Below are 288,358 nucleotides of genomic sequence, written 5' to 3'. Positions count from 1 at the left end.
ACTTGGAGAGATGATGCCATGAACATCAAGAAAAATCCCTGTGGAATGGATTTCATGGCCTCCTTCCTTATAGTCTTCCTCTACTTGGACCCTTGCTTTTCCTCCTTCTCCTACTTACCCTTGGGCCATGCATTCTTAACAAGCTTGTGCAGTTTATCCATCAGAGGTTAAGGGCAATTAAGCTGCATCAAGTAGAAATATATTATCATCCGTTAGTTACTCAGGAATCCAATTGCACCTAGGCCCAGGCATCTTCCTAGAAAAGACCCCTCTGCTCTACATCTGACCAATAATGGGTAAGACCCAGATGTGCTAGGAAGACCTAAGACAGGTCCTGGAGGAGCTCCTGACAAGTTCCTGACATGGTACTCAATGAAAGGTAAGATCTCCATGTGGGGTACAACTTAAGATAGGGTCCATGTCTGCTGTCAAATAAAAAAGGGGGAAATGTTGGGCCTCATAAGGCCTGCTGAATCTACCTGAGCCTGGCTCGAGTTTGGAGAACTGTCTTTAGCTTCTGATTTAAGAGTTGCCACTTCTGGGCAAAAGTGATTCAGCATATCTGCCTTAAAATTAACCCTGCCTGGTAACTGTTATGTGGAGTTTTGTCACTGGCCCATTTCTCCTTGCACTACCTAACCTTTCCCTCTATGTCATCTTATCTCACTTCCTTAATGCTGACCCTTGACCCAAACCTATAAAAAGCACTACTTTATTCAATAAACTGAGTTCCTGTTTCGACAGATCTCCCAGCTCGGTAGTGTTTTATTCCCTGGGGCATCTGGGGAGGTTCAGGCTTTTGACAATCATCATCTTGCTTAGCCACAGAGGGCGTCCAGCTGGACTGGCCATCCTCCTCTCAGCTCCACCTGCCAGATACTGACCTGGCACATGCCTAAAAATATATTCAAGTTCTAATGAAAATATTTAAGGAAACTATGGGAAGAAAAATGTGAATTTGACCTGTAACTTTTCATTTTATGTGCAAAAAATTAAATGAAGCAGACTTCACTGTTCCTACAGAAACAACTGAAAGTGATACCTTAACTGTTGTATTTCTAACCCTTCAGCTACTACTGATCTCTCTTCCAAACAGGGAGGCCCCATAGAAGACGTCTCTCTGGAACATGAAGGTTATCAAAAGATGGGCTATGGCTCTGCAACCTTTCATCCCCAATTGTACATTCAGGCAAATCCAGTCCTATTGAAGCCCATATACATAACAAGGATGAAACATTTGAAACATTATTTAACAACTTCTTCCTCCCACATGTACTGTGTCACAGAATGTGGAATCTGCAATATCCAACCTACTTAACACCATCTACACCTGAGAAACCTCTGCATCTCAGAAATTGCTTTAGTATCCTGAAATTGAATTTCCCTCAATTGTGCCATTGAAGCTGGTGGTACTAGAAAGGCAATAAAAAAGTCTAATCAAGTATTACTGAAGCGTGATCCCCATAACCTTATGTCTACTACTTTCAAAACTATGTATAGAATTTCTCACACAAATTGGGATGTAGAAAGCAAGGTTCAAAACTTCTAGGAACCAGATATTCTGTTTTCTAATCTGTCTTCCTATTGTACAGCAGAAGCAATAACTGTGTGTGCATACTGACAGTACTAGTATAACAACCGCAACTTTCCACTGCCATGGCTGTAGAGCCTCCATGTCCCCAGGGAAACCACACACTAGAAGAGTCAGACAACAAGGGCTTCTGTCCATCTCACCACGTAGACCAACAAAACCACAGTATGACCCAGGTCCATCTCATTCCCAGTAGACTCTTATATGTAGTTCAGTAGACTTGTTCATACTGGCCTGTGGAGAGCACACTTTACACACATAAAATAGTGTGGTTTGTAGCCTCCCTCCTTCCAATACCTGCATTAGAGGAGAATTTGGGAAAGAATTTGCACACTACCTCCTACTGGTGTTCCTGATTATTAGGGCTTGCCAGAGTCTCTTATTAACTTGGACAATCCAGCTGGACATCAGGACACTAGCAGTGAGGAGCTCCTCTTCTTGGGAATCAGAGATCAAGTAACTCAGACAGCTGAGGCCTTCCCAGCTAAGGGCAGACAGGGTCCTAGTCTGAGAAATATTTTTTTCTGTATGATTTTCCATTCTCCAGGAGCTCTCCCTGTTCCTCTTAAAAGGCACATTCATTTCCACATTCAAGTACAGTGTAGATATCCCTACCTCATTGCTGAGAACTCTTGCTGCCAATTTTTAATCAAAGTCAAACAGTAACAACAATTAACAAAACAGTCGTAATCGACTTAAAATTAATGAGCAATAAATGAAACTTGCCTTCTGGCTTGACAGGTAAGTCTCCCTGGAGACACTGATTGGACAGAGTGTCTTGAGTGACATGAGCCCTTCCCTTAGGGTTAGTGCCTGATGAAGATATACAGCATAATAGTCCCAGTCCCAGTTAGCCATTCATGCCCATGCCTTTTCCAGACCTGCAGAGATGTGCATTTCAGTAGCAAATGTGTCTGTCTTCTATCTATCTTCCCACCTGTCCCACCAGGCAGGGACCATCATTTCAATCAGCCCTGCTCAGTGGCCTACTCCTACCATTTATGGGAAGTGACACTCCACTCACCATGCTGGGACTTTGGAACTTGCTTGAACTTCCCTCACAACACGTAGCAGCAGTGCTCAGAGCACTTCACATGGAATCATTTAAGCCTGGTCAGCTACAGAACAAAACCTCCAGCATAACTCCCTGAAGAACCTGCCTCTTATCCTGACAGTGAAGTCTACCTGAAGGCCCTGATTGGCCATTTTGTCTTGAGTGATATGAACACTTTTGTTAGGGTTAGAATATTCTGAAGGTACATAGCCTATTGGTTCCTGATTCAGGTTATCCTTTACAGGGACAAAACATTTCTAGGTATGCAGATATTTGTAATTCAATAACATTTGGTGCCTTATCTAATAGCCTTCCTGTTTGTCTTTCCATCCAGTCCAGGGAGTACCCACTACTCTACCTAGTGATGCACACCATCCTGTGCCTCCCATCTGTGAACAATGACCCTCCCATCACCATTTGGGGCCTTCGGATGTCCTCGAGCTTGCCTCAAAATCTGTGGTGTCCACTCTCAAATCTCAGAACACTGGGGCTTTCAAGCTTGCTCAGAAACAGAGAAGAACCTAGAGTGCTGCCTCTAGAAGGACCTGCCTTCTCTTCTGCATGGAGGCCCTGATTGGCCCTTTAATCTTGAGTGATATTAACATCTCTGTTAGGGTTAGAATGTGCTTAAGGTACATAGCATATTGGTTCTTGGTTCAGGCTTCCTATCCAAGGACAAAACTTTTCCAGGTCACCCACGAATACTTCCTTCCCCTTCTTCTTACTGGAATCAAGGTGGATAACTAGTATAATGAAATTGAAGTGGAGTTATCAGTCTGTCCCACAATTACAGAAAGAGAGTTTAGGAAACAAGGGTTTGAGTTTTTTCTTATGTTGGGTTCAGGTAAACTGCAGCTACTTTTTAAATGGTAGGCATGAGACAAACCTAACAGAATAGCAAGAAAGTAATGATAAACACTGAAGTTCATTATTGTTAGCCTGAACATCTTCTTCAGTGAGGAATGGAAAACGAAACAGATATACACATATATATCCTTCAACGTTCCATAGATGAACAGAACTCATAGAATAAATCTCTCTGTATATAGAAAGTTTATTCATTCAAATATCTCACAAGCTGTAGTCCAACTAGTCCAAACAATGGCTGACTATCAATGGAAAGTTGAAGAAGCAAATAGTTATTCAGTGCAGGTAGCTGAATATCTCAGATGGTCTTCAGTATATAACAGAATTCCAAGGAGTAGCAAAAAAATGAACTTGGTAGCCAGAGGTAGGGCAAGCAGAAAAAGAGAAAAAGCTAATACTTTCAATGTCCTTTACATAGACAGGATATAATCAGACTAGACACAGCTGTGGATGAGATTAAAGGTGAATTTTATCACCTTAAAACACTCAGATTAAAGAAGGGTTTTTCCACTTCAAAAGCTGTGAGTATGAAAAATTCCCCACAGTACCCAACTCTTTGTGTTTGCCGTAGGTCCAGATATAGTAAAAATGACTGCCTAGACTAGCCAACACACTAGGCAATGCAGAAGAACTGAGAAAGAGTTTTTTTGCTGGGGCAGGCAATAAGAGCATGTGAGCCATTTCCAAAGCAATGGTTTTCTTCAACAAAGCAAGCACTGGGATTTCACTTTGGGATTATGGATAGGACCAAATGTGGGTTCAACTACTCTGAGCCATGCTAAATAATATCTATGCTAAATTAAATCCTATTCTGAATGTAATCACAATGTAAAAACAGAGCTTTAAGGGCACACTTTGCACAAAATCATGCTGAAATATATGCAATTTCAAAGAATGATGGACAGAAATGCCTTTGGAACTTTTATTTTGGACCACAATTTCTTACCTGAAAATTAAGTAAATGACTCCACTAAAGTAGATGCTCAGGAGGTAATGCCTTTTAGTAATCATGATTTCTGATCTATCAGATTGATGTTTTAATGCAACATTTCCCACTTATAAAAAGGACAGAGAGCACCAATTCAGAAAACTTCAATTCAAAAATACATCTGTCAGCACTGTGGACAGTATCCTTGAGGGGAAACAAACCTATAAATTGCAATACACTGTTTATTTTTTAAATCATTTTGATACATGATACTTCCACATAGCAATGAATATTTTAGAATTTGATCTGTGGATATTGGCATGGCGGCACACACCAACAATAACAGCACTCAGGAAGAATGAGGCCCAAATTTGCTGCCAACCCAGTCTACAAATTGAGAACAGGACAGCCAAGGCTACACAAGAAAATTCTGTCTGAAAAACAAACAAATAAGCAAACAAAAGAATTCACTCTGTGGACCAAGCTGACCACAATCTCAGAGAGATTAGCCTACCATGGACTCCCAGGTCTAGAATGACAGGGATGCACTTCTGAGCCAAGTGGAGATATGTTTATAAAATGACCTATCCTTGAATCAAGGAACAAAATTATAAAATAAGATATACAAAGGAACCATTTTTCTTTTAATGAACAGTACTAAATCTTCAAATGCTACAATTATTTACACCTGAAAAACATTTCTGCCATCAATAAGTGTTATTTTGCTTTAATATTATCTATTTAAAAATGTTTTTGTGTATACAACTATGCTACGGTATATATGTGCCAGTGAGAGGACAACTTGTTATTTATTATCTACATCCCATATGTGAGTTCTCAAAATGGAACCCAAAGAGTCTTAGCCGGTGACCAAAATGGCCCTCATTTAGGTTGAAAAAAATTATGTATGTGCTAGTGTGTGAGTTTGCATATACAGCAGCAAACTGTAAAATTTATAATTAAAAAGTATAAATTTTTTAATATTTATACAATTAAAAAAATTGTAGGAGTGATAATTGCTACCCGGAGGTTGCGCTCAAATCATCAAGGTTAGCAACAACCAACTTTACCCACTAAGACAATTCTCTGACATTCACTTGTAGTTCTGAGAAAGTGTTAAGAACAAGTATTTACTCCTAAGAATGAAGTAACACATTTCAAACCAGGAAATCAGTAAATTATTTTCATTTGTTAAGAGCATTTATTATTCAAATCACATCATTTTCTTCCATCCTCAGATGACAATTTGTTTATAATCTGAATAGAAGATAATATTGTATGAATATACTCTTTCAACTAAGTTTGAGTACCAATGAGTTCAGGGGGAAAGTTTGTGGTATGTAAAACTGGCAAGTAACCTTGAAGATCGTGTAACAATGGCAAAAATAATCCCCAGTGTCACACACCCTTCATATATCTGCCATGACCTAAGATCCCTTACTTACATTACAGACACATAACATGCTTTTTTTGAAATAAATCTCGTTTCTGTTACATTATCTAATATCTCTAGATAATTCTCTTAGAAGGCAGTTCTTCAAGATGTGACATATAGTAAATATGGGAACATAAAGAAACATGGGACATCAAACAATATGTACATACATAAACACATACTATTGAACATTTTAACATTAATTAATTACTGACATTTAAGCAAGGCTGAAAGCAAAGGAATTTATGAAAACATTAAAAAAGTACCACGCTTTCTCAGAGACCCTTCCTTGAAAACTATGATCACACACTACCCAACAGAAATAAGCAATGGACCACATAGATGATGATGGAGATCCCATTCTATACATTCCAGCATAAAAATACCTATCATGAAGTAAATGCATTAGAACATGAACAGCTGCCACAGAAAGAATACCAGAACAGCCTAATAAACTTCTGTGAATGGATTTGCTACACATACAAAAAACTTCAATACCTACTCCAATGTCTCAAATTACTGACTATAACCACTGTTGGTGATCTCCTCCATTACATTTAAGCGAACATGGTAAATCATTTAATTCCTCCAAGGCTATAGTAAAAACAAATTTAAAAGTTTATTTTCTCAAAATTGAATACATTTACTAAATCCAAAGTCATCAAATCTTATATACAAATAGGGTCGCTCTCTTCTATGAGTTCTTTTCTACTTCTCGATCTCAAGATATATAAAGATTTAAGATATTTACAGTACTAGAGACATGGATTGGCAGTGAAGTTCATTCACAGAACCTAGGTCAGGTTTTTACAATGTTCTATAATTCCTGTTACAAGAAGTTCATAAGGTCTGTTCTTCATGGAAACCAGAATGGACAGGAACATAAACTCAAAAAGACATACTGAGATCACATAACAGAAATTAAAGCAAATTCTTAAACTAATATGTTTACTCATGAGTGTGTTGTGTAGGCATTCATTCCTGGAAATCAGGTGTTGAGGCATCTACCAGTTTCTACAGAGTTTTTCTTCATAAAGTCCTTCATGTAATAGAAATCAAACATGTAGTTTTGAAGTCAGAGAAATGAATCCTCATTGTTGGAATCATTTGTGAACAGGAAAAGCAGCCCTCTTGAAGAAGTATGTTACTTGGCGTGGGATTGATAGTTTCAACTGCATAGCATCTGTAATTCCCACTCTCTGCTTCATGCTGCAGGTTGAGGATGTGAGCTCTGAGCTTCCTGCTTTAGCGACCATGTATGACACTTGTGATTCCCATTTCATAGAGATCCCATATCCCACTGGAACCGTAAGGCAAAACCAACACATTTGGAAGTTGACATTGTGTTTTGTTACAGAAATAGCACCAATACACACACATAAATTTTATAACTGGATGATTTATTTCAAGTAATTGAAGAGAATTGAGAAATCTAAGAAAGTTACCTTACGGTTTAAATTCCTAGGCCTTTTTTCCATATTGACTTTTAATTGGAAACAAAAGAAGGATGGAATATCATAATGCATGAATACATTGTTGACACTTGTTAGAATTTTCCTCCCAAATAATCTCCTGTAATTGAATGCAAGTTAGTTGATCAAAGACCTTCAAAAATTTTTTATCCTAACAGATTTTCTTGAGAATGAGTTCTTTCGGGTTCTCAAAGACTACTGTGATATGCAAAGGCTTTAAGAGGTTGCTCACACACCAAAACTTTTACTCTTCTATAATGGTACAATGAAGTGCAAAAGTGTACCATACTGACTACGTTCATAAGGTTTCTCTGGAGCATGACTTTTTCTTCTGATTTCAAAGACAACTCCATGAAAAGGATTTACCACATTGCTTATCCAGAGGGTCTTAGTGCAGTATGTGTTCTTCTATGTATGTGGAGATAACTGCATTAAGAAAAGGTTTTATCACATTACTTACATGTGTAAGGTTTCTCTCTACTATCCCTTTATAGAGTTTGACTTTCAAGTTGACTTTGACATGCAAAACATGCAAAATTAATTTGCATGTTGGAACATGGTAAAAAAAATTAATACCTATTTATTGCTTTTTAGGTACCAGCCTCCACTAAATTTTAGAGTGACATTTTATATCAGATGACACCTTCAATGACATAAACAAATCCCATATCCCTAAATCATGACTGATTGAAAAATTAGTTGTAAAACAGCACATATATTATGATTTTCAAGCTCAGAACCTCTATAACTTTCTGGTTCACTGGGTGGATATGTATCACAGATCAGTTCCCAAGAGTGCTGTTACTAATCATTAAGTAGTTACTGGTGACAATAATTTTTTGTTATTTGCATTGAGCTAGTGTTTGAGTTATTTTGGATTCAGCAGACCAAAGTATACAAAGGCCTTACCATATTTCTTATATTTTGAGAATTTCTCTCCAGTATAAACTTATGATAATGAAGAATGTAGATATGTACAAAACCCTTATATTTAACACATTTATAATGTTTCTCTCGAGTAGGAATTCTTTCATGATGATGAAGAGTATACAAATGTGGAATAGCTTCACCATGTTAAATGCACTCATAGTCTTTCTGTCCAATATGAATTCTTTCATGAATTTCAAGATGATTTTGAAGAGCAAGTTTTACCACATTGGTTACATTTGTAAGGCTTCTTCCCAGTATGTGTTCTTTATCTTAGAGGACATTAATATTACATCGAAAGGCTTTATCACATTGGTTTCTCTCCAGTGTGTACTCTCCAATGTACATGAATATTATTATGGCATTTAAAGGCTTGACACATTAGTTACATTAATAGGGTTTCACTGCATGAGGTGTTCTTGTTCAAGATGACTCTTACATGAAAAGCCTTTATGATATTGGTTAAATTCATAGAGATTTCCTGAAACATGCATTTTTTATACTTAAGAGATGACTCTGTTGTACAAAGGAGATGCCACACTAATTACATTAATAAAGTGTTTTTTTTTTCTCCAGGGTAAGTTATGTTTTCAGAAATTACTCTGAAATGCATACACATTATCACGTTAGGTAATTCAAAAGATTTCTCTCCAGTATGTGTTCTTTTATGGACTACCAGATGACTGTTCAGTGCAAAGGCTTTACCTCGTTGGTTACTTTCAAAAGGTTTCTTTCCATTGTGGGTTCCTTTAGGTCTTAGGAGATCACTGTTACATGCAAAAGCTTTACCACATCATTTATGTTCATAAGTTTTCTCTCCAGTATGGGTTCTTTTATGTACTAAGAGATGACTCTTACTTGCAAAGCCTTTACCACATTGGTTACATTCATAAGGTTTCTCTCTAGTGTGAGTTCTTTTATGTACTAGGAGATTACTGGTAGCTGCAAAGGCTTTACCACATTGGTTACATTCATAGGGTTTTTCTCCAGTGTGAATTCTGCTATGTAATAGTAGAGCACTCCTTCGTGCAAAGGCTTTCCCACACTGGTTACATTTATAAGGTTTCTCTCCAGTGTGAGTTCTTTTATGTATTAAGAGATCACTACTATGTGCAAAGGCTTTACCACACTGTTTACATTCATGGGGTTTTTCTCCAGTGTGAGTTCTGTTATGTAATAGGAGAGCACTCCTCTGTGCAAAGGCTTTATCACACTGGTTACATTCATAAGGTTTCTCTCCACTGTGAGTTCTTTTATGTCTTAGGAGATGACTGTTGTGTGCAAAGGCTTTACCACACTGGTTACATTCATAAGGTTTCTCTCCAGTGTGAGTTCTTTTATGTATTAGAAGAACACTGTTATCTGCAAAGGCTTTACCACACTGGTTACATTCATAAGGTTTCTCTCCAGTGTGAGTTCTTTTATGTCTTAAGAGATGACTGTTATCTGCAAAGGCTTTACAACACTGGTTACATTCATAAGGTTTCTCGCCAGTGTGAGTTCTTTTATGAATTATGAAAACATTCTTGTATGCAAAGGCTTTACCACACTGGTTACATTCATAGGGTTTTTCTCCAGTGTGAGTTCTGTTATGTGATAGGAGAGTACTCCTCTGTGCAAAGGCTTTACCACATTGGTCACATTCATGCGGTTTCTCTCCCGTGTGAGTTCTTTTATGTAGATGGAGATTACTGTTAGTTGAAAACGCTTTACCACATTCATTGCATTCATAAGATTTCTCTCCTGTGTGAGTTCTTTTGTGTATTTGAAGATTACTATTACATGCAAAGGCTTTTCCACATTGTTTACATTCATAAGGTTTCTCTCCAGTGTGAGTTCTTTTATGTATTAAGAGATCACTACTATGTGCAAAGGCTTTACCACACTGTTTACATTCATGGGGTTTTTCTCCAGTGTGAGTTCTGTTATGTAATAGGAGAGCACTCCTCTGTGCAAAGGCTTTATCACACTGGTTACATTCATAAGGTTTCTCTCCACTGTGAGTTCTTTTATGTCTTAGGAGATGACTGTTGTGTGCAAAGGCTTTACCACACTGGTTACATTCATAAGGTTTCTCTCCAGTGTGAGTTCTTTTATGTATTAGAAGAACACTGTTATCTGCAAAGGCTTTACCACACTGGTTACATTCATAAGGTTTCTCTCCAGTGTGAGTTCTTTTATGTCTTAAGAGATGACTGTTATCTGCAAAGGCTTTACAACACTGGTTACATTCATAAGGTTTCTCGCCAGTGTGAGTTCTTTTATGAATTATGAAAACATTCTTGTATGCAAAGGCTTTACCACACTGGTTACATTCATAGGGTTTTTCTCCAGTGTGAGTTCTGTTATGTGATAGGAGAGTACTCCTCTGTGCAAAGGCTTTACCACATTGGTCACATTCATGCGGTTTCTCTCCCGTGTGAGTTCTTTTATGTAGATGGAGATTACTGTTAGTTGAAAACGCTTTACCACATTCATTGCATTCATAAGATTTCTCTCCTGTGTGAGTTCTTTTGTGTATTTGAAGATTACTATTACATGCAAAGGCTTTTCCACATTGTTTACATTCATAAGGTTTCTCTCCAGTGTGAGTTCTTTTATGTATTAAGAGATCACTACTATGTGCAAAGGCTTTACCACACTGTTTACATTCATGGGGTTTTTCTCCAGTGTGAGTTCTGTTATGTAATAGGAGAGCACTCCTCTGTGCAAAGGCTTTATCACACTGGTTACATTCATAAGGTTTCTCTCCACTGTGAGTTCTTTTATGTCTTAGGAGATGACTGTTGTGTGCAAAGGCTTTACCACACTGGTTACATTCATAAGGTTTCTCTCCAGTGTGAGTTCTTTTATGTATTAGAAGAACACTGTTATCTGCAAAGGCTTTACCACACTGGTTACATTCATAAGGTTTCTCTCCAGTGTGAGTTCTTTTATGTCTTAAGAGATGACTGTTATCTGCAAAGGCTTTACAACACTGGTTACATTCATAAGGTTTCTCGCCAGTGTGAGTTCTTTTATGAATTATGAAAACATTCTTGTATGCAAAGGCTTTACCACACTGGTTACATTCATAGGGTTTTTCTCCAGTGTGAGTTCTGTTATGTGATAGGAGAGTACTCCTCTGTGCAAAGGCTTTACCACATTGGTCACATTCATGCGGTTTCTCTCCCGTGTGAGTTCTTTTATGTAGATGGAGATTACTGTTAGTTGAAAACGCTTTACCACATTCATTGCATTCATAAGATTTCTCTCCCGTGTGAGTTCTTTTGTGTATTTGAAGATTACTACTACATGCAAAGGCTTTTCCATATTGTTTACATTCATAAGGTTTCTCTCCAGTGTGAGTTCTTTTATGTATTAAGAAATCATTAGTATGTGCAAAGGCTTTACCACACTGGTTATATTCACGGGGTTTTTCTCCAGTGTGAGTTCTGTTATGTAATAGGAGAGCAATCCTCTGTGTAAAGGCTTTATCACACTGGTTACATTCATAAGGTTTCTCTCCAGTGTGAGTTCTTTTATGTCTTAGGAGATGACTGTTGTGTGCAAAGGCTTTACCACACTGGTTACATTTATGGGGTTTCTCCTCTCTATGTGTCCTTTTATGTCTTAGGAGATAACTGTTATTTTCAAAAGCGTTACCATATTGTTTTGATTCATAGCGATCCGCACCAGTGTGCATACTTTCATATGTGTGGGCATTCCTGTGATGTGCAAAGACTTCATCATATTGAGTATCTTCAGGGGGTTTGTGTCCACTATGACTGTTTTCATACCTGCAAAGATAATTGGCACATATGAAAGCTTTACCACATTCATTACACTGATGAATCTAATTGTCCATGTCACATAATTTTACATTTTGGTTTGAAGGTAAATAGGAATTACATCTTGAGGTTTCATCATTATTTTTACTTTCATGATGTTCTCCTTCTCTAGCGGTTGTTTTGCATATTTGAAAATACTTGTGATGGTAAAAATATTCACCTGGCTCACATTTATATCATACTTTTTTCTATAAGATATTTTTCCACAGATTTGTAGAAAACTGCAAGACCTCAAAACTTTAACACAGTGGCTAGATTAATAAATTTCCCTATACTGTGCACCATGGTAAATTGGCAAAGATAAATGTGACAAGCAGAAGAATTTTATATTCTTAAAACTACATTTTCTGAAGTGTGATTTTGTGAGAATTCCTAATGAAGTTGAATGACTAGTTAATTGATGTTGGTGTATATTGTGTGAAAATGTGTCAGTGTGTGTGAGAGAATGCTGATTGCTGAGTCAGCAGAGAGCTAAGTGCTTACCAGATTGCAGAATTGCTCTTTTTATGGCTCATCACCTGCCCTATATTTTGTAGATATTTGTCCATCCTTACTTATCTTTTGTAAATAATAAAGAGCTGACAACTGATAGCAGGGCACAGAATGGAGGCCAGAGCTTCTGAGAGAGGATTGCTGGGAAGAAGAAATCAAATGACAGGCGATTCACCAGCAGGGCACTGAGGGTAACAGATGGACATGGAATTGAACAAAGAGGTACAGCTGGACATGTATTGGGACACTGTGCTAGGTTCATTTGAGTTAGGGAAAAAGAGGGTTCAGAATCTGCCTAAATTGCCTAAGCTGTAAAGTATTAAAAAAGCCTCTGTGTCATTATTTGTACTGCTTGCATCTCTGAATACCCCATGTAAAGCATAATAGGTATCACCTTATAAACATCTACTCAAAATGGGGAATACTACATATTTTATTTGTTCTGGGTGGTACATTGTTTCTTTCAATAAACCTATACTAATATGACTTGTATTCAGTGTGATATATAATAGACCTATTAAAAGAAAATTAATAAATGACATGGTTTTATGTTGTATTTACACATTTGATTTTTGTTCATCATAGACATGTGCTATAGGGATTATGGTTTTTCCACAATATTCTTGACTCTAAAATAAATTGCACTTCTCACAAAACTTAGCAACATTACTATAAGTACATGAATAATCCCAGCTTTACTATGGACTAGTTTATGAGGATAATGTTTTGGACATACTTGCATCACCTATTTAATGTGAATACCTGTGGCAATATCTAAGTTATAGGAGATTAAACAAATTGCAGATTGTACCTTACAGTGCTAACAGGTCTATGATTTAAACATTGATCTTGCATAAGGTATGATTTCCTTGTATTCTTTGTTAGAGGAGTGCCTTGCAAACACACATCAAATACCTAACATGAAGGTACATGGTTCAGTAACAAGTTAGTAATCCTCAATAAATACACTTAAAGCAGTTCATTGACACTGTTCCTTCTTTGTCAAATATGTCTTCCAGGACATATTAAAATTTTCACAGAACCATATTCACATCAGCTTACAGATGAAAATTACCTTGAATGTCTTCTAGAACTTTGACAATGCTCTTCAACATTATGACCTTCCCAATTATAACCTAAAATAGAGTAAAAGAAAATGTATGATTTATTATTGGAAATAAGGCTAAATTTAGGTCATGATATTGGTTCAATCAAAGAACCATTGACCTCCTTCTTCATCCCTCCTTTCTTCATTCAGAAGAAATTACAGAAGCGTACCAATAATGAATAAAGAGTTTCTCCATATATTAAAAAGTAAAGAAAATTCATTGTTCTACCTATAGCAGTGAGGTTCCTGTACGTCTCCAGCATCACATCTTTGTAGAGACTCCTTTGGGAAGGATCCAGCAAAGCCCACTCTTCTCGAGTGAAGTTCACATGCACATCATTGTAGGTCAATGTACTCTGAAATATCCATACATGTGTACAACAGAAAGCATGATACTTAGAATACTGAAAACGTATACTTCATTTACAACATTTTCACAGAATCCTGTTGTTTCTTCTGCTTATTTTCTGACACACAGTTTCTAATGAAATACCTAGCTCCATTCAGTAGGAAACTGTATAATGAGGTTCACCTCTCTAATTTCTGCATCCTTTAATAAGGATATATACTTTCAAGAAAAATGCCAATTAAGAAAGAGAGAGAGCATAAAGATCAACAGTAGTAGGCCCACATAAGAGAAAGAGTATAAATGATTCCTGACTCTAAAAACAATGAACAAGCTGGGTGTATTTTCTGATGTCTTTAATCACAAAATCACTTAGGAGATAGAGGCAGGGTTATCTCATAAAGCTAGATGCTAGCCTGCTTTATGCAATAAGTTCCAGGACACTCAGAGGTACATAATAAGACCCTGAATATTATGCAAAAATTGATCAAACAAAAAAGAAAGAACTTAAAAATCTTTCTCAAGTTTCTACAAAGAGTTATACATTCTTTCCAGTTCAGTATATATGTCTAGAAACCTGAAGTGCCTCATTTTAAACTGTAACATTAGTATAATCTTGCTAAAATGAAATATATCTTTGAACACTTACAAAGGACAGATGAAAATTTTAGCAATGTAAATGTTGGTAATAATAAGCAACATGGGGGATGGAGGTATGGCTCGGTGATTAAGAACACTGCTCTTCCAGAGGACCCAGAGTAAATTCCCAACACCCACATGACAGCTCATAGCTGTTTGTAACACAAATATACTCAATAAAATACTAAAAAAACAAATCCAAGAACGCATTAAAGATATACATGATGACCCAATAGGCTTCATCTCAGGGATATAGGGATGATTCAACATTCATGGTTCCATCACTGTAATCCACCATATAAACAAACTGAAAGTATCAAAATAATATCATCTCATTAGATGAGAAAAAGCCTTTGCAAAAATCCAACATTCCTTCCTGTTAAAAGACTTGGAGAAATCAGACATACAAGGAATCAGGCACATACATAACATAACAAAGGCAGTAAAATGCAAGCTGATATTCAACATCAAATTATTTGAAGAGAAACTTTAAGAAATTCCACTCAGGACAAGGATGCATACCCTCTCTATATCTCTTTCATATATTCCTTAATTCCTAGTTAGAGCAATAAGACAACTGAAGGTTATCAATGAGATGCAAAGCAGAAAGAAAGAAGTATCACTATTGAAAGATGATTTACTTTAAATACATAGGTGACCCAAGAAATTCTACTGGAGAATTCTTACTGTTGATATACACTTTCCACAAAGTGGCTGAGAACACAATAAACTAAAATTTCACTAGCCCTTCTGTATACAAATGAAAAAAATTGGACTGAGAATGAAATTTGGGAAACAACACCCTGAACAGTAGCCACAAACAGTATAAAATATTTTGTTGTAACTCTAACTAAGCAAGTGAAAGTCTTCTATGACTAGAATTTCAAGTATTTAAAGAAAGAAACTGAAGATACTAGAAAATGGTAAGATCTCCCAAAATCATGGATATATAGGATTAACATAGTAAAAGAACATTCTTTAAAAAAAAATGCAGTCCACAGGTTCAATCCATTTCCCAAAAACATTCCAACATAATTCTTTACAGACCTTGAAAAATCAAACATTAACTTCATATGGAAAAATAAAATACCCTTGATAGCAGACCAATCCTGTAAAATTGGAATAAGGACACAGAAATAAACCCACATTCCTACTGGAACTTTACTTTCAACAAAGATAAAATCATACAATGGGAAAAAAAGACAGCATCTTCAACAAATGGTGGTGGTACAACTATATGTCTACATGTAGAAAAATGAAAATAGAACCTTTGTATCACTCTGCAGAAACTCAAGTCCAAGGGGATCAAAGACCTTGACATAAAACCAGAAACTCTAAATCATTTAGAAGACAAGGTGGAGAAAAATTTGGAACTCATTAACACAGGAGATAATAGAACAAGAACAGCACAGGATCTAAGATCAACAATTAATAAATGGGATCTCAAGAAACTGAAAAGCTTCTATAAGTCAAAGGACACTATCACTCAAACAAACAGCAGTCAACAGTTCGGGAAAATATCTACACCAACCCTACATCAGACAGAAAGGTAATATAAAAAATATACAAAGAACTTAGGATATTAAACACCAACAAATCAAATAATCCAATTTAAAAATGGGGTTCAGAGCTAAACTGAGAAGCCACAAGAGAGGAATCTCAAAAGGCATAGAAGCACTTAAAAATGATTGAAATCCTTGGACATCACACAAATGGAAATCAAAATGACTCTAAGATTCCATCTTACACCACTCAAATGACTAAGATAAAAAATTCAAGTAACAACATATTCTGGTGAGGATGTGGAGAAAAAGGGAACTTTCCTCCACTGCTGATGGGAGTGTAAACTTGTACAATTTCTCTGAAATCAATCTAGTGTATTCTCAGAAAGCTGGGAAGAGTTCTACCTCAATACCCCGCTATACCACTCCAGGGAATATATTCAAAAGATGGCCCATTATAGAACAAGGACATTTGTTCTACTATGGTCAGACCTGTTTTATTCATAACAGTCAGAAACTAAGGAATGGATAAAGAAGTTCTAGTACATTTACACATGGAATACTACTCAGGTATTAAAAATAAGAAATCATGGAAATTGCAGGCAAATGGATTGAACTAGAAAAGATCATCCTGAGATAGTTAACCTAGACATAGAAACACATAGTTTATAAACTGATATTAGACCTATAGTACAGGATAACAATACTACAATCCATCCACCCGAAGAAGCTAAGAAACAAGAAGGGTCCATGGTAGGTTGCCAGAATGTCACTCAGAATAGAAAACAGAAGAGACAGCAGAAGGGGATAAAAAGAGAAACTCGGCAGAAGTTGAAATGGGGAGGGAAACAAATGTGGGCATCAGATGTAGGGAGAATTGTAGTAGGAGGTGAGAGGGTTAAGAACAAGAAGGGAAACTGAGAGGGGCATCTCTTTGACAAGCTGGAGTCATTTGACAGGGAAGGTTCCTGAGAGGATATTGGTGTGACTCTCATTGAGACTCCTAATGGAGGGGCGGAGGAAAGAGACATGGAAAATGAAGTAACCACCTGCTAGCAGACAGGACTAGTGGAGAGAGGAAACAAAAACTGAATCACAAAAATCATGATCCAAAAATTACCCTGCCTACAAGAAGTTTAGGGTGGGGAGAAAGAAGGATGAGGGTGGGCTGAGAGGAGAGGAAGGAGGGATTACCCTATGGATGTGAAGTCAAAAAACAAAGTAATTTCTTAAAAAAATTAATGCACTCAGAGAGGGACAGTGGGCTTGAGAGGGGATAAGGGAGGGGGCAAGAGGTGGGATATAAAATGAAAGTAATACATAAAAGAGAAAAAAAATAATATTTATACATTCTCTGAAAAATGCAGTGAAAACTGGCAACATGAACTTGACCATCAAATTAGAATGTTCAAAATGAACCCCCAAAAGTGTCATCACGTCTTCATATATGTCACAGCCTAAGAAAATTATTGCACACATACAACATGTTTTTTTAATAAATTTCATTGTTGTTGCATTATCTAGAACCTGTAGAAAATTCTCTCACAAGGCAGAACTTCAGCATGATGTGCCATATAGTAACAAATGAGGACATAAAGATGCATGTAACTTCAAACCATACATGCATACATAAATTGTATTGAGCATTTTAATATTAACATTGGTAAAATATGCTGACAAAACAGAACACATTGGCGGTACATCTTCCATCCATGCACTTGTACTCAGAAAGCTGACACATGAGAATCAAGAATTCAAATGTAGCCTTGACTAATTATTAACATCCAAACCAGGTTTGAAAACAAACATCACCATCTAAGAAATCAGTCCCGAATTTTTAATTCTACCTTACTTAATTTTTTAGATCATGAGCAGGATAAGAAATATCTGAGGCCAAATTACAACACAAATGACCTCTAGCTTAATTTTTCATGGAGCCTATTTTCCACTGAAATCCTATCACCTCCACTTCCTATATATGTACATAGGCATATTTTTTTTTCTCCTAACCTGCTACTGTGTTGCTGTGATTGAATACCCTAACCACCAACATCTCCAGTCATGAATGAGTTTACTTGTTTGGTCCTGTCAGACCACAGTCCATCATTTTGGAAACGTAGGATAGAAACTGAAGTTTCAAGAAAACTTAAGCAAAAACCATGGCAAATATTGTTTCCTGCATTGCTCTCTTGTTTCTTCATCGTCTCATGCTCAGCTAGCTTTCTTGTCGAGCTAAGGGCTGCCTGCTTAAGGATACTGCCACCCTCAATTGACTATCCTTCTATAAAAATCATGAGTCAACACAGTCTCTCACTTTCATAGAAACCAGCCATTTTCTCATTACTTTATTTATTTTTTCACTTTATATCCTTTTTACAGCTCGTAGTCCTCTTTTCCAGGTATCATCCTCCCACCCACTTCGCCTACTCCTCCTCCCCTTCTTCTCAGGCAAGGGAAGCCTCCCCACACCAACTCTACTCATCATGTCAAGTTGCATGCAAAATAAGTGCATCTTCTTCCACTGAGGCCAGACAACACAGCCCAACTAGGGCAAAGTGATTCATAAACAGACAACTGTGTCCATGTCACACATAGTGCCCATTTCAAATGCTAGGTGACAGACATGAACACAAAGCTGCCCATCAGCTAAATATGTGTAGGGTGCCTAGGTCCAGTCCATGCATGCTCTTTGGATGCCATTTTATGATGGCATGCTGCCAACTGAATTTACCATGTGAAAAAAATTCAGAATTCTCAGCAGAATTATGAAGATGTATTTAACACAGAGACAAAATATGACTTTTGTACTTACTTTACAATGACAATAATGCAAATTGTGTACAATTTTGTGAAAGAATTAAGCAAAAATGACAAGAACATAAGCCCAAAAATACAGTCAAGATTTCATCAAGATACCTAAGGAAACTCAACCAAGAAAAAAATGTGAAGTAGGCCAATGTTACCTATGATTGTAAACACACAGAAATTAAATAAACAGAAACATCACCACTCCTACAAAATAACTCAAAGTGACCCCTACACTGTTCAAATTACCTTCTAGATACAACTGATTCTTTTTCAAAGAAAGTCCCCATGCTCTAGACCTCTCTCTGTAAATGGAGGTCACCATAAAGGTGGGCTATGGGGCTGTAGTTCATGGCCCCCTAGTGATTGAAGGTAAACCCAGTCCTACTGATTCCCATAAACAAAACAATGTGAAATAATAATTTTATGTCTCGTTCTTGCCACATGTATTCCAGCTCAAGACATGAAATCTGTACTGTGTAACTGCATAACAGCATGTACATTTGAGACATCTAACACCATGTATACTTGAGACATCTCTGCAACTCAGAAACTCCTTTTAACCCTGGAATTGAGTTCCTTAATTCACATCACTGTGGTTCCTCTTAGTAGAAAGAAAAAAGGATGATAATCAAATATTGCTGAAGTCTGATCCACATTTCTTCCTTGACACCATTTTGTACCCTATTTTTAAACTTGTAACATTTATCACAAAACAACTGAATAAGGAAACAAGGTTTAAAACTTCCAGAAACCTGACCTTCATTTTTTTCAAGCTGTCTTCCTACTGCACACACAATAGACAAATCATGATATGTCTCAAATGAGTAATTTTTAAAACTCTGCTGTGTATAGCCTTTAACTTGAGAATTTAGGAATTTTAAGCAAGAGGAAAGCAAAGCCATGCATCTGGAGAACAATAGATTGTGATCAATGTGACTTGAGCCAACCACATTTGTCTCAAATATTTTTCTAAAAGAATGAAGATGCAGCTATTCTAGAATTAATATTCACCACCAGGAAGAACATATGTCACACACAATTAAATGGTTAATTAAAAAAGTTTTCTTTAATAGTACCATGTATCTAGTTCTAGTTAATGCTATAAGAGAAGATAGCCTAAAACTGATTTTGTACTCCATACATGCAGTCCTCCTTAAGTCTCTACTATGCTCCAGGTTATATATGAAACAATTTCAATATAGATTGCAGAGTTCAAGTAGCCACTGAGCCACTTGGGAGATTTACACAACAAACATATTCCTAGAATGATTTATGTACTCCACTCCCCTAATACAGTAGGTCATTACTCGGTGACATGGTATAAGTGAGAGGTCTCAGAGGTTTCAAATGTTCAGAAAAGTAGAAGGAAGAAAATGTAAAAGCTAGGATGGGAAAGTTTTGCATAAGCTATGTCTTATCCTAAGTAAGCTTCTTAATAAGAATAGCATATTGCACACTTCTTCTCGGGGAAAAATGGAAGGAAATGAGAAATATCTATGAGTTGATCAGAAACGCTCATAACAATGGTATAAAACCATGAGGAATCTAATAAAACAAACTGCACAAGGGGAACACAGGATCTCAAGAACATTATTTACCAAGACCACAGTGACTTTGGAACTGATGAGGGTATCTCCATGTGTTGCATAGAGTTGGGTTCTTAGAATCAGAGGCAAGCCCTCCTCAAATGCCCTGACCCTGCTGGTTTTAGAAAAAAAAAAAACAAAAAAAAAAACACTGCTTTATTTTAAGTACCTCAGAATCTGGGGGCAATCTCCCAAAGCCTAGGCCACAGGTTGTACTGGCACTGCCAAGCGTATTTGAGGAGTTTGAGAAGAAGTTAGGTGATTCTACATACATGAGGGTCTTGGGGAAAGCTTTATTTAATAAGGGCATCCTTCAACACAATAGGGCTTTCCCTGTTCAATTGGTTTTCACTAAATGTCTTCCACATATGACAGAGCTATGCATTTTTTTTTCAAGAAAAAAACTGCAACTTCATGGTACACCAGTCTTTAATTTCCCCAGGCCGACCCAGTCGGGAGTCACTCACCCGCAGGAGAAGCAGGCGTTCGGGTATCAGGTTAGACATAGGTAGGCAAAATGACAGAGACCACACCAGGTAGTGTTGGTTTGGATCTACTTCGCTTTACGAAAGTCAAGCCAACACTTATATAGTGATTACATAAAGAAGCACCTGAAATTGACATATTTCCCGGAGCATTCAGACTTTTTACCAACAATACAAAGTTTACATTTTAACTGAAAGAATAACCTGGTAGAAGCAGTGTCTACAAAAAATCTTGGCCTAAAAGCTTTTAATCAAAGCAAATACAAAACCTTAAACTAGTGGTGTTTACGCAGTTTACTGCTACTAATTAGTGAGTGGAAGGCCAGGGGCTGTCATTGTTCTCCAAACCAAGTTGGCTAAAGATTTACAACACCCCTAGAGTTAAGCATTGAGGGGAATTCCTCCTGTTTGTCTGCTAAGGATTTACAATCTTTCCTTAGAGATAAGATGCTGGAGCTAGCCTATCCGCAAAACTCATAGTATAATATAAAACTCTCTGACCTCCCATGTTTGCCTATCTTCTTTTTGCCTCATCATAAACACCTGTGTTTGGTAATGGTGTTGTAGTAGTTTTACTGCAGTGGGAATATCCAGAGCATTTATCCTAACACATCCTGATTAAACATTTTCTTTAGAAAGCCCTAAAACTCTTGTCCTTTTACTACCTACATTTGGTTTTTCCAAGAGCAATTCCTGATGCTGAATCTGATTTATTACCTCTCCTAAAATTTTATTTTCCTTCTACTCTTATTTGCTAAAGCTTTCAGTAATCTAGTAGAAATATTTTCTTGAATACATAATTGTCCTGTTCCAAGAATCATAGAGAAACAGCAAAAAGGCTCATCGATCCAATCTTGCAACCGCATAAGCGTGGGACTTTCAGAATACGTCTTTTTGGCTTAGATGGCCATGTTAGGGTTCTTGCTAGGGACCTCCAGGGGGCATATTTCCGATTGTGCCTAGTAGCACAATCTATTGATATGCTACACAGATGACACTGGAGAGGGTGTAGCATTTAATGTTGGCTGTGAGTATGTAGTGGCAATTAAACAAGTTGTTAGATGCTTTGACATGGAGATGGGCCAATGGTTGGTATGAATCAGGGCTGAATTCTCGGTTATGGCTAGAGACAAATTTGTTGAGTATTCACTTGAGCAAATATGTGTTTTCTAGCATCCTAATCTCTAACAGGCCTGCTTGGCATAGTACTTATCTACTTAGCCCTTTGCTAAACTCTATGTGGTATGATTTCCTGTTACCTAAATATTGGCAAATCACTTACATCAACAATTCTACTCATTTACATCACAGCTTTATAATGAAGTGCTACTCAACACATGTTATTTACAACCTCCATAAAATTAACTCCAAAGGAATCTTATACCTGAATGTTAAATGTCAAGGTCAGAACTTGTAATAGATACTAGAATCTAGGCCTCTCTGAGTTTTCACACTACCAAGGACATTTCTATGATCAAGCCCCTGCTGCAAATACTTTGTGAACATGCAACCCCATAGTGTGTAAGGAGGCAGCCTCCAGAGCCCCAGCCCTCTCCAAGCAGCTCTTCCATTTTACTAGCAAGATTAAACTAACTACACATTCCCAACCTTGCAACGCCATCTCCCACTCAACCCCTTGAAACATTTTCCTAATTATCAGTTAAGTGGTAAAACTTGCTGTTCCCTTAATCAATGTGCCTAAATTGCAAAAATATATCACTTACAAAGCCCTGCCTTATTACGGACAGAGCACTCATGTCTTTGTTTCTTTACCACCTTGAGCTCCAGAACACATGTCAAGGGATATAAATGAAGGGCCTTGGAATCCAGACCAAATGTCTTGGAAAACAGTTAAAGACCTTGAGCCCAGTGACCTGGATCAACACAGCCTCCAACAGAAACTCCCTTGCCTAACCCACAATGTTAAAATTTGATTGGATGACCCCAGGACTCACCAAGGGGCCCTCCCCTTGTGGATTTAACTCTTTAAATATACAATAAAGCTTAATCTGGGTCACCGTTCAGATCCTGAACTGGCTGCCTCCCTGAGCTCAGAAAATAAAGATTTCATTTTAACCTTCTGTTCCGGAAATGAGTTTTCTCTGCTCCCAACCAAAAGCCAATATAGTCAAGATATTCAGATGCTCTGCTCTGTTCAGGGCTAGGAAAAGGAACATCTCCCATGGCTGATTCTGGCTGCTGGTTCCCACCCAGCCTAATGAAAGACCCTACACAGCAGCTCCTGTTGTTCAGCCTCCTGCTCCACCAGGATGGGGGCACTGACCACAAACTCAACAGGTTGCATCTTTGGAAATTGTGTGAAATCCCCTCACAGCACACAGCAGCTGCGCTCATACCAGAGCACACCAGCCATTCAATCCAGCTCAGCTATAGAGAAAACATGCACCATGGCGCCAGGAAGAACCAGCCTTTTCCTCAAATGGAGCGATGGAAGATCCTGATTGGCCAGTGAGTCTTGAGTGACATGAGCACCTCCCTTAGGTTTAGACTGTACTGAAGGGACAAGGCTTAGTGATCTATGGCTCAGGCTTTCCTTTCAGTACCAAATCTTCAGATCTACAGAGATTTACATTTCATCATCATTTGTGCCTGTCCTCCCCTAGCTTACCCTATGTCTTCCAGCACTCAGGATGCAATATCCCTCTTTCTGCTGGAATCAAGGTGGATATTGCACAACTGTTATTCAACCTGTAGCAGAATGAACAGTCTGTCCCACAGGTGGAAGGGTGCCAAGAGTATTAAGAATTAGAGAGAGATTTTAGAAAATGCAAGGAGATTTTTGTTCTGTGAATTCATGCTGGGGTTAGGTAAACTGCAGCCACTTTTTTCCTGGAAGATAAGAGAAAACACAGGAGAAAAAACAGCAGGAAAAACATGACACATTGGAGTACTAGTATCAGGTAAAAATTCTTCTTCAATGGGAAGATGAAGAAAACAGAAAGCTGTACTAGTGAAGGCTCTACACATAAAAAGAACTGACAGAATAAATTTCTCTGTGTATGTATACAGATATATATTACACATACACACACACACATACACACACAGATATATATATATATTATGATTTCATATTTTGAGACAGGGATTCTATTTTAGCCTTCGCTGTCTTGGACTAGATCTGTAGACTAGGCTGACCTTGAACTCCCAGAGACTGGCCAGCTTCTTCCTGCCAGAGGACTGGGATTCAAGGCCTGTGCCACCAAATCCATCTCAGATTTTCTGTTTTATTTTTTTAAGACCGAGTTTCATTGTGTAGGCCTGTCTGTGTTGGACTCTCTTTGTCAACCAGGCCAACATTGAACCCACAGAGAAAAGCCTGTGTCTGCCTTTCATGTGCCTAGATTAAAGGCTTGTCCAAGCATGGCTGGCAAGACCTTAGGCTTTTAAGTATTTGTTTAAGGGAGGGTTTCTTATATAATTAACTTTTTATGAGATTTCTGAGGGGGTGGATGAGGGGACCTCTGATTATTATTATCTGTGTGTATCTGCATGCACAGTCATTAAATCAGACATTGTTGCCATCCTCACAGACCTTAGATCAGAGCTTTTATTCTTATGCTTAAGAAATTGTATTTTATTTTTTTAGAAAAACATCTTCCAAGGCAGTGAGTTCTGTGCTGAGCATCACTTGTACTGTGGGTCTGGTCCTCTGAGGACAAGGAATCATATGAAAAAAGAGAGAGTATGAGTATCACCTGGAGATTTGATCACAAGAAACAAATACATCTGGGCACAGGGTCTTTTATGAGACTGTATCTCCAATCAAGGACCATGTATGGATATAACCTAGAACCCCTGCTCAGATGGAGCCCATGGTAGCTTAGCATCCAAGTGTGTTCTCTAGTAAAGAGTACAGGGACTATTTCTGACATGAACTCAATGGCTGGCTCTTTGAACACCCGCCCCGTAAGGGAGGAGCAGCCTTGCTGGACCTCAAAGGTGGACATTGCAACCAGTCCTTAAGATACCTGATAAGCTAAGGTCAGATGGAAGGTGGACTTGGAAAGGTGCATGGAGGAGATGAGGGAGGGTGGGATTGGAAGGGAATGAGGGAGCAGGCTACAGTTGAGATAAAAAGTTGATAAACTGTAAATTATATTAAAAAAATAAAATAAATTAAATTAAAAAAAACAGATTGCAGATCTCAACAGGAGAATCTCAGATGGCTGAGAAACACTGTTCAGGTTCAGCATCCTTAGCATTTAAGGAAATGCAAATGAAACTACTTTGAGCTTTAATTTTATACATCAGAATGGTGAAGTTTAACAGGACAAGAGACAGCTCACTCATACTGACAAGGGTGTTGGAGAAGGGGATCACTCCTCCCCTACTGGTTGGAGGGCAAACAAATATACCCAACATTGTATTTTCTCAGGCAACTGGGTTGTTGTCCCAGAAGGTCCGTATGGAGATGCCTAAAAGCCCAGGCTCATGTTAGGCAGAGCCTTGCTCTCTGAAAAATAACAGGGCCAACTGGGGAGGAGAGCTTACAAAAACACAGTGCTTTGAAGGTTGAGAGGTGGACCAAATGCAGGCTGAAAGACTTCTGCCTTATGTTTTATTCTCTTTGGGGTGACACAGTATCGTACAGGCTACAGAAAGAGAAACCTAGACATGAACCCAGGATAAAAACCCTTCCACCTAAAATCTGTACTGCTTGCAAGATGTAAAGGGGGCGCGGTGGCACAAAACTTGCTTGAGTGGTGGCAAGCATTTGTATGCATGTGTCAGCACCAGGTCCTCTGCTGAGATGTCATGGCTTTTAGCTCAGTACTTCTGTGGGACTCCTAACATTAGGAACAAGTGTAGCTTTGACTCTCTCACCTGCGCTTGAGATTCTTTTTCCCCTATTAGGTTCCATTTCCACCCTCAGTGTGAGGTCTGTTTGTCTTGTCTTTTTTGTATCTTGTTTGGTCTTGTTTGGCAGTCCTATCTTGGAAGCCTGTTCTTTTCTGAAAAGGATGCAGAGGTGAGGGAGTGGATCTGGGAAAGAAGGGAGGTATGCCGGAAGTGGGAGAAGTAGAGGGAGGGAAAACAGTGCTCAGAATATATTATATGAAGGAATAATCCTTTTCAATTAAAAAGCATTAAATCACTTTTCCTACCTAAAAATGCAAAGAAGAGAAGCAATCAAAGAGAAGTGAAATAGTGAAGACGAGGAAAACACAACCATAACATACAGTTATTGTTCTATTGTGCATAGAGGGAAAGCATCACTCAGGAATTTAACAAGCTTATTCTTTAGTCCAATCTAGATCTGTGAAATCAGAAATTTTGCTCTCACCAATGTGAAATATATATCATGAAGGTAAAAAAAAAAAAGGTAATTTTCTGTTGTTATGTGGAATTACAAGGGTCTCTGCTCACTTAATTCCAAAAGAGTACTCTTTCATCTCTATAATAAAAACCAAAGATTGAAGATGGAGAGATAACTCAGCAGATAAGAACACTCTGTTCCTTCAGAGGTCCTGAGTTCAATTCTCAGCAACCACATTTATCACAACTATCTATACTGAGATCTGTTGCCCTCTTCTGGCATGCAGGCACACATGCAGACAGAACATTAATTAAATCAATAAAATCTTTAAAAAAACAAAAAAACAAAGTTTGTATAATATTCACAATAATAGAAATAAATACATAATGTTATACACTATACATTAACTATATAATACATTAAGTATATACAAACTGATATTTTAAAATACTAACTGAACATGTTTTCCCAATAAAAATAAAAGTGTTACCATCTAAGGCAGGGTAGCTGATCAGAACAAAACTATGAAAAGTGTCACTTGTCTAAGACTATTACATTTTTACTCAACTGTAATTTATTGTCATTATTTGAATCCAAACAAAACAAGTCTGTCTTTTTCTTAAAACTCATTTTCACTTCATGCAGCATGACTCATTGGCAGAAAGCTCTCATACCATCAAAATAAACCACCTGCTGCATTTTTATAGTATGCAATAAAAGCACATTTGCTTTTTATTCCTATAACAACTTTTTCTCTAAAAAGCCTGATACTTGATTTTCCTTCTCCACATACCAACTAAAAATATGTTTAAAAAATTCAGATAGGTTGTGTTGTTTCTGCCTTTCATTTTCTATTGTGAACTTTAAGGCAGACAAGATAACTGAAAGTCTCCTACCCAATGGACAAAAAGGAATGCAGCAAGAGTGAAATCAGAGAGAGAGAGAGAGAGAGAGAGAGAGGTTTGTTGATTTGACACTGCTTACGCTGTAATTATACACTGTTTCATGACCAATAATAGAGCACTGACTGTGAAAGTCTTTTATAAGTGTGTAATCCTTTAACCATTGATATGGTTTTCATTCATTTATCATACTGTCCTTCTGAGGCATCAAGCGTGACTTCAAAAATTAAGGAATTAGTTTATTTTAAAAGTTGTGCCACCACAAATATAAATGCAGTAAGCATGAGAATTCAGATAATTCCTTAAAACTAATAAAAGTACATGAAAAATTACTGAGAAGACTGTTGGGATCCATAGCAATTCTGTCGTTTTATGAGAGCGCCATGCAATGTAGGCACACATAAACATGGATACAATGAGAATGTGTGAAAACATGGTTTATTTTGTTGTTTTTGGTAATGAGAGGATGTGGGTGTAGGTATTATCTGCAAATGCATCAAATTACAAACACTAAATATTTGCAGTTTTACATGAACTATAACAACACAACTTAATGTTACCTAATTTTAGTTTGTATTTGTGGGAAATCCCAAATTCTTCTATCAAGAGATTATTTTGTATGCTAATACACGATCCCATATCACATTCAAATTTATTGTTCAATTCTGGACCATTTTTTATTTTCACTTTTTGTCTTCTCAAATTATACTTGGTGGGATAGCTTTCACGACCATAATAATGTATTTTGTGTCCGTAAACTCTATTCTGAAGTCTTCTTTCTATGGCTGTGTAAATTATTTCATATCACTTTCAATTTTATATACTAACCGCAGTTTGCTAAAGAAATGGTCATGTAGGATATCATTTACCTTTGTATACTAAACAACACCAATGGAATGATGTATTTAAAAAAAACTAAGATGATGGCTATTTTCTATTTCAACATGAATTCAACAGAATCCAAAGAAAATTTCTATGAATTTCTAAGAGGAAAGCTGATTCCAAAGCTATGTGCAATGAAAAACAACACAGAATTCCAAATAGGATTATGAAATAAGAGTACACACATGGGCAGCTGTGACCTCAGAATGTATCTCAGAGCTACAACTATCAAGAATGTGTAAAACAGTTGTGACAAATTGGGAGATGAAGAGAAAAAGCCAAAATCGTAAGCCTAAAAAGATATTCAAATTTTCCTCAAAAGACCCAAGTAAACTCTGCCAGGAAAAATGTGTACTTGACCAAGGTTACCTATAGTTATATGTATATAGAAATTAAATAAACAGACTTCAAAATTCGTACAAAAGCAACTCAAACTGACCTCTAAAGTATAATTCTGACCCACCAGCTACTGTATATCAAGTTCCAAAAGGAGAGACCACATGCTCTATGCTCTGGAGCGCTCTGTGGAAATAAATTGATCAAAAAGTGAGCTATGATTCTACAGCCCCTAATGCTTTCTTGTGGTTTCAGGCAAATCCAGCCCTACTACTGAAAGCCACACACTAACCAATGTGTTGCGTGTTTTCCTGTTTGCTTACTTCCACATGGATTGTGCCACAAGATGTGGAAACTGCCTTATCTACTTACCCAACCCCATGCACACCTTAAAAACCTCTGCATCTCAGAAACCCCTTTTGTGTCCTGAAATTAAATTTTCCTGAATCACATCACTGTGGTTGAAAGTTGCGCAATTAAAGTTTCTAAACAAAAATGGCTGAAGAATGTACATCGCCCTCTTTCTACCAGCTTCAAAACTATTTATAAAAATTGCCACACAAACCTGAATGTGGAATGCAAGGTTCAGAACTTCTAGAGAGCAGACCATCAGTTTTCCAATCTGTCTTCCCACCACACACCAAAAGCAATGTGCATGTGGACACTGGACAGTGATATTTTAAGCATCACAGCTTTAAACTGCCAGGGCTACAGAGGAATTCTACCAGCCCACCACCAACCACCCCTAAGGAATCCACACTCAAGGGAGAATCAGCAACCAAGGACTGCTCCCCAAGCCACCACATAGATCAACAGAACGACAGTTGACCCTCGGTCTCAGCACCAACATATCAGACTCTGAGATCTTAGCAGACCTGTTCCTCCTGGTTTGGGGACAGTGATTCACATACTCAGCATTGCATGCTTTGTGGTACCCCTCACAGTTCTCTTCAGATGCATCAGAGAAAAATCCTGGAAAGAAACTATGAGCTACCTCACACTGGTGCTGCTGATAGGCAGGTCTGCCCAGGGTCCCTCATTCCCTCATTTCCTTTGACCACCCAGCTGTGCTTAAGGACACTAGCAGCTACTCTACTGGGGGATCAGATCAAATGACTCAGGCAGCTGAGACCTTCCCAGCTGGGCCCACACCTTAGGCACACACAGAGCCCTACTCTAAGAAATCTGTATTTTAGTACAACGTTCTAGTCTCCAAGACACAAGGAGACAGTTCCTCATCCAAGTCACAGGGTCCTTTGTGTGCACATTCCAACACACAATCATGTTCAGTGCAGTAATCTCTACCTCATAGCTGAGAAGTCCTGAAGCCAAACCAAAGTAAAAGAGTAACAACAATTAAAGCAAAAAGTGACCATGAATTTGAAAGTGAGGAGTGGTAACTGGGAAATGTATGAAAAAAAAAAAAAAAAGGAAAGGACATAGATGATTCTCGGTATGAGAGGGTAGAAAGTTTATTATACATAAAAGGGACAGAATAGCCAGAGGCAGGGACATCAGGGAGAGTCTAGAGGGTACATGACTGTGAGCCTTATGAGGAAAGGGAGGAGGGGACAGGGTAAAGACAGACCAAGCGTCCAGGGTAGTAAATGATAGATGAAAAAGACCAGGTAACCAAAATGGCCTGTTAGGCTTGGCCACACCAGTTTGTCCAGAACTGTGTTTGTTGAACCAATGTAACTACGGAAATTTGGTTTCTAGAAATGAGTTTAGTTCTTCTTCCAGAATCTTGATTGACTTGGTCTGTGAACTCCAACTATTGCTAGTTTGAACTTTTCCTAACCATCTAAAATTGAATAATTGACACTTCCTGTCCAAGCAGGAAAGTTCTTCTCCATCCCTTTCTATGCTTTGATGACATCAACTTCAAAGTTGGTCAGTGAGCCCGATTCATACACAGATCCCTCTTTGTTTGTAATTGCCCACCCTAGGAAAGCCAGGGATGTTTGAGGAACCTCATTCACTGGTCTCTTTTCACTGACCAGGTTAAGGTACAGCCTGAAATGAGTGGCAAGACATTGGGACACAGAGGCAAGATTAGGTGTTCAAAGAAAGTCTTAAATAAATACACTTCATGAAGAAAGGCTGAATTTTGGGAGACATTGCTCTAAACAGAAACTAATAAGAAATCCCTTTTGAAATAGGAAATAAACTATTTTTTTTTTAAAAATATTTAATTTTATTTTCTGTACATTAGTGTGAATGTGTCAGATCCATTGGAATTGGCATTACAGACAGTTGTGATCTGCTACATGGGTGCTGGGAATTGAATCCGGATCCTTCTGAAGAGGAAACAGTGCTCTTAACCAGTGCTTCATCTCTCCAGTCCCAGAAATGAAATTCTTAACGACTGGGAAATGTTGGAGAAGAGAAAGAAATAAGAGATTAGAGCAGTGATGCATAAAGAAAATAAAACTTAGTAAATAATACCAACAATTGGCATTTTTAGAAAGATAAATATAATTGAAAAAATATATAGGTATACTGACTTTGAACAAAAGCAGGCCCTGCTCTGGTAGAGCTAATGGCATTAATCAGACACTGTTTGACCTTGATTCTACCTGCAGTGTTAGCTGCTGAGATTGGTAACCTGACATATAAAGCTACTGCAAATAGCTGAGTCTCAAATTTCTGAGCAGCCATAGCCCTGTCTAGGAAGACTATAAATAAATGTATAGGATAGACCTACTTGGAAATTCAATATTCACTAGCTCCATCTAATTGAACACTCACCAATCTGGTTTCACTCATATGCAATAGTTAATACATGCTAGAAATTTAAAAATCACCAACCCTGTGGGAATCATGTCCTTCTTCATAGGGTGACTCCTACAGTTGACTGCCTTAAACTTTATTCTTTGGTTTTGCTATTGCCTACCCTGTTTCACCCAGCAATTGTACATAATTAACTGTTCTTCCTGTTCTGAACAGAAGGCAGAAACCATGCTCCACACGCAAATCCTTTCACTGTAACTACAATGGACAGTATTACACTCCCAAATATGTTCCTGGCTTTTGAGAAGGAACTCTATTTTATTTTCAATACATGGATAACTTAGTGAAAGCTCTCAAGGCGTAGGCCTCAGTCTGTTAGTGGCTATGCCAAGAATGTTAATGGATTTGAGAAAGAACTATGTCATTCCCCTTATTCATAGGCTTCATGGAATGCCTTCATTATTCAGGTCAGACATGAACACAAGTTTTGTTTTGTTTTTCCTTTTCAAAGCATTGTAAACCAGTATAGACTTGACCCTGTGGGAAAAAAACAAAACAAAACAAAACTATTCTTTAATCAAAAAGAAAAAATGGAACTTTAGGTAAATGAATTTTAATTCAGAACATGGCTGTTCTGGCAAGAGATCATATCCAAAGACTTTCTAGGTCTATATGATCTGGTTGGAATACAGACACACCTTTAATCCCAGGAGAAAAAGATAAACAGATCTTTGTGGTCAAAATCAGCCAGGTATAGAGCAAGCTTCAGGAAAAGAAAAGCTTAGGTCAGGGTGTGGTGGTACAAACCTTTAACCTAGCCCTCAGGAAACAGAGAGATGCAGATGTTTGAGTTCTAGCCATTTCTAATCAGGCTGTTAAGCTGAGTCAGTGAGTTGAGAGGCAATGCAGTCAAGTTGAGTTTTCAGAATTCAGAAAAAGTTTTACTGGGAGCCTTTTACAGACACAAGTTGAAGAGAGAAACTAGACACAGGTGAAGACAGACAGAGCCAGAGAATGAGAAGCATCCACAAGATTATGACATATTGCCAAAGTCAGTATGAGGCCAAGTGGAGCAATTCAGTCACAAACTATGAAAAGCCAGATTGATTCAGTCACCTTGGAGGGGAGTCTGAGCCAGAACAGCTGAGTTGAACAGGCCAGCAAGAGTTCAGAAAGAACTAGAAAGGGTGAGCTAATTCAGCACTAAGTCTCAGAGGATGAAATCATTCTAGGCCTAGATTGGATTGTTTGGAGGCTAGAAGTATGCAGCACCAGGCCTAGGTTAGCAGATGAAGGCAGTAGGCTCCTGGAGGACAATTACATCAGGGGAATAAAAGTTACTTTAACACCTTTATGTCACCACAGGCTGTAATGTTGGTAGTGACCCTATAAGACCGCCTTGAGCACCTTGGTAGTGCCCTGTTCTTTGATATGAGGATCTGCCTGGTAGCTGGTTGTAAATCACAGTTGTCTCTCTCCTTTGCTAGGGTTGGGGCCAAATTTCTGGACAAGCCCGGTCAACATGTATATGCTAGTATGCTAATCTCTAACAGGCCTGGTTAGCATACTATTTACCTGTGGGGTGATTTAGAGTCAGCCCTCCCTTGGCTAAATTCTGTTTAGTGTCACCTACTATTTCCCACACACTGGAAATCCTTTACATCATCAATTCTACTCTTCCTCATCACAGCTTAATATTTGAGTGCTATTCAACACACGAGATGCCATTTACGACCCCCACAAAACTACCTCCGAATGGATCTCACACCTAAAGGTTAAATGCTAAGAGCAAAACTTGTAGAAGACATGAGAGAAACTGGAATAGCGAAGACAAACTGATGTACTCCGACTTTGGCATCCAGCCACAAGGGTGATTCTGCCCACAAACCCCTGCTGCAAATGCTCTGCGCAGATGCGGCTCCCACACTGGAGTGACTCAGTTGCAACCACTGGGTCCAGCGAGTATCGAGGACCACAAGGTCCCTCCCCAGGGGCCGCCATTGACCAACCAGTCTTGGAAGAGACCCCAAACACCAGCTCCCACCGATCAGCCACCTTCTCCTCCCCGAACTCACCATGCCGCGATTTCGGAGCTGAACCAGCAGAAAAGCTTTCTGGAAAGACACGCCCCATCTCATTACTGGGGGGTCCGGCCGGAGGCCCTGATTGGACAGAGAGACTTGAGTGACAGGAGCCCCTTCCTTATGGTTAGGATGTCTCCCTTAGGGTTAGAATGTGCAGAAGGTACACAGCCCAGTAGTCCCTGACCCCGGCTTCCAGTCCAGGACTGAGTCTTCGCCAGATCTGCAGATTCACATTTCAGCAGCGCTAATGCATGTCCTCCTATAGTCTATACATCTGCCTGCACACCCAGCCTCAGAACAGCCTTGGGACCGCCTAGCCTTCCCACCCTGGCCACTCAGCCACTACTTGCTCCCCTCTGTGGGAGGAAACCCTAGGCTCCCCAACTCAAGCTCTCAGGGCCTGCCTGAGCTCCCCCACAGCACTCAGTAGGGTGCTTCTGCTTCTTCCTCCTGGAGAATCAGGCTTCTATAGCCCATTACTCAACTGCAGTGGAGATACCCATCTGTCCGACAAATGGAAGGGGTCCTAGAATAATTAACAGGTAAGGAGAACGTTTTTAATTATTCATACATTTTATAATTAAGGAACAAAATACAAATCAAGGTGACTTCTCTATTAAATTGCCATGGTGTTTAAAAGCTTTGGCGGTAATATACATATATATAATATATATATATACATATATACATGTGTACATATATAATATACATATATACACATATATACCTATGTATATATTTATATATGTGTATATATATGTATATATGTATATTACTACCAAAGCTTTTAAACCTAAAATATAAAAGGTAGGAATCACATACTCCAAGAACCCCATTCTTGTGAGATGATTAACATATCTAGAGAACATATTCAGTACAATTAAAAAATTCTGACAAAATGATTGCAGTATTCTTAAGTTGTGCTAAATCATATTCATCTTTGGTGGAATGTCTAGTTTATAGTGATTTACAAGTACTACAAAGGAATTTATTAGATCTTATAAATGACTCTCACAGGAGTTATATAGTCTTCTCAGAGAACAATATGAATTGTGTTTTGTAATAAATGCAAAATGCACGCTTGGCAAAAAGTATAAAAGCTGATAGCAGAATTTTGGTTGGGACTGTGTGTTCCTTATATATTTCATTTCTTAATGTAAAGAATATATTTATTTTTTATATTAATTAAAGTTTATTCACTTAGTATCCCAGCTGTAGCCCCCTCACTCAATCCCTCCCAGTCTCATCATCCTTCCCTCATTTCCATCCATGCCCCACTCCATCTGTCTTTTCTGAGACTGATTCTCCAACCAAGGACCGTGCATGGAGATAACCCAGAACTTCATCACAGATGTAGCCCATGGTAGCTCAGTATCCATGTGGGATCCATAGTAATGGGAACAGGGACTGTCTCTGACATGACTCAGTGGCTAGCTCTTTGATCACCTCCTCCTAAATGGGGAGCAGGCCATAGAGGAAGACAATACAGCCAGATCTGATGATAGGCTAGGGTCAGATGAAAGGGGAGGAGGACCTTCCCTATCAGAGAAATTTCAAGAAACAAGATTTGTGTTTTGTGGCTTCATACTGGGCTCAGATAACTGCACCTACATTTCACCTGGTACCTGTGAACACCCTGAGAGAAAAACAGTTAACAGATGACAAACTTTGTGGAGCAGGGTTTTTAGCAGCCATAGGCAAATGGGAAGGGAAACAAAACAAAACATCTGTATTAGTAAAGATTCTCTAGCTGAACAGAACAAATGGAATGAATGTACATATGTAGAAAGTGGGTTTTTTACAATGGCTCACAGGCTGTGTTCCAACTGGTCCAACAATGCCTGTATACCAATGGGAAGTTGAAGAACCCATGTTACAGGATTATTTAGTTATACTGTGAACCCTGAGATGGTATCCTGGAAAAATCTGTCTCTAGTTGTAGTGGTTTAGTGTAAGCATATACCTTTAATCCACAAGCTCTCTGTTGAAACAGGCTTAGATAAACTCAACCATAGGTCAACAGGCCAAGCAAGCATCCAGTTGGGAAAGATTCACATGAAATAGAATGTAGGGACATTCAGTTTGAGAGGATTTTTAAAAAGCATGGAAGGAGAAGTAGTTTTTGTTTTGTTTTGTTTTCTGAGCCTTTGGCTGAGTAGGAAGGTAGGCTGGGTACTTTCTCTGCCTCCCTGGGATAGTAAGTTTTCACCCAGGTATCTGACTCCAGCATCTTTATTGGTGACATCATGTTTTGGATTTTGCTTAAAAACAAAACAAAACAAAAATACAGTAATGGTTCAGCCAATGTAGCTGGATGTCTCAGATGGTCTTCAGTATATACCATAATTCTTAAGAAATAAGCTTTGAAGCCAGGTTTAAAAAAATGAGCTTGCTAGACAGAGGTAGGGCCAGGAGACAAAGAAAAAGAGCTGCCATCTCCAATATTATATGTATGTATTGTGAGTGTGTGTGTATATGTATGTATGTTACCATCAGAGACTGTGGATGAGATTAAAGGTGGGTTTTATCACATCAAAAATCTAGATCTAGATTGAAGAGTTTTTCCACTTCACAACAGTTTGGGTTTTAGTTAATTCCAGACATATAGTCAATTTGGCTGCCTAGAATAGCCATCATAACAGTGAAAACAGAAGAGCTGAGAAAGATTTTTTTTTTCCTGTGGCAGGAAAGGAGAGCATGGGAGTCTTTTCCAAAGCATGATTTTCTTTAATAAAGGAAGCTTTGATGTTTTACTTAGGGAATCTGGAAAAGTTCAATTATAGGTTTGCCTGTGTTAAAGCATGCTAAGTTAAATCATTTTCTTAACATGGTGGTAGTGTATAAGGAGATATATTTAAATGCATCTTAGCTCAAAGTCATGCAGAAACATATGTAAATTATAAAAGTGGACAGAAATGCCTCTGGAATATTCATCTTGTACCACAAGGTCTTAGATGAAAATAAGGGACAGTAGAAATCATTTGCATGAGGCCAGCGCTACCTGTCAATCATGTTGTATGATTTCACAGATAGAAGTATCAAGGCCATTTTCTCACACATACAAAGACAGAGAATACAGATTCAGAAAATATTAAGGAAGTCACCTATCAGCACCATGGACACTATTCTTAGAGGAGCAGCTTTGCTGAGCTAGTCTAACTTCACAATGAGCCTGTTTTTGCCTATGAGATGGCTGGTTCAGAGGAATGCTGCAGCTACTTTCATACAGAAGTAGAAAGAGTTCGTTTTAACTAGCCCTGGCTGCTGTCTGTCTCACTGCTGTGATATCTCTGTAGAGATTACTACAATTTTAAGCTTTATTTTTATTTTATATACATGGGTGTTTTTCTGAGTGTGTCTATGTTCAGTAACAACAGAAGCCAGAAGATGGCAGGAGATGACATTGTCTGGAATTAGAGCAAATGGCTAGCTACCATGTGGTTTCTGGAGATGGAACCTCTATCTTCTGTACCAATATCCATTGTTTTTTAACTGCTAAACTATCTCTTTAGCCATGTTCTAATTTAAAATGTATTTTTATATATTTTAATTAAAATATATTACATTGCTTTACTCATTTCTTGTCCTCTCTCTATCCCTTCTTATTCTTCCCAGGCGAGTTCTTCCATGCTAAGTATGGGTAAATAAGTATGCTCAAATATTTGAATAAAACTTGCTGAGTCCCTTTCTGTTGATTGTGTATATATGGTTTCAGGACTGACCATATTGTATTGGAAAAGCAATTAGGGAGCTCATCCTTGTTTGATGCTAATTATCCTACTTTCAGGAAAACTCCACTTTGAACAACAGGATGTTGAACCACAAAGGTCCTTGTACCCACAGATCACTAGGGAAACCAGGAATGTTAAACATGCAAAGGCCTCTTCTCAGTGCAGAAGATAAACTATCTGCATTCAATCCAAAAGGCTGGGAGTGGAATTTGTTAATGACCTCTTTACTAGCTGTGGGGGCAGACCTCACCTACCTCTTGCTACAGAGGCAGACTTTACCAAAATTTTCCAGAATGATTATCTCGGACTATTTCTTTCCTAGACAGTTACCTATCTGAGTGACCAAAGATGTGCCCCTATATGTAAAGGGTGACAGAATACCCAGTTTTCTATGATCTTTGGATCTTGGAGGGGACAGATGCACCCCTATCTGTAAAGGGTGGGAGGGTACCCAGTTTTCTATGAGGACAAGGTAGGTATGTTGTGCCCGATCTGAGAGATACCAAAAGACCACTAGGAGTCCAGTCCATTGAAAATCACAGAAGGATCTTTATTCAAGCTAAATCTCAGGCCGCCAATCTTCCCCAACATAGCAGGTTAGAAAGTGAGGCTCTGAATCTCAGGGAGGCAGACTTTTTAAAGGAAAAAATGGCAAGCGGGGGATTCCAAGCCTTAGAGTTACAGAGAAGAATAAGTTTTGGGTAGGAGGTTCAGCAACCTTTTGGTTAATTGTTCCAAGCCACCTGGCTAAACCTACAGATAGCAATCTCTATGATAGCCAGCTGGGTGGAGTGGAGGATCCACAAACACACTCTGTGGCATTTATGATAACATGTGGGGTGGAGGCCTGGTTATAATTATCTATTTACATATTTTGTGGTATCCACAAAACCTGCAGGATGGAGGGCCATGTGGCCCTTTTCGGAACCCAAAGGTGGTGACCAAATCATTCCAAGGTCAGTCAACTTAAGATAGAGTCTGAGAAACAAAATGGCGCCACCCCTGCCATCCTCAGTTCCATCAATACAAACAAACTGAAAAGGCCAGAATGAGCCTAAATTCTGTGTTATTTGTATACCACTAGCTTAAGACAGTCACACTGTGAATCCCAAATCTGTCTATAGATTAAGAAATTCTGTTGCCCTGGAAATCAGTATGAGTGGTGAAATTGCCATCCTGACTCACAGGCACCCATAGCCCTGCTAATAAATTCTCTAGTCCATGTCTCCCTGCAAGTGTCAGTAGATGTTCCCCTGAAATGTAAATGGCAAGACTGAAGAGCTAGCAAAGAGGGAAGCTCAGGCAGCATGTATGAGTTTGAGGCCAGAAGGGTCTATGCAAATGAGTGCAGGTGTCCTCAGACTCCCGAAGAATGCATTTTGCACAACAGGAGCACTGCAGACACAATGGATTGTCACAGGACACCGCATAGATACACGCGAATTTTTAAATGCTCATGGTGTGTACTGTTCGGCTTTAAATTGAATGAGTGCAGATGAGAAATTGGGTAGGTAATGCAATTTCCATTGTCAAGGGTTTTTAAACTATGAGAATATTCACTCCGAGGCATTCCTGAGACATAAACAAAAAGCTGGGAAGATGACTCAGCAGTTAGGACATTGGCTCGGTGGCCTCCCCACTATCTCCCGGGCCACCATGTTTCTGAACTGTAAACAGAAACCTGCAAAGCACAGGAGCCATTTACTCCTTTCGTTGATCAATAAAGAGCTCACCAAAGTCAGAGAACTACAAACAATCCCAGAATGCATTGTGCCCACAGCAAGCTTCTGTGAGAACTACAAGCATGTCTCAATGAGAACTACAAACATGGCGGGGTGCAGAGCAAACACTTCTGGGATTGTTTGTAGTCATCTCCGCTTACGGCCAAGCCATAACGTGGTGCAGGCGCAGAAACACAATTCCCAGAATGCTGCGGGCATTGTTTATGCCTTCACAAGGCAGCCTGGGTTGTTTTCCCTCCCTGGTAGGGTAGCCTGGACCGGAAGTCGCCCTGAAGCTGTTTTCCACTGCTGCAGAGGCCCTGGTCTGGGAAGTCACCGACCAACCAGTGCACACATCCTTTCCCCCGGTCCCACGGTTCTGTAAATGTCCCCTCCCTTTGCCCCTTGCCATCTTAGGAATCAAGACCTTTCTAGGAGCATCTCCGTGATGTCATCGCCCCGCCCCCTGGTAATGGAAGTAAACACCAGCTGCTGGAAGTAGCTTGTGTAGAGGAAGAATGTGCAGTTTGCATTCTTCTGCTCAGAGGCCGCCCACCTCGTCTATGGGAAAGGAATCCTGGGGTCTCGGCCCCCCTTTTTTTTGTAATTGCGGCCCTCCCAGTCAAAGCAGCGCTGCTCTCTCGGGAAGGCAGAAATGCACTCACCCTGATAAATATTTTTAAAGATTAAACAACATCAACAACAAAAGGCGGCGCAGTGGCATACACCTAGGATCCCAGCACTGGGGAGGCAGGGGCAGGCGGTTCTCAGTATGTTCCTGAAGAGAAAGCGAGTCCAGGAAAGACAGGGACACAGAATCGCTATTTCTTTCCCAGGATCCCCAGGGACAACAGGTTGGATCCCCAGGGACAACAGGGTGGTGCATGAACATCTGGTTCCCTCTGGTGATGTGCACGTGTCCATAAAGACAGAGCGCTCCTGCACCTAATAGCTAGATTTATATATGTGATAATTTTAATACTATATATTTTAATTTAGTAAAGACAGAACTGTCTTGAGTACCCACATCCTCTAGTCCTGTGGCATCGTTGGATGAACCACTGAAAGATAATGGCCTTATTCTGCCCTAAGCATGGAGGGACCCTGTGCCAGAATTAAGCTCAAGGGAGTGGAGGGGAGGGGGATGCTAAGGCATTTACCTGGGCCCCTGCACCTGTATTCAACCTCTAAAAGTTGTTGCTGCAGGCTATGGAGGACACAGGTTTTCCCTTAATTTAGAAAAAAAAAAAAAAAACTTGAGAGAATTTATTCCAAATTTTAATACAAACAAGTAATTGACCTGTATTGAACATGCACAATTTCAGTTGCTCTCCTCTGCTCACACACACAAAAAGCATAAAGTGTACATGACACTACTTCACTCTTGGAGGAAAACATGGCTGTGCTTTGGGCTGGTTTTGTGTTTCTGAGTTTTCTGCAGTGCTGTGGCAGTTATGATCCCACAGGTGATAACACATAGGGTGATCAGGTGTACCCACCCAGGTACATAAAGGGGCAAGGTGCAGCAACTTTGATACAAAGGATAAAGACCAAACAAACCATTCCCGGATGTGTAAATGGACAAACACACACACACACACACACACACACACACACACACACACACTTGAGGACCACTTCATTCCTTCTCAAATAACAAGGGTTCCAGGTCCTGAAGTAGTTTTGAACAATTTTTGTTTTGTTTTCATTTTAATGGCCCACATACAGAAAAAATTTGGAGAGGGATTTGGTTCTGGCTCCTGATTGGTATCAAATGAGAGCAAATTCCCACTGATCTCCATTTATTGAGGAATATCTGAGGATGCATATGTCTTCAGTCATGGCCTCTTAAAAGACTATCACAATATTTAGTGAAGTTTAAATAGCAAATGATGATGTTATTCCTGTTACTCAATTTCATCTCTGGTGAAAATTCATATTCTGAGGAACATGTGGAAGGTTTTCTAAAACGACTCTCCCCTACATGCACCACTTTCACACACTCAAAAAAAATACAGCATTACTCTTTTCCCATGTCTGACAAAATTATAATTTCTGAAGAGCCTACGCTGCCAAAAACTCACTAGCTAGCACCCAGAACACATGCACCTATCACGAAGTATAAGAACCTTTGATACAATGACCATCATCATGTACCAAGATGGCCAGTATGAACCAGACAATCACAGTGAGGCTGCCCACTGACCAGTGTTATAGTGGAATTCAAATAAAATTATAGTCTTTAACCCAATAATCACTCTGCATGGTAGACTGTCCAGGTGAATCAGGGAGGGAGAATTGTGCTTGTGAGAGTAGCATCACTCCCAGCAGCCACAGAAGTAGACATGCAGCTCAGCTCTTCCTGCCAGTCTTCACATTCACCCAAACTGTGCTCAGCCTAAACCCAGAAAACCATCAGTACCCCTACCTTCCAGCTAGCTCCAAATGACAGTGAAGCATCTCCAACACTTCTAAGAACATGAACACTTCCTGATGTGTGCTTGACATCACTGAACCAGCCAGGAAAATGTCTGTTATTATCCTGGAAGTAGTAACTGCGTGGCTTTCACCACGATCATACAAAATGTTTAAATAATGTGACATCTTCCAAAACACACAACAGGAAGCATCAATGTAACTTGGTATTGTTGCCTTTTTTTCCCCTCTCATTCATCACAGCAAATTCTCAGTGTAGCTATGATTTTCTAGGTCCCAAAGTTCCTTTCTTACAATCCTAATATCTTCTCAAACCAAAATGAATGTTATAACCCAGCAGCTATTTCTTTCTTCCTGAGCAAATGTAGTTATCAAAATGGAATTGGTGAATTCCTTTTTGATGGGGTCACCCAAGCTGGTGCACCTCTCCAGAGAAGATGGAAAAGAGTAAATTCCCTAGGATGGTGTCCTAAAGTGAATCAAGTATGGCAAAGCATGATAACAGGAGCCATGCTGGCCCTGCCTTGATTTCCAGAGTCTTCAATATTTCACAAGGACAAACAGTGAGGTCAACCAAATCTCAGCATATGGTTCCTATATTATCATTTAAGATATGCTCAGGAAAACAATAGGATTTTTTATTAGGATTTCCCCCAAATACCTTCACATTGGCTGTTTGTGCATGGGGTGCCCACAAATACCCAAAGTCTCATGGGTCTGAGAAAGGTAAGAAATAATAGTCAGAGAACCAAAAAAACACCCTTGAGAAGACAAATCCTGTACAATTGGAATAAGGACACAGAAATAAACCCACACTCCTACTAAAACTTTACTTTCAACAAAGACAAAACCATACAATGGAAAAATGACAGCATCTTCAACAAATAGTGGTGGTCTAACTAGATGTCTGCCTGTAGAAAAATGCAAATTGACCCCTTTGTATATCACCATGCAGAAACTCAAGTCCAAGTGGATCAAAGAACTCAACATAAAACCAGAGACTCTAAATCATTTAGAAGACAAGGTAGAAAAAAGTTTGGAACTCAGTAACATGGGAGACAATAGAAGAAATCAGCGCAGGCTCTGAGATCAACGATTAATAAATGGGATCTCAAGAAACTGAAAAGCTTCTGTAAGTCAAAGGACATTATCAAAAGAACAAAACAGCAGCCAACAGATTGGGAAAATAGCAACACCAACCCTACATCAGACAGAGCATTAAAAATCCAAAATACACAAAGAACTTAAGAAATTAAACACCAACAAATCAACTAATCCAATTTAAAAATGGGGTTCAGAGCTAAACTGAGAATTCATCACAGAGGAATCTCAAATGGTTGAGAAGCACTAAAGGAAATCATCAAAGTCCTTAGTCATCAAACAGAAATCAAAATGACTCCAGGATTCCATCTTACACCACTTGAATGACTAAGATAAAAAACTCAAGTGACAACATATTCTGGTGAGGATGTGGTAAAAAGGGAACATTCCTCCACTGCTGATGGGAGTGCAAACTTGTACAACTTCTCTGGAAATCAATCTGGTGCATTTGCAGAAAATTGGGAATAGTTCTACCTCCAGACCCAGCCATAGCACTCCAGGAATAATATCCAAAAGTTGTTCCCTTATATTATATAACAAGGACATTTGTTCTACTGTGTTCATAGCTGTTTATTCATAACAGCTAGAAACTGGAAACAACCTAGGTGTCCCTCAAATCTAGAAGAATGGATAAAGTACTTCTGGTACACTTACATAATGGAATACTCATCAGTTATTAAAAATAAGAAATCATGGAAACTGCAGGCAATGGATTGAACTAGAAAAAAATCATCCTGAGTGAGGTAGCACAGACACAGAGAGAAACACATAGTATATACTCACTTATGAGCGGATATTAGATCTATAATACAGGATAACCGTACTACAATCCACAGACCCAAAGAAGCTAAATAACAAGAAGGGTCCACAGGAGGGTGCCAGAATGTCACCCAGAATAGAAAACAGAATAGACAGCAGAAGTGGATGAAGAGAGGGAACTGAGCAGAATTTTCTTTTGTGACTCTAAGACAGTCTATTTATTGTCCACAAAAGAATCTTTTTATGGTTTTTTTGCCATAAATATATTCTATTTTATGTGAAATGGTTGCTTTGGATACAGTCCTCTCGTATATATATCTTATAGCACTGGACATATTCCATGAAATCATGAAAATTTTGGTTATTGAACTTGCCGTATTTTTACATATTTACACATATATCTTAAGAATTTCATCTCACACTAGGAAAGCATTTGTTGAAAGACATTCAAATTAAATGTCTTCAAGTGAGTGCTTGCAGTCTCCAAATCATTTAAGATACAGATATATACACATACATGTTGACAGAACCTTTTTCCATTTTATTTTGTACTTTCAACTATAAGGTGAAAATGTTTTATTGGCTTGATGACAGTGAATTACTTACCAATAATATAAGATCCTGATGCTACCCTTGCTTACCAGTGAGGCTTACCTGGCATGGAAGAAGCCGGTCCATGTTTCTGTATGCTTTAGATCCCATTTCAATTTTGTTCAACAGCGTTTTATGGAGGGCATGGGACACTGCATTCCATATGGAATAGCTGGGCTTAGAAATGGTCACCACATCATTTTCTTCTGGTTTAATCTCTATAGAAATTGGGTATGGGTCATGATTTTCACATAGCAAAGCAGGAGGTGAGCAATTAAATCCTGTCAATCCAGAATTTATGGAAGTAAAAATCTCCTGGGTACTGGGAGGCTACAGAAGACAGAAAGTTCATTAAGCCAGGGATAGCTCTTGTCTTCGAATATGAGAAGCTTCCTCTGAAAAAGTTCATCAAGTCATTCCTATTTGATAGGGACTCAAAATAAAATGTGTTGGTTTGCCATGTTCTACACTTTCCTTCTGGTTGAAAATAATTTATTTACCATGTGAAAAAACTTAAGTTACTTATATGACTACAGAATACCTGCACATTTACCTGTGTATGTTGGTTCAAATTCAGCAAATCAACAGCAAATAGTACCCAAGTTTCAATTAGCTGGCTGTTTTTCTGCAAAGCCAAACAGATTTCTTTCTTTCTTTCCTTCTTCCCTTCCTTTTCTTTCTTCTCTCTCTCCTTCCTTCCCTCTTCTTCCTCCTCCATCTCTTTTTTTCTCTTTGCCCATATGTATATGCCCTCAGCCCAGCAGAGGCGGTTAGATGCTTATGTACTGAGTCCCCAGCACCCTAACAACTAAGCCCTGTGCACCTTACCTACTCAACCCCCAGCCCCCTAAAAATTATTTATAGGATCTTCCCTGCTCGTGCACCCGCGGGCCAGCAGAGGGCGCCAAAACAACCAATACAAGGTCTTGCACAGCCTCACCCAGGACGGGGTGCACCCATCTCCCCCAGGAAGCTTGCAGGCCTGGAGGGAGCAGAGGACTGTGCGTCTTCTCATCCCGCCAACCCTCTGCCTGAAGTTCTGCCCTCCACACCACCAGCTGGGGGACTCCAGGCGGACGGATGGAAGGCGAGGAGCGGACAGAAGAGGGAAGCGGGGAACCCCGAAATCCCTCCTTCTCCCCTTCCTCCCCGCACCCACCCCACGTGTGAGCAGGACTATGAATTCATAACTGCTTGGGATAAGAAGATTGCTGACCTGGAAAAACCGTTCCGGGTAGCAGCACGTCTCTGGCGGAAGTCCCGCCCCTTAGGGCTTCGCTTCCAGATCCGCCCCGCAGAGTCGAGACTTCCGGGCTCGGAGGCACCAAGGCCGTCCCGCCATCTCCCTGGCCTCCGCCACGGGGATGTAAACACAAACCTTCTAGTCACAGACATACCTTTATCCCTTCGTTTCTCACTTCAGAGCTCTTGCTGGTCACGGAAGTCCCAAGAGTCCCAAGAGGAATCGCGGCTGAGACTCACCGGCGCGAAAACTACAAACATGGCTTCGGAGCAGGGACTTCTGGGATTGTATACTAGAACTACAAAAATGGCGTCCAGGCGGCGCCATGCATACTGGGATTGTTTGTAGTCACGAGCCTGCGTCTCTCCCTCTCTGTTGCCTAGACCGTGGCCCAGGAGTCGCCTACAAATCCCAGAATCCGCTGAGTGCTGTTGCCAGCATCATATGCATGTGTTCCTTGATTACCAGCAGTTGGCTTGGTGAGGAGCGTGGAAGTAGGCACGAGAAATCTTTGTCCTCAGACCCCACACAGCCTTTCCCCTGCTCTCCCTGTCAATCTCTCTGCCACTCCTTACTGCCTTTGGGATCAGGAGCTTTGTGACGTCATCGCCCCGCCCCTTATCCATGAAGTCAACACACAGTAGCTGCTCCTGCTACTACAGTAAAAAGTCCTGTCCCTGGTAGCTTTTCCTATGTCACTGGGAGTCAGACACAGACAGTATTTTTTTTTTTTTTACATGAATACCACTCTGCCTTCTTTTGGAGGGGGACTTTTTTTAAAATTTTTTATTAATTACACTATTCATTTTGTCTCCCCCATGTAGCTCCCTCCACCCTCCCCTCCCAACTCCTCCCCTCCTCCCCCTTCTCCACGCATGCCCCTCCCCAAGTTCACTGATAAGAGAGGTCTTCTTTTCCTTCCTTCTGATCCTAGTCTATTAGGTTTCATCAGGAGTGGCTGCATTGTCTCTCTCTGTGGCTTCTCCTTTCAAAATGTAGTCACCCAAGCTAACTTAAACTCTTCAATCACATAAGTAGGAAAGTAACTAAGATGCACACATGATATGTACCCAAAGTTAAAATGTAAAATTCTGCTGGAGACATAAATGTATTCTACTGCCAATCAGTGACTAGTGTTTCCTTTCTGTATCGCTTGTTTTGACTGGACTATGTTTTCACAAACTCCACAGGAAAATGAGTGTCACAAATTACAGGCTAAAAATCGGGACTGGGGGGATGACTCAGCAGTTAAGAGGACTTGCTGCCCTGCCAGGGGAACTGAATTTAGTTTCCAGCATTCACATTGGCCTACTCCCAATGGTCTGTAACACCAGATCCAAGTGATCTGACACCCTCTTCTGGCCTCCGTGAGGACCCACATTCCTCTGTAAACACACACACAGAGAGAGAGAGAGAGAGAGAGAGAGAGAGAGAGAGAGAGAGACAGAGAGAGAGAGAGAGAGAGAGAGAGAGAGGAAAGTGAGAGGGGGAAAGGGTAGTGTGAGTGTGTGTGTGTGTGTGTGTGTGTGTGTGTATGACAGGATCTCCCATTTGTATTGTCTTTTAAAATCACATATAAACTAAAATGACCTTGATCCAATCATCTTGCCTCTAACTCCTGGGTGCTTGGATTCCAGGTGTGCAGCACCACACCTCAGTTCAAGCAGTGGTGAAGAGGGGACTCAGATTTTCTTGTGGTTGCTAAGCATTTGGTCAGCTGAACCATGTCTCCATCCCCTGACTTTATTTAACCTTTCATTTCTCCATGCACTGTGCCTACTGTGAGAATTTTAGGAGGACGTGCTGATCTAATTGGATATCAGTGGGGGTATTTGAGGGTTCGGTGGGACTGTGCTGACTGCCGGTTTCTTCACCTCCTGCCTCTATCTTTCTGCCGCTTAAAATGTTTCCTTCATGAACTCCATGACAGGTAGAGTTGCCCAGTTGGGAGAGCCTTATTTAGCTACAGAGAAATGAAGTCGAAAAGAACAGAAAGTAGCTTTAAGGAATCTCCATCATTGGCTGGGGGATAGTCTGCCCTTCCTCATCAGTTCTTTGTGTGTGTATGTGTAATTATATTTTATTTCATACAGTTTTTCATAATGGATAAATACACCAACTATTGTAATTTCTTTTATAATTTATTACAATTTATTCATTTGTATCCCAGCTGTAGCCCCACCCTCATCCCCTCCCAATCCCATACTCCCTCCCTCATCTCCTTCCAGGCCCCTTCCCCAGTCCACTGATAGTGGAGGACCTCCTCCCCTTCCATCTGACCCTAACCTATCAGGTCTCATCAGGACTGTCATTCGTAGTCTTCCTCTGTGGCATGGTAAGGTTGCTCCCCCCTCAGGGGGAGGTGATCAAAGAGCCAGCCACTGAGTTCATGTCGGAAACAAAATGTGGAAACAACCCAGATGTCCCTAAACTGAGGAATGGATACAGAAATTATGGTACATTTATACTACTCGGCAGTTAAAAAAAAATGAAATTTGTAGGCAAATAGTGGGAACTAGAGATCATCCTGATTGAGCTATCCCAGAAGCACAAAGACACATGGTGTATATACTCACTTATAAGTGGATATTAGACTTATAAGATAATCATACTAAAATATGTATACCTAAAGAAGCTAAGCAAGGAGGACCCTGGGTAAGATGCTCAATTTCATTCAGAAAGGCAAAGGGGATGGACATTGGAAGAAAGTGAAAATAAGGAACAAGACAGGACCCTACTACAAAGGACATCTGAAAGACTCTATCCAGCAGGGTATCAAAGTGGATGCTGAGACTCATAGCCAATCTTGGGGCAGAGTGCAGGGAATCTTATGAAAGAAGGGACTACAAAGAGACTGAGAGAGCAAAAAGATTAAAAATTAGCAGCTATTATTAAGGTCTAAACTATGTGGGTGAAGAAGTCTGTTGATGCCCTGAGGGGAAGGACTGCCTTACTGCATTATTTCCCCACCTACTAGAGATAACAGTTGCTAGGACACTGGCCCATCCCCCTAGGGAGGGACACCAGGTCATTATGGTCTGGGGACCTTCCTATAGCCAATTCAAAATGTAGCATTTTGACCAATGGATGCTTGCCAGGCAGGAATTGCCCCTGCCTTGGGCATGCTGGGAGGAACCAGAATCTATATATCACCCAACTAACCTGGGCGCTTCGGCAGTGGGGCTGTGTAGCCCAAGCTGCAGCTTGTAATTTTTCAATAAAAAAGACCCTCATGTGTTTTGCAACGGAGTCGATTCCTGGAGATCTTTTGGGGGCTCGAGAACTGGTTATAACAAGACCAACTGAACTAATAAATCTGGGCCTAGGGATCTTTTATGAGACTGATACTCCTCATTAGAGGTTTACAGAGGTGGGTGCCATTCTGTTTCCATTTTGTTGTTGTGATGATAAAACTTTCTACCCAGAAGCAACTGGCAGAGAAAAGGATTAGACTTAACACTTCCAGGTCACAATCCATCAATGAGGGAGGTCATGATGGGACCACAGAGGAACAACCCTGCTTGCTGGTTTGCTCTCTAGCTTGCTTGCTCACAGGCTCACACTTAGCTAGCCTTCTTACACTGCCCAAAACTTCTGGAGTTGAAATTGTGCCACCTGAAATGGGCTGGGTTCTCCTTAATCAGTGAATAACCAAGACAATTCCCCACAGATAAGGTCAAACTAATCTAGACAATTCCTCATTCGAAGCTTTCCTCTCAGATGAGCCTCCTAGGGCTCAAGGTGACAATTAAAATGGGTTTTAGAAGGTGAAAGCACATGGTGAAGGCACTGGCCACCATTAGTTTCATCCAAAACAGATCTGTACAGCAAGACTATACGTTCCTTCAGTGAACCGTCTGAAGAACCACAGTGGGTCTTTGAGAATAAGTTTCTGAAGGAAAATTTGAGAAGGATATGGAGCCTGGCAGTGGGGGCACACACTTTTGATCCCAGCACTTGGAAAACAGGGGCAGGTGGATGTTTGGGTTTGAGGCCAGCCTGGTCTATAGAGGTGTTCCAGGACAGCCAGGGCTACACAGAGAAATCACATCTTAAAAAAAAAATTAAAAATAGAGAGATAGAGAGGGAGGGAGACAGAGACACATTATCATGTATATACTAGAGATCAAAGTGCACACATATGGTGGAACCAACAATTACAGTCTAGCCACAAAGGAGGAGGCAGATGAACCCTCCTTCTTGTGTCACTGGCCAGGGCTGCAGCTCCAGCCACGGGATCATAAAGGAAAGCCAATCATACAACATGGAATTTGGCCATACTGAGCTATCAAAGCTAGTCCATTAGGTGTGAAGATGGTCAGTTAGTAATTATCAGGTTACTGAAATTCAGAAATGGTGATTGTTAATTGATAAAGGAAGTTCTAGGCCCTAGTGGGCAGTGGTATTCCCCAAGCAGGGGATTTTGAGCAGTATAAGAGAAAAGCACTTGGGAGCTGCAGAGATGGCTCAGTGGTTAAGAGCACCAGCTGCTCTTCCAGAGGTCCTGAGTTCATTTCCCAGCACCCACAAAGGAGGCTTACAACTATCTACACTGGTATCTGAGGCTCTCTTCTGGGATGTGATAGAGCACTCAAGTGAATATTTTTGTTTGTTTGCAAGAGTAAGTTCCAAACCACCTTACATACATACATATAGGTGGATGGAACAAACTCCAAAGAGCAAGCACCAAACCACCTTACCTACATATACATACATCATGATGGATGGAACAAACACAAAAGAGCAAGCTCCATCCCAACCTTACATACATACATCTTTTCAGATGAAACTAACTCCAAAGAGTGAGGTGCAAACCACCCAACATACATACACCTTGGTGGATGGAACAAGACCCAGAAGGCCAGTTCGGACCACACTTTTACTCTTTTTCCACAGCTTATCTATCCCAGCAAGATCTTTCAAGCTAAACACACAATATGGTTACACTCAATTTTTCTTTAAGTGAGTGAGTACAATGAATATATGAAAAAAACCCACATATTCCCCTATACCTTCACATGATCAAATGTTTTATGTATTATGGGTGGAAAACAAATATAAAAAACAAGACCCCATATGCACTTGTATTTAACCAACTTGTGATAAATTAACAAGATGAGCCAGCATTTCTTTACTGGCAAGGTGAATTTTGGGGTAATCAAGAATCAATTACAATAAAAATAATCTTATGAAAGTCTTTAAAGTATCACAAATCTAAACTTTTATATAAAAAATAAGCCACCTCTACTTTAAATCTTGATGGGTGGGGTGTGCATCTGCTCATTAATAACTTTATTAAAACATATCAAGAAGCTGAGGGCAAAAACAAGTATAAGGAAATCAACTGTTGTCTCAGCTACAGGCCCAGCTGGAGAGTGTCAGTCAGCAAGTGCTACCTTAGGCTTTTATTTCTGCTCATCAACCTTAAAGAGTCCCTGGCTTTACTACTAAGAGGGTATTTTCTTAACTTTACACGGTTCTCTAAGATTTTTTTTACATTAGTCATTAGTAAAAACATCTCACCTGACCTTGCAAAAACAATCTACAAGTTGATAAGGGGAAGAGATCTTAGCCCAGACTCTGGGCAGGAAAATTCAGAGTAGGGAGTGGGGTATGCCAGCCAAAAGAACCATATTATGCTTTGGAATGACTGAGGGATTTCTGGGAGTAAATTGGCAGCTAGGTTTAATGTGATACTTAGGCACCTCTGCCATTTGTCTCAGATTTGAAACCTACATCTATGGAAATATCAACTTTAGAGTGCAGCATGGTCTCCAATGGGTAATGATTATCGAATGAGCCTACAAGGAAGAAAGGTGGCAAAGAAGATTCTATAAATTTTGTAGTTTCTTTAAATCTCCTTTCTCTTTTGTAAGGGAGGGCAGTTACACAGGCTGGCCTCAAATTTCTGCTCTTATTTCTTCTCCATAGGCCACTGTGTTCAACTGAGAAGATTCTGTAACCTGAGGCTTGCCTGCAACATCACTGTGAAATAAACATTAGGTGTGACTCATTTTACAGAGTCCCACCCCCAAAGCACTGGGTGTGTAGGCATCTCACATCCAGAAACATCTGAAATAAGAAATGCTGTGACGTTTCAAACTTTTTATCCCAAGCATTTCAGAGATAAGGTGTTTCTCCTCCAGCCTCAGGGCATGTTTCCCACCAACCCAGGAAAGCAGGAGGGAAAGATTAGGTGAAAAGCTTGGAAGGCCAGCAAACATGACTGAGATCAGACATTTTAGGAACCACTGCAGAGAGCAAGTTCTACTTTAATTCAAGAAAACAAAGGCTATATGTTGCTGGAGCCTGCCAGCAGAGTCAAACGGTTCTTGAGTTGGAAGTGAGGATTAAAATACATAAACTAACACACAACACATGGGACCTTTCCAAGAGGCTCTGGTGGAGAGTAGACTCAATCAGCAGCCTGGCTTTATTGCAGAATGCTTTTAAGCCAGAGTAAAAACAGCTCAGAACAATGGGTTAAATTTACAAGAAGGTGAAACAAGAGGTGTGATCTTGACAAGCTATCCCACCTGCTGTCAAAACAAAAGGAGATGGACTTGGAAATTCTTCCCTGACTTCAGTGAAGGCCTGGTAAAATCAGTGTTTCTGCTGAGATTTAAACATCAAAGCAGCTGCTAGAACAGTGGCTCCCAACAATATATCCCTTGGGAATGGGGTGCTCTGAGGATTGGTGTATATAATTGTTTAAAATTAGGCACGTCTAGGATGCTTGATTTGCATTAAACAGCACACTCCTATCATATGAACAAGAACACAGTACCAAATAATTATCCGAAGGTGAAGGGTGTGGAGAGTTAGCTAGGCTGTGTCCAAGGCCATCCATCAAATGTGGTTGGTGGCATCTGAGAGATCAAGAGGCTCTGGTGGGGAGAGGGAGTCTTGCACCTTAATGCATAGCTCCAAATGGCTATCCAGAAGTGGAGGGCTGCAACCTTAAACAGCAGGGTACTTCTATCCAGAGAAGAGACATTCTGTCTGCAGTTTACATGTAATTAACAACTAAAAATGGAGATCTTTTGCTGGCAGATCTTTTCACATTTACAAACTCAGGTCCTCAAGAGCAAAAGGTGCTCTTATCCAATTAATTAGCCAATTAATCAGCCACTGTTCTAGAGTACCAAAGTTCAGTTCCTACTGCGCACATCAATCAGGTTACAATCTCCTTTAACCTTATCTTCAAGAAGTCTGAAAGTCTCTTCTGGCCTCCAGGGATTCCTGCACTTACTGTGCATATACTTCTATACAAACCCTTACAAATATACTTAATTAAAAATAAAATAAACCTATAAATATATCTTTAAAAATCAACTTATACTTTGTTTTTACTAAAGACAGATGAGCATGTAACTTGGTAAAAAGCTGAAGATCTTCTGTGTTCCTTATTCTTCTCCTCTCTCAAATGTTGATATTACAAGCCATGTGCATCAAAGTCTTTATACACATTTTCAAAAATACTGCTTCATTAATGAAATTTATCAATTATACAGAACTGTAATCTGTGTGTGAATAGGCACACAGTATATATATTTGTGTGTGTATACATAATTCAAAATAAAATAATTAAAACACTAATAACAGTTGAATACAATTAACACTGTCATATTGTTACCTAAAAATTAATCAGAATCATCTGGATGGTGGGTGGCTTAGGCCTTTAATTCCAGCACTCTGGAGGCAGAGGCAGAGAATTCCCTGTGAGTTTGGGGCTAGTCTGATCTACAGAGGGAGGTCCAGGATAAATATAGTTAAAAACAAAAACAAAAAAAAAAATCATAGTTTAGCTGACTAAAAGATTTGAGGGATATGCAGCACAAAAAAACAAACAAACAAACAAACAAACAAAAAAAACCCAAACAAAAAAAAAAGCCATGTAGACTAATATTTTGAGTGTTTATTACTTAATTTCTTTTTAAATATTTTCATGTTCTCATAAAGCATTGAGTGTCATTTTTTCATCTGGTGATATGTTTGGAACCAGTTCTCAGTTTCTGGACAAAGAAAAGAGGGATCCTGAGACCATAGGTACCATTTCTCTGTAAAACAACTTAGTCTGTTCAAGGGAGAAAACTAGTTCAAGCTATAGGCCAGGCACATGGTCTCACTGTGGGAGATGGAAATGAGGTTTACAACAGGTGTTAGTTAGCTTTTTAAAATGAGGTTTTCGGTATTACACATCAGTGCCTGTGATTATGTGGAAGTGTTCCATCTCTTTGGAAAGTAAGAATGTCCAGGTTAAAGAATATAGAAAATCAGAGAAAACTCACTCTTGCCATCATTACACAACTAGGGTCTTACACAGCAGGGTCTGGCAAAACTTATGCACCTAAAATAAATCTATTTTAATTTCTAAAGAAAAAATAACATATACAGGAAGAAAACCTTAGGAAATTACATGTGCATGTGTATTGTCACCATTTTCATTGTCTTATCCTCTAGGATGCCAGAAGACTACATTTGATATCCTGGACTTGGAAACAGACAGTTCTGAGACCTTGATGTAAGTGCTAGGAATTAAAATTGGCTTCAAAAGGTAGTAGTACCACTAACTCTCTAGATCCCAGTGATGTCATTATAATGGAGAGGATGAAGATGCTGTATTGCGCTTCTGTCTCCTAGCACTTAAAGGTGATGAAGACTCTGATAAATGGCTGCTGGATTTCTCCCCCTATGTGAATGGACTTCCCATATTACTTCTTTTTTTAATTTTATTATTATTATTATTAATTACACTTTGTTAATTTTGTATCCCCCCATAATTCCCTCCCTCTTCCCTTCCCGATCCCACACTTCCTCCCCTTTCTGCGTGCATGCTCCTCCCCAAGTCCACTGATAGGGGAGGTCCTCCTCTCCTTCCTTCTGATCTTAATCTATCAGATCACATCAGGAATGGCTGCATTGTCTTCTCCTGTGGCCTGGTAAGGCTGCTCCCCCCTCAGGGTGAGGTGATCAAAGAGCAGGCCAATCAGTTTCTGTCAGAGGCAGTCCCTCTTCCCATCACTATGTAACCCACTTGGACACTAAACTGCCATCGGCTACATCTGTGCAGGGGTTCTAGGTTATCTCCATGACTAGTCCTTGGTTGGAGTATGAGTCTCTGGGAAGTTCCCTGTGTTCATATTTTCTTGTTCTGTTGTTCTCCTTGTAAAGTTCCTGTCCTCTGCAGCTCTTGCTATTTCCCACTTCTTACATAAAATTCCATTCACTCTGCTGTCAGTTGGCCATCAGGCTCAGCATCTGCTTTGATAGTCTGCAGGGCAGAGGCTTTCAGAGGCCCTCTGTGGAAGGTTCCTAGGTTGTTTCCTGTTCTCTTCTTCTGATGTCCATCCTCTTTGCCTTTCAGGATGGGGATTTACCGTTTTAGTTAGGGTCCTCTCTTTTGTTTAGTTTGTTTAGATGTACTGATTTTAGTGGGTTTATCCTATGTTGTATGTGTATATGAGTGAGTATATACCATGTGTGTCTTTTTGCTTCTGGGACAACTCACTCAGGATGATCCTTTCCAGATCCCACCATTTACCTGCAAATTTCATGATTTCCTTATTTTTCATTGCTGAGTAATACTCCATTGTATAGATGTACCACAGTTTCTGCATCCATTCTTCAGTTGAGGGGCATTTGGGCTGTTTCCAGCATCTGTCTATTACAAATAAAGCTGCTACAAACATGGTTGAGCAAATTTCCTTTTTGTGTACTTGAGCCTCTTTTGGATATATGCCTAGGAGCAGTATGGCTGGATCTTGAGGAAGCGCTATTCCTAGTTGTCTGAGAAAGTGCCAGATTGATTTCCAGAGTGGTTGTACAAGTTTATATTCCCACCAGGGTTCCCCTTTCTCCACAACCTCTCCAGCATGTGTTGTCACTTGAGTTTTTGATCTTGGCCATTCTGATGGGTGTAAGGTGAAATCTCAGGGTTGTTTTGATTTGCATTTCCCTAATGGCTAATGAAGTTGAGCATTTCTTTAAATGCTTCTCTTCCATTCGATATTCCTCTACAGAGAATTCTCTGTTTAGCTCCGTTCCCCATTTTTTAAGTGGATTGCTTGGTTTGTTGCTTTTCAGCTTCTTTAGTTCTTTATATATACTGGATATTAGTCCTCTGTCAGATAAAGGGTTGGTGAAGGTTCTTTCCCAATCTGTAGGCAGTTACTTTGTTTTGATGACAGTATCCTTTGCTTTACAGAAGCTTTTCAGTTTCATGAGGTCCCATTTATTGATTGTTGCTCTTAGAGCCAGTGCTGTTGGTGTTCTGTTCAGGAAGTTTTCTCCTGTACCAATGAGTTTTAGGGTATTCCCCACATTTTTTTCTAGCTGATTTAATGTGTCTGGTTTTATGTTAAGGTCTTTGATCCATTTGGACTTCAGTTTTGTGCAGGGTGATAAGTATGGATCTATTTTAATTTTTCTACATGTAGACATCCTTTTAGACCAGCACCATTTCTTGAAGATGCTATCTTTTTTCCATTGTATAGCTTTGGCATCTTTGTCAAAAATCAGGTATCCATAAGTGTGTGGGTTTATTTCTGGGTCTTCTGTTCGGTTCCATTGATCCACCATTCTGTTTCTATGCCAGTACCATGCAGTTTTTTATAACTGTTGCTCTATAGTACAGCTTGAGATCAGGGATGGAGATACCTCCAGAAGATCTTTTATTGTAGAGGATTGTTTTAGCAATTCTGGGTTCCTTGTTATTCCATAGGAAGTCGAGAATTTTTCTTTCCAGGTCTGTTAAGAATTGTGTTGGCAATTTGATGGGAAATGCATTAAATCTGAGATTGCTTTTGGTAAGATGGCCATTTTTACTAAGCTAATCCTGACAAGCCATGAACATGGGAGATCTTTCCATCTTCTCATATCTTCTTCTAATTCTTTCTTCAGAGACTTGAAATTTTTTTCATACAAGTCTTTGACTTGCTTGGTCAGGGTTACACCAAGGTACTTTATGTCATTTGTGGCTATTGTGAAGGGTGTTGTTTCCCTAATTCCTTTCTCAGCCCTTTTGTCTTTTGTATACAGTAGTGCTACTGATTTTTTTGAGTTAATTTTGTATCCAGCCACTTTGCTGAAGGTGTTTATCAGCTTTAGGAGCTCCCTGGTAGAGTTTTTGGGGTCACTAATGTATACTATCATATCATCTGCAAATAGTGATAATTTGACCTCTTCCTTTCCCATCTGTATCTCCTTGATATCCTTCAACTGTCTTATTGCTCTAGCAAGGACTTCCAGCACTATGTTGAAGAGATATGGAGAGAGTGGGCAGCCTTGTCTTGTCCCTGACTTTAGTGGGATTGCTTTAAGTTTCTCTCCGTTGAGTTTGATGTTGGCTATAGGCTTGCTGTATATCGCCTTTACTATGTTTAGATATGTGCCTTGTATCCCTGATCTCTCCAATACTTTAAACATGAATGGATGTTGGATTTTGTCAAATGCTTTTTCAGTGTCTAGGGAGATTATCATGTGTTTTTTTTTTCTTTCAGTTTGTTAATATGGTGGATCACATTGATGGATTTCCGTATATTGAACCACCCCTGCTTACCTGGGATGAAGCCTACTTAGTCATAGTGGATAATATCTTTGATGTGTTCTTGGATTCGGTTTGCAAGTATTTTGTTAAGTATTTTTGCATCAATGTTCATAAGGAAGATTGGCCTGAAATTCTCTTTGTTGAATCTTTGTGAGGTTTAGGTACCAAGGTGAATGTGGCTTCATAAAATGAGTTTGGTAATGTTCCTTCTGTTTCTATTTTATGGAATAGTTTGAAGAAAATTGGTGTTAGCTCTTCTTTGAAGGTCTGGTAGAATTCTGCTCTGAAGCCATCTGTTCCTGGGCTTTTTTTTTGGATGGGAGACTTTTGATGACCGCTTCTATTTCTTTGGGGGATATAGGACTATTTAGTTGATTTACCTGGTCCTGATTCAGCTTTGGTAAGTCAAATCAATCAAGAAAATTGTCCATTTCATTTAGATTTTCAAATTTAGTGGCATATAGACTTTTTATGTAAGTCTTAATGATTGTTTGGATTTCCTCAGTGTCTGTAGTTACGTCCCCCTTTTCATTTCTGATTTTGTTGATTTGGATGTTCTCTCTCTGCCTTTTAGTTAGCCTGGCTAAGGGTTTGTCTATCTTGTTGATTTTCTCAAAGAACCAGCTCTTAGTTTCATTGATTCTTTGAATTGTTTTATTTGTTTCTAACTGATTGATTTCAGCCCTGAGTTTGATTATTTCCAGCAGTCTACTCCTTCTTGGTGTGTCTGCTTTTTCTTTTTCTAGGGTTTTTAAGTGAGCCATTAAGTTGCTTGAATGCGCTGTCTCAAATTTCTTCTTGAAGGCACTTAGTGCTATGAACTTTCCTCTTAACACTGCTTTCATTGTGTCCGGCAAGTTTGGGTATGTTGTGTCTTCATTCTCATTGAGTTCTAGGAAGATTTTAATTTCTTTTTTTATTTCTTCCCTGACCCAGCTGTCTTTCAGTAGCAAGTTGTTCAGTTTTCATGTATGTGTAGGCTTTTTGCTATTTCTGTTGTTACTGAGGTCCAGCATTATTCCATGGTGATCAGACAAGATACATGGGATTATTTCAATCTTCTTGTATCTGTTGAGGCTTGCTTTGTGACCAACTATGTGGTCTGTTTTGGAGAAGGTTCCATGAGGTGCTGAGAAGAAGGTAAATTCTTTTGTGTTTGGGTGTAAGGTGCTGTAAATGTCTGTTAGGTCCTTTTGATTCATGACCTCTGTTAGAGATATTGTTTCTTTGTTTAATTTCTGTTTTGTTGACCTGTCCTTTGTTGAGAGTGGGGTGTTGAAGTCTCCCACTATTAGTGTGTGGGGATCTATGTGTGGTTTAAGTTTTATCAATGTTTCTTTCACAAATGTGGGTGCCCTTGTATTTGGGGCATAGATGTTCAGGATTGTGATGTCTTCTTGGTGGAATTTTCCCTTGATGAGTATGAAATGTCCTTCCCCATCTCTTTTGATTAATTTTGGCTCCAGCTTCCTCTATTTCTTTTTGTATTTTATTTGTTTCCTCTGTTATCTTCTTCATGAGCATAGATGTTAGGTCATCTCCTCGAATTTCTGTTATGCTGCGGTGTCTAGGGCTATTTGCTCCTGGATAACTGGGTTCTGGAGATGCCATATTGCTCTGGCTTTTGGGCTATCTTAGGTGTTTGAAGTTAGTTTCTGGTTGTTCCTGGACTCCTGTAGTGGAGAGAATCCGTTTGGCAGGAAGATGGTTTTTCCTGAAGGAAGCCTTCTCAGCTTTTTGTGTATAGTCACTGGATGGCCGGTGTTTTTCAGGAGTTGCTACAGTTCACCTCAGGCATAGAGACCTGGGTGGTAGCTGTGGTCCTGATTAGTCAATAGGGCTCTCCTCTTACTGGGAGAAATCCTGGAGACAGCTGCCCTCCTTCTGGGTTTCTTGCTGTAAATTTAGTGATCAGCTGCTGTAACTTGTGTGTCTCGTGGTTTGGTCGGTTTTGTTAGGGATAACTGGTTGCTCCTTGGAGCAGTATCTGGGGGTTGATCTCAGGGTTCCTGGTCTTTTGTAGGTCTGAGGTTGGGGCTCTGTGCCCCAGAGCCCAAGAGGTAATCTGTGGCGGGTGAGTACTGCTCTCTTGGTAACAGCAGGCTATCTGGAGCACAGCAGTTCCCTGGGTTGGACCAGTCTGTGGGACATTTTCCAGGGATATACTGGGTTGCCTAAGTCCGTTCTCTTTGCTTCGTTCCTTGTTCCTTGTGAGGGTTTCTCCAGACAGTGTCTCTAAGACTCTGGTGTCTTGGGGCCCACAGTTCTGTCTGTAAGGAGTAGTTGGTACAAAGCAGGCCTCTGGGCTGGTGGAGCATGTGCTCGCCTGCTACCCTGAAGGAGCTGGGTCCCCAATACCTCTGTGCTCCCTGCTTGGGCCCAGATCTGTGATGGCTGGGCGTACTCCCCTGTTTGCTATCTGTGGTCTGCTAGACTTTCCCCAGGCAATGCCTAGGTGACCCCAGCAGCACGGTTTCTTCCTTCCCTGTGGGGCCCTCTCTGGACAGGGATTCCCAATCTCTTTTGCACTGGAGCAAGCAGCTTGTCTGTACTGGTGAGCTGGGCACGTGCAGCTGCTCTCTGCGTGGCGGGAGCTCAGTTCATATAAGTTGTTTAGCCTAAATAATTTTAAACAAATGTGCAATATTATGACGTTTTTCTGTGTTGCCTTCAGACTCCTCAATCTGTTTGTGCACAAAGCTGTGGTCCAGAATTCTGGAAAGTTCTACAAGAAGAAAGACCCGTCTGCTGTTTTTCTTGTGTATTTTGTCCAGAACAGCACATTACCAACCAGACAGGTAAAAAACTAATACCTTTCCTCACACTGCTTGGGAATGTACATGGGGAAAGTTAAAAAGTGAGCTTGGTGTCATAATCAGTGCTGTTCCCTATGGGTCTTTCACTTATCCATGAATTCATTAGTAACCACTGCTGATTTCACACAATATTTGAATGGGAGTTCTCATGCTATTGTGTCATATGCACTCAAAATTTAAAAACCTACCTTTGTGCTTAGAATGGCCATCTCAGCTCTTGCAATGATCCATGCTAAAGGTTGGCCATTGTACATGAGTTTGCCAGTTTTCCAGGATTGATTTGTATTTCTGTAATTAGAAAAACTTAATGATTCTTGCCTGAAAATAACTCCAGGAAAAGTGCATTTGTGGATGTTTCTTGAATGCACAAGAAATGGAACTGCATTTACAACACTTACAGTTGCCATTTTCAGTATTTACATTAGTAGGAAAAGCATGTCTTTGTAAATTAAAATATAGCTGCCTGTTTAGGGTTGTGTTCAACCATGTGATAACATATACAAGTAACATCATATGGAATGAGCAGGTTGCATTTTGAATACAAACACACACATACACAAAGATACAAACACAATATTTATTGAAAAAAGGGCATGAATTTGAGAGAGAATAAATATAAGGTGGGTCCAGGAGCCACCAAACAAGAAAAGGCATAGTGAAGTAATTATGTTATTTTTAAAATGAAAATTTTTACAAAAAAATGAAGTCAGAAATACATTATAACAATGAGAATCTATATTTATTTTATTCAAAATGGCCAACCCTTCGACAACTGCATAACAAACGGAAATTTTTATATTTTATTGCAAACAAGCAAATGTGGAAAAATTAAATATTCTTTATATTCTTAGATCTATAGGTTAAATTCCTTGCAGTTTTCTTTATAACTTCAAGTCCTATGTTGAAGAGATATGGAGAGATCAGGCAGCCTTGCTTTGTCCCATCTTGATTTCAGTGGAATTGATTTGAGTTTCTGTTTAATTTTATGTTGGCTATAGGCTTGTTGTATATTGTCTTTACTATGTTTAGGTTTGTGCCTTATATCCCTGATCTCTCCAAAACGTTAAACATGAATAGGTGTTGAATTTTTAGAAATGATCATGTGATTATTTTCCTTCTTTTTATTTATGTGGTGAATTACATTGATGGATTTCCATAGAATGAGCCACCTCTACATTCCTCGGGTAAAGTCTATGTGCTTATGGTGGATAATATATTTTATGTGTTCTTTGATTTGGTTTGAACGTATTTTACTGAGTATTTTTGCATCAATGTTCATAAGATAATTCGTCTGAAGTTAATTCCTTTTCTTGGGTCTTTGAGCAGTTTAGGTCTCAAAGTGACTGTGGCTTCATAGAATGAGTTTGGTAATGTTCCTTCTGTTTCTATTTTATGTAATAGTTTGAAGAGTATTGGTATTAGCGCTTCTTTGAAGGTTTGGTAGAATTCTGAGCTGAAACCATCTGGCCCTAGACTTTTTTAAATGAGACTTTTGATGACTACTTCTGTTTCCTTGGGGAAGTTACAAATTTTTGAATTTATTTACCTGTTCTTGATTTAACTTTGGTAAGTGTAATTTATCAAGAAAATTGTCCATTTCATATACATTTTGAAATTTTGTGATGTATAGGCCTTTGAAGACCTATTCCTTGGCTTCTGTCCTTATATCTCCCTTTATTGTTGTTGTTAATTTGGATAGTGTCTTTCTGCCTTTTAGTTACCTTGGCTAAACATTTGTTTATCTGGTTGATTTTCCAAAAGAACTGCCTCTTGGGTTCTTGGGTTTTTTTGTCGTTTTTTTTTGTTTGTTTGTTTGTTTGTTTGTTTTGGGTTTTTTTTTTTTTTTGGTTCTTTGAATCATTTACTTTTTATTATAATGATTTTAGCACTGAATTTCATTATTTCCAGCTGTCTACTCCTCTTGGTCCTGTCAACATCTTGTGTTTGTTTTTTTTTTTTGTTGTTGTTGTTTTGTTTTTGTTTTTTTTTCTGGGTCTTTCAGGTGTGTCATTAAATTGCTTGTATGAGACATCTCAAATTTCTATATGAAGGCACTGAGTTCTCTGTACTTTCCTCTTAGAAATGCTTTCATTGTATACCACAAGTGTGGGTATGTTCTGCCTTCATTTTCATTGAATGCTATGAAGTCTTTAATTAGTTTTTTTTATTTCTTCCCTCACATACCTGTCATTGAATAGAGTTGTTTGGGTTCCATCTGTGCATGTAGGCATTGTGCTTTCTGTCATTGTTGAGGTCCAGCTTTAGAACATGGTGGTATAATTGGATACAAGGGATTATTTCAATCATCTTATGTCTGTTTATACTTGCTTTGTGTCTGACTAAATGTTCAGTTTTGGAGAGGGTTCCGTGATGTGCAGAGAAGAAGGTATATTTGTGCCTGGGAGAAAAGTTCTATAGACGTCAATTAGGTATTTTACTCATGACCTCGGTAAGCTTCATTATTTCACTATTTAGCTTCTTTCCCAATGATCTGTCACTTGGTGAAAGTGAGGTGTTGAAGTCTCTCACTATTACTGTGCTGAGACTGATGTATGATTTAAGCTTTAATAATGTTTCTTTTACAAATGCAGGTGCCCTTGTGTTTGTGGCATAGGTGTGATATTGTTGTCCTCCTGATGGAATTTTCTTTGATGCAGATTAAATATCTTTCACCATCTCTTTGGTGGAAGATTATTTAATTAGATATTAGAATGGTACTTCCACTTTCTCTGTGGGTCCATTTGATTGGAAAACATTCTTCCAACACTTTACTCCGAGGTGGTGTCTGTCTTTATGGCTGAAGTGTGTTTATTGTATGCAGCAGAATGTTGGATCTTGTTTCTGTAACCATTCTGCTAGCCTTTGTCTTTTTGAGTTTATTGATGTTGATAGTCATTAGTCACCAATGAATTTTAGTTCCTTTTATTTAGAAGTTGGTGTGGATAATGTGTTTGTGTGCTTTTTTCCTTTTGATTATTTTGTTCTTGAGTTATCTATATCCTGTGTTTCATGGGTGTAGTTCTCATTGGGTTGTGGTTTTCCTTCTATAAGTTTCCATAGGTCTGGAATGGTGCATTAACATTGTTCAAATTTAGCTTTGTTATGGAATATCTTGTTTCCTCCATCTCTGTTGATTGTAAATTTTGTTGGGTACAGAAATCTGGGTTGGCATACGTGGTCTCTTATTGTCTGAATGACATCCTCTGAGGCTATCCTTGCTTTCATAGTCTTTGTTGGAAAGTCTTGTGTGATTCTGATAGGTCTGCCTTCATATGTTACTTGATCATTTTTCCTTACTGTTTTTAATATTTTTTCTTTGTTGTGTAGATTTATTGTTTTGATTATTATGTGGCAAGAGGATTTTTCTTTTCTGGTTTAGTCTATTTGGTGTACTGTAATCCTTTTGTATGTTTAAAATTATCTCTTTCTTAAGGTTGGGAAAATTTTGTTTTATGGTTTTATTAAAGATATATTCTGCATCTTGGAGCCTGGAATCATGTAATCTATTCCTTATTATGCTTACATTTCATCATTTCATGGAGTCATTGAACTTTTCCTTTTAATGTTTTCTTTGAGATTTGAATCAGTTTCTTCAATTGTATCTTCAATGCCTGAGATTCTCTCCTCCATCTCTTATATTCTGTTGGTCATGCTTATCTCTGTGGTCCTTGATCTCTTTTCTTAAGTATGACATCTCTTGGTTTTTCTCTGTGTTTTCTTTGTTGATTTTCTAATTCTGTATTCTAGACTTGAACAATTTTAATCATTTCCTTCACCCTTTGATTGTGGTTTCTAGTCTAAGATGGTCTCTGTTTGTTTGCTTTGTATTTCCCTGTATTTTTTGAGAGGTTTGTTCTTTTCCTCTTAATATGCTTCTAATAACTGCACACACATTGATTTAAAGTCTTTTTTTCTGTTTTTCAGCTGCATTAGAATTTCCATTGTTTGAGGTGTGTGTTTCTGGTGGAGCCATGATGTCCTGGTTTTTGTTGACTCTGTTTTTAGGCTGGCCTTTAGCCATCTGGTTTTCTGTAGCCTTAGCTGTTTGTTCTTGAAACCCACACCAAAGACTGGATCCACCTGTCTTTGGAATGTAGTGTTCAGGAAGAAGTCAAATGTGCAGTAGCTCAAGAATGGATGCTGGCAATTAAGATGCCAGTGTCTTGAAAGGCAGGGCAGAGGGCAGTATGTGGGCAAACAAATATGCTGAGGCTGGTGAACCGAAAGTCAGAGGTCATGGATATACTAGAACCCTGAATTTTAGGGTGCTGGTGTTGGTCATAAGCCTTTTGGGTGTAGGTGACTCAAAAGGCTCCATGCCCAAGTGGCATCTGTGGGATTCCTCAGAAGAAAGTTGGACTGCAACTTACAGGCCTGCCCAAAACTTTACTCCCAGTACTCAGATTTCTCTGAGCTCTGCCATCTTTGATCAAGGAACCATAAGATTCTGTTATTCACCTGGTGTCCACAGGGTGACCAACAGAACTGTGGCTTGGTAGCTGGGATGCTGTCCTAGGAATCATGATGCTGCCCTCGGGGTAATGGGAGGGATCTGGAGTCTGGCTGTGACAGCTGAGAGGCCGTGAATCTGGGGATCCAAACTCACTGGAATATGTGGAAGGGCGGGTGGCCCACAGTTTGCTACTCCTGGACCAGTGAGACGTTCAGTGGGCACCTGGATCACATAGATCCCAATTCTGAATATCTTTTTCAGAACAGGAAGCATCAAAATTGATGCACTAGACATAGCCACCTATTCACTCACTAGTCTCAGAGTCTTTGATTCTCTGCTCCTCAGATATGGTGAACACTGTTCTCCACAATCTTGGATTCTCCTTTTTTTGATCTTTCATCCTTCCTTTCTCTTTTGTGACTTTTTGAATTTCCTCATAAGGCAGTTTAGGTCTATCTAGATTGTTGTATTATTGTTGAATTCATGTTTGAATCATGGTTGCTAAGGCAAATCTAAAACTTATCCATCTCTTGTACATTGTTGTACTTTTTATATTAATTAAAGTTTATTCATTTTGTATCCTAGTTGTAGCCCCCTCCATAATTCTCTCCCAATCCCACACACCCTTCCTCATATCTTCCCATACCCCTCTCCAAGTCCACTGATAGGAGAGGACCTTCCCCTTCATCTAAACATAACGTATCCAGTCTCATCAGGACTGGAGGCACTGTTTTCCTTGGTGACCTGATAAGGCTACTCCCACATCAGGGGGGAGGTGATCAAAGAGACAGTCCCTATTTCCCTTAAAATGTAGCCAGTCCTGATGACACCTGATAGGCTAGAATCAGATAATAGGGGAAGAGGAGCTCCCTATCAGAGGAGTTAGAGAGTGGCATGGGTGGACATAAGGGTGGGAGGGTGAGATTGACAAGCAATGAGCAAGGAGGCTACTGTTGAGATACAAAGTAAATGAGCTGTAATTTAAAAAAATATGCCTAATTAAAAAAAAGACTCAGAAATAATTTTTCTGTAGAGAGAAATTGAATCATAGTGCAGAAAATACCCAGTAATGCAATACAGAGAAAAAAAGAATCCAAAAGTTAGAGATAAAAGAACAATGATTTTTAACAATCTTCTCAGTTTTGCTTGAATTGCATCAAGCAGCTGTGCTGGCTTCATGACTCTCACCAATTTCACTAAAAATGGCTGTGACAATCCCCTTTCTGATTTAATATTTTAAAGATTTATGGTACTATTGTATGACATGTAGGTCATTTTTTAGTCTTCAGAAAATGACTGGAAGAACAAGAATGAAAATTAGAACAATTCCCAGTATTATCTTGGAATTAATAATGAAAGACAAAGAGTCCTATACTGGGTCAACGGATGTCAAAGACTGTAAAAATTTATTTGCAACTTCCACAGCTGAGATAGGTAATGGTTGGTCTGAGCTTAAAGCTGGAGTTTGTTGATGCAAGTATTGGATATTTAACTGCCAAATCAGAATTATTCCATAATGCATGGAGATGGGATCTATCTAACTTATAGACATAGTACTACAGAAAAATTACATAGAAGAGGTGTAACAAATATCCACTGAAACTGTGAGTAACAAGAAAAATGAGAAAAACTCATGATGATAGAAAGGAAGTGTATTTTTATACACTGATGTCATTAAAATACAATGTATACATACCTAGAAACTCAAAGTAATTTTACAAAGCATTTGAAGGATTACTTGACAGTTTTACTTTATTTCAAAGTGAGTAAGATATATTTCACTGCCCTTAAGAAACAGTGATAAACTGTTGAACAGAAAGCTTATTGGTAATTAAACAAGATGAACAGTGGAATTGGGAATAATAAAGAGTTCATGTTCTTGGCAGTGTCAGGATGCAGATTATGCTGGGATACACACATCATTGGAAAGCATTATCATGAATTAAATGTGTAATGACCAAACGACTGTAAAAGCAGAAATGTTGAATCACTTTGTCCACACAGATGAGCACAAGTGCATCCCTTGCCTAAGTCAAGAGTACCCAAACCCTGAGAGAAACCAGTGCCTGCCCAAGGCAGTGACCTTCCTGTCCTTTGAAGATCCTCTGGGTATGGCTCTGGGTTGCACAGCTCTGTACTTATGTGTCAGCACAACCGCAGTTTTGGGGATCTTTCTCAAACACCAAGGATCAGCCATTGTTAAGGCCAATAACCAGACTCTCAGCTACATCCTGTTCATCTCCATCCTCCTCTGCTTCCTCTGTTCCTTTCTCTTCATTGGCCACCCAAACACAATCTCCTGCATACTACAACAAATATCTTTGCAGTTGTGTTCACCTTGGCTATTTCCACTGTTTTGGCAAAAACTATAACTGTAATTCTGGCCTTTAGAGTCATGAAACCAGGGAGAACAATGAGAAGGTTGTTTGTCTCAGGCATCTATAATGCTGTCATCCCCATCTGTGTCCTGATTCAACTTATTCTCTGTGGAGTCTGGCTGGGAACCTCACCTCCCTATATTGACACAGATGAACACTCTGAACATGCTCATATCATCATTTTATGCAACAAGGTCTCAGTTTCTGCTTTCTACTGTGTGCTGTCATACTTAGGGACCCTGGCCTTAGGGAGCTTCACTGTGGCTTTCCTGGTGAGGAATCTGCCTGACACATTCAATGAGGCCAAGTTCCTGACATTCAGCATGCTGGTCTTCCTCAGTGTCTGGGTCACCTTCATCCCTGTCTACCAGAGCACCAAGGGCAAAGCCATGGTGGCTGTGGAAGTCTTCTCCATTCTGGCCTCCAGTGCAGGGCTGCTGGGGTGCATCTTTTTTCCAAAGTGCTACATTATTCTCTTAAGACCTGATAAAAACTCTTTGAGATGTTTGAAAAACAAAAAAATACCATACAAAAACTGATCATTTTGATGTATTGGTTTATCTAATAAAACCTATTAGTATACTAAAAATAAATTACTTACCTACTTTTCAGAAAATTTTCTGAAATGTATATTTAAACAAAAATAAGAGCCCCTCACTTTGTCTCACAATCACAGACATTTTATTTCAGAAGAGAAGCTGCTGCTAAAATTTTAGTATATTATTCATGTTACTTATGAATTCAATTCATAGACAATATAAATATTCCAAATGTAATTACATGACAGTAACTGAGATAAGTAGTACAAGAACTAAATACTTCTTCTCTTTGTTATTTTGGGGGGTATAACAAGGCATTGGGTGGTATTTGAGAGTCTCTTTATAACAGGCAAAAAAAGTCAATCTCTGCAAAGGGGACGGACTTTTAAACAGGTTGAATCATTCCAGATATCAGTATAGAGAATTGTGTAAAAGATATAAATAAATCTACTGAATGAAACTGTTCTCTTTTCCTTTACATATGTAAAAATGACTAGATATCTCACTTAGAAATACTTGCTCAGTCATGTTCATTATTATTCTATCCACAATAGGTAAGAAATGGAAACCCATAAATATCTTTAACACGATAAATCGATAAGAAAAATATCACACATAAATATATGTAAGAGAAAAATTATAATTAAGGTAACCCGTATTCAGAAGACAAATATCTCCCATTCTATACTCTGGGGCATCTAGCTCCAAATATTCAGATGTGAGTATTCACCACGGAGTAACTGTAGAAACAAGAAAACATACAATGGCAGGGTATAATTGATCTGACTGGGATAATGTGGGGGAGGGACTCTAAATATGAAGATGGATAAATATATAAAAGAAGGAAGTCAGTGCGATAATAGTAAATATTTGTGAAAGAGTTTTAAGCAACCATTCTCTGAATTATCTACATAAATCCCTACAATACATGTAAGTCCATTCATGAATATAAACATCATAACCTAAATATTTTTAATAATGCACACAAATAAGTAAAGTTCACAGATAAAGTTTCATCAGTTCATGACTGATGAAAGAAGCTTTTCTTTACACCAACAATCATAACTGAAAAGCACAACCAATCATAAGGCAGAATCCTGGAGAACACTCACACATATCTACAAAACAATTTCCAGATCTAAGCCTCAGAGATCATGCAGCACAGCTGATGAAAAAAGTTTATAAAAAGAAAATCAGAGTAGGTTCTGGTAGTGTGTCTCCTAATAATACCAGAAGCCACAGCCATAAGACTTACCAATATAACAAATAAAGAAAAAAAAAAAAACCACTTACCAATATACCTGCATAAACATGGACTGAAAGTTGAAAAATATAAGACATGTGAATGTGCTCCAGAAAGAAACCACTGGCCTCAATCATATGCAAAAATCTACAGGGAACTGATAAAGGCTGTGAGTGGGATAAATATTCTTCCCAGGAAAGAGCGTACAATCAGTTATCCAACACCAAACAATCAGCCCTGAAAACATCCATGGAAGTCACATTCTGAAACTGAGCAACTAATGTTAAGAGTATAATACCAATTAACGAAAAAACAAACAAACATGAACTTAAGAGAGAAACGGGAGAGGTATCTGGGAAAGTTTGGAGAGAAGAAAAGAGAAGGCACAAAATGATATAATTATATTATAGCCTGAAAAACGAACTAAATATTACCTCTTTAGCTCATGATTTTAAAATGAATTGCTATTGAGTAGTATAAAAATTTTGCAGGTAAAGAGATGGAACTAGAAAAAAAATCATGTTATATGAGGTAATCCGAACACAAACAGACAAACTTCACATATTCTCTCCTCTAAGGTTCCTAGCTCTAATCTGAGTATGTATGTACTCAGATGTGAGTTCATATCTGGCAGTAATTGCAATAACAAGGAATGAGAAAGAGAGCATTTCCCAGATGAGAATGGAGTTGTGGGAGCAGCAAAAAGTAGAAGATTTTAAGTGATTTGAAAGAGGAAAGGGGGAAAACATGAGGGGGTTATAATAATCAGGAGGTGAGAGTGAGAGAAATACAAAAGGGAGGAAGGTAAAAATAACAGTAAGGATGCCTGAAAAAGTAACATGGAATCATACTAGTAACTATCTACCTAAGATATGTATAATCCATATAAGTTGTATAAAACGAAAATTTAGTTTAAATGAAACGTTGTCCCTGTGATGACAATGGTCCTTCCATCTAACAAGAACTCCAACACCAGGCATGAGAAGTCAACTTTTGAGTTTTAGGTAAGGGATTTCTAAGAGAATCCCCAAAAATTATATGCTATTACCTATCTGACGTGAAAACTACAGTCCATTTCTAGCCCAAAAAGATGCTTTCTGTTCAGTCTGAAATACCTGAAAATAACAGGATACAGAATGATTCCAGAACTAGGAAAACGAAGAGGTGCCCTGCTACCTCTTGAACTTTGAATTCCCACCGACTGTCAGGTTCTTGGAATATTATAACCTTAAAGTTTTCCTCATGTGCCTGCTTTTTCAACATTACATACGACATTGAAAACATGGCATGTATGCTTGTGGGTCCTCGCGTTCCACTTAACATTCTCCACAGTCCTGGTCCAATCGCCCCTGTCTTAGTAGCCTTCCAGGTCCTGAATCTGTCTTCTGCATTTCAGCCCCACATCTAGCCACTCACGTTGTATTATAGGTGTCACTTAGAGAAAAATTATCTGTTTTATCTTGTACGACAGTGAACATCCTTATGACAGAGCACTGAACTACTGATGAAATGTCCCAGACATGGAGGTGAACGGTGGACCTGCAGAATTCCTATAGCAGAACACTCCTTAGCCAGAGAACAACAATCTCAGAGTGCATTGTGCAGGCTGCAAGCCTCTGTGAGAACTACAAACATGGCGGGCCTCGGGGCAAGGCCTTCTGGGATTGTTTGTAGTCACATATGCAGGTCTCATCCTGTCTTCTGGTTTACCGAGTCGCAGACGCGGAAATACAATTTGCAGAATGCTGTGCGCACTGCTCCCACGCCACCCTCTGTATCCTTGCTTTGCCAGGACCCAGAAGTATTCCCCAAAGCCCTTTCCCGTCGCCACAGCGCACACAGCATTTTCTCTGGTTCCCGGGGATCTGTAAATGTCCCTGCCCTGCGCTCCTCGCCATCTTCAGTATCACAAGTCTTTGGTGCCGATTCGTGACGTCATCACCACGCCCCCAGTATCAGAAGTAAACGTGCTGGGCTGCTAGAAGCTGCTTGTGTGCAGTGAAAATGTGCAGTTAGAATTCTCCTGATTAGACACAGTCTAGCCGGTCCCTGGTCCTTGGAGAAGGAATCCTGGGGTACCTACCCACTTTTCTTAGTCATTTCGATTCTCCCAGTCAAAGCAGGGCTGTTCTAGGAAAGAAGAAACGCGCTCACACAGAAAATAAATGATTTTTAAAAGATTTTTTTAAAAAGCTGGAGGCTGGAGAGATGTCTCAGAGGTTAATAGCACTGGCTGCTCTTCTAAAGGTCCTGAGTTCAATTCCCAGCAACCCGTTGTGGCTCAAGACTATCTATATTAAGATCTGCTGCCCTCTTCTTGGTGAACAGGCAGAATGCTGTAGAAGAGATGGATGGATGGATGGATGGATGGATGGATGGATGGATGGATGGATGGATGGATCGATCAAAAGAAAAAGGAAAAGCTGGACTCAGTGGCTCAAGCCTGTCATCCAAACTGCCAGGGCTCTGTGACACAGAATGCATATCCCAGGGTGCCGGGTTCAATCCCCAGTGACCACACGATGGCGCTCGACCCATCTCTCAAGGGATCCTGTGCCCTCTGGTGGCATGCATGTGTCACTTACTAACTAGATTTATAGAAATGATGTGCTTGATTTAATACTATGTATATATTTCAATTTAATAAGAACACACAAAGGAGTGTCTTGAGAGCTGGCCTCCTCCCAGAGTCCTGTGGGGTCAAGACGCGGGAGGACTCTGTGCTAGATCAAAGCAGGGCCTGAGGCCACCCAACCTGTGTCCATCCTCTCATGCTCTCCTCAACCTGATAGTAATAGTATGTTGCTGAGGACAACACCTCTGCAAGTCATTAGACACAGAGAATCCCAGCAGGCGCCTACCTAGAACCTTACCCCCTATGGACTACTGTTCATGATACTGGAACATTGCTGCGTGCCACCGGAAGAGAAAAGTACACACCAACCCAGCCATACACCCTTCACTCTCCAATGGTAACCTGCCTAAATTTTTGCTGGTGGGCTTGTGGCACAAATGTCATGGAAGTGACCAACTAATATCTGCTTGGGTTTCAGGACGCCCACACCATAAGAAGGAACCTTGATCCAACACTGCTTGAGTGGCCAGGAGCCTGAGTCTTCACAGGCCAGGGATTTAAAGAGAAATCTAAATGCTACAGTTGTGCTAAAGGAGCACAGCCATACTCACAGATCAGTGCCTTGCTCATCCATAATCAGAAACTTCCTCCTACAGCAGATGGTAACAAATCCAGAGAGCCATGTCCAGTCGATACGCAGACAGTGAGAGGCCTTGGACCATTCCACTCTAAGTGAGATATCTCAAGCAAATCCCTCCCCACAGGGCTCAAGGAATTCTTTGTGCTGAGTGTAAGCGCCAGAGGGGATAAAGGACAGGAGGTAAACAAGGCCTTGTAAACACAGCAGGACCAACAAACATATGAACACACCCTGACCCACAAGCTAGCTTTTCTATCATTTTACCCTGTTGGGCTACCTCGACAGGCCACAGGGGAAGAGGATGTGCTCAGTCCAGATGTGACCATGATATGCTGGTGTGGGTGGGTGGGTATGGGGGAGAGGGATCTCATTCTCTGAGGAGCCAGGTGAGAGGTTATAGGGGAAACAGGGAGGGTAGGACCTAGAGGAGAGGAGGTGAGGGTCTATGACAGAGATGTAAAATAAATAAATAACAATAAAAAATAATAAATACGGGGCCTGGAGAGATGGGTCAGAGCTTAGGAGCACCGGCTGCTCCTCCAAAGGTCCTGAATTCAATTCCCAGTACCCAAACAGCAGCTCACAACCACCTATAGTAAAATCTGGTGTTCTCTTCTTTTATGCAGGCAGAAAACTGTACAAATAATAAAGAAATCTTCAAAATAATAAAAGAACTATACCATGGATCATAAATAAAGGTCTCCTTCCTCCAAAAAGAACACTCACTACGTCTTTTAATAATAATAATAATAATAATAAATGAAAAACTTAGTTTTCTTCAAGGGAGTGTCGTTGAGGCAACAAACCAGACTAACTTGTGGGTCCCATGAGCAGCAACAGATGACAACAGAAAAACTCAAGGACATATTGTGGGTTGTCAAGGCTTTTATGTGTATACACATACACACACACACACATATGCATAATGGCTTCTGGGTTCATGCTTCTATGGTATTTCTCTATGAATGAACATGTGTATCTCTCTCTGTGCACCCACAGGTATGTCTGGTTTATTATTCACTCTTTTATTGATAACAATAGACAAGTCGATCATTTTAGTGATGACACTACCCATTTCTGGAAAACTGGAGCTGAACAATTTCTTTATGAAATATGAAAGTGTATGTATTGAGATGAACCCACTTCCCCCAACAAATGATCTGCCCCTCATTTTTGGTTCCTCTGGTCATGGCTTTGGCACACCTCTGTGCATCTCCATTATCACTACTGTGGTTTCAGGTCATTTTCTGAAATACTAAGCCTTGCCCCATTGTCAAGGGCAATCCCAGAATTTTAAGCCATCTCTTTATTGTCTCCTGCTGCTGCTTCCTCTGCTATTTAGTCTTCATTGGCCACCACAGCACAGTTGTCTGCATCGCCCAGTAAGTTACTCTGAGGCTTTGTTCATGATTCATTTAGGGTGTGTGTCTGTTTGAGAGAGAAAGAGGCATAGAAAGGGAGATAGAAAGAAAGAATATTGCTCTCTCTCTCTCTCTCTCTCTCTCTCTCTCTCTCTGTGTGTGTGTGTATTACTTTAATGCAGGAACACTGAGGTGGTTGCTGGTATCAGTCGCCTGTCTGTACTCTTCATCTTCTCTTGGATTGGACTTGTGTGTGGAGTTTGGTGGGAATGTCTCTCCCACCATTGACAGAGTTGCACACCCTGAATGTGACTGCCCACCTCATCATGGGAATGAGAATTCCCAGAGGGGAACTGTGTGTACAGCGTCTGACTGACCCATCAGAGGTAGAGTGATGTGGAGATGTTGGTATGTCCAGAGCCTAATAACAATTTATCTTGGGCCATCTTTAGTCACTATTAGCCATTCCTTGCAAGCCTCCTTGTTGGACCTAGTGTCCTAAGACTGATGAATAACTGTAGAATCTAACTGTAACACAGGCTTCTACCAGGCCTGAGTTAAGAATTTTACCTGATGGCATTGGAAGCCTATAGCTGAGGTCTAACTGAAAAGCATTTCTGGTTGTTCTGATAGTATAAATCCTTCATGCAACTGCCTCCACACTGGAACATTGAATTTGGAGTGACCTGAATCTATGTTTACAGGCCTCAGCAATCATCATATTCAACAAGGACACTACTACTATTTTCCACAGTTTCCTGGGACACCCAGTGGTCCTGTCCCTGAAGAGTGTCCACTATGACTTTCTTGGATAGAGCTTTTGTGACTGATTTGGAGAAGCCAGGCTCCTCACACCAAGCATGCTGGTGTTCTGCAGTGTCTTGGCCAATTTCCAGACTGACCCCTATAGCATCAAGGGCAAGGTCACGCTAGCTGTAGAGCATCACAGGAACCCAGAAATTTCAGTGACCGCCTTCTAGACAATATCGTGAGAGGATTTCTACCAATATGCCACAACACTGAGGACAATAGCATTGACACCTTTCATAGTTCAGGGCCTGCAGAAATGGCTTGGGTGTTAAAGGTGCTTGTTCTTGCAAAGGACCAGATCTGTTTCACACCTGATAGTTCACCCTATCTGTAACTCCAGTTCCAGGGGATTCAGCTCCCTCTTCTGGCCTCTTCAGGCACCAGGCATTCATCTGATACACAGGCACATCTACACACTCAGGCAAAACACTGATACAAATAAAAACAAACAAATAGATGGGATTTACTTTTCTTAGGAGAGGAAAAAATACACAATTAGTAAGTAAATACTCCATTAGTAAGTAAAGCTAGTTTATTGCACACAAAGCCCCAGCTTAAATTTATGTAATACCACTTTAAATGTGTCCCATTTAAATTCTCCTGCTTAGCCCAACCAGTTCCTGCTCACTGGAGAAGGAATCCTGGGGTTCCTGGTCCCCTTTCTTTTAGTGAGTTCCGACTTTCCCAGTCAAAACAGGCCTGGTATCATGAAGGTAGACAGAGATTATAATCATTTTTAAGAACTATAAAAAAAGCCAGGTGTGGTGTCACGCCTGTGACCCTCAGTGGCACAAGCAGAGGCAGGTGTGAGTTCTGGGTCATCTGGGTTTACAAACTGAGTCCAGAACATGCAAGGCCACACAGAAAAACCCTGTCTCCATAAACAAGAGCTTACACCCCCTCCCAGCAATTCACACTCACAAGTCTAGACATGTTGTAAGTCACATAGTATGACCTCAACTGGGCTATAAGAAAGTCCTTCCAAGCATGGTGGTACAAACATTTAATCCCAGCACTGGAGAGTTAGAGGCTGGAAGATCTAATGTGAGTTTGAGGACTGCCTGGCATACAAAGCAAGTCCAAGACAGCCAGGGCTACACAGAGAAATCCTGTCTCAAATAATACAAAATGATGATGATGATGATGATGATGATGATGATGATGATGATAATTATAATCCAAACATCACAGCCATGCCTGCTGGCACTTACCCAGGTTCCTTTCACAAGGAAGGCACACAGTAGAGTTTACAGAAAAAATGGCGGCTGGAAGAAAGATTTAAATCTTCATTTATTTCAATTTTTAAATCTCCATTACAGGAAATTCTTAATGTGTTGAAAACAAAAGAAGTCAAAGAAGGCAGGAGAAACTACAGAAGTCCCATGGAATTGTAGGGAGACACAGCATTCTATTTTTGTTTTGTATAGGGAACATATGAACACCTTCTACTGAAGAAGAATGGCGTGAATCACTTGAGGAAATATTCTTCCAGTCAAGGCAACATTATCACGGTGCTTCTCAGCTGCATTTCTTCAAAATATGCTTTCTGGTTGTGATGCCGATTGCACACTTACTTTTTAAAACACATATATTCATGTGTGTGAGAGTGTGTGTGTGTGTTTCCATGGAGGATAGAAGAGGACAGTGGATCCCCTGAAGTTGGAATTACAGTTGGTTAGGGGTTGCATGATATGGCAGAGGGATACATTTTAATAATTATTAAATGTGTGAGATACATTAACCATATCAAGTTTGGAAACCTTAAAAGGTGATAATCCTTGCAAACAGATAAATGTACCATCTGTTTCAGTATTCTCACCTTAGCGGCCCAAGCTTTGAACCCCAGCATTCAGAAGGCTGACACAGGAGGATCACAAGTTCAAGGCTGGCCTCCCCACCTCCCCATGAAAAGGTGCAATTTACTCATCCATCCAGTTAGCTCAGCTAAGGCAGCATACAGCCTCCCAGTGGTCATGAGTAAGAAACATCATCCTGAAAACACAATGATAAATTTAATTCACCATATGGTGACATTTGAGATGAACTTGACAGTATTCATTCAAACTTATGTGTGACCATAGGAAAGAATCATTAAGACATTTGTTAATCATCTTTTCATTTTCTTCCTTGGAAAACAATGCCTCTTTCTACAGATGTTCATAACACATTCATTTATGTTTTAGAAAATTTAAGCAACATGAAGAAGAGTGGGACCAGGCCTAGAGAGGTTGCTCAGATGTTAATAGCATTGGCTGCTCTTGGTCCTGAGTTCAATTCCCAGCAACCACATGGTGGCTCACAACCATCTATAGTGAGATCTCATGCCCTCGTATGGCTTGCAGTGGTACATGCAGCAGAACAATGTAAAATAAATAAATAAATAAATAAACCAACAAATCGGAAGAAAGAAAGGACCACAAACAAATTAATACCTTAAGTTCCTCCTTAATGTTCTTGGATGAGGCTGAAGAGGTGGCTCAGAGTTTAAGGGCACTACTTGCTATCCTTCCAAAGGTCATGAGTTCAATTTCCAGCAACCACATGGTAGCTCACAACCATCTATACTGAGATCTAATGTGCAGGCAGAATGTTGTATAAATAATAAATAATTCCTTAAAAAGTTTTGGAAACATGATCCTCCTGCTTCTGCCTCCTGAGTGCTTATCCTACAGGTGTATTCCCCACACCTAGCTTTATCAGGCCACAGAGGAAGACAATGTAGCCAATCCTGATGAATCCTTATAGACTAGGATCAAAGGGAAGGGGAGAGGGACCTCCTTTATCAGTGGATTGGGGGAGGGGTACTGGTAGGGGAAGAGGGAGGGTGGAATTGGGAGGGGAAGTGAGAGGGAGCTACAAGGGGGATACAAAGTGAATAAACTGTAATTAATAAAAGTAAATTTAAAAAAACATGTAGCCTTGTAAGATGAATGCTAATTAACAGATATAAAGAGGGGGAGACAAGTAAACAGAGCAACTGTGCTTAGCCCACCTCATAGAAATTGTATGAACAGTTTCTAAGTATAAAATCAATGGGCAAGCTGGGTGTATTTTATCATGTCTTTAATTCCAACAACCCTCAGGAGGCAGAGGCAGGTATATCTCATAGAGCTGGATGGTAGCCTGGTCTATGCAATGAGTTCCAGAATACTCAGGGGCACAGAATACTCTGCCAAAATTAATCAAACAAACAATAGATAGAAAGAACTGACAGCCCTTTGCTCAAGTTTCTACACGAGCTATTCATTCCCTCTAGTTATGTACATATCTTCTAGAAACTTGAAGTGCCTCACTTTAAATTGTAAGATTGATATGATCTTCCTAAAATGAAGTCTATGTTTAAACAGTTACAAAAAAACAAAACAAAACAAAACAGATGAGAGCATCAGCAAAGTAAATGTTTATCAAAAATAGGCAACATAGGGTGTGAGAGTTGGCTCAATAGTAAAGAGGTTTTGCTGGTCTTGCAAATAACTAGTCCTGCTTGCCAGTATTTACATAAATATGGGAATCAGGAACAATGAGGAACTGGAGTGAATGGCAACAGAGCCCATGCAGAATCCTGGGAATAAAACAACAGAGACAAGACTAAAAGGGGCAGATATAACTTCATTTTCCATTGTAACAGCCTGTAAATGACTGAAAGCCCAATCAGAACATCCCATACTATCCTCAAGTACCAGCAACAATCAATGCAGTTGGTTCAGCTATAAGGAAAAGTGAGAGTTGAGTGGGGAGGCAAGGTCATGTTAGGAGACAATTTGGGAAAGAATCTTCACCAACCCTTTTTCTAACAGAGGGCTAATATCCAGTATATATAAAGAAATAAAGAAGCTGAAAAACAGCAAACCAAGTAATCCAATTAAAAAATGGGGAACAGAGTTAAACAGAGAATTCTCTGTAGAGGAATATCGAATGGCAGAGAAACACTTAAAGAAATGTTCAACGTCATTAGCCATTAGGGAAATGCAAATCAAAACCACGCTGAGATTTCACCTTACACCCATCAGAATGGCAAAGATGAAAAACTCAAGTGACAACACATGCTGGAGAGATTGTGGAGAAAGAGGAACCCTCCTCCACTGCTGGTGGGAATGTAAACTTGTACAACCACTCTGCAAATCCAGCTGGCGCTTTCTCAGACAACTAGGAATAGCGCTTCCTCAAGATCCAGCCATACTACCCCTAGAGATATATCCAAAAGAGGCTCAAGTACACAATAAGGACATTTACTCAACCATGTTTGTAGCAGCTTTATTTGTAATAGCCAGAAGCTGGAAACAGCCCAGATGCCCCTCAACTGAAGAATGGATGCAGAAATTGTGGTACATCTATACAATGGAGTATTACTCTACAATGAAAAATAAGGAAATCATGAAATTTGCAGGTAAATGGTAGGAATTGGAAAGGATCATCCTGAGTGAGCTGTCCCAGAGGCAGAAAGACATACACGGTATATACTCACTCATATATACATACAACATAGGGTAAACCCACTAAAATCGGTACATCTAAAGATACTAATTAAGAGATGACCCTGACTAAAATGCTCAATCCCCATCACAAAAGACAAAGAGGCTGTACATAAGAAGAAGAAGAAAACAGGAAACAACCTAGAAACCTGCCACAGAGGGCCTCTGAAAGGCTCTGCCCTGCAGACTACCAAAGCAGACGCTGAGACTTATGGCCAACTGTTGGGCAGAGTGCATGGAATCTTATGTAAGAAGTGGGAAATACTAAGATCTGGAGGACAGGATCCCCACAAAAAGAGCAACAGAACCAGAAAATTTAAACACAGTGGTCTCTCCAGAGACTCATACTCCAACCAAGGACTATTCATGGAGATAACCTAGAACCCCTGCAAAGATGTGGCCCTTGGCAGTTCAGTGTCCAAGTGGGTTACATAGTAATGGGAAGAGGGACTGCCTCTGACACGAACTGATTTGCCTGCTCTTTAATCACCTCCTGCTGAGGGAAGATCAGCCTTACCAGATCACAGAAAATGGCAATGCAGCCCCTCCTAATGTGATCTGACAGACTAAGATCAAAAGGAAGGAGAAGAGGACCTCCCTTTTCAGTAGACTTGGGGAAGGGCATGTGTGAAGAAAGAGGAGGGAGAGTGGGATCGGGAGGGGAGGAAGGAGGGGCTTATCGGGGGATAGAAAGTGAATAAAGTGTAAAAAAAATAAAATAAAAATAAAAATAAATACGCAAAAAATGGGAGGCCACAGGAAGGAGGAAGACTTTAAAGTCTCCTCCTTATCTATACATTGCATATAAGTAGATCATCTGTACATTCAACCACAAAGTTCTTCAATAACTGCTTCTCTCAATGATGCCCTCAATTGGTTACACATGACACTGAAAAACATTCCTTCACTATCTGTGTCCCTGGATTCTGATAACCCATCCTGTCACCTTGTACCTGTTTTGACAGCATGAAACTGAAAACTCAGATTTACAGTGCTTTAAACATATAATGTTATTATATGTTAAAATAAAGAAAATGAAGAATAAAAATAAAGAAAAACAAAACACAGAGCAGCTATCTAGATCTGCTATGGCAACCCTACTGTCAGTCATTAGTCATCTAGGATCCTTCCAGCTCTTTTCTCTGTTACTCCTACCCAAGATGGCTGCTACATCTCCAGTCCTTTGCTTGCTTGCTTGCTTGCTTGTTTGGATTGGGTTTCTCTGGGTATGTTTCATGGCTTTTCTGGAACTAGATCTATAGACCAGGCTGGCCTTTAATGCAGAGATCCAAATGCCTCTGCCTTACCTCCCAAATTCTGGGATTAAAGGTGAGACACCACCTCCCAGCCAATCTCCAGTCTCAGCTAAAGAAAGGCTGGGAATACACACCATTACCTCCTTACAACCCTTTTGAAACATTCATCATTCTATTTATATTCAACTAATATAGACATAGTCACATGATTAATTAATTAATTTAGTCACATTAAATTTTTAATCTGTTAAAAATTTAAAGAGTGCTGGAGATGACTCAGTGATTAAGAGTACTGACTGCTAACAAAGTGGTGCAAGACTTTAATCACAGGGCTTGGGAGGCAAAGGCAGGTGGATCTCTGTGAGTCTGAGGAAGAGTTCCAGAACAGCCTGGACTACACACCCAGAGATACCATGTCTTGATGACTCCTTCCCTCCCCCACAAAAAAAGAAGGAAAAAAGAAATCTAACAACTTTGTTTTAATTTGAAAACAATCTCTTCTGTACAACCATGTAACTAGACAAAAATTATGGCTCATATCACCTACAAGAAAAATAATATGTATTAGGGAGAGCTGAATATCTCTTCCAAGTTCACAAAATTCATTTGCTGCTCCTCTTCTTTCATCCCCTAAGTAATGGTGTACCCCAAAGCCTGGGCCTTCGTCATTTATTCATATCTTTGCTATGCTTGTAGAGAGGAGACCAGCATAACTGTCATCTGAGAAGCTTCATCCAGGAAATAATGGAAACAGTTGCACAGACCCACAGTCAAACAAACATTAGGCAGAACTCTGGGAATCTTGTGGAAGAGTTAGAGGAAGGATTGAGGGAGCTGGAGAGGTAGGACACCACAAGAAGACCTACATAGCCAGCTCACCTGGGACCATGGGGTCTCATAGAAACTGGACCACCAACAAAAGAACATGCCTGGACTAGCCCTAGGCCTCTTTCACATATAAAACTGATGGGCTGCTTGTCCTTAAGTCAGTTCCCTAGCAACTAGAGCAGGAGCTGTCTCTGACTTGGACTCTGTTGCCTCCCTTTGGATCCCATTTTCCTAGTAGGGCTGCCTTGTCTTGCCGAAGTGAAAGAGGAGGCAATTAATCCTGATGTAACTTGATGTGCCTGGGTGGGCTGGTTGAGGGAGGGACAGGGAAAGTGTTTGGGAGGTTGGGACTGGCAAGAGATGAGGGAGTAGGGTTGTAAGTGGGCTGTAAAATGAACAAATAAATAAATTAATGAAGAAAAAATATAACTGACCCATAGTCATCAAAGTGACAAGATCATGAAAAGATGAGGGAACTGTTCCATATTGAAAGAGACTAAAGAGATAAAGAACAATGCAACACTTAAATGTACCAGCTTCTTTTGACATTTATGTGAGTAATAACATAGTCAATAAAACCCACATTAAATGGAATACTATGCCAGCGTGAATTTCCTATTTTGATAACTGTACTGTCATTATGTAGGACCACATTCTTGTTTGCATAAAATTGACACTAAACCACTCAGAGTGACAGGGCATAAAGTCAGCAGCTTCCTCTCAAAATGTCCAAAGTAAAACAGCAATTAACTGTGTGCCATACTTGGAACTTTTTTCAAGTTTGTTATTGTTTCAAAATTGTTGTGGGGAAGTTGTGCGTGGTCTTTAACTCCAGCACTAGGGAGGCAGAGGAAGGCAGATCTCTGTAGGTTCAAGGCCAGGCTGTTCTACATAGGCAAACCCAGGACAGCCAGGGTTCTGTAGAGAGAGTTTGTCTCAAAAAAAACCTAAATAAAATTGTTGTAGGGGGAAGAACAATGTAACTGAATACTGAACAAAATTAAAAACAAAACTGATTCTCCACACTAGCAGTCTGGGTAAGACTAAGTCTTTAAGAGACTGACAAAGACATTTTGAAGCAGCAAAAATATTCTCTAAATACAGCACAATGTCTTCTTTTTTTAGTGTGTGTGTATGTGTGTGTGTGTGTGTATGTGTGTTCATGATGCCGGTGAAGCATGCATACTAGGGAACACATAGGAAGGTTAGAAGACAATTCTGTGCAATCACTTCTTGCCTTCCACCTTTTCATAAATTCAGGGATCGAACTCAGGTCTCCAGGCTTGCCCAGCAAGAGCCTTTATCTGCTGAGCCATCTCACCGACTTGCAAGCGATTCTCTTAAGTGACCTCAATTAGGCAGTAGTGAGAAAAAATGTGAACGATTCCTTCTCTTAAACAAATTCGTAGGAATAAATAAACAATAAAGAGATGAGTAGAACAGCAGTACTCTAATGCTACAAATGAATAACAATCATCCAAACACAACCTAAGCACCTCCTGAGACAAAGGGCTGCAGGGCTGGTAGCTAAAATTCCTTGCAAGTGTGAAACTAGAATTACCCTGGCATAAAAGCTTTCCAGGCTCTACAGTAAACTTGTAATTACATCCTGTTTATCTATACATAACAACACAAAGAGATTAAAAATAGCAAAATAAGCCTGCCTGAACCCTGTATACTCCTGATTGTGCAAATCCATCAAAGTATAAACAGCAATTTAACTGCCAAACTGTTCCTTCTGAACAATTCTTTGACAAATAAAGATAACAATCAAATCACGTGAAAGCTAAGTGAGAAAGAGCACCTGCAGTGGTTGGCTGGCTGTCTTAGGAAGAGTCATTTCATTCTGGAATGCCTGCACATAGGCCCTGAAAAAATGTTCCTAGGAATCTGCACGTATCCTGTGGCCTTTCCAATTACCCCGCCTTAGTTCGACCGGAATGTCCAAGCTCCCCCACACAGCCTCCCCCAAGGCAAGCAGGAGGTAGCACAGGACTCTGCACTTCCTTTCCAGGAGGCCTGGCCACAGCATCACTCTTCTTCAGGATGCAGGGCACAAGTGTATCCCTAGGAAATCCTCAAAGTGTGCTCCTGCCTTCCCAACCCCTGCGGCCCAAGGGCGTGGTCCCGGGTACCAACAGCCTCCACAGAAGCTCTTGGCAGAACCTGGGCAGGCTCTCCTGACCCGCCCAGCCCGCCAGCCCCCAAGTGCACAGTCCCGGCCTTGCCTCGCGACCGCGGGTCCCTAGACCGCGGGTCTAGCGGGTCCCTCACACACGCCCACAGCCAGCCAGGCTCGGCTGCTCCGCGATGGCCAACAACCGTGGACCCACCGCTCCTCCACCTTGGGGCCCAACCCTCTTTCCTCCACGACTCCCAGCCGCGATGCCAGGCCCAGCACTGCCTAGGACACTGGATGGCTGCTGGGGGCGAAGGCGGAGCCCAAAGGCGGAGGCGGGGGAGGAGCCCGCGGGTGGGGGCGGAGCCGGGGGGAGGGAGCCCGGGACAGAGAGAGGCGGAGCCCTGGTAGCAGAGGCGGAGCCTACTGGGGGCAGAGCCCGCAGGCGGAGAGAGGAGCCCGGGGGCTGGGGTGGAGCCAGGGTTGGGTCGGAGGCGGAGCCCGGGTTGGCGGAGGCAGAGCCCAGGCTGCGCCCGCCCCACACCCTTACCTGGCTTCTCCCGGTCTCTGCCTTCCATGATGAAGTAGTCCGCTAACCAAGCCAAGACCGCTGCCACTGCGCCCGGGAAGCGGATTCCCGTCGCCGCCCTCGAGGCCGCCGCTGCCCACCTCAGCGGTTTCCCTTTGGCGGCTGTAGCCATAGCAATGGCGCTGCTGTCACGATAGACAATGGAGGCGCGCACTGTGCCTGCGCTGCGCCTCGCGAAAGCTCCTCCCCCTCCCCACCCGAGAGGGCTCAGCCTTTGGGTTCCTCCGAGGACGCTTGGACACGCTGTTTGGGAAGTGGGCGGCCCGACGCATTCTTGCCACGGAGGCCGAGCTCTTAGAGGCTGGGCCTCTGCTTCAACCCCCACCCCCCATTCTTTATTCTCCTGGAGCGGGGTCTTTCCTTCCTCCTCTCTCCCTTTTGCAGTGTGGGGAGAAAGGCGTGGAGGGGCGCGGGATCAGTTGGAAAGTTTGCTCTTCTCTGCTGCCTGCTTGCCACTGGCAGCACGGAGGAGATTCCCCCGCCCTCGGCTGGAAGCTTGGAATTTGCACCGCTGAGGCGTTTAGCTGCCCGTTCCCTGTTTATGTTATGCTGATGGGAATTTTAGAAACATGCCACCGAGCTGGCGGGGGGAGGAAATGACATGTGCAATCTTTAGAGGCGCCTATGGTTTCTGGGATTCCTGGGTTGGGGGCGCTCACCTTGGGCTTTCCTCTGAGTGCCCAAGAGAGTTGAGTTCCTCCTAGGAGCAGGGCATCAGGGCATCCCAGGGATCCTCCTGAAATGGTCCTGTCTTTCCTCCGGGAGCCCTGCCCACCTGAATATCACTGCTTTTTTTGTCTCAAAGTTCTGGTAGCTGAAGCAGGTATTAACTTCCAAGTTGCCTTATTGCAAACGTGCAATCAGATAAATTCATGGGGCTCTTTGTCCAGTCTAGAGATCATCCTAGTCGATTGAGTTTATTTTTTATTTCTTTTTTTTTTAATTTTCATTAGTTAAAATTTATCCACTTTGTATCCCTCCTGTAGCTCCCTCCTTCCTCCTCTCCCAATCCCATCCACCCTCCCCCTTCTCCGCCCATGCCCCTCCGACAGTCCACTGATAGGGCTGGTTTTCCTCCCCTTCCTTCTGATCCTAGCCTATCAGGTCTCATAAGGACTGGCTGCATTGTCTTCCTCTGTGGCCTGGTAAGGCTGCTCCTCCCTCAAGGGGAGCTGATCAAAGAGCAGGCCAATCAGTTCATGTCAGAGATAGTCCCTGTTCCCAAAATATCCACTAGTGATGTTTTCAAATTTGGCTGGCACACACTTGGATGAGTTTACTTTGTCACTTTTTCTTAATGATCATGAAGATTTAGTGGTAGAATATGTACCCAAATTAAGACTGAAGCTTTCAGAACCTGTGGTTTAGAAATAATCTTTGTGAGGACTTCATTCACTGAGGGGTTTGATCCTTAATATATCGTATATAGTAGATGCCAATGAGCTTAGTGCAACACATACACCTTCTGCCAATGACTAGCAGGAAGCTAGTGACTAGAGCTGTGAACTAAAAGAGTCCAAAGTGTCATCACCTCAGTTGCTGTGATTGACTAGGTCTCTTTTATGGGCCAGCATTTCCCTTCGAGATTCCGTGCTGGGAATTGAACTTGGGGTCTCATACATGCTAGGAAAGCCTTCTATCATTAAGCTATATTCCAAGTGACAGGGCAGACTTTTTCAGCAGGGGTCTGAATGGGTTGGGCTGGGCCATGCTGTAAGAATTGAAACCGAGGGGTACTTTAACTCAGGGCATCCTTTGTAAATGGCTGCTATTCAGCAGAGGAGTCAGCATAACTGAAGTGATGAAGAGTAGGTTGTTAAAAAAAAGAGTAGGTTGTTTTTCCAAATAATTAAAGCAAACAAAACAGCCGACACCAATCATGTCCTTGGGAGCTCGTCCTCCACCTTTTCAGTAAAGAGAATCTCACTTCCTCCCGAGACAGCCTGTTCCAAGGCTTAACAGCCAAGTTAGAAAGAGCTTCCTTATGAAGTCAGGATTGGCCCTCTGTAACTGCACTTGTGTTCTCTGAAGCTACCAGAAGGGGAGGGACACCACATGACTGTGTCTGATTTTTTAAAATTATTATTGTCGGGTTTTTTTTCCTTCAGTTTTACCTATTTTTTTTTTGAAATTTGGGGTAAGGGACTGAAGTGATGACTATGCAGTTCAGAGCACTATTTTGCTCATCCAGAAGACCACATCCAGAAGACTAGATTCTACTCCAAGCATTTGCTTGACAATTCAAAACCATAACACCAGGTACATGGTATCCTCCCCTGATCTCCTCCAGAAACAGGCATGCATGTGGCACATGAACATGCAAAATCCATACACATAAAATAAACAATCTTTTTATACTTGGAATAAATTTATATATCATAAAAGTAAATATACACTCCAGTGGCATTTAATATATCTCACCATTGGACAATGAATACAGCTGTCTTGTTTCAAACCATTTTCACCACACACCCTAAATCCATTAAATATACACTACCATTTCTCTCTCTAGGCCCTGGCAATAACCACTCATTTTCTGATTCTATGGGTGTGCCTGTGTCCTATAACTTGAATTAATCTTGTCTGAAATATCGTTTCCTAGGATTTCGGTTTTTGCTTTTCAAGTTGGTTAGTTGATATTTTGAGAGAGGGTTTCTCTGTGTAGCCTTGGATGTCCTGGAACTGTCTTTGTAGACAAGACCAGCCTTGAACTCACAGAGATCTGCCTGCCTCTGCCTCCTGATTGCTTGGATTAAAGGCATGAGCCATCACAGCAGCACCTGGCTTGTTTCCTAGTTTTATCCCTGCTGTATCATTAGGACTGCCTTGTACTACATCAGAGCATCAGTACTGCATTTTCCCTTACTACTGAATAACCCTCTACTGTATGTACACAACAACGCTTTGCTTATCCACTGGTAGTTTGGGGTATTCTTTCTGTCTATCACCATGACCATGTATAGAAAATATGTGAGCTAAAGAGATGTCTCAGTGGTTAAGAGCACTGGTTGCTCTTCCAGAGGTCCTGAGTTCAATTCTCAGCACCCACATGGTAGATCATAACCATCTATACTAGAATCTGATGCCCTCTTCTGGCATGCAGGTGTACATGCAGATAGAGCACTCACATACGGAAAATAAATCTTAAAAGAAAAATAATGTCTCTGAGTACCAATTTGGAATTCTCTTGGTATATCCTTTCGAGTAGCACTGCTGGACAGTGGTGAATTACATATGGTAATGATTTTACCTACCAGCACTGAACAAAGATTCTAACTTTATTTCAAACTTTATATCTTTGTCAACACTTGCTTTCTTGTTTTTTTTTTTTAATATTATAAGTATTTTAAGAGGTATGGATTACTTTTTGTTTGTTTGTTTGGGTTTTTGTTTTTTTGGTTTAGTTTTTGTTTGCTTGCTTTTTAAGACAGGGTTTCTCTGTGTAGCCCTGGCACCCACTCTGTAGACCAGGCTGGCCTCAAACCCAGAGATCTGTCTGCCTCATACTCCTGAGTGAGTGCTGGGATTAATGGAGTGCCCTGTCACTCACTCTGTAGACCAGGCTGGCCTCAAAACCCAGAGATTTGTCTACCTCATACTCCTGAGTGAGTGCTGGAATTAATGGAGTGCCCCACAACTGCCTGGCCAAATAAGTATGAATTATTAACCTTTGCTGATGCTTTTAAGACAGAGTCTCACTAGAGACCTAACTAATCTGTAACCTAGTTTACTCTTTTTTTCCTAGTTTGCTCTTAAACTCTGGATCCTCCTGCCTAACTTTCACCCCCAATACTGAGGTTAACAACATGGAATTGACCACCAGGTCTAGCTGAGGAGATGTCTTACTGTCCTTCTGATTTATATTTCTTTAATGACTCACAGTGTTCACCATTTTTTTCTGGTGTATGTCTGCCATTTCTAAATCTTCCTTGGAGAAATGTCTAGTCAAGTCCTTTGCCTAACCACACCCTTACCCTACTCTGCTGAGGCTCTAAACCTTGGCTTCTCCCATGCTAGGTAGGCTCTGTTGTATTGAGCCATACCCCTAACCCAGCCATGTTTGTGTTTTGTGTGTGTTTGTTTACTCTAAAAACAAGATTTCTATCAAATATAAACTCTGCAGTTGTTCTTCCTGTTGACTGTCATGTTATCTTCTTGATATTGCCCTTTGGTTGACAAAAATATTTTACTTTGATGAAGTCCAAACTTTTATTGGTTTTATATTATTTTTATATCTAAGAATTAATATTGAATTTAACATCATGAAGATCCACTTCTATGTAGGCTACGCATAATTATAGCTCTTATATTTGGACCTTTGATCCATTTTGGATTGACTTTGTAATGGTAGGATTTTCATTTTACCTTTTCTTTAAGATCTATGTTTATTTTCTGTGTGTGTGTGTGTGTGTGTGTGTGTGTGTGTGTGTAACTGTGTGTGTGTACATATGTATGGGTCTGCTTGTGATGACCAAAAGAGGGTGTCAGAGTCCCCAGAGCTGGAGTTAGAGGCAATTGTGATCTACCCAGCATGGACGCTAGGAACTGAACTTAGTTCTTTGGATGAGAATCAAGTTCTCTTAAACACTAAGCCATCTTCCCAGCCCCCATTTACTCTTTAAATGCATATTATTTAAATTATATTTGCAAATTTTGACATTAACCCAAGGTAATCATTGTTCTTCCTACTAATACTAAACTACACCCCAACCTGCAAGTTTATTTTGATTACTTTCTTTTTCTTTATCAAAGTTGTTTTTCAAACCAAGAATTGAGCATTACCTTCCTGAGTATACTTATTCTATTAAGGTCTTAAATAGACTAGTGGATATGTAAATTGCTGTTTTGTAAATAAAGTTTTCCCATGACCTAAGGTAAAGGCCTAAAAGTACTGTGTGTTCCTATCTACACATGAACACATTAGCATCCACTAAAACTCTACTTTGATTTCTCACCCCAAAACTGCCAGGCTGCTGAAACTGATAAGCCTGGACAGGGGAGCCTGATTGCTGAGGTTGGCTGAAGGCCATCCCACCTCCTAAGATAGATACCATCACCTTTCACTAACAAGGGCAAGAACAAAGCAAGTTCAGATTTGTTTTTCTGAAGGCTGGGAGCCACAAGGGAGGAAGGCTATACAGCATAGCGATGAAGCTACACAGGAGAGACTAGAGCCTTTTTTGTCTTAGAAGACAAAATGGAGCTGATTGCTAGTGGGAGGATTTCTCACCCTGGTCCTCTCCCAGTGGGCTACAGAGGGGCAAGTGGTTTCATTGTACAGTCATTGCAAGTGATTCTTGTGGTTAGCCACTACAGTTCAGGCAGGCAGTCTGAGATTTGGATTTGACTATATATCCAGCAGACACAACCAGGGCCCCTTCAGATTGCTTCTCCAACCCATAACAAAGGAGACTGAGAGATGTGTTGGAAATTTCCCTTATACATCACCACATCTCAGACCATTCAGTTGCCTAAGAAAGAATCTTAATGACTGCTACCCTTGATACTGGCCTTTCTCTCAGCCCCATATTCGTCATTCAGTCCTGTTGGTCCTACTTCCACCATGTCCACATCACCCTCATATCATTGTCATCTCTAATCTTGATACTTTATAATAGCTTCCTCACCTGTTTCCTTGTTCGTGTCTTCCATGTATGTAAAAGATGGTTTTATATATGTAAAACTTATTTTTTAAGATCAGGTTTTACGTATATCAGGCTAGTCTCAAACTTGCCAAGTACACAAAGATGACGTTGAACTTCTGATCCTCCTGATTGCACCTTCTTATTGGGATTACAGCTGTGTAACAAATGCAAGGTTTCATGGATGCAACGCAAGACTTTACCAACTGAGCTACATTCCAAGCCCTTACATAGAAAACCTAAAGACAAAAAGCAGTCTATTGAGCCTCTCTTAAAATTAAATCTGCAAGCCAGGTGCAGTGGCGCATACCTGCGAGTCCAGCACTCAGAGTGGCAGAAGCAGGTAGGTCTACAAAGGCCAGCCTGGTCTACAAAGCCAAGACAGACAAGGCTACACAGAAAAGTCCTGTCTTGAGAAAAAAAATGTTTGTGTACAAAGCACACCATTTTCAGGTTAAACTATGTTTTGGATGCAGGAAAGAGAAATTCAGAGATGGTTGATGGACTGTGTCCTAGGCCTTTTAGTCTTGACATATTTTTCTGAAGTACCCATGACTCTAGTGGCTACAGTATGAATAGGTACTGTGTAGCTTAGCAGGTTGCTCTTACTTATTTGCATGTTTGGTAAAGAGGCCTTGGCAACAGTGCAAAACGAAAGTGAAAGACCCCTTGTTCAAAAGTTAAGGATTTCAAAATTTGGGTCTTTCTTAGATTTATTTGTTTATTCTACATACACCGCAGAAGAGAGCACTAGGTCTCATTATAGATGGTTGGGAGCCATCATATGGTTGCTGTGAATTGAACACAGGACCTCTAAAAGACTGGCTTGTATTCTTAACCTCGGACACATCTCTCCAGCCTGGGTTATTTTGTTGTTGTTGTTGTTGTTGTTATTGTTTTTCTTTTATGAGTGCTCTACCTGCATATACACCTGCATGCCAGAAGAGGGCATCATAACCCAGTATATATGGTTGTGAACCACCATGTGGTTGCTAGGAATTGAACTCAGGACCACTAGAAGACCAGCCAGACGTTTTAACCTCTGAGCCCTGATACTCTGCTTTTGTTGTTGGTATTTTGGAGCTGACAATGGGGCCTAGAACTACCTTGTGCATGCTTAGTACATGATTTACCACTGAGCTACACACCCCAGCCTCAAAACGATCTCTGGTTGCTGTTGTGTTGTCATCATTGTTGAGATAATCTCACTATATACCCCAAGCTAAAATCCTTATGCCCCAACCTCCTCAAAGTGCATCATTACACCCAATATTCAAAATTATTGTTTGTAAAATGTGTGTGTGTGTGTTTAGCTTTTAGGAACTTGATTTTCCTTCCACCTATTTTCCCTTTGCTCAGGTGTCTGCAGAGTTGCTCAGGACCATTCAGTGGTGGCTCCAACCCACTCAGTACCCTGTGCTGTGGGAGAACTGACCAGTCATCAGTGGCTGGCTGGGTACTCCAGTCTTCAGTAGGTAACTGCTGGGTGGGTACAGAGGGCACCTGCTTACCCTCAGACCAGTCTGCCACCTTGGGATGAGCGACAGTGAACTCAGGAACTGGCACAGTCCATTCACCCTGGAATTCCTCCTTGCTCATGGCCTTCTCAGCAACAGCCTGCTACTCTTTCTCAGTCTCCTCTGAGTCTATGTAGAAGTAAAGATCAAGCATAACCTCCCATGACTGCTCATGGGAGATAGTGCCATGTATGAGCAGTACTTCCTGGGCCAACATCCACCACATCTGGCCCACTGAGTGAACTCCCTTGTTGTTGCATGGATGGCAATGTCCACATAGAGCAGAAGAGAATCTGTGTTGCACTGAGCGATGGTGGGCAGGTTGACCTAAGCAGCCTCTGTGAGGGGCTGGTTTCAGCCCTGGGATCAGTTACCACTAGAAGCCATGGCTCCCTGAAAGCTGCTTGCATCTAGTTAGTGAATGTTCCAGGTGTGAAAGGGGCAGCAATTGGAGTAGTGGCAAACTTCAGCATAGCTTGCTCACCAGGGTCCCTGGAGGAGATGACACTGACATCAGCAAGGTTCTCAATGGCAACAATAGCCTGAGCTGCAAGCAACAGGTCCTCTTCAGATTTATGATGTAGATACCATCACTCTTTCTTTTGTAGATGCATTGCTCCATCTGAAAGTCAAGGTTGGTGCCACATAACTGGGTTCCTGTGGCAAGGCATTTGAGGACATCCTCCTACTTCATCTGCAGGACATCAAGGGCTCAGAACATTGTGTAAGTTTCCCCTTTAAATTATTCTGGGAATCAAGAACAAGACCATATGGACCCATCCCCAGGTAGTGCATAAAAGTGTGTGTATGCTTAAATTTTTGAAATCTTACTATTAATTTTACAGGACAAAAAGATCTTTGAGATAAGTGTACACCAAATCAATTCTATCCTATTTTCAAACCACTTGTCTTAATTACTTTTCTATCACTATGCTAAGATATCATGACCAAAGCAGCTAATAGAAGAAACAGTTGTTTGGGTACTTAGAGTTTCAGATGTTAAGTCCATGAATATCATGGCAGGGACCATGGTAGCAGACAGGAATGGCAGGCAGAGCACCAGAGAGAACAGTGGCTGTGAGCCTACATCCTGATCTACAAGTATGAGGCAAAGAGCTAACTGAGAATCGTGTGGGATTTTAAAACCTCAAAGCCCAACCACAGTGACACACCTCTTCAACAAAATCACACTTCCTAATTTTTACAAAACAGTTCCTCCAAATGGGGACCAGATTTTCAAACATATCATTCAAACAACTACACTCCTCAATAGCTTCCTATGTAGCCAGGAATTAAGATAAAATATTTGAATGTCCCAAAGCATCCCAGGCACTCAGATTCTTGTGCTGTTTTGTTGTTGCTGCTGTTTGTTATTAGACAGAGTTTCATATAGTCCAGGTTGACCTTCATTCCTGAACTTCCTAATGCTCCATTTACAGGCATGTGTCAACACACTTGCTTTATGATCTTGTTTATTTTTGTATTGTTTTGCTTTATTTTGTTGTTGTTTTGCTTTTCAAGACAGGGTTTCCTGTTTAGCTTTGGCTGGTCTGGACTCACTCTGTAGACAAGGATGGCCTCAAACACACAGATCTGGTGGGTGCCACTATGCCTGCTGATCTTCTTTTTTGAAGGGGGGGTATTTTTAAATTTTACATAGATCAGTGTTAAGAGTATTTTCCTTGTATGAATATAAGTGTACCACATGTGTGTCTTATATCTCAAAAACAGGAATTATAGAAGATTGACAGCCACCATGGACATGCTAGGAACTTGGCAAAAAAAAAAAAAAAAAAAAAAAAAAAGCAGAGAATGTTTTGTTTGGTTTAGTTTTAAGATTTTTATTTATTATGTATACAATGTTGTGTTTGCATGTACACCTGCATGCCGAAAGAGGGCACTATATTTTATTATAGATGGTTGCGAGCCACCATGTGGTTGCTGGGAGTTGAACTCATGACCTCTGGAGGAGCATCCAGAGCTCTTAACCTCTGAACCATCTCTACAGCCCCACAGAAAGTATTTTTCATCACTAGGCCATCTCTTCAGTCCCTCTGGCTTCCTCTTTAATTATCATCATTATTATTGTTCCTTTCTTCTTCCCTAGTATATTTCAAACAAATTCACCTTCTTTGATTTCCCCTACTGAACTAAAACTTTCTCACCTCGAGGCCTTTGAATATGTATATTCTTTATCCCTTTTGGGGTGTTAGGTACCTATTGCTTTTCTTTAGGTTTCACAGTGCAATTTATAGTGATGTACGCATTTCTATGCATGGTCTATAGGTTTGTTTATGGTGGATTCCCCCACAAGACTGTAAGCTTATAGAGAAAAAATGGTGTTTGTATGATTCATTTTCGTGTGTTCAGGACTTAGCACAGTACTGAATACCTAATTCACAAACAGTAACTATCTGCAGAAGGACAAATAACATGTTAAACAGTAAATGTTATTAACAAAGTTTTCATAATCTGATAGTAGTACAGAATTCCCACCTAGAGGATGGGAGCACAGAGCACTTTATTTCTTAATGCCAGCCATTATGCCATCTGTAATAAACTTCTCCTAAAATATTTTTTATCTTTCCTCTGTTTCTGCTGTTAGTAGGACAGCCTCTATGTCTGTTGCCTTCTCTGTGTTCTCTTTCATTTATCCCATAACAAGTTACTTTCTTTAAGCTTTAGTGAGTTTTAGCATCTGGCTTTATCATATGCAAAGACTATGTCTATCTGTCTGTTTTGTACAGAAGCTAGAAATACAGCTTGGGGGTAGAACATTTCCTTCACATATATGAGGTAAAGAAAGAAGAGGAAGAGGAAGAGGAAAAAAAGAAACAGAAGAAGCAAAGCATTGCTTTTCTTTATGCAGATGCTCTGCCTTAAATACAGGGATTAACAGTCTTCCTGTCTCTGCCTTCCAGATAAGTAGAAATTACAGGTACAACAACAGTGCTACTTATTTTCTGTTAGTTTTATCCTGGTCCTTCTCCTGACATTCGCTGTATACATGTTTTATACATAATTGGTTTTATGTACATGTTCATTTTCTGAAAAGAGTCTATGTTTTCATTAGGTTTTATGAGAGGTCAGGTCCTCAGAAAATGTCCTGGGCTTTGCATCCTGCCATACTTATCCCTAGGAGACCATATCCACAAAGCTGATCGTGTCCTCTCTGTACATCATTAGATGTTATGACTTCAGGATGCATCTTGAACTTTGTTTTTAAGAGCATGCTGTAAACAAATCCTAAGCTTAACAGGCATTTTGTTCCTCATGAGAAGATTTCATCATAAAATGACCTGTGTGAAAAGATCATCTGAGATCATTGTACAATGCATTCAGTTACTTTCATTTTAGTCACTAACATTACAAGTACTGTTTATTGTTTTTCATTACTTTTCTAGAGACCCAAGTATGATGACTCTGGTGTAATGGACTGTGGACACACTATTAACTAGGAAAATAAAACAACACATTCAAAACAAGCAAAACCTCCAAATATTGATAAGAATTGGGTCTAGATTTAGGTCCCAAAAATAATTCAGTTGAAATGTAAGGAAGACATTGAAACATCATTATTCAGCAAGCTTTTTCATCATATATGTAAATATGATGAAAGGATGTACACATAAACACAACTTAAGAATTCCTGGACACACAAAAGGTGGAAATTCATTAAGCAGGATGTTTTTTCCTTTTCGTTTTCTTGCCAGGAAGATTTTGAACATGTTCCTTCCCGCTCCCTCCATTCCCCTACTCTCTCCTCCCCTTCACTTTTCTCCCATTCCTTTCCTTCATTGCTCAGTGTGAATTTACAAACATTGCAAGTGAATGAATGCAATTCTGCAAAAGCATTGCCAAAAGGACCCCTCCAGCCTCACTTTTAGACCTTGAACTAATACATTCTAGCTATTTTTTTCTTGCACTAGTGATTAAGTAAATTAACTTATTTTCTGGGGGGAGGGGTAGATACCCAGACATGGTGAATTCCTCATCTATCCATCTCCCCACCCTCTACTGCACCCTCCACTTAAGTCCTTTTGCTCTTTGAAGAGCACATTGACAGAAGTTCCCTGAGGAGTTTAAGTTAGCATGTGTGACTCCATTTTGAAATAAGGCACCATCTTGACCAGGAGCTGAACTCAGGTACCAGGAAATATCACAGAATGTGCACCTGACAGAATACAAAGTTAGCTCTCCAAGCAACGGCCTCCAGGAAATATGACAGAATAAATGTTTAGTGAAAAATTGAGACAATCTCCCGGGGAATTGTGATCATGTAAACGGTCACCTCTCCCTTATGGCTTCTACCCAATTCTGTAACATCAAGGCACGAACCTTCCTGCTTTCTCTCATGGAAATATGTATCCTCCTGCTTGCTGTTATGGAAACCCACCTGCTTAGAGTCTTTCCCTTTAAAAACCCTGCTCACTCAGGGCTCAAGGTCCTAGTTCTCTACTGCTGTGTCAGTGAGACTTGGGCCCCAAGTTCAGTCACTCTTGTAATAAAGCTCTCTTGCTCTTGCATCAATTCATCTCCTGGTGGTCTCTGAGGGTTTTGTGTTCCTGGTATTACATCCCCACCTAAGGAAACCACAATCATACATGTGCTTTCTAAGATTTTCTAACAAAATTCTTGTAGTTGCCAGTCTGAGACCTCACCTAAAAAAGAATTGGCTGGGTTGGAGAGATAGCTCAGAGGTTAAAAAGCAATGACTGCTTTTCCAAAGGTCTTGAGTTCAATTCCCAGCAACCACATGGTGGCTCATGACCATCTATAATGAAATCTGGTGCCCTCTTCTGGCCTGCTATTACACATGCAGGCAGCACACTGTATAAAAAATAAATCTAAAAATAAAAAGGAAAAGAATTGGCTTAGTTCTGAGGTGACAATTTCATAAGTGCAGTCAGGCTAATAAACCTTGTGCCAAGGTGTGCAGGTGGGCATTCTTGGCACAGTTCCAGTACACTGGCACAGACCCAGGAGCTCAATGAAACCAAGCCTTCTCCTTTTGGGTTTGGTCCATTTCCTTGTGGAAGCCACCTGTGGTTCAATACAAGAAGCTTGAGGAATTGGGGGGTAGCTCAGTTGTTAAGAGGTGGAGAAGAAGGATCATAAATTTAAGGTCATCTTATAGCTGTTTAATTTCAGGCCAGGCTGGGCTACAGGGAACCCTAACCAAATAATAATAGTAATAACCACAATACATTTTGGCTGTGAGCATATTTGGCAAATCATTATTCCAAGTCAGAGCTAACCTCAGGTCACCAACTTTCCTCAGAGAGGAAGCAAGGAGGCAAAGAGGTCCAGCCCAGCAAGATTTTCTGCACACAGACCCCTCTGCAACTGAGCCTTCCTAGCCAACCATGTAGAAATGTGTGCTCCTACTAGTGACCAGAGGTGCCCCTACTTGTAGTGCTGGAAACATGGGGCAGGCAAAGTCACAAAGAAACACAGCTGTTTGGTCACTGGCCTACTGAGACCATCAAAAACAAACAAAACCACAAAAGAACAACACAAGAAAAGAATGTACCAGGTACAATGTGCACAAAGAGAATGGAAGAAGAAAATACCAAAACTCAGAACAGTGGCCTGTCACTCTACCGGCCATCTATCCTGTTCCATTAGTGGTGGTCTACCACCAAATCAGGCTCCACCCAAGTACACCAGAGTTTGGAATGGAGACCGCATTCAGACAGACCATAGAATAGAGCAGCAACATATCTTTTGATCTCTACCAGATCAGAGGCCAAAGCAGCAGCCAATCTCTACCAAACCAGAGACCATAGCAGCAGCCAACCTTTTCCAGACCAGAGGCCAGAGCAGAGGCTAAGTTCTGACAGACCAGAGACCAGAGGACATTTGCAGAGGTGCCAACACTGGGGCTCCGTATACCTTATCCATCCCTTGGTGCCTCCTTGCCACTGTCACTGAAGCCTGTGGAGCATGGCTCAAGCCTCCTGAAATGGGAAAGAATCAAGTCAAGGGGGGGTAGAAGGATTCTGTTACATATACTCAGTCAGTCCCAATTAATAAAAAAAGGCAGCTGGCAGCAACAGACAATACAGTCAAACAAAAAGACACAAACAGCCACAACCCACTGCTTGCACAGCAGAAAACAGAGGGCCAGACAACAAATACCACTACTCATGCAGCAGAAAAACTGGAAGTAGGACATCAGTGAATCAGTGCTGCAGGAGCTACCTGTCTTGTCCTTATCCAAAGATTCAGAGATCACAGAAAACTGGGTTCTCTCCCACCCTTTCCAGATAGGGGCACATTCATCATCTCTCCTGGTGACCTTGCAGTAGAGTCAGTAGTCTGGTGACCTTTGGGTGTTGATTTTTAGGCCTAGTTCCTGGTGACCTTGAGGGGTGTCAGGTCTGGTTCTTTAAGTTCAAAAAATCCATTTGGATTTTGTGGGGGTTGTCAATTGTATGTCATGTGTCAGAGAGCACTCCAATATTAAACTGTGATATAGAAGAGTAGAACTGATGATATAAAAGATTTCCTATTGCTGAGAAACTAGTGGCACCAATTAGAATTTAGCTGAGGGAAGCCTGCCTGTAAAACACTCCACAGATAAGTAGTATGCTAACCAGGCCTGTTAGAGATTAGGATCTGGGGATACATGTTTGCTCACCAGGATTATCTAGGAATGTGGCAGGATGAGGTTTTTTAATTTGTAGTTTTCCAATGTGTATTTATTAATTCATGAATGAGAATGAAAACAGACCAGATTGGTGGGTGTACAGTTTGGGTCAGGTAGCTTGATCCAGTGAATATTGAATTTTGATTTAAGGGACTGTCCTATGCCCATATGTACAATCCTCATTAACACAGTTCTGTCAGTTCAACTTTGAGACACAGGCTATTGGTTAAAGCTGTGTCTGTCAGATTACAGGTCTCATCAGCTAATATGGTACACAGGGACAACCTTAAACAGTATCTTATTAATGGCTTTCCCTCTACAAGAGAATGGCCTTGTTTTTCAAAGTCAGTATACCTATGTGTATTTTTCAACTAAGAGATTAAGAGCACTGGCTGGACTTTCAGAGGTCACAAGTTCAAATCCCAACAACCACATGGTGGCTCACAACCATCTATAATGAGATCTGGTGCTCTCTTCTGGTGTGCAAGTGTACATGCATGCAGAACACTGTATACATACTAAATAAAGAAATCTTTAAAAAGTCAGTTGTTGGTATGATTAAATTTTATTTTGTTGATGCATCACTGCTCTAGTCTCTTATTAGTTAATATTCTCTGATAATCCCTAGTCATTAAGAATTTCATTCCTTTTTCTTTAGTGCTTTGATATTTATGTTTAAAGTAATGTCTCCTGTAGATCTACCTTTCACATGTTATGTAACTGAGACTGTCTTTGAACATGGAATGCTGCCCCTACTGCCCACTGCCTAGAACATAGTCCTGCAGTTTTTTTGGTGGGCCCTGACTTGTGAGTGTGAAGTAAAAGAGACCAGTGAATGGGTGTCCACTGAACACCCTGAATTTTTGGAGGTGAGCAATTACAAATAAAGAGGGAACTGTGTAAGAATTGAGTTCACTGACCTACTTTGAAGAGTGTGTAGTCACAACACAGAAAGGATGGGGGAGGAGGGAAGATGGCAATGAGTCAGGTAATCAATTTTAGATGGTCAATAAAAGTGAAAACTGTACATTTGGGGGAGTAATACACAAAGGGAATCAAGAATATAGATTAGTTGCTGAATTTGTTTCTGGAAAGCAAATTTCTATAGTTGCACAAGTTCAAACAACACAGAAGTTCTGGATAAACTTCTGTGGTAGTGACTAACAGGCATGTTTCCTCCCCCCCCATCTGAAAATGCACAACCTGAGAGAAAAGTTGTGAGTAATACTTGGTGTGCTCTAATACATATTAGAATTCCCTGAAGAATATTGGACTATAAAGTCATTTTCAACCTTTAAAAATAATTTTTGAGATTTCAATGAAATCATTTCAACCTCCTCATTCCTCTTTACTCTTACGTCTCAAATGCTGGGATGAATTCTTAAGGTGGCTACTTAACAATCAAAGCAGACGTGGTTGTCAAGTTCTCTCAGCATCCCTCAGTCCTTACCTGTTACAAGGTATGAGTGTCAAACACAGATCTCTAGCCCAGGAGTTGAGCCGCCCTTCTCCCAGCTGTCCTTCCTCCTGTATTCCAACCATTTTGGTTACCTGGTCTTTTTCATTTATCATTTACCCTCCTGGCCTTTTGTTCTGGCTCTCCACTTTCCTCTCTCCTCTCATCTCACATGATCATGTCAACTCTAGACTGTCCCAGATGTTCCTGTGTCTGAGTATGTTCTCTCATCTATCTATAATAAACTTTCTGCTCCAACATACTTAGGAACTGCCACATCCTTTTTGTTTTATTTATCATTTTCATTTAGCTCCCATTAACTACTCCTTGTTTTCAAATTCATGGCCATTTGTTTCTTTAATGGTTGTTACTGTTTGGCTTTGACTGAAGTTTGGCTGAAGGACTTCCCAACTATGAGGTAGAGATGACTGCACTGGACACTGATTTTGTAATGGGATGTGCAACATAAATGACCTGTATCTTGGAAGATGAACAGGTGCCCTGGGAGAATGGAAGATTGTATTTTAAAACATTTCCAAGATGAGAGTGTTGCAGGATATTTGATCCCAGTGTGATCCCTTAGACTGTGAACTGTAAAAGCCTGTGCTTTGTTTGGTGTGGTTGAGCCCTAACACAAACCTTAATTCCAAGAACTTTCTGTTTATCATAAACAGGTGATTATGGTGTAGTTCTGTCAGCCCTAGAATATACCTTTAATTCAAAAGCTCTCTGTGCACAGGATTTAATAATGTTAACCCTAGGTCAAGAAGCAAAGCAAGAAACCAGCTGACATGGATTAAAGAGTAAGAGGAACTTTCAGCTGAAATGTATTTATGACAGAGTGTAAAAGTAGAAGGAGTTTTAGCTTGGTAGCTTTTGGGCTTTTTGAGATTTGAGCTAGAATGCCTTTGGCCTTGGGTGTTTTTGTTTGTTTTTTGTTTGTTTTGGCCTATCCCCCCTGAACTGTCATCTGAACTGGTGAGCTTTTGGGGCTTTTCCCTCTTAGCGGTGAGGTGAGTAGGATGGTCAGCTGGGTGCTTTCTCTGCCTTTCTGAACTAGCAAGTTTTCACCCAAGTATATGGCTCCTGGGTTTGTTTTGGTAAAATTGAACAATTGGCATTTTTCATTCTTAATTTATAACAACACTAGAGTTCTGTGTGCCCATAGGGGTTGGGGCAAAGCTAGAATGCCTCTGATATCTGCATTATTTAATCTTTGATCCACTGGTAGAAGAGTTATTACTCTCCTGAGACTCAGCTGTATTGTCCAAGCTAATGAGGGAGTCTGCATGGGCCTAGCAGTCAGGAACAAGGGAGGTAGCTTATGAGTTTGTTCTGGGATTGTCCTCTGATGTAGCTGTAGGGAGCTGTGAATGAGACCAGAGCCCATGCCATGGTGAGTGAGGGGTCATTGTTCCCAGGCCAGGCAGAGCAGGTCTTTTGAGCTATGACAGCCTGATCTGCTTTGACCAAGATGGGCTGTGGTTCAAATTCTGTTTCTGTTGTTCTCCATGTGGTGACTTCAGCAGAGATCCTTGTCCTCTGACCCTTCTTGAGTGTTGACTGTCCAAGGAGGAGGGGACCCTGTGGATAGGCAGTAGAATGTTGTGGTGCTTATAGTATCACTATCTAGTGTGCACACCCAGGCATTGCTTTTGCTGTGCATTAGATAGATAGATTGGAAAACTGAAAATCTCAATGCCTCATGTTATATTCCACACATGGTTTTGTGTAACAAATTTTACAAATAGTTTTGAAACTAGTAAAAAAAAAGTGGTGGTGGTCATCATTAAGCAATAATTGCTTACTTTTTAAAAAAAATATTTTTTACCTTTCAACTACCACCGGGCACAATGGTGTGATTCAAGGAAATTCAATTCCTGGGTTCAAATGGATTTTCTGAGATGCAAAATTTTGTCAGTGTCAGGTGTGCCTGGATTTAGGTAAGTGGGAAGGGAAGATTCCACATCTTGTGACATAATCCAAGCAGCAAGAAACAGATATTAAATTATTCTCCAACATTGTTTTGTGTGTGAGTGTTGGTGAGGGCAGGGCTATGCTTGAACCCACAAGGGAACATGAGGGACTGCAAGCCATAACCCATCTTTATTATCGTCTGCATTTTCCAAGAGACTTCCAGAGAAAAAAGGACTCTCTGGAAAGGAGATTAGTAGTAGAAGGAGGGTCATAAATATAGCAGTTTAGGTGTCACTTTGAGTTTGTCTTGTAGGAGTTGTGAAATCTGTGTTTATTTAATTTGTATTAAATTAAAAAAATCAAAGGTATCTCTGATCCAGTGCACATTTTTTCATGTTAGAGTTTCTTTAGGCCTTTTCATGTAAACTTGGCTATATTTTAGGCTTATGCTTTTGGCTTTTTCTCTTATCCCCTCATTCTTTCACAAATACTGTGCATTCTTGACTGTTGAAGTTTGTGCTAAGTATAGAAGTCACATCATGCCAGAAGATTATGAGATTAGTGGCAATAGAATTGTCACTTATTTTTCTGTTTTCCTCTGTTTCTTACCAGGTGGCTTTTCTGATATGAGATAGAGATTTCGTGTTGTCCTTTAACAAGCATATAACAACAATTTCACTTATGTCTGTAGAAGGCAGAGGAGACAACATGAAGGTGGGTGATACCACTTGGCCAGTTTACTCCTTTTCTTTGGGCATAATCTTTCAGTGATTTGTCCTTTTTCTTTAGAAGTTCCATGTTTCCAGTGGACTCTATATTCTTTATTTGGATGTTTTTATTCTCCTGAAAAAATTACATCAAAACCCTGCCCCATACCTAATTCTGGGGTGAGGATAGTTCCTTTTCAGGCAGTTATATCTTTTATAGGACAAAATGGTTTTTGGAAATAGAAAAAGTATAATCTCTCCATATAAGTTTAAAAAAATCTTTGAAAGTTTACAAATATACCTTCAACTGTATTTATTTCTAGATAACAAAGGACATTTACTTTGATTTTCAGCCTGTCTTTTACAAGTAGCTTTTAAGTGGAATCAACGTAAATCCTATGTGCCTGCCTCTGCCTCCCAGGTGGTATGTAAAAGGCATGTACCTCCCAAATGCTGGGATTAAGGCTATGAACCACCAACACCCTGTCATTGTAACACCTGAATTTAGAAAACAACTAATTAATAGATAACTGCTTGTCTCTGCTGGGATTAAAGGCACTGTCTATCACCACACTGCTCAAAAATTTTATATTCACTCCAAATTATTCCAACTCAAACAAGTTTATACCTTTGAATTTACTTAAAACTTTTAAACGTCTTAACTGTTTTTAATATGAAACAAAAAAAGTATCCTTTTTATTTAAAAAGAAAACACTAGTCTTTATAAGTTTGTGTGGACTCAATGACCAAGCTGCCTGAGAAACAGTTACCACTGCTTATTCAGGAGGTCTCTACTATTCAAATTTAATCATTATCAATTTTGATAGGATCCACCATTCTTTTCCTGTGGAAACATTCAGTTTAACCAGTGAAGACACAGTTCAACAGTTTCTCACTATCTACTCCTTTTAGTTATGTTTACTTCTTTTTGTTCTACAGTATTTATGTGTGCTGTTAAGTTGCTACTAAGAGATCTTTCTGATTTTTTTCTGAATGTAAGTGCTATGAATTGTCTTCTGGTCAACACTTCGATTGTGGACTATGAGTTTTGATATGTTATGTATTCATTTCAAAAACTTATTGCAAGTTTCTTATATATTTTGAGACTTCCACTGTTCAAGTATATCAATTTTGGAGAATAGTATATGAGTTGATGAGAAGAGGGAATAATCTTTTCTGCTTGTGTGGATGTTCTGTAAACATCATTTGGGTATATTTAGTTTTTTGATGTTAGTTAACTGGAGCATTTCTCTGCTCATTTTGGTGAGAGTCATATATTGAAGCCTTCCCCTATCAGTTTATGAGGGGCAGGATGTGATGCAAGCAACAGAAGGGTTTCTTTTATAAGTTGGGTACTCTTGTGTTTGGGGCATAGATGTTAAGTATTGATATGTTATATTGCTGGATGTTTTATTTTAATATATCATGTCTTTTGCCATATTTTTGTTTAGTTGTTTTTGAAGTCTGTTTGTTAGATATTAAAATTGCTATATGAGCTTGATACTCTAGTCTATTTATTTGGAATATCTTTTCCAACACTTTACCATGAGATAATATCTATCTTGATGTGAAGCTGTGTTTGATGTGTTTAGAAGAAGGTTGGGTTCTGTTTTTTCATCCATTTTGTGAGCCCGTGTCTTTTTATTGGTGAATTTGGGTCAATGGTGTTAAGAGATATCAACAAACAGTGATGGTAAATCCTGGTATTTTGGTGGTGGTGGTGGTGGTTGTTTTAGCACCCTGTGTTGGGCTACATTCATAGATACATATTGTTTAAATTTGACTTTATCATGAAACATCTTATTTTCTCCATTTGCTGATTGAAAGTTTCTGGGCATGGTTAGTAATTTGTCTTCACTTCTGTACTATTTTAAGAGTCAGAAGCACACTGTCTAAGCCCTTCAACTTCCAGCATCTTTACTGAGAACACAAAATTAATTTCAAAGATCTGCCTTTATTTAATTCTTGGTTGTATTTTGGTTTTGTTTGTTTGTTTTTTGTTTTTTGTTTTGTTCTGTTTTGTAGTTTGATTGTTTGGTTAGTGTGGTCTGTTTTATTTTTTATTTTTTCTGTTGCATCTTTTCATATTCTTTCCTTGTGCTGTATGTTTAAAGTTTTGATTATTCTGGTAAGAGGACTTTCTTTTCTTGTCTCTTTGGTGTTTTGTATGCTCTTTGTGCCTTGATAGGCATTTTCTTTTTTTTTTTTCTTTTTAGTTACATTTTGTTAACTCTGTGTCCCCATTGTATCCCGCTCCCTCATTCCCTCCCCAACCCCACACTCCCTCCCTGGTCTCCTTCCTGCCCCTTTCCAAGTCCACTGATAGGGAAGGACCTCCTCCCCTTTCATTTGACCCTGTTTTATCAATTTTTTTTTGTATGATTTTGCTGAAAATATCTTCTGGACCTTTGATCTTATCCTTCTTCTGCTAATCAGATCATTAGCATGTTTTGTCTTTTCATAATATCCCAGAGTTCCTGGATGTTTTGTGATAGAGAACTTTTAGATTTAACATTTTCTTTGACACATGTATCTATTTCGTCTTTTTTCTGTTCTTTTTACTGTTTTTTTATTTTATTTTCAGACAGCTTTGCTTTTTATAGCCTTTGCTGTCACTTTGTAGACCAGGCTGGCCTTGAACTCCCAACAGTCCATTGGTTTCTGCCTCCCTGAGTTCTGGTATTAAAGGAGTGTATACACACACCTGTCTTCCATTTCTTCTATTTGTTTTCACTGCATATATATTTCTCTTGATCTCTGTTTTGAGTGTGAACCTTGCCTCTTTAGTTCCTTGTTATAGTCTTTAAATTTTTCATTTCCAGGATTCCCTAACTTTCTTTTTTTGTTGTTGTTTGTTTGGTTATTTTTTTAAATAATTTTCTTTTGGTTTTTTGAGGCTGGAATTCTCTGTGTAGCATTGGCTCTCTTGGACTTTGTTTTTAGACCAGGCCCGCCTCAATGTCACAGAGATCTATCTGCCTCTGCCTACACAAGTTCTGGGATCAATGGTGTGCACCACCATGGCCAGCTTGTTTGTGCTTTCTTTATTACTTCTATTTCCATATTTCCAGAACGTGTTTCATTCTGCCATTCTCCATTCGGGAGAGGCCTGGAGATCAGATTCTAGATGGAGAATGGTGGTTCCATTTCTCTCAAGGGCAGCTAGACCACTTTAGGGCAACACCCATGTTCACTAGGCTGGAGTGAGGAAAGAATTTTCTATTGACTGTTACAATGAAATCACCAGTGGTAGTGGAAATTCTGGTGTTCCAGAGCCTATGATAATAGCAAAGTCTTACTATTCTCAGTTAGGCTGCTGTGCCTTGCTCTGAAGACTTTCACCTCAGATGTGCAGGTGAAAGTCCATGCTTGGTTGACTTGGTTGACTGGTGAGATCCAGATCCAGTGAGGCCTAGGCCCAGTGGGTCACTGAGCAGGCCCAGAGAGGGATGAATGATGAATCTCAGGGACAATGATGGAAGTCTGCTTGTATCAGGTAGCATACAACCAGCCAGCATGCATGCACCCACAACTTGTTTATTTGAAGTCAGGGACTTATAAACCTTGTGCAGAGGAAAGGATTTTGAGGATAAATGTCTGATTTGCTGGGGTCTAGGGTTCAAGGATACTTGACTTACATATAGTACTACCATGCCTCATTTTCCATGCAGTAGAATAGTTCTATCACAAGAAGGAGAACACAGTACTCAATTATCCTATATGTGGGGAAAAAAATCTCTGAGTATAGTTGAAAGTCACTGCTGAAGACAAAGATCCTTAGCAGGGTAATCCATTTCTAGGAATTCCCAGATGCTTGTTCAAGCAGTTGTCTTCACAGGAAAGGGTTTGCCTAATAATCTACCCTGAGGGCTATGTGAGGCTCTTTATATGACCCAGGGTCATATAGATCAGGAGGCAGATTTTTAGGCCCTTCACTGAGAAAACAGAGTTCACCATCACAGACTGAATGTAAATAAGTGGCTATCCAGAGATGTCAGACTTCACCCTAATCCTGCAAAGCCTCATATCCCTCAAATGTTTGTTGTTTCATGGCTTTATTTAAGGAAATTATTGGTTTCCTCCAATTTTTTGATTATGTTTTGCCTGGATTTCTATATGGAATTTATTCATACCACATACCACAGCACATATTGAATATACATACATAGCTGAGAGAACAAGAAAAAGATATTAAAACAAACTACATGAACATGATATTGATTGTTAAAGCAATTAGTGCAAAAAAGATGTTTAAGCATATAAAACAAAAACAGTTTCTTTAAAATTCTGCTTCCTTCCACTTGGCTTGAGAAGTGTCCATTTTCTTACACTGATGCAGACATATATCCAGTCATAGAAAATAATATGGATTCCAAGTGATTCTAACAGATATCTTTTGCTTTATCATAAGAATATGAGATAATTTTAGTAGGCAAAATCATTTATCTAATATTGAAATATTTGTATGCTTTAATGGAAGCTCTTCAATTGGAATAGCCCTCCACCTCCAATACATATTTTATTGTTGCCAAAGGAAATAACCAGATTGCACAAGTTGAGTAATGTCCAGCGATTTCTTTTATTTTGATTTTGAATATAATCCTATTGTATTTGCTTATAGGACTATGTTATATTTATAGGCCTATCTTTGTGTTTGCTTTTGGCAAGGATGCTAGGTATATTGTGTGATTTAATCAGTTATAATCTAACTATATTGTTTCTCTTGAAAGTCATATACCTTTACATATTTTTGCCTTCTGAAAATTTATTATATTAGCTATAATTCCTTAGTTTTTGTTGATTTGGAGACTTGATTTAGAGAAACAGTTTTACTTTTCTCTTCTTGATCTTAAAGGCTTGCCTCTTCTCATTTCTTGGTATATCTGTGTTTTCAAGTTGTTGCAATCATCAATGTCTTGGTTTTTGCTTCTTAAGTGACTGATAAAATTAACACACTGTTTTGGGGTTTTTAAAACTTTCTCCTATATTGTTGTCTCTTTGTCCTTATTAACTTCAGTTGTCAACATTTCAAAGCCTGCAGTTATCTGAGGGAGCCTCAATAAATGGCATGCCCTCATCATTGAAGTTGTTTGCTATATCTGTGAGAGATTGTGATGATAGATGATTGATGTGGGAAGGCTCTTCCACTGAGAGATGCAATATCCCTAAGCAAGTGAGCCTGAGCTGCATAAGACAACTACCTGAGCATGAGACAGTGATGAAGCAAGAAACCAACCTAGGAAACATTTACCCATGGCTTTTGTCTTAATTTTCTTCAAGCTTAATTTTCTATGCTGAGCTCCCAAAACAGTGGACTATGATCTGACAGTACCAAACTAAACAAGAAATCCCATTATTGACCTGAGTGGCTTTTGGTTAGGGGATTTAGTCACAGCAACAAAGTAGCAAATTAGAACAAAAAATTATATGCACAGTATGATTTTGTTGCTGGACAGAACCTTGGAATGTTTTCTTTTTAAGGAAAGTGCAAAACATCAAGATTTAAGATGGTAAAAGCATTAGAAAGTTTTATACAAAGCTTCATTAGATTTTCTGGTAGGACCTAGAAGATAGAATGATGAGATTATTGCAGACAGCAGAAGTCCATGTCAAAGGATTTCAGTGAAAAATAGACCTCATGAAAAATTAAACTAGAGGTCATTTGTGTGATATTTTAGTTGCAAATCATACTTATTCTGCCCATGCCTTGAAATTGAGTAAGGCAGAAGTTAAAAATAGTGGGCTGGATGTCTTAGATGGAATATTGAATCTGTTGAATGGTTATTAGTGAGATGTTCAGGACCACAGTCAAAGAAAGAGACAAGTAGAGCAGAAATAAATGTAAATTCTTTGGTTTGTAGAGAAAAGCAGAAGTAGGTAGTTTCAGGTGGCAGTCACGTGCTGAAAGAGAGGCAGGAATTTTCAGGGAGATTATCCAAGAGATGGTTCTAGCTCTTGATTTGAAGCCTATGATGGTGTCCATAGAGTAATACTCCCTCTGGCTAATTCTTCTATTAATGGAAGGAGTAAGCAAAGTGATTCCTAGTGCCAGGAAGGAATTTCATATAAAAGCTGTTCCAAATGTGGTCCAACTGCGGCACAGTCCATCCCAATTTGTCCATCCAGATTTAGAATCCAACTTGACTGGCTCACCCATGTTCTGCTGGTTCTGGAAACAATAAAGATGCAAAATTTACAGTAATAGAGTCTTTCTTTGTGGTTTCAGTTCAGCATTGTGCCAGTCAAGTGTGTTTTGGAGAGTCAGATCCCCAATGAAGATACTGTAAAGGTTCATTTGCATGAAGCAGGGAGGGTGAAGTCTGAGTTGCATCTTGACACTACAATATGTCGAGATACCTAAGTTATGAGACACTTACTATAGAGTCCTGCCTGTAGGGAGTCGGAGTAACCAAACTTGGAGATGTATGAGACATTGCCGGGATAGGACCGTCTAAACCTTTTGAAACAGCAACAGGATTTGTTATTTTCCTTGCTAATCTTCTTTCCTTGGTCCAGTCTTCCCCAACTATGTACACATTGCTCTATATTGGAATGGGAAGGGGTATTCTGTGCATATGTTGGAATGATGTAAGTTGTTTCTGATGTTTCAAGATGTAGCAGCCAAGAGATTTTCTTGTGTGTTAAAGGAGACTTTAGACATTTGAACAGTGTATGAGCTATTTCAGAATTTTAGGATCATTGAAATTAGACTATATTTTCATCATCAGATGACAGTAATCCTTTAGTAAATTTGGTCAGAATTATTTGATTGAATCAGAAGGCTCCCAGAGACAATGATGTTTCTGTTTTTGACATTGAAGAAAACGTTTCTGTGTAGCCCTGCCTGTCCTGAAAGCTTGTATGTACACCAGGCTGGTTTTAAACTTACAACTCTAACTCCAGTCGAGTGTTGGGCTTAAATTTAGGCCAACATGCCTGGCATCAACATCACCATCATTGGCTGATGAGCCTGGAATATAGGGTTTTAGGTATTTTGTTTTGAATATGTAAGCATAGGTTTTTGTGCTGATCTTCATCCACATATTGCATTTGAAATTTGGCAGCGAGTATAATCAATTTCTTAGGATGGCATTTTTTCATGACACTAACACTATCTGAGCTTTCTGAGTCATTGAATTGTAGGTGTGTGACACTCTTCTTATCTTTTGTATTTGTTTTTAAAGTTTATATGTTTGCTTTATTCACATTTAATTTATTTTTAATTTAAAATTTTTTATAATTTATTCTCTGACATGAACTTGAGTCTTTGATAACCTCCTTCTGGGTGGTACAACCTTTCAAGGCCACAGAGGAAGATGATGCAGCCATCCTTGATGAGACCTGATAAGCTAGAAAGGAAGGAGTTCCTCCCCAATTAGGAGACTAGATAAAGGACATAGCATGAGAAGAAGTGTGGGTGGGACTGGGAGGAGATGAGGGAGGGGGCTATGGTAAGGATACAAAGTGAACACGTTGTAATAAATAAATAAAATAAATTAAAAATAATTTATCCACTTAACATCTCAATTGTAATCCTCTCCCTTGTCTCTTCCTAGTCTCACCCTACATTCTTCTTTCCCCCTTATCCCATTTCCTATATCTCAGATACAGGGAGCCCTCCTCGCCTACCATCTGAACCCAACCTACCAAGTCTCACTAGGACTGCTTGCATCCTCTTCCTCTGTGGCATAGCAATGCACCCACCACCAAGGGGAAGTGATCCAATAGCAGACAACAAAGTCCATGTCAGAGCCAGCACCTTCTCCCCTTATTATGGAACCTACATGGAGACCGAGCTCCCTATCAGCATCATTTGAGCAGCAGTCTGGGTCCTCTTCATGAATGGTCTTTGGTGGGTACATCAGTCTCTCCAACTCCCATGGGCCCAGATTTGTTGTCCTTGTTGGTTCTTCTTATGGAGGTCCTGCCAGCTCTGGGTCTTTCTACATTCTATCTCCCCACTCTTTCCTATGATTTCCTGTGCTCTACCCAAAGTTTGGCTGTGAGTCTTAGCATCTGCTTTGAACCCCTGCTGAGTAGAGTCTTTCAGAGAATATATATATGTTAGGCTCTCATCTCATGCTATTCCCTCTCCTCTGTCACTTCTGGTGTCGATTCTATTTGCCCTTTTTAATAAGAATTGACCATCCTCCATAGGGTCCTCCTTTTTATTTACCTCCTTTAGGTCTGCAGATTGTAGTATGTTTATCCTATATTATGGCCATTATCCACTTACAAATGAGTATGTACCGTACATGTCTTTCTGATTTTGGAATAACTCACTTAGGATAATCATTTCTGAAATGATGGTTTCCTTTTTTCTTTTTTAAATACCCGAGTAGCATTCCACTGTGTAAATGTACCACAATTTCTGTAAAACAATGGTTCATTGGAGAGACATGTAGCCAGTTCACTATTCTGGCTATTATGAACATAGACGCTATGAACATAGTTGAGCAAATATCTTTGTTGAATGGTGGAGCATCTTTTTGATATATGCCCAGGAATGGTAGAGCTGGGTCTTGAAGTAACACTATTTCCAATTGTCTGAGAAAGCATCAGATTGATTTCTAAAGTGGTTGTATAAATTTGTACTCCCACCAGCAATGGAGGAGTATTCCTCGTTCTCCACATTCTCACTAGCTTGCTGTCACTTCAGGTTTTGACCTTAGTCATGATGGGTTTAAGATGGAATGTCATTTGCATTTCCATTATGACTACAAATATTGAGCATTTAATGTCCACCATTTGATATTCCTCTGTGGAGAACTCTCTGTTTAGTTCTGTACCCCAGTTTTAAAGTGGATTATTTGAATTTTTAGAGTTTATTTCTTGAACTCTTTATATATCTTGTTTATTAGCCCTCTCTGTTGTATGAAGGGTTGGTGAAGATCTTTTGTCAGGCTGTAGGCTGTCATTTTGTTCTATTGAAAGACTTCTTTGCTTCATAGAAGCTTTTTGTTTCATGAGATCCTATTCATTAATTCTTGATCTTAGAGCAAGTGTTCTTGGTGTTCTGTTGAGGAAGTTACCTTCTATGCCAATGAGGTTGAGGATCTTTCCCACTTTTTTTCATAACAGATTTAGTGTATCTGGTTTTATGTTGAGGTCTTTGAACAACTTGGACTGCAGTTTAGTGCAGGGTGATAAATATGGATCTATTTTCATTTTTCCACATGTAAACTTCAGGTTTGACCAGCACCATTTGTTGAAGATGCTGTCCTTTTTCCATTGCATGGTTTTGGGTTCTTTTTCAAAAATCAAGTGGCCATAGGTGTGTGGGTTTATTTATGGGTCTTCACTTCAATTCAATTGATCCACTGATTGTTTTTATTAGAGTACTATGCAATTTTTATTACTATTGATTTATAATAGTGCTTGAGATGAAGAATGGTGATACCTACTGAAGATCTCCTATTGTACAGGATTGTTTTAGCTATTCTGGCTTTTTTATTTTTTCATATGAAGCTGAGAATTGTTCTTTCAAGTTCCTTATTGAATTGTTTTGATATTTTGATGGGAATATCATTGAATCTGTAGATTGTTTTTGGTACGATGGCAATTTTTACTATGTTGATCTTACTGATCCATGAGCATGAGAGATATTTCTATTTTCTGGTATCATTTTCAATTTCTTTCTTCAGAGGCTTAAAGTTTTTTTTTTTTCATGCAGGTTTTTCACTTGCTTGTTGAGGAGAAGTCCAAGATACATTATGGGTTTTTTTTTTTCCTGCCTATTGTGAAGGTTGTTGTTCTCCTAATTCTTTCTCAGTCCATTTGTCTTTTGCATACAGGAGTACAACTGAATTTTTTTTAGTTAACTTTATATCCAACCACTTTGATAAAGTGTTATTCAACTGTAGGAGTTCCCTACAGTAAAATATTTGGGGTCACTTTTATATACTGTCATATATGTGAATAGCAATACTTTGACTTCTTCCTTATCAATTTGTATCCCCTTGATCTCCTTTAGTTGTCTTATTGCCCTAGATAGGACTTTGAGTACTGTACTGAAGAGATTTGGAGAGAGTGTGTGGCCTTGTCTTGTCCCTGAGTTCAGTGGAATTGATTTAACTTTCTTTCCATTTAGTTTGATGTTAGCTATAGGATTGCTGTATATTGTCTTTACTATTTTTAGATCTGTGCCTTTGTCCCCAGTCTCTCCAAGACTTTAAACAAGAATAACTGTTGGATATTGTCAAATGCTTTTTTGGCTTCTAAGGAAATCATCTGGTGCTTTTTTTTTCCAATTTGTTTATATGATGGATTAAGATTCCATATATTGAACCATCCCTGCATGCCTGGGATGAAGCCTACTTGGTCATGTTGGATGATATTTTTGGTATGTTCTTGGATTTGGTTTACAGTTAATTTATTGAGTATTTTTGCATCATTGTTCATAAAAGAGATTGGTCTGAAGATCTCTTTCTTTTTGGGGGTCTTTGAGGATTTATCAAGGTGACTGTGGTCTTTCTTCAAATTATTCCACAAAATAGAAATGGACACAACATTTTGTGGAATAATTTGAAGAATATCAGTTTTCACTCTTCATTGAAGCTCTTGTAGAATTCTGCTCTGAAATCATCTCACACTTGGCTTTTTTTTTGGTTGAAAGGATATTGATGGCTGCTTCTATTTTTTTAGGCAGTATAAGACTATTTAATATCTTTACCTGATTTTGATTCAACTTTGGTAAGTGGAATCTAACAAAAGAATTTTATATTTCATTTAGATTTTTCAAATTTTGTGGCATATAGGCTTTTGACATAAGAGCTTATAGTTCTTTGGATTTTCTCAGTATCTGTTATCTCTCTCTCTTCCTTTCAGACTTTGTTGATTTGGATAGTGTCTTTCTGCCATTTACTTAGTTTGGCTAAGAGTTTGTCTATGTATTTGATTTTCTCTTGGTTTTGCTGATTCTTTGAGTTATTCTCTTTGTTTCTAATTTATTGATTTCAGCCCTGAGTTTGGTTATTCATAGTGGTCTACTCCTGTTCGGTGTGTTTGCTTCTTCTTCTTTTTTTTTTTTTAGGGCTTTCAGGTGTGCCATTAAGTTGCTTGTATGGGATGCCTCCAATAGCTTATGAAGGCCTTTAGTGCTATTAAAAGTCCTCTTAGGACTGCTCTCATTGCATCCCATGAGTTTGGGTATGATGTGCATTCATTTTCATTGAAATGTAAGAAGTTCCTTCTTTATTTCTCCCCTGACCTAGATTTCATTGAGTAGGGAGTTGTTCAGTTCCCACGTGTGTGTAGTCTTTTTATTATTTCTGTTATTGTTGAGGTCCATCTTTAGTCCTTCATGGTCTGATAGAATACAAGACATTATTTCAATCTTGTTGTATCTTTTGAGGCCTGGTTTGTGACCTATTGTATGGTCAGTATTGGAGAAGGGTCTGTGAGGTGCTGAAAGAAGATATATTCTTTTCTGTTTGGGTTAAAAAATTCTCTAGATATCTGTTAGGTCCATTTGATTCATGAAATCCATTAGTGTCATTATCTCTCAGTTTAAGTTCTGTTCCATTGCTCTGTCCCTTGATGATAGTGACATGTTGACATCTCCCACTATTAATGAATGGTGATTGATATATTCTTTAAGCTTTATTAACATTTCTTTTACAAATGTGGGTGTCCTTGTATTGAAGACATTGTTGCTCAGAAAACAGATGCCATCTTGGTGGAATTTTCCATTGATGAGTATGAAGTACCCTTCCTCATTTCTATTTATTTATTTATTTATTTATTTATTTATTTATTTATTTTTATTTAGGAGCAATAACTGATATCAGGCAATATTTTCAAAGTTTGAAAGTATGCGTAACAGCATAGTTTTTAAAAAAATCTTTCAACATTTTATTGTGTTCTTTTTAATTTTTTTATTAATAATGGTTTATTCACTTCATATCCCCCCTGTACCTCTTCCTTCCTCCCCTCCCAATCCCACCCTCCATCTTTCCCACCCCTATCCCTTTTCCAGTCCACTGATAAAGGAGGTCCTCCTCCCCTTCACTCTGATCCTAGTCTATCAGGTCTCATTAGGAGTGGCTGCATTGTCTTCTTCTGTGGCCTGGCAAGGCTGATTCCCCCTCAATGGGAGGTGATCAAAATCAAAAAGCAGGCCAATGAGTTCCTGTCAGAGACAGTGCCTGTCCCCATTACTATGAAGCCCACTTGAATACTGAACTGCCATAGGCTACCTTTTGTGCAGGGGTTTCAGGCCATCTCCATGAGTGGTCCTTGGCTGGCGTATTAGTTTCACAAAAGACCCCTGTGCCCAGAATTTTTGGAACAGTTACTGTCCTTGTGGAGCTCCTGTCCTCTCCAGGTTTACTATCTCCCAGTTCTTCCATAAGATTCCCTGCACTCTGCCCAAAGTTTGGCTATGAGTCTCAGCATCTGTCTTGACACCCTGCAGGGTAGGGCCTTTCAAAGGCCCTCTTTGGTAGGCTCCTGTCCTGTCCCTGTATTCTCCCTCATCTGATGTCCATCCTCTTTGCCTTTCTGCATGGGGTTTGAGCATCTTAGCCAGCATACTCCTTCCTGATTAACTTCCTTAGGTGTACAGATTTTAGTATCTTTATCCTATATTTTATAAACTATATCCACTTATGAGTGAGTATATACCCTGTGAGTCTTTCTGCTTCTGGGATACCTCACTCAGGATGATCTTTTCCACTTCCCACCATTTACCTGCAAATTTCATGTTTTCCTTGTTTTTCATTGCTGAGTAATATTCCATTTTATAGATATACCACAATTTCTGTATCTATTCCTCAACTGAGGGGCATCTGTGCTGTTTCCATCTTCTGGCTATTACAAATAAAGCTATTACAAACATAGTTGAGCAGATGTCCTTGTTGTATACTTGAGCGTCTTTTGGATATATGCTTAGGAGTGGTATAGCTGGATCTTGAGGTGGCGCTATTCCTAATTGTCTGAGAAAGTGTCAGGTTGATTCGCAAAGTGGTTGTATAAGTTTACATTCCCACCAGCAATGAAGGAGGGTTCCCCTTTCTCCAAATCCTATCCAGCATGGGTTGTCACTTGAGTTATTTGTCTTAGTCATTTTGATGGGTGTAAAGTGAAATCTCAGGGTGGTTTTGATTTGCATTTCCCTGATGACTAAGAATGTTGAACATTTCTTTAAATGTTTCTCTGCCATTCTATATTCCTCTATTGAGAATTCGCTGTTTAGATCTGTACCCCATTTTTTAATTTGGGTTACTTGATTTGTTGGTGTTTAACTTCTTGAAATCTTTATAAATACTGGATATTAACCTTCTGTCAGATATAGGGTTGGTGAAGATTCTTTCCCAATCTGCAGGCAGTTATTTTGTTTAGATAACAGTTTCCTTTGACTCATAGAAGTTTTTGAGTTTCCTGAGGTCCCATTTATTGATTGTTGCTCTTAGAGCCTGTACTGTTGAAGATCTGTTCAGGACGTTGTCTCCTGTTCCAATGAGTTCAAGGCCCTTCCTCACTTTTTCTTCTAACAGGGTTAGTATGTCTGGTTTTATACTGAGGTCTTTGATCCATCTGAACTTTAGTTTTGTGCAGAGTTATAAATATGGATCTATTTGCATTTTCCTACATGTAGACATCCATTTAGACCAGCACATTTTGGTGAAAATGCTATCTTTTTTCCATTGTATAGTTTTGGCATCTTTATAAAAAATCAGGTGTCCATAAGGTTATGGGTTTACTTCCGGGTCTTCTGTTCGATTCCATTGATCCACCATTCTGTTTCTATGCCAGTACAATGCAGTTTTTATAACTGTTGTTCTATAGTACAGCTTGAGATCAGGGATGGAGATACCTCCAGAAGATCTTTTATTATGGAAGATTGTTTTAGCAATTCTGGGTTTCTTGTTATTTCATACGAAGTTGGTAATTTTTCTTTCAAGGTCTGTAAAGATTTGTGTTGGTAATTTGATGGGAATTACATTAAATCTGTAGATTGCATTTGGTAAGAGGACCATTTTTACTATGTTAATCCTGCCAAGCCATGAGCATGAGAGATCTTTCCACCTTCTGATATCTTCTTTTATTTCTTTCTTTAGAGACTTGAAATTTTTTCATACAAGTCTTTGACTTGCTTGGTTAGGGTCACACCAAGGTACTTTATGTCCTTTTTGACTATTGTAAAGGTTTTTGTTACCTAATTTCTTTCTCAGCACTTTTGTCTTTTGTATACAGGAGGGCTACTTATTTTTTGAGTTGATTTTGTATCCAGCCACATTGCTGAAAGTGTTTGTTAGCTTTAGGGGTTCCCTGGTAGAATTTTGGGGGTCACTCAGGTATATTATCATATCATCTGCAAATAGTGATACTTTGACTTCTTCCTTTCCCATTTGTATCTCCTTAATCTTCTTTAATTGTCCTATTAATCTAGCAAGGACTTCGAGAAATATGTTGAAGAGATATGGAGGGCACAGCCGTGCCTTGTCCCTGAATTCAGTGGGATTGCGTTAAGTTTCTCACCATTTAGCTTTATGTTGGCTATAGAATTGCTGTATATCACCTTTACTATGTTTAGGTATATGCCCAGTATCCCTGATCTCTCCAATTCTTTAAACCTGAATGGATGCTGGATTTTTTCAAATGCTTTTTCAGCAACTAAGGAGATTATCATGTGTTTATTTTTTTTTCAATTTGTTAATATGGTGGATCATAACGATGGATTTTTGTATATTGAACCACCCCTGAATACCTGGCCTGAAGCCTGCTTGGTTGTAGTGGATGATATCTTTGATGTATTTTTGTATTGGGTTTGCAAAGTATTTTGTTGAGTATTTTTGCATCAATGCTTATAAGAGAGATTGGCCTGAAATTGTCTTTATGCTGGGGTATCCAGGGCTGCTTGCTCCTGAATAAACTGGGTTCTGGAGATGCCATATTGTTTGTCTTTTTTTGGTTGAGCTTTTACACTGGCCTCTACCCATTGGTATATCTTAGGTGTTGGATGTTAGTTTCTGGTACTTCCTGGAATCCTGTGGTCTGTCGAATCCCCTTGGCAGAAAGATTTTTCCCAAAGGAGCTCTCCTCCGTTTTTTAGGTATGGTCAATGAATGGCAGGTGTTTTTCAAGAATTGCCACAGCTCATCTCAGGCATACAGACCTGAGTAGTAATTGTTGCCTTTGTTAGTAAAGGGGGCTATCCTCTCACCCAGAGAAGTTCTGGAGACAGCTGCCCTGCTGCTGGGTTTCTTGCTGTAAATTTAGTGAGCTGCTGCTGTAACCTGGGTGCCTTCTGGTTTGGTCAGTTTAGTTAGGGAAAACTGGTTGTGCTTTGGAGCAGTATCTGGGGGTTGATATCAGGGAACCCAGGCTTCTGTAGGTTTGAGTTTGGAGCTCTATACCACAGTAGCCAAGTGGTAATCAGTGGCAGGTGAGCACCACTTTCATGTATACAGCAGGAGGCTAGAATATGGATCCTGTGGATAACCAGAAACTTTTCTGGAGCTAGGTGTCCTGAGGTAGGGCCAGATATTTTCCCCACATTTGGGTTTTATCCCAATAGGAAGACTCAGTCTGTGGTGTTTGACATGGTGTGTAGAATGCGTAGGCACTTGCCAAAGATGGCTCCAAGCTGGCGACTGGGAAAGAAGCTGAGAACTTTTCCAAAAATGTTCCTGTGTATGGTGGATGTAGTGTGTGTGTGGAGAGTTGGCTGAGTTCTCTAAGCTGGGACCTGCTGTTTCCCTGCCTGTGGGGTTTTCTCCAGACAGGGAAACCCAGCCTCTAGTGTCCAGGGGCACACAATTCTGTGATGGAGAGTAGGGCATATAAGCCTAGCAGCTGGAGGCACACTCAGGCCTGGCAGCTGTGCACCCACCGGTCTGCAGAACCTTTCCAGGGATAAAATGGGTGACCTGAGGTCAGTCCTGCTTTCTTCCCTGTTTTTTTTTTCCTAGACTAGGACTCCCAGTCTATGGTGCCCTGGAGAACATAATTTAGTTTGGAAAGTTTATCAGGACAGAAAGGTGTATCCTGGGACCCGGGATATCTTCCGGGTTCTTGCTGAGTGACCTAAGAGTGGACCTGACTGACTCCCACACCGTGGAGTTTCCTCTCACCTGGGAAACAGGATCTCTGTTGTTTTAGGGCCCAGAGTTCAGTCTTTTAGTTGCTGTACCAACATTGCTGTCCTACTCCTCAGACCCAATGTCCTTCTGGCACCACCATCTTGGATTCCTCCCTTCCTCATCCCTTTCAATTAATTTGGTTGAAAGTCTATTTTATTAGATATTTGAATAGCTACTCCTGCTTGCTTCTTGGGTCCATTTGCTTGAAAACCTTATTCCTGCTGCAACATCCCAGGAAATTTCCCAGAGATTAGCTGGGTGCTCTGAGGTTGGACCCAATTGTTTACCTCATCATTGGTTTTCTTCTTACATTTGAAACACAGTCAGTTGGGACCCACAGATCCAATTATTGGATGCCATGCAGTCTCTGCTACCCAGCTTATCAGACACAGTATGCAATCAGCCCAACCATCTGGGATCTATTTTTAATTTTTACTGAATATGAGTATTTTCATTGTATGCATGAATATGCACCTCTTGTGTGCCTAATCCTCACAGTAGTCTGAAGATGTCTTCAGAACTCATGAACTTATAGCAATTGATAGTAGTGGGTCCCAGGTAATCACTGACAATTGAGCCCAATTATTTGAAAGAGCAGCAAGAACTCCTCACTGCTGAGCCATCTGTCCTGTTTTATGTTGCTTATTTATGATCAGCATTTACATTTACATGTTAATATTTTCATCTTTCTATTTTTAGGTGTTTAAACATGCATTCCCTTTTAGTAAGATATCATTGAAGTTACAGTTTAAGCTGGGGCAGTGCAGATTTCTGGAGAATAAATATACAACAGGAGTGAATGTATAATTCCTTGTAGAAGCTTCAGTAAAGTCCTCTGAGTTCTTTCAATATTTTGTGTTTGTTTGATTGACTTTTAGAGGAGGCTCTGTCTTACTATATAGGTCTGGCTGTCCTAGAACTCTTTGAATAGATAATGCTGACATCCAGTTCAATAAGATACAGCTGTGTCTGCCTCCTGAGTGATGGAATTGAAGGCATGACAGAATACAGCCAGCTTGTCCACCATTTTTTGTAGTTAGTAACTCTTAATAAATTTCTCTGATCTGTACTTAGTATTGATCATCTGTTAATTTCTCTCTCTCTGTGTCTCTGACTCTATGTCTCTGTCTCTCTATTTCAAACCCTTCTCTCTGTTTGTCTTTGTACACATTAATTGCCATGTCTATTCCAAAGCTATATCCTCTTCAAAAAGTTCATATATGATACAGTTAAAACTTGTTATTCCGTTTTCTTCTAAAATGACTTAGTGATAACATTAATACTTCTTTTTTAATAGAAAAGTTTTAATCTTTATTTTTAATTTATAGACTACATTATTTAGTAAGGAGGATATACAAAACAATGATCAAAGAATAATCATGTGTTCTATTCCCTTTCTTTTGTCTGGTCACTCAGAAATATGGTGTTATTGGCTATGATTGTTGTTGCTTGCCACTCACATTATTTTTTATCCATGTATTCACTGTAGTCCACTTTCCCTTCCACAAATATATGAGCCCCCCTCTTCACATACTGATATGCCACATCCCTGAGCCCTGGTCAAAACATAATATTCAGTACCATGTTGTCTTTTGACTGATGTTACCCATCTGTTCAGTGTCCCCTGATCAACACATCTCATTTGTTGCTATATAAAATATCATGACTGTGTTTTGTCCTTCCACTTGTATCATGACAGGGTCCTGACCTACTCACCCAAGTAACTGAAGATGATTCATAGATTGCTCAAGAACCCAACTAATGGCTACTTTATATTCATATCTTACAAACTGATGAAACACAGGTTTTTGAAGCACGCCTTTGTTTTTTTTTCAATCTAACCTTTAGGCTTTTTCACCTCCCCTACTTCACATCAAACACAGCACCCAACTGTATAACATTCACACTTCTGTGTCAGAAAATAAATTGAAGAAGCAGTAGAATTATATGATTATATTGACAATGACATATAAATTATATTGTTGCCACTGTTTCTGTTGTACAAATGTATGGCATATTTTAGAATTCGGTGACCTTCAATGATGTGCATGTGAAATTCAGCCAAGAAGAGTGGGCCTTGCTGGAACCTTCCCAGAAACAACTCTACAAAGATGTGATGCTAGAGACCTGTGAAAACCTCACTGCTATAGGTAAGACTGCAATTTTTCTTTCACTTTTAAAATAGACAACTTTTTCTTTGTTATTGATCCTCTTCTAGAATTCCAATTGAGAATGAGGAGGAATGAGGTAAATAAATCAGGCATGGTTCTCAGGGTCACAGAAGATAGTGATTTAAGTTTTGCCTTAATAATAACATGATATTTCCAATAATATATATTTTCTGGTACTATATTTTAGGCTACAATTGGGATGACCATAATATTGAAGAACATTTTCAAAGTTCTACAAGTAATAAAAGGTAACTTTATGTGCATGTTGATACAGATATAAATCTTAAATTTGAATGTGTCCTGCAAGTCTGGTGTTTTTTGTTTGTTTGTTTGTTTGTTTGTTTATTGGCTGCTTTTTATTTTATGTTTTTGAAATAGATTTTTTTTCTGGGTATCTGTGACTTTCATAGACTTGCTTATTAGACCAGCCTGACCTCAAAATCACACATATCTGCCTGCTTCTGCCTCCACAAGTGCTGGAATTGAAGGCATGTACCAGCACACATGGCTGTGTCCTGGAAGTTTTAAAGAAAAGCAACAGTGTAAAACCAGCACTTCTTTAAGTGTACTGATGATCATTAAAATCTCATAATTCCATGTACTTCAATGTTAGATATCTGATTTGTGTTTACAAGGCACTCCCCTAAGATAGAAGAAAATAAAATAATATTGTAACAAAAATACCATTTGAATCATATGGACATTACGGCTACTGACTTGAACTGCCAATCTGTTTAGTCTCATTCTCTCTACTCAGATATTGTAAGAGGTGTACACAAATGAATTGGTGATCAGTATGTGTCCAAAACCTTCTAATAAGCAAAACTTACATACTAGAACCAGTGTTACTAATTTTCGTGCAGTAACATTGTAAAGTTTAGTGAAAGGAGCAGCTTATGAGAATCAAGAATATTGTTGTGGAGACACCTTAATCCCTATATGACATCTCTATGATGAACAAAAACAAACTATGTTAATTCAATGTGGGAATCTTTATTACTTTTGTAAATTAAACTGGTATATCATATGTCAAAATGATTCTAAGACACATGAGCATAGGGTTATTGAAAGAAGCAGTGTCCCTCTCTTTCTCCAAGAACATTTGATTTGGTAGTAGTCCCCACTTTGAGTAAATTTTCTGAATGTGATAAATTGTTACTGTTAATTGGTTTTGCAACTTCACTGATAATTCATCAGCAAACTCATATTGCTGAAAATACCCATGAATACTAGGAATTTGGAACTTCTGCTTATCTTGGCTCACTTTGTAAATGAACTATCATTCATACAGTACAAAAATTTGTGAATGGGATTGCTTGGTAAAACTCTGAATTCTTACAATACTCTTCATATATAGGAGAAAACTTCTTATAGAAAAATGATGCTATAAAATTGATCCACATAACAAATGCTTTTACCATCACAGGGATCTTTAAAAATACCCATAATGAAGGGGAATACCGTGAATGTGAATAAAGTGATAAAACTTTAAAATTTGATTCTTCTTTACAATTGTACCAAATTATGAAATTAATTCATATAGATAAATATATTTATTAGTGTAATGAAATCACTGTGGTAAATCTTTCACATGTGCCAATTTTCTTTGCAGGCATGAAAGCAGTCATACTGGAGAGAAACCCTTTAAATGCACTCTATGTGGTAAAGCCTTCCCCTATATCACTGTTCTTCTATGGCATAAAAGAAAAAACACTGGAGAGAAGCCTTACAAATGTAATCAATGTGGTAAAGCCATTGCAAAAAGCAGTCAGCAAATACAGCATAAAAGAAAAGACACTGGAGAGAAACCTTATGAATGTAATGAGTGTGGTAAAGCCTTTGCAGAAAACAGTACTCTCTTAAGCCATAAAAGAACACACACTGGAGAGAAACCTTATGAATGTAACCAGTGTGGTAAAGCCTTTGCACAAAACAGTCATCTCATAAGCCATAAAAGAACACACACTGGAGAGAAACCTTATGAATGTAATGACTGTGGCAAAGCCTTTGCAGAAAACAGTACTCTCTTAAGCCATAAAAGAACACACACTGGAGAGAAACCTTATGAATGTAACCAGTGTGGTAAAGCCTTTGCACAAAACAGTGCTCTCTTAAGCCATAAAAGAACACACACTGGAGAGAAACCTTATGAATGTAATGAGTGTGGTAAAGCCTTTGCAGAAAAGAGTACTCTCTTAAGACATAAAAGAACACACACTGGAGAGAAACCTTATGAATGTAACCAGTGTGGTAAAGCCTTTGCACAAAACAGTGCTCTCTTAAGCCATAAAAGAACACACACTGGAGAGAAACCTTATGAATGTAATGAGTGTGGTAAAGCCTTTGCAGAAAAGAGTACTCTCTTAAGACATAAAAGAACACACACTGGAGAGAAACCTTATGAATGTAACCAGTGTGGTAAAGCCTTTGCACAAAACAGTGCTCTCTTAAGCCATAAAAGAACACACACTGGAGAGAAACCTTATGAATGTAACCAGTGTGGTAAAGCCTTTGCACGAAACAGTCATCTCATAAGCCATAAAAGAACACATACCGGAAAGAAACCTTATGAATATAGCCAACGGGATAAAGCCTTTGCACAGCAGAGTAGTCTCTGTAAACAGGAAAATACACACAGTGGAGAGAAGCCTTGTGAGGGTAATTAGTGTGATAAATCCTTTGCATGTACCAATCATCTCCTAAGACAACAATACATTCTGGAGGGAAACCATAGGAATATAACTATGTGGCAAAGCCTTTGCACATAACATCTCCTAATACATAAAATAACACATACTGGAAAGATGTCTGACTGTAACCAATGTGAAAAATCTTTTGGACTTCAGAATAATCTCCACACTCATGAAAGAAATCCTAATGGACAGAAAGCCTGTGAGTGATTTTAACATGGTGAAACCATTCCACATTTGTATAATCTTCATCATCATGAAAGGATTCATAATAGAGGAAAAACTTATGAATGTGTTAAAATGGTGAGGCCTTGCACGAATCCGGAGTCATCATCAACATAAAAGTATCCTTACTGGAGAGGAATTCTGTGAGTATAAGCAAGGTGGAAATGCCGTTGTGTACTTTGGTCCACTGAGATGCAACAGAACTGTAGAACTAGCTCAAAGGAAATGACCTCCCTTTTCTGAAAGGGAAAGGGGATGGGGCAATAGAAACGGAGGGTAGTCATGGGCAGAGAAGGGAGGGGGATTACTATTGGAATTTAAAGTAAATAAACTTATTTTTAAAAAGAATACAATGAATGGTGAATGTCAATTACATGCAACAGTATTATATAATGTGTTTACGGAAGACTTATTGATAATCCTGATTCTCAACATTTACTATTTTCAGTTGCCTCACTTTACACAAGAAACTTTTAGTCCAGTGGATGAATATGTAGGGAATGGTGAACTAACACCAGCCAGGAAGTTCTCTGAGAGTAACACAACAGTGGTAGCCTGTAGAATTTTCTTTGTGTACACATACCTATTGTTCCAGGGGTACTATTGAAGAACATCACAACCCACACTGAATTTTGAGATATGAGGGAGAAGGCTTTCTTTTCCATGTATGAACCTGCTTCTGGAGTAGATGTGTAACCATGTCAAGGGTGAGTTTTCTCTGCCTGACTTCATCTAGAGAGTGTCTTTAGACATAGACACCACCAATCAAATTTGATAGATGGCCTTTGACACAGATCACTGATAACTGTCCCCTCCCTTCAAATATAGGATAATTTGGATCTGTGTTCTTGTTCTTATTCATATAATAGGAATGTGCTGTTTAATGCAAATCAAGCATCCTTGAATTGCCTAGCATTAAACAATTATCTACACCTATGCTTGGAGCATCCCAGGCACTCCCCAAGGGATATAAGCCTCTGTTTTCTGTTTTCTGGAATTAAAGTTGAAGGTACTTTCTAAGGTGGTTCCCAGAGTGGCTGACCACAGTTATGCTTGCGGGCTTTCCAAGCTTTATGCTAATCATCTTCTGCCCCTTATGCCTTCCTGGGCTGGTGGGAAACAGCCCTCCAGGCAGCAAGAGAACCACATTCTCTGAAATGCCTGTGATAAAATGTTTCAGACATCATAACATTTCAAATTTCACATGTTTCTGGATGTGAAATGGTCAATCAGTGTCTTGGGGTGGGACTCTTTAAAATGAGTTATACTTAGTGTTTAGTTCACTGTAAGGTTGCAGGCAAGCTTCATGGTATGAAATCTTCTGAGGTGAGTACAGTGGCCGATGGAAAAGAAATAAGAGCAGAAATTTTATTTCTCTGTTTTTAGTAACTGAGCACTGTTCCAATAAGGTATGGGTGGATGGCAGAGGAGAGGAACTCCCCTTTTGAGTAGGCTAGGGAAAGGGGATGGGGAAAGATGAAGGGAGGGTAGGACCAGTAGGAGTTGAGGGAGTGACCTTCAACCATCATACATAATGAATAAATTGTGAAAAATAAAAACAATTAATAAAATGAAAAATAGTATGAAAAACAAAAGAGCAAAATAGCAAAATTTTGAGTCTAGTTTGGGTAACTGCCCTCCCTTAAAGAGAAGAAAGAAGATATATAGAAAGAAAAGAAAAACATAATCTTTGTCTTTGTCACCTTTCTTCCCTGTGGGCTCACTTGATAATCATTATCCAATGGAGACCATGCTTCTCTCGCTGAAGTTTATGTTACCATAGCAGTAGGATTCAAACCTGGAACTAATTGCAGAGGTTCCTAGTTAACATATCAAATCAAATTTACCTGGCATTTTCTCCCAGCAATCCTTCAGTTCTTCCATGTTGTCTGGTCCTCCAGGCTAGTATAGCCCATGCAATAACCTGAATTCTCCTTCCCAGGGCCTGAGCTAACCTCACTTCCCCTTCACCCATATATAGGCAAACTATTTTGGCTACCCAGTCCTGTCAAGAGCCATTCAGGAGCAACAGCAAATGAGCTGTAGAACTCATGGAATGTGGCTCCACTGTTAGCATAGTCATGAGGAATTTGTCTTGGAGAAGCATAATTCCTAGAACTGCTTGTCCTGAGGACTTTGTGCTCTTATGTAGCATATCTCTGCTTGGTGCCCTTATGATGCCCATATTCCTCATAGCATGAGTTGTATGAAAACTCTAAGGAGGCTTCTAGGCCATCACTGGGCGATATCACTGACATTTAAAATTAACAATGTTTGATCTCTTTCCACCTGTTTACTGGAGCAGATTAATGAATTAACCACTGCCCTTGAAAGGAGCCATAGATGTAGATTGTTAGCAATGGCCATTACACTTAGAAAGAATTTGGAAAAATAGATTGTTTAACAAGGTCAGGGAGGATTTTTTTTATTACTGTTGCTCTACTTGCTCTACTTGAGATCTGGGATGAAGATACCTCCAGAAAATATTTTATTGTACAGACATGTTTTTATCAATTCTGGGTTTTTTTGTTTGTTTGTTTGTTTTTAAATATGAAACTGAGAATTGTTCTTTCAATGTCAGTAAAGAGTTGTGTTGGTATTTTTATTTGAATTGCATTGAGTCTGTAGATTTAGTAGAGTAGTCATATTTACTATGTTAATCCTACCAATCCTGGAGCATGGGAGATCTTTCCATCTTCTGATATCGTCCTTGAATTTTTTTTCCATATAAGTCTTTCATTTGCTTGATTAGAGTCACAACAAGGTACATTATGTTATTTGTGGCAATTGTGAAGGGGTGTTGTTTCCCTAATTTCTTTATGATCCTGTTTTTCTTTTGTATACAGGAAGGCTTCAATTTTTTGTTTGTTTGTTTGATTGTTTGTTTGTATGTTTTACTTAATTTTGTATCCAGCCACTTTGTTGAAGATGTTTATCAGCTGTAGGAGTTCCCTGGTTGAATTTTTAGGGTTATTTATATGTACTATCACATCATCTGCAACACAAGCTGGACTGGATGTGGAGAAAACACTCCTCCATTGTAGGTGGGAATGTGAACTTGTACAACCACTTTGGAAATCAATTGGTGCTTTCTCAGAAATTTATGAATAGTGCCACTTCAATATTCAGTTATACCACCCCTGGGCACATATTCAGTAGGTTATCAACCATACAACAAGGACATGTGCTCATCTATACTCATAACAGTTTTGTTTTTAATAATAGCTAGAGTCTGGAAACAACCTAGATTTCCCACAACTGAGGAATGGATACAGAAATTGTGGTACATTTACATCATGCAATACCACTCAGCAATTAAAAACAAGGAAATCAGCAGGCAAATGGATGCAACTACAAAATATCATCCTGAGTGAGGTATCCAGAAGCAGAGAGATACTCATGGTATATACTCACTTATAAGTGGATATTAGTTGTATAAGATAAAATTAAAAATACTAAAATCTATAGTCCTAATTGAGCTAAACAACAGGGAGGACCCTATGGAAGCTGCTTAATTCTCATTCAGAAGGGTAAATAGGATAAACATCGATAATGGTAGAAGATAGGGAACAGGGCAGGAACCTATCAGAGAGGGCCTCTGAAAGAATATACATAGCAGTGTATTGAAGCAGATAGTTAGACTAATAGCCAAACTTTGGGCAGAGAGCATGGACTCAAATGGAAGATTAAGGAGATATAAAGACCTGGATGGGAGAAGCACTCTATAAGGAGGCCAATTAAGTAAAAAAAAATGTGGGCCCAGGGGGTCATCTTCCAACAAAGGACCATGCATGAACACCTAGAAACCCTGCTCAGATGTAGCCCATAAGTATCTAACTCAGTCTCCATGTGAGTTCCCCATTAAAGGTAACAGGGGCTGTCTCTGACATGAACAGAGTGGCTGGCTCTTTGATCACCTACTCCTAGGAGGTGCAGCCTTGCCAGGCCACACAGGAAGAAGTTGCAGCCATTTCTGGTGAAACCTGATAAGGTAGGCTAGGATAAGATAGGGGAGGAGGACTTTGCCTATCAGTGGACTAGGAGACGGGCAAAGGGAGAGAAGTGGGAGGTAGGTTGTAACTGGGAGAAGATGAGCAAGGGGCCTACAGCCAGAATACAAAATGAATAAACTGTAATAGTTAATAAAAAAGAAAAAAATGAGTTTTTTTTTCCTGACATGGCTGGTCTCAGGCAACTGTCTCTTAACAACTACTAGAAAGAATACTATTTCATCTCTATACATTTTCCTTTTTCCTGTAACAGTATTTATAATAAATGTCCTTGACTAAATTCAGTGATTTGTTGTATATTTCTAGTATTATAATATAGAAAAATATTTTACAAATCAAATTTTGACATGTTAAGTGTGTAAAAATAGTTTATGAAAAAGTGGCTTGAATTTTCAAAAGAGTAAAGAATGATTACGCAAAACTCTGGAGGGTAAAAATGGAAGGAAAAATGATGGAAGAATAAATAATACATAAATAAATTAATATCTCTTACACATTAATTACAAAATTTTGGTTATTGAGATTTAAAAATATAAACACAGAATATTTCTCAAGTAAACAATATACCCTACTATTAATAGCTGTTCTGCACACACCCTTAAGTATTTCTTTATATTATTCCTTTTTTGTCACTGAAATGTGTTCTTTGACATGTCATGCCACAACACCCTGATGTTCGGGCTCTAAAACTGACCATCCAGTTCTTATTTCAGGGTACTGACTGCTTATAACCCAATTAGGAGTGAAGTCAGACAGAGTTTGATTCCTGTGTCTAGCTCAGGTTACAATTTTTGCTTATACATTTTGAGTTAATTCACAATTTCAAAGTAAGTTGAATGCCTTTCTTGAAATGTTACATGTTACTCTCTCTCTTTCTCTCTCTCTCTCTCTCTCTCTCTCTCTCTCTCTCACACACACACACACACACACACACACTTGCCTGATGAACAAGACATGTAATAGCAGTTATTGACAACACAAGACTTGAAATTATGTTTCAAAAAGAAGGCTGTATGGGAGATTTTGTAGGGAGGACAGGGATGTGAGTAATAATGTGATTATATTAAAATCTTAAAACAAAAGTATTTGTTTTCCATGAATTAATAAATTGAATAATATGATATTTTGCACTCATGTGTTTCAGGACAATCAAGTCAGATCTAATTGAGCAGACAGTAAGTTGTGCTTCAGTAAACATGAGTGTAGATGTGTGCTGGACCAGCCCAAGTCATCTGTTGTTTTTATATGGATAATGGTGGAACTCCTCATTCAGTGTGTACAGTATATACTCTCTTTTAAATTGACTTAAGTATTTTAAGTATTTGTGTGAATTGTACCACATAAGGTTCCCCCAAACTTCTTTCTTGGTCCACTTTCTTCTACTGTCTCCTTCGATCCTTTTACCAAGAGATGGTGTCCAACCTGGATGGTAAAGAGTGTTCACCATCGCAGCAGAAGAATGATATTGTTGTCTAGTCCATTCTGTTAGTTCCTGTAATTCTATTGGAGAATTGAACTTTCAAATTGAGAGTTTTCAATGAACAATGTTTACCATTTCCCATTATTTTGTAGTTATGTTTTGGGGTTTTGGCCTCTTTTAATTTGAAGCTTGGGATTATTCATTCTTTGTGTTTTCTTGGGTGTGGTTAATATTTTTAGATAGGAGTGTTCCTTCTATTGGCTTATATAGTAAAGAAGTTTTACATAGATATTGCTCATATTTGGTTTTATTATGCAATATATCTTTATTCATCCTTTATTATTGAAAGTTTACCAGATATAGTAATAAGGGTCTCTTAAAGATTATAAACAATCTGTATCAGCCATTCTGGGTTTACAATCTCTCATGGGAGATCAGGAGTTATTCTAATGAGCCTGAACTTATATGCTACTTAGTCTTTTCAGCTTGCAACTTTTAATATACCTTCTTTGTCTAATATACTTTTCTTTAGATTTAGTATTTTGATTTTTATGTGCTGAGCACAATTTCTTCTCTGGTACACTTTAATTGTTGTTCTGTATAATTTTTGTACTTTTATAGGCTGACCCTTCTTCATTTGGTTAAGGATATATTCTATTACTTTACTGAAAATATTCTCTGGTTTTGATGTGAGTTTTGTCTTCTTCCTCTATTTCCATTATTCATAAATTACTTTTTGGCACTTTGTAGATCTTCTGGATCTTTTGTGCCTGGCTATTTAACATTTCTTTTGATAAAACTATCCAGTTGTTGCTGTTTTTCTTCTTCTTCATCTTCATCTCCTCATTGTTCTCTTCCTGCTTCCCTTTTTTCCTCTTCTTCCTTCTTCTTTTTCTTTTTTTCCTCTTATCCTCCTTCCTTTTTCTTTATGAAATAGACATTTTACTCATATATTCATTCTGATTAAAGTTTTCCCTTCCTCTAATCCTGAAAACTCTTTCCCACCTCCCCTTCTATCTGGTCTAAATTCACCCTCATAAAACAAGGAGGGCTATAATTTATAATAAAAAATAAAATAGGAAAAAGACAAAAACCATGACATCTTAGTAGGAAAAACAAACAAAAGAAAAAGAGGCCAATGGGGGAAAAGATGTAGACTTGTTTACACATGCAGGAACCTCATAAATACTAAACTTGAAACAATGATACACACACAAATGACATGTAGCTTTAAAAATAGAAAAAAATCCAGAAAGTTAAAATGAGAACTTTGATAAAATTTTTAAAATACATGCCAAAATTATAGGACATGAAATTCCAAATGTGCCAGTGAGTGAAGTTTTGGCCATCTACCTTTAGAAATGCATTCTTAAGCATACAATTAAGAGTAGTGCCTTGGATAAAATCAGTGTCCCTTAGAGAAAACTATATTTTCATTTGCAAGTGCTTATCAATCACATACAGGGCTATGGACACAGATTGATGTGCACTTCTCATTTCAGCTTTATGACCACATCTGGTGTAGAACATTAAAAACTTGTGCATGCTGCCTCAGTCTCTCACAGTTTATATATGCCTCAGTCCTCTTAATTGATAGTGCTTTGTTCTTTGGTATCCTCTATCCTTTTCTTTCTAGCTCATATACTCTTCTGGCTGAATTACTGAAGAGCCTGGAGGCTTGGATGGAGATCGCCCATTTATACTTGAGTATCCTAAGGTCTCTCACTGTCTATTTTCTCTATGGGTCTCTGAATTTGTTTCCATCAGCTGCAGGATTAAGATTCTTTGATGATGGCTGAAAAAGATACTGGTCTATGAATATAGTAGAATGGTGGCAAGGGTCATTTTATTACTTTTAGTAGAACGTAATATTTCCTTTTTCCCATGAACCCTGGGATATGTAATTTATTTTTCTTGATCAATAATCCAGTGTCAGGTGTGGATTGCATCATATGAAGTGGGACTTAAATCAAACTATAGTTTGGTTATTCACTCCTACACCTCTTGCACTAATATGTCTTACAGGTAGGACATTGTCATAGTTCAAAAGTTTGGTAGGTGGGTTAGTGTTTCTCCTCTTGTAGTTGCAGAATACTTCCCATATCAAAATTGCTAGAATGTAAGTGTGATGATTCTATGTAGGCACAAGCTCTATTTATCTATGTTCCATGTAAATATGAGTGTTGTCTCCAGCAACAGAGCATTGCAGACAATTTGTGGAGAGCAGCCTATAGTTTTGGCAAAAGCCTGTATTGTTTTGCCATTATAATCACACTACTTTGGCCAGTACCTCAGTTAAATATAAACCATTACCAGTACTGGATGCTTAATTTAGTGACAAGAGATTTCCAGTTGGGACTTTCTTGTGTGGTGATTTCATTTATATTGGCTCTTAATATGAACATGATTTAAAATGTTTCTATTGCATAAGGTTTCCACTGTACCAAACAAATGACCCTTAATTTTACCTGTGTTTTCTCATGTTACCTTTTCATTGCCCTCTTCCTTTTCCAATCCCCTTCAATTCTATCTTTTTAGCCCAACTTCCATTTGTACCAAGTATTTTATTTCCTTTTCCTATGGAGAAATCTCTACCTCCCCTAACCTCCAGTTCTTAATCTGTATGTATCCCCTGTGGTATTATGTTCAGTTGCTTGGATATTATACATCTTGCAACTAATATATATGTAAAATCAAACACATACCCTCTTTGTCTTCGGGTGTCTAAGTTCTCTCACTCTCAGTTACCTGCAAAGGTGCATTTACCTTCACATTTCATTATTATATTTTTAAAATGTCTGAGTAATATTTGATTATGTAAGTACACTAGCACTATAACAAAAATAGAAATACACACTGGAAAAACAGATAATTTCTTCACCAATGATGCTGACCAAACTAGATGCCTATATGTAGAAACATGGAAATAGATGCTTATTTTCACTCAAAAGTCACCTCCAAATGGATTAAAACCTCACCAAAGTTTATATACAGTTAAAGTCTTGAAGTCAGCACAGCTATTTCACAAACATCCAGCATAGCTGAATTGCATGTTAGAATAGCCTTCATGCTATCTTTCAGGCTTGGTCTTGATCTCCACTTGCTACATGCTTAGAGAGTTTTCAATACATGTACAACCTGGGGACATTGGAGCAATGGAAAATTTTTTAATGAATCATTTATGCCTTCACCCTGGAGTACTGCTTCTAAGCTTCCCTAGAACAATCCTGAGCATACTGCTACTCTCATTTTTAGGGGGAATATCAATTATCTGGCCCTACATGAATGTCTTCCTCATGGAAGTTGTAACTCACATAAATATGGCAGAAAACTCCTTATGAGACTTCAGCTCCAAGATAGTCTTGCGAAACCTACCCCTGTGCTTCCTCAAGAAGAAAATAATCAGAAAAACATACTCTTAAAAAGGCAAACACAGTTTCTAGAGCTAAGAGGGTTGATAGTATTTGAGATTAATTACCTTGTACTGCTGTATCTTCAGATGATTACTTGGCATATAAGATTAGGAGTTACATATGGTATGCCCTCAATGATTAGATAAAGATGTAAATGAATGGCTGGAGATATCATCACCTTACACTAGGGTCTATAATGATGGACAAAGAATGTTTTATAAAAATGATTTTTAAAATGAGGTATTAGGACCTCCTTTTTTCCAGAAATATCAGCTTTCACAGTATCACTGTGGTGTTGTATGACCAAAACAATAAAAGAATACTTAGATTTAGCACATAAATAAATTCTACAAAGATATGAGGTATAGACATTGAATTGTGCCAGTAATGGAATAATAACTGTTGCTGCTTTGGCCTAAATTGTTTTTCTTCAGGCTGTCCATTAAAATATGATAATATACTTCTTGGGACAAAGCAATATGCCCAAGCTGGCTTGAATATTTTCTGTCTATTGCCATTGAATCTGAGAATGCTTTCAACCTGAGGATGGGCTTTCAGGCTGTGGCAAATATGCCTCCAGATTCTCAAAAATGTCAGGTTATGGGATTGATGAAGAAAAAAGATAGTAAAAGATAAGGTTTATCACTGATGACTAAATTTATGACCAAGGGACAGTTAAAACTCCTGTCTGGGGACAAGAAGGATATCATCCATGTTTTAAAACAATGTGACTCTATCTTTTATTATTGAACTCTGTCTAAATAAAGAGGTACTCTGACTGCCAGTCAGTCAAGACTTTCAGGTTCTTTGGACAACCATGTCTGACTCATTTCTGCCCCACCTTATCCTTCCCTCTTCTCTGGATACTATCAACTGCTGGGGCTGGTCACCAGTCTTTTGCCACAGTCTTTCTTTTCTTTCACAGTAGGGTCAATACTCACAACTGAAGATCTAGAGATACATGCTTCAGAGTAGATAGGACATGTGATATCTGTTTTCTGGATCTGAGTTACCTAAATCAATATCGTCATTTATATTTCTACCTGCTTATGTGCATACCATTTCACTTATCTATATCAGTTGAAGGATATTTAGGTGTTCCCATTTTGTACCTATTATGAACAGAATAGCAATGAGTAGGGATAAGAAAATATTTTTGAAGGAGTATGTTGAGTCCATTATGCATATGTCAAGGAAAGTTATAAGTGGTTCATATGTTAGATTTATTTTCATCATTTTGAGAATTCTGCACACTGATTTCCGCTGTGGATGTACAATTTTTCAAGCTCCCTTTGCCAGAGATCCAGGTTTTTGCCTGTCCAACAGAAGCTGTCAACTGTCAACCTAATTCCTGTTTCCTCCAGAAAAATAAAATACTAAGGGAAAATATATAGTACTTGTAATATTTATCACAATTACTATTATGTAATTAAAATCTGAATACTTATATTGTCCACAAATTAAAAAGTAACATGTATAACTTACTAAAATAAGTTTTCAGAAGTAGTTTCTATTCTGAAATAGAGTGTATCTATATAACATTGCTTAAATGAAGGGCTCTTTTAGTTATGATTAGATATACATTTTATATAAACTTACTAAAAGTAGGGGTAAATAATTTCATTTGAAGACACTAAGGTATTTTATTATAGTCCAGTTATTGGACTTAATGATGGGTGAGTCATGGTGCTTGAGAAAGATCCCCAAAACTATAGTTGTGCTGACAGATAAGCACAAAGCCATGCAGGACATGGCCAAGCACAGAGGATCCTCAAATGACAGGAAGGTCACTGCCATGGGCAGGCAGTGGTTTCTCTCAAGGTTTGGGTACCCTTGAGTTCAGCAAGGGATACATTTCTGCTGATCTGCGGGGAGAAAGTAAATCAACATCTCAACTCCTAAAAGTCACTCCATGTTCAGTCCATGAAGAAACATTTCCAATAATATTGTATTTTTGTGCTCTATACAAAATTTTGCTGTGGGTCTCTGCATCTGCTTCAATCACTTCTTGAGTGGAGTCACTTAGTGTTCATCCATGGAAGGCTGCCATCCTGTTCTCTCTTCTATGGTTTCTGGCATCTATCCTGTTTTCTTTTCTGAATGAGAATTAAGCATCTTCCCTATGTTTCTCCTTGTACTTTAGCTTTTTAAAGTCTGTAGATTTTAGTATGTCCAATCTATAATGTATGGGTAATATCCACTTTTTTTAATTTTATTTTTTCTTATCAGTTACATTTTATTAACTCTGTACCCCAGCTGTGTCCCGATCCCTCATTCCCTCCCAGCCCCTCCCTCCCTCCCTCATCTTCACCGTGCCCCTTTCCAAGTCCACTGATAGGGTGGACCTCCTCCCCATTCATCTGATCCTATTTTATCAGGTATCTTAAGGACTGGCTGCAAAGCCCTCCTCTGTGGCCTAACAAGACTGCTCCTCCCTTGGGGGGTGGGGAGACCAAAGAGCCAGTCATTGAGTTCCTGTTAGAAATAGTCCTTGTTCCCCTCACTTTGGGAAACCAATTGGTTACTGAGCTACCACAGGCTACATCTGAGCAGAGGTTCTAGGTTATATCCATACATGGTCCTTGCGATACATCACTCAGGGTGATCTTTTTTAGTTCCATCCATTTGTCTGCAAATTTCATGATTTTCTTGTTTTTAATACCTAAGTAGTATTTCCTTGTGTAAATGTACCACAATTTCTGTATCCATTCCCCCACTGAGGGACATCTAGTTTGATGCCAGATTCTGGCTATTATGAATAAAGCTGTTATTGTCATAGTTGAGCAAATGCCCTTGTTGTATGGTTGAGCATCTTTCTGATATACGTCTAGGAGGTGTTTAGCTGGGTCTTGGGGTAGCAGTATTCCCAGTTTTCTGAGAAAGTGCCATACTGATTTCCAAAGTGGTTGTACAAGTTTACATTCTACCAGCAATGGAGGAGGGTTCTCCTTTCTGCACATCCTCTCCAGCATGAGTTGTCCCTTGAGTTTTTGATCTTAGCCGTTCTGATGGGTGTGAGGTGGAATCTCAGAGTCATTTTGATTTTCATTTCTCAGATTTTTAAGGACATTGAGCATTTTTAAGTGTTTCTACACCATTCAATATTCCTCTGTTGAGAATTTCTGTTTAGCTCTGAACCCTATTTTAAATTGGATTTTTTTATTTGTTGGGTTATTTATATATTCTGGATATTAGCCTTCTGTCAGATGTAGAGTTGGTGAAGATCCTTTCCCAGTCTGTAAGCTAAGCCATCATTTTGTTCTGCTGACAGTATCATTTGCTTTAGAGAAGCTTTTAAGTTTTATGAAATCCCATTTATTGATTGTTGATCTTAGAGCCTGTGCTGCTGGTGTTCTGTTCAGGAAGTTGTCTCCTGTGCCAATGTGTTCAAGCCTCTTCCTCACTTTTTTAAATAACAGATTAAGAGTGTTAATTTTATGTTGTGGTATTTGATCCACAAGAACTTTATTTTATGCAGGGTGATAAGTATGGACCTATTTGTATCTTTCTATATGTGGACATACAGTTAGGCAAGGACCATTGGTTGAAGATGTTCTTTTTTCCATTGAATGGTTTTGGCTTCTTTGTCAAAAATCAGGTGTTGTAGGTGTGTGGGTTTATTTCTGGGTCTTTGATTCAATTCCACTGATCCACCAGTATGTTTCTATGACAATAAAACACCGTTTTTACTGTTTCTCTGTAGTACAGCTTGAGATCCAAGATGGAGATATCTCCAGAAGCTTTTTTTTTATTGTACCAGATTATTTTAACTATTCTGGCTTTTTTTTGTGTGTTTTTATGTGATGTTGAGAATTGTTCTTTCAAGGTCTGTAAAGAACTGTGTTGATATTTTGATGGGAATTGCATTGAATCTCTACATTTCTTTTGGTAGGATGGCCATTTTGCTGTTATTCCTACTGATCCATGAGTATGGGAGCTCATTCCATCCTATGATATCTTCTTCAATTTCTTTCTTCAAAGACTTGAAGTTTTTTTATACAGATTTTTCACTTGCTTGGTTAGTCACACCAGTGCACTTTATGCTATTTGTGGCTATTTCAAGGTTGTTGTTTTTTTTCCTAATTTCTTTCTCAGCCCTCTTGTCTTTTGTATACAAGAGGGCTTCAGATATTTTTAGTAACTTTGTATCCAGCCACTTTGCTGAAGGTGTTTATCAGCTGTAGTAGTTCTCTGGTAGAATTTTTAGGTTCACTCATGTATACTATCATATCATCTGTGAATAGTGATACTTTGACTTCTTCCTTTCTAGCTAGAACTTCCAGTACTATGTTGAAGAGAAAGGAGAGAGTGACCAAACTTGACTTGTCTCTGATTTCAGTGGGATTGATTTAAATTGCTTTCCATTTAGTTTGATGTTTGCTATAGGCTTGTTTTATATTATCTTTACTGCATGCGCCTTTTATCTCTGAAATCTGTAAGACTTTAAACATTAATGGAGCTTGGATTTTATTAAATGCTTTTCAGCATCTATTGAGATGATCATGTGGTTTTTCTTTCAGTTTATTTATGTGGTGGATTACACTGATGGATTTCTGTATATTGTACTTGCCCTGCATGCCTAAGATGAAGTCTACTTGGTCATGGTAGATGAGATATTTTATGTTTTCTTGGATTCATTTTGTGAGTGTTTTATTGAGTATTTTTGTTTCAATATTCATAAGAGAGAATGGTCTGAAATTATCTTTCTTAGTATATCCCTGCCTTTTAGTTAGCTTTTGTGAGGTTTGGGTATCAAGGTGAATGTGGCCTCATAGAATGAGTTTGGTAATGTTCCTTCTTTTTCTGTTTGTGAAATTATTTGAAGAGTATTGGTGTTACCTTTTCTTTGAAGGTCTGGTAGAATCCTGCACTGAAGCCATGAGGCTCTGGGCTATTTTTAGCAGGGAGACTTTTGATGACTACTTCTATTTCATTAGGGCATATAGGTCTATTCATTTAGTTACCTGATACAGATTCAACTTTGATTAGTGGAATCTATCAAGAAAATATCCCATTTCATTTAGATTTTCAAATTTTGTGGCATATAGACTTTTAACATAAAACCTAAAGATTCTTTGAATTTCCACACTGTCTGTAATTATACCCCCTTTCATTTTCTGATTTTGCTGATTTGTATACTATCTCCCTGTGTTTTAGTTAGGCTAAAGATTTGTCTATCTTTGTCATTTTCTCCAAGAACCAGCTCTTGCTTTTGTTTATTCTTTTAAATAATTTTTTTTGTTTCTAGTTTATTGATTTCTGCCCTAAGTTTGATTATTTCTACTCCTCTTGCGTATGTCTGCTTCCTTTTGACTAGGTCTTTCATATGTGTTATATTTATTTGAGATGCCTCAGATTTCTTTATGAAGGCACTTACTTCTATGAACTTTCCTCTTAGAATTACTTTCATATGTCTCATTAGTTTGGGGAAGTTATGCTTTCATTTTTGTTAAATTCGAGAAAGTCTAATTAGTTTATTTCTGCCATAATCCAGCTGTCATTGAGTAGAATTCAGTTTCCATGCATATACGGGCTGTTTACTCTTTTTTTGTTACTATTGAGGTCTAGTGTTAGACCATGCCATTCTAATATGATACAAGGGATTATATTGATATAATGTTCTCTTTTTTGGATGTATACAATTTACCCTTGTTCATTCAAATGCTGATTTCTCTATTCCACTGCCTGGTTTCAATGCAGATATTGCATTGTGATGCTTTTTCTAAGCATCACCTGTCTCAAGTTTGCATAAACATGCCACCATTTGTTCTCTATATTGTCAATTAAAACAACCAGCCCCAATACTGAGTAATGGAGAGGATAGGGTGAAACATTCTGGTCCAGAGTGGGAGGAAGAGGAAGGAGACAGGAGAGGAGAGGAGGAGAATCTGCAAGAGAGGTCTTGGCACCACATGTAGAAATGAACTGGAACTAAGATATCACTAAAAGCCATATGATGGGTGAATCTGAATGGTAGGAAACTCTGTGGGCTTAGAGGTTTAGGATGGAGTAACTGTTGGCCAGCATTGTGCTCTAGGTTAATTAAATAAATCCTAGTCTCTCTGTGGCGATTTGGTTATACCGCTGTTTAGGAATAACCACTGCTTAACTAAAAGATTTATCAATAGTAAATATTAGTAACCAACAACAAATTTCACCTAACTCATCTAAGTATCCACACCCTTTAAATCTTACTTTAATATAATTGGGTGGGTGAGAGGAATGAGCTCCCAGCGATACAACCCAAACTTTAAACCTAAAACCTCCCAGATAAATTACTGGCTCTTTAAAAGAGACTCTTAAATAAGCCTCAGAACAAAAGACAGCCTACTTTGGGCAGAACTGAGACTGAACAAAACTGGCTGCCACTACATTCTAACAGGAGGAGAGAAACATTAAAACAGACTTCTCAGAGCTTGGCTGATAATCTCTTCTATGTTTTTAAGACAGAAATAAAGGAAAGTTTAGAAATTATGACTATGGTTACATTCATATTCCTCAATTTAACTTTAATAATTGATTTAGCCTTTTATGTGTTCTCAAAGGCAAAGGCTTTCGAAAAGATACTGGAACAATAAAATAAACAAGTAGAACAATATAAAGAAAAAAATGAAGGTTGGAAACAGGACATAAAACGAGATACAAAAACTTACAGAACATGATAAACAACAAGAAAAGAGGGCAGAGGTTTTAGAAAATATACTGGAAAACACAAAGAACAAGTAGAACAATATAAAGAAAAAATTAAAAGTTAGAAGCAAGGCATAAAACAAGACATTCAAGAGATTATTGAACAAAACAAAAAATAGAGAGATGGGTGTAAAATATGGGTACAGACCTTAAAAAAGAGTTTAGAATACTAAGTAATACTCAGGCAGACGCAAAAGATAATAATATAGAAAGCCAAACAAAGTTGGTTAGAAAACAAATGTTAGCTTATCCAGTCAGTGTACAACAGAGACCAGCAGATGATTACCCACAGGATTACCATGAGGCTGAATGGCATCCTGTGGAAGTGCTAGACCTGAGAAAGTTTAAAGAGAGTGTCACCAATTTTGGAATGCATTCACCATTTGTTAAACAAATGCTGACTTTCTGGCCAATCAGTATAGTAATCCCAAAGGACTGGGAGGATATGGCAAAGACAATAAAAGAACCTGAGCCATATTTACAATGGCTATCATGGTGAAGAGAAGAGGCTAGAGAGATAGCATACAAAATAGAGCCAGGGCTGTTGGTATTTTTAAGGAATGGCTGCTTGGTGATGGCCAATAGGCTAACACAGAGATACAAGCTGTATATAATGAAGAAACGTTAGTATTATGTCACCTAGCAGCCTTAAATACCTGGGACAAGGTTGAGGGATCAGGAAAAAGGCTTGAGCCATTCTCTCAGGTCATACAAGCTCCAAGTGAAACATTCACTAATGTTTTGCAAAGCTGGGGATACAAGTATATCAGATCCACTAGCTAGAAAAGCACTAATAGAACCTTTAGCTTTTGAAAATGCAAAGATTTTGATTGTAAAGAGGTAATACGGCCATTAAAAGCAAGGTGTGCACAAATAGACGAATGTGTTATAAATAGGATTGACATCAGACCTCAATTTGACCTTGATAGGAGAAGCTACCCCTAAAAACATTGGGAAATGTCTTAATTTTGATGAGCAAGGTTGCTGCAAATGGAGTTACCAGGAAAAACAAAATAATTCAAAAAGGGAGCCTATACGTCCTAGAATATGCAGAAGATGTGGCAAGGGTTGACATTGGATTAGTGAATGTAGAGCACAGATAAATGGGGTAATCCTTTATCAAAAATGCCTAAGGGGGCGTTTCTCAGGCCCCAGTACAGGACAGGGATACTCTTCCACAAGAAAGTTAAATGCCACTGCTCTGGGAATAAACATTAAAAACTTGGACAGCAAGGACAAAGCAGATTCTATATATAAATTAAAAAAAAACAGGAAGAGAACAAAAAAACATATATATTTGCAAGCCTTTATAAATGATCAAAAGCCAAAGTTAAAGATAATTTTAAATAATATTGAAATTGTAGGCATGGTAGATACTGGGACTGATGTCACAATTATTAGTTCTAAATCCTGGCCCCCAAATTGGCCACTTCAAGAGGTGGATATTCAATTCCAAGGAGTTGAAACTTTATCTAAAGTGAAACAAAGTGTTAGATGGCTTAAATGTACAGGACCAGAAGGTCAAATAAGAAAACTAAGACTATATGTGGCTGAGATAGCCATAAACTAATGGACAAGAGATCTGTTACAACAATTGAAGACCCAGATTAACATCCCCCCAAGTTCTGAGACAAGCCGATAAAACAGGTAATATTCCTGATAAAGAAGTTAAAAATATTTTAAAATGTCATCAAAAACAGTTTCAGACTGTCCAGGCTGTTCATAAACAAAATAGAGCAGAGGCCATCTTTTCAACTTCATGTTGGAAAGCCACTGCTAATAAAATTTCCACAGCCTTACCACTAAGGTGGTTGGCAAACCAACTTATTTGGATTGAACAATGGTCTATGAGTAAAGAAAAATTACTGGCACTAGAACAGTTAGTGTTGGAATAGCTGGAGGCTCAACATATAGAGGAGTCCAGCAGCCCTTGGAATTCTCCTGTATTTGTCATCAAAAAGAAATCTGGCAAATGGAGGATGTTAACATATCTCAGAGCTGTAAACAAAATTATTCAGCCAATGAGATCGTTAATGATCCAGAATTCCATTGCCATCCTTGTTACCTAAGGAATGGCCTATTATGGTGATTGATTTAAAGGATTGCTTTTTCACAATTCCGTTACATGAGCATGATAGGAAAAGGTTTGCTTTCTCAGGACCCATTTGAATAGAAGCTGTCCAATAAAGAGATATCACTTGAGGGTCTTACCACAGGGGATGTTGAACAGTTCTATTTTATGCCAATATTTTGTACAAGACCTGTTGGAGATAATTCATAAGCAGTTTCCTCAATCCATAATTTACAACTATATAGATGCTAACTTATTAGCTGATTCAGATACAAAAACATTAGAAAATATTTTTGATGATATAAATAGAACTTTGCCTTGTTGGGGTTTAGAGATTGCTCCCGAAAGATTACAAAGAGGAGATTCTATTAATTACCTAGGATACAAAATAGCTCTACAGAAAACTCGACCACAAAAAGTACAAATTAGAAGAACCCAATTAAAAACTCTTAATGATTTTCAAAAGTGCTGTGGAATATTAACAGGCTATAGCCTACCCTTGGTTTAGCTACTCAAGAGCTAAGTAACTTATTTCAAACCTTACAGGATAATAAGGACTTTAAAAGTCCAAGAACGTTGTCAACTGAAGATGAAAATGAATTGGCTCTGGTAGAAAGGAAATTACAAAATGCATATATAGACCATATTGATTCAAAGAGGGCCTGTATTTTGGTTACCTTGCTTTCCACTCATTCTCCCACAGGAATTCTTATGCAAAGGGAGGACTGTCTTAGAATGGATATTTTTGGCACACAAACAAAATAAAACCTTAAAAACTGAATCCTTATGATTCAGTTCAAAAATCAAAATTATATACAATTCTTTTGGTGTTATCATATTTTCAAGAATCTCTTAATATAGCCACTGACTCTCAATATGCAGAAAGAGTTTTTTGCATATGGAAACTGCTGATCTAATTCAGGATAATTTGGATTTAACTTCACTGTTTCTTACAACGAGTAATCAGAAATAGTAATAATCCACTGTATATAACATAGATCAGATGTGATATGGGTCCACAAGGCCCTCTAGCACAAGACAATGATGAAATTGATCAACTATTGATAGGAAGTGTGTTAGAGGCCTCAGAATTTCATTAAAACACCATGTTAACAGCAAAGGTTTCAAAAGAGAGTTTTCTATCACTTGGCAACAAGCCAAAGAAATAGTGTGAAAATGTCCCACTTGTTCATTATATAACTAAACTTCACTAACTGCAGGAAGTAACCCTATTGGTAAATAAAGAAATGAAATTTGGCAAATCACGTGTTTTATTTTATAGAGTTTGGTAAACTGAAATATGTGCACCATACTATAGACACATGCTCAGGGTTCTAATGAGCAAAAGCCATAAGTTCTGAGAAGGTTGATTCAATTATTATGTATTTATTAGAGGTGATGGAAGTTATGGTTATTCCTACACAAATTAAGACTGATAATAATACATTATATGTCTCTAATAAAATGGAAAGTTTTTTTTTTACATATTTTAAGATAAATCATATTAAGGTATGCAACAGGTATACCTCACAATTCTGCCAGGCAAGCACTCATTGAAAAATCGAATCGTACTTTAAGGGACATGCTTAACAGAGAAGGTTATTACCCGCCCCTGGAGATAGATTACATAATGATTTATTGACCTTAAATTTCTTCAATGTTAATGAACAACAAAAAACAGCTGCACAAAGACACTTTGTTATAGAAAAAACTGCTGAATTACTTCAGCCTATACATTTCAAAAATACCCTAACTTCACAATGGACAGTAGGGAATGTGTTACACACTGGGGAAGAGGTTTTTCATATGTTCATACAGGAGAAGAGAAATTATGCGTTCCTTCAAAACTAATAAAAATCAGATTTCACAGAGGAAGACCACCTGAAACCTTGGCCACACACAAGAAGAGAGAAATCAAGAATACCAAACAGAACAGGTAATATAAATTGATAATCCCTTCACATGGGAAAAACTCTAAAACTGACGGAGACATGAAAAATGTCTCTAGCCAGAACTTCAACAATACATGGCCAATAAATCCTTGCCTATAATATCCTCAATATTTATTATGCCATTCTTTTAATTGGCATTGATAAAATTGCTTTACAGTTTAATTTCATTCTGAACATCTCTTACATTTATACTTTTAGAACTGTATAATCCTTGTGAGAAATTATATGTTTGCAGAACAAAAGGAGTGAATACTGGAGATGCTGGACCAAACCTGACAGAATCCTCCTTCCAGCATGCTGAGACATTGACACCTGTTTCAGTATCTTGCATGTTCCAGAATTCTGCTTGTTCCTGCCTCAACTGCTTCAATTGCTGTTTCTCATCATGACATGTTCCCAAGAGAGCTTTGAAGAAAGCTACAAATCTTAATTGGTCCAGCGTTTTAGACTGTTCTAAACAGGACTTTTATTATTTTCTCAACATTCAAAGACTGGACCACAAAAATTGCTTGCTTAATTAAACATTTTTCCAATTTTCTTTGGGCCCCCAAAAGGATTTCTGTATGTCCAAAATGTCAGCTAGAAGAAATCAATGAGAATTATGTCCTATTTTTCTTAAGGGGGATTGGGTAGGTTTTGGGTTGTTTTCTGTGGTTACATGTGTTTATTGTCACTCGGAGATGTTTATAAATTACTAATGATTTTATTCTGCGTGAAATTGTTATGGCAGTTTTGGGAACCCCAAAAGACCAGGGATACACTCTGCTGTAAATACATGAGGTTTTTAAAATTGTATACGTGTTTGGACATGGGACACAAACTTCCTTTGGACACAGGAGAGTAATGTAGCCCTGAGATCTAGGGAAGCAAGGTTTTTATGGGGCAAAACCGCAAGCAGGGACTTACATGCTTTGGCATCACATGATTGGGTAAGGGAAATTGACTTTTGAAATGATTGGTCCACTTTGGGCAGCAAGACTACAAACAGTTCTGGCCTGGTCCTATGGGCCCGTTTCCTAGCAACTGTATAATTAGTGGGCAGGAAAGAATGCAGTAAGGCTAATTCTTCCCCTCAGGGCATTAATGCTAGCTCTTCCCAAAGGAGGCTGGACATGTTTCCTACTAACTAGCCTTTATTCATGCTTCTGCTTTAAACTTTAAAACAATACCCACTGATTTTTAAGTCTTTGGTCTCTCAAATCCACTAAGAATTCATGTAATTGAGATTTTAAAAATGAAATGAAATGAAGTTTCAAATCTTTCTTCCATCTGCTATTTTTCCCATAAAATACTGTGTGCCTTCCTTGGGAAAGGAACCTGGCAATGTGCCAGCAGGCCTGGCTCTGATTTTTTTTTATTTCAATCTTATTATTATTATTAATTTGGGTTTTTGAGACAGGGTTTCTCTGTATAGCCCTGGCTGTCCAGGCCTTTTTGTATACCAGGCTGGCCTCAAACTCACAGACATACTCACAGACATCTACCTGCCTCTGCCTCCCGAGTGCTGGGGTTAAAGGTGGGTGCATTGTGCTTGGCAGGACTTTCTTATGGCCTTTTTGAAGTCATACTTTATGACTTAGGACATGTCTATACAAGTGAGTGTGAAGAGCTGGCAGGGGTGCAAACCCTTGCTTTTGGAGACAGGGTTTCTCTTGTGGCCTTGCATGTCCTGAACTCGTTTTGCAAACCCAGATGGTCTGGAACTCACACCAGTCTCTGCTTGCCCCACTGACAGCCACAGGCATGCGACACCACACCTGGCTTCTTGTTATAGTCTTTAAGAATGATTTATAATCTCTGTCTGCCTTCCTGGGACCAGCTCTGTTTTGACTGGGAGAGTTTGCAATCACTAAAAGAAAGGGGGGAAGGGACCCCAGGATTCCTTCTGTAGTGAGTAGGGACTGGCTGGACCCTGGCTGAGCAGGGGAATTTAAACTGGACACATTTAAACTGGAAATACATAAATTTAAGCTGAAGCTCTGTGTGCAATTAACTAGATTTACTTACTAATGAACCCTTTTGCTTTTCCCCCCTCTTCTAAGAAGTATAAATCTGATCTATTTGTTTATTTTTACACGTATGACTGTTTTGCCTTCGTGGATAGGTGCGCCTGTGTACCAGGTGGATGCCTGGTGCCTGAACTGGCAGCATTGACAACCCACAAGTATACCCTTGAGTTTTTCTGTTGCCATCTGTTGCTTCTCATGGGACGTACACATTAGTCCGGTTTGTTACCTCAATGAGAGTCCCTTGGAGAAAACTAAGATTTTCAATTATTATTATTATTATTATTATTATTATTATTATTATTATTATTAAAAAGGGAATGAGTGTTATTTTTGGAGGAAACTTTATTTATTTATGATTCATGGTGCAGTTCTCTTTATTATGAAAGATTTGTTTATTATTTGCACACTATTCTGTCTGCACAACAGAGGAGGGCGCCAGGTCTCAGTATAGATTCTTATGAGCCACCATGTGGTTGCTGGGAATTGAGCTCAGGACCACTAGAAGAGCAGCCTGTGATCTTAAACTCTGTGCCATCTCTCCTGCCCCCTCATTTCTTATTTTAATTTTTAAATTTTTATTTATTCATTTTACATCCCTGTCTTAGACCTTTCCCTCTTCTTCTCCAAGTCCTACCCTCCCTGTTTCCCCTATCATCCCTCACCTGGCTCCTCAGAGAAGGGGATCATACTGTCTCTCCTGTGCACATCTATCCACCCCAGCATATCAAGTGGCATCAGGACTGAGCACATACTCTTTGCCTGATGAGGCAACCCAAACAGGGGAAAGTGAAAGAAGAGCTAGTTTGTGGGTCAGGGTGCATTCATATGTGTGTTGGTCCTGCTGTGTTTATAACGCCTTGTTACACTTGTGTCCTTCATCCACTCGGGCGCTTACACTTTGCACACAGAGTTTCTTGAGCCCTTAGGGGCTTAGGGTTTCTTGGAGACATCTCATTTAGGGTGGAATGGTCCAAGGCCTCTCACTGTTTGCATATCGAATGGATGTGGGTCTCTGTATTTATTCCCATCTACTGCAGGAGGAAGTTCTAATGATGGTCCAGCAAGGCACCAATCCATGAGTATGGCTGTGCTCCTTTAGCACAACTGTAGCATTTAGATTTCTCTAATGTACTTGGCTTCTGTAGACTCAGGTTCCTGGCCATTCAAGCAGTATTGGATCAAGGTTCCTTCTCATGGAGTGGGCCTCCATGGCAGGGTTGGTGTGTACTTTTCTCTCCTGGTGGCATGCAGCATATGTCCCAATATCGCAAACAACAGTCTATATGGGTGAAGGTTCTTGGTAGGTGCCAGCTGGGATTCGTTGTGTCCAATGACTTGTGAAGGTGTTGTCCTCAGCAACAGAATCTTATCATCAGGTTGGGGAGAGCACTGGAGGATGGACACAGGTTGGGTGGCTCCAGGCCCTGCTTTGATCTAGCACAGAGACCTCCTGCGTACCGACTCCACAGGACTCTGGGAAGCCTGCTCTCAAGACACGCCCTTGTCTGTTCTTATTAAATTGAAATAAATACATAGTATTAAATGAAAACATCATATATATAAAGCTAGTTATTAAGTGACACGTGTGCTCCACCAGAGGGCACCAGATTCCTTGACAGATGGTTTGAGCGCCACCGTGTGGTCCCTGGGATGGAACCTGGCACCTTGGTAAGAGAGGGATTCTCTGTGTCTGATGGCTGTTGCGATGACAAAGGTCGGCTTTTTTTTTTTTAAGATTCATCCATCCATGTATTCATTCATTCATTCATTCATTCATTCATTCATTCATTCATTCTGCATTCTGCCTGTGCACCAGAAGAGGGCACCAGATCCCATTTCAGCTGGCTGTGAGCCACCATGTGGTTGCTGGGAATTGAACTCAGAACCTCTAGAAGAGCAGCCAGCGTTGTTAACCTCTGAGCCATCTCTCCTGCCTCCAATTTTTTATTTTTTTTAATTTTTAAAAAAGATTTATTTTCCATGTGAGCGCGTCATTGCCTTCCCAAGACTAGTCCTGCTCTGACTGGGAGACTCGAAATTAATTTTAAAAAGGGACAGGGACCCCAGGATCCCTTTTCCAGGGACCAGGGACCAGCTGGACTGTGTCTGATCAGGAGAATTCAAAGCGCTGTACATTTTTCCCCGCACACAAGTGGCTTTCAGCAGCCCTGTGGGTTTACTTCCGGTACTAGGGGGCGGGGCGGGGCGATGGCATCACAAACTGGCTTTGAAAGGCTCTTGATCCTGAAGACTGCGAGGGGCACAGGGCGGGGACATTGACAGAACACCAGGGACCAGGGAAAACGCTGTGTGCTTTGTGACGACGGGGAAAGCGCTTTCGGGGTATACTTCTGGGTCCTGACAAAGCTCCAGGCTAAGTAAGGAGGAGGAGGATGGCTTCTGAGTGTGTAATGCAGTGCGCACAGCCTTCTGGGAATTGTATTTCTGCATCTGCGAATTGGCAAAGTTGACGATACAGTGAGACCTGGCTATGTTACTACAAACAATCCCAGAAATCCTTGCTCTGAGGCAGTTCTCACAGAGGCTCCCAGCCCAGGCGGCACAATGCACTCTGGGATTATTTGTAGTTCCCTGGCTATGGAGTGCTTGGCTTTAAGAATTTCCGTGTCTGGGACATTTCATCCTGAGTTCAGTGCTCTGTCGTAAGGATGTTCACAGTCGTACAAGATAAAACAGATAATTCTCTCTCTCTCTCTCTTTTTTTTTTTGTCTATGAGACACATATAATACAACGTGAATGGCTAGAAGTGGAGCTTAAATGCGGTAGATAGATTTAAAGCCTGGACAGCTCCTAAGAGGGTGGGTGGGGTATTGGAGCTTTTGGACAGGACTGTCCTGAATGTTAAGTGGAACGCGAGCACCCACAAGCATACATGCCATGTCTTCAATGTGTTATGTACTGTTGAAAAAGCAGGCACTTGAGGAAAACTATAAGGTTATATTCCAAGAAGCTGGCAGTTGAAATTCAAAGTTTAAGAGTTAGCTCGGCACGTCTTCATTTTTCTAGTTTCTCATTCTGCATCCTGTTATTTTCAGGTATTTCAGACCGAACAAACAGCATCTTTTCGGGCTGGAAATGGACTGTAGTTTTCAGTTCAGATAGGTAGTAGCATATAATTTTTGAGGATTCTCTTAGAAAACCCTTCTCAATAGCTCAAAAGTTGACTTCTCATGCCTGGTGTTGGAGTTTTTGTTAGATGGACAATTGTCATCACAGATGGCAAAATTTCATTGAAACTAAATTTTAGTTTTATACAACAGCTTACATGGATTGTACATATCTTAGATAGTTACTAGTATTATTACATATTACTTTTTCAGACATCCTTATTGTTATTTTACCATCTTCCCTTTTGTATTTCTTTCTGTCTTACCTCTGAAATTATTTTAACCCCTTTATGTTTTTCGCATTTCCTCTTTCATATCTCTATACCATTCTACGTCCTACTGCCCCCACACACTTCCATTCTCACCTTGGAAATGGTCACTATTTCATTCTTGGTTTTTCAATTACTGCCGGATATGGACTCACATATGAGTACACACATATTCAGTTTAGAGCTGGGAAACATAGAAGACGGACTATGTGAAGTTTGTGTTTGGATTACCTCATTTTTTTTCAATGCAGTTTATTCAGGAACCTTGAACAATCATCTGACCCTGGGGAAAGCCAGCCCACAGCTTAAATAGCCTCTGGGTAGCCAACCCCAGCGTGCCACGTGGGCAATGCAGATAGGTCCACATACATGGAAGCAAGCCAGATCCTCAGCCTTAGCCAAATGTGGAATTGTTCGTGACAGAGAGCACTCACCATCAGGAAGGCGGAAGGCGGAAACAAGCTCTATCTTTAAGGCACAGCATTCCGCAGCTCTCTACAGTACCCCCTTTTTGTTTTAGACGCATCAGGCAAGAGTAGAGGTCTGATCTCTGGGATTACCTCATTTAACATGATTTTTTTTCTAGTTCCATCTATCTACCTGCAAGTTTTATGTTTGCATACTACTCAATAGTGATGCATTTTAAAATCATGACCTAAAGAGCTAATATTTAATTCATTTTAAGGTTATTTAATAAATACATCATTTTGTGCCTTCTCTTTTCTTCTCTCCAAACCTTCCCACAGACCTCTCCTATTTTTCTTTCAAATTCATCTTCTTTTTTCAAAATGGTATTATGCTCTTAATATAAGTTGCTTAGTTTAATAATGTTACTTCCATGCATGTTTTCAGGGTTGATTGCTTGGTATTGGATAACTAACTGATTTTATGCACTTTCCTGGAAATAGTTTTTTCTCACACTCTCAGCATTTATTAGTTCCCTGCAGATTTTTGCATAGGATTAAGGAAAATGGTTTCTTCCTAGACCACTTTTGCATATCTATTAGCATTTCTAATTTTCAGCTCGTTTTTATACAGGTATATTGGTAAGACCCTTTTTCTTTATTTTTTTTTTTATATTGGTCCATCTTATGGGTGTAGCTTCTGGTATTATTAGGAGACACATTACCAGAACATACTCTCATCCTCTGTCCTATATAATTTTTTTTACCTCCTATTATGCATGATCACTGAGTCTTAGATCTGGGAATTGTTTTGTAGATGTATCAGATGTGACTGTTCTCCAGAATTCTGCCTTGTGATTGGTTGTGGTTTTCAGTCATGATTGTGGTTCAAAGAAAAGCTTCCTTGGTCAGTGTTGAACTATACTTATCTATGTGCATTATTAAAAGTATTTAGGTTGCAGCATGTTTATATTCATGCATGTACTTACATGTATTATAGGGATTTCATGTAGATAATTCACAGTATGATTGCTTAAAACTCTTCAAAAATTTACTGTTATTTCACCCACTTACTTCTTTTATATTTATCCTTTAAGACCTAGGGTTTCACAGCTCAGGAGTTCACGATTGTGCCCTTCTTGGGAATTCCCAGAGACCACAACTCGATGCAAAAGCAAGAGTTTTTTTATTATGATTATTATTATTATTTCAATCATGATAGGGTCACCCCTCCTAAGGCAGGAGATGACCCCGAGCATGCAAACCACAGGGTTTTTATACTTAAAAATCTGGCCACTTTTGCTCTATACATTGATTGGTCAGCAAGAATAGCATGAAGATAGTTTACAGCTAGTTGTTTGCAGTTTTTGGCTGTTTGTGACTTTTCTCAAAACAACTCACCCTGCCCTTCAAGAGCTACCTGCTTCTGGCTTCAATTCAAGGCTATCTTGGAGCAGTTCATCCTGCCATTTAAGAGCTATATGCCTCTGGCTTTAATTCAAGGATGGGAATAGTCACAGCTGTTTTTCTTTTAGAGTTGTTTTCATTCTCAGGTGGGCTCTAATCTCCCCATTTTTTTTGTGCTCCAATTTTAACCCTAAAATTGTGGATCAACCTCAAAGAGAGGTTGATACTGCCTCTGGAGCATCAGGACCTGAACCACACTTACACATTCCCTAAAGAAGGCGAGTAGTCAGTTAACAATACAGGGTACTATTGTGACAAGGAGCAAAATGGTAGCAAATGATCCCAGTAAGAGAAGCACATAGGGGAGCATACCATTAAACCCATTTCAAAAGGGAGATTCTATTAATTCTCATCTCCTTTTTTCAAGATCTTTTTGTAATGTTTTAATCTTTCCTTTGACAATGCCTGATTTATTAGTGTAAAAACAGCATTTTTCCTGTAGGGTTAAGCAGATTCCTCCTTTTTCGGCCATAAGGAGGTCTAATCCACTCCAGGTCTGGAGAACTACTTCTGCTAAGGAATTGAGCTGGTCTTGGAGGTCATTGATGGTGCTCCAAAGCAATTGTACATCACTAATTACCTGTTGGGACAGTTTGTTGTACAGTTGTGCAACAAGAGGTTACCACTAGTTATGTCAATGGGGTCCCCAAGAAGAGTCAAGGGAGCAGGAACCTTATATAGTAGTTCAAAGGGAGTCAAGCCTAGTAGGGAGGGAGTATTTCTGACTCTAAAGAGGGACAATGGAAGGATCACTGCCAAGTAAGCATCAGTCTCCATGGTCAATTTGGTGAGAGTCTCTTTGCGAGTTCTGTTCATTCTCTCTACCTGTCCTGGACTTTGATGTCTATAAGCTCAATGTAACTTCCAATCAAGCCTGAGAAACCTGGCCACCTCCTGGCTTACCTGAACAACGAAGGTTAGCCCATTGTCTGATCCAATTACCTTTGGAATACCAAACCGAGGAAAAATGTCTTCCAGAATCTTTTTGGCCATGACCAGGGAGATTTCTTTCTTTGTGGGAAAAGCTTCCATTCATCCTGAAAAAGTGTTCCCAAAAACCAGGAGATATTTATTGCTGTACCTGGCTGGTTTAATTTCAGTGAAATCTACTTCCCAATGCATTCCAGGTCTAGTTCCTTGTCACAGGCCAGCCGTGACACCTGAATACCACCTGAGAGAGGGCTGGGAGAGAGAGAGAGAGAGAGAGAGAGAGAGAGAGAGAGAGAGAGAGAGAGAGGGTGACACAGAGAAGGACACCAAGTCTACATGCTGATCCAGGTGTCGATTTAATGGACGTCAGGTTAACAAGTAGGCAAAAAAGTACAAGCAGTTTCTCATGTAGGAGCTTTACTTGGTCAGAACATAGGAGAGCTCACTCAAGGTTACACAGAGCCTGATGTCTGGTTACTATGGTTGCACACAGTTTCTCAGGGTCAGAGCAGTCTGCTGTAGGACCACCAAGGTCAGTTTATAAGAAACTGGACTTTGGAAAATAGCCAAAGCCAAGAGGCAGGGTTCCACTGCTCAGATGCCATTAACTCCAAATTTGCCATTAACTCCAAAAAGGCTGCCACAGTTCCTCTCAGCCGCTTCCCTGGGCTCTGGAAACTCTCACCTATGTTTACACTCTGACAAGGTTCACAAACCCTAGTCACTCACTCACTCAAGGTGGTGAGGTTTAGTATTAGGTACTGGGATTGGCGGGCAACTGCAGCCAATTTCTTTGCCCTCAAGTGAATCCAGTTATACATCTGAGTTATTAATCTCTCAGCGTCTTCCTGTGGTAGAATGATCTTACCTTTGGAGTTAATCCATGCCCCCATGTCAGTGTCAATTATCCCCTTTTTTTGCCATATTAACTTTAAGTCACTTTCTGAGTAGTTTATTCATTCTTCTCTGGGCAGTTCAGCAGTTAGTACCACTGGGACAGAGTTTCCTCTAGCAGCTGCTTTAGCCTCCTGATCGGCCATGTTATTCCCCTTTGCTGCCCTGGAAGTCCCCTTCTGATGTCCTGGGCAATGAATAATGCTTACCTTGTCCAGCAGCAACAAGGCATTAAGCAAAGCCAAAACCTTGTTTTTATTTTTTATCTCTTTACCGGCTGATGTTAGCAGGCCTCTCTGCTAATAGATGGCCCCGATCTCATGGGCTGTTGGTAAGGCATACCAACTATCAGTGTAGATGTTTAACTTTTTGCCCTTTTCCAGAGATAATGCCTGGGTTAAAGCAATCAATTCAGCTCGCTGAACAGATGTACCCTCCGGCAACGCCTGGGCCCAGATTACCTGATGTCCATCTGCTACTGCTGCCCCTGCCTTTCTCTTCCTGTTCTCTAAACACTGCTCCCATCCATACAGTATGTTACCTCGGCATTGGGCAGAGGCTGATCTTTCAATACCTTTTGCAATCCCTGTTCCTCTACTAGAACCTTCAAAAAATCATGCTCCAGGGGCTGGATTTCTGGATCCTGCAATATGGTGGCAGGGTTTAGCCTTGTAGCCAGAGCAAAAATGACTCTATCATTATTCAAGAGCAAGGCCTGGCATTGTGTCATTCGGGCATTCATGAGCCAGCAATCAGGTGGCTGCCTTATGACACTCTCAAGGGCATGAGGAGCACAGATGGTGAGGTCCTGTCCCAGAGTCAGTTTGTCTGCATGTTTTACTAGTGCCGCCACTGCTCCTATTATTTACAGGCAGGTTGACCATCTTGCCACTACTCAATCAAGAGTTTTGGATAGATAGGCTATTGGTCTCTTCCAGGGTCCAATTTTCTGTGTTAGCACCCCATTGGCCATTCCCTGATTCTCACACACATAGAGATGGAAGGGTTTGGTTACATCAGGGAGTCCCAATGCTGGGGCCAATATTAAGGCTTGTTTGATATTACCAAATGCAGCTTGTTCATCCTTTCCCCAGATGAAAGAGTCACTGCCCTTTGTAAGGGCATGCAGAAGGGCTGCCATGTTGGCAAATCCTGGAATCCATAGCCAGCAAAACCCCGCTGTACCTAAAATTTCCCTCAGTTGTTCAGTAGTACATGGAGGGGGAATATGAAATACAGTCTCTTTTCTAGCCTCCGACGGCCATCTCTTTCCCTCTTTTAATATATATCCCAGATAACTGACCTGTTTCCTGCAGGATGGGACTTTTTCGCTGTAGCTGAGCTCACCCATCTCTTGCAACAGCTGGTCGGTGGCCTCAAAACAGCTTTCTTTACAATCTGCTGCTAATAGTATATCATCCACATATTGGAGATGAGTTACCTGGGGATTGGTAGCCTGGAGGTGCGCCAGGTTTAAGTATAGGGCTTCATCTTCCTTTTGGGACAATCCTGGATCCAATGTCCTTTCTCCTTGCAATAGGCACACTGATCCTTAGACAGAGGGCCCCTCGATTTCCAGGAACTCTCTCCCTATCATTATGACTGCACTGTGGTGGCCAGGATCTTAGTCAACTTTCTGTCTTGCCTCTTATCCTTTCTCTTTCTCTCACTTCCTGCTCATTTTGCTTTCTTTCCTCTTTCTCTTCTTTCATCTCCTGGCTGTAAAAAACCTTTTCTGCTACCTGCACTAAATCCTTTAACGACTTTTCCTGTAAACCCTCTATTTTCTGGAGTTTTCTACAAATATCTCTGGCTGACTGGTCTATAAAGATTATAGTCACCATTGCCTTATACTCATCTGAGGTAGGGTCATAAGGTGTAAATCAGCTATATGCCTCCATCAGCCATTGAAGAAAGGCTGTGGGAGATTCATCTGGCTCCTGAACCATCTCTCTTACCTTCATCAAATTGGTGGGCTTTTGAGCGGCCCCATGGACACATGATATTAGAGTCTGGCGGTAGACCTGCAGGCATTCCCTACCTCCGGATACGTTGTAATCCCAGTTGGGGTGGGTGAGGGGAAAGCCATCATCAATCTCATTAGGGAAGATGGAAGGCCTCCTGTCCATTCCTGGCACAGTCTTTCTTGACTAAAGGAGGACCCGTCTCCTTCCTCACTAGTCAAAAGGGCCTGCAAGAGTAGCTGGCAATCATCCCAAGTGGGCTGGTGTGAGAATAGGACATATTCAAAGAAATATGTGCCTTGTATCTCACCTCCAAGACATGATAGTCACAGCCTGTCCTATAATAAAGTCATCCATCAAGAAAGTCAAAGAAGCAACAATGATAGAGACAAAAAGAACAAGACAGGCAATTTGACAAGGACACCCTTTTGGGTGGTACCACAGAATTCTGATTGAGAGGCTGCCTCACGGCAGCTGTCTCTGAAGAGAAACAGATGGGAGGAAGACCATGGAGGATGTAGCCTCCCCAAATGGAATCCGGAATGTCCTCCAGTTCCCAGTCAATCGATATTCTGACAAATATGTCTATCGCAGTGACTGAGCAGACGACCAAAAAGGTCCAGATAGGTGACTAAAGAGAAACAGTGGTATACCAGAAATCAGACTAACCTGTTCTGAGCTCGACCTCTGAGCCCAGGCTGTTGAGGGTTAAGGAAGGGCACGCTGATTTCCGGGCAACACACCAAAATGTAAGACCTGGAGTCTCAATGCTCAGGAGCTCAGGATTGCGCCCTTCACAGGAACAATCACAGACTGCATCTCAATGCAATAGCAAAAGGTTTTATTGCTGTCGAGATAGGTCGCACCTCCAAAGACAGGGCATGACCCTGAACATGCAAAGCACAGGGTTTTTATGCCTGAAAATCAGATCACTTTTGCTCTATACTTTACAGCTGGTTGTTTCTCAGAACAGTTCACCCTGCCCTTCAAGAGCTATCAGCACCTGGCTTCAATTCAAATAATCACAGTTGTTTTTTTTCATTCCCAGGTGGTCCCTCATTTGATCTGATGATGAAGTCACTGAATAATGTCATGTTGCAGTGTTAAGGGTGCAGGGATCTGTTTAGGAGCCTGTGAAAAACAACTGCCTCATTCAGTAAGGTAATTCAAGGCCCTGGAGAAGACTGTTCACCAACTTCATACAGAGATTGGGTTCAGCTCTAAAGAGGGCAGTAACAGACTGACACCAGATAAACACTGATGCAATTATTGGCACATGATACTGCAAATACCACATGTAGGAGAGCATTTAGAGCATGAAAAGGAGGAGCGGCCCCAAGAGATGAATGATTAAGAGAGACAACTGCTATTGGCTCTCAGGAGCATCATGCTGACCTCACAGGACAAGCTACAGCTAGAGTTCCCAGTTCTCAAAACACCTGGTGTGCTATTTTGGGTGAATCCGGGCATTTACCAAAAAAACTGTGAGGTTAAAATCTCTAGAACCCAAAATAGGAGGTGTGTTAACACAGAGGCAAGTGGTCCCTTTACTCACAGAAGGGAACAAGCAGATTCTGGCTCCAAGGGAATGCAAAGGTTCCCGGGGTTTCATGGCAGCTGTGGCAAAGGAAAGCACTGTACTAGGGATCACTGCCCAAGAGGGACATACAGGCTAACCTCTTGCCATCAGGAAACCAACAGAGGGGCCTGTCAGGCTTAGGCCCCTCATGCAACAATACGAGCTGTCTCCCATCAGGCAGCCATGAGGTACTAGGCAGGTAGGAAAATATCGACTGAGGATTTTAGACTTGATACACACCACTGCATGCAGCAGCACAGCTTTGCATCTGGCTGCAGATAAACCTCTAACCCTATCCACAAGGCTTCTATGTTACAAAGGAAATACAGCTGTTTATGGACCTGTGTATTCAGGGATGGTAAAGCGGATCTCTGGAAGAAGCAGAATAACTTCTACAGTATCTATTGTACACCCAGGTACTGTTGATGGGGACTGCAAGGAAAAGGTTAAAATTATGGCACATGCAAAACATGAGATGCAAAAATAAGGCATGGTTATAATTTCTCAGCTGTTACTGTTCTCCTCCATCTAGGGCAAAGCCACACCCTGAAGAACGACAGGCACATTTGGCAGTACCGGAAATTGTGTGTTCTGGAAAACAGTGCCTAATGATCAGAGATCCAAATTAATGGCAGCAACAAATGTTGTTCCTTGAAATGAAGGAAATGACTTCAGTATCCTCTCCCAAAAGTCTTGGGATCCACAATGTGTGCTTCTGAAGGTTCATACAGTTTCTAGGAATCTGTAAAATTTCTCCAGTAGGACAAAGTGTATGGTGGATTAAATAGGTGGAACCAGAGGAACTGCCACACGCACGCCAGTGTTGCCATAGTAGCATAAGCTACAGGGCAGGGGATATGATTTCCTCGGAAATAATGCCCCCTGGAAGGTCCCTGGCAAACTCATCCCACTTGGAAAAGAGACGTGTTCTGAGATTTCTACGCTTCTTCAGTTGTGGCTCTGGGGCTGGAATAATAAATTCTTTGATCTTTCCCTGTGATACCTGAAACAGCACAATTAACTTTATAAAGAAATTTATTATTAGTAGATTGTTAAAGGCTTTAATAAAAATAAGTTTAAGAAAAGTAATGAATTAAATTTAGTATTAATAGGCATTAAGAATAGTAAAATAATAATAGGCGCCTTCTTAAGAAATAATAGCATGAGAGGTGCAGCTGGCGGGAGTTTCCCCCTCCCTTCAGTGCCTTGTTCCTAGAGAAGATCATAAATCTTGGGCAGCACATATGGGAGGAGGGTTAACAAAGATGTAGTTAGATTTTGATATAGAGAAGGACTTTGGCAGGCATCTGATTTAGCTCCTGACTTTCCTCTTCATTGGTTAGCAATAATAAAACTATATTTGAGGTTTCTTTTCCTTTGTTTGCTCTGATTAAAAAGTTTCTAGGCCAAGATTATTTGTGGGTACTGCTTTATGTTTAATTGCATTTTGAGTTAAAATGTAAACTTTGTATTCTTGGTAAAAGTCTGAATGTTCTGGAAAATATGCCAATTTTAAGGTGCCTTTTGTGAAATCATTATAAAAATACTAGCTTGATTTCAGTAAAGTTGCAGCAGAGTCAAAACCATCAAGGTGTCTCTGTCAATTCTTCGCCGAAAACGTGTCTTCCTGTCTAAAGCCTTGTTCTCCCGCGGAAGATGGGAGCCCGACTGGGCCGGTCCGTGGAAGGGAACCAAGAGGGAACTTGACACCTTCTGTAGTCTGCCACTGAAGGAGAAATTCAGAAATAATTCCAGGAGTCTTTCTTCAGGATAAGTCTACTCTTTGCCCAAATGCTTAGACTTGCAGGGTCCTAACCATATTTAGATTGTTGAAATCATACACCGGCTGACTGGAGCTCAAAGGAACTTAAGGCAGATGGCACACGCAGAGTGCAAGATCTGTTCTAGCCACGTTCCTCCTTGAGCATCAGCCAGAGCTGAATGAATGACCTTGTTAAAGTAGGCAAAGAGTGCTCCTCCTGGCTTCTGCCCCTTCTCCTTGCCTGATCATCAGAAGCCGTGCCTTAGACTCTCCCATCAAACTCCTTGTGGGCCAACACAGGTGCGTACTGTGAGCTAAGCAGTGGAATTTGGGTAGAACACAAGGCCAACTGTTTCTGGAAAGGCTGCTTTAGGGTGGGATATGGGAAAATTCGCAAGAGGAAGGAAGGGTTTCACAGTTTGGAAGCAGAAGAGCGTTCCACGGTTTGGCCTGTAATTGGAGGCCTCGAGGGAGTGGGTGGGGCTTCAGGTCGGTATTTAAGGGTGAGCAGCGGACTCCTTTACGCATTTGCCATAGTCTGCACTTTCCTGGGTGTTGTTCTGAGTACACACTGGAGAGGAAGAACTCCTGTCAAAGTGTCTTCAGCAGGATGGAAGATCAGGAGATGTGGGTGGCTGCAGCACGGCAAAGACATCCCGGCGTCAAAAGACTGTTTGGCAGGCCAAGCAGAAGGAGGACTTGCTCTCAATTTTCACCAAGACACCTTACCCGAGCTTCAGGACCAGGTAGGAACTGGCCAGGGAATTCGGAGTTCCAGAGTCCTCCATCCGCGTGTGGTTTCAAAACCGCAGAAATAGAACTGGCATGTCGAGGAAGACCTCAAAGCAGACCACCGCAGGCTCCAGCCATGAAGCCTCCCAACAGCCTCCTGAAAAGCTTGTCGCCAGGGTACAACAAGCAAGAGGCCCGCCCTCAGAACGGAGAAGGCCTCGAACGCGGCTTAGTCCAGCGCAGATCAGCATGCTAGTGCAAGCTTTTGAGATCTCTCCATCCCCAGACTATGCCACGAGGGTGCAACTGGCCCTGAGCACAGGTTTGCCTGAGGACACCGTCCACATATGGTTCCAGAACAGAAAGGCCAGGCAGAAAGGCCGCGCTGGAGGCAGCACAGCTAAAGGTGAGGACCTGCCTGCCTCTCCTGGCCCGGAAAGGGCTCCTGGAGCATCGTGTTGCATTGAGCAGGAGGCTTCCCGCGACAGCTTGTTGACATCGGGTTCTGCAGGAGGCCAGTGTGCAGAAGCGTTGATGTCAAGACCTGAACTCACCTTCTTCACAGAGGCCTACCCAGAATCCAGCAACTCCTGCCCTGTCCAGCTCTTCCTGGAGCAACTGGCGAGAACAGTGGAAGAGGAACAGGGACCAGCCGCTCTGGACCCAGATGTACCATGGGAGCAGATCGAACCAACACTCGAGGCTCCTCTCACAGAAGAAGAATATCAGGCTCTGTTGGACGATATTTGACCACATTGAGAACGCCCAGAATTGGGACTGTAAAACCCGGTTGCCTGGACCCTAACCTGACCATTGTCTCAGAGACTCCAGCCAGAAATAAGCTTGGACAGATGCTCAGACTTGCACCTAAGAAAGGTGCAGAGCTCTAGCGATCCTGAGTAAGTGTTGGGGATAAGATGGAAGGCCCTGGAGGTGCGAGGAACCTCACAAGAAGACCAACAGAAACAGCTGCCCCAGCCCCCAGGGGGCTTGCAGAGACTGAGCCATCAAATAAGGAGCATGCTTGGTCTGGACCTAGGGACCCTATATACACATAGCAGGTGGGAGGTGAATCCTTGTGCTTAATGTGGGTTGCCCTATGAGGGAGGTGTTGTGGAGTGGCCCAGCGGCGGTGGAGAGTTGTTTCTAACCTGGACTTTGTTGTTTCTAACCTGGACGGTTTTGAAGGACAGTTATATAATGTTAGCTTCAGTTATTATCAAGATAAATATGTAATTTGTCTGCTGTTGTACTCTGCGTCATTAAATTATTTTTAGGCATTACTATGACCTGTTCTTCTTTTCATTTGGAAGTTAATGTAAAGAGGAGATATGATTATCTTTCAAGCTGAAAAGAGGTGTGATCATGACTCTTGGTTTTTAACTTGACTGCATATGGAATTAAGCAAAACACCCAAATTAAGGACACAATTGTAAAGTACTCTTGCTTGTTTGAAATAGTCTTCTCTACTTCTCTTCTGGATCTATAAAGCTGAAAAATATAACTTTAATCCATATCTTCATACTGCAAAACCAACCACTCATCTTTGCCTCATCTTCTACTGGAAACCTATACAAGGACATGGAAGAAGGAATGTTTTACTCTTTGCCTGTTCTTTTTCGCTTTGGTAGCAAGTCTATTTCTTCATTGACTATAGAACCTTCTTCTTGAGGAGTTCTGTGTATATGAAGGTGAGTTGAGCCAACCAGCCTCATGGACTAAGCCACTGATAGATTCCTCGATTTTCCATTTTTAGGCATCCACTGTTGAATTAATTGACTCACAGATTGTAAATCATTTTCATAAATCCTTTCCTATAAAGAGAGAGTTAGAGGGACCATAAACTACGCATATAATTATCTTTCACATAGAACTACCAAATTTTCTGCTTTTAATAATGTTATGTAATTCATTCAGAAATCACTTAAACAACAGTACTTTTCATATGAGGAGTTATAGAAAAATATTCATCATCATGCAAAGGCAAAATGCTACCTATATTTTTGGGTATATTGATGGCATAGGAATTAAATTTTTTGATGCAGTTATATTCTAAAATATCATAATTGAATTACAAGTATTTTAATTTTTTGCAGCATTTATATATAGTTTATTTTTACCTCAAATTAGTCCCTTCTTCGTCTTAATTCACTCAACACACATTATAGTGTGTTCATTTTTTATTTTCTCAGGTTACAGAGATTCTATTTTATATGGGGATGACACCATGAAAATTAACTGTTCTATGCATGACACTGCTAATACCAAAATAGCATTCAAATAAAGAGTAGACCTATCCGAATCACACTAGAATTCTCAGCAGAGACTATGAAAGCCAGAAGGGCTTGGATGGATATCATGCAGACACGAAGAGACCACCGATGCCAACCCAGACTACTATACCCAGTATATATGCAGCCATCCAGCCCTACAGAAGATACTAGAAGGAAAACCCCAACCCAATAATGTGAAATACACTCCAGAAAACACATTGAGGCCCACACCATGAGGGGAAGTCCATGCCTGACACTGCCTGGATGACCATGAACCAGAGTCAAGATAACCTAGAGACACACGATATCTGTAAACATGACAGACAAAAAGTGACAATGAAAGATACTATGCTATAATCGTTGATGAGTGCCTAGCCCAGTTGTCATCAGAGAGACATCACGAGGCATCTCATGGGAACAGATGCAGAGACCCTTATCCAAACACAATGATGTATCCAGGGGAACCCCACAAATGAGGGAATATGTATTGTAGGAACCAGAGATATTAAGGACACAACAAGCACATGGCCCACTGAGTCAACTGAGTTCATAGGGGATCAGAGACTGAAGGACAAAAACATAAACATTCTATGAGTCTTGTGAGCTAGGTTGTTGGCATACACCTTATGATTATTATCCTGATTTCGCTGAGGGACTTCCAACAGTGAGAATGGGGGTGTCTCTGACTCTTTTTCCTGCTTTAGCTACACTTTCTCTCCTCATGTATTGCTTTGACCAACTCTGATGTGAGGGATTGTTCCTAGTTTTATTATAACTTGCTATGCCATCACATTTTTTTTTCATTGAAAATAAAATAAATGGAAAAAAAGCAGTGGATGAAGGAGAGGTGAGCTGGGCAGAGTTGGGCAGAGTAGTGGTGGATAGATTGTGTCTGGGAGGAGTGGAGGAAGAGGAAACTGCAGTTCAGATGTAGTGCATGAAACAACAACAAAAATAAAATGCTAAAACTAAATAAACTGTCAGCAGCTAGGGCTGTTGGTGAGCGCCGGCATTCCTAGCACTCAGGAAGTTAAAGGTAGGTGGATCTCTGTGCGTTCAAGCACAGGTTGTTCTATAAAGAGAGCCTGGGACAGGAAAATTGTTCAGAAAAAAAATTCTGTTTTCAAAGAAACAAAAAACTGTCAGCATTTTGTGTTTCATCTTTAGGAACTTTGTTTTATGTTCCACTTTTTTACTTTTTATTTTTTTAATATTAGATACAGTTTATTAACTTTGTATCCAAGCTGTAGACCAGTCCCCTCATTCCCTCCCTTTCCTACCCTCCTTCCCTCATCTACTACCTACACCTTTCCAAGTCTACTGATAGGCGAGGGCTTCTGCCTGTTCCAACTGCCCTAGATTATCAGGCATCATCAGGTTTGCTGCAATGTCCTCCTCTGTGGCCTAGCAAATCTGATCCTGCCTTGTGAGGGGGGAAGTCAAAGAGCCAGCCATTGAGTTCATGTCTGTAATAGTCCCTGTTCCACTTAGTATGGTACCCACTTGGAGACAGAGCTAACATGGACTATATTTGAGCAGGGGTGCTAGGTTCTATGCGTACATTGTCCTTGGTTGGAGATACAGTCTCATAAAAGACCCCTGTGCCCTGATATATTTGGTCCTTGTGGAGTTCCTGCCCTCTCCAGGTCACACTAACTCCCCCTTTTTTTATATGATTCCCTGTGCTCTGCCCAAGGTTTGGTTATGAGTCTCAGCACCTGCTTTGATATACTACTAGGTAGAGTCTTTCCCAGGTCCTCTGTGGTAGGCTAGGGTCCTGTTTCTTGTTTTCTCCTATGTCCATCCCATTTGTCTTTCTACGTGAGGATTGATCATCTTAACCCAGGTCCTCTTTCTTGTTGATCTTTTTGTTTATCTTCTTATAGATTTTAGTATGTTTATCCTATATTATAGGTCTAGCCTCCACTTAAAATCGAGTATATACCGTGCATGTCTTTCTGCTTCTGAGATACCTCACTCAGGATGATCTTTTCGAGATTGTTTGTTTGTTTGTTTCTTCATGTTTACATTTTATGACTTCTTTGAATGGTCTAGATATAAACCTGTCTGTTGCATAGCTGGAACAGTGTTTTCCCATTTTATAAGCTGCTTCACCACCTAAAGAATGGATGGCAAAAGCGTTTTAGTTTCATGTTGTTAGACCTGGAGTCTCACTGCTCAGGAACTCAGGATTGTGCACTTCCCAGGAACACTCATAGACCACAACTTGACGCAAAAGCAAGAGTTTTATTCCAATTTCTATAGGGTCCCCCTACAAAGACAGGAGACAGCCCTCAATATGCAAAGGACAGGGTTTTATACCTGAAATTGAAACCACTTTTGCTCTATACATTGATTGTTCAGCAAGAATAGCATGAAGATAGTTTACACCTGGTTTTAGGTAGTATACAGCTGGTTGTAGATAGTTTACAGGTGGTTGTAGATAGTTGTTCTCAGAACAGTTGACCCTTTCCTTCAAGAGTTATCTACACCTGACTTCAATTCAAATAATCACTGTTGTTTTTCTCATTCCCAGGTGGTCTCTCACCCCCCCCCCTTTTTTGCCTCAATTTTAACCCTAAAATTGTGGATCAACCTCATGGAGAGGTTGATACTCTTTCTGGAGCATCAGGACCTGAACTGCACTTATACTTTCCCAGAAAAAGGGGAGTTCTTGTCTGAGAGTTTATTGTCCCTGATGAGTTTCAGTTTCAGCCGGTAGCTGGAGGATTGGAGTTTCCAGGTGTTGAAGGTTGATGAAAAGCCGGTTTAACATGTGACACGTGGATTCAAGCTATGATGCCCTCTATTTTGACGGCAGTTGGCGTGGTGAGGAAGATGTAATAAGGACCCTTCAACTGAGGTTCCAGATTCTGGCTGCCATGTCACTGCACATATACCAGATCTTCAACGTGGAACTGATGGGGCACCTAAAAGGACCCAGGCACATATGCACTGCCAACCTTGCTCCAAATTTCTTTCTGAATAAGCTGCAATTCTTTCAGCCTGTACAAGTCAGATTTACCACTAGTTTTATCAAGGGGGTACCCAAGAAGAGTCAGGGAACAGAAACCCATATAGTAGTTCGAAGGGTGTTAAACCTATATGGAGAGAGTATTTCTGACCCTAAAGAGGGCCAAGGGAAGGAGCACTGCCTTGTCACCGCCAGTCTCCATGTTCAATTTGGTGAGAATCTCTTTGAGAGTTCTATTCGTTCTCTCTAAATGTCCTGAACTTTGGGGTCTATAAGCACAATGTAACTTACAGTCAAGCCCCAGAAACCTGGCCACCTCCTGGCTTAACTGAGCAATGAAGGTTGACCCATTGTCTGACCCAATTACCTTTGGAATACCAAACCGAGGAAAAATGTCTTCCAGAATCTTTTTGACCATGACCAGGGAGGTTTCTTTCTTTGTGGGAAAAGCTTCCACCCATCCTGAGAAAGTGTCTACAAAAACCAGGAGATATTTATTGCTGTACCTGGATGGTTTACTTTCAGTGAAATCCACTTCCCAATGCATTCCAGGTCTAGTTCCTTGTCACTGGCCAGCAGTGACAGCTGAATACCACCTGAGAGAGGGCTGGGAGAAAGAGAGAGACAGGGTGACACAGAGAAGGACACCAAGTCTACATGCTTATCCAGGTGTTGATTTAATGGACATCAGGTTAACACTTAAGTAGGCAGAAAAGTACAAGCAGTTTCTCATGTAGGAGCTTTACTTGGTCAGAACATAGGAGAGCTCACTCAAGGTTACACAGAGCCTGCTGTCTGGTTACTATGGTTGCACACTGTTTCTCAGGGTCAGAGCAGTCTGCTGTAGGACCACCAAGGTCAGTTTATAAGAAACTGGACTTTGGAAAATAGCCAAAGCCAATAGGCAGCGTTCCACTGCTCAGAGGCCATTAACTCAAAATTTGCCATATACTCCAAAAAGGCTGCCACAGTTCCTCTCAGCCACTTCCCTGGGCTCTGGAAATTCTTACCTATGTTTACACTCTGGCAAGGTTCACACGCCCTAGTCACTCACTCACTCAAGGGGGTGAGGTTTAGTATTAGGGACTGGGATTGGTGGACAACTTAGGCAATTTCTTTGCCTTCAAGTGAATCCATTTATACATCTGAGTTATTAATCTCTCAGCATCTTCCTGGGGTAGAATGATCTTACCTTTGGAGTAAATCCATGCCCCCACGTCGGTGTCAAATATCCCCTTTTGTTTTTTTTTTTTGTTTTTTTTTTTTTTTTTTTTTTTTTTTTTTTGCCATATTAACTTTAAGTCACTTTCTGAGTAGTTTAGTCATTCTTCTCTGGGCAGTTCAGCAGTTAGTACCACCAGGACAGAGTTTCCTCTAGCAGCTGCTTTAGCCTCCCGATTGGCCATGTTATCCCCCTTTGCTGCCCTGGAAGTCCCCTTCTGCTGTCCCGGGAAATGAATAATGCTTACCTTGTCGGGCAGCAACAGGGCATTGACCAAAGCCAGAATCTCATTTTTTATTTTTTATCTCTTTACCAGCTGATGTTAGCAGGCCTCTCTGCTGATAGATGGCCCCATGTACATGGGCTGTTGGTAAGGTGAACCAACTATCAGTGTAGATGTTTGTCTTTTTACCCTTTTCCAGAGTTAATGCTTGGATTAAAACAATCGATTCAGCTCCCTGAACAGATGTGCCCTCCGGCAACGCCTGGGCCCAGAATACCTTATGTCCATTTACCACCACTGCCTCTGCCTTTCTCTTTCCGTTCTACAAAAAACTGCTCCCATCCATATAGTATGTCACCTCCGCATCAGGAATTGGTTGCTCTTTCAAGTCCTTTCGCCATCCCTGTTCCTTTGCTAGAACCTGCAAATCATGCTCCATGGTCTGGATTTCTGGATCCTACAATAAGGTGGCAGGGTTTAGCTCCATAGCCAGGGCAAGGGTGACTCTACCTTTATTCAATAGCAAAGCCTGGTATTATGTCATACAGGTGTTCGTGAGCCAGCGATCAGTTGGCTGCCTTATGACACTCTCAGGGGCAAGACGAGCATAGATGGTGAGGTCCTGTCCCACAGTCAGTTTGTCTGCATCGTTTACTAGTGCCGCCACTGCTGCTATTATTCACAGGCAGGTTGGCCATCCTGCCACTGCTGAATCAAGGTTTTTGGATAGATAGGCTACTAGTCTCTTCCAGGGTCCAATTTACTGTGTTAGCATCTGTTGGCCATTCCCTGATTCTCGGCCACATAGAGATGGAAGGTTTTGGTCACAATCTGAGTACCAAAGCTGGGGCAGACATTAAGGCTTGTTTGATATTATCAAATGCAGCTTGTTCATCCTTTCCCCAGATGCAAGAATCAATGCCCTTTGTAAGGGGATACAGAGGGGTATTTGCCATCTTGGCAAATACTTCTTTACTTAAAATTTCCCTCAGTTGTTCAGTAGTCCATGAAGGGGGAATATAAAATACAGTCTCTTTTCTAGCCTCCGATAGCCACCTCTTAACTGACCTGTTTCCTGCAGAGATGAGCATTTTTCGCCGACAGTCTATAGCCAAGGTCACCCAGCTCTTGCAACAGCTGATCTGTGGATTCAAGTAAGGTTTCTTTATAATCTGCAGCTAATAGTATATGATCCACATATCAGAAAAGAGTTACCTGGGGATTGGTGGCCCAGAAGTGTGCCAGGTCCCGGTGTAGGGCTTCAATTTTCTTTTGGGACAATTCTTGATCCAGTGTCCTTTCTCCTTGCAATAGGCATACTATTCCTTAGACAGAGGGCCCCTCTGATTTCCAGGAACTCTCTCCCTATCATTATGACTGCACTACAGTGGCCAGGATCTTAGTCAACTTTCTGTCTTGCCTCTTTTCCTTTCTCTTTCTCTCACTTCCTGCTCTTTCTGCTTTCTTTCCTCTTTCTCTTCTTCCATCTCCCAGCTGTCTAAAACCTTTTCTGCCACCTGCACTAAATCCTTCAACGACTTGTCCTGTAAACCCTTTATTTTCTGGAGCTTTCTACAAATATCTCTGGCTGACTGGTCTATAAAGATTATAGTCACCATTGGCTTACACTCATCTGAGGTAGGGTCATAGGTTGTAAACCAGCTGTATGCCTCCATCAGACATTCAAGAAAGGCTGTGGGAGATTGCCTTCTACACGCACAAAGTGTATGGTGGACTAAATAGGTGGAACCAGAGGGTCCAAGAGTGAAGTTGACACCTTCTGTAGTCTGCCACTGAAGGAGAAATTCAGAAATAATTCCAGGAGTCTTTCTGCAGGATAAGTCTACTCTTTGCCCAAATGCTTAGACTTGCAGGGTCCTAACCATATTTAGATTGTTGAAATCATACACCGGGTGACTGGAGCTCAAAGGAACTTAAGGCAGACGGCACACGCAGAGTGCAAGATCTGTTCTAGCCACTTTCCTCCTTGAGCATCAGCCAGAGCTGAATGAATGACCTTGTTAAAGTACGCAAAGACTGCTCCTGGCTTATGCCTCTTCTCCTTGCCTGATCATCAGAAGCCGAGCCTTAGACTCTCCCCTCAAACTCCTTGTGGGCCAACACAGGTGCGTACTGTGAGCTAAGCAGTGGAATTTGGGTAGAACACAAGGCCAACTGTTTCTGGAAAGGCTGCTTTAGGGTGGGATATGGGAAAATTCGCAAGAGGAAGGAAGGGTTTCACAGTTTGGAAGCAGAAGAGCGTTCCACGGTTTGGCCTGTAATTGGAGGCCTCGAGGGAGTGGGTGGGGCTTCAGGTCGGTATTTAAGGGTGAGCAGCGGACTAATTTACGCATTTGCCATAGTCTGCACTTTCCTGGGTGTTGTTCTGAGTACACACTGGAGAGGAAGAACTCCTGTCAAAGTGTCTTCAGCAGGATGGAAGATCAGGCAGATGTGGGTGGCTGCAGCAGGGCAAAGACATCCCGGCGTCAAAAGACTGTTTGGCAGGCCAAGCAGAAGGAGGTCTTGCTCTCAGTTTTCGCCAAGACACCTTACCCGAGCTTCAGGACCAGGCAGGAACTGGCCAGGGAATTCGGAGTTCCAGAGTCCTCCATCCGCGTGTGGTTTCAAAACCGCAGAAATAGAACTGGCATGTCGAGGAAGACCTCAAAGCAGACCACCGCAGGCTCCAGCCATGAAGCCTCCCAACAGCCTCCTGAAAAGCTTGTCGCCAGGGTACAACAAGCAAGAGGCCCGCCCTCAGAACGGAGAAGGCCTCGAACGCGGCTTAGTCCAGCGCAGATCAGCATGCTAGTGCAAGCTTTTGAGATCTCTCCATCCCCAGACTATGCCACGAGGGTGCAACTGGCCCTGAGCACAGGTTTGCCTGAGGACACCGTCCACATATGGTTCCAGAACAGAAAGGCCAGGCAGAAAGGCCGCGCTGGAGGCAGCACAGCTAAAGGTGAGGACCTGCCTGCCTCTCCTGGCCCGGAAAGGGCTCCTGGAGCATCGTGTTGCATTGAGCAGGAGGCTTCCCGCGACAGCTTGTTGACATCGGGTTCTGCAGGAGGCCAGTGTGCAGAAGCGTTGATGTCAAGACCCGAACTCACCTTCTTCACAGAGGCCTACCCAGAATCCAGCAACTCCTGCCCTGTCCAGCTCTTCCTGGAGCAACTGGCGAGAACAGTGGAAGAGGAACAGGGACCAGCCGCTCTGGACCCAGATGTACCATGGGAGCAGATCGAACCAACACTCGAGGCTCCTCTCACAGAAGAAGAATATCAGGCTCTGTTGGACGATATTTGACCACATTGAGAACGCCCAGAATTGGGACTGTAAAACCCGGTTGCCTGGACCCTAACCTGACCATTGTCTCAGAGACTCCAGCCAGAAATAAGCTTGGACAGATGCTCAGACTTGCACCTAAGAAAGGTGCAGAGCTCTAGCGATCCTGAGTAAGTGTTGGGGAAAAGATGGAAGGCCCTGGAGGTGCGAGGAACCTCACAAGAAGACCAACAGAAACAGCTGCCCCAGCCCCCAGGGGGCTTGCAGAGACTGAGCCATCAAATAAGGAGCATGCTTGGTCTGGACCTAGGGACCCTATATACACATAGCAGGTGGGAGGTGAATCCTTGTGCTTAATGTGGGTTGCCCTATGAGGGAGGTGTTGTGGAGTGGCCCAGCGGCGGTGGAGAGTTGTTTCTAACCTGGACTTTGTTGTTTCTAACCTGGACGGTTTTGAAGGACAGTTATATAATGTTAGCTTCAGTTATTATCAAGATAAATATGTAATTTGTCTGCTGTTGTACTCTGCGTCATTAAATTATTTTTAGGCATTACTATGACCTGTTATTCTTTTCATTTGGAAGTTAATGTAAAGAGGAGATATGATTATCTTTCAAGCTGAAAAGAGGTGTGATCATGACTCTTGGTTTTTAACTTGACTGCATATGGAATTAAGCAAAACACCCAAATTAAGGACACAATTGTAAAGTACTCTTGCTTGTTTGAAATAGCCTTCTCTACTTCTCTTCTGGATCTATAAAGCTGAAAAATAGAACTTTAATCCATATCTTCATACTGCAAAACCAACCACTCATCTTTGCCTCATCTTCTACTGGAAACCTATACAAGGACATGGAAGAAGGAATGTTTTACTCTTTGCCTGTTCTTTTTCGCTTTGGGAGCAAGTCTATTTCTTCATTGACTATAGAACCTTCTTCTTGAGGAGTTCTGTGTATATGAAGGTGAGTTGAGCCAACCAGCCTCATGGACTAAGCCACTGATAGATTCCTCGATTTTCCATTTTTAGGCATCCACTGTTGAATTAATTGACTCACAGATTGTAAATCATTTTCATAAATCCTTTCCTATAAAGAGAGAGTTAGAGGGAAACATAAACTATGCATATAATTATCTTTCACATAGAACTACCAAATTTTCTGCTTTTAATAATGTTATGTAATTCATTCAGAAATCACTTAAACAACAGTACTTTTCATATGAGGAGTTATAGAAAAATATTCATCATCATGCAAAGGCAAAATGCTACCTACATTTTTGGGTATATTGATGGCATAGGAATTAAATTTTTTGATGCAGTTATATTCTAAAATATCATAATTGAATTACAAGTATTTTAATTTTTTGCAGCATTTATATATAGTTTATTTTTACCTCAAATTAGTCCCTTCTTCGTCTTAATTCACTCAACACACATTATAGTGTGTTCATTTTTTATTTTCTCAGGTTACAGAGATTCTATTTTATATGGGGATGACACCATGAAAATTAACTGTTCTATGCATGACACTGCTAATACCAAAATAGCATTCAAATAATGAGTAGACCTATCCGAATCACACTAGAATTCTCAGCAGAGACTATGAAAGCCAGAAGGGCTTGGATGGATATCATGCAGACACGAAGAGACCACCGATGCCAACCCAGACTACTATACCCAGTATATATGCAGCCATCCAGCCCTACAGAAGATACTAGAAGGAAAACCCCAACCCAATAATGTGAAATACACTCCAGAAAACACATTGAGGCCCACACCATGAGGGGAAGTCCATGCCTGACACTGCCTGGATGACCATGAACCAGAGTCAAGATAACCTAGAGACACACGATATCTGTAAACATGACAGACAAAAAGTGACAATGAAAGATACTATGCTATAATCATTGATGAGTGCCTAGCCCAGTTGTCATCAGAGAGACATCACGAGGCATCTCATGGGAACAGATGCAGAGACCCTTATCCAAACACAATGATGTATCCAGGGGAACCCCACAAATGAGGGAATATGTATTGTAGGAACCAGAGATATTAAGGACACAACAAGCACATGGCCCACTGAGTCAACTGAGTTCATAGGGGATCAGAGACTGAAGGACAAAAACATAAACATTCTATGAGTCTTGTGAGCTAGGTTGTTGGCATACACCTTATGATTATTATCCTGATTTCGCTGAGGGACTTCCAACAGTGAGAATGGGGGTGTCTCTGACTCTTTTTCCTGCTTTAGCTACACTTTCTCTCCTCATGTATTGCTTTGACCAACTCTGATGTGAGGGATTGTTCCTAGTTTTATTATAACTTGCTATGCCATCACATTTTTTTTTCATTGAAAATAAAATAAATGGAAAAAAAGCAGTGGATGAAGGAGAGGTGAGCTGGGCAGAGTTGGGCAGAGTAGTGGTGGATAGATTGTGTCTGGGAGGAGTGGAGGAAGAGGAAACTGCAGTTCAGATGTAGTGCATGAAACAACAACAAAAATAAAATGCTAAAACTAAATAAACTGTCAGCACCTAGGGCTGTTGGTGAGCGCCTGCATTCCTAGCACTCAGGAAGTTAAAGGTAGGTGGATCTCTGTGCGTTCAAGCACAGGTTGTTCTATAAAGAGAGCCTGGGACAGGAAAATTGTTCAGAAAAAAAATTCTGTTTTCAAAGAAACAAAAAACTGTCAGCATTTTGTGTTTCATCTTTAGGAACTTTGTTTTATGTTCCACTTTTTTACTTTTTATTTTTTTTAATATTAGATACAGTTTATTAACTTTGTATCCAAGCTGTAGACCAGTCCCCTCATTCCCTCCCTTTCCTACCCTCCTTCCCTCATCTACTACCTACACCTTTCCAAGTCTACTGATAGGCGAGGGCTTCTGCCTGTTCCAACTGACCCTAGATTATCAGGCATCATCAGGTTTGCTGCAATGTCCTCCTCTGTGGCCTAGCAAATCTGATCCTGCCTTGTGAGGGGGGAAGTCAAAGAGCCAGCCATTGAGTTCATGTCTGTAATAGTCCCTGTTCCACTTAGTATGGTACCCACTTGGAGACAGAGCTAACATGGACTATATTTGAGCAGGGGTGCTAGGTTCTATGCGTACATTGTCCTTGGTTGGAGATACAGTCTCATAAAAGACCCCTGTGCCCTGATATATTTGGTCCTTGTGGAGTTCCTGCCCTCTCCAGGTCACACTAACTCCCCCTTTTTTTATATGATTCCCTGTGCTCTGCCCAAGGTTTGGTTATGAGTCTCAGCACCTGCTTTGATATACTACTAGGTAGAGTCTTTCCCAGGTCCTCTGTGGTAGGCTAGGGTCCTGTTTCTTGTTTTCTCCTATGTCCATCCCATTTGTCTTTCTACGTGAGGATTGATCATCTTATCCCAGGTCCTCTTTCTTGTTTATCTTTTTATAGATTTTAGTATGTTTATCCTATATTATAGGTCTAGCCTCCACTTAAAATCGAGTATATACCGTGTATGTCTTTCTGCTTCTGAGATACCTCACTCAGGATGATCTTTTCGAGATTGTTTGTTTGTTTGTTTCTTCATGTTTACATTTTATGACTTCTTTGAATGGTCTAGATATAAACCTGTCTGTTGCATAGCTGGAACAGTGGTTTCCCATTTTATAAGCTGCTTCACCACCTAAAGAATGGATGGCAAAAGCGTTTTAGTTTCATGTTGTTAGACCTGGAGTCTCACTGCTCAGGAGCTCAGGATTGTGCACTTCCCAGGAACACTCATAGACCACAACTTGAGGCAAAATCAAGAGTTTTATTCCAATTTCTATAGGGTCCCCCTACAAAGACAGGAGACAGCCCTAAATATGCAAAGGACAGGGTTTTATACCTGAAATTGAAACCACTTTTGCTCTATACATTGATTGTTCAGCAAGAATAGCATGAAGATAGTTTACACCTGGTTTTAGGTAGTATACAGCTGGTTGTAGATAGTTTACAGGTGGTTGTAGATAGTTGTTCTCAGAACAGTTGACCCTTTCCTTCAAGAGTTATCTACACCTGACTTCAATTCAAATAATCACTGTTGTTTTTCTCATTCCCAGGTGGTCTCTCACCCCCCCCCCTTTTTTGCCTCAATTTTAACCCTAAAATTGTGGATCAACCTCATGGAGAGGTTGATACTCTTTCTGGAGCATCAGGACCTGAACTGCACTTATACTTTCCCAGAAAAAGGGGAGTTCTTGTCTGAGAGTTTATTGTCCCTGATGAGTTTCAGTTTCAGCCGGTAGCTGGAGGCTTGGAGTTTCCAGGTGTTGCAGGTTGATGAAAAGCCGGCTTAACATGTGACACGTGGATTCAAGCTATGATGCCCACTATTTTGACGGCAGTTGGCGTGGTGAGGAAGATGTAATAAGGACCCTTCAACTGAGGTTCCAGATTCTAGCTGCCATGTCACTGCACATATACCAGATCTTCAACGTGGAACTGATGGGGCACCTAAAAGGACCCAGGCACATATGCACTGCCAACCTTGCTCCAAATTTCTTTCTGAATAAGCTGCAATTCTTTCAGCCTGTACAAGTCAGATTTACCACTAGTTTTATCAAGGGGGTACCCAAGAAGAGTCAGGGAACAGAAACCCATATAGTAGTTCGAAGGGTGTTAAACCTATATGGAGAGAGTATTTCTGATCCTAAAGAGGGCCAAGGGAAGGAGCACTGCCCTGTCACCGCCAGTCTCCATGTTCAACTTGGTGAGAATCTCTTTGAGAGTTCTATTCGTTCTCTCTAAATGTCCTGAACTTTGGGGTCTATAAGCACAATGTAACTTACAGTCAAGCCCCAGAAACCTGGCCACCTCCTGGCTTAACTGAGCCATGAAGGTTACCCCATTGTCTGACTCAATTACCTTTGGAATACCAAACCGAGGAAAAATGTCTTCCAGAATCTTTTTGGCCATGACCAGGGAGGTTTCTTTCTTTGTGGGAAAAGCTTCCACCCATCCTGAGAAAGTGTCTACAAAAACCAGGAGATATTTATTGCTGTACCTGGGTGGTTTACTTTCAGTGAAATCCACTTCCCAATGCATTCCAGGTCTAGTTCCTTGTCACTGGCCAGCAGTGACAGCTGAATACCACCTGAGAGAGGGCTGGGAGAAAGAGACAGGGTGACACAGAGAAGGACACCAAGTCTACATGCTTATCCAGGTGTTGATTTAATGGACGTCAGGTTAACACTTAAGTAGGCAGAAAAGTACAAGCAGTTTCTCATGTAGGAGCTTTACTTGGTCAGAACATAGGAGAGCTCACTCAAGGTTACACAGAGCCTGCTGTCTGGTTACTATGGTTGCATACAGTTTCTCAGGGTCAGAGCAGTCTGCTGTAGGACCACCAAGGTCAGTTTATAAGAAACTGGACTTTGGAAAATAGCCAAAGCCAATAGGCAGCGTTCCACTGCTCAGAGGCCATTAACTCAAAATTTGCCATATACTCCAAAAAGGCTGCCACAGTTCCTCTCAGCCACTTCCCTGGGCTCTGGAAATTCTTACCTATGTTTACACTCTGGCAAGGTTCACACGCCCTAGTCACTCACTCACTCAAGGGGGTGAGGTTTAGTATTAGGGACTGGGATTGGTGGACAACTTAGGCAATTTCTTTGCCTTCAAGTGAATCCATTTATACATCTGAGTTATTAATCTCTCAGCATCTTCCTGGGGTAGAATGATCTTACCTTTGGAGTAAATCCATGCCCCCACGTCGGTGTCAAATATCCCCTTTTGGTTTTTTTTTTTTTTTTTTTGTTTTGTTTTGTTTTTTTTTTGCCATATTAACTTTAAGTCACTTTCTGAGTAGTTTAGTCATTCTTCTCTGGGCAGTTCAGCAGTTAGTACCACCAGGACAGAGTTTCCTCTAGCAGCTGCTTTAGCCTCCCGATTGGCCATGTTATCCCCCTTTGCTGCCCTGGAAGTCCCCTTCTGCTGTCCCGGGAAATGAATAATGCTTACCTTGTCGGGCAGCAACAGGGCATTGACCAAAGCCAGAATCTCATTTTTTATTTTTTATCTCTTTACCGGCTGATGTTAGCAGGCCTCTCTGCTGATAGATGGCCCCATGTACATGGGCTGTTGGTAAGGTGAACCAACTATCAGTGTAGATGTTTGTCTTTTTACCCTTTTCCAGAGTTAATGCTTGGATTAAAACAATCGATTCAGCTCCCTGAACAGATGTGCCCTCCGGCAACGCCTGGGCCCAGAATACCTTATGTCCATTTACCACCACTGCCTCTGCCTTTCTCTTTCCGTTCTACAAAAAACTGCTCCCATCCATATAGTATGTCACCTCCGCATCAGGAATTGGTTGCTCTTTCAAGTCCTTTCGCCATCCCTGTTCCTTTGCTAGAACCTGCAAATCATGCTCCATGGTCTGGATTTCTGGATCCTACAATAAGGTGGCAGGGTTTAGCTCCATAGCCAGGGCAAGGGTGACTCTACCTTTATTCAATAGCAAAGCCTGGTATTATGTCATACAGGTGTTCGTGAGCCAGCGATCAGTTGGCTGCCTTATGACACTCTCAGGGGCAAGACGAGCATAGATGGTGAGGTCCTGTCCCACAGTCAGTTTGTCTGCATCGTTTACTAGTGCCGCCACTGCTGCTATTATTCACAGGCAGGTTGGCCATCCTGCCACTGCTGAATCAAGGTTTTTGGATAGATAGGCTACTAGTCTCTTCCAGGGTCCAATTTACTGTGTTAGCATCTGTTGGCCATTCCCTGATTCTCGGCCACATAGAGATGGAAGGTTTTGGTCACAATCTGAGTACCAAAGCTGGGGCAGACATTAAGGCTTGTTTGATATTATCAAATGCAGCTTGTTCATCCTTTCCCCAGATGCAAGAATCAATGCCCTTTGTAAGGGGATACAGAGGGGTATTTGCCATCTTGGCAAATACTTCTTTACTTAAAATTTCCCTCAGTTGTTCAGTAGTCCATGAAGGGGGAATATAAAATACAGTCTCTTTTCTAGCCTCCGATAGCCACCTCTTAACTGACCTGTTTCCTGCAGAGATGAGCATTTTTCGCCGACAGTCTATAGCCAAGGTCACCCAGCTCTTGCAACAGCTGATCTGTGGATTCAAGTAAGGTTTCTTTATAATCTGCAGCTAATAGTATATGATCCACATATCAGAAAAGAGTTACCTGGGGATTGGTGGCCCAGAAGTGTGCCAGGTCCCGGTGTAGGGCTTCAATTTTCTTTTGGGACAATTCTTGATCCAGTGTCCTTTCTCCTTGCAATAGGCATACTATTCCTTAGACAGAGGGCCCCTCTGATTTCCAGGAACTCTCTCCCTATCATTATGACTGCACTACAGTGGCCAGGATCTTAGTCAACTTTCTGTCTTGCCTCTTTTCCTTTCTCTTTCTCTCACTTCCTGCTCTTTCTGCTTTCTTTCCTCTTTCTCTTCTTCCATCTCCCAGCTGTCTAAAACCTTTTCTGCCACCTGCACTAAATCCTTCAACGACTTGTCCTGTAAACCCTTTATTTTCTGGAGCTTTCTACAAATATCTCTGGCTGACTGGTCTATAAAGATTATAGTCACCATTGGCTTACACTCATCTGAGGTAGGGTCATAGGTTGTAAACCAGCTGTATGCCTCCATCAGACATTCAAGAAAGGCTGTGGGAGATTGCCTTCTACACGCACAAAGTGTATGGTGGACTAAATAGGTGGAACCAGAGGGTCCAAGAGTGAAGTTGACACCTTCTGTAGTCTGCCACTGAAGGAGAAATTCAGAAATAATTCCAGGAGTCTTTCTGCAGGATAAGTCTACTCTTTGCCCAAATGCTTAGACTTGCAGGGTCCTAACCATATTTAGATTGTTGAAATCATACACCGGGTGACTGGAGCTCAAAGGAACTTAAGGCAGACGGCACACGCAGAGTGCAAGATCTGTTCTAGCCACTTTCCTCCTTGAGCATCAGCCAGAGCTGAATGAATGACCTTGTTAAAGTACGCAAAGACTGCTCCTGGCTTATGCCTCTTCTCCTTGCCTGATCATCAGAAGCCGAGCCTTAGACTCTCCCCTCAAACTCCTTGTGGGCCAACACAGGTGCGTACTGTGAGCTAAGCAGTGGAATTTGGGTAGAACACAAGGCCAACTGTTTCTGGAAAGGCTGCTTTAGGGTGGGATATGGGAAAATTCGCAAGAGGAAGGAAGGGTTTCACAGTTTGGAAGCAGAAGAGCGTTCCACGGTTTGGCCTGTAATTGGAGGCCTCGAGGGAGTGGGTGGGGCTTCAGGTCGGTATTTAAGGGTGAGCAGCGGACTAATTTACGCATTTGCCATAGTCTGCACTTTCCTGGGTGTTGTTCTGAGTACACACTGGAGAGGAAGAACTCCTGTCAAAGTGTCTTCAGCAGGATGGAAGATCAGGCAGATGTGGGTGGCTGCAGCACGGCAAAGACATCCCGGCGTCAAAAGACTGTTTGGCAGGCCAAGCAGAAGGAGGTCTTGCTCTCAGTTTTCGCCAAGACACCTTACCCGAGCTTCAGGACCAGGCAGGAACTGGCCAGGGAATTCGGAGTTCCAGAGTCCTCCATCCGCGTGTGGTTTCAAAACCGCAGAAATAGAACTGGCATGTCGAGGAAGACCTCAAAGCAGACCACCGCAGGCTCCAGCCATGAAGCCTCCCAACAGCCTCCTGAAAAGCTTGTCGCCAGGGTACAACAAGCAAGAGGCCCGCCCTCAGAACGGAGAAGGCCTCGAACGCGGCTTAGTCCAGCGCAGATCAGCATGCTAGTGCAAGCTTTTGAGATCTCTCCATCCCCAGACTATGTCACGAGGGTGCAACTGGCCCTGAGCACAGGTTTGCCTGAGGACACCGTCCACATATGGTTCCAGAACAGAAAGGCCAGGCAGAAAGGCCGCGCTGGAGGCAGCACAGCTAAAGGTGAGGACCTGCCTGCCTCTCCTGGCCCGGAAAGGGCTCCTGGAGCATCGTGTTGCATTGAGCAGGAGGCTTCCCGCGACAGCTTGTTGACATCGGGTTCTGCAGGAGGCCAGTGTGCAGAAGCGTTGATGTCAAGACCCGAACTCACCTTCTTCACAGAGGCCTACCCAGAATCCAGCAACTCCTGCCCTGTCCAGCTCTTCCTGGAGCAACTGGCGAGAACAGTGGAAGAGGAACAGGGACCAGCCGCTCTGGACCCAGATGTACCATGGGAGCAGATCGAACCAACACTCGAGGCTCCTCTCACAGAAGAAGAATATCAGGCTCTGTTGGACGATATTTGACCACATTGAGAACGCCCAGAATTGGGACTGTAAAACCCGGTTGCCTGGACCCTAACCTGACCATTGTCTCAGAGACTCCAGCCAGAAATAAGCTTGGACAGATGCTCAGACTTGCACCTAAGAAAGGTGCAGAGCTCTAGCGATCCTGAGTAAGTGTTGGGGAAAAGATGGAAGGCCCTGGAGGTGCGAGGAACCTCACAAGAAGACCAACAGAAACAGCTGCCCCAGCCCCCAGGGGGCTTGCAGAGACTGAGCCATCAAATAAGGAGCATGCTTGGTCTGGACCTAGGGACCCTATATACACATAGCAGGTGGGAGGTGAATCCTTGTGCTTAATGTGGGTTGCCCTATGAGGGAGGTGTTGTGGAGTGGCCCAGCGGCGGTGGAGAGTTGTTTCTAACCTGGACTTTGTTGTTTCTAACCTGGACGGTTTTGAAGGACAGTTATATAATGTTAGCTTCAGTTATTATCAAGATAAATATGTAATTTGTCTGCTGTTGTACTCTGCGTCATTAAATTATTTTTAGGCATTACTATGACCTGTTATTCTTTTCATTTGGAAGTTAATGTAAAGAGGAGATATGATTATCTTTCAAGCTGAAAAGAGGTGTGATCATGACTCTTGGTTTTTAACTTGACTGCATATGGAATTAAGCAAAACACCCAAATTAAGGACACAATTGTAAAGTACTCTTGCTTGTTTGAAATAGCCTTCTCTACTTCTCTTCTGGATCTATAAAGCTGAAAAATAGAACTTTAATCCATATCTTCATACTGCAAAACCAACCACTCATCTTTGCCTCATCTTCTACTGGAAACCTATACAAGGACATGGAAGAAGGAATGTTTTACTCTTTGCCTGTTCTTTTTCGCTTTGGGAGCAAGTCTATTTCTTCATTGACTATAGAACCTTCTTCTTGAGGAGTTCTGTGTATATGAAGGTGAGTTGAGCCAACCAGCCTCATGGACTAAGCCACTGATAGATTCCTCGATTTTCCATTTTTAGGCATCCACTGTTGAATTAATTGACTCACAGATTGTAAATCATTTTCATAAATCCTTTCCTATAAAGAGAGAGTTAGAGGGAAACATAAACTATGCATATAATTATCTTTCACATAGAACTACCAAATTTTCTGCTTTTAATAATGTTATGTAATTCATTCAGAAATCACTTAAACAACAGTACTTTTCATATGAGGAGTTATAGAAAAATATTCATCATCATGCAAAGGCAAAATGCTACCTACATTTTTGGGTATATTGATGGCATAGGAATTAAATTTTTTGATGCAGTTATATTCTAAAATATCATAATTGAATTACAAGTATTTTAATTTTTTGCAGCATTTATATATAGTTTATTTTTACCTCAAATTAGTCCCTTCTTCGTCTTAATTCACTCAACACACATTATAGTGTGTTCATTTTTTATTTTCTCAGGTTACAGAGATTCTATTTTATATGGGGATGACACCATGAAAATTAACTGTTCTATGCATGACACTGCTAATACCAAAATAGCATTCAAATAATGAGTAGACCTATCCGAATCACACTAGAATTCTCAGCAGAGACTATGAAAGCCAGAAGGGCTTGGATGGATATCATGCAGACACGAAGAGACCACCGATGCCAACCCAGACTACTATACCCAGTATATATGCAGCCATCCAGCCCTACAGAAGATACTAGAAGGAAAACCCCAACCCAATAATGTGAAATACACTCCAGAAAACACATTGAGGCCCACACCATGAGGGGAAGTCCATGCCTGACACTGCCTGGATGACCATGAACCAGAGTCAAGATAACCTAGAGACACACGATATCTGTAAACATGACAGACAAAAAGTGACAATGAAAGATACTATGCTATAATCATTGATGAGTGCCTAGCCCAGTTGTCATCAGAGAGACATCACGAGGCATCTCATGGGAACAGATGCAGAGACCCTTATCCAAACACAATGATGTATCCAGGGGAACCCCACAAATGAGGGAATATGTATTGTAGGAACCAGAGATATTAAGGACACAACAAGCACATGGCCCACTGAGTCAACTGAGTTCATAGGGGATCAGAGACTGAAGGACAAAAACATAAACATTCTATGAGTCTTGTGAGCTAGGTTGTTGGCATACACCTTATGATTATTATCCTGATTTCGCTGAGGGACTTCCAACAGTGAGAATGGGGGTGTCTCTGACTCTTTTTCCTGCTTTAGCTACACTTTCTCTCCTCATGTATTGCTTTGACCAACTCTGATGTGAGGGATTGTTCCTAGTTTTATTATAACTTGCTATGCCATCACATTTTTTTTTCATTGAAAATAAAATAAATGGAAAAAAAGCAGTGGATGAAGGAGAGGTGAGCTGGGCAGAGTTGGGCAGAGTAGTGGTGGATAGATTGTGTCTGGGAGGAGTGGAGGAAGAGGAAACTGCAGTTCAGATATAGTGCATGAAACAACAACAAAAATAAAATGCTAAAACTAAATAAACTGTCAGCACCTAGGGCTGTTGGTGAGCGCCTGCATTCCTAGCACTCAGGAAGTTAAAGGTAGGTGGATCTCTGTGCGTTCAAGCACAGGTTGTTCTATAAAGAGAGCCTGGGACAGGAAAATTGTTCAGAAAAAAAATTCTGTTTTCAAAGAAACAAAAAACTGTCAGCATTTTGTGTTTCATCTTTAGGAACTTTGTTTTATGTTCCACTTTTTTACTTTTTATTTTTTTTAATATTAGATACAGTTTATTAACTTTGTATCCAAGCTGTAGACCAGTCCCCTCATTCCCTCCCTTTCCTACCCTCCTTCCCTCATCTACTACCTACACCTTTCCAAGTCTACTGATAGGCGAGGGCTTCTGCCTGTTCCAACTGACCCTAGATTATCAGGCATCATCAGGTTTGCTGCAATGTCCTCCTCTGTGGCCTAGCAAATCTGATCCTGCCTTGTGAGGGGGGAAGTCAAAGAGCCAGCCATTGAGTTCATGTCTGTAATAGTCCCTGTTCCACTTAGTATGGTACCCACTTGGAGACAGAGCTAACATGGACTATATTTGAGCAGGGGTGCTAGGTTCTATGCGTACATTGTCCTTGGTTGGAGATACAGTCTCATAAAAGACCCCTGTGCCCTGATATATTTGGTCCTTGTGGAGTTCCTGCCCTCTCCAGGTCACACTAACTCCCCCTTTTTTTATATGATTCCCTGTGCTCTGCCCAAGGTTTGGTTATGAGTCTCAGCACCTGCTTTGATATACTACTAGGTAGAGTCTTTCCCAGGTCCTCTGTGGTAGGCTAGGGTCCTGTTTCTTGTTTTCTCCTATGTCCATCCCATTTGTCTTTCTACGTGAGGATTGATCATCTTATCCCAGGTCCTCTTTCTTGTTTATCTTTTTGTTTATCTTCTTATAGATTTTAGTATGTTTATCCTATATTATAGGTCTAGCCTCCACTTAAAATCGAGTATATACCGTGTATGTCTTTCTGCTTCTGAGATACCTCACTCAGGATGATCTTTTCTAGATTGTTTGTTTGTTTGTTTCTTCATGTTTACATTTTATGACTTCTTTGAATGGTCTAGATATAAACCTGTCTGTTGCATAGCTGGAACAGTGGTTTCCCATTTTATAAGCTGCTTCACCACCTAAAGAATGGATGGCAAAAGCGTTTTAGTTTCATGTTGTTAGACCTGGAGTCTCACTGCTCAGGAGCTCAGGATTGTGCACTTCCCAGGAACACTCATAGACCACAACTTGAGGCAAAAGCAAGAGTTTTATTCCAATTTCTATAGGGTCCCCCTACAAAGACAGGAGACAGCCCTAAATATGCAAAGGACAGGGTTTTATACCTGAAATTGAAACCACTTTTGCTCTATACATTGATTGTTCAGCAAGAATAGCATGAAGATAGTTTACACCTGGTTTTAGGTAGTATACAGCTGGTTGTAGATAGTTTACAGGTGGTTGTAGATAGTTGTTCTCAGAACAGTTGACCCTTTCCTTCAAGAGTTATCTACACCTGACTTCAATTCAAATAATCACTGTTGTTTTTCTCATTCCCAGGTGGTCTCTCACCCCCCCCTTTTTTGCCTCAATTTTAACCCTAAAATTGTGGATCAACCTCATGGAGAGGTTGATACTCTTTCTGGAGCATCAGGACCTGAACTGCACTTATACTTTCCCAGAAAAAGGGGAGTTCTTGTCTGAGAGTTTATTGTCCCTGATGAGTTTCAGTTTCAGCCGGTAGCTGGAGGCTTGGAGTTTCCAGGTGTTGCAGGTTGATGAAAAGCCAGCTTAACATGTGACACGTGGATTCAAGCTATGATGCCCTCTATTTTGACGGCAGTTGGCGTGGTGAGGAAGATGTAATAAGGACCCTTCAACTGAGGTTCCAGATTCTGGCTGCCATGTCACTGCACATATACCAGATCTTCAACGTGGAACTGATGGGGCACCTAAAAGGACCCAGGCACATATGCACTGCCAACCTTGCTCTAAATTTCTTTCTGAATAAGCTGCAATTCTTTCAGCCTGTACAAGTCAGATTTACCACTAGTTTTATCAAGGGGGTACCCAAGAAGAGTCAGGGAACAGAAACCCATATAGTAGTTCGAAGGGTGTTAAACCTATATGGAGAGAGTATTTCTGACCCTAAAGAGGGCCAAGGGAAGGAGCACTGCCCTGTCACCGCCAGTCTCCATGTTCAACTTGGTGAGAATCTCTTTGAGAGTTCTATTCTTTCTCTCTAAATGTCCTGAACTTTGGGGTCTATAAGCACAATGTAACTTACAGTCAAGCCCCAGAAACCTGGCCACCTCCTGGCTTAACTGAGCAATGAAGGTTGACCCATTGTCTGACTCAATTACCTTTGGAATACCAAACCGAGGAAAAATGTCTTCCAGAATCTTTTTGGCCATGACCAGGGAGGTTTCTTTCTTTGTGGGAAAAGCTTCCACCCATCCTGAGAAAGTGTCTACAAAAACCAGGAGATATTTATTGCTGTACCTGGGTGGTTTACTTTCAGTGAAATCCACTTCCCAATGCATTCCAGGTCTAGTTCCTTGTCACTGGCCAGCAGTGACAGCTGAATACCACCTGAGAGAGGGCTGGGAGAAAGAGAGAGACAGGGTGACACAGAGAAGGACACCAAGTCTACATGCTTATCCAGGTGTTGATTTAATGGACGTCAGGTTAACACTTAAGTAGGCAGAAAAGTACAAGCAGTTTCTCATGTAGGAGCTTTACTTGGTCAGAACATAGGAGAGCTCACTCAAGGTTACACAGAGCCTGCTGTCTGGTTACTATGGTTGCATACAGTTTCTCAGGGTCAGAGCAGTCTGCTGTAGGACCACCAAGGTCAGTTTATAAGAAACTGGACTTTGGAAAATAGCCAAAGCCAATAGGCAGCGTTCCACTGCTCAGAGGCCATTAACTCAAAATTTGCCATATACTCCAAAAAGGCTGCCATAGTTCCTCTCAGCCACTTCCCTGGGCTCTGGAAATTCTTACCTATGTTTACACTCTGGCAAGGTTCACACGCCCTAGTCACTCACTCACTCAAGGGGGTGAGGTTTAGTATTAGGGACTGGGATTGGTGGACAACTTAGGCAATTTCTTTGCCTTCAAGTGAATCCATTTATACATCTGAGTTATTAATCTCTCAGCATCTTCCTGGGGTAGAATGATCTTACCTTTGGAGTAAATCCATGCCCCCACGTCGGTGTCAAATATCCCCCTTTTTTTTTTTTTTTTTTGTTTTTTTTTTGTATTGTTTTTTTTTTTTTTTTTTTTTTTTTTTTTTTTTTTTGCCATATTAACTTTAAGTCACTTTCTGAGTAGTTTAGTCATTCTTCTCTGGGCAGTTCAGCAGTTAGTACCACCAGGACAGAGTTTCCTCTAGCAGCTGCTTTAGCCTCCCGATTGGCCATGTTATCCCCCTTTGCTGCCCTGGAAGTCCCCTTCTGCTGTCCCGGGAAATGAATAATGCTTACCTTGTCGGGCAGCAACAGGGCATTGACCAAAGCCAGAATCTCATTTTTTATTTTTTATCTCTTTACCGGCTGATGTTAGCAGGCCTCTCTGCTGATAGATGGCCCCATGTACATGGGCTGTTGGTAAGGTGAACCAACTATCAGTGTAGATGTTTGTCTTTTTACCCTTTTCCAGAGTTAATGCTTGGATTAAAACAATCGATTCAGCTCCCTGAACAGATGTGCCCTCCGGCAACGCCTGGGCCCAGAATACCTTATGTCCATTTACCACCACTGCCTCTGCCTTTCTCTTTCCGTTCTACAAAAAACTGCTCCCATCCATATAGTATGTCACCTCCGCATCAGGAATTGGTTGCTCTTTCAAGTCCTTTCGCCATCCCTGTTCCTTTGCTAGAACCTGCAAATCATGCTCCATGGTCTGGATTTCTGGATCCTACAATAAGGTGGCAGGGTTTAGCTCCATAGCCAGGGCAAGGGTGACTCTACCTTTATTCAATAGCAAAGCCTGGTATTATGTCATACAGGTGTTCGTGAGCCAGCGATCAGTTGGCTGCCTTATGACACTCTCAGGGGCAAGACGAGCATAGATGGTGAGGTCCTGTCCCACAGTCAGTTTGTCTGCATCGTTTACTAGTGCCGCCACTGCTGCTATTATTCACAGGCAGGTTGGCCATCCTGCCACTGCTGAATCAAGGCTTTTGGATAGATAGGTTACTAGTCTCTTCCAGGGTCCAATTTACTGTGTTAGCATCTGTTGGCCATTCCCTGATTCTCGGCCACATAGAGATGGAAGGTTTTGGTCACAATCTGAGTACCAAAGCTGGGGCAGACATTAAGGCTTGTTTGATATTATCAAATGCAGCTTGTTCATCCTTTCCCCAGATGCAAGAATCAATGCCCTTTGTAAGGGGATACAGAGGGGCTGCCATCTTGGCAAATACTTCTTTACTTAAAATTTCCCTCAGTTGTTCAGTAGTCCATGAAGGGGGAATATAAAATACAGTCTCTTTTCTAGCCTCCGATAGCCACCTCTTAACTGACCTGTTTCCTGCAGAGATGAGCATTTTTCGCCGACAGTCTATAGCCAAGGTCACCCAGCTCTTGCAACAGCTGATCTGTGGATTCAAGTAAGGTTTCTTTATAATCTGCAGCTAATAGTATATGATCCACATATCAGAAAAGAGTTACCTGGGGATTGGTGGCCCAGAAGTGTGCCAGGTCCCGGTGTAGGGGTTTCAATTTTCTTTTGGGACAATTCTTGATCCAGTGTCCTTTCTCCTTGCAATAGGCATACTATTCCTTAGACAGAGGGCCCCTCTGATTTCCAGGAACTCTCTCCCTATCATTATGACTGCACTACAGTGGCCAGGATCTTAGTCAACTTTCTGTCTTGCCTCTTTTCCTTTCTCTTTCTCTCACTTCCTGCTCTTTCTGCTTTCTTTCCTCTTTCTCTTCTTCCATCTCCCAGCTGTCTAAAACCTTTTCTGCCACCTGCACTAAATCCTTCAACGACTTGTCCTGTAAACCCTTTATTTTCTGGAGCTTTCTACAAATATCTCTGGCTGACTGGTCTATAAAGATTATAGTCACCATTGGCTTACACTCATCTGAGGTAGGGTCATAGGTTGTAAACCAGCTGTATGCCTCCATCAGACATTCAAGAAAGGCTGTGGGAGATTGCCTTCTACACGCACAAAGTGTATGGTGGACTAAATAGGTGGAACCAGAGGGTCCAAGAGTGAAGTTGACACCTTCTGTAGTCTGCCACTGAAGGAGAAATTCAGAAATAATTCCAGGAGTCTTTCTGCAGGATAAGTCTACTCTTTGCCCAAATGCTTAGACTTGCAGGGTCCTAACCATATTTAGATTGTTGAAATCATACACCGGGTGACTGGAGCTCAAAGGAACTTAAGGCAGACGGCACACGCAGAGTGCAAGATCTGTTCTAGCCACTTTCCTCCTTGAGCATCAGCCAGAGCTGAATGAATGACCTTGTTAAAGTACGCAAAGACTGCTCCTGGCTTATGCCTCTTCTCCTTGCCTGATCATCAGAAGCCGTGCCTTAGACTCTCCCCTCAAACTCCTTGTGGGCCAACACAGGTGCGTACTGTGAGCTAAGCAGTCTAATTTGGGTAGAACACAAGGCCAACTGTTTCTGGAAAGGCTGCTTTAGGGTGGGATATGGGAAAATTCGCAAGAGGAAGGAAGGGTTTCACAGTTTGGAAGCAGAAGAGCGTTCCACGGTTTGGCCTGTAATTGGAGGCCTCGAGGGAGTGGGTGGGGCTTCAGGTCGGTATTTAAGGGTGAGCAGCGGACTAATTTACGCATTTGCCATAGTCTGCACTTTCCTGGGTGTTGTTCTGAGTACACACTGGAGAGGAAGAACTCCTGTCAAAGTGTCTTCAGCAGGATGGAAGATCAGGCAGATGTGGGTGGCTGCAGCACGGCAAAGACATCCCGGCGTCAAAAGACTGTTTGGCAGGCCAAGCAGAAGGAGGTCTTGCTCTCAGTTTTCGCCAAGACACCTTACCCGAGCTTCAGGACCAGGCAGGAACTGGCCAGGGAATTCGGAGTTCCAGAGTCCTCCATCCGCGTGTGGTTTCAAAACCGCAGAAATAGAACTGGCATGTCGAGGAAGACCTCAAAGCAGACCACCGCAGGCTCCAGCCATGAAGCCTCCCAACAGCCTCCTGAAAAGCTTGTCGCCAGGGTACAACAAGCAAGAGGCCCGCCCTCAGAACGGAGAAGGCCTCGAACGCGGCTTAGTCCAGCGCAGATCAGCATGCTAGTGCAAGCTTTTGAGATCTCTCCATCCCCAGACTATGTCACGAGGGTGCAACTGGCCCTGAGCACAGGTTTGCCTGAGGACACCGTCCACATATGGTTCCAGAACAGAAAGGCCAGGCAGAAAGGCCGCGCTGGAGGCAGCACAGCTAAAGGTGAGGACCTGCCTGCCTCTCCTGGCCCGGAAAGGGCTCCTGGAGCATCGTGTTGCATTGAGCAGGAGGCTTCCCGCGACAGCTTGTTGACATCGGGTTCTGCAGGAGGCCAGTGTGCAGAAGCGTTGATGTCAAGACCCGAACTCACCTTCTTCACAGAGGCCTACCCAGAATCCAGCAACTCCTGCCCTGTCCAGCTCTTCCTGGAGCAACTGGCGAGAACAGTGGAAGAGGAACAGGGACCAGCCGCTCTGGACCCAGATGTACCATGGGAGCAGATCGAACCAACACTCGAGGCTCCTCTCACAGAAGAAGAATATCAGGCTCTGTTGGACGATATTTGACCACATTGAGAACGCCCAGAATTGGGACTGTAAAACCCGGTTGCCTGGACCCTAACCTGACCATTGTCTCAGAGACTCCAGCCAGAAATAAGCTTGGACAGATGCTCAGACTTGCACCTAAGAAAGGTGCAGAGCTCTAGCGATCCTGAGTAAGTGTTGGGGAAAAGATGGAAGGCCCTGGAGGTGCGAGGAACCTCACAAGAAGACCAACAGAAACAGCTGCCCCAGCCCCCAGGGGGCTTGCAGAGACTGAGCCATCAAATAAGGAGCATGCTTGGTCTGGACCTAGGGACCCTATATACACATAGCAGGTGGGAGGTGAATCCTTGTGCTTAATGTGGGTTGCCCTATGAGGGAGGTGTTGTGGAGTGGCCCAGCGGCGGTGGAGAGTTGTTTCTAACCTGGACTTTGTTGTTTCTAACCTGGACGGTTTTGAAGGACAGTTATATAATGTTAGCTTCAGTTATTATCAAGATAAATATGTAATTTGTCTGCTGTTGTACTCTGCGTCATTAAATTATTTTTAGGCATTACTATGACCTGTTATTCTTTTCATTTGGAAGTTAATGTAAAGAGGAGATATGATTATCTTTCAAGCTGAAAAGAGGTGTGATCATGACTCTTGGTTTTTAACTTGACTGCATATGGAATTAAGCAAAACACCCAAATTAAGGACACAATTGTAAAGTACTCTTGCTTGTTTGAAATAGTCTTCTCTACTTCTCTTCTGGATCTATAAAGCTGAAAAATATAACTTTAATCCATATCTTCATACTGCAAAACCAACCACTCATCTTTGCCTCATCTTCTACTGGAAACCTATACAAGGACATGGAAGAAGGAATGTTTTACTCTTTGCCTGTTCTTTTTCGCTTTGGTAGCAAGTCTATTTCTTCATTGACTATAGAACCTTCTTCTTGAGGAGTTCTGTGTATATGAAGGTGAGTTGAGCCAACCAGCCTCATGGACTAAGCCACTGATAGATTCCTCGATTTTCCATTTTTAGGCATCCACTGTTGAATTAATTGACTCACAGATTGTAAATCATTTTCATAAATCCTTTCCTATAAAGAGAGAGTTAGAGGGAAACATAAACTATGCATATAATTATCTTTCACATAGAACTACCAAATTTTCTGCTTTTAATAATGTTATGTAATTCATTCAGAAATCACTTAAACAACAGTACTTTTCATATGAGGAGTTATAGAAAAATATTCATCATCATGCAAAGGCAAAATGCTACCTACATTTTTGGGTATATTGATGGCATAGGAATTAAATTTTTTGATGCAGTTATATTCTAAAATATCATAATTGAATTACAAGTATTTTAATTTTTTGCAGCATTTATATATAGTTTATTTTTACCTCAAATTAGTCCCTTCTTCGTCTTAATTCACTCAACACACATTATAGTGTGTTCATTTTTTATTTTCTCAGGTTACAGAGATTCTATTTTATATGGGGATGACACCATGAAAATTAACTGTTCTATGCATGACACTGCTAATACCAAAATAGCATTCAAATAATGAGTAGACCTATCCGAATCACACTAGAATTCTCAGCAGAGACTATGAAAGCCAGAAGGGCTTGGATGGATATCATGCAGACACGAAGAGACCACCGATGCCAACCCAGACTACTATACCCAGTATATATGCAGCCATCCAGCCCTACAGAAGATACTAGAAGGAAAACCCCAACCCAATAATGTGAAATACACTCCAGAAAACACATTGAGGCCCACACCATGAGGGGAAGTCCATGCCTGACACTGCCTGGATGACCATGAACCAGAGTCAAGATAACCTAGAGACACACGATATCTGTAAACATGACAGACAAAAAGTGACAATGAAAGATACTATGCTATAATCATTGATGAGTGCCTAGCCCAGTTGTCATCAGAGAGACATCACGAGGCATCTCATGGGAACAGATGCAGAGACCCTTATCCAAACACAATGATGTATCCAGGGGAACCCCACAAATGAGGGAATATGTATTGTAGGAACCAGAGATATTAAGGACACAACAAGCACATGGCCCACTGAGTCAACTGAGTTCATAGGGGATCAGAGACTGAAGGACAAAAACATAAACATTCTATGAGTCTTGTGAGCTAGGTTGTTGGCATACACCTTATGATTATTATCCTGATTTCGCTGAGGGACTTCCAACAGTGAGAATGGGGGTGTCTCTGACTCTTTTTCCTGCTTTAGCTACACTTTCTCTCCTCATGTATTGCTTTGACCAACTCTGATGTGAGGGATTGTTCCTAGTTTTATTATAACTTGCTATGCCATCACATTTTTTTTTCATTGAAAATAAAATAAATGGAAAAAAAGCAGTGGATGAAGGAGAGGTGAGCTGGGCAGAGTTGGGCAGAGTAGTGGTGGATAGATTGTGTCTGGGAGGAGTGGAGGAAGAGGAAACTGCAGTTCAGATGTAGTGCATGAAACAACAACAAAAATAAAATGCTAAAACTAAATAAACTGTCAGCACCTAGGGCTGTTGGTGAGCGCCTGCATTCCTAGCACTCAGGAAGTTAAAGGTAGGTGGATCTCTGTGCGTTCAAGCACAGGTTGTTCTATAAAGAGAGCCTGGGACAGGAAAATTGTTCAGAAAAAAAATTCTGTTTTCAAAGAAACAAAAAACTGTCAGCATTTTGTGTTTCATCTTTAGGAACTTTGTTTTATGTTCCACTTTTTTACTTTTTATTTTTTTTAATATTAGATACAGTTTATTAACTTTGTATCCAAGCTGTAGACCAGTCCCCTCATTCCCTCCCTTTCCTACCCTCCTTCCCTCATCTACTACCTACACCTTTCCAAGTCTACTGATAGGCGAGGGCTTCTGCCTGTTCCAACTGACCCTAGATTATCAGGCATCATCAGGTTTGCTGCAATGTCCTCCTCTGTGGCCTAGCAAATCTGATCCTGCCTTGTGAGGGGGGAAGTCAAAGAGCCAGCCATTGAGTTCATGTCTGTAATAGTCCCTGTTCCACTTAGTATGGTACCCACTTGGAGACAGAGCTAACATGGACTATATTTGAGCAGGGGTGCTAGGTTCTATGCGTACATTGTCCTTGGTTGGAGATACAGTCTCATAAAAGACCCCTGTGCCCTGATATATTTGGTCCTTGTGGAGTTCCTGCCCTCTCCAGGTCACACTAACTCCCCCTTTTTTTATATGATTCCCCGTGCTCTGCCCAAGGTTTGGTTATGAGTCTCAGCACCTGCTTTGATATACTACTAGGTAGAGTCTTTCCCAGGTCCTCTGTGGTAGGCTAGGGTCCTGTTTCTTGTTTTCTCCTATGTCCATCCCATTTGTCTTTCTACGTGAGGATTGATCATCTTATCCCAGGTCCTCTTTCTTGTTTATCTTTTTATAGATTTTAGTATGTTTATCCTATATTATAGGTCTAGCCTCCACTTAAAATCGAGTATATACCGTGTATGTCTTTCTGCTTCTGAGATACCTCACTCAGGATGATCTTTTCTAGATTGTTTGTTTGTTTGTTTCTTCATGTTTACATTTTATGACTTCTTTGAATGGTCTAGATATAAACCTGTCTGTTGCATAGCTGGAACAGTGGTTTCCCATTTTATAAGCTGCTTCACCACCTAAAGAATGGATGGCAAAAGCGTTTTAGTTTCATGTTGTTAGACCTGGAGTCTCACTGCTCAGGAGCTCAGGATTGTGCACTTCCCAGGAACACTCATAGACCACAACTTGAGGCAAAATCAAGAGTTTTATTCCAATTTCTATAGGGTCCCCCTACAAAGACAGGAGACAGCCCTCAATATGCAAAGGACAGGGTTTTATACCTGAAATTGAAACCACTTTTGCTCTATACATTGATTGTTCAGCAAGAATAGCATGAAGATAGTTTACACCTGGTTTTAGGTAGTATACAGCTGGTTGTAGATAGTTTACAGGTGGTTGTAGATAGTTGTTCTCAGAACAGTTGACCCTTTCCTTCAAGAGTTATCTACACCTGACTTCAATTCAAATAATCACTGTTGTTTTTCTCATTCCCAGGTGGTCTCTCACCCCCCCCCTTTTTTGCCTCAATTTTAACCCTAAAATTGTGGATCAACCTCATGGAGAGGTTGATACTCTTTCTGGAGCATCAGGACCTGAACTGCACTTATACTTTCCCAGAAAAAGGGGAGTTCTTGTCTGAGAGTTTATTGTCCCTGATGAGTTTCAGTTTCAGCCGGTAGCTGGAGGCTTGGAGTTTCCAGGTGTTGCAGGTTGATGAAAAGCCGGCTTAACATGTGACACGTGGATTCAAGCTATGATGCCCTCTATTTTGACGGCAGTTGGTGTGGTGAGGAAGATGTAATAAGGACCCTTCAACTGAGGTTCCAGATTCTGGCTGCCATGTCACTGCACATATACCAGATCTTCAACGTGGAACTGATGGGGCACCTAAAAGGACCCAGACACATATGCACTGCCAACCTTGCTCCAAATTTCTTTCTGAATAAGCTGCAATTCTTTCAGCCTGTACAAGTCAGATTTACCACTAGTTTTATCAAGGGGGTACCCAAGAAGAGTCAGGGAACAGAAACCCATATAGTAGTTCGAAGGGTGTTAAACCTATATGGAGAGAGTATTTCTGACCCTAAAGAGGGCCAAGGGAAGGAGCACTGCCCTGTCACCGCCAGTCTCCATGTTCAACTTGGTGAGAATCTCTTTGAGAGTTCTATTCGTTCTCTCTAAATGTCCTGAACTTTGGGGTCTATAAGCACAATGTAACTTACAGTCAAGCCCCAGAAACCTGGCCACCTCCTGGCTTAACTGAGCAATGAAGGTTGACCCATTGTCTGACTCAATTACCTTTGGAATACCAAACCGAGGAAAAATGTCTTCCAGAATCTTTTTGGCCATGACCAGGGAGGTTTCTTTCTTTGTGGGAAAAGCTTCCACCCATCCTGAGAAAGTGTCTACAAAAACCAGGAGATATTTATTGCTGTACCTGGGTGGTTTACTTTCAGTGAAATCCACTTCCCAATGCATTCCAGGTCTAGTTCCTTGTCACTGGCCAGCAGTGACAGCTGAATACCACCTGAGAGAGGGCTGGGAGAAAGAGACAGGGTGACACAGAGAAGGACACCAAGTCTACATGCTTATCCAGGTGTTGATTTAATGGACGTCAGGTTAACACTTAAGTAGGCAGAAAAGTACAAGCAGTTTCTCATGTAGGAGCTTTACTTGGTCAGAACATAGGAGAGCTCACTCAAGGTTACACAGAGCCTGCTGTCTGGTTACTATGGTTGCATACAGTTTCTCAGGGTCAGAGCAGTCTGCTGTAGGACCACCAAGGTCAGTTTATAAGAAACTGGACTTTGGAAAATAGCCAAAGCCAATAGGCAGCGTTCCACTGCTCAGAGGCCATTAACTCAAAATTTGCCATATACTCCAAAAAGGCTGCCACAGTTCCTCTCAGCCACTTCCCTGGGCTCTGGAAATTCTTACCTATGTTTACACTCTGGCAAGGTTCACACGCCCTAGTCACTCACTCACTCAAGGGGGTGAGGTTTAGTATTAGGGACTGGGATTGGTGGACAACTTAGGCAATTTCTTTGCCTTCAAGTGAATCCATTTATACATCTGAGTTATTAATCTCTCAGCATCTTCCTGGGGTAGAATGATCTTACCTTTGGAGTAAATCCATGCCCCCACGTCGGTGTCAAATATCCCCTTTTGGTTTTTTTTTTTTTGTTTTTTTTTTGTTTTGTTTTGTTTTGTTTTGTTTTTTTTTTTTTTTTTTTTTTTTTTTTTTTGCCATATTAACTTTAAGTCACTTTCTGAGTAGTTTAGTCATTCTTCTCTGGGCAGTTCAGCAGTTAGTACCACCAGGACAGAGTTTCCTCTAGCAGCTGCTTTAGCCTCCCGATTGGCCATGTTATCCCCCTTTGCTGCCCTGGAAGTCCCCTTCTGCTGTCCCGGGAAATGAATAATGCTTACCTTGTCGGGCAGCAACAGGGCATTGACCAAAGCCAGAATCTCATTTTTTATTTTTTATCTCTTTACCGGCTGATGTTAGCAGGCCTCTCTGCTGATAGATGGCCCCATGTACATGGGCTGTTGGTAAGTGAACCAACTATCAGTGCAGATGTTTGTCTTTTTACCCTTTTCCAGAGTTAATGCTTGGATTAAAACAATCGATTCAGCTCCCTGAACAGATGTGCCCTCCGGCAACGCCTGGGCCCAGAATACCTTATGTCCATTTACCACCACTGCCTCTGCCTTTCTCTTTCCGTTCTACAAAAAACTGCTCCCATCCATATAGTATGTCACCTCCGCATCAGGAATTGGTTGCTCTTTCAAGTCCTTTCGCCATCCCTGTTCCTTTGCTAGAACCTGCAAATCATGCTCCATGGTCTGGATTTCTGGATCCTACAATAAGGTGGCAGGGTTTAGCTCCATAGCCAGGGCAAGGGTGACTCTACCTTTATTCAATAGCAAAGCCTGGTATTATGTCATACAGGTGTTCGTGAGCCAGCGATCAGTTGGCTGCCTTATGACACTCTCAGGGGCAAGACGAGCATAGATGGTGAGGTCCTGTCCCACAGTCAGTTTGTCTGCATCGTTTACTAGTGCCGCCACTGCTGCTATTATTCACAGGCAGGTTGGCCATCCTGCCACTGCTGAATCAAGGCTTTTGGATAGATAGGTTACTAGTCTCTTCCAGGGTCCAATTTACTGTGTTAGCATCTGTTGGCCATTCCCTGATTCTCGGCCACATAGAGATGGAAGGTTTTGGTCACAATCTGAGTACCAAAGCTGGGGCAGACATTAAGGCTTGTTTGATATTATCAAATGCAGCTTGTTCATCCTTTCCCCAGATGCAAGAATCAATGCCCTTTGTAAGGGGATACAGAGGGGCTGCCATCTTGGCAAATACTTCTTTACTTAAAATTTCCCTCAGTTGTTCAGTAGTCCATGAAGGGGGAATATAAAATACAGTCTCTTTTCTAGCCTCCGATAGCCACCTCTTAACTGACCTGTTTCCTGCAGAGATGAGCATTTTTCGCCGACAGTCTATAGCCAAGGTCACCCAGCTCTTGCAACAGCTGATCTGTGGATTCAAGTAAGGTTTCTTTATAATCTGCAGCTAATAGTATATGATCCACATATCAGAAAAGAGTTACCTGGGGATTGGTGGCCCAGAAGTGTGCCAGGTCCCGGTGTAGGGGTTTCAATTTTCTTTTGGGACAATTCTTGATCCAGTGTCCTTTCTCCTTGCAATAGGCATACTATTCCTTAGACAGAGGGCCCCTCTGATTTCCAGGAACTCTCTCCCTATCATTATGACTGCACTACAGTGGCCAGGATCTTAGTCAACTTTCTGTCTTGCCTCTTTTCCTTTCTCTTTCTCTCACTTCCTGCTCTTTCTGCTTTCTTTCCTCTTTCTCTTCTTCCATCTCCCAGCTGTCTAAAACCTTTTCTGCCACCTGCACTAAATCCTTCAACGACTTGTCCTGTAAACCCTTTATTTTCTGGAGCTTTCTACAAATATCTCTGGCTGACTGGTCTATAAAGATTATAGTCACCATTGGCTTACACTCATCTGAGGTAGGGTCATAGGTTGTAAACCAGCTGTATGCCTCCATCAGACATTCAAGAAAGGCTGTGGGAGATTGCCTTCTACACGCACAAAGTGTATGGTGGACTAAATAGGTGGAACCAGAGGGTCCAAGAGTGAAGTTGACACCTTCTGTAGTCTGCCACTGAAGGAGAAATTCAGAAATAATTCCAGGAGTCTTTCTGCAGGATAAGTCTACTCTTTGCCCAAATGCTTAGACTTGCAGGGTCCTAACCATATTTAGATTGTTGAAATCATACACCGGGTGACTGGAGCTCAAAGGAACTTAAGGCAGACGGCACACGCAGAGTGCAAGATCGTTCTAGCCACTTTCCTCCTTGAGCATCAGCCAGAGCTGAATGAATGACCTTGTTAAAGTACGCAAAGACTGCTCCTGGCTTATGCCTCTTCTCCTTGCCTGATCATCAGAAGCTGTGCCTTAGACTCTCCCCTCAAACTCCTTGTGGGCCAACACAGGTGCGTACTGTGAGCTAAGCAGTCTAATTTGGGTAGAACACAAGGCCAACTGTTTCTGGAAAGGCTGCTTTAGGGTGGGATATGGGAAAATTCGCAAGAGGAAGGAAGGGTTTCACAGTTTGGAAGCAGAAGAGCGTTCCACGGTTTGGCCTGTAATTACAGGCCTCGAGGGAGTGGGTGGGGCTTCAGGTCGGTATTTAAGGGTGAGCAGCGGACTAATTTACGCATTTGCCATAGTCTGCACTTTCCTGGGTGTTGTTCTGAGTACACACTGGAGAGGAAGAACTCCTGTCAAAGTGTCTTCAGCAGGATGGAAGATCAGGCAGATGTGGGTGGCTGCAGCACGGCAAAGACATCCCGGCGTCAAAAGACTGTTTGGCAGGCCAAGCAGAAGGAGGTCTTGCTCTCAGTTTTCGCCAAGACACCTTACCCGAGCTTCAGGACCAGGCAGGAACTGGCCAGGGAATTCGGAGTTCCAGAGTCCTCCATCCGCGTGTGGTTTCAAAACCGCAGAAATAGAACTGGCATGTCGAGGAAGACCTCAAAGCAGACCACCGCAGGCTCCAGCCATGAAGCCTCCCAACAGCCTCCTGAAAAGCTTGTCGCCAGGGTACAACAAGCAAGAGGCCCGCCCTCAGAACGGAGAAGGCCTCGAACGCGGCTTAGTCCAGCGCAGATCAGCATGCTAGTGCAAGCTTTTGAGATCTCTCCATCCCCAGACTATGCCACGAGGGTGCAACTGGCCCTGAGCACAGGTTTGCCTGAGGACACCGTCCACATATGGTTCCAGAACAGAAAGGCCAGGCAGAAAGGCCGCGCTGGAGGCAGCACAGCTAAAGGTGAGGACCTGCCTGCCTCTCCTGGCCCGGAAAGGGCTCCTGGAGCATCGTGTTGCATTGAGCAGGAGGCTTCCCGTGACAGCTTGTTGACATCGGGTTCTGCAGGAGGCCAGTGTGCAGAAGCGTTGATGTCAAGACCCGAACTCACCTTCTTCACAGAGGCCTACCCAGAATCCAGCAACTCCTGCCCTGTCCAGCTCTTCCTGGAGCAACTGGCGAGAACAGTGGAAGAGGAACAGGGACCAGCCGCTCTGGACCCAGATGTACCATGGGAGCAGATCGAACCAACACTCGAGGCTCCTCTCACAGAAGAAGAATATCAGGCTCTGTTGGACGATATTTGACCACATTGAGAACGCCCAGAATTGGGACTGTAAAACCCGGTTGCCTGGACCCTAACCTGACCATTGTCTCAGAGACTCCAGCCAGAAATAAGCTTGGACAGATGCTCAGACTTGCACCTAAGAAAGGTGCAGAGCTCTAGCGATCCTGAGTAAGTGTTGGGGAAAAGATGGAAGGCCCTGGAGGTGCGAGGAACCTCACAAGAAGACCAACAGAAACAGCTGCCCCAGCCCCCAGGGGGCTTGCAGAGACTGAGCCATCAAATAAGGAGCATGCTTGGTCTGGACCTAGGGACCCTATATACACATAGCAGGTGGGAGGTGAATCCTTGTGCTTAATGTGGGTTGCCCTATGAGGGAGGTGTTGTGGAGTGGCCCAGCGGCGGTGGAGAGTTGTTTCTAACCTGGACTTTGTTGTTTCTAACCTGGACGGTTTTGAAGGACAGTTATATAATGTTAGCTTCAGTTATTATCAAGATAAATATGTAATTTGTCTGCTGTTGTACTCTGCGTCATTAAATTATTTTTAGGCATTACTATGACCTGTTATTCTTTTCATTTGGAAGTTAATGTAAAGAGGAGATATGATTATCTTTCAAGCTGAAAAGAGGTGTGATCATGACTCTTGGTTTTTAACTTGACTGCATATGGAATTAAGCAAAACACCCAAATTAAGGACACAATTGTAAAGTACTCTTGCTTGTTTGAAATAGTCTTCTCTACTTCTCTTCTGGATCTATAAAGCTGAAAAATATAACTTTAATCCATATCTTCATACTGCAAAACCAACCACTCATCTTTGCCTCATCTTCTACTGGAAACCTATACAAGGACATGGAAGAAGGAATGTTTTACTCTTTGCCTGTTCTTTTTCGCTTTGGGAGCAAGTCTATTTCTTCATTGACTATAGAACCTTCTTCTTGAGGAGTTCTGTGTATATGAAGGTGAGTTGAGCCAACCAGCCTCATGGACTAAGCCACTGATAGATTCCTCGATTTTCCATTTTTAGGCATCCACTGTTGAATTAATTGACTCACAGATTGTAAATCATTTTCATAAATCCTTTCCTATAAAGAGAGAGTTAGAGGGAAACATAAACTATGCATATAATTATCTTTCACATAGAACTACCAAATTTTCTGCTTTTAATAATGTTATGTAATTCATTCAGAAATCACTTAAACAACAGTACTTTTCATATGAGGAGTTATAGAAAAATATTCATCATCATGCAAAGGCAAAATGCTACCTACATTTTTGGGTATATTGATGGCATAGGAATTAAATTTTTTGATGCAGTTATATTCTAAAATATCATAATTGAATTACAAGTATTTTAATTTTTTGCAGCATTTATATATAGTTTATTTTTACCTCAAATTAGTCCCTTCTTCGTCTTAATTCACTCAACACACATTATAGTGTGTTCATTTTTTATTTTCTCAGGTTACAGAGATTCTATTTTATATGGGGATGACACCATGAAAATTAACTGTTCTATGCATGACACTGCTAATACCAAAATAGCATTCAAATAATGAGTAGACCTATCCGAATCACACTAGAATTCTCAGCAGAGACTATGAAAGCCAGAAGGGCTTGGATGGATATCATGCAGACACGAAGAGACCACCGATGCCAACCCAGACTACTATACCCAGTATATATGCAGCCATCCAGCCCTACAGAAGATACTAGAAGGAAAACCCCAACCCAATAATGTGAAATACACTCCAGAAAACACATTGAGGCCCACACCATGAGGGGAAGTCCATGCCTGACACTGCCTGGATGACCATGAACCAGAGTCAAGATAACCTAGAGACACACGATATCTGTAAACATGACAGACAAAAAGTGACAATGAAAGATACTATGCTATAATCATTGATGAGTGCCTAGCCCAGTTGTCATCAGAGAGACATCACGAGGCATCTCATGGGAACAGATGCAGAGACCCTTATCCAAACACAATGATGTATCCAGGGGAACCCCACAAATGAGGGAATATGTATTGTAGGAACCAGAGATATTAAGGACACAACAAGCACATGGCCCACTGAGTCAACTGAGTTCATAGGGGATCAGAGACTGAAGGACAAAAACATAAACATTCTATGAGTCTTGTGAGCTAGGTTGTTGGCATACACCTTATGATTATTATCCTGATTTCGCTGAGGGACTTCCAACAGTGAGAATGGGGGTGTCTCTGACTCTTTTTCCTGCTTTAGCTACACTTTCTCTCCTCATGTATTGCTTTGACCAACTCTGATGTGAGGGATTGTTCCTAGTTTTATTATAACTTGCTATGCCATCACATTTTTTTTTCATTGAAAATAAAATAAATGGAAAAAAAGCAGTGGATGAAGGAGAGGTGAGCTGGGCAGAGTTGGGCAGAGTAGTGGTGGATAGATTGTGTCTGGGAGGAGTGGAGGAAGAGGAAACTGCAGTTCAGATGTAGTGCATGAAACAACAACAAAAATAAAATGCTAAAACTAAATAAACTGTCAGCACCTAGGGCTGTTGGTGAGCGCCTGCATTCCTAGCACTCAGGAAGTTAAAGGTAGGTGGATCTCTGTGCGTTCAAGCACAGGTTGTTCTATAAAGAGAGCCTGGGACAGGAAAATTGTTCAGAAAAAAAATTCTGTTTTCAAAGAAACAAAAAACTGTCAGCATTTTGTGTTTCATCTTTAGGAACTTTGTTTTATGTTCCACTTTTTTACTTTTTATTTTTTTTAATATTAGATACAGTTTATTAACTTTGTATCCAAGCTGTAGACCAGTCCCCTCATTCCCTCCCTTTCCTACCCTCCTTCCCTCATCTACTACCTACACCTTTCCAAGTCTACTGATAGGCGAGGGCTTCTGCCTGTTCCAACTGACCCTAGATTATCAGGCATCATCAGGTTTGCTGCAATGTCCTCCTCTGTGGCCTAGCAAATCTGATCCTGCCTTGTGAGGGGGGAAGTCAAAGAGCCAGCCATTGAGTTCATGTCTGTAATAGTCCCTGTTCCACTTAGTATGGTACCCACTTGGAGACAGAGCTAACATGGACTATATTTGAGCAGGGGTGCTAGGTTCTATGCGTACATTGTCCTTGGTTGGAGATACAGTCTCATAAAAGACCCCTGTGCCCTGATATATTTGGTCCTTGTGGAGTTCCTGCCCTCTCCAGGTCACACTAACTCCCCCTTTTTTTATATGATTCCCTGTGCTCTGCCCAAGGTTTGGTTATGAGTCTCAGCACCTGCTTTGATATACTACTAGGTAGAGTCTTTCCCAGGTCCTCTGTGGTAGGCTAGGGTCCTGTTTCTTGTTTTCTCCTATGTCCATCCCATTTGTCTTTCTACGTGAGGATTGATCATCTTATCCCAGGTCCTCTTTCTTGTTTATCTTTTTATAGATTTTAGTATGTTTATCCTATATTATAGGTCTAGCCTCCACTTAAAATCGAGTATATACCGTGTATGTCTTTCTGCTTCTGAGATACCTCACTCAGGATGATCTTTTCGAGATTGTTTGTTTGTTTGTTTCTTCATGTTTACATTTTATGACTTCTTTGAATGGTCTAGATATAAACCTGTCTGTTGCATAGCTGGAACAGTGGTTTCCCATTTTATAAGCTGCTTCACCACCTAAAGAATGGATGGCAAAAGCGTTTTAGTTTCATGTTGTTAGACCTGGAGTCTCACTGCTCAGGAGCTCAGGATTGTGCACTTCCCAGGAACACTCATAGACCACAACTTGAGGCAAAAGCAAGAGTTTTATTCCAATTTCTATAGGGTCCCCCTACAAAGACAGGAGACAGCCCTAAATATGCAAAGGACAGGGTTTTATACCTGAAATTGAAACCACTTTTGCTCTATACATTGATTGTTCAGCAAGAATAGCATGAAGATAGTTTACACCTGGTTTTAGGTAGTATACAGCTGGTTGTAGATAGTTTACAGGTGGTTGTAGATAGTTGTTCTCAGAACAGTTGACCCTTTCCTTCAAGAGTTATCTACACCTGACTTCAATTCAAATAATCACTGTTGTTTTTCTCATTCCCAGGTGGTCTCTCACCCCCCCCCCTTTTTTGCCTCAATTTTAACCCTAAAATTGTGGATCAACCTCATGGAGAGGTTGATACTCTTTCTGGAGCATCAGGACCTGAACTGCACTTATACTTTCCCAGGAAAAGGGGAGTTCTTGTCTGAGAGTTTATTGTCCCTGATGAGTTTCAGTTTCAGCCGGTAGCTGGAGGCTTGGAGTTTCCAGGTGTTGCAGGTTGATGAAAAGCCGGCTTAACATGTGACACGTGGATTCAAGCTATGATGCCCTCTATTTTGACGGCAGTTGGCGTGGTGAGGAAGATGTAATAAGGACCCTTCAACTGAGGTTCCAGATTCTGGCTGCCATGTCACTGCACATATACCAGATCTTCAACGTGGAACTGATGGGGCACCTAAAAGGACCCAGGCACATATGCACTGCCAACCTTGCTCCAAATTTCTTTCTGAATAAGCTGCAATTCTTTCAGCCTGTACAAGTCAGATTTACAATAGTTTTATCAAGGGGGTACCCAAGAAGAGTCAGGGAACAGAAACCCATATAGTAGTTCGAAGGGTGTTAAACTTATATGGAGAGAGTATTTCTGATCCTAAAGAGGGCCAAGGGAAGGAGCACTGCCCTGTCACCGCCAGTCTCCATGTTCAACTTGGTGAGAATCTCTTTGAGAGTTCTATTCGTTCTCTCTAAATGTCCTGAACTTTGGGGTCTATAAGCACAATGTAACTTACAGTCAAGCCCCAGAAACCTGGCCACCTCCTGGCTTAACTGAGCCATGAAGGTTACCCCATTGTCTGACTCAATTACCTTTGGAATACCAAACCGAGGAAAAATGTCTTCCAGAATCTTTTTGGCCATGACCAGGGAGGTTTCTTTCTTTGTGGGAAAAGCTTCCACCCATCCTGAGAAAGTGTCTACAAAAACCAGGAGATATTTATTGCTGTACCTGGGTGGTTTACTTTCAGTGAAATCCACTTCCCAATGCATTCCAGGTCTAGTTCCTTGTCACTGGCCAGCAGTGACAGCTGAATACCACCTGAGAGAGGGCTGGGAGAAAGAGAGAGACAGGGTGACACAGAGAAGGACACCAAGTCTACATGCTTATCCAGGTGTTGATTTAATGGACGTCAGTTTAACACTTAAGTAGGCAGAAAAGTACAAGCAGTTTCTCATGTAGGAACTTTACTTGGTCAGAACATAGGAGAGCTCACTCAAGGTTACACAGAGCCTGCTGTCTGGTTACTATGGTTGCACACAGTTTCTCAGGGTCAGAGCAGTCTGCTGTAGGACCACCAAGGTCAGTTTATAAGAAACTGGACTTTGGAAAATAGCCAAAGCCAATAGGCAGCGTTCCACTGCTCAGAGGCCATTAACTCAAAATTTGCCATATACTCCAAAAAGGCTGCCACAGTTCCTCTCAGCCACTTCCCTGGGCTCTGGAAATTCTTACCTATGTTTACACTCTGGCAAGGTTCACACGCCCTAGTCACTCACTCACTCAAGGGGGTGAGGTTTAGTATTAGGGACTGGGGTTGGTGGACAACTTAGGCAATTTCTTTGCCTTCAAGTGAATCCATTTATACATCTGAGTTATTAATCTCTCAGCATCTTCCTGGGGTAGAATGATCTTACCTTTGGAGTAAATCCATGCCCCCACGTCGGTGTCAAATATCCCCTTTTTTTTTTTTGTTTTTTTTTTTTTGTTTTGTTTTGTTTTTTTTTTGCCATATTAACTTTAAGTCACTTTCTGAGTAGTTTAGTCATTCTTCTCTGGGCAGTTCAGCAGTTAGTACCACCAGGACAGAGTTTCCTCTAGCAGCTGCTTTAGCCTCCCGATTGGCCATGTTATCCCCCTTTGCTGCCCTGGAAGTCCCCTTCTGCTGTCCCGGGAAATGAATAATGCTTACCTTGTCGGGCAGCAACAGGGCATTGACCAAAGCCAGAATCTCATTTTTTATTTTTTATCTCTTTACCGGCTGATGTTAGCAGGCCTCTCTGCTGATAGATGGCCCCATGTACATGGGCTGTTGGTAAGGTGAACCAACTATCAGTGTAGATGTTTGTCTTTTTACCCTTTTCCAGAGTTAATGCTTGGATTAAAACAATCGATTCAGCTCCCTGAACAGATGTGCCCTCCGGCAACGCCTGGGCCCAGAATACCTTATGTCCATTTACCACCACTGCCTCTGCCTTTCTCTTTCCGTTCTACAAAAAACTGCTCCCATCCATATAGTATGTCACCTCCGCATCAGGAATTGGTTGCTCTTTCAAGTCCTTTCGCCATCCCTGTTCCTTTGCTAGAACCTGCAAATCATGCTCCATGGTCTGGATTTCTGGATCCTACAATAAGGTGGCAGGGTTTAGCTCCATAGCCAGGGCAAGGGTGACTCTACCTTTATTCAATAGCAAAGCCTGGTATTATGTCATACAGGTGTTCGTGAGCCAGCGATCAGTTGGCTGCCTTATGACACTCTCAGGGGCAAGACGAGCATAGATGGTGAGGTCCTGTCCCACAGTCAGTTTGTCTGCATCGTTTACTAGTGCCGCCACTGCTGCTATTATTCACAGGCAGGTTGGCCATCCTGCCACTGCTGAATCAAGGTTTTTGGATAGATAGGCTACTAGTCTCTTCCAGGGTCCAATTTACTGTGTTAGCATCTGTTGGCCATTCCCTGATTCTCGGCCACATAGAGATGGAAGGTTTTGGTCACAATCTGAGTACCAAAGCTGGGGCAGACATTAAGGCTTGTTTGATATTATCAAATGCAGCTTGTTCATCCTTTCCCCAGATGCAAGAATCAATGCCCTTTGTAAGGGGATACAGAGGGGTATTTGCCATCTTGGCAAATACTTCTTTACTTAAAATTTCCCTCAGTTGTTCAGTAGTCCATGAAGGGGGAATATAAAATACAGTCTCTTTTCTAGCCTCCGATAGCCACCTCTTAACTGACCTGTTTCCTGCAGAGATGAGCATTTTTCGCCGACAGTCTATAGCCAAGGTCACCCAGCTCTTGCAACAGCTGATCTGTGGATTCAAGTAAGGTTTCTTTATAATCTGCAGCTAATAGTATATGATCCACATATCAGAAAAGAGTTACCTGGGGATTGGTGGCCCAGAAGTGTGCCAGGTCCCGGTGTAGGGCTTCAATTTTCTTTTGGGACAATTCTTGATCCAGTGTCCTTTCTCCTTGCAATAGGCATACTATTCCTTAGACAGAGGGCCCCTCTGATTTCCAGGAACTCTCTCCCTATCATTATGACTGCACTACAGTGGCCAGGATCTTAGTCAACTTTCTGTCTTGCCTCTTTTCCTTTCTCTTTCTCTCACTTCCTGCTCTTTCTGCTTTCTTTCCTCTTTCTCTTCTTCCATCTCCCAGCTGTCTAAAACCTTTTCTGCCACCTGCACTAAATCCTTCAACGACTTGTCCTGTAAACCCTTTATTTTCTGGAGCTTTCTACAAATATCTCTGGCTGACTGGTCTATAAAGATTATAGTCACCATTGGCTTACACTCATCTGAGGTAGGGTCATAGGTTGTAAACCAGCTGTATGCCTCCATCAGACATTCAAGAAAGGCTGTGGGAGATTGCCTTCTACACGCACAAAGTGTATGGTGGACTAAATAGGTGGAACCAGAGGGTCCAAGAGTGAAGTTGACACCTTCTGTAGTCTGCCACTGAAGGAGAAATTCAGAAATAATTCCAGGAGTCTTTCTGCAGGATAAGTCTACTCTTTGCCCAAATGCTTAGACTTGCAGGGTCCTAACCATATTTAGATTGTTGAAATCATACACCGGGTGACTGGAGCTCAAAGGAACTTAAGGCAGACGGCACACGCAGAGTGCAAGATCTGTTCTAGCCACTTTCCTCCTTGAGCATCAGCCAGAGCTGAATGAATGACCTTGTTAAAGTACGCAAAGACTGCTCCTGGCTTATGCCTCTTCTCCTTGCCTGATCATCAGAAGCCGAGCCTTAGACTCTCCCCTCAAACTCCTTGTGGGCCAACACAGGTGCGTACTGTGAGCTAAGCAGTGGAATTTGGGTAGAACACAAGGCCAACTGTTTCTGGAAAGGCTGCTTTAGGGTGGGATATGGGAAAATTCGCAAGAGGAAGGAAGGGTTTCACAGTTTGGAAGCAGAAGAGCGTTCCACGGTTTGGCCTGTAATTGGAGGCCTCGAGGGAGTGGGTGGGGCTTCAGGTCGGTATTTAAGGGTGAGCAGCGGACTAATTTACGCATTTGCCATAGTCTGCACTTTCCTGGGTGTTGTTCTGAGTACACACTGGAGAGGAAGAACTCCTGTCAAAGTGTCTTCAGCAGGATGGAAGATCAGGCAGATGTGGGTGGCTGCAGCACGGCAAAGACATCCCGGCGTCAAAAGACTGTTTGGCAGGCCAAGCAGAAGGAGGTCTTGCTCTCAGTTTTCGCCAAGACACCTTACCCGAGCTTCAGGACCAGGCAGGAACTGGCCAGGGAATTCGGAGTTCCAGAGTCCTCCATCCGCGTGTGGTTTCAAAACCGCAGAAATAGAACTGGCATGTCGAGGAAGACCTCAAAGCAGACCACCGCAGGCTCCAGCCATGAAGCCTCCCAACAGCCTCCTGAAAAGCTTGTCGCCAGGGTACAACAAGCAAGAGGCCCGCCCTCAGAACGGAGAAGGCCTCGAACGCGGCTTAGTCCAGCGCAGATCAGCATGCTAGTGCAAGCTTTTGAGATCTCTCCATCCCCAGACTATGTCACGAGGGTGCAACTGGCCCTGAGCACAGGTTTGCCTGAGGACACCGTCCACATATGGTTCCAGAACAGAAAGGCCAGGCAGAAAGGCCGCGCTGGAGGCAGCACAGCTAAAGGTGAGGACCTGCCTGCCTCTCCTGGCCCGGAAAGGGCTCCTGGAGCATCGTGTTGCATTGAGCAGGAGGCTTCCCGCGACAGCTTGTTGACATCGGGTTCTGCAGGAGGCCAGTGTGCAGAAGCGTTGATGTCAAGACCCGAACTCACCTTCTTCACAGAGGCCTACCCAGAATCCAGCAACTCCTGCCCTGTCCAGCTCTTCCTGGAGCAACTGGCGAGAACAGTGGAAGAGGAACAGGGACCAGCCGCTCTGGACCCAGATGTACCATGGGAGCAGATCGAACCAACACTCGAGGCTCCTCTCACAGAAGAAGAATATCAGGCTCTGTTGGACGATATTTGACCACATTGAGAACGCCCAGAATTGGGACTGTAAAACCCGGTTGCCTGGACCCTAACCTGACCATTGTCTCAGAGACTCCAGCCAGAAATAAGCTTGGACAGATGCTCAGACTTGCACCTAAGAAAGGTGCAGAGCTCTAGCGATCCTGAGTAAGTGTTGGGGAAAAGATGGAAGGCCCTGGAGGTGCGAGGAACCTCACAAGAAGACCAACAGAAACAGCTGCCCCAGCCCCCAGGGGGCTTGCAGAGACTGAGCCATCAAATAAGGAGCATGCTTGGTCTGGACCTAGGGACCCTATATACACATAGCAGGTGGGAGGTGAATCCTTGTGCTTAATGTGGGTTGCCCTATGAGGGAGGTGTTGTGGAGTGGCCCAGCGGCGGTGGAGAGTTGTTTCTAACCTGGACTTTGTTGTTTCTAACCTGGACGGTTTTGAAGGACAGTTATATAATGTTAGCTTCAGTTATTATCAAGATAAATATGTAATTTGTCTGCTGTTGTACTCTGCGTCATTAAATTATTTTTAGGCATTACTATGACCTGTTATTCTTTTCATTTGGAAGTTAATGTAAAGAGGAGATATGATTATCTTTCAAGCTGAAAAGAGGTGTGATCATGACTCTTGGTTTTTAACTTGACTGCATATGGAATTAAGCAAAACACCCAAATTAAGGACACAATTGTAAAGTACTCTTGCTTGTTTGAAATAGTCTTCTCTACTTCTCTTCTGGATCTATAAAGCTGAAAAATATAACTTTAATCCATATCTTCATACTGCAAAACCAACCACTCATCTTTGCCTCATCTTCTACTGGAAACCTATACAAGGACATGGAAGAAGGAATGTTTTACTCTTTGCCTGTTCTTTTTCGCTTTGGGAGCAAGTCTATTTCTTCATTGACTATAGAACCTTCTTCTTGAGGAGTTCTGTGTATATGAAGGTGAGTTGAGCCAACCAGCCTCATGGACTAAGCCACTGATAGATTCCTCGATTTTCCATTTTTAGGCATCCACTGTTGAATTAATTGACTCACAGATTGTAAATCATTTTCATAAATCCTTTCCTATAAAGAGAGAGTTAGAGGGAAACATAAACTATGCATATAATTATCTTTCACATAGAACTACCAAATTTTCTGCTTTTAATAATGTTATGTAATTCATTCAGAAATCACTTAAACAACAGTACTTTTCATATGAGGAGTTATAGAAAAATATTCATCATCATGCAAAGGCAAAATGCTACCTACATTTTTGGGTATATTGATGGCATAGGAATTAAATTTTTTGATGCAGTTATATTCTAAAATATCATAATTGAATTACAAGTATTTTAATTTTTTGCAGCATTTATATATAGTTTATTTTTACCTCAAATTAGTCCCTTCTTCGTCTTAATTCACTCAACACACATTATAGTGTGTTCATTTTTTATTTTCTCAGGTTACAGAGATTCTATTTTATATGGGGATGACACCATGAAAATTAACTGTTCTATGCGTGACACTGCTAATACCAAAATAGCATTCAAATAATGAGTAGACCTATCCGAATCACACTAGAATTCTCAGCAGAGACTATGAAAGCCAGAAGGGCTTGGATGGATATCATGCAGACACGAAGAGACCACCGATGCCAACCCAGACTACTATACCCAGTATATATGCAGCCATCCAGCCCTACAGAAGATACTAGAAGGAAAACCCCAACCCAATAATGTGAAATACACTCCAGAAAACACATTGAGGCCCACACCATGAGGGGAAGTCCATGCCTGACACTGCCTGGATGACCATGAACCAGAGTCAAGATAACCTAGAGACACACGATATCTGTAAACATGACAGACAAAAAGTGACAATGAAAGATACTATGCTATAATCATTGATGAGTGCCTAGCCCAGTTGTCATCAGAGAGACATCACGAGGCATCTCATGGGAACAGATGCAGAGACCCTTATCCAAACACAATGATGTATCCAGGGGAACCCCACAAATGAGGGAATATGTATTGTAGGAACCAGAGATATTAAGGACACAACAAGCACATGGCCCACTGAGTCAACTGAGTTCATAGGGGATCAGAGACTGAAGGACAAAAACATAAACATTCTATGAGTCTTGTGAGCTAGGTTGTTGGCATACACCTTATGATTATTATCCTGATTTCGCTGAGGGACTTCCAACAGTGAGAATGGGGGTGTCTCTGACTCTTTTTCCTGCTTTAGCTACACTTTCTCTCCTCATGTATTGCTTTGACCAACTCTGATGTGAGGGATTGTTCCTAGTTTTATTATAACTTGCTATGCCATCACATTTTTTTTCATTGAAAATAAAATAAATGGAAAAAAAGCAGTGGATGAAGGAGAGGTGAGCTGGGCAGAGTTGGGCAGAGTAGTGGTGGATAGATTGTGTCTGGGAGGAGTGGAGGAAGAGGAAACTGCAGTTCAGATGTAGTGCATGAAACAACAACAAAAATAAAATGCTAAAACTAAATAAACTGTCAGCACCTAGGGCTGTTGGTGAGCGCCTGCATTCCTAGCACTCAGGAAGTTAAAGGTAGGTGGATCTCTGTGCGTTCAAGCACAGGTTGTTCTATAAAGAGAGCCTGGGACAGGAAAATTGTTCAGAAAAAAAATTCTGTTTTCAAAGAAACAAAAAACTGTCAGCATTTTGTGTTTCATCTTTAGGAACTTTGTTTTATGTTCCACTTTTTTACTTTTTATTTTTTTTAATATTAGATACAGTTTATTAACTTTGTATCCAAGCTGTAGACCAGTCCCCTCATTCCCTCCCTTTCCTACCCTCCTTCCCTCATCTACTACCTACACCTTTCCAAGTCTACTGATAGGCGAGGGCTTCTGCCTGTTCCAACTGACCCTAGATTATCAGGCATCATCAGGTTTGCTGCAATGTCCTCCTCTGTGGCCTAGCAAATCTGATCCTGCCTTGTGAGGGGGGAAGTCAAAGAGCCAGCCATTGAGTTCATGTCTGTAATAGTCCCTGTTCCACTTAGTATGGTACCCACTTGGAGACAGAGCTAACATGGACTATATTTGAGCAGGGGTGCTAGGTTCTATGCGTACATTGTCCTTGGTTGGAGATACAGTCTCATAAAAGACCCCTGTGCCCTGATATATTTGGTCCTTGTGGAGTTCCTGCCCTCTCCAGGTCACACTAACTCCCCCTTTTTTTATATGATTCCCCGTGCTCTGCCCAAGGTTTGGTTATGAGTCTCAGCACCTGCTTTGATATACTACTAGGTAGAGTCTTTCCCAGGTCCTCTGTGGTAGGCTAGGGTCCTGTTTCTTGTTTTCTCCTATGTCCATCCCATTTGTCTTTCTACGTGAGGATTGATCATCTTATCCCAGGTCCTCTTTCTTGTTTATCTTTTTATAGATTTTAGTATGTTTATCCTATATTATAGGTCTAGCCTCCACTTAAAATCGAGTATATACCGTGTATGTCTTTCTGCTTCTGAGATACCTCACTCAGGATGATCTTTTCTAGATTGTTTGTTTGTTTGTTTCTTCATGTTTACATTTTATGACTTCTTTGAATGGTCTAGATATAAACCTGTCTGTTGCATAGCTGGAACAGTGGTTTCCCATTTTATAAGCTGCTTCACCACCTAAAGAATGGATGGCAAAAGCGTTTTAGTTTCATGTTGTTAGACCTGGAGTCTCACTGCTCAGGAGCTCAGGATTGTGCACTTCCCAGGAACACTCATAGACCACAACTTGAGGCAAAAGCAAGAGTTTTATTCCAATTTCTATAGGGTCCCCCTACAAAGACAGGAGACAGCCCTAAATATGCAAAGGACAGGGTTTTATACCTGATATTGAAACCACTTTTGCTCTATACATTGATTGTTCAGCAAGAATAGCATGAAGATAGTTTACACCTGGTTTTAGGTAGTATACAGCTGGTTGTAGATAGTTTACAGGTGGTTGTAGATAGTTGTTCTCAGAACAGTTGACCCTTTCCTTCAAGAGTTATCTACACCTGACTTCAATTCAAATAATCACTGTTGTTTTTCTCATTCCCAGGTGGTCTCTCACCCCCCCCTTTTTTGCCTCAATTTTAACCCTAAAATTGTGGATCAACCTCATGGAGAGGTTGATACTCTTTCTGGAGCATCAGGACCTGAACTGCACTTATACTTTCCCAGAAAAAGGGGAGTTCTTGTCTGAGAGTTTATTGTCCCTGATGAGTTTCAGTTTCAGCCGGTAGCTGGAGGCTTGGAGTTTCCAGGTGTTGCAGGTTGATGAAAAGCCGGCTTAACATGTGACACGTGGATTCAAGCTATGATGCCCTCTATTTTGACGGCAGTTGGTGTGGTGAGGAAGATGTAATAAGGACCCTTCAACTGAGGTTCCAGATTCTGGCTGCCATGTCACTGCACATATACCAGATCTTCAACGTGGAACTGATGGGGCACCTAAAAGGACCCAGACACATATGCACTGCCAACCTTGCTCCAAATTTCTTTCTGAATAAGCTGCAATTCTTTCAGCCTGTACAAGTCAGATTTACCACTAGTTTTATCAAGGGGGTACCCAAGAAGAGTCAGGGAACAGAAACCCATATAGTAGTTCGAAGGGTGTTAAACCTATATGGAGAGAGTATTTCTGACCCTAAAGAGGGCCAAGGGAAGGAGCACTGCCCTGTCACCGCCAGTCTCCATGTTCAACTTGGTGAGAATCTCTTTGAGAGTTCTATTCGTTCTCTCTAAATGTCCTGAACTTTGGGGTCTATAAGCACAATGTAACTTACAGTCAAGCCCCAGAAACCTGGCCACCTCCTGGCTTAACTGAGCAATGAAGGTTGACCCATTGTCTGACTCAATTACCTTTGGAATACCAAACCGAGGAAAAATGTCTTCCAGAATCTTTTTGGCCATGACCAGGGAGGTTTCTTTCTTTGTGGGAAAAGCTTCCACCCATCCTGAGAAAGTGTCTACAAAAACCAGGAGATATTTATTGCTGTACCTGGGTGGTTTACTTTCAGTGAAATCCACTTCCCAATGCATTCCAGGTCTAGTTCCTTGTCACTGGCCAGCAGTGACAGCTGAATACCACCTGAGAGAGGGCTGGGAGAAAGAGACAGGGTGACACAGAGAAGGACACCAAGTCTACATGCTTATCCAGGTGTTGATTTAATGGACGTCAGGTTAACACTTAAGTAGGCAGAAAAGTACAAGCAGTTTCTCATGTAGGAGCTTTACTTGGTCAGAACATAGGAGAGCTCACTCAAGGTTACACAGAGCCTGCTGTCTGGTTACTATGGTTGCATACAGTTTCTCAGGGTCAGAGCAGTCTGCTGTAGGACCACCAAGGTCAGTTTATAAGAAACTGGACTTTGGAAAATAGCCAAAGCCAATAGGCAGCGTTCCACTGCTCAGAGGCCATTAACTCAAAATTTGCCATATACTCCAAAAAGGCTGCCACAGTTCCTCTCAGCCACTTCCCTGGGCTCTGGAAATTCTTACCTATGTTTACACTCTGGCAAGGTTCACACGCCCTAGTCACTCACTCACTCAAGGGGGTGAGGTTTAGTATTAGGGACTGGGATTGGTGGACAACTTAGGCAATTTCTTTGCCTTCAAGTGAATCCATTTATACATCTGAGTTATTAATCTCTCAGCATCTTCCTGGGGTAGAATGATCTTACCTTTGGAGTAAATCCATGCCCCCACGTCGGTGTCAAATATCCCCTTTTGGTTTTTTTTTTTTTTTTTTTTTTTGCCATATTAACTTTAAGTCACTTTCTGAGTAGTTTAGTCATTCTTCTCTGGGCAGTTCAGCAGTTAGTACCACCAGGACAGAGTTTCCTCTAGCAGCTGCTTTAGCCTCCCGATTGGCCATGTTATCCCCCTTTGCTGCCCTGGAAGTCCCCTTCTGCTGTCCCGGGAAATGAATAATGCTTACCTTGTCGGGCAGCAACAGGGCATTGACCAAAGCCAGAATCTCATTTTTTATTTTTTATCTCTTTACCGGCTGATGTTAGCAGGCCTCTCTGCTGATAGATGGCCCCATGTACATGGGCTGTTGGTAAGTGAACCAACTATCAGTGTAGATGTTTGTCTTTTTACCCTTTTCCAGAGTTAATGCTTGGATTAAAACAATCGATTCAGCTCCCTGAACAGATGTGCCCTCCGGCAACGCCTGGGCCCAGAATACCTTATGTCCATTTACCACCACTGCCTCTGCCTTTCTCTTTCCGTTCTACAAAAAACTGCTCCCATCCATATAGTATGTCACCTCCGCATCAGGAATTGGTTGCTCTTTCAAGTCCTTTCGCCATCCCTGTTCCTTTGCTAGAACCTGCAAATCATGCTCCATGGTCTGGATTTCTGGATCCTACAATAAGGTGGCAGGGTTTAGCTCCATAGCCAGGGCAAGGGTGACTCTACCTTTATTCAATAGCAAAGCCTGATATTATGTCATACAGGTGTTCGTGAGCCAGCGATCAGTTGGCTGCCTTATGACACTCTCAGGGGCAAGACGAGCATAGATGGTGAGGTCCTGTCCCACAGTCAGTTTGTCTGCATCGTTTACTAGTGCCGCCACTGCTGCTATTATTCACAGGCAGGTTGGCCATCCTGCCACTGCTGAATCAAGGCTTTTGGATAGATAGGTTACTAGTCTCTTCCAGGGTCCAATTTACTGTGTTAGCATCTGTTGGCCATTCCCTGATTCTCGGCCACATAGAGATGGAAGGTTTTGGTCACAATCTGAGTACCAAAGCTGGGGCAGACATTAAGGCTTGTTTGATATTATCAAATGCAGCTTGTTCATCCTTTCCCCAGATGCAAGAATCAATGCCCTTTGTAAGGGGATACAGAGGGGCTGCCATCTTGGCAAATACTTCTTTACTTAAAATTTCCCTCAGTTGTTCAGTAGTCCATGAAGGGGGAATATAAAATACAGTCTCTTTTCTAGCCTCCGATAGCCACCTCTTAACTGACCTGTTTCCTGCAGAGATGAGCATTTTTCGCCGACAGTCTATAGCCAAGGTCACCCAGCTCTTGCAACAGCTGATCTGTGGATTCAAGTAAGGTTTCTTTATAATCTGCAGCTAATAGTATATGATCCACATATCAGAAAAGAGTTACCTGGGGATTGGTGGCCCAGAAGTGTGCCAGGTCCCGGTGTAGGGCTTCAATTTTCTTTTGGGACAATTCTTGATCCAGTGTCCTTTCTCCTTGCAATAGGCATACTATTCCTTAGACAGAGGGCCCCTCTGATTTCCAGGAACTCTCTCCCTATCATTATGACTGCACTACAGTGGCCAGGATCTTAGTCAACTTTCTGTCTTGCCTCTTTTCCTTTCTCTTTCTCTCACTTCCTGCTCTTTCTGCTTTCTTTCCTCTTTCTCTTCTTCCATCTCCCAGCTGTCTAAAACCTTTTCTGCCACCTGCACTAAATCCTTCAACGACTTGTCCTGTAAACCCTTTATTTTCTGGAGCTTTCTACAAATATCTCTGGCTGACTGGTCTATAAAGATTATAGTCACCATTGGCTTACACTCATCTGAGGTAGGGTCATAGGTTGTAAACCAGCTGTATGCCTCCATCAGACATTCAAGAAAGGCTGTGGGAGATTGCCTTCTACACGCACAAAGTGTATGGTGGACTAAATAGGTGGAACCAGAGGGTCCAAGAGTGAAGTTGACACCTTCTGTAGTCTGCCACTGAAGGAGAAATTCAGAAATAATTCCAGGAGTCTTTCTGCAGGATAAGTCTACTCTTTGCCCAAATGCTTAGACTTGCAGGGTCCTAACCATATTTAGATTGTTGAAATCATACACCGGGTGACTGGAGCTCAAAGGAACTTAAGGCAGACGGCACACGCAGAGTGCAAGATCTGTTCTAGCCACTTTCCTCCTTGAGCATCAGCCAGAGCTGAATGAATGACCTTGTTAAAGTACGCAAAGACTGCTCCTGGCTTATGCCTCTTCTCCTTGCCTGATCATCAGAAGCTGTGCCTTAGACTCTCCCCTCAAACTCCTTGTGGGCCAACACAGGTGCGTACTGTGAGCTAAGCAGTCTAATTTGGGTAGAACACAAGGCCAACTGTTTCTGGAAAGGCTGCTTTAGGGTGGGATATGGGAAAATTCGCAAGAGGAAGGAAGGGTTTCACAGTTTGGAAGCAGAAGAGCGTTCCACGGTTTGGCCTGTAATTGGAGGCCTCGAGGGAGTGGGTGGGGCTTCAGGTCGGTATTTAAGGGTGAGCAGCGGACTAATTTACGCATTTGCCATAGTCTGCACTTTCCTGGGTGTTGTTCTGAGTGCACACTGGAGAGGAAGAACTCCTGTCAAAGTGTCTTCAGCAGGATGGAAGATCAGGCAGATGTGGGTGGCTGCAGCACGGCAAAGACATCCCGGCGTCAAAAGACTGTTTGGCAGGCCAAGCAGAAGGAGGTCTTGCTCTCAGTTTTCGCCAAGACACCTTACCCGAGCTTCAGGACCAGGCAGGAACTGGCCAGGGAATTCGGAGTTCCAGAGTCCTCCATCCGCGTGTGGTTTCAAAACCGCAGAAATAGAACTGGCATGTCGAGGAAGACCTCAAAGCAGACCACCGCAGGCTCCAGCCATGAAGCCTCCCAACAGCCTCCTGAAAAGCTTGTCGCCAGGGTACAACAAGCAAGAGGCCCGCCCTCAGAACGGAGAAGGCCTCGAACGCGGCTTAGTCCAGCGCAGATCAGCATGCTAGTGCAAGCTTTTGAGATCTCTCCATCCCCAGACTATGCCACGAGGGTGCAACTGGCCCTGAGCACAGGTTTGCCTGAGGACACCGTCCACATATGGTTCCAGAACAGAAAGGCCAGGCAGAAAGGCCGCGCTGGAGGCAGCACAGCTAAAGGTGAGGACCTGCCTGCCTCTCCTGGCCCGGAAAGGGCTCCTGGAGCATCGTGTTGCATTGAGCAGGAGGCTTCCCGCGACAGCTTGTTGACATCGGGTTCTGCAGGAGGCCAGTGTGCAGAAGCGTTGATGTCAAGACCCGAACTCACCTTCTTCACAGAGGCCTACCCAGAATCCAGCAACTCCTGCCCTGTCCAGCTCTTCCTGGAGCAACTGGCGAGAACAGTGGAAGAGGAACAGGGACCAGCCGCTCTGGACCCAGATGTACCATGGGAGCAGATCGAACCAACACTCGAGGCTCCTCTCACAGAAGAAGAATATCAGGCTCTGTTGGACGATATTTGACCACATTGAGAACGCCCAGAATTGGGACTGTAAAACCCGGTTGCCTGGACCCTAACCTGACCATTGTCTCAGAGACTCCAGCCAGAAATAAGCTTGGACAGATGCTCAGACTTGCACCTAAGAAAGGTGCAGAGCTCTAGCGATCCTGAGTAAGTGTTGGGGAAAAGATGGAAGGCCCTGGAGGTGCGAGGAACCTCACAAGAAGACCAACAGAAACAGCTGCCCCAGCCCCCAGGGGGCTTGCAGAGACTGAGCCATCAAATAAGGAGCATGCTTGGTCTGGACCTAGGGACCCTATATACACATAGCAGGTGGGAGGTGAATCCTTGTGCTTAATGTGGGTTGCCCTATGAGGGAGGTGTTGTGGAGTGGCCCAGCGGCGGTGGAGAGTTGTTTCTAACCTGGACTTTGTTGTTTCTAACCTGGACGGTTTTGAAGGACAGTTATATAATGTTAGCTTCAGTTATTATCAAGATAAATATGTAATTTGTCTGCTGTTGTACTCTGCGTCATTAAATTATTTTTAGGCATTACTATGACCTGTTATTCTTTTCATTTGGAAGTTAATGTAAAGAGGAGATATGATTATCTTTCAAGCTGAAAAGAGGTGTGATCATGACTCTTGGTTTTTAACTTGACTGCATATGGAATTAAGCAAAACACCCAAATTAAGGACACAATTGTAAAGTACTCTTGCTTGTTTGAAATAGCCTTCTCTACTTCTCTTCTGGATCTATAAAGCTGAAAAATATAACTTTAATCCATATCTTCATACTGCAAAACCAACCACTCATCTTTGCCTCATCTTCTACTGGAAACCTATACAAGGACATGGAAGAAGGAATGTTTTACTCTTTGCCTGTTCTTTTTCGCTTTGGGAGCAAGTCTATTTCTTCATTGACTATAGAACCTTCTTCTTGAGGAGTTCTGTGTATATGAAGGTGAGTTGAGCCAACCAGCCTCATGGACTAAGCCACTGATAGATTCCTCGATTTTCCATTTTTAGGCATCCACTGTTGAATTAATTGACTCACAGATTGTAAATCATTTTCATAAATCCTTTCCTATAAAGAGAGAGTTAGAGGGAAACATAAACTATGCATATAATTATCTTTCACATAGAACTACCAAATTTTCTGCTTTTAATAATGTTATGTAATTCATTCAGAAATCACTTAAACAACAGTACTTTTCATATGAGGAGTTATAGAAAAATATTCATCATCATGCAAAGGCAAAATGCTACCTACATTTTTGGGTATATTGATGGCATAGGAATTAAATTTTTTGATGCAGTTATATTCTAAAATATCATAATTGAATTACAAGTATTTTAATTTTTTGCAGCATTTATATATAGTTTATTTTTACCTCAAATTAGTCCCTTCTTCGTCTTAATTCACTCAACACACATTATAGTGTGTTCATTTTTTATTTTCTCAGGTTACAGAGATTCTATTTTATATGGGGATGACACCATGAAAATTAACTGTTCTATGCATGACACTGCTAATACCAAAATAGCATTCAAATAATGAGTAGACCTATCCGAATCACACTAGAATTCTCAGCAGAGACTATGAAAGCCAGAAGGGCTTGGATGGATATCATGCAGACACGAAGAGACCACCGATGCCAACCCAGACTACTATACCCAGTATATATGCAGCCATCCAGCCCTACAGAAGATACTAGAAGGAAAACCCCAACCCAATAATGTGAAATACACTCCAGAAAACACATTGAGGCCCACACCATGAGGGGAAGTCCATGCCTGACACTGCCTGGATGACCATGAACCAGAGTCAAGATAACCTAGAGACACACGATATCTGTAAACATGACAGACAAAAAGTGACAATGAAAGATACTATGCTATAATCATTGATGAGTGCCTAGCCCAGTTGTCATCAGAGAGACATCACGAGGCATCTCATGGGAACAGATGCAGAGACCCTTATCCAAACACAATGATGTATCCAGGGGAACCCCACAAATGAGGGAATATGTATTGTAGGAACCAGAGATATTAAGGACACAACAAGCACATGGCCCACTGAGTCAACTGAGTTCATAGGGGATCAGAGACTGAAGGACAAAAACATAAACATTCTATGAGTCTTGTGAGCTAGGTTGTTGGCATACACCTTATGATTATTATCCTGATTTCGCTGAGGGACTTCCAACAGTGAGAATGGGGGTGTCTCTGACTCTTTTTCCTGCTTTAGCTACACTTTCTCTCCTCATGTATTGCTTTGACCAACTCTGATGTGAGGGATTGTTCCTAGTTTTATTATAACTTGCTATGCCATCACATTTTTTTTCATTGAAAATAAAATAAATGGAAAAAAAGCAGTGGATGAAGGAGAGGTGAGCTGGGCAGAGTTGGGCAGAGTAGTGGTGGATAGATTGTGTCTGGGAGGAGTGGAGGAAGAGGAAACTGCAGTTCAGATGTAGTGCATGAAACAACAACAAAAATAAAATGCTAAAACTAAATAAACTGTCAGCACCTAGGGCTGTTGGTGAGCGCCTGCATTCCTAGCACTCAGGAAGTTAAAGGTAGGTGGATCTCTGTGTGTTCAAGCACAGGTTGTTCTATAAAGAGAGCCTGGGACAGGAAAATTGTTCAGAAAAAAAATTCTGTTTTCAAAGAAACAAAAAACTGTCAGCATTTTGTGTTTCATCTTTAGGAACTTTGTTTTATGTTCCACTTTTTTACTTTTTATTTTTTTAATATTAGATACAGTTTATTAACTTTGTATCCAAGCTGTAGACCAGTCCCCTCATTCCCTCCCTTTCCTACCCTCCTTCCCTCATCTACTACCTACACCTTTCCAAGTCTACTGATAGGCGAGGGCTTCTGCCTGTTCCAACTGACCCTAGATTATCAGGCATCATCAGGTTTGCTGCAATGTCCTCCTCTGTGGCCTAACAAATCTGATCCTGCCTTGTGAGGGGGGAAGTCAAAGAGCCAGCCATTGAGTTCATGTCTGTAATAGTCCCTGTTCCACTTAGTATGGTACCCACTTGGAGACAGAGCTAACATGGACTATATTTGAGCAGGGGTGCTAGGTTCTATGCGTACATTGTCCTTGGTTGGAGATACAGTCTCATAAAAGACCCCTGTGCCCTGATATATTTGGTCCTTGTGGAGTTCCTGCCCTCTCCAGGTCACACTAACTCCCCCTTTTTTTATATGATTCCCTGTTCTCTGCCCAAGGTTTGGTTATGAGTCTCAGCACCCGCTTTGATATACTACTAGGTAGAGTCTTTCCCAGGTCCTCTGTGGTAGGCTAGGGTCCTGTTTCTTGTTTTCTCCTATGTCCATCCCATTTGTCTTTCTACGTGAGGATTGATCATCTTAACCCAGGTCCTCTTTCTTGTTTATCTTTTTGTTTATCTTCTTATAGATTTTAGTATGTTTATCCTATATTATAGGTCTAGCCTCCACTTAAAATCGAGTATATACCGTGTATGTCTTTCTGCTTCTGAGATACCTCACTCAGGATGATCTTTTCTAGATTGTTTGTTTGTTTGTTTCTTCATGTTTACATTTTATGACTTCTTTGAATGGTCTAGATATAAACCTGTCTGTTGCATAGCTGGAACAGTGGTTTCCCATTTTATAAGCTGCTTCACCACCTAAAGAATGGATGGCAAAAGCATTTTAGTTTCATGTTGTTAGACCTGGAGTCTCACTGCTCAGGAGCTCAGGATTGTGCACTTCCCAGGAACACTCATAGACCACAACTTGAGGCAAAAGCAAGAGTTTTATTCCAATTTCTATAGGGTCCCCCTACAAAGACAGGAGACAGCCCTAAATATGCAAAGGACAGGTTTTATACCTGAAATTGAAACCACTTTTGCTCTATACATTGATTGTTCAGCAAGAATAGCATGAAGATAGTTTACACCTGGTTTTAGGTAGTATACAGCTGGTTATAGATAGTTTACAGGTGGTTGTAGATAGTTGTTCTCAGAACAGTTGACCCTTTCCTTCAAGAGTTATCTACACCTGACTTCAATTCAAATAATCACTGTTGTTTTTCTCATTCCCAGGTGGTCTCTCACCCCCCCCCCTTTTTTGCCTCAATTTTAACCCTAAAATTGTGGATCAACCTCATGGAGAGGTTGATACTCTTTCTGGAGCATCAGGACCTGAACTGCACTTATACTTTCCCAGAAAAAGGGGAGTTCTTGTCTGAGAGTTTATTGTCCCTGATGAGTTTCAGTTTCAGCCGGTAGCTGGAGGCTTGGAGTTTCCAGGTGTTGCAGGTTGATGAAAAGCCGGCTTAACATGTGACACGTGGATTCAAGCTATGATGCCCTCTATTTTGACGGCAGTTGGCATGGTGAGGAAGATGTAATAAGGACCCTTCAACTGAGGTTCCAGATTCTGGCTGCCATGTCACTGCACATATACCAGATCTTCAACGTGGAACTGATGGGGCACCTAAAAGGACCCAGGCACATATGCACTGCCAACCTTGCTCCAAATTTCTTTCTGAATAAGCTGCAATTCTTTCAGCCTGTACAAGTCAGATTTACCACTAGTTTTATCAAGGGGGTACCCAAGAAGAGTCAGGGAACAGAAACCCATATAGTAGTTCGAAGGGTGTTAAACCTATATGGAGAGAGTATTTCTGACCCTAAAGAGGGCCAAGGGAAGGAGCACTGCCCTGTCACCGCCAGTCTCCATGTTCAACTTGGTGAGAATCTCTTTGAGAGTTCTATTCGTTCTCTCTAAATGTCCTGAACTTTGGGGTCTATAAGCACAATGTAACTTACAGTCAAGCCCCAGAAACCTGGCCACCTCCTGGCTTAACTGAGCAATGAAGGTTGACCCATTGTCTGACCCAATTACCTTTGGAATACCAAACCGAGGAAAAATGTCTTCCAGAATCTTTTTGGCCATGACCAGGGAGGTTTCTTTCTTTGTGGGAAAAGCTTCCACCCATCCTGAGAAAGTGTCTACAAAAACCAGGAGATATTTATTGCTGTACCTGGATGGTTTACTTTCAGTGAAATCCACTTCCCAATGCATTCCAGGTCTAGTTCCTTGTCACTGGCCAGCAGTGACAGCTGAATACCACCTGAGAGAGGGCTGGGAGAAAGAGAGAGACAGGGTGACACAGAGAAGGACACCAAGTCTACATGCTTATCCAGGTGTTGATTTAATGGACGTCAGGTTAACACTTAAGTAGGCAGAAAAGTACAAGCAGTTTCTCATGTAGGAGCTTTACTTGGTCAGAACATAGGAGAGCTCACTCAAAGTTACACAGAGCCTGCTGTCTGGTTACTATGGTTGCACACAGTTTCTCAGGGTCAGAGCAGTCTGCTGTAGGACCACCAAGGTCAGTTTATAAGAAACTGGACTTTGGAAAATAGCCAAAGCCAATAGGCAGCGTTCCACTGCTCAGAGGCCATTAACTCAAAATTTGCCATATACTCCAAAAAGGCTGCCACAGTTCCTCTCAGCCACTTCCCTGGGCTCTGGAAATTCTTACCTATGTTTACACTCTGGCAAGGTTCACACGCCCTAGTCACTCACTCACTCAAGGGGGTGAGGTTTAGTATTAGGGACTGGGATGGGCGGACAACTTAGGCAATTTCTTTGCCTTCAAGTGAATCCATTTATACATCTGAGTTATTAATCTCTCAGCATCTTCCTGGGGTAGAATGATCTTACCTTTGGAGTTAATCCATGCCCCCACGTCGGTGTAAAATATCCCCTTTTGTTTTTTTTTTTTTTTTTGTTTGTTTGTTTGTTTGTTTGTTTTTGCCATATTAACTTTAAGTCACTTTCTGAGTAGTTTAGTCATTCTTCTCTGGGCAGTTCAGCAGTTAGTACCACCAGGACAGAGTTTCCTCTAGCAGCTGCTTTAGCCTCCCGATTGGCCATGTTATCCCCCTTTGCTGCCCTGGAAGTCCCCTTCTGCTGTCCCGGGAAATGAATAATGCTTACCTTGTCGGGCAGCAACAGGGCATTGACCAAAGCCAGAATCTCATTTTTTATTTTTTATCTCTTTACCGGCTGATGTTAGCAGGCCTCTCTGCTGATAGATGGCCCCATGTACATGGGCTGTTGGTAAGGTGAACCAACTATCAGTGTAGATGTTTGTCTTTTTACCCTTTTCCAGAGTTAATGCTTGGATTAAAACAATCGATTCAGCTCCCTGAACAGATGTGCCCTCAGGCAACGCCTGGGCCCAGAATACCTTATGTCCATTTACCACCACTGCCTCTGCCTTTCTCTTTCCGTTCTACAAAAAACTGCTCCCATCCATATAGTATGTCACCTCCGCATCAGGAATTGGTTGCTCTTTCAAGTCCTTTCGCCATCCCTGTTCCTTTGCTAGAACCTGCAAATCATGCTCCATGGTCTGGATTTCTGGATCCTACAATAAGGTGGCAGGGTTTAGCTCCATAGCCAGGGCAAGGGTGACTCTACCTTTATTCAATAGCAAAGCCTGGTATTATGTCATACAGGTGTTCGTGAGCCAGCGATCAGTTGGCTGCCTTATGACACTCTCAGGGGCAAGACGAGCATAGATGGTGAGGTCCTGTCCCACAGTCAGTTTGTCTGCATCGTTTACTAGTGCCGCCACTGCTGCTATTATTCACAGGCAGGTTGGCCATCCTGCCACTGCTGAATCAAGGTTTTTGGATAGATAGGCTACTAGTCTCTTCCAGGGTCCAATTTACTGTGTTAGCATCTGTTGGCCATTCCCTGATTCTCGGCCACATAGAGATGGAAGGTTTTGGTCACAATCTGAGTACCAAAGCTGGGGCAGACATTAAGGCTTGTTTGATATTATCAAATGCAGCTTGTTCATCCTTTCCCCAGATGCAAGAATCAATGCCCTTTGTAAGGGGATACAGAGGGGTATTTGCCATCTTGGCAAATACTTCTTTACTTAAAATTTCCCTCAGTTGTTCAGTAGTCCATGAAGGGGGAATATAAAATACAGTCTCTTTTCTAGCCTCCGATAGCCACCTCTTAACTGACCTGTTTCCTGCAGAGATGAGCATTTTTCGCCGACAGTCTATAGCCAAGGTCACCCAGCTCTTGCAACAGCTGATCTGTGGATTCAAGTAAGGTTTCTTTATAATCTGCAGCTAATAGTATATGATCCACATATCAGAAAAGAGTTACCTGGGGATTGGTGGCCCAGAAGTGTGCCAGGTCCCGGTGTAGGGCTTCAATTTTCTTTTGGGACAATTCTTGATCCAGTGTCCTTTCTCCTTGCAATAGGCATACTATTCCTTAGACAGAGGGCCCCTCTGATTTCCAGGAACTCTCTCCCTATCATTATGACTGCACTACAGTGGCCAGGATCTTAGTCAACTTTCTGTCTTGCCTCTTTTCCTTTCTCTTTCTCTCACTTCCTGCTCTTTCTGCTTTCTTTCCTCTTTCTCTTCTTCCATCTCCCAGCTGTCTAAAACCTTTTCTGCCACCTGCACTAAATCCTTCAACGACTTGTCCTGTAAACCCTTTATTTTCTGGAGCTTTCTACAAATATCTCTGGCTGACTGGTCTATAAAGATTATAGTCACCATTGGCTTACACTCATCTGAGGTAGGGTCATAGGTTGTAAACCAGCTGTATGCCTCCATCAGACATTCAAGAAAGGCTGTGGGAGATTGCCTTCTACACGCACAAAGTGTATGGTGGACTAAATAGGTGGAACCAGAGGGTCCAAGAGTGAAGTTGACACCTTCTGTAGTCTGCCACTGAAGGAGAAATTCAGAAATAATTCCAGGAGTCTTTCTGCAGGATAAGTCTACTCTTTGCCCAAATGCTTAGACTTGCAGGGTCCTAACCATATTTAGATTGTTGAAATCATACACCGGGTGACTGGAGCTCAAAGGAACTTAAGGCAGACGGCACACGCAGAGTGCAAGATCTGTTCTAGCCACTTTCCTCCTTGAGCATCAGCCAGAGCTGAATGAATGACCTTGTTAAAGTACGCAAAGACTGCTCCTGGCTTATGCCTCTTCTCCTTGCCTGATCATCAGAAGCCGAGCCTTAGACTCTCCCCTCAAACTCCTTGTGGGCCAACACAGGTGCGTACTGTGAGCTAAGCAGTGGAATTTGGGTAGAACACAAGGCCAACTGTTTCTGGAAAGGCTGCTTTAGGGTGGGATATGGGAAAATTCGCAAGAGGAAGGAAGGGTTTCACAGTTTGGAAGCAGAAGAGCGTTCCACGGTTTGGCCTGTAATTGGAGGCCTCGAGGGAGTGGGTGGGGCTTCAGGTCGGTATTTAAGGGTGAGCAGCGGACTAATTTACGCATTTGCCATAGTCTGCACTTTCCTGGGTGTTGTTCTGAGTACACACTGGAGAGGAAGAACTCCTGTCAAAGTGTCTTCAGCAGGATGGAAGATCAGGCAGATGTGGGTGGCTGCAGCACGGCAAAGACATCCCGGCGTCAAAAGACTGTTTGGCAGGCCAAGCAGAAGGAGGTCTTGCTCTCAGTTTTCGCCAAGACACCTTACCCGAGCTTCAGGACCAGGCAGGAACTGGCCAGGGAATTCGGAGTTCCAGAGTCCTCCATCCGCGTGTGGTTTCAAAACCGCAGAAATAGAACTGGCATGTCGAGGAAGACCTCAAAGCAGACCACCGCAGGCTCCAGCCATGAAGCCTCCCAACAGCCTCCTGAAAAGCTTGTCGCCAGGGTACAACAAGCAAGAGGCCCGCCCTCAGAACGGAGAAGGCCTCGAACGCGGCTTAGTCCAGCGCAGATCAGCATGCTAGTGCAAGCTTTTGAGATCTCTCCATCCCCAGACTATGCCACGAGGGTGCAACTGGCCCTGAGCACAGGTTTGCCTGAGGACACCGTCCACATATGGTTCCAGAACAGAAAGGCCAGGCAGAAAGGCCGCGCTGGAGGCAGCACAGCTAAAGGTGAGGACCTGCCTGCCTCTCCTGGCCCGGAAAGGGCTCCTGGAGCATCGTGTTGCATTGAGCAGGAGGCTTCCCGCGACAGCTTGTTGACATCGGGTTCTGCAGGAGGCCAGTGTGCAGAAGCGTTGATGTCAAGACCCGAACTCACCTTCTTCACAGAGGCCTACCCAGAATCCAGCAACTCCTGCCCTGTCCAGCTCTTCCTGGAGCAACTGGCGAGAACAGTGGAAGAGGAACAGGGACCAGCCGCTCTGGACCCAGATGTACCATGGGAGCAGATCGAACCAACACTCGAGGCTCCTCTCACAGAAGAAGAATATCAGGCTCTGTTGGACGATATTTGACCACATTGAGAACGCCCAGAATTGGGACTGTAAAACCCGGTTGCCTGGACCCTAACCTGACCATTGTCTCAGAGACTCCAGCCAGAAATAAGCTTGGACAGATGCTCAGACTTGCACCTAAGAAAGGTGCAGAGCTCTAGCGATCCTGAGTAAGTGTTGGGGAAAAGATGGAAGGCCCTGGAGGTGCGAGGAACCTCACAAGAAGACCAACAGAAACAGCTGCCCCAGCCCCCAGGGGGCTTGCAGAGACTGAGCCATCAAATAAGGAGCATGCTTGGTCTGGACCTAGGGACCCTATATACACATAGCAGGTGGGAGGTGAATCCTTGTGCTTAATGTGGGTTGCCCTATGAGGGAGGTGTTGTGGAGTGGCCCAGCGGCGGTGGAGAGTTGTTTCTAACCTGGACTTTGTTGTTTCTAACCTGGACGGTTTTGAAGGACAGTTATATAATGTTAGCTTCAGTTATTATCAAGATAAATATGTAATTTGTCTGCTGTTGTACTCTGCGTCATTAAATTATTTTTAGGCATTACTATGACCTGTTATTCTTTTCATTTGGAAGTTAATGTAAAGAGGAGATATGATTATCTTTCAAGCTGAAAAGAGGTGTGATCATGACTCTTGGTTTTTAACTTGACTGCATATGGAATTAAGCAAAACACCCAAATTAAGGACACAATTGTAAAGTACTCTTGCTTGTTTGAAATAGTCTTCTCTACTTCTCTTCTGGATCTATAAAGCTGAAAAATAGAACTTTAATCCATATCTTCATACTGCAAAACCAACCACTCATCTTTGCCTCATCTTCTACTGGAAACCTATACAAGGACATGGAAGAAGGAATGTTTTACTCTTTGCCTGTTCTTTTTCGCTTTGGGAGCAAGTCTATTTCTTCATTGACTATAGAACCTTCTTCTTGAGGAGTTCTGTGTATATGAAGGTGAGTTGAGCCAACCAGCCTCATGGACTAAGCCACTGATAGATTCCTCGATTTTCCATTTTTAGGCATCCACTGTTGAATTAATTGACTCACAGATTGTAAATCATTTTCATAAATCCTTTCCTATAAAGAGAGAGTTAGAGGGAAACATAAACTATGCATATAATTATCTTTCACATAGAACTACCAAATTTTCTGCTTTTAATAATGTTATGTAATTCATTCAGAAATCACTTAAACAACAGTACTTTTCATATGAGGAGTTATAGAAAAATATTCATCATCATGCAAAGGCAAAATGCTACCTACATTTTTGGGTATATTGATGGCATAGGAATTAAATTTTTTGATGCAGTTATATTCTAAAATATCATAATTGAATTACAAGTATTTTAATTTTTTGCAGCATTTATATATAGTTTATTTTTACCTCAAATTAGTCCCTTCTTCGTCTTAATTCACTCAACACACATTATAGTGTGTTCATTTTTTATTTTCTCAGGTTACAGAGATTCTATTTTATATGGGGATGACACCATGAAAATTAACTGTTCTATGCATGACACTGCTAATACCAAAATAACATTCAAATAATGAGTAGACCTATCCGAATCACACTAGAATTCTCAGCAGAGACTATGAAAGCCAGAAGGGCTTGGATGGATATCATGCAGACACGAAGAGACCACCGATGCCAACCCAGACTACTATACCCAGTATATATGCAGCCATCCAGCCCTACAGAAGATACTAGAAGGAAAACCCCAACCCAATAATGTGAAATACACTCCAGAAAACACATTGAGGCCCACACCATGAGGGGAAGTCCATGCCTGACACTGCCTGGATGACCATGAACCAGAGTCAAGATAACCTAGAGACACACGATATCTGTAAACATGACAGACAAAAAGTGACAATGAAAGATACTATGCTATAATCATTGATGAGTGCCTAGCCCAGTTGTCATCAGAGAGACATCACGAGGCATCTCATGGGAACAGATGCAGAGACCCTTATCCAAACACAATGATGTATCCAGGGGAACCCCACAAATGAGGGAATATGTATTGTAGGAACCAGAGATATTAAGGACACAACAAGCACATGGCCCACTGAGTCAACTGAGTTCATAGGGGATCAGAGACTGAAGGACAAAAACATAAACATTCTATGAGTCTTGTGAGCTAGGTTGTTGGCATACACCTTATGATTATTATCCTGATTTCGCTGAGGGACTTCCAACAGTGAGAATGGGGGTGTCTCTGACTCTTTTTCCTGCTTTAGCTACACTTTCTCTCCTCATGTATTGCTTTGACCAACTCTGATGTGAGGGATTGTTCCTAGTTTTATTATAACTTGCTATGCCATCACATTTTTTTTTTCATTGAAAATAAAATAAATGGAAAAAAAGCAGTGGATGAAGGAGAGGTGAGCTGGGCAGAGTTGGGCAGAGTAGTGGTGGATAGATTGTGTCTGGGAGGAGTGGAGGAAGAGGAAACTGCAGTTCAGATGTAGTGCATGAAACAACAACAAAAATAAAATGCTAAAACTAAATAAACTGTCAGCACCTAGGGCTGTTGGTGAGCGCCTGCATTCCTAGCACTCAGGAAGTTAAAGGTAGGTGGATCTCTGTGCGTTCAAGCACAGGTTGTTCTATAAAGAGAGCCTGGGACAGGAAAATTGTTCAGAAAAAAAATTCTGTTTTCAAAGAAACAAAAAACTGTCAGCATTTTGTGTTTCATCTTTAGGAACTTTGTTTTATGTTCCACTTTTTTACTTTTTATTTTTTTTAATATTAGATACAGTTTATTAACTTTGTATCCAAGCTGTAGACCAGTCCCCTCATTCCCTCCCTTTCCTACCCTCCTTCCCTCATCTACTACCTACACCTTTCCAAGTCTACTGATAGGCGAGGGCTTCTGCCTGTTCCAACTGACCCTAGATTATCAGGCATCATCAGGTTTGCTGCAATGTCCTCCTCTGTGGCCTAACAAATCTGATCCTGCCTTGTGAGGGGGGAAGTCAAAGAGCCAGCCATTGAGTTCATGTCTGTAATAGTCCCTGTTCCACTTAGTATGGTACCCACTTGGAGACAGAGCTAACATGGACTATATTTGAGCAGGGGTGCTAGGTTCTATGCGTACATTGTCCTTGGTTGGAGATACAGTCTCATAAAAGACCCCTGTGCCCTGATATATTTGGTCCTTGTGGAGTTCCTGCCCTCTCCAGGTCACACTAACTCCCCCTTTTTTTTATATGATTCCCTGTGCTCTGCCCAAGGTTTGGTTATGAGTCTCAGCACCTGCTTTGATATACTACTAGGTAGAGTCTTTCCCAGGTCCTCTGTGGTAGGCTAGGGTCCTGTTTCTTGTTTTCTCCTATGTCCATCCCATTTGTCTTTCTACGTGAGGATTGATCATCTTATCCCAGGTCCTCTTTCTTGTTTATCTTTTTATAGATTTTAGTATGTTTATCCTATATTATAGGTCTAGCCTCCACTTAAAATCGAGTATATACCGTGTATGTCTTTCTGCTTCTGAGATACCTCACTCAGGATGATCTTTTCTAGATTGTTTGTTTGTTTGTTTCTTCATGTTTACATTTTATGACTTCTTTGAATGGTCTAGATATAAACCTGTCTGTTGCATAGCTGGAACAGTGGTTTCCCATTTTATAAGCTGCTTCACCACCTAAAGAATGGATGGCAAAAGCGTTTTAGTTTCATGTTGTTAGACCTGGAGTCTCACTGCTCAGGAGCTCAGGATTGTGCACTTCCCAGGAACACTCATAGACCACAACTTGAGGCAAAAGCAAGAGTTTTATTCCAATTTCTATAGGGTCCCCCTACAAAGACAGGAGACAGCCCTAAATATGCAAAGGACAGGGTTTTATACCTGAAATTGAAACCACTTTTGCTCTATACATTGATTGTTCAGCAAGAATAGCATGAAGATAGTTTACACCTGGTTTTAGGTAGTATACAGCTGGTTGTAGATAGTTTACAGGTGGTTGTAGATAGTTGTTCTCAGAACAGTTGACCCTTTCCTTCAAGAGTTATCTACACCTGACTTCAATTCAAATAATCACTGTTGTTTTTCTCATTCCCAGGTGGTCTCTCACCCCCCCCCTTTTTTGCCTCAATTTTAACCCTAAAATTGTGGATCAACCTCATGGAGAGGTTGATACTCTTTCTGGAGCATCAGGACCTGAACTGCACTTATACTTTCCCAGAAAAAGGGGAGTTCTTGTCTGAGAGTTTATTGTCCCTGATGAGGTTCAGTTTCAGCCGGTAGCTGGAGGCTTGGAGTTTCCAGGTGTTGCAGGTTGATGAAAAGCCGGCTTAACATGTGACACGTGGATTCAAGCTATGATGCCCTCTATTTTGACGGCAGTTGGCGTGGTGAGGAAGATGTAATAAGGACCCTTCAACTGAGGTTCCAGATTCTGGCTGCCATGTCACTGCACATATACCAGATCTTCAACGTGGAACTGATGGGGCACCTAAAAGGACCCAGGCACATATGCACTGCCAACCTTGCTCCAAATTTCTTTCTGAATAAGCTGCAATTCTTTCAGCCTGTACAAGTCAGATTTACCACTAGTTTTATCAAGGGGGTACCCAAGAAGAGTCAGGGAACAGAAACCCATATAGTAGTTCGAAGGGTGTTAAACCTATATGGAGAGAGTATTTCTGACCCTAAAGAGGGCCAAGGGAAGGAGCACTGCCCTGTCACCGCCAGTCTCCATGTTCAACTTGGTGAGAATCTCTTTGAGAGTTCTATTCGTTCTCTCTAAATGTCCTGAACTTTGGGGTCTATAAGCACAATGTAACTTACAGTCAAGCCCCAGAAACCTGGCCACCTCCTGGCTTAACTGAGCAATGAAGGTTGACCCATTGTCTGACTCAATTACCTTTGGAATACCAAACCGAGGAAAAATGTCTTCCAGAATCTTTTTGGCCATGACCAGGGAGGTTTCTTTCTTTGTGGGAAAAGCTTCCACCCATCCTGAGAAAGTGTCTACAAAAACCAGGAGATATTTATTGCTGTACCTGGGTGGTTTACTTTCAGTGAAATCCACTTCCCAATGCATTCCAGGTCTAGTTCCTTGTCACTGGCCAGCAGTGACAGCTGAATACCACCTGAGAGAGGGCTGGGAGAAAGAGAGAGACAGGGTGACACAGAGAAGGACACCAAGTCTACATGCTTATCCAGGTGTTGATTTAATGGACGTCAGGTTAACACTTAAGTAGGCAGAAAAGTACAAGCAGTTTCTCATGTAGGAGCTTTACTTGGTCAGAACATAGGAGAGCTCACTCAAGGTTACACAGAGCCTGCTGTCTGGTTACTATGGTTGCATACAGTTTCTCAGGGTCAGAGCAGTCTGCTGTAGGACCACCAAGGTCAGTTTATAAGAAACTGGACTTTGGAAAATAGCCAAAGCCAATAGGCAGCGTTCCACTGCTCAGAGGCCATTAACTCAAAATTTGCCATATACTCCAAAAAGGCTGCCACAGTTCCTCTCAGCCACTTCCCTGGGCTCTGGAAATTCTTACCTATGTTTACACTCTGGCAAGGTTCACACGCCCTAGTCACTCACTCACTCAAGGGGGTGAGGTTTAGTATTAGGGACTGGGATTGGTGGACAACTTAGGCAATTTCTTTGCCTTCAAGTGAATCCATTTATACATCTGAGTTATTAATCTCTCAGCATCTTCCTGGGGTAGAATGATCTTACCTTTGGAGTAAATCCATGCCCCCACGTCGGTGTCAAATATCCCCTTTTGTTTTTTTTTTTTTTGTTTTTTTTTTGTTTTGTTTTTTTTTTTTTTTTTTTTGCCATATTAACTTTAAGTCACTTTCTGAGTAGTTTAGTCATTCTTCTCTGGGCAGTTCAGCAGTTAGTACCACCAGGACAGAGTTTCCTCTAGCAGCTGCTTTAGCCTCCCGATTGGCCATGTTATCCCCCTTTGCTGCCCTGGAAGTCCCCTTCTGCTGTCCCGGGAAATGAATAATGCTTACCTTGTCGGGCAGCAACAGGGCATTGACCAAAGCCAGAATCTCATTTTTTATTTTTTATCTCTTTACCGGCTGATGTTAGCAGGCCTCTCTGCTGATAGATGGCCCCATGTACATGGGCTGTTGGTAAGTGAACCAACTATCAGTGTAGATGTTTGTCTTTTTACCCTTTTCCAGAGTTAATGCTTGGATTAAAACAATCGATTCAGCTCCCTGAACAGATGTGCCCTCCGGCAACACCTGGGCCCAGAATACCTTATGTCCATTTACCACCACTGCCTCTGCCTTTCTCTTTCCGTTCTACAAAAAACTGCTCCCATCCATATAGTATGTCACCTCCGCATCAGGAATTGGTTGCTCTTTCAAGTCCTTTCGCCATCCCTGTTCCTTTGCTAGAACCTGCAAATCATGCTCCATGGTCTGGATTTCTGGATCCTACAATAAGGTGGCAGGGTTTAGCTCCATAGCCAGGGCAAGGGTGACTCTACCTTTATTCAATAGCAAAGCCTGGTATTATGTCATACAGGTGTTCGTGAGCCAGCGATCAGTTGGCTGCCTTATGACACTCTCAGGGTCAAGACGAGCATAGATGGTGAGGTCCTGTCCCACAGTCAGTTTGTCTGCATCGTTTACTAGTGCCGCCACTGCTGCTATTATTCACAGGCAGGTTGGCCATCCTGCCACTGCTGAATCAAGGTTTTTGGATAGATAGGCTACTAGTCTCTTCCAGGGTCCAATTTACTGTGTTAGCATCTGTTGGCCATTCCCTGATTCTCGGCCACATAGAGATGGAAGGTTTTGGTCACAATCTGAGTACCAAAGCTGGGGCAGACATTAAGGCTTGTTTGATATTATCAAATGCAGCTTGTTCATCCTTTCCCCAGATGCAAGAATCAATGCCCTTTGTAAGGGGATACAGAGGGGCTGCCATCTTGGCAAATACTTCTTTACTTAAAATTTCCCTCAGTTGTTCAGTAGTCCATGAAGGGGGAATATAAAATACAGTCTCTTTTCTAGCCTCCGATAGCCACCTCTTAACTGACCTGTTTCCTGCAGAGATGAGCATTTTTCGCCGACAGTCTATAGCCAAGGTCACCCAGCTCTTGCAACAGCTGATCTGTGGATTCAAGTAAGGTTTCTTTATAATCTGCAGCTAATAGTATATGATCCACATATCAGAAAAGAGTTACCTGGGGATTGGTGGCCCAGAAGTGTGCCAGGTCCCGGTGTAGGGCTTCAATTTTCTTTTGGGACAATTCTTGATCCAGTGTCCTTTCTCCTTGCAATAGGCATACTATTCCTTAGACAGAGGGCCCCTCTGATTTCCAGGAACTCTCTCCCTATCATTATGACTGCACTACAGTGGCCAGGATCTTAGTCAACTTTCTGTCTTGCCTCTTTTCCTTTCTCTTTCTCTCACTTCCTGCTCTTTCTGCTTTCTTTCCTCTTTCTCTTCTTCCATCTCCCAGCTGTCTAAAACCTTTTCTGCCACCTGCACTAAATCCTTCAACGACTTGTCCTGTAAACCCTTTATTTTCTGGAGCTTTCTACAAATATCTCTGGCTGACTGGTCTATAAAGATTATAGTCACCATTGGCTTACACTCATCTGAGGTAGGGTCATAGGTTGTAAACCAGCTGTATGCCTCCATCAGACATTCAAGAAAGGCTGTGGGAGATTGCCTTCTACACGCACAAAGTGTATGGTGGACTAAATAGGTGGAACCAGAGGGTCCAAGAGTGAAGTTGACACCTTCTGTAGTCTGCCACTGAAGGAGAAATTCAGAAATAATTCCAGGAGTCTTTCTGCAGGATAAGTCTACTCTTTGCCCAAATGCTTAGACTTGCAGGGTCCTAACCATATTTAGATTGTTGAAATCATACACCGGGTGACTGGAGCTCAAAGGAACTTAAGGCAGACGGCACACGCAGAGTGCAAGATCTGTTCTAGCCACTTTCCTCCTTGAGCATCAGCCAGAGCTGAATGAATGACCTTGTTAAAGTACGCAAAGACTGCTCCTGGCTTATGCCTCTTCTCCTTGCCTGATCATCAGAAGCCGAGCCTTAGACTCTCCCCTCAAACTCCTTGTGGGCCAACACAGGTGCGTACTGTGAGCTAAGCAGTGGAATTTGGGTAGAACACAAGGCCAACTGTTTCTGGAAAGGCTGCTTTAGGGTGGGATATGGGAAAATTCGCAAGAGGAAGGAAGGGTTTCACAGTTTGGAAGCAGAAGAGCGTTCCACGGTTTGGCCTGTAATTGGAGGCCTCGAGGGAGTGGGTGGGGCTTCAGGTCGGTATTTAAGGGTGAGCAGCGGACTAATTTACGCATTTGCCATAGTCTGCACTTTCCTGGGTGTTGTTCTGAGTACACACTGGAGAGGAAGAACTCCTGTCAAAGTGTCTTCAGCAGGATGGAAGATCAGGCAGATGTGGGTGGCTGCAGCACGGCAAAGACATCCCGGCGTCAAAAGACTGTTTGGCAGGCCAAGCAGAAGGAGGTCTTGCTCTCAGTTTTCGCCAAGACACCTTACCCGAGCTTCAGGACCAGGCAGGAACTGGCCAGGGAATTCGGAGTTCCAGAGTCCTCCATCCGCGTGTGGTTTCAAAACCGCAGAAATAGAACTGGCATGTCGAGGAAGACCTCAAAGCAGACCACCGCAGGCTCCAGCCATGAAGCCTCCCAACAGCCTCCTGAAAAGCTTGTCGCCAGGGTACAACAAGCAAGAGGCCCGCCCTCAGAACGGAGAAGGCCTCGAACGCGGCTTAGTCCAGCGCAGATCAGCATGCTAGTGCAAGCTTTTGAGATCTCTCCATCCCCAGACTATGCCACGAGGGTGCAACTGGCCCTGAGCACAGGTTTGCCTGAGGACACCGTCCACATATGGTTCCAGAACAGAAAGGCCAGGCAGAAAGGCCGCGCTGGAGGCAGCACAGCTAAAGGTGAGGACCTGCCTGCCTCTCCTGGCCCGGAAAGGGCTCCTGGAGCATCGTGTTGCATTGAGCAGGAGGCTTCCCGCGACAGCTTGTTGACATCGGGTTCTGCAGGAGGCCAGTGTGCAGAAGCGTTGATGTCAAGACCCGAACTCACCTTCTTCACAGAGGCCTACCCAGAATCCAGCAACTCCTGCCCTGTCCAGCTCTTCCTGGAGCAACTGGCGAGAACAGTGGAAGAGGAACAGGGACCAGCCGCTCTGGACCCAGATGTACCATGGGAGCAGATCGAACCAACACTCGAGGCTCCTCTCACAGAAGAAGAATATCAGGCTCTGTTGGACGATATTTGACCACATTGAGAACGCCCAGAATTGGGACTGTAAAACCCGGTTGCCTGGACCCTAACCTGACCATTGTCTCAGAGACTCCAGCCAGAAATAAGCTTGGACAGATGCTCAGACTTGCACCTAAGAAAGGTGCAGAGCTCTAGCGATCCTGAGTAAGTGTTGGGGAAAAGATGGAAGGCCCTGGAGGTGCGAGGAACCTCACAAGAAGACCAACAGAAACAGCTGCCCCAGCCCCCAGGGGGCTTGCAGAGACTGAGCCATCAAATAAGGAGCATGCTTGGTCTGGACCTAGGGACCCTATATACACATAGCAGGTGGGAGGTGAATCCTTGTGCTTAATGTGGGTTGCCCTATGAGGGAGGTGTTGTGGAGTGGCCCAGCGGCGGTGGAGAGTTGTTTCTAACCTGGACTTTGTTGTTTCTAACCTGGACGGTTTTGAAGGACAGTTATATAATGTTAGCTTCAGTTATTATCAAGATAAATATGTAATTTGTCTGCTGTTGTACTCTGCGTCATTAAATTATTTTTAGGCATTACTATGACCTGTTATTCTTTTCATTTGGAAGTTAATGTAAAGAGGAGATATGATTATCTTTCAAGCTGAAAAGAGGTGTGATCATGACTCTTGGTTTTTAACTTGACTGCATATGGAATTAAGCAAAACACCCAAATTAAGGACACAATTGTAAAGTACTCTTGCTTGTTTGAAATAGTCTTCTCTACTTCTCTTCTGGATCTATAAAGCTGAAAAATAGAACTTTAATCCATATCTTCATACTGCAAAACCAACCACTCATCTTTGCCTCATCTTCTACTGGAAACCTATACAAGGACATGGAAGAAGGAATGTTTTACTCTTTGCCTGTTCTTTTTCGCTTTGGGAGCAAGTCTATTTCTTCATTGACTATAGAACCTTCTTCTTGAGGAGTTCTGTGTATATGAAGGTGAGTTGAGCCAACCAGCCTCATGGACTAAGCCACTGATAGATTCCTCGATTTTCCATTTTTAGGCATCCACTGTTGAATTAATTGACTCACAGATTGTAAATCATTTTCATAAATCCTTTCCTATAAAGAGAGAGTTAGAGGGAAACATAAACTATGCATATAATTATCTTTCACATAGAACTACCAAATTTTCTGCTTTTAATAATGTTATGTAATTCATTCAGAAATCACTTAAACAACAGTACTTTTCATATGAGGAGTTATAGAAAAATATTCATCACCATGCAAAGGCAAAATGCTACCTACATTTTTGGGTATATTGATGGCATAGGAATTAAATTTTTTGATGCAGTTATATTCTAAAATATCATAATTGAATTACAAGTATTTTAATTTTTTGCAGCATTTATATATAGTTTATTTTTACCTCAAATTAGTCCCTTCTTCGTCTTAATTCACTCAACACACATTATAGTGTGTTCATTTTTTATTTTCTCAGGTTACAGAGATTCTATTTTATATGGGGATGACACCATGAAAATTAACTGTTCTATGCATGACACTGCTAATACCAAAATAGCATTCAAATAATGAGTAGACCTATCCGAATCACACTAGAATTCTCAGCAGAGACTATGAAAGCCAGAAGGGCTTGGATGGATATCATGCAGACACGAAGAGACCACCGATGCCAACCCAGACTACTATACCCAGTATATATGCAGCCATCCAGCCCTACAGAAGATACTAGAAGGAAAACCCCAACCCAATAATGTGAAATACACTCCAGAAAACACATTGAGGCCCACACCATGAGGGGAAGTCCATGCCTGACACTGCCTGGATGACCATGAACCAGAGTCAAGATAACCTAGAGACACACGATATCTGTAAACATGACAGACAAAAAGTGACAATGAAAGATACTATGCTATAATCATTGATGAGTGCCTAGCCCAGTTGTCATCAGAGAGACATCACGAGGCATCTCATGGGAACAGATGCAGAGACCCTTATCCAAACACAATGATGTATCCAGGGGAACCCCACAAATGAGGGAAAATGTATTGTAGGAACCAGAGATATTAAGGACACAACAAGCACATGGCCCACTGAGTCAACTGAGTTCATAGGGGATCAGAGACTGAAGAACAAAAACATAAACATTCTATGAGTCTTGTGAGCTAGGTTGTTGGCATACACCTTATGATTATTATCCTGATTTCGCTGAGGGACTTCCAACAGTGAGAATGGGGGTGTCTCTGACTCTTTTTCCTGCTTTAGCTACACTTTCTCTCCTCATGTATTGCTTTGACCAACTCTGATATGAGGGATTTTTCCTAGTCTTATTATAACTTGCCATGCCATCACATTTTTTTTTCATTGAAAATAAAATGAATGGAAAAAAATACAACCGGATGAAGGAGAGGTGAGCTGGGCAGAGTAGAGGTGGATAGATTGTGGCTGCGAGGAGTGGAGGAAGAGGAAACTGCAGTTCAGATGTAGTGCATGAAACAACAAAAATAAAATGCTAAAACAAAATAAACTGTCAGCAGCTCAGGCTATTGGCGAGCACCTACATTCCTAGCACTCAGGAAGTTAAAGGTAGGTGGATCTCTGTGAATTCAAGCACAGGATGTTCTATAAAGAGAGCCTGGGACAGCCAAAATTATTCAGAAAAAAATCCTGTTTTCAAAGAAACAAAAAAACTGTCAGCATTTTGTGTTTCATCTTTAGGAAATTTGTTATATGTCCCACTTTTATATTTTTATTTTTTAATATTAGATACAGTTTATTAACTTTGTATCCCAGCTGTATCCCAGTCCCTCATTTTCTCCCTATCCTACCCTCCTTCCCTCATCTCTTCCCTACCCCTTTCTAAGTCCACTGATAGGGGAGGGCCTCCTCCTATTCCAACTGACCCTAGCTTATCAGGTATCATCAGGACTAGCTGAAATATCCTCCTCTGTGGCCTAGCAGTCTGATTCTCTCTTGGGAGGGGGGAGGTCAAAGAGTGAGCCACTGAATTCATGTCTAAAATAGTCCCTGTTCCACTTAGTATGGTACCCACTTGGATACAGAGCTCACATGGACTACATTTGAGCAGGGGTGGTAGGTTATATGCATACAAGGTCCTTGGTTGGAGAAACAGTCTCATAAAAGACCCCTGTGCTGATATATTTGGTCCTTGTATAGTTCCTGTCCTCTCCAGGTCACACTAACTCTCCCTTCTTTCATATGATTCCCTGTGCTCTGCCCAAGGTTTGGATATGAGTCTCAGCATCTGCTTTGATACACTGCTAGGTAGAGTCTTTCATTGGTCCTCTGGAGCAGGCTTCTGTCCTGTTTCTTGTTTTTGCCTATATCCATCCCATTGGTCTTTCTAAGTGAGGATTGATAATCTTAACCCAGGTCCTCTTTCTCATTTATCTTCTTTAGGTGTACAGATTTTAGTTTGTTTATCCTATCTTATAGGTCTAGCATCCACTTGAAAGTGAGTGTATACCGTGTATGTCTTTCTGCTTCTGGGACACCTCACTGAGGATTATCTTTCTGGATTGTTTTTTTTTTGTTCATGTTTACATTTTATGACTTCTTTGAATGGTCTAGAATTGAACCTGTCTGTTGTATAGCTTGTAAAGAGGTTTCCCATTTTATAAGCTGCTCCACCACCTAAAGAATGGATTGCAAAAGCATTTTAGTTTCATGTTGTAAGATCTGGAGTCTCACTGCTCAAGAGCTCAGGATTGTGCCCTTCCCAGGAACACTCATAGACCACAACTTGAGGCAAAAGCAAGAGTTTTATTTCAATTTCTATAGGGTCCCCCCTCCAAAGACAGGAGACAGCCCTAAATATGCAAAGGACAGGGTTTTATACCTGAAGTTGAAACCACTTTTGCTCTATACATTGATTGTTCAGCAAGAATAGCATGAAGATAGTTTACACCTGGTTTTAGGTAGTATACAGCTGGTTGTAGATAGTTTACAGGTGGTTGTAGATAGTTTACAGGTGGTTGTAGATAGTTTACAGGTGGTTGTAGATAGTTGTTCTCAGAACAGTTGACCCTTTCCTTCAAGAGTTATCTACACCTGACTTCAATTCAAATAATCACTGTTGTTTTTCTCATTCCCAGGTGGTCTCTCACACCCCCCCTTTTTGCCTCAATTTTAACCCTAAAACTGTAGATCAACCTCATGGAGAGGTTGATACTCTTTCTGGAGCATCAGGACCTGAACTTCACTTATACTTTCCCTGACAAAGGGGAGTTCTGGTCTGAGAGTTTATTGTCCCTGATGAGTTTCAGTTTTAGTGGGTTGCTGTAGGCTTGGACTTTCCAGGTGTTGCAGGTTGATGAAGAGCAGGCTTAACGTGTGACACATGGACCCAAGCTGTGATGCTCTCTACTTTGGCAGTTGGGGTGGTGAGCAGGATGTAATAAGGACCCTTCAACTGAGGTTCCAGATTCTGGCTGCCATGTCACTGCACATATACCAGATCTCCCACCTGGAACTGATGGGGCACCTCCAAGGACCTGGGCGCATAAGCACTGTCAACCTTGCTCCATATTTCTTTCTGCATAAGCTGCAGTCCCTTTAGCCTGGACAAGTCAGAGTTATCACTAGTTATGTCAAGAGGGTCCCCAAGAAGAGTCAAGGTAGGAGAGCAGGAACCCCATATAGTAATTCAAAGGGAGTTAAGCCTAGTAGGGAGTGAGTATTTCTGACTCTAAAGAGGGCCAAGGGAAGAAGCACCACCCAGTCACCCCCAGTCTCCATTGTCAATTTTGTGAGAGTCTCTTTTAGAGTTCTATTTATTCTCTCTACTTGTCCTGAGATTTGGGGTCTATAAGCATGATGTAACTTCCAATCAAGTCCCAGAAATCTGGCCACCTCCTGGTTTACCTGAGCAAGGAAGGCTGGCCCATTGTCTGACCTAATTAGCTTTGGAATACCTTACTGAGGGAAAATGTCTTCCAGAATCTTTTGGTCATGACCATTGTGGTTTCTTTCTTTGTGGGAAAATCTTCCACCCATCCTGAAAAAGTGTCCACAAAAACCAGGAGATATTTATTGTCATACCTGTCTGGTTTAATTTCAGTGAAATCCACCTCCCAATGCATTCTGGGTCTACTTCCTCTTAGCCGCTTTCCTGGGCTCTGGAAATTCTTACCTATGTTTACTCTCTGGCAAGGTTCACATGTCCTAGTCACTCTCTCAGTTAGGATGGTGAGGTTTAGTATTCGGTACGGGTATTGGAGGGCAACTTCAGCCAATTTCTTTGCCCCCAAGTAAGTCCACTTATGCATCTGAGTTATCAATCTCTCAGCATCTTCCTGGGGTAGAATTATCTTACCTTTAGAGTCAATCTATGCCCCCACATTGGTGTTAAATATCCCATTTTTGCCATATTAACTTTAAGTCAGTTTCTGAGCAGTTTAGTCATTCTTCTCTGGGCAGTTCAGCTGTTAATACCACTGGGGCAGAGTTTCCTCTAGCAGCTACTTTAGCCTCCTGATCGGCCATGTTATTCCCCTTTGGTGCCCTGGAAGTCTCAACCTTCTGCTGTCCTAGGAATTGAATAATGCTTACCTTGTTGGGCAGCAACAGTGCATTGAGCAAAGTCAGAATCTTGTTTTTATTTTTTATCTCTTTTTATTTTTTATCTCTTTACCAGCTGATGTTAGCAGGCCTCTCTGATGATAGATGGCCCCATGCACATGGGCTTTTTATGAGGCGTACTGACTATCAGTGTAGATGTTTATCTTTTTACCCTTTTCCAGAGTTAAATCCTGGGTTAAAGCAATCAATTCAGCCTGCTGAACAGAAGTGCCCTCTGGCGATGCCTGGGCCCATATTACCTTATGTCCATCTACCACCACTGCCTCTGCCTTTCTCTTCCATTCTCAAAAAAACTGCTCCTATCCATATAGTATGTCACCTCAGCTTTATGAAGAGGGTGATCTTTCAAGTCCTTGCACCATCCCTGTTCCTTTGCTAGAACATGCAAACAATCATGCTCCAGGGGCTGGATTTCTAGATCCGTAAATAAGGTGGCAGGGTTTAGCTCCATAGCCAGTTCAAAGGTGACTCTATCATTATTCAAGTGCAAAGCCTGGTAAGGTGTCATGCAAGTGTTCGTGAGCCAGCAATCAGGTGGCTGCCTTATGACACTCTCAGGGGCATGAGGAGCATAGATGGTGAGGTCCTGTCATAGAGTCAGTTTGTCTGCATCTTTTACTAGTGCCACTACTACTGCTATTATTCGAAGGCAGGTTGGCCATCTTGCCACTACTGAATCAAGCGTTTTGGATAGATAGGCTACTGGTCTCTTCCAGGGTCCAATTTAGCAACTCCTTGGCCATTCCCTGTTTCTCAGCCACATAAAGATGGAAGGGTTTGGTTACATCAGGGAGTCCCAATGCTAGGGCCGACATTAAGGCTTGTTTGATATTATCGAATGTGGCTTGTTCATCCTTTCCCCAGATGAAAGTCTTTGCCCTTTGTAAGGGCATACAGATGGGCTGCCATCTTGGCAAATCCTGCAATCCACAGCTGGCAAAACCCTGCTGTACCTAAAATTTCCCTCAGTTGTTTAGTAGTCCATGGAGGGGGAATATGAAATACAGTCTCTTTTCTAGCCTCTGATAGCCATTTCTTTTCCTCTATTAATATATATCCCTGATAACTGACCTGTTTCCTGCAGAGCTGGGCCTTTATTGCTGATGCTCTATATCCAAGGTCACCCAGGTCTTGTAACAGCTAGTTGGTGGCTTTAAGGCAGGTTTCTTTACAATTTGCAGCTAATAGAATGTCATCCACATATTGGGGAAAAGTTACCTGGGGATTGGTGGCCCGGAAGTGTGCCAGGTCCCAGTGTAGGGCTTCATCAAATATAGTAGAATAATTTTTAAACCTTGAGGAAGTTGAGTCCATGTAAGCTCACCTGAGTCCCCTGAGTCTGGGTCTTTCCATTCAAAAGCAAAAATGTCTTGCCTGGTAGGGCTGAGTTGGAGACAAAAAAATAAAATGTGTCCTTAAGGTCCAGGACCATATACCAAACCCTGTCAGGGGGAGGGGAACTCAACAGGTTATATGTGTTGGGTGCGGTAGGGTGTAAGTCCATGACCTGTTTGTTAACTTCCCTCAAGTCCTGTAGGGGTCAATAGTCATTGCATCCAGGCTTCTGAATTGGCAGCAATAGAGTATTCCAGGCAGAATAGCACCTTCTGAGAACCCCTAGATCAAGGAACCTCTGTTTGTGAGGGTGGATCCTCACGGGTTATCTTAGACATTGGATATTGTTACACCGTGATTGGGGTAGCCTGAGGCTTCAGCTCTATCAGAACTGGAGCTGTTTCTCTGCTTTTCCTAGGCCATCTGTTTCAGCCCATGCCCGGGGAATCTCTGTAGCCACCAGTCAATGTCTTTTTCTGGACTTACCACCTTTTCAGAAAGGCGGCATTCATCTTCCAGTTGAATTTTCAGTACATGAATGGGATCTCTTTATTGTCTGTCAAATGTGGGCCATCTGGTCTAAAATGGATATGGGCTCCTATCTTAGTTAGAATATCTCACCCTAACAGCGGGTATGGGCATTCAGGGAGAACTAAGAATGAGTGGTATACCCGGTCCACTCCAAGGTCCACCATTCTTCGGGTAGTCCATGAGTATTGTTTACATCCAGTGGGTCCTTGGACCGATGATTTCTTCTTTTTTAGCTTCAAAATCTTGTAACAGAACAGAATGCTGGAAGCCAGTGTCCACCAAGAAGTCGACTGGCTTCCCGTCCATCTTAAGGGTTACCCTGGGCTCTGGGTGAGGGCTCAAACTCTGTCCCCCCCTAATCATTGTCATCATCCAGGGTTAGGACCTGGGTCTCCAGGGCTTGGGCATTCGGTTTTTCTGGCTTTTTCGTCCTTTTAGGACAATCCTTGATCCAATGTCCTTTCTCCTTGCAATATGCACACTGATCCTTAGACAGAGGGCCTCCTGGAGTCTGGAGGGTCTTAATCTTGACAGCAAGGATCTTGTCAAGGTGAAGGGTGCCCTCGTGTGGCCATTCAACCTGAAAAGTAGGCCACTCTGAGGAAGAAAGTTTGCCATTTTCCCTTTTTAACTTCAACTGAAATGTTATGTGCCCTATATCTCACCTCTGAGAAATGATCAAGGGTGAGGGATAAGGGTGTAGTCACAGTTTGTCCCATAATAAAGTCATCTGTCAAGAAAGTCAAAGAGGAAACACAGATAGAGACAAAGAGAACAAGACAGACAATTAGACAAGGACGCCCTTGCGGGTGGTACCACAGAACTCTGATTGAAAGGCTGCCTGGCGGCAGCCATCTCTAACAGGAAATAGATGGGAGGAGGAGCGTCCCAATCCTAGCCTCCCAAACCGGAGCGTCCTCCAGTTCCCAGTCAAGTGATAGTCTGATACGTCTGTCTATCACAATGAATGATCAGATGACTAAAAAAAGGTCTAGATAGGCGCCTAAACAGAAACAGATTGGTAAGACAGAAACAAGCAAAGCAAAACAGAAATTAGACTAACCTGTTTTGAGCTCAACCTCCGAACTCAGTCTGATGAGGGTTGGGGAAGGGGCACGCCCTTTCCCGGTCAAACGCACCAAAAATGTAAGGCCTGGGGTCTCACAGCTCAGGAGTTCAAGATTGCGCCCTCCCAGAAATCCCCACAGACCACGACTCCATGCAAAAGCAAGAGTTTTTTGTTTGTTTGTTTGTTTGTTTGTTTTTTGTTTTTCCAATCGTGATACGGTCACCCCTCCAAAGACAGGAGACGACCCCAAGCATGCAAAGCACAGGATTTTTATACTTAAAAATCTGGCCACTTTTGCTCTATACATTGATTGGTCAGCAAGAATAGCATGAAGATAGTTTACAATTAGTTGTTTGCAGTTTTTGGCCATTTGTGAGTTTTCTCAAAACAATTCACCCTGCCGTTATTTTTTAAAACCTATCTCGGAGCAGTTTATCCTGCCTTTTGAGAGCTACGTGGCTCTGGCTTTAATTCAAAGATGGGAATAGTCACAGCTGTTTTTTATTTTACAGTTGTTTGCATACTCAGGTGGTCTCTCAGATGGAGATGAAGAGAGAGAGAGAAGGAGACAGCAGGACATGATAGCAGAAGAGAGAGAAGGGGGCACCCCAACAGAGAAGGGGGAGAGCGCAAGAAGGCAATAGCAAGAGGGCGAGAGGCCAAGAGAGAGACAAAGTGGGCAGGCAGATCCTTTTAAGGAGCAAAGTAACCACACCTGCCCTCCCTGGCAGTCAACACGTAATGTCATCACAGGTTGCTAGGAAAGCCAGAAACAGGTGCCTAAATACTAAGAGTTGGCATAGGCCTTTAATCCCAGTACTCTGCCAGGCAGAAGCAGGCCAGTCTCTGTGAGTTCAAGGTCAGGCTGGTCTACAGATCTAGTCCAAGATAGCCAAGGCTAAAAGGAGAAACCCTCTCTCAAAATACCAAAATATTCATATGTATAATTAATATATTCTCACTAAATATAGTAATATAAACCAATATATTTAATAAATATGTTATATATTAATATATACATTTTGTTTTAATCATATGTATATGTTTCAATTTATGTTTTAATCATATAGATATATTATTGAAATAAAAAATCTGAGCCAGGCTTTGTGGCACATATCTCTAATCCTGTCTCTCTAGGAGACACAAGCATGCTGCTGTGTAAGTTCAGTGTCACCCTGGTCTACAAAGCAAGTCCAGGACATGCACGGCTAGAGAGAAACATTGTCTAAAAAAACAGGCTAGATGTGTGGCTAGATATATCTGAAATCACATAGTGTGACAAGGCTATAAGAAAGTCTTACAAGGCATGGTGACACACATCCATAGTCCCAGCACTTGAGAGGCAGATGAAGGTAGGTCTCTGTGAGTTCAAGGTCAGCCTGGTTTACAAAGAGAATCCTGGATTGGCAATGATGCACTGAGATACCATGTCGCAAAAATAAAACATTAAATTAAATTAAAAAAATAAAAGCCTGGATTGTTGGCAAATGCCTCTAATACTAGCACTATGACTGGCAGAAGGAAATGGATCTGTGTTAGTTTAAGGCCTGCCTGGTCTAGAAAGTATGACAGGTCAGTCAAGGCTATACAGAAAATCTCTTTCTTAAAAAACAATATCCTGGGATGTAAACAAAAAAACCTTCTAGTATCTGAAGGTTGTTTCTTTTTTTTAACTTTTAAAAAATTTATGTTTTTGTAAATTACAGTTTATTCACATTGTATCCATGCTGTGGCTCCATCCTTCATCCCCTCCTTTATTCAACCTCCTAACTTCCTCCTATTTCTGTCCTAAAGTCCACTGATATGGGAGGTCCTCCTCCAATTTCATCTGACCCTAGCCTATGAGATCTCATCAGAACTGGCTGCATTGTCCTCTACTGTGGCCTGCTCCCCCATCAAGGAGAGGTGACCAAAGAGCCAGACACTGAGTTCATATCAAAGACAGTTCCTGTTCCCATTACTAGGAAACTCACTTGGAGACTGAGCTGCCATGGAATATATCTGGGCAGGAGTTGAAGAGGTTCAAGGTTATCTCCATGCATGGTCTTTGGTTGGAGTATCAGTCCCAATGCTCTCCTTGTGGAACTCCTGCCCCCTCAAAAGTCTTCCTTAGTCATCAGGGAAATACAAATCAAAATGAACCCAGGATATCACATTACACCTATCAGAACAGAAAAGATCGAAAACTCAAGTGACAACACATGCTGGAGAGGATGTGTGAAAAGGGGAACACTCCTCCATGTCTGGTCGTGATGTAAACTTGTACAACCACTTTGGAAATCAATGTGGTAATTTCTCAGAATATTAGGAATAGTGCTACCTCCAGATCCAGCTATACCACTCCTAGGTATATATCCAAAATTTGATCAAGTGTACAACAAGGACATTTGCTGGACCATGTTTGTAGCTGCTTTATTTGTAATAGCCAGAAGCTGGAAACAACCCAGGTCCCACTCCATTGAGGAATGGATATAGGAATTGTGGTACTTTTACACATGGGAATACTACTAAGCATTTAAAAATAAGGAAATCATGAAACTGGCAGGCAAATGGTGGGATCTAGAAAAGATCATCCTGAGTGAGGTATCCCAAAAGCAGAAAGACACACAGGGTATATACTCACTCATAAGTGGGTATTAGACATATAATACAGGATAAACATACTAAAATCTGTACTCCCTAAGAATCTACTAAAAAAAATTTTTTTAATCTGTTTTTCATCATAGCCTTGGAGGAAGTAAATTATTTACCATGTTCACTTATAACGTAATGGAGGAAGTCACCAATTGTGGTTGTGTTCTATATTTTGAAACATTGGAGTAGGTATTGAAGTTTGATGTATGTGTATCAAATCCAATCACAGAAGTTTATTAGGTAAATCTGTTATTCTTTCTGTGGCTGCTGTTGATCTAATGCATTTCCACTTGCTGATAGGTATTTTTCTGCTGAAAAGTATAGAATGGGATTCCCATCATCTATGTGATCCATTGCTTATTTATACCATGTGGTATGTGATCATGCTTTTCAATGAAGGGCCTCTGAGAAAGCATGGTGCTTTTGTTTTTCATTTTCACAAATTCCTTTAAGATGTTTGTTTTCAAGCCTGATTTGGATGTCAGTAATTAGGCAAAGCTGCATTTGAAGTCTTGATTCTCATGTCAGCTTTCTGAGTACACGTCCAAGGGTGGAAGATGTTCCCCCAATGTGTTCTATTTTTACCAACATTAATGTTAAAATGCTTAATAGTGTATATGTATGTATGTATATATGCATAAATATATATGAATATATATATACACACATATATATGTTATTTGAAGTTCCATTCTTCTTATGTTCCCATTAGTTACTACATGACACATAATGTTGAAGTACTGCCTTCTGAGAGAATTATCTAGAGGTGCTGAATAATGTAACAGCAATGATATTTATTTCAAAACAGCATGTTGTGTGTGTATGTGTAATCTGACTATGGGTTCTTAGGCCATGACAAATGTATGAAGACTTGGTGACAGCTTTGTGGGGTTTATTTTAGTCATTGTTATATGTTCAAAGTCATGTTGCCAGTTTTGCTTACCACAGACATTCCCCACTGAGTTCATTGATACTCAAATAAACTTAATTGAAATATTACATCAGTAAAACATTGTCTTTTATCCAGATTATAAACCTATTGTCCTATAAGGATGGAAGAACATGAAATAATAATAATAATAATAATAATAATAATAATAATAAATGCTATGTACAAATTAAAATGATATAATGCTGTCATTTTTTTTGGAATGTGTTAGTTCATTCTTAGGAGTAAAGACTTATTCATAAAACTGTCTCAGATCTACAAGTGAATGTCAGAGAGTTGTCTCAGTGGGAATACTTGGTTGTTTCTAAGCCTGATGATTTGAGCTCAATTTCTGGGTAGCCAATATTACTCCTATAGAATTTTTCTAATATTTCTATACTTGGGCCTTTGTATGTACAAATTCACACACCAGCACATACATAAATCATTTTTAAACCTAAATAAGGGCCAGTTCTTTCACTGGTCAAAAGACTCTTTGGGTTTCATGTTGAAAACTCATATATGGGATGTAAACAGATAGTAAACAGCAATAAGTTGTCCTCTCATGGCACATACATACTCAAACATTTTTCAATGGATGAAATTAAAGCAATAGAGAAAACCCACTTACTGACAACATCAGAAATGATTTTGCAATTGTAAATAAATGTAGAATTTGAAGACTTATTACTGTTCATTAAAAGAAAAAAAATGTTACCTGTGTACATCTTATTTTATCCATTCATTCCTTGATTCAAGAATAAGTCATTAAAAATATCTTAGCTTTGCTCAGAGATGCATCCCTGTCATCGTAGACCTGGGAGTCCATGTAAACCTAATCTTTCTGAGATTATGGTCAGCTTGGTCCACACAATTAGCTCTCTTTTGTGTTTGTTCGTTCATTTATTTGTTTGTTTTTTAGACAAAATTTCCTTGTGTAGTCTTGGCTGTCCAAGATCTACTTTGTAGACCTGGCTGGCCTCAAATTCAAGTCTCTTCTTTCCTGAGTGCTGGGATTACAGGTGTGTGCCACCATGCCCAGCTCCAAAACTGAGTTCTAAAACAGGCATGGCTATGTAGAAATATCATGTATTTAAATGATCCCCCAAATGGTACTCTGTATCTCAAATTATAGGGTTTTTTTTTCCCCTCAGGGATAGTGTCCACAGAGCTGGGTCCTGGTACTGTTCCTGGTCCTGGTCCTGGTCCTGGTCCTCAGAGCCTAGCTCTTGGCCCAGCTGTGGCCCCAAAATTCTGCTGTCAAGCACTGGCCCTGTTGGGCTTTTTTTTCTGGGGCTCAATCTATCCCAGTAGACCCCCTGCGCACCAACTACACACCTGGCAGCATCTTCTATAGATGGATGCACATGCCCAACTCGCAGGAAACTCTCAACAAAAACAGGCTCCATACCTTTTGGCTAAGCCACCCACTGTGGGCCGATGGGGAGGCCCCATCTCTGAATACATCACTTAAGTTGAGTAAGCAACACGTTTTAAATAATAATAATATGAAACCAACAACAATAACACAAGAGTGAAAAACAGCAATTTAAAAATATACAAAATTAAGGGAATCTTTTCTCTAAGGGGAGAAGGCGCTGGATGCAGCTCAGCCGGCAATTGTACGAACTATATGTCTACCTCGGGCAGCGGGGACAGGGGAATGGGTGCCCCCAAGTGCACTACAGTGGAGAGAAACAGTAGCTCATCCGCCAAGTCCACAAGGGCCTGTGTGTCCTCTGATGCTAAAGCCAGAGGTTGCACTGGTCCAGCTTCTGGCAAGACTGGGGATCCTGCAGCCATGGGATCCAGGATCTCAGCATCCTCTTTGGGCTTAGCATCTGCCTCCAAAACCAGGCTCCGTTTCTCCTGTACCACCAAGGTGTCTTGCATGGACAGCTCTGCAGTTGAGGCCCCAAGTAGCCCCGGATCTGGGCAAAGAAAGGGGTGAGCCGTTATCTGGGATAAGGGAGCAGCCTGAAGGCACGCAGAATGGGGTGAGCTAACCCAAGATGGCCTCTCCATGCCAGGGAAGGCACAGTCCCCTCTCCTACCCGCAGGACAGTCGATTTGACAGTCTTCCTCCTCTGCTTCCTTGGCCAGAGCTTCAGGACACTTCCCCTGTGGGACACGGGGTTGGAATCAGCTGCTACCTCACTAGGCGCCTCCCTCGGGTCCTCATCCTCCTCCTAATTCTCCTCCTCCTTCTCAGGCTTAAGCTTATCTAGGGCTTATAAATTGCCCGGAGGATCTCCCCAGATTGGCAGTCCGACTCTGCAGTGGGCACATGGATCCTTGCATAGTCCAGCAGCCGTCTCACGATGGCCAGGTCCGGGGGCCCAGAGAAATCCTGGGGGAATTTCTGCAGCCACTGGGACAAGAACGAGAAGATGGCACTGTGGGTGAGAGCAGGGCAAAGGGACACTGTGTCGGGAGTCTGGCCTCTCTTTGGAACTGCGGGGGGGCATTGGTATCCCCCAGGGCCTTTCCTTTTTTGTCTCTCCCTCTGCTGCTCAAAACCTAGGAGCCCAGTGGGAAACCTCTATCCTCTACCAGCAGGTTAGGTCGTGAGGACAGTCCCTAGGTAGAGAACCCCAAAGGTGAGGCTCCTGGCCAAAATTGGCTCTCCACCCTGGCATTAAACGCCCCTTCCTGCTCACCTCCCCCTCCACCCCAAGCCTACTCATGTCTTTGTCTGCTTTTCTGCCTGAAGGATCTATACCTGTGACAGTTCATGGGGGTGATACCCCTACTGCCCCATGTCCCCAAGCCACCCATACATCTAGAAGGAACTATTAGAATCTTCCCAGGGATGGGTGTGGGGGTGCTAGGGGCTCCATCCATAACAAACAGTGCAAATGGGGTCCAGAATCCTTTACACAAACGGGGAAAGGTCGCTCAGGGCATGAGAAATGGTGGTGTGTGAGATTCCCTGGGGAAGGTGAATGGCACCTGTGAGAGCCCCACCCTGCCACAATCACCCATGTTTGGCCATGTCACTTTAAGGGGTCTGGCCTGGGACTCAGGCTGCTGGGACTCACACGTCCGGTTCTGTGAGGGCACAGGACACTGGCCCTGGGAAACAGCAGGAGAAGATCTGAGAGCTGGCTAGATCCCTGGTGGAACCACTCTCCTGCCTTTTCAGCATCAGGTCCAGAACCAACCAGATGGTGGCAATCTTTGGATAAAGGGCCAGAAGGTGGGCAAATAGGGAATCATCTGCTTCACATAGTCCATGTGATCATTGCTGAGCATGAGGATGCCATGAAGGAAGGCTCACTACCTTTCGCTATGAGGAAGGACCAGGGCAGGAGGGAGGCTTTAAGTGTGCAAACCCCGAGGGGCACCAATGACCAATTTCCCTACACCTAAGCGGGAAGCAGGCATGAAAAGTGTTCCTCAGTGTCCCAACAGGAACACTCTTCCAGGCTGCGATCGCGGTGGATGGGGGGTGGGGTGGACCAGAAAGCTTCCCTGCTGCAGGACGGCCCTGGTTACCTTGGTCTCCCAGTGGGGAACAGGCCAGAAATGTGTCAGGGAGCGCACCACATGTCTCCAGCAGCGGCACAGGCGACCACCGCTGTCTTCTCTGAGACCTGAGCCCGTGGAGGTCTGGAAGCAGAAGAGACTCATCTCTCCAGCTCCTCTGGACCGGCTGGTCTGTCCAGGCTGCTGTTGCTGCTGCTGGCCTCCCGTTACCTGGCAACCAGGGTTCCGAGTTCCATCCAGAACCGGGCTGAGGAAGCATGGTCACTTCCTGGAGTCACCCTGCCAGAGCCTCCAGTTCATGGGTTCTCCCTGGAGGCCACCAGCCCTGCAGGCTCTGCTGATTAAACAAACCATCAACAGTTCCAGAGAGAAATGATGGAGAAGTTGCCTCCCGTCACCACTAGAGGGCATAGAGTCACATGAGAGGGTTGCAAGGATGAAAAAAACAGCAGCAGCAGAGAGGGATGGCTACCATCCTTCTTTAATCTTTTTATTATTATTATCATCATCATCATCATCATCATCATCATCATCATCATCATTCCATTCTTCTTCCCTAGTATACTGAAAACAAATTCACCTTCTTTCATTTCACCTACTGAACTAAAATGTTCTCATCTCTCAGCCTTTGAATATGTATGTTCTTTATCTTTTCTGGGGTGTTAGGTACCTCTTGCTTTCCTTTAGGTTTCATAGTGGAATTTATAGTGATGTATACATTTCTATGCATGGTCTATGGGTTTGTTTATGGTGGATTACCCCACAAGACTGTAAGCTTATAGAGAAAGTGGTGTTTACATCAATCATTTTTGTGTGTTCAGGACTTAGCAGAGTATTGGGTACCTAATTCACAATAACTCTCTGTGAAAGGACAAATAACCTTTTAAAAAGTAAATTCCTTTAACAAAGTCTTCATAATCTGATAGTAAAACAGAATTCTCACCTAAAGGATGGGAGCATGTAGCATTTTATTTGTTAATGCCAGCCATTGTGCCATCTGTAAAAAATTTTTCCTGGAGTCTTTTTATCTTGTTCTGTTACTGCTGTTACTAGGACACCCTACTCTATGCCTGTTGCCTTCTCTGTGTTCTCTTTAATTTATCCCATAACAAGTTACTTCCTTTAAGCTTTAGTGAGATTTAGCATCTGGCTTCATTATATCCAAAGATTATCTGTTTCTGCCTGTTTTGTACAGAAGGCAGGAATACAACTAAGAGGTAGAACATTTGCTTCATATATAGGAGGTAAGGAAGGAGGAGGAAGGGGAGAAGAAAAAAAGAACAGGAGAATTGAAACATTGCTTTTCTTTATGCAGATGCACTTCCTTCAATACAGGAGTTAACAGTCTTCTTGTCTCTGCATTCCAAATAAGGTAGAAATTCCAGATACAGCAACAGTGATACTTATTTGGTGTTAGTTTTTAACCTGGTCCTTCTCCTGACATTTACCTGCTTTATATGTATTTGGTTTTATGTATATGTTCATTTTCTGGGATGAATCAATTTTTTCATTAGGTTTTATGAGAAGTCATATTCTCAGAAAGTGTCCTGAGCTTTGAATCCTACCATACTTATCCCTAGGAGCCCATATCTGCAAAGGTGATTATGTCCTCTCTGTACATCATTTGATGTTATGACTTCAGGATTCATCTTGAACCTTGTTTTCAAGAGAATGTTGTAAACAAGCCTTAAGCTTAGCAGGCATTTTGTGCCTCATGAAAAAAATTTCATCATAAAATGTCCTGTCTGAAAAGAGCATCTGAGATCATTGTACAATGCACTCAGTTATTTTCATTTTAGTCATTAACATTATTAGTACTATTTAATGTTTTTCATTACTTTGTTAGAGACACAAATATGATGACCCTGGTGTAAGGGACTGTGTACACACTGTTAACTAAGAAAATAAAACCACACATTCAAAACAAGTAAAACCTCCAAATATTGATAAGAATTAGGTTTAGATTTAGTGCCCAAAAATAATTCAGTTGAAATGTGGGAACGACATTGAAACACCATTATTCAGCAAACGTTTAGAGTATATATGTAAATATGATGAAAGGAATGTACACATAAACACAACTTAAAAATTCTTGGCACACGGTATATACTCACTCATATAGACATATAATATAGGATAAACCTACTAAAATCTGTACATCCAAAGAAACTAATCAAGAGGGAGGATCCTGACTAAAACGCTCAATCCCTATCCTGTAAGGCAAAGAGGATGGACATCAGAAGAAGAAGAAAACAGGAAACAAGTTCGGAACCTGCCACAGAGGCCCTCTAAAAGGCTCTGCCCTGCAGACTATCAAAGCAGATGCTGAGACTTATGGCCAAGTGTTGGGCAGAGTACATGGAATCTTATGAAAGAAGTGGGAAATAGTAAGATCTGGAGAGGACAGAAACTCCACAAGGAGAGCAACAGAATGAGAAAATTTGAACACCAAGGTCTTTCCAGAGACTCATACTCCAACCAAGTACCATGCATGGAGATAACCTAGAACCCCTGCATAGATGTAGCCCATGACAGTTAGTGTCCAAGTGGGTTACATAGTAATGGGAAGAGGGACTGCCTGTAACATAAACTGATTGGCCTGCTCTTTGATCTCAGGCCACAGAGGAAGACAATGCAGCCACTCCTCATGAGACCTAACAGACTAAGATCAGAAGGAAGGAAAGGGAGACCTCCCCTATCAGTGGACTTGGGGAGGATCATTCATGAAGAAAGGGAAAAGTAGGTGGGGTTAGGAGGGGAGGAAGGAGGGGCTTATGGGGGGGATACAAAGTGAATAAAGTGTAATTAATAAAAGTTTAAAAAATTAAAAAAATATTTGACACAAATAATTAAATAAATAATGAAAAAAAAAATTCTTGGGCACACATACAAAAAGTGGGACTTCATTAAGATTTTTTTTCTTTTCGTTTTCTTGACAGGAAAAGTTTGAACATGTTTCTCCCCTGTCCTCCTTTTTATTCTCCTCCCTCCCCTTCCCTTCCCTGCCTTCCTTGCTCAGTGTGAATTTACAAACATTGCACTTGAATGGATGCAGTTCTTCAAAGCATTGCCAAAAGGACCCCTGCAGCCTCACTTCTAAACCTTGAACCTCAAATGCATTCTAGCTATTTTTTTTCTTGCATTGGTGATTAATTAAAGCAACTCATTTTCTGGGGGGTAGGGGTAGATACTCAGACATGGTGAATTCCTCATCTACTCCTCCCCATTCCCCATGCTTACGACCTTTAGCACTTTGGGGAGCACATTGACAGAGGTTCCCCACCCATTCAAACCACAATCATACATGTGCTTTCTAAGATTTTCTAATAAAATTCTTTTAGTTGCCAGTATGAGACCTTAACTAAAAAAGAATTGTTTTCATTCTCAGGTGACAATCTCATAAGTACAGCCATGATAATAAGTGACATATCAAGATGCTCAGGTGGGTATTCTGTGTACAGTGCCAGTACACAGGCTCAGACCCAGGAACTCAGTGGAGCCAAGCCTTCCCTATTTGAGTTTGGTTCACTTCCTTGTTGAAGCCACCTATGGCTAAAAAAAAGAAGTTTGTGGGATTGGGAGTGTACCTCACTTGATACGAGGTGGAGCAGAAGGATCAGAAATTCAAGGTCATCTTATAGCTGTTTAGTTTAAGGCTGGGCTGGGCTACAGGGGACCCTAACCAAATAATAATAATAGTAGTAACTACAATACCTTTCAACTAAGAGCATTATTTGGTGGTCATTGTTCCAAGCTAGAGCTAACCTCAGGTCACCGAACTTCCTCATAGAGATAGCAAGGAGGCAACAAGGTCAAGCCCAGAAAGACTATCTGCACACAGACCCCTCTCCAACCGAGCCTTCCTCGCCAAATATGTGGAAATATGTGTTTCCACTGATGACCAGAGGTGCCCCAGCTTGTAGTGTTGGGAGCATAGGGAAGGCAAAGTCACAATGGAGCACAGCTGTTTGATCACCAGCCCACTGAGACCATCACAAGCAAACAAAATCACAAAAGTACAACAAAGGAAAAAAAATGTACTGGGTATAATGCGCTCGAAGAGAATGGAAGAAAAAATACCAAAAACTCAGAACAGTGGCCTGTCTCTCTATGGGCCCTCTATCCTATTCCATTAGTGGTGACCTACCCCCAAATCAGGCTCCATCCAACTACACCCGAGTTTGGAATGATGACCTGCATTCAGCCAGACCAGAGAATGGAGCAGCAACATATTTGTTGATCTCTGTCTACCAGACCAGAGCCCAAAGCACCAGCCAAACTCTGCCAGACCAGAGACCACAGCAGCAGCAAATTTCTGCCAGATCAGAGGCCAGAGCAGGGGACACACTCTGCCAGACCCGAGGCCAGAGTAGTGGATAAGATCTGCCAGACCAGAGACCAGAGAACATTGGCAGAGGTGCCAATCCTGAGCTCCACATACTGTATCAATCCCTTGCCACATTCTTGCCACTCTCACTGGAGACTGTGAAGCATGGCTCAAGCCTCCTGAAATGGGAAAAAAATCAGGTCTAGGGGGATAGAAGGATTTTGTCCCATGTCCTCAGTCAGTCCCAGAGACAAAAAATGACAGCGAGAGTCAAAACAGTTAAACAAGACACAGACTAGATCCCATTGCTTGTGCAGCAGAAAAATACACAGAGCCAGACAGCAGATCCCACCACTCCTGCAGTGGAAAAGGAAAGTAGGATATCAGTGAATCTCTGCTGCAGGAGCTACCTGCATTATCCTTGTCCAAAGATCCAGAGATCAAAGAAAACTCGGTGCTCAACTCCCTTTACAGATGTGCCCTTTTGGGGGGGTCTGGAAAGTCTTCCAGACCCCCTGTGGCCCACAGCTGTCCAGAGCATCAGCTCTAACCTTTCTGATGACACATATTACACATTTTGCCTTGAGTCCCAAAAAAACAAACTAGAGAAACACCGAGAAAGACACAGACAGATACAGACAGAGTGCTCATTTACTGGCTGTTGTTCAGCTCCATGTGCCTGGGGTGCTTGGGAGACTTGGGGATCCAATATAAGAACCCATATGTTATGGCCAGATCTTAGGGTGACCAAAGATCATCAGGAGCCAGACCACATATGCAAGAGCAAAGAGTTTTATTTGGGCTTATGCTGGGTCTCTCCGTTTTTACAAACACAGTGGATCAGAGAGAGCCCTGAGCAGGTGCATGGCAGGGTTTTGATTGGGGTTTTAGGAAGGACCAGGAAGTTCTGGTTTAATAGTTACAGGATTGGTTGACATTCAGCAAGGGCAAGCTTTTTACAAAGTGATTGGCTAGCTAACATAACTAACATTGGCGGAGCTATCTCTAGGCCTCAGGAATGTTGGGTATTTTCTTTGTCACTGAAGGTTCTACTACAAAGTTGGTAGACTGCTCAGCACAAATGCCCCACTTTGAGATAAAATACCTTCCCATTCTTGTTATCCTCAGGCTGTTCCTTGGGTAAGGAATCTTACGACCTTGTATTTGGAATTGGTGACCCATGGTCCAATTCCTGGTGGCTTTATAATAGAGTCACTATTCTAGTGAAATTTAAGTGCCCTTTTTTAGGCCTAGTTCCTGGTGACCTTTGAAGATGTCTCTCCATTCTAAAAGATCCATTTGGATTTTGTGGGGGTTATAAATTATATGTCCTGTGTCAGAGAGCACTCAAATATTAAGCTGTGATATAGAAGAGTAGAACTGATGATGTAAAGGATTTACTATCGCTGAGAAACTAGTGGTACCAGTTAGAATTTAGCTGAGGGAAGACTGCCTGTAAAACACTCCACAGATAAGCAGTATGCTAACCAGACCTGTTAGAGATTAGGATCCCGGGATACACATGTTTGCTCACCAGGATTGTGTAGAAATGTGTCAGGGTTATGTCTTTTTAATTTGTAAATTCCCAATGTGTATTTATTAATTCATGAATGCAAATGAAAGCAGACAAGATTGGTGGGTGTACAATTTGGGTCAGGTATCTTGCTCCAGTAAATATTGAATTTCAAATTAAGGGACTGTCCTATGCCCATATGTACAATCCTCATTGACACAGTTCTGTCAGTTCAAATTTGAGACACAGGCTATGGGCTTAAGCTGTGTCTGTCAGGTTACAGGTCTCAGCAGCTAATATTGTACACAGGGATAACATCAAACAGTATCTTATTAATGGCTTTCCCTCTACAAGAGAATGGCCTGTGTTTTTCAAAGTCAGTATGCTATGTGTTTTTTTTTCAACTCTGAGTTTAAGAGCACTGGCTGCTCTTCCAGAGGTCAGGAGTTCAATTCCCACCAACCACATGGTGGCTTACAACATCTATAATGAGATATGGTGCTCTTTTCTGGCATGCAAGTGTAGATGCATGCAGAACACTGTATCCATAATAAATAAATATATGAATAAATAAATAAATAAATAAGTCAGGTGTTGGTATTATTAAATTTTATTTTGTTGATGCATTACTGCTCTAGTCTCTTATTAGATAATATTCTTTGATAATCCATTCATTAAGAATTTTATTCCTTTTCCCCTAGTGCTTTGATATTTGTTTTTGTTAAAGCAATGTCTCCTGTAGATCAGCCTTTCACATGCTATGTAGTTTACACTTTATTGGAACACTGAATGCTGCCCCTACTGCCTAGTGCCTTGAACATAGTCCTGCAGCTCTTTTTAGGTGGGCCCTGACTAGTGAGTGTGAAGTAAAATAGAACAGTGAATTAATGTCCCCTGAAGACCCTAAATTTTTAGAGGTGGGCAATTACAAATAAAGAGGGACCTGTGTAAGAATTGAGTTCACTAACCTACTTTGAAGCTGGTGTAGTCACAACACAGAAAGGGAGGGGGAGAAGGGAAGATGGTAATGAGTCATGTAATCAATTTTAGATGGTCAATAAAAGTGAAAACTGTACATTTGGGGGGAGTCATACACAAAGGGAATCAAGAATATGGATTAGTTGCTGAGCTTGTTTCTGGGAAGCAAATTTCTATAGTTGCATGAGTTCAAACAAAACAGAAGTTCTGGATAAACTGCTGTGGTAGTGACTAACAGGGATGTTTCCCTTCCCCACATTTGAAAGTGCACAACCTGAGAAAAGAAGTTGTGAGTAATACTTGGTGTTCTCTAATACATATTCAAAGTCTCTGAAGAATATTGGACCATAAGGCCATTTTCAACTTTTAAAAATAATTTTAAGGTTATAATGAAATCATTTCAACCTTTTCATTCCTCTCTGCTCTTACATCTCAAATGCTGGGATGAATCTTTAAGGAGGCTACTTAACAATCAAAGCAGACCTGGCTGTCAGGTTCTCCCAGCATCCCTCAATCTTTTCCTGTTACCAGGTATGGGTGTCATACACAGATCTCTACCTCAGAAGTTGAGCTGTCCTCCTCCCAGCTCTCATTCCTTATGTATTCCAACCATTTTGGTTACCTGGTCTTTTTCATTTATCATTTACCTTCCCACCCTTTTCATCTGGCTCTCTTCTCCTCTCACATGGATCAAGTTCATGTCAATCCTAGACTGTCCCAGATGTTCCTGTGTCTGACTATGTTCTCTCATATATCTATAATAAACTTTCTATTCCAACATTCCTAGGTACAGCCATATCCTTTTTGTTTTATTTCTCATTTTCATTGAGCTCCCATTACCTACTCCTTTCTTTCAAATTCATGGCCATTTGTTTCTTTAATGGTTGTTACTATTTAGCTTTGACTAAAGTTTGGCTGAAGGACTTCCCAAATATGAGGTAGAGATGACTGCGTTGGACACTGATCATGTAATGGAATGTGCAACATAAATGACCTGTATCTTGGAAGATGAGCAGGTGCCCTGGGAAAGTAGAAGATTGTATTTTAAAACATTTCCAAGATGAGGATGTTGCAGGATATTTGATCCCAGTGTGATCCCATAGATTGTGAACTGTAAAAACCTGTGCTTTGTTTGGTATGGTTGAGCCTTAACACAAACCTTAATTCCAAGAACTTTCTGTTTATTCTAAACAGGTGATTATGGTATGGTTCCGTCAGCCATGGAACATACCTTTAATTCAAAAGCTTTCTGTGCACAGGATTTAATAATGTTAACCGTAGATCAAGAGGCAAAGCAAGAAGCCAGCTGACAGGGATTAAAGAGTAAGCGGAACTTTCAGCTGAAATGTATTTAAGAAAGAGTGTAAAAGTGGAAGGAGCTTTAGCATAGTAGATTTTGGGCTTTTTGAGCTTTGAGCTAGAAAGCCTTTGGCCTTGGGTCCTTTGGCCTATCCACCCTGATCTGTCATCTGAACTGGTGAGCTTTTGGGGCTTTTTACTCTTGGAGTTGAGGTGAGTAGGATGGTCAGATGGGTGCTTTCTCTGCCTCTCTTCACTGGAAGGTTTTAAAATAGAATAATTGGAATTTTCATTCTTTTATAACAACATTAGCATTCTGTGTGCCCATAGGGGTTAGGGCAAAGCTAGAATGCCTCTGCTATCAGCATCATTTGATCTTTGATCCACTGGTAGAGGAGCTACTACTGTCCTAAGACTCAGCTGAATTGTTCAAGCTAATGAGGGATTCTGGGTAGGCCTAGCAGTCAGGAGCAATAGTGGGAGGTAATTTATGGGTTTGTTTTGGGATTTTCCTCTGATATAGCTCTAAAGAGCTGTGATTGAGACCAGAGACCATGTCATGCTGAGTGTGGAGCCATTGTCCCCAGGCCAGGAATAGCAGGCTGCTGAGCTATCACATCCGGATCTGCTTTGGCCGAGATGGACTGTGGTTCAGGCTGTGGTTCTGTTGGTCTCCATGTGGTGATCTTGGCAGAGACCCTTGGCCTCTGACCCTTCCTGAATGTTGATTGTCCAGAGAAATGATGACTTTGCTGCCAAGCAGTAGAAAGTTATGGTGCTTATAATATCACTATCTAGTGTACACACGCAAGCATTGGGTTTGCAGTGGACAGATTGGAAAACTGAAGTTCTCATTTCTAGAAATGATGAATGTTGTATTCCACATAGAGATTTGCGTAACAAATTTTGGAACTCGTTTTGAAACTGGAAGAAAAGAGGTGGTGGTGGTAATCTTTCAGCAATACTTGATTATGTTTTTTTTTCTTTAACTTTTCAACTACCATCAGTCACAATGGCATAACTTGGGGAAATTCAATTCCAGGGTACAAAGGGAATTTCTGAGATGCAGAACTTTGTCAGGTGTGCCTGGTTTTAAATAAGTGGATAGGAAAGATTCCACATATTGTGACATAAATCATGCACCAGGAAACAGAAACTAAATTATTCTCCATCATTTTGTCTGCAATGGCTGGGCTGTGCCTGAACCCACAAGGGGACATGAGGGACTGCAAGCCATAGCCCAGCTTATGATCACCTCCATTTTTTAAGAGACTTCTAAAGCAAAAGGACTCTCTGTAAATGAGGTTAGTAGTAGCTGGATGGTCAGAAATATAACTGTTTAGGTGTCACTTTGAGTTTGTCTTCTAGCAGTTGTGAAATCTGTGTTTATTTAATTTGTATTAATTAGAAAATCAAAGGTATCTCTGGTCCCATGCAAATTTTTCATGCTAGAGGTTACTTATGTCTTTTCATGTAAACTTGGCTATATTTTAGGCTTATTTTTTTGGCTTTTTTTCTCACCCCCTTATTCTTTCACAAACACTGTACACATTCTTGATGATTGAAGTTTGTGGTAAGTACAAAAGTCACATCATGCCAGAAGATTATGAGATTCATGGCAATAGAATCATCCCTTATTTTTTCTGTTTTCCTCTGTTTCTTACCAGGTGGCTTTTCTGATATGAGATAGAGATTTTGGATTGTTCTTTAGCAATCATATAAAGACAATTTGCACTTATGTCTGTAGAAGACAGAAGAGATAACATGAAGGTGAATAATACCAGTTGGCCAGTTTACTCCTTCTCTTTTAACATTTTTTTGGTGATCTGTCATTTTCTTCAGAAGTTTCATGTGTCCAGTGGTCTACATATTCTGTAGTTGGATGATTTTATTCTCCTGAAAAGATTAAATCAAAACCTTGCCCCATCCCTAATTCAGGGATGAGGGTTGTACCTTTTTAGGCATGTTATATCTTTTAAAGGGCAAAATGATTTTTTGGAAATAGAAAAGTATAATATCTCAATTAAAGTTTAAAAAATCTTTGAAAGTTTACAAATATACCTTAAAGTGTATTTATTTCTAGATAATAAAGGGCATTCACTTTGATTTTCAGCCTGCCTTTTATAAGCAGCTTTTAAATAAAATCACTGTAAATCCTATGTGCCTGCCTCTCCCTCCCAGGTGGTATGTAAAAGACATGTGCCTCCCAAATGCTGGGATTAAGGCTATGAACAATCAACACCCTGTGATTGTAACTGCTGAATTTAGAAAACAACTAATTAATAGAGAACTGCTTGTCTCTGCTGGGATTAAATGCATGGCCTATCACCACACTGCTCAAGTATGTTATATTCACTCCAAGTTATTCCAACTCAAACCAGTTTATACCTTTGAATTTACTTCAAACATTTTAAACCTCTTAACTCTTTTAAATATGAAATGACAAAAGTGTCCTTTTTTATTTGAGAAGAAAACTATAGTCTTTATTAAGTTAGTTTGGACTGAATGACCACACTATCTGATGAACAGTTACCTCTGCTTATTCAGGAGATCTCTACTATCCAAATCTAATCATTATCAATTTTGATAGGATCCACCTTTCTTTTCCTGTGGAAACATTCGGTTTTACCAGTGAAGACACAGTTCAGTAATTTCTCACTATCTACTTTTAGTTTTGTTTACTTCTTTTTTTTCTAGAGTATTTAGGTGTGCTGTTAAGTTGCTACTAAGAGATCTTTCTGATTATTTTTTCTGAATGTACTTAGTGGTATGAACTGTCTTCTGGTCAACAATTCCGTTGTGTACTATGACTTTTGATATGTTGTGTCTTCATTTCATTGACTTTTAGGAAGTCTTTAATTTCTTTATTTATTTCAGTTTTGATCCATTTTTTATTCAATAGAGTTGTTCAATTTCTATGAGTTTGTAAGCTTTCTATTGATTTTGTTATTGGTGATGTGATGCTTTAAACCTCAGTGATCTGATGGGATGCAGAAGGTTATTGCAAGTTTCTTATATCTTTTGAGACTTCCATTGTTCAAGTATATCATCAATTTTGGAGAACAATATATGTGTTGCTGAGAAGAGGGAACAATCTTTTGTGCTTGGGTGGATGTTCTGTAAACATCATTTGGGTATATTTAGTTTTTTGATGTTAGTTAACTGGAGCATTTCTCTGTTCAGTTTGGTCAGGGGGAGCTGTCCATTGATGATAGTTATATATTGAAGCCTTCCCCTATCAGTTTATGAGGACCAGGATGTGATACAAGCTACAGAAGGGTTTCTTTTATAACTTGGGTGCTCTTATATTTGGGGCATAGATGTTAAGTATTGATATGTTTTATTGCTGGTTGTTTTATTTTAATATATCATGTCTTTTGCCATCTTGTGTTTAGTTGTTTTTGAAGTCTGTTTTGTTAGATATTAAAATTGCTATACAAGCTTGATACTCTAGTCCATTTATTTGGAATATCTTTTCCAACACTTTACCTTGAGATAATATCTATCTTGATGTGAAGCTGTGTTTGATGTATTTAGAAGGGTGGATTCTGTTTTATCATCCATTTTGTGAGCCTGTGTCTCTTCGTTGGTGAATTTGGGTCAATGGTATTAAGAGATATCAATGAACAGTGATTGTTAATCTTGGTATTTTGGTGGTGAAAGTGGTGGTGGTTTTAGCACCTTGTGTGGGGCTGTATTTATAGATACATATTGTTTAAATTTGACCTTAACATGCAACATCTTATTTTCTCCATTTGATGATTGAAAGGTTCTGGGCATAGTTAGTAATTTTTCTTGGCTTCTGTAGTTTTTTAGAGTCAGAAGCACACTGTCTATGTCCTTCAACCTCTAGCATCTTTACTGAGAACACAAGATTAATTCCAATAGATCTGCCTTTGTTTATTTCTTGGTTGGTTTTTGTTTGTTTTGGTTTGTCTGTTTTATTGGTTAGTGTGGCCTGTTTGATTTTTTTTTTCTATTACAGCTTTTAATATTCTTTATTTGTTCTGTATATTTAGCGTTTTTATTATTCTCTGGTAAGAGGACTTTCTTTTCTGGTCCAGTGTCTTCGGTATTTTTGTATGCTTCTTGTGCCTTGATAGACATCTTCTTCTTTAGGTGAAGAAATTTTTCTTGTATGATTTTGTTAAAAATATCTTCTGGACCCTTGATCTCATCCTTCTGTTAATCTGATTATCAACATGTTTTGTCTTTTCATAATGTCTCAGAATTCCTGGATGTTTTGTGATAGGGAACTCCAGGATTCCCTAAATTTCTGCATTTAAAAAAATAATTTTCTTTTGGATTTTTGAGCCTGGGATTCTCTGTGTAGCATATGCTGTCCTTGCCTTGCTTTATAGACCAGGCTAGCCTCAAAGTCACTCTGCCTCTACCTACCCAAGTTCTGGGATCACAGGTGTGCACCACCATGGCCAGCTTGTTTTTGCTTTCTTTATTGATATTTCCATATTTCTAGAATGTGCTTCATTCTGTCATTCTCCATTCAGCGGAGGCCTGGAGCTCAGCTTTCAGATGGAGAACAGTGGCTCCATTTCTCTCAGGGACAGCTAGAACAGTTTAGGGCAACACCCATTTTCACTAGATGGGGGTGTGGAAAGAATTTTCTATTGACTATTACAGGTAGCTAGCTCTTTTGAAATGAAATCACCAGTGGTAGTGGAAACTTTGGTATTCCAGAGCCTATGGCAATACCAAAGTGTTACCATTCTTGGATAAGCTGCTGTGCCTTGCTCTAAGGACTTTCACCTCAGAGGTTCAAGTAAAAGTCCATGCCTGGTTGGCTTGCAACCAAGACATAGGCCTAGTGAGACACAGACCCAGTGAGGCCTAGGCCCAGTGGGCCAGTGAGCAATCCCAGATGGGAATAAATGATGAACTCAGAGGCCATGATGGAAGGCTGATGATATCAGGTGGCATACAACCTACCAGAACACATGCACCCCCTGCATGGGCTGGATTTCTTAGGAAGAACATTTAATCTGTTGAATGGTTATTATTAATGAGACCTTCAGGACCACAGTGGAAGAAAGAGTCAAGTGGAGCAGAAATAAATGTAGTCTTTGGTTTGTAGAGAAAAGCATCACTAGGTAGTTTCAGATGGCAGTCACATGCTGAAACAGAGACTGGAATTTTTAAGGAGATCATCATCAAAGAGAATGTCCTAGGTCTGGATTTGAAGCCTAAGTTTGTGTCCTTAAATTAACACTCCCTCCTGATAATTCTTCCATTAATCAAAGAAGTAGGCTAAGTGATTCCTAATACCCGGAAAGAACTTCATATAAAACCTGCTCCAAATGTGTTCCAAGTGTGGCAAGATCCATCCCATTTTGTCCATCCCTACTTAAAATCCAACTTGACAGTCTCACTCATGTTATGCACATTCTGGAAACAAGAAGAATGCAAAATTTAAGATAATAGATTCTTCCTTTTTGTTTTCAGTTCAACACTGTGCCAGCCATCTGTGTTTGGCAGAGTCAGCTCCCCAGGGAAGATACTGTAACTGTTTATTGTGTGAAGTGGTGAGGGTGAAGCCTGAGTTGCATCTTGACACTACAAGATGTTGAGATACCTAAGTTAGGAGACACCTACCATATAGTGCTGCCTATAGGCAGCGGAAGTAAGCAATCTTGGGGATGTATGAGATGTTTCAGGGATAAGACCATCTAAGCCTTTCCAAACAGCATCAGGGTTTGTTGTTTTCCTTGCTGATCTTCTTTCCTTGGTCTACTCTTCCCTAAAAATGTACACATTCCTCTCTACAAGAATTGGAAAGGGGTATTCTGTGCATCTATGTTGGAATGATATAACTTGCTTCTGATGTTACAAGATGTGGCACCCAAGAGATTCTCTGTGTATCAGAAGAGACTGTGAACATTTGAACAGTGTATGAGCTATGGCAGAATTTTAGGATCATTGAAGTTAGACTACATTTTTGTCATGGGATGACAATAAGCTTATAGTGAACTTGGTCAGAACTTATTTGATTGAATCAAAAAAGCTCCCAGAGAAGATCATGTTTCTGTTTTTGACACTGAAAAAAAAGTTTCTTTGTAGCCTTGGCTGTCCTGAAAGTTGGTATGTAGACCAAAAAGGTTTTGAACTTACAGATCTAACTCCAGTTTAGTGTTGGTCTTAAATTTAGATCAACATGCCTGGCCTCAACATCAACATAAACATTGACTGCTGAGCCTGGAATGTAGCATTTTGTTTTGTTTTGTATATGTAAGCATAGGTTGTTGTGCTGATCTTCATCCACATCTTACCTTTGAAGTTTGGCAGAGAGTATATCTAATTTCTTAGGATGGCATGTATTCATGACACTAACAGTGTCTGAGCTTTCTGAGTTATTGAATTTCATGTGTATGACATTCTTTCTACCTGTTGTGTTCGTGTTTTAAGACTTTATTTATTTATTTTATTCAAACTTAACTCATTTTAATTTAAATTTGTTTTTCTATAATTTATTCTCTGACATGAAGTCAGCTCTTTGAACACCTCCTGCTGGGGGGTGCACTCTTGTGAGGCCACAGAGGAATATACTACAGCCATCCTTGATGAGACCTGATAAGCTATGTTCAGACAGAAGGGGACAAGTTCCTCCGCTATCAGGAGAATATGTAAGGGGCATAGGGTGAGAAAGAGAATGGCTGGGACAGGGAGGAGATGGTGGAGGGGGCTACAGTGGGTATACAAAGTGAATAAACTGTAATAAATAAATAAATAAAATTTAAAAATAATTTATCCACTTAACATCCCAATTTTAGCCCCCTCCCTAGTCTCTTCTTGGTTTCACCCCTCTGTTCCTCTTTCACCCTGATCCCATTTCCAATTCTCAGATAGGGGGAGCCCTCCTCTCCTACCATCTGACCCCAGCCTATCAAGGCTCACTAAGACTGCCTGCATTCTCTTCCTTTGTGGTGTAGCAATGCCCCCTCTACCAGGGGGGAGTGATCAAAGAGCAGGTAACAGAGTCCATGTCAGAGCCAGCCCCTACTCTTCTTATTATGGATCCCACATGAGACTGAGCTGCCTATCAGCTATAACTGAGCAGGGGTCTGGTTCCTCTTCATGAATGGCCTTTGGTGGGTCCATCAATCTCTGCAAGTCCCCATGAGCCCAGATTTGTTGTCCTTGTTGGTCTTCTTATGGCAGTCCTGCCATATCTGGCTCTTTCTACTTTCTACCCCCTAGTCTTTTCTATGATTCTTTGTGTTTTACCCAAAGTTTGGCTGTGAGTATTAGCCTCTGCTTTGATCCCCTGCTGGGTAGTCTTTTGAAGGATATGAAGGATATGTATTTGGCTCTCATCCTGTTCCCTCTCCTCAGTCACTTCTGGTGTAGATTCTATTTGCCCTTTTGAATATGAATCGACCATCCTCCATAGGGTCTTCCTTTTTATTTAGCTCCTTTAGGTCTGTGGATTGTAGTATGTTTATCCTATCTTATGGCCATTATCCACTTATGAATGAGTACATACCATGCATGTCTTTCTGGTTTTGGAATAACTCACATAAGATGATCATTTGTAGTTCCATATATTTGCCTGAAAATTTCATGGTTTCCTTTTTTTTAAATACCCAAATAGCATTCCATTGTGTAAAAGCACCACAATTTCTGTAAAACAGTGGGTCAGTTGAGAGACATGTAGTTTGTTTCACTATTCTGGCTATTATAAATATAGATGCTATGAACATAGTTGAGCAAATATCTTTGTTGAATGGTGGAGCATCTTTTTGATATACTCCCAGGAATGGTAGAGCTGGGTCTTGAAGTAACACTATTTTCAACTGTCTGAGAAAGCATCAGATGGATTTCTAAAGCGGTTGTATAAGTTTGCACTCCTACTAGCAATGCAGGAGTGTTCCTCTTTCTCCACATTCTCACTAGCTTGCTGTCACTTCAGCTTTTGACATTATCCATGATGGGTTTAAGATGGAATGTCATTTGCATTTCTATGATGACTACAGATATTGAGCATTTAATCTCCACCATTTGATATTCCTCTGTGGAGAATTCTCTGTTTAGTTCTGTACCCCAGATTTAAAGTGGATTATTTGGATTGCTGGAGTTAAATTTCTTGATCTTTTTATATATCTTGTTTATTAGCCCTCTCTGTTGTATGTAGGGTTGGTGAAGATCTTTTGTCAGGCTGTAGGCTGTCATTTTGTTCTATTGACAAAGTTCTTTGCTTCATAGAAGCTTTTTGTTTCACGAGATCCTATTCATTAATTCTTGATCTTAGAGCAAGTGTTCTTGGTGTTCTGTTGAGGAAATTACCTTCTATGCCAATGACATCGAGGATCTTTCCCACTTTTTCTTCTAAGAGATTTAGTGTATCTGGTTTTATGTTGAGGTCTTCGAACAACTTGGACTGCAGTTTAGTGCAAGGTGATAAATATGGATCTAGTTTCATTTTTCCAAATGTAGACATCCAGCTAGAACAGCACCATTTGTTGAAGATGCTGTCCTTTTTCCATTGCATGGTTTTGACTTCTTCATCAAAAATCAAGTGTCCATAGGTGTATGGGTTTATTTATGGGTTTTCACTTCAATTCCATTGACCCACCATTCTGTTTTTATTCCAGTACCATGCAGTTTTTATTACTATTAATTTATAGTAGAGCTTGAGATCAGGGATGGTTATACCTACTGAAGATCTCCTATTGTACAGGATTGTTTTAGCTATTCTGGCTTGTTTATTTTTCCATATGAAGCTGAGAATTGTTTTTTTCAAGTTCCTTAAGGAATTGTGTTGATATTTTGATGGGAATATCATTGAATCTGTAGATTGTTTTTGATAGGATGGCAATTTTTACTATGTTGATCCTACTAATCCATGAGCATGAGAGATATTTCTATCTTCTGGTATCTTTTTCAGTTTCTTTCTTCACAGACTTGAAGTTGTTTTGTTTTGTTTTTCATAGAGGTTTTTCACTGGTTTGTTGAGGATAACATCAAAATATATATTTTTTTTTCCTGGCTATTGTGAAGGGTGTTATTTTCCTAATTCTTTATCAGTCCATTTGTCATTTGTATACAGGAGTGCTACTGATTTTTTTCTGAGTTAACTTTATATCCAGCCACTTTGCTGAAGTGTTTTTCAACTGTAGGAGTTCACTACAGTAGAATTTTTGGGGTCATTTTTGTATACTGTCATATCATCTGTGAATAGTGATATTTGATTTCTTCCTTAACAAATTGTGTCCCCTTGATCTCCTTTAGTTGTCTTATTGTCCTAGATAGGACTTTGAGTACTGTATTGAAGAGATTGAGAGAGAGTGTGTAGCCGTGTCTTGTCCCCGAGTTCAGTGGAATTGATTTAACTTTCTTTTCATTTAGTTTGATGTTAGCTATGGGGTTTCTTTACACTGTCTTTACTATTTTTAGATATGTGCCTTTGTCCCCAGTCTCTCCAAGACTTTAAACAAGAATAACTGTTGGATATTGTCAAATGTTTTTTCACCATTTAAGAAAATGATCCTCTGTTGTTTTTTTTTTTTTTTTCAATTTGTTTATATGGTGGATTACATTGATGGATTCTATATACTTAAAGTCTATTTTATTAGACATTAGAATGGTAACTCCTGCATGTTTCTTGGGTCCATTTGCGTGGACCCTCCTTCCAGCTCTTTACTCTCAGGCAATGTCTATCTTTGTGGCTTAGATGTGTTTCTTGAATGCAACAGATTGTTGGGTCTTGTTTACATATCCATTCTGTTAGTCTGTGTCTTTATTGGAGTGTTAAGTCCATTGATGTTGAGGGAAATTAATGACCAGTGGCTATTAGATCCATTTATTTTGATGTTGCTTGTGGTAGTGTGTTTGTGTGCTTGGTTACTTTTAGTTTTGCTGTAGTGACATTATTTATTTCCTGTGTTTTCCTGAATGTAGTTAGCTTTCCTGGGTTGTAGGTTTCCTTCTAGGAGCTTCTGTACCTCTGGATTTGTGCATAGGTATTGTTTAAATTTGTTTTTGTCATTAAATATCTTGTTTGCTCCATCTATGATGAATGAGACTTTTGCTGGGTATAGTAGCCTAGACAGTCATCTGTGTTCTCTTAGGGTCTGCATGATATCTGTTCAGGCCCTTCTGGCTTTCATAGTCTCTGTTGAGAAATCAGGTGTGATTCTAATGGGTTTGCCATTATATGTTACTTGGCCTTTTTCCTTTGCAGCTTTTAGCATTTTTTCTTTGTTCTGTATACTTACCATTTATTATGTGGTGGGAGGATTTTCTATTTTGGTCTAATTTATTGGGTGTTCTGTAGGCCTCTTATATTCTTATAAACCTCTCTTTTAAGTTGGGGAAATTTTCTTCTATGATTTTGTTGAAAATATTTTCTGGGCCTTGGAGGAGGGAATCTTCTTTTTCCTCTATTCCTATTATTTTTAGGTTTTGCTTTTCATGTTGTCTTGGATGGTCTATGTCAGGAATTTTTTAGATTTAACATTTTCTTTGATAGCTACATCTATTTCTTCCATTGTGTCTTCCGCACCTGAGATTCTTTCTTCCCTCTCATAGTCTATGCTTAACTCTGTAGTTCCTGTTTTCTTCCCTAAGTTCTTTCTCTCCACAATCTCCTCCATTTGTGTTTTCTTTAATTTTTCCAATTCTATCATCAGATCTTGAGCCATTTTATTGATTTCCTTCACCTCTCTGACTAGTTTCCTTCAATCCCTTCAGCTGTTTGTTAGAACAATCCTCTGTTTCTTTAATTTCTTTCAGGGATTTAAGTATTTCCTCTCTAAAGGCCACAGATTGTTTGGCTGCAACTTCCTGTATTTCTTTAAGGATGGCCACAATCACTTTGTCTTTATCTTCTTCTATTTCTTTGCAAATGGCAATATTCTGTTTGACTTTATCTGCATCTAGGTCTTTACGAAGTTTATTTGTTTCCTCTATTATCCTGTTCATAAGCACAGATGTAAGGTCATCTTCTTGAATTTCATTTACGCTGGGTTATCCAGGGCTGATGCTCCAGGGCTGCTTGCTCCTGGATAACTTGTTCTAGGGATGCTATTGCTCTGTCTTTTGTTGGTTGAGCTTTTATGCTAACCTCTACCCATTAGGCTATCTTAGGTGATGGGGGTTAGTTTCTGGTACTTCCTGGGATCCTGTGGTGGGTGGAATCACCTTGGCAGGAAGATGATTTTTTCCCAAAGTAGCTCTCCTCCGTTTTTTAGGTATGGTCACTGAATGGCAGGTGTTTTTCAGGAATTGCCACAGCTCATCTCAGGCATGCAGACCTGAGTAGTAATTGTGGTATTCATTAGTAAAGGGAACTACCCTCTCATCCAGAGAAGTCCTGGAGACAGCTTCCCTCTTGCTGTAAATTTAGTGAGCTGCTGCTGTAACCTGGGTGCCTTGTGGTTTGGTCAGTTTAATTAGGGAAAACTCATTGTCCCTTGGAGCAGCATTTGGGGGTTGATCTTAGGGAACCCAGGCTTCTGGAGGTCTGAGTTTGGGGCTCTCTGCCCCAGTACCCAAGTGGTAATCAGTGGCATATGAGCACTACTCTCATGTGTGCAGCAGGAGGCTAGAGCCTGGAGCCTGTGGATAACCAGAAACTTTTCTAGAGCTAGGTGTCCTGAGGTAGGGCCAGATATTTCCGCCACCTTTGGGTTTTTTCTCAACAGAAAAACCCAGTCTGTACTGTTAGGGAGGGGGCGTGTGGAGTGAGTAGGCACTTGCTTGTGAGTGGTGGCTCCAAGCTGGTGACTGGACAGGAAACTGAGAACTTTTTCTGAGAACATTCCCATATGTGTGGTGTTAGTGGTGGTGGGGGGTCAGCTGAGTACTCTAAGCTGGGACCTGCTGTTTCCCTCCCTGTGGGGTTTTCTTCCAACAGGAAAACCCAGCCTCTAGTGCCCTGGGGTACACAGTTCTGTCTGTGATGGAAAGTTAGTTGTGGAGTTGGCAGCTGGAGCCCCACTCAGGGCTGGCTGCTTTGTGCCTGCAGGTCTGCAGGACCTTTTCCAGGGATAGACTGGTTGACCTGAGGTCAGCCCTACTTGCTTCCTTCTCTGGGGTTTTCTCAAGACTGGGACTCCCAGTCTCTTGTGCCCTGGGGTACACAGTTCAGCCTGGGAAGGTGATCAGGACATGCAAGAGTGTGCTTCTGGTCAAGTGACCCAGTGACTGTGTGACCTGGGGTTTCTTCTGGGTTCTTGCTGGGTGACCTGAGAGTAGACCCAACTTATTCCCACTCCGTGGAGTTTCCTCTCACCTGAGAAACACAATTGCTTTTGTTTTAGGGTCCAGAGTTCAGCCTTTTAGTCACTGTACCAATATTGCTGCCCTGCTCCTCAGACAGTGTCATCCCAGCACCGCCATCTTGGATTACCCCTTTCTCATCTCTTTCAATTAATTTTTGGTGAAAGTCTGTTTTATTAGATATTAGAATGGTTACTCCTGCTTGCTTCTTGGGTCTATTTGCTTGAAAACCTTATTCCTGCTAAAACATCCCAAGAAATTTTCAAGGGATTAGCTGAGTGCTCTGAGGTTGAACCCAACTGCTTTTCTCATCTCACCTGGTAAATACAGTCAGTGGTGTTTGGAGGCTTACAGTTCCAACTATTGGTCACTGTGCAGTCTCTGCTACCCTGCTGATCAGACACAGTGTGAGTTCAGCCCTTCCAGCTGGGATCTGTTTTTAATTTTTACTGAATATGAGTATTTTGATTGTATGCATGAATATGCATCTCTTGTGTGCCTGATCTTCACTATAGTCTGAAGATGTGTTCAGAACTCATGAACTGATAGTAGTGGGTTCCAGGTAAACAATGACAATTGAGCCCATTTATTTGGAAGAGTAGCAAGAGCTCCTCACTGCTGAGCCATCTCTTCTACCTTATGTTGCTTATTTATGATCAGCATTGACATTGCTAATATTTTCATTTTTCTATTTTTAGCTGTTTAAACATGCATTCCCTTTTAGTAAGATGTTATTAGAGTTAAAGTTTAAGCTGGGGCAGTGCAGATTTCTGGAAAAGGAATGCACAACTGGAGTGGATGTATAATTTCTTGTACAAGCTTCAGTTAAGACCTCTGAGTTCTTTCAATCTTTTATGTTTGTTTGATTGACTTTTAGGGGAGGCTCTGTCTTACTATATAGGTCTAGCTGTCCTGGAACTTTTTGCATAGATCATGCTGGCATCCAATTCAATAAGATACACCTGCATCTGCCTCCTGAGTGATGGAATTAAGGCATAATAGAATACACCCAGCTTGTCCATAATTTTTGTAGTTAGTAACTGTTCATAAATTTCTCTGATGTGTACTTAGTACTGCTCATCTCTTAATTTCTCTGTGTGTCTCTGTCTCTCTCTTTCTATTTCGCTCTCTTCTCTCTGTCTTTGTCCACATTAATTACCATGACTATTCAAAAGCTATATCCTATTCAAAAGAGTTCAGATATGACATAGTTAAACTTCATTATTCAGTTTTCTTCTAAAATGACTTAGTGATAACATTAACACTTATGTTTTAATAGAAAAGTTTTAATCTTTATTTTTAAACTGTAGACTATACATGATTTAGAAAGGAGAATAAACAAAACAATGATCAAAGAATAATCATGTGTTCTATGCCTTTTCTTTTGTCTGGGAACTCAGAAATATGATGTTATCAGCTATGATTATTGTTGCTTGCCACTCACATTATTTTTATCCATCTGTTCACTGTAGTACAATTTCCCTTCCACAAATATATGAGCCCCCATTTTCATATACTGGTATGCCATATCTCTGATCCCTGGTCAAAACATGATATCCAGTGCCATGTTGTCTTTTGACTGACACCACCCATCTGTTCACTGTCACGTGATAGCCACATATCATTTGTTGCTAGATAAAATATTACGCCTGTGTTTTTTCCTTCCACCTGTCTCATGAAAGTGTCCTGACCTACTCACCCAAGTAACTGAAGATGATTCATAGATCACTCAAGAACCCAACTAATGGCTACTTCATATTCATGTCTTACAAACCAATACAAAACCTTTAACACAGGTTTTCAAAGCAAGCCTTTTTTTCCTTTACAATCTAACCTTTAGGCTTTTTCTTCTCCCATCCTTTACCTGATGCACAGCACCCAACTGTCTAACATTAGCACTTCTGTGTCAGAACATAAATGGAAGAAGCATTAGAATTATATGATTATATTGCCAATGAAATATAAATTTATATTGTTGCCAGTCTTTCTTTTTTACAAATGTATGGTATATTTTAGAATTCAGTGACCTTTAATGATGTCCATGTGAAATTCAGCCAAGAAGAGTGGGCCTTGCTGGAACCTTCCCAGAAGCAACTCTACAAGGTTGTGATGCTAGAGACCTGTGAAAACCTCACTGCTATAGGTAAGACTGCAATTTTTCTTTCACTTTTAAAATAAAAAGACAACTCTTACTTTGTTATTGATCCTCTTCTGTAATTCCAATTGAGAATGAGGAGGAATGAGGTAAATAATACAGGCATGGTTCTAAGGGTCACAGAAGATAGTGATTTAAGTTTTGCCTTAATAATAACATGCTATTTCCAATAATATATATTTTCTGGTACTATATTTTAGGCTACAATTGGGATGACCATAATATTGAAGAACATTTTCAAAGTTCTACAAGTAATAAAAGGTAACTTTATGTGCATGTTGATACAGATATAAATCTTAAATTTTAATGTGTCCTGGAAGTTTGGTGTTTTTTTGTTTGTTTGTTTGTTTGTTTTTGTTTATTGGCTGCTTTTTATTTTCTGTTTTTGAGATAGAATTTTTTCTGGGTATCTGTGACTTTCTTAGACTTGCTTGTTAGACCAGCCTGACCTCGAAATCACACATATCTGCCTGTTTCTGCCTCCATGAATGCATGGATTAAAGGCACGTAGCAGCACACCTGGCTGTGTCCTGGAGGTTTTAAAGAAAAGCAACAGTGTAAAACCAGCACTGCTTTAAGTATAATCTCACAATTCCATTTACCTCAATGTCAGGTATCTGATTTGTGTTTGCAAGGCATTCCTTAAGATAGAAGAAAATGAAATAATGTTGTAACAGAAAATACCATTTAAATCATATAGACATTACAGCTACTGAGTTGAACTGCCAATCTGTTTAGTCTCATTTTATCTACTCAGATATTGTAAGAGGTATACATATTGAATAGGTGATCAGTATGTGTCCAAAACTTTCTAATAACAACCACTGTTACTCATATTCATGCAGTCATATTGTAAAGTTTAGTGAAAGGAGCAGCTTATGAGAGTCAAGAATATTGTTGTGGAGAAACCGTCATCCCTATATGACATGTCTATAATGAACAAAAAACAAACTGTGTTAATTCAGTGAGGGAATCCTTTATTATTCTTGTAATTTAAATAGGTATATCATATGTCACAATGTTTGTAAGGCACATGAGCAGAGGAATATTGAAAGAAGCAGTGTACCTGTCTTTCTCCAAGAACAATTAATTTTGTAGTAGTCCCCACTTTGAGTAGATTTTCTGAATGCGATAAATGGTTACTATTAATTGGTTTTGCAACTTCACTGAGAATTCATCAGCAACTAATACTGCTGAAAATACCTATGAATACTAAGAATTTGGAACTTCTTCTGCTTCTCGTGGCTCACTTTGCAAAGGAAGTGTCATTCATACAGTAAAAACAATGCAAATGGGATTGCTGTGGTAAAGGTCTGTATACTTACAATAATATATATATATATATATATATATATATATATATATATATATAAAACTCTTATAGAAAAATGAAGCTATAAAAGTGAACCACGTAACAAATGCTCTTACCATCACAGAGATCTTCAAAAATACCCATAATGAAGGGAAAAACCATTAATGTAAATAACATGATAAAACTTTAAAATTTGATTCTCCTTTACCATTAGATCAAATTATGAAATTAATTAATATAGATAAATATATTTATTAGTGTAAAGCACTGATTGTGGTAAATCTTTCACATGTGGTAATTATCTGTGCAGGCATGCAAGCAGTCGTACTGGAGAGAAACCTTCTAAATGCACTGTATGTGGTAAAGTCTTCTCCTATACCACTGATCTCATAAGGCATAAAAGAGCACACACTGGAGAGAAGCCTTTCAAATGTAATCAATGTGGTAAAGTGTTTGCACAAAAGAGTCATCTCATAAGCCATAGAAGAACACATACTGGAGAGAAACCTTATGAATGTAACCAGTGTGGTAAAGCCTTTGCAGAAAACAGTACTCTCTTAAGACATAAAAGAACACACACTGGAGAGAAACCTTATGAATGTAACCAGTGTGGTAAAGCCTTTGCAGAAAACAGTACTCTCTTAAGCCATAAAAGAACACACACTGGAGAGAAACCTTATGAATGTAACCAGTGTGGTAAAGCCTTTGCAAAAAACAGTACTCTCTTAAGCCATAAAAGAACACACACTGGAGAGAAACCTTATGAATGTAACCAGTGTGGTAAAGCCTTTGCAAAAAACAGTACTCTCTTAAACCATAAAAGAACACACACTGGAGAGAAACCTTATGAATGTAACCAGTGTGGTAAAGCCTTTGCACAAAACAGTCATCTCTTAATCCATAAAAGAACACACACTGGAGAGAAACCTTATGAATGTAACCAGTGCAGTAAAGCCTTTCCACAAAAAAGTCATCTCATAAGCCATAAAAGAACACATACTGGAGAGAAACCTCATGAATGTAACCAGTGTGGTAAAGCCTTTGCAGAAAACAGTACTCTCTTAAGACATAAAAGATCACACACTGGAGAGAAACCTTATGAATGTAACCAGTGTGGAAAAGCCTTTGCAGAAAACAGTACTCTCTTAAGACATAAAAGAACACACACTGGAGAGAAACCTTATGAATGTAACCAGTGCAGTAAAGCCTTTCCACAAAAAAGTCATCTCATAAGCCATAAAAGAACACATATTATAAAGAAACCTTATGAATATACCCAACATGATAAAGCCTTTGAACAGCAGTGTGGTATCCACAATAAAGAAAAGACACACAGTGGAGAGAAGCCTGGTGAGGGTAATTAGTGTGATAAAGACTTTGCATGTAATATTCATCTCCTAAGACAACAAAACATTGTGCAGGGAAACCATATGAATATAACTATGTGGCAAAGCCTTTGAACATAACTTCTCCTAATAAATAAAAGAACACATACTGGAAAGAAGCTGTCTGACTGCAATCAATGTGAATAAACTTTTGCACTTCATAATCAATTTCAAACTCATGAAAGAAATCCTAATGGACAAAAAGCCTATGAGTGCTTTTAACAAGGCGAAACTATTCCATATTTGTATAATTTTCATCTTCATGAAAGGATTCATACTGGCGAGAACTTATGAATGTGTTAAAATGGTGAGGCCTTGCACAAATCTAGAGTCATCATCATTATCAAAATTACCTTACTGGAGAGGAATTCTGTGACTATAAGCAATGTAGAAAGACCTTTGTGTTCTTTGGTCCAATGAGATCCAACAGAACTGAAAAACTAGCTCAATGGAAATGACCTCCCATTTCTGGAGGGGAAAGGGAATAAGGGCAATAGGAAAGGAGGGTAGTTCTGGGGGAGAGAAGGGAGGGGGACTATGATTGGAATTTAAAGTAAATAAACTTATTTTTAAAAAGAATACAATGAATGGTAAATATCAATTAAATGCAACAGTATTATATAATAAGGTGTTTATGGAAGACTTATTGATAATCCTGATTCTCAACATTTACTGTTTTCAATTGCCTCACTTTACACAAAAAACTTTTAATCCAGTGGATGAATATGTAGGGAATGGTGAACTAACACCAGCCAGGAAGTTCTCTGAGAGTAACACAACAGTGGTAGCCTGTAGAAGTTTCTTTGTGTACACATACCTATTGTTCCAGGGGTTCTATTGAAAATCATCACAACCCACACTGAATTTTGAGATATGAGGGAGGAGGCTTTCTTTTCCATGTATGACTCTGCTTCTGGCCTAGATAGGTAACCATGTCAATGGTGCGTTTTCTCTGCCTGACTTCATCTGGAGAGTATCTTTAGACATGGAAACCACCAATCAAATTTGATAGATGGCCTTTGACACAGATCCCTGATAACTCTCCCCTCCCTTCAAATATAGGATAATTTGGTTCTGTGTTCTTGTTCTTCTTATTCATATAATAGGAATGTGCTGTTTAATGCAAATCTAGCATTCTTGAATTTCCTAGTATTAAACAATTATCTACACCTATGCTTGGAGCATCCCAGGTACTCCCCAAGGAATATAAGCAACTGTGTTCTGTTTTCTGGAATTAAAGTTGAACTTACTTTCTGAGGTGGCTCCCAGAGTGGCTAACCACTGTTATGCTCGTGAGCTTTCCAAGCTTTATACTACTCATCTTCTGCCCCTCATGCCTTCCTGGGCTGGTGGGAAACAGCCCTCCAGGCAGCAAGAGAATCACATTCTCTGAAATGCCTGTGATAAAATATTTCAGACTGCATAGCATTTCAAATTTCACATGTTTCTGGATTTGAGATGGTCAATCAAACAGTATCTTGGGATGGGACTCATTAAAATGAGTTATACTTAGTGTTTAGTTCAAGGTAAGGTTGCAGGCAAGCTTCATGGTATGAAATCTTCTAAGGTGAGTACAGTGGCCCATGGAAAATAAATACAAGCAGAAATTTTATTTTTCTGTTTTTAATAGCTGAGTACTGTTCTGATAATGTAAGGGTGAATGGCAGGGGAGAGGGACTCTCCTTTTGAGTAGTCTACGGGAAGGGGATGGGGGAAGGTGGAGGGAGGGACCAGTAGGAGTTGAGGGAGTGACCTTCAATCAGCATATATAATGAATAAATTGTGAAAAATAAAAACAATTAATAAAATAACATATAGTAAGGAAAACAAAGCAAAACAGCAAAAATTTGAGTCTAGTTTGGTTAACTGCCCTCCCTCAAAGAAAAGAAAGACGATATATAGAAAGAAAAGAAAAACAGAATCTTTGTCTTTGTCACCTTTCTTCCCTGTGAGCTCAGTTGAAGATCATTATGCAATGGAGACCATGATTCTCTCTCTGAAGTTTATGTTACCATAGAAGTAGGATTCAAACCTGAAACTAATGGCAGAGTTTCCTAGTTAACATATCAAATCAAACCTACCTGCCATTTTCTCTCAGAAATCCTTCAGTCCTTCCATGTTATCTGTCCGTCCAGGCTAGTACAGCCCATGCAATACCCTGAATTCTCCTTCCCAGGGCCTGGGATAACCTTACCCCCCCTCACCCACATATAGGCAAATTATTTGGGCTACCTGGTTCTGTCAAGCACCATGCAGGAGCAACAGCAGAACAGCGATAGAACTCATGGAATGTGGCTCCCTTGTTAGCATAATCATGATGAGTTTGTCTTGGAGAAGCATAATCCCAAGAACTAATTTTCCTGATGACTTTGTGTTCTTATGTAGCATATCTCTGCTTGTTGCCTTTGTGATGCCCATATTCCTTATAACATGAGTTGTATGAAAACTTTAAGAAAGCTTCTATCTCATCACTGGGCAATATCACTGGCATTTAAAATTAACAATGCTTGATCTCTTTTCACATGTTTACTGGAGCAGTTTAATGAATTAAGCATTGCCCTTGAAATGAGCTATAGATGTAGATTGTTAGCAATGACCATTATACTTAGAAAGAATTTGGAAAAAAATAGATTGTTTAATAAGGTCAGGGAAGATGTTTTTGCTAACGGCTCTGTTGTAAAAACTCTTAGAGAACAATTTAAATTTAAGAAAAGTACACTATTAATAGTAAAGCCATGGATGTTTTAAGGTTGATGAGCTGAAACAATAGCCCAAGGTAGCATTGGCTGTCTGGGCACCCTCAAACTGGGTCTAAAACTAAGACAGCAGTTGATTCCTCTATATTTGTTTTTTCCCCTCAGCTTCCTGATATGATTTAATAAAAATGATTAATGAGTAGATGCACACCCCTTTAAGATTTAAAGTACAGTTGCCAGTACCATGCCATTTTTTATTACTGTTGCCCTATAGTACTACTTGAGATCTTGGATGAAGATATCTCCAGAAAATATTTATTGTGCAGGCATTTTTTTTTAAATCAATTCTGGTTTTTTTGTTTTTCCATATGAAACTGAGAATTGTTCTTTGAAGGCCTGTAATGAGTTGTGCTGGTATTTTGATTGGAATTGCATTGAGTCTTTAGATTTCTTTTGGTAGAGTGGCCATTTTTACTATGTTAATCCTCCAATCCTGGAGTATGGGAGATCTTCTGATATCTTCCTGAAGTTCTTTTTTTTTTCATACAAGTCATTCACTTGCTTGATTAGAGTCACACCAAGGTACTTTATGTTATTTGTGGCTTTTGTAAAGGGGTTTTGTTTCCCTAATTTCTTTCTGAGCCCATTTGTCTTTTGTATAAAGGAGGGCTTCAGAATTTTTAAATTTAATTCTGTATCCAGTCATTTTGCTGAAGTTGTTTATCAGCTGTAGGAGTTCCCTGGTTGAATTTTTTAGTGTTATATCACATCATCTGCAACACAAGCTGGAATGGATGTGGAGAAAAGGGAACCCTTCTCCATTGCTGGTAGGAATATAAACTTGTACAACCACTTTGGTAATCAATCTGGTGCTTTCTCAGAAAATTATGAATAGTGCTACTAGAATATTCATTTATACCAACCCTGGGCATATACTCAAAAGATTATCAACCATACAACAAGGACATTTGGTCAACTATACTCATAACAGCATTATCGACAATAGCCAGAATTTGGAAACAAATTAGATGTCCCCAAACCGATAGACAGAGAAATTGTGGCACATTTATACAATGCAATACTATTCAGCAATTAAAAAGAAGGAAATAAGGAGGCAAATGGATGCAACCAGAAAAGATCACTCTGAGTGAGGTATCCAGAAGCAGAAATACGCTCATGGTATATACTCACTCATATGTGCATATTAGTCATATAATATAGGAATAAAATACTAAAATCTAGAGTCTTAAAGGATCTAAACAACAGAAAGAACCCTAAGGAAGATGCTTAATCTTCATTCAGAAGGGCAAATGGGATAGACATCTGTAATGGGGGAAGATAGGAAACAGGGCAGGAAACTACCACAGAGGGCCTCTGAAAGAATCTACATAGCAGGGTATTGAAGGAGATTCTTAGACTCATACCCAAATTTTGTGCAGAAAGCATGGATTAATATGGAAGATTCAGGAGCTAAAAAGGCCTGGATGGGAGAGGCCCTCAACAAGGAGGCCAATTGAGCCAAAAAATATGGGCCTAGGGGGTCCTGTTCCAACCAAGGACCATGCATGAAGAACACCTAGAACCCCTGCTCAGATGTAGCTCATAAGTATCTCAGTTTCCATGTGAGTTCCCTATTAAGAGTAACAGGGGCTGTCTCTGACATGAACTCAGTGACAGGCTCCTTGATCAGCTACTCCTGGAAGGTTCAGCCTTGCCAGGCCACAAAGGAAGAAGGTTCAACCATTCTTGGTAAGACTTGATAAGATAGGCTAGGATAAGATAGTGGGAAGAAGGACTTTCCCTATTGTGGACTAGGAGAGGGGCATAGCGGGAGAAGAGGAAGGTAGGTTGTAACTGGTTGAAGATGAGGGTGGGGCTTACAGCCAGAAAATAAAGTGAATAAATTATAATAATCAATAAAAAAGAAAAAAAGGAGGATTTTTTTTTTCCTGAGATGGCTGGACTCAGGCAACTGTCTCTTAAAAACAACTAGAAAGAATAGTATTTCATCTCTACTCATTTTCCTTTTTCCTGTAATACTATATATAATAAATACCCTTGATAAAATTCAGTGGTTTGTCATATATTCCTAGTATTATAATATTGTAAAATATTTTACAATTCAAATTTTGATGTTAAGTGTGTAAAAATAGTTTATGAAAAAGTGGCTTGAATTTTCAAAGAAGCAAAGAATGATTACTCAAAACTCAGGAGGGTGAAAATAAAAGGAAATTGATGGAAGAATAAATTATATATAAAAAATTAATATCTCTTACACAGTAATTAAAACATTTTGGTTATTGAGATTTAAAAAATATACACAGAATATTTCTCAAGTAAACAATGTAAGCTATTAGTAATAGCTCCTATGCATGCACCCTGAAGTATTTCTTTAAATTATTCCTCTTGTCACTGAAATGTGTTCTTTGACAAGTCATGCCACTACACCCTGATGTTCAGGCTCTAATACTGGCCATTCAATTCTTATTTCAGGGTACTGACTGCTTATAGCCCAATTAGGAGTGAAGTCAGACAATGTTTGATTTCTGTGTCTAGCTAAGGTCACAATTTTTGATGATACGTTTTTAGTTCGTCCACAATTTCAAAGTAAAATGATTGACTTTCTTGAAATGTTAAATGTTCTCTCTCACATACATGCACACACACGCATATATAATGTGTGATACATGTAATAGGAGTTATTGGCAACACAAGACTTGAAATTGAAAGAGCCAAAAGAGGGGTGTATGGAAGATTTTGTAGGGAGGACAGAGATGTGAGAAATAATGTGATTATATTAAAATCTCAAAAAAATGTATATGTTTTCCATGAATAAAAAAACTGAATATTATAATATTTTGCACTGATGTGATTCAGGACAATCAAGTCTATTCTATCTTAGCACACAGTCAGCTGTGTTTCAGTAAACATGAGTATATATGTGTGCTGGACTTGCGCAAGTCATCTGTTGTTTTCACATGGATAATGGTAGAACTCCTCATTCAGTGTGTACAGTATATATTCTCTTTTAAATTGACTCAAGAATTGTAGGAATTTTTTGTGCGAACTGTATAAAATAAAGTTCCCCTAAACTTCTATCTTGGTCCACATTCTTCTACTGTCTCCTTACATCCTTTTACACAGAAATGCTATCTAACCTGGATGGTAAAGAGTGTTCAGTAGATGAAGCAGAAGAATGGACATTTTTTGTCTAGTCCATTCTGTTAGTTCCTGTCCTTCTGTTGGAGAATTGGACAACTGAGTTCAGAGTTTTCAAAGAACAATGTTTATTATTTCCCTTTATTTTGTAGTTATGGTGTGTGGGTTTTGCCTCTTTTTATTTGATGCTTGGGATAATTCATTTTTTGTCTTTTATTGGATGTGATTAACATTTTTAGATAGGAGTTTTGCTTTGATTGGCTTCTGTAGTGAAGGAGTTTTACAAAAATACTGCTCATATTTTGGTTTATTGTACAATATATTTTTATTCACCATTTACTATTGAAAGTTTACTGGATATAGTAATAAGGATCCCTTAAAGATCATATACAATCGGTCTCAGCCATTCTAGGTTTAGAATCTCTCTTGAGAGATCAGGAGTTACTGTAATGAGCCTGAATGTATATGCAACTTAGTCTTTTCAACTTGCAACTTTTAATATACCTTCTTTGTTTAATATACTTTTCTTTACTTTTAGGGTTTTGATTTTATGTGATGAGCACAATTTCTTTTCTGGTAGGCTTTGTTGTTTTCTATACTTTTTGTACTTTTATAGGTTACCCCTTCTTCATTAGGTTAAGGATATATTCTATTATTTTGCTGAAAATATTTCTGGGATTTTGATGTGAGTTTTGTCTTCTTCCTCTATTTCTATTATTCATAAATTATTTTTTGCACTTTTTAAATATTCTGGATCTTTTGTGCATGGCTATTTAACATTTCTTTTGATGCAATTATCCAGTTGTTGTTGTTTGTTTGTTCTTGTTGTTCATAATAATCATCTTCATCTTCATTTCTTTGTCCTCCTCCTGCTTCTCTTCTTGCTCCTCCTCCTCCTTTTTTTCTTTTCAAAATAGTCGCTTTACTCATATATTCACCCTGATTAAAGTTTTCCCTTCCTCTAACCCTGGCAACTCTTTCCCATCTCCCCTTCTATCCTGTTTAAATTCACCCTCATATAAAACAAGGAGGGCTATAATGTATAATAAGAAAGTAAAATAGAAAAAAGACAAAAACAATCACATCTTATTAGAACAAACAAAGAAAAGAAAAAGAGCTCAAGGGGAGAAAAGATGTAGACTTGTTCACACATGCAGAAATCTCATAAAATATTAAACACAAAACAGTAGTACACACAGAGGGTCCATGTAGCTTTAAAACTAGTAAAAACTCTTCAGCAAATTAAAATGAGAACTGTGATAAATTTTTTAAAATTCATGCCAGAATTACAGGACATGAAAATCCAAACATGCCAGTGAGCGAAATTTTTGCCATCTACCTTTTGGAATGTATGCTTAAAAGTACAATTAAGAGTAGTCCCTCGGATAAAATGAGTGTACCTTGGAGAAAACTATATTTTCCTTTGCAAGCACTTATCAATTAGAGATTTGGCTAGGGACAACATTAAATGCCTTGTGCATGCTGCCTCACATGCACAGCTTATATATTCTTCAGTCCTCTTAATTTAAAATGCTTTCTTCTTTGATATCCTCTATCCTTTCTGGCTCTTATACTCTTTTGGCTGAATTACTGAAGAGCCTGGAGGGCATATTCTGAGGTCTCTCACTGACTGTCTATTTTCGTTATGGGTCTCTGAATTTGTTTCCATCAGCTGCAGGATGAAGCTTCTTTCATGATGGATGAACAAGATACTGGTCTATGAGTATTGCAGAATGGTGGCAAGGTCCATTTTTATTACTTTTAGTAGAATGTAGTATTTGCTTTTTCCCTAGAACCCTGGGCTATGTAATTTCTATTTCTTGATCAATAATCCAGTGTCCGGTGTGGATAGCATCATGTGAAGTGGACCTTAAATCAAACTATAGATTGGTTATTTACTCCTACAACTCTTGCACTAATATGTCTTACAGGTAGGACTATGTTATAGTTCAAAAATTTGGTAGCTGGGTTAGTGCTTATATTTCTCCTCTTGTAGTTGCAGAGTACTTCTCATATCAAAATTGCTAGAATGTAAGTGTGAAGGTTATATGTAGGCACAAGCTCTATTTATCTATGTTCCATGTAAGTGTAAGTGTTGTCTCCAGCAATACTGCATTGCAGTCAATTTATGGAGAGCATCCTATAGTCTTGGCAAAAGCCTGTATTGTTTTGGCATTAAGATCACACTACTTTGGCCAATACCTCAATTAAACATAAACTATTACCAGTACTGGATGCTTTACTTAGTGACAAGAGATTTCCAGTTGGGACTTTCTTGTGTGGTGATTTCATTTATATTGGCTCTTAATATGAACGTAACTTAAAAATATTTCTATTGCATTAGTTTTCCACTGTACCAAACAAATGACCCTTAATTTTACCTGTGTTTTCTCATGTTACCTTTTCATTGCCCTCTTCCTTTCCCAATCCCCTTCAATTCTATATTTTTAGCCCAACTTCCATTTGTACCAAGTATTTTATTTCTCTTTCCTATGGAGAAATCTCTGGCTCCCCTAACCTCCAGTTCTTAATCTGTATGTATCCCCTGCATTATTATGTTCAGTTGCTTGCATATCATACATCTTGCAAGTAATATATATGTAAAAGCAAATACACACCCTATGTGTCTTTTGGGGTCTAGGTTCTCTCACTCTCAGTTATCTGCAAAGGTGAATTTACCTTCACATTTCATGATTTGATTTTTTAAATGTCTGAGTAATATTTGATTATGTAAATACACTAGCATTATAACAAAAAATAGAAATACACACCTGAAAGCTAGAAACGCACACTGGAAAAACAGGTAAAATCTTCACAAATGGTGCTGACCAAACTAGATGTCTATATGTAGAAACATAGAAATAGATGCTTATTTTCTTTCAAAAGTCACCTCCAAATGGATTAAAACCTCACCAAAGTTTACGTATAATTAAAGCCATGAAGTCAGCACAGCTATTTGACAAAGATCAAGCACAGCTGAGCTGCATGTTACAATAGACTTCATGCTATCTTTCAGGCTTGGTCTTGATCTCCACTTGTTACATGCTTAGAGAGCTTTCAATACATGGACAACCTGGGGGCATTGGAGCAATGGGAAAATTTTTAATGAATCATTTATGCCTTCACCCTGGAGTACTGCTTCTAAGCTTCCCCAGGAAAAAACCTAAGCAGACTGCCCCTTTCATTTTTAGGGGAAATATCAATTATCTGGCCCTACATGAATGTCTTCCTCATGGAAGTTGTAACTCACATAAAAATGGCATATAACTCCTTATGAGACTTCAGCTCCAAGATAGTCTTGCAAAATCTACCCTTGTGCTTCCTCAAGAAGAAAATAATCAGAACAACATTTTCTTAAAAGGCAAACAAAGTTTGTATTAGGACTTCCTTTTCCTAGATATATTAGCTTGCACAGTATCACTGTGGTGTTGTATGACCAAATTAATGAAAGAATACTTAGATTTAGCACATAAATAAATTTTACAAAGATATGAAGTATAGACATTGCGTTATGACAAGAATTTGATTTTCATTTCTCATATTTTTAAGGACGTTGGGCATTTTTAAGTGTTTCTACACCATTCAATATTCCTCTGTTGAGAATTTCTGTTTAGCCTTGAACCCTATTTTAAATTGGATTATTTGATTTGTTGGGTTATTTATATATTCTGGATATAAGCCTTCTGTCAGATGTAGAGTTGGTGAAGATCCTTTCCCAGTCTGTAAGCCATCCTTTTGTTCTGCTGGCAGTGTCCTTTGCGTTAGAGAAGCTTTTAAGTTTTATGAGATCCCATTTATTGATTGTTGATCTTAGAGCCTGTGCTGCTGGTGTTCTGTTCAGGAAGTTGTCTCCTGTGCCAATGTGTTCAAGATCTTCCTCACTTTTTTAAATAGCAGATTAAGAATGTTAGTTTTATGTTAAGGTATTTGATTCACAAGGACTTTACTTTTGTGCAGGGTGGTAATTATGGATCTATTTGTATCTTTCTATATGTGGACATCCAGTTAGAAAAGCACCATTGGTTGAAGATATTCTTTTTTCCATTGAATGGTTTTGGCTTCTTTGTCAAAACTCAGGTGTTGTAGGTGTGTGGATTTATTTCTGGGCCTTTGATTCAATTCCACTGATTCACCAGTATGTTTCTATGACAATAAAACACCATTTTTACTGTTTCTCTGTAGTACAGCTTGAGATCCAAGATGGAGATATCTCCAGAAGCTTTTTTTTTGTACCAGATTATTTTAACTATTCTGGCTTTTTTTGTGTGTTTTTATGTGATGTTGAGAATTGTTCTTTCAAGGTCTGTAAAGAACTGTGTTGGTATTTTGATGGGAATTGCATTGAATATCTACATTTCTTTTGGTAGGATGGCCATTTTGCTGTTATTCCTACTGATCCATGAGTATGGGAGATTATTCCATCTTATGATATCTTCTTCAATTTCTTTCTTCAAACACTTGAAGTTTTTTTATACAGATTTTCACTTGCTTGGTTAGAGTGACACCAGTGCACTTTATGTTATTTGTGGCTATTGCAAGGTTGTTTTTGTCCTAATTTCTTTCTCAGTCCTCTTGTCTTTTCTATACAAGAGGGCTTCAGATATTTTTTAGCAACTTTGTTTTCAGCCACTTTGCTGAAGGTGTTTATCAGCTGTAATAGTTCTCTGGTAGAATTTTTAGGGTCACTCATGTATACTATCATATCATCTGTGAATAGTGATACTTTGACTTCTTCCTTTCTGCTTTGTATCCCCTTGATTTTCTTTAGTTGTTTTACTGCTATAGCTAGAACTTCCAGTACTATGTTGACGAGAAAGGAGAGAGTGAGCAAACTTGACTTGTCTCTGATTTCAGTGGGACTGGTTTAAATTGCTTTTCATTTAGTTTGATGTTTGCTATAGGCTTGTTGTATATTATCTTTACTGTGTTTAGGCATGTGCCTTTTATCTGTGATATCTCCAAGACTTTAAACATTAATGGAACTTGGATTTTATTAAATGCTTTTCAGCATCTATTGAGATGATCATGTGGTTTTTCTTTTTCAGTTTGTTTATGTGGTGGATTACAATGATGGTTTTCTGTACATTGTATCTCCCCTGCATGCCTAGGATGAAGCTACTTGGTCATGGTAGATGACATTTTTGATGTTTTCTTGGATTCATTTTGCAAGTATTTTATTGAGTATTTTTGTTTCAATATTCATAAGAGAGACTGGTCTGAAATAATCTTTGTTAGTGTATCTCTGCCTTTTATTTAGCTCTTGTGAGTTTTAGGTATCAAGGTGAATGTGGCTTCATAGAAAGAATTTAGTAATATTCTTTCTTTTTCTGTTTTGTGAAATAGTTTGAAGAGTATTGGAATTACCTCTTCTTTGAAGGTCTAGTAGAATTCTGCATGGAAACTATAAGGCCCTGGGCTTTGTTTGGCAGGGAGACTTTTGATGAATGCTTCAAAAGGGCATGTAGGTCTATTAATTTAGTTACCTGATCCAGATTCAACTTTGATTAGTTGAATCTAATCAAATATTAGAATCTAGCAAGAAAATATTCCGTTTCATTTAGATTTTCAAGTTTTGTGGCATATAGACTTTTAAGGTGAAACCTAATGATTCTTCAAATTTCCTCAGTGTCTGTAACCCCCTTTTATTTTCTGATTTTGCTGATTTATATAGTGTCTCCCTGTGTTTTAGTTAGTTATACTAAAGGTTTGTCTATCTTTGTCATTTTCTCCAAGAACCACTCTTGCTTTTGCTTATTCTTTGAATTGTTTTCTTTGTTTCTAATTTATTGATTTCTGCCCTAAGTTTGATTATTTCTAGCCATCTACTCCTCTTGTATATGTCTGCTTCATTTTGACTAGGTCATTCACGTGTGTTGTTATGTTGATTTGAGATGCCTCATATTTCTTTATGAAGGCACTTAGTTCTATGAACTTTCCTCTTAGAATTACTTTCATTATGTCTCATTAGTTTGGGTAAGTTGTGCCTTCATTTTTGTTAAATTCTAGAAAGTCTAATTAGTTTATTTCTTCCATAATCCAGCTGTCATTGAGTAGAGTTCAGTTTCCATGTATATGCAGGCTGTTTACTATTTTTTGTTATTATTAAGGTCTAGTTTTAGACCATGTTGTTTTAATATGATACAAGAGATTATATTGTTATAATATTCTTTTGTTGGAATGTATACAATTTACCCTTGTTCATTCAAAAGCTGATTTCTCTCCTCTATTGTCTGGTTTCAATCCAGATACTGCATTGTGATGCTTTTTATAAGCATCACCTGTCTCAAGTTTGCATAAACATGCCACCATTTGTTCTCTATATTGTCAATTAAAACAACCAGCCCAAATCCTGAGTAATGGAGAGGATAAGGTGAGACACCCTGGTCCTGGGAGGAAGAGGAAGGAGACAGGAGAGGAGAGGAGGAGAATCTCCAAGAGAGGTCTTGACACCACATGTAGAAATGAACTGGAACTAAGATATCACTAAACGCCATATGATGGGTGAATCTGAATGGTAGGAAACTCTGTGGGCTTAGAGGTTTAGGATGGAGTAACTGTTGGCTTGCATTGTGCTCTAGGTTAATTAAATAAATCCTAGTCTCTGTGTGGTGATTTGGTTATACAGCTGTTTAGGAATAACCACTGCTTAACTAAAATATTTATCAATAGTAAATATTAATAATCTACAACAAATGGCACCCAACTCATCTAAGTATCCACACACTTTAAATACTTCTTTAATATAATTTGGTGGGGGAGAGGAATAAGCTCTCAGCAATACAACCCAAACTTTAAACCTAAAAACTCCCAGATAAATTACTGGCTCTTTAAAAGAGACTCTTAATCATGCCTCAGAGCAAAAGACAGCCTACTGTGGGCAGACCTGAGACTGAACAAAACTGGTTGCCACTACAGTCTAACAGGATGAGAGAAACATTAAAACAGACTTCTTTGAGCTTGGCTGATAATCTCTTCTACTGTATTAAGACAGAAATAAAGGAAAGTTTAGAAATTATGACTATGGTTACATTCATATTCCTCAATTTAACTTTAATAATTGATTTAGCCTTTTATGTATTCTCAAAGGCAAAGGCTTTATAAAAGATACTGGAACAACACAAAAAAAACAAGTAGAACAATATAAAGAAATAATGAAGGTTGGAAACAGGAAATAAAATTAGAGATACAAAAACTTACAGAACATAAGAAACAACAGGAAAATAGGACAGAGGTTTTAGAAAAGATACTGGAAAACACAACAAACAACAAGAACACTATAAAGAAAAAATTAAAAGTTAGAAGAGAGGCATAAAACAAGAGATTGAAGAGATTATTGAACAAAACAAACAACAGAGAGATAGTTGTGAAATATGGGTACAGACCTTAAAAAATTGTTTAGAATACTAAGTAAAGAAAATACTCAGGCAGAGGCAAAAGATAATAATAAGTAAAGTCAAACAAAGGTGGTTAGAAAACAAACATTAGCTTATCCAGTCAGTGTACAACAGAGACCAGCAGATGATGATTTCCCACAGGATTACCATGAGGCTGAATGGCACCCTGTGGAAGTGCCAGACTAGAGAAAATTTAAAGAAAGTGTCAACAATTTTGGAATGCATTCACCATTTTTAAAATAAGTGCTGAATTCCTGGCCAATCAGTAGAGTAATCCCAAAGGACTCTGGAGGATATGGCAAAGGCAATAAAAGAACCTGAGCCATATTTACAATCGCTTTCATGGTGAAGAGAAGAGGCTAGAGAGATAGCATACAAAAATAGAGTCAGGGCTGTTGGTGTTTCTAAGGAACAGTTGTTTGGTGATGGCCAATAGGCTGACACAGAGATACAAGCTGTATATAATGAAGAAACCTTAGCATTATGTCACTTAGCAGCCTTAAATACCTGGGACAAGGTTGAGGAATCAGGAAAAAGGCTTGATCCATTCTCTCAGGTCATACAAGCTCCATGTAAAACATTCATTAATGTTTTGCAAAGATTGACTTCAGCTGGGGATACAAATATATCACATCCACTAGCTAGAAAATTTTTTTGAAATGCAAAGATTTTGAATGCAAAGAGGTAATACAGCCATTAAAAGCAAGGTGTGCACAAATAGATGAATGGGTTATAAATACAATTGACAACAAACCTCAGTCACCCAATTTAGCCTTGATAGGAGAAGCTACCCCTAAAGACATTGGGAAATGTCTTAATTTTGATGGGCAAACGGAGTTACCAGTAAAAAACAAAATAATTCAAAAAGGAAGCCTATACTTCCTAGAATATGCAGCAGATGTGGCAAGGGTTGACATCGGATAAGTGAATATAGAGCACAGATAAATGGGGTAATCCTTTATCAAAAACTGCCTGAAGGGGCCTTTCTCAGGCCCCAGTACAGGACAGGGATACTCCTCCACAAGAAAGATAAACACCACTGCTCTGGGAATAAACATTAAAAATTTCAACAGTGAGGCCAGGGTAGGTTTTATAGGTAAATAAAAAAAAAAAAAAGGAAGGGAAGGGAACAAAAAAGCAAATATATTGGCAAACCTCTATAAATGATCATAGGGCAAAGTTAAAGATAATTTTAAATAGTATTGAAATTGAAGGTGTGGTGGATACTGGGACTGATGTCACAATTATTACTTGTAAATCCTGGCCTCCAAATTGGCCACTTCAGGAGGTGGATATTCAATTCCAAGGAGTTGGGACTTTATCTAAAGTGAAACAAAGTGTTAGATGGTTTAAATGTACAGAACCAGAAGGTCAAATAAGAAAACTAAGACCATATGTGGCTGAGATAGCCATAAACTTATGGAGAAGAGATGTGTTACAACAATGGAAGACCCAGATTAACATCCCCCCATGTTATGAGGCAAAAAACAGGTAATACTCCTGATAAAGAAGCTAAAATTATTTTAAAATGCCATCAAAAACAGTTTCAGACTGTCCAGGCTGTCCATAAACAAAATACAGCAGAGGCCATTTTTTCAACTGCCTGTTGGAAAGCCACTGCTGATAAAATTCCCACAGCCTTACCACTAAGGTGGTTGGAAAACCAACCTATTTGTATTGAACAATGGTCTATGAGTAAAGAAAAATTACTGGCACTAGAACAGCTAGTCCTGGAACAACTGGAGGCTCAGCATATAGAGGAGTCCAACAACCCTTGGAATTCTCTGGTATTTGTCATCAAAAAGAAATCTGGCAAATGGAAGATGTTAACAGATCTCAGAGCCATTAACAAAATTATTCCAGCAATGGGGTCATTACAATCCGGAATCCCATTGCCTTCCGTGTTACCTAAACAATGGCCTATTATAGTGATTGATTTAAAGGATTGCTTTTTCACAATTCCTTTACATGAGTATGATAGGGAAAGGTTTGCTTTCTCAGGACCCACTTTGAATAGAAGCTGTCCAATAAAGAGATACCACTCGAGGGTCTTACCACAAGGGATGTTGAACAGTCCTACTTTGTGCCAATATTTTGTACAACAACCGTTGGAGGTAATTTGTAAGCAGTTTCCTCAATCAATAATTTACCACTATATGGATGCTATCTTATTGGCTGATTCAGATAGAAAAACATTAGAAAATATATTTGATGGAATAAATAGAACTTTGCCTTGTTGGGGTTTAGAGATTGCGCCCGAAAAAGTACAAAGAGGAGATTCTATTAATTACCTAGGATACAAAATAGGTCTACAAAAAAACTCAACAACTTGGAAGAACCCAATTAAAAACTCTCAATGATTTTCAAAAAATTACTGTAAGATATTAACTGGCTATAGCCTACATTTTGTTTAGCTACTCAAAGCTAAATAACTTATTTTAAACCTTATATGATGATAAGGACTTTAAATGTCCAAGAACGTTATCAACTGAAGATGAAAATGAATTGTCTCTGGTAGAAAGGAAATTACAAGATGCATATATAGACCATATTGATCCAAAGATGGCCTATATTTTGGTTATCTTGCTTTTCACTCATTCTCCCACAGGAATTCTAATGCATAAGGTGGACTTTGTCTTAGAATGGGGTATTTTTGGTACACAAGCAAAATAAAAAAAAATTAAAAATCGATATAGAAAAGTTCCTGAATTACTCTTAAAAGGAAAAATGAGACTTCATCAGTTGGCTGGAATAGATCCAGCTGGAATTGTGGTGACCTTTCCCAATGCTGAGATTGTATCATTATGGGCAGTGAATGGATATTGGCAAAGAGCTTGTTGTGAGTTTTTCGGAGAAATCAGCAACAGATACCCCAAAATCAAGTCACTTCAGTTTATAAAAAGAAACAATTGGATTCTTCCTCATATAATAAAAGGAACTCCAATTCTTGGAGCTCCCACATTTTATACGGATGCCAATAAATCAAAAATGGCAGGTTCTAAGTCAGAAAATCTGAGTAAAGTGATGGAGAGTCCTTATGATTCAGTTCAAAAATCAGAATTATATGCAATTCTCTTGGTGTCATCAAATTTTCAAGAATCTCTTAATATAGTCACTGACTCTCAATATGCAAAAATTATTGTTCTACATATAGAAACTTCTGATCTAATTCAGGATTATTTGGACTTAACTTCACTGTTTCTTCAATTACACCGAGTAATAAGAAATAAAAATAATACATTGTATATAACAGATCAGATCTGATATGCATCCACCAGGCACTCTAGCACAAGGCAATGATGAAATTGATCAACTATTGACAGGAAGTTTGTTAGAGGCCTCAGAATTTCATTTTAAAAACACTATGTTAACAGCAAAGGT

At 40.8% G+C, this 288,358-nt stretch overlaps 2 protein-coding genes and 1 long non-coding RNA gene across 3 annotated transcripts; 1 reads left to right on the top strand and 2 right to left on the bottom strand.

Moving 5' to 3' along the window:
* Positions 1 to 9,079: 9,079 nt before the first annotated feature.
* LOC132650724 (zinc finger protein 709-like) lies at positions 9,080 to 21,091 on the bottom strand (the record flags this gene model as incomplete). The annotated part of the gene is made up of 4 exons (XM_060376062.1): positions 21,053 to 21,091; positions 13,934 to 14,060; positions 13,672 to 13,732; positions 9,080 to 12,053 (listed from the first exon to the last, which is right to left on the bottom strand). Coding segments are annotated over exons 1-4 (3,201 nt in total), but the record flags the coding sequence as incomplete, so codon positions are not given.
* Positions 21,092 to 30,693: 9,602 nt separating this feature from the next.
* Positions 30,694 to 43,743, bottom strand: LOC132650652 (uncharacterized). The gene is made up of 3 exons (XR_009588884.1): positions 43,691 to 43,743; positions 33,280 to 33,366; positions 30,694 to 30,839 (listed from the first exon to the last, which is right to left on the bottom strand). It is a non-coding gene; the product is annotated as an uncharacterized LOC132650652 (long non-coding RNA).
* Positions 43,744 to 118,502: 74,759 nt separating this feature from the next.
* LOC132650645 (zinc finger protein 260-like) lies at positions 118,503 to 271,608 on the top strand (the record flags this gene model as incomplete). Its single annotated transcript, XM_060375996.1, has 4 exons — positions 118,503 to 118,623; positions 120,257 to 120,471; positions 120,555 to 121,213; positions 270,687 to 271,608. Coding segments are annotated over 4 exons (1,917 nt in total), but the record flags the coding sequence as incomplete, so codon positions are not given.
* Positions 271,609 to 288,358: the final 16,750 nt, after the last annotated feature.

The sequence above is a fragment of the Meriones unguiculatus genome, assembly GCF_030254825.1.
Source record: "Meriones unguiculatus strain TT.TT164.6M chromosome 13 unlocalized genomic scaffold, Bangor_MerUng_6.1 Chr13_unordered_Scaffold_28, whole genome shotgun sequence".
NCBI lineage: Eukaryota > Metazoa > Chordata > Mammalia > Rodentia > Muridae > Meriones > Meriones unguiculatus.
This window is presented reverse-complemented; position numbering and strand designations above follow the sequence as displayed.